Source organism: Clavelina lepadiformis, chromosome 5 (assembly GCF_947623445.1).
Source record: "Clavelina lepadiformis chromosome 5, kaClaLepa1.1, whole genome shotgun sequence".
NCBI classification, from domain to species: Eukaryota; Metazoa; Chordata; class Ascidiacea; order Aplousobranchia; family Clavelinidae; genus Clavelina; species Clavelina lepadiformis.
Genome location: NC_135244.1, coordinates 5,072,754 through 5,276,618, shown reverse-complemented (window position 1 = coordinate 5,276,618; position 203,865 = coordinate 5,072,754). Strand labels below are relative to the sequence as shown.

General features: G+C 36.2%; 24 protein-coding genes and 3 long non-coding RNA genes across 52 annotated transcripts; 11 read left to right on the top strand and 16 right to left on the bottom strand.

Moving 5' to 3' along the window:
- The first annotated feature begins 2,183 nt into the window (after positions 1-2,183).
- Positions 2,184-5,596, top strand: LOC143460781 (uncharacterized). Its single transcript, XM_076958409.1, has 4 exons — positions 2,184-2,697; positions 3,030-4,103; positions 4,286-4,361; positions 4,680-5,596. Exons 2-4 carry the CDS (start codon positions 3,048-3,050, stop codon positions 5,303-5,305), a joined length of 1,758 nt encoding a protein of 585 aa, XP_076814524.1. The 5' UTR covers positions 2,184-2,697; positions 3,030-3,047; the 3' UTR covers positions 5,306-5,596.
- A 5,442-nt stretch (positions 5,597-11,038) lies between these two features.
- LOC143459148 (terminal uridylyltransferase 4-like) lies at positions 11,039-32,099 on the top strand. 10 transcript variants are annotated; one of them, XM_076956147.1, is made up of 37 exons: positions 11,039-11,456; positions 12,353-12,486; positions 12,602-12,730; positions 13,236-13,278; positions 13,392-13,432; positions 13,663-13,731; positions 14,273-14,347; positions 16,107-16,214; positions 16,748-16,903; positions 17,020-17,231; positions 17,350-17,478; positions 17,655-17,823; positions 17,904-18,044; positions 18,153-18,319; positions 18,464-18,601; positions 18,778-18,922; positions 19,290-19,417; positions 19,665-19,787; positions 21,442-21,838; positions 22,017-22,101; positions 22,572-22,644; positions 22,742-22,782; positions 22,932-23,140; positions 23,319-23,509; positions 23,791-23,952; positions 24,479-24,682; positions 24,967-25,044; positions 25,211-25,357; positions 25,684-25,851; positions 26,065-26,212; positions 26,406-26,507; positions 26,681-26,807; positions 26,924-26,972; positions 27,115-27,173; positions 27,333-27,473; positions 27,678-27,919; positions 31,169-32,099. In XM_076956147.1, the coding sequence occupies exons 1-37, from the start codon at positions 11,188-11,190 to the stop codon at positions 31,441-31,443; spliced, it is 5,274 nt and encodes a 1,757-aa protein (XP_076812262.1). In that variant the 5' UTR covers positions 11,039-11,187; the 3' UTR covers positions 31,444-32,099. The 10 variants fall into 10 exon arrangements, with proteins under 10 accessions (XP_076812262.1, XP_076812261.1, XP_076812263.1 ...); XM_076956146.1 differs by having other exon boundaries at positions 16,748-16,924; XM_076956148.1 differs by lacking the exon at positions 13,663-13,731 and having other exon boundaries at positions 16,748-16,924.
- Positions 28,069-30,341, bottom strand: LOC143459150 (uncharacterized). Its single transcript, XM_076956157.1, has 4 exons — positions 28,951-30,341; positions 28,772-28,869; positions 28,487-28,648; positions 28,069-28,413 (listed from the first exon to the last, which is right to left on the bottom strand). Exons 1-4 carry the CDS (start codon positions 30,011-30,013, stop codon positions 28,255-28,257), a joined length of 1,482 nt encoding a protein of 493 aa, XP_076812272.1. The 5' UTR covers positions 30,014-30,341; the 3' UTR covers positions 28,069-28,254.
- A 2,532-nt stretch (positions 32,100-34,631) lies between the features above and the next one.
- LOC143459660 (uncharacterized) lies at positions 34,632-36,050 on the top strand. The gene is made up of 4 exons (XM_076956884.1): positions 34,632-35,038; positions 35,125-35,160; positions 35,305-35,540; positions 35,715-36,050. Exons 1-4 carry the CDS (start codon positions 34,804-34,806, stop codon positions 35,922-35,924), a joined length of 717 nt encoding a protein of 238 aa, XP_076812999.1. The 5' UTR covers positions 34,632-34,803; the 3' UTR covers positions 35,925-36,050.
- A 1,638-nt stretch (positions 36,051-37,688) lies between these two features.
- LOC143460243 (FYVE, RhoGEF and PH domain-containing protein 2-like) lies at positions 37,689-43,789 on the top strand. Its single transcript, XM_076957684.1, has 13 exons — positions 37,689-38,217; positions 38,713-38,768; positions 38,870-39,088; positions 39,299-39,451; positions 39,639-39,775; positions 40,255-40,444; positions 41,071-41,235; positions 41,305-41,454; positions 41,699-41,871; positions 42,002-42,275; positions 42,440-42,559; positions 42,750-42,893; positions 42,982-43,789. Exons 1-13 carry the CDS (start codon positions 38,178-38,180, stop codon positions 43,282-43,284), a joined length of 2,124 nt encoding a protein of 707 aa, XP_076813799.1. The 5' UTR covers positions 37,689-38,177; the 3' UTR covers positions 43,285-43,789.
- A 22-nt stretch (positions 43,790-43,811) lies between these two features.
- On the bottom strand, positions 43,812-50,500 carry LOC143460244 (FYVE, RhoGEF and PH domain-containing protein 2-like). Of its 3 annotated transcripts, none has more exons than XM_076957687.1 (14): positions 49,777-50,500; positions 48,957-49,043; positions 48,790-48,851; positions 48,495-48,710; positions 48,168-48,335; positions 47,293-47,441; positions 47,024-47,213; positions 46,527-46,691; positions 46,218-46,367; positions 45,949-46,124; positions 44,973-45,237; positions 44,796-44,903; positions 44,210-44,344; positions 43,812-44,048 (listed from the first exon to the last, which is right to left on the bottom strand). In XM_076957687.1, exons 2-14 carry the CDS (start codon positions 49,036-49,038, stop codon positions 43,812-43,814), a joined length of 2,103 nt encoding a protein of 700 aa, XP_076813802.1. In that variant the 5' UTR covers positions 49,039-49,043; positions 49,777-50,500. The 3 variants fall into 3 exon arrangements, with proteins under 3 accessions (XP_076813802.1, XP_076813800.1, XP_076813801.1); XM_076957685.1 differs by having other exon boundaries at positions 48,957-49,090; positions 49,777-50,499; XM_076957686.1 differs by lacking the exon at positions 49,777-50,500 and adding an exon at positions 49,147-49,188.
- Positions 50,501-51,987: 1,487 nt separating this feature from the next.
- On the bottom strand, positions 51,988-79,978 carry LOC143460241 (FYVE, RhoGEF and PH domain-containing protein 4-like). Of its 8 annotated transcripts, none has more exons than XM_076957680.1 (14): positions 74,583-74,724; positions 70,116-70,199; positions 69,935-69,998; positions 69,602-69,820; positions 68,172-68,342; positions 67,320-67,468; positions 67,055-67,244; positions 65,810-65,974; positions 65,502-65,651; positions 65,128-65,303; positions 54,282-54,546; positions 54,070-54,180; positions 53,598-53,732; positions 51,988-53,384 (listed from the first exon to the last, which is right to left on the bottom strand). In XM_076957680.1, the coding sequence occupies exons 2-14, from the start codon at positions 70,193-70,195 to the stop codon at positions 53,130-53,132; spliced, it is 2,130 nt and encodes a 709-aa protein (XP_076813795.1). In that variant the 5' UTR covers positions 70,196-70,199; positions 74,583-74,724; the 3' UTR covers positions 51,988-53,129. The 8 variants fall into 8 exon arrangements, 5 of the variants coding, with proteins under 5 accessions (XP_076813795.1, XP_076813797.1, XP_076813793.1 ...); XM_076957678.1 differs by lacking the exons at positions 51,988-53,384; positions 53,598-53,732; positions 54,070-54,180; positions 54,282-54,546 and adding exons at positions 63,707-63,970; positions 64,131-64,268; positions 64,392-64,502; positions 64,620-64,884; XR_013117844.1 differs by lacking the exons at positions 51,988-53,384; positions 53,598-53,732; positions 54,070-54,180; ... (6 more) ...; positions 68,172-68,342; positions 69,602-69,820 and adding exons at positions 74,907-75,014; positions 75,079-75,358; positions 75,434-75,609; ... (6 more) ...; positions 79,303-79,364; positions 79,543-79,976 and having other exon boundaries at positions 69,942-69,998; positions 74,583-74,726.
- Positions 62,615-65,961, top strand: LOC143460252 (uncharacterized). Its single transcript, XR_013117849.1, has 3 exons — positions 62,615-63,241; positions 65,539-65,668; positions 65,823-65,961. It is a non-coding gene; the product is annotated as an uncharacterized LOC143460252 (long non-coding RNA).
- Positions 79,979-83,215: 3,237 nt separating the features above from the next.
- On the bottom strand, positions 83,216-96,861 carry LOC143460245 (FYVE, RhoGEF and PH domain-containing protein 4-like). Of its 2 annotated transcripts, XM_076957688.1 has the most exons (8): positions 96,681-96,861; positions 96,402-96,566; positions 85,591-85,740; positions 85,331-85,506; positions 84,896-85,169; positions 84,642-84,749; positions 84,340-84,483; positions 83,216-83,691 (listed from the first exon to the last, which is right to left on the bottom strand). In XM_076957688.1, the coding sequence occupies exons 1-8, from the start codon at positions 96,840-96,842 to the stop codon at positions 83,392-83,394; spliced, it is 1,479 nt and encodes a 492-aa protein (XP_076813803.1). In that variant the 5' UTR covers positions 96,843-96,861; the 3' UTR covers positions 83,216-83,391. The 2 variants fall into 2 exon arrangements, with proteins under 2 accessions (XP_076813803.1, XP_076813804.1); XM_076957689.1 differs by lacking the exons at positions 96,402-96,566; positions 96,681-96,861 and adding an exon at positions 86,016-86,180.
- LOC143460249 (uncharacterized) lies at positions 87,596-88,026 on the bottom strand. The gene is made up of 2 exons (XR_013117847.1): positions 87,890-88,026; positions 87,596-87,738 (listed from the first exon to the last, which is right to left on the bottom strand). It is a non-coding gene; the product is annotated as an uncharacterized LOC143460249 (long non-coding RNA).
- On the bottom strand, positions 89,732-93,260 carry LOC143460248 (uncharacterized). 2 transcript variants are annotated; one of them, XM_076957693.1, is made up of 8 exons: positions 93,134-93,260; positions 91,967-92,135; positions 91,509-91,655; positions 91,176-91,235; positions 90,965-91,057; positions 90,710-90,850; positions 90,544-90,622; positions 89,732-90,425 (listed from the first exon to the last, which is right to left on the bottom strand). In XM_076957693.1, the coding sequence occupies exons 2-8, from the start codon at positions 92,105-92,107 to the stop codon at positions 90,211-90,213; spliced, it is 876 nt and encodes a 291-aa protein (XP_076813808.1). In that variant the 5' UTR covers positions 92,108-92,135; positions 93,134-93,260; the 3' UTR covers positions 89,732-90,210. The 2 variants fall into 2 exon arrangements, with proteins under 2 accessions (XP_076813808.1, XP_076813807.1); XM_076957692.1 differs by having other exon boundaries at positions 89,732-90,470; positions 93,134-93,254.
- LOC143460251 (uncharacterized) lies at positions 94,779-95,529 on the bottom strand. Its single transcript, XR_013117848.1, has 3 exons — positions 95,346-95,529; positions 95,021-95,183; positions 94,779-94,802 (listed from the first exon to the last, which is right to left on the bottom strand). It is a non-coding gene; the product is annotated as an uncharacterized LOC143460251 (long non-coding RNA).
- A 7,370-nt stretch (positions 96,862-104,231) lies between the features above and the next one.
- Positions 104,232-108,563, bottom strand: LOC143460246 (uncharacterized). 2 transcript variants are annotated; one of them, XM_076957691.1, is made up of 8 exons: positions 108,345-108,563; positions 106,447-106,627; positions 106,006-106,152; positions 105,673-105,732; positions 105,462-105,554; positions 105,207-105,347; positions 105,041-105,119; positions 104,232-104,922 (listed from the first exon to the last, which is right to left on the bottom strand). In XM_076957691.1, exons 2-8 carry the CDS (start codon positions 106,597-106,599, stop codon positions 104,708-104,710), a joined length of 888 nt encoding a protein of 295 aa, XP_076813806.1. In that variant the 5' UTR covers positions 106,600-106,627; positions 108,345-108,563; the 3' UTR covers positions 104,232-104,707. The 2 variants fall into 2 exon arrangements, with proteins under 2 accessions (XP_076813806.1, XP_076813805.1); XM_076957690.1 differs by having other exon boundaries at positions 104,232-104,967; positions 108,345-108,561.
- Positions 108,564-111,609: 3,046 nt separating this feature from the next.
- Positions 111,610-112,995, top strand: LOC143460389 (uncharacterized). Its single transcript, XM_076957879.1, has 3 exons — positions 111,610-111,836; positions 112,045-112,112; positions 112,216-112,995. The coding sequence occupies exons 1-3, from the start codon at positions 111,769-111,771 to the stop codon at positions 112,983-112,985; spliced, it is 906 nt and encodes a 301-aa protein (XP_076813994.1). The 5' UTR covers positions 111,610-111,768; the 3' UTR covers positions 112,986-112,995.
- On the bottom strand, positions 112,655-116,300 carry LOC143460391 (uncharacterized). Its single transcript, XM_076957880.1, has 6 exons — positions 115,410-116,300; positions 115,132-115,238; positions 114,861-114,969; positions 114,610-114,711; positions 114,401-114,519; positions 112,655-113,894 (listed from the first exon to the last, which is right to left on the bottom strand). Exons 1-6 carry the CDS (start codon positions 115,499-115,501, stop codon positions 113,875-113,877), a joined length of 549 nt encoding a protein of 182 aa, XP_076813995.1. The 5' UTR covers positions 115,502-116,300; the 3' UTR covers positions 112,655-113,874.
- A 1,236-nt stretch (positions 116,301-117,536) lies between these two features.
- LOC143460995 (FYVE, RhoGEF and PH domain-containing protein 2-like) lies at positions 117,537-124,567 on the bottom strand. Its single transcript, XM_076958718.1, has 13 exons — positions 122,960-124,567; positions 122,774-122,835; positions 122,439-122,654; positions 122,189-122,353; positions 120,585-120,733; positions 120,189-120,378; positions 119,879-120,043; positions 119,556-119,705; positions 119,213-119,388; positions 118,768-119,041; positions 118,508-118,615; positions 118,215-118,358; positions 117,537-118,091 (listed from the first exon to the last, which is right to left on the bottom strand). The coding sequence occupies exons 1-13, from the start codon at positions 123,021-123,023 to the stop codon at positions 117,810-117,812; spliced, it is 2,145 nt and encodes a 714-aa protein (XP_076814833.1). The 5' UTR covers positions 123,024-124,567; the 3' UTR covers positions 117,537-117,809.
- A 906-nt stretch (positions 124,568-125,473) lies between these two features.
- LOC143459987 (sorting nexin-7-like) lies at positions 125,474-128,890 on the bottom strand. Its single transcript, XM_076957317.1, has 9 exons — positions 128,182-128,890; positions 127,758-127,916; positions 127,527-127,637; positions 127,237-127,395; positions 126,947-127,118; positions 126,627-126,799; positions 126,301-126,417; positions 125,826-126,083; positions 125,474-125,725 (listed from the first exon to the last, which is right to left on the bottom strand). The coding sequence occupies exons 1-9, from the start codon at positions 128,287-128,289 to the stop codon at positions 125,645-125,647; spliced, it is 1,338 nt and encodes a 445-aa protein (XP_076813432.1). The 5' UTR covers positions 128,290-128,890; the 3' UTR covers positions 125,474-125,644.
- A 3,496-nt stretch (positions 128,891-132,386) lies between these two features.
- LOC143459986 (phosphatidylserine synthase 1-like) lies at positions 132,387-142,127 on the top strand. Of its 2 annotated transcripts, none has more exons than XM_076957316.1 (13): positions 132,387-132,815; positions 134,089-134,165; positions 136,605-136,693; positions 136,892-137,009; positions 137,331-137,477; positions 137,552-137,710; positions 138,008-138,159; positions 138,342-138,477; positions 138,582-138,694; positions 138,779-138,847; positions 141,483-141,582; positions 141,745-141,807; positions 141,895-142,127. In XM_076957316.1, the coding sequence occupies exons 2-13, from the start codon at positions 134,097-134,099 to the stop codon at positions 141,958-141,960; spliced, it is 1,281 nt and encodes a 426-aa protein (XP_076813431.1). In that variant the 5' UTR covers positions 132,387-132,815; positions 134,089-134,096; the 3' UTR covers positions 141,961-142,127. The 2 variants fall into 2 exon arrangements, with proteins under 2 accessions (XP_076813431.1, XP_076813430.1); XM_076957315.1 differs by having other exon boundaries at positions 132,388-132,815; positions 133,929-134,165.
- Positions 142,128-148,683: 6,556 nt separating this feature from the next.
- Positions 148,684-153,195, top strand: LOC143458888 (phosphatidylserine synthase 1-like). The gene is made up of 12 exons (XM_076955783.1): positions 148,684-148,868; positions 149,146-149,234; positions 149,727-149,844; positions 150,150-150,296; positions 150,381-150,539; positions 151,369-151,520; positions 151,649-151,784; positions 151,902-152,014; positions 152,157-152,225; positions 152,751-152,850; positions 152,957-153,055; positions 153,130-153,195. The coding sequence occupies exons 1-12, from the start codon at positions 148,800-148,802 to the stop codon at positions 153,193-153,195; spliced, it is 1,317 nt and encodes a 438-aa protein (XP_076811898.1). The 5' UTR covers positions 148,684-148,799.
- Positions 153,196-154,941: 1,746 nt separating this feature from the next.
- Positions 154,942-162,105, top strand: LOC143461273 (phosphatidylserine synthase 1-like). 3 transcript variants are annotated; one of them, XM_076959128.1, is made up of 13 exons: positions 154,946-155,226; positions 157,148-157,260; positions 158,037-158,125; positions 158,404-158,521; positions 158,809-158,955; positions 159,045-159,203; positions 159,472-159,623; positions 159,863-159,998; positions 160,120-160,232; positions 160,335-160,403; positions 160,669-160,768; positions 160,931-160,993; positions 161,081-162,105. In XM_076959128.1, the coding sequence occupies exons 1-13, from the start codon at positions 155,211-155,213 to the stop codon at positions 161,144-161,146; spliced, it is 1,341 nt and encodes a 446-aa protein (XP_076815243.1). In that variant the 5' UTR covers positions 154,946-155,210; the 3' UTR covers positions 161,147-162,105. The 3 variants fall into 3 exon arrangements, with proteins under 3 accessions (XP_076815245.1, XP_076815243.1, XP_076815244.1); XM_076959129.1 differs by lacking the exon at positions 154,946-155,226 and adding an exon at positions 155,256-155,477; XM_076959130.1 differs by lacking the exons at positions 158,037-158,125; positions 158,404-158,521 and having other exon boundaries at positions 154,942-155,226.
- On the bottom strand, positions 161,640-172,667 carry LOC143461272 (uncharacterized). The gene is made up of 7 exons (XM_076959127.1): positions 169,422-172,667; positions 169,069-169,181; positions 168,666-168,841; positions 167,485-167,550; positions 167,251-167,379; positions 164,262-165,576; positions 161,640-162,310 (listed from the first exon to the last, which is right to left on the bottom strand). Exons 1-7 carry the CDS (start codon positions 169,482-169,484, stop codon positions 162,133-162,135), a joined length of 2,040 nt encoding a protein of 679 aa, XP_076815242.1. The 5' UTR covers positions 169,485-172,667; the 3' UTR covers positions 161,640-162,132.
- A 504-nt stretch (positions 172,668-173,171) lies between these two features.
- On the top strand, positions 173,172-176,073 carry LOC143459911 (evolutionarily conserved signaling intermediate in Toll pathway, mitochondrial-like). The gene has a single exon (XM_076957227.1). The coding sequence runs from the start codon at positions 174,381-174,383 to the stop codon at positions 175,887-175,889; it is 1,509 nt and encodes a 502-aa protein (XP_076813342.1). The 5' UTR covers positions 173,172-174,380; the 3' UTR covers positions 175,890-176,073.
- Positions 176,074-176,225: 152 nt separating this feature from the next.
- On the bottom strand, positions 176,226-177,507 carry LOC143459912 (major facilitator superfamily domain-containing protein 3-like). The gene has a single exon (XM_076957228.1). It carries the CDS (start codon positions 177,505-177,507, stop codon positions 176,251-176,253), a length of 1,257 nt encoding a protein of 418 aa, XP_076813343.1. The 3' UTR covers positions 176,226-176,250.
- A 29-nt stretch (positions 177,508-177,536) lies between these two features.
- Positions 177,537-179,037, bottom strand: LOC143459913 (UPF0598 protein CG30010-like). The gene is made up of 2 exons (XM_076957229.1): positions 178,680-179,037; positions 177,537-177,888 (listed from the first exon to the last, which is right to left on the bottom strand). Exons 1-2 carry the CDS (start codon positions 178,982-178,984, stop codon positions 177,537-177,539), a joined length of 657 nt encoding a protein of 218 aa, XP_076813344.1. The 5' UTR covers positions 178,985-179,037.
- Positions 179,038-181,556: 2,519 nt separating this feature from the next.
- LOC143459721 (transmembrane protein 232-like) lies at positions 181,557-188,540 on the top strand. 2 transcript variants are annotated; one of them, XM_076956969.1, is made up of 15 exons: positions 181,569-181,779; positions 181,924-182,122; positions 183,792-183,897; positions 183,978-184,135; positions 184,374-184,592; positions 184,925-185,085; positions 185,169-185,265; positions 185,354-185,565; positions 185,900-185,993; positions 186,135-186,392; positions 186,498-186,629; positions 186,801-186,892; positions 187,038-187,223; positions 187,841-187,964; positions 188,253-188,540. In XM_076956969.1, the coding sequence occupies exons 1-15, from the start codon at positions 181,727-181,729 to the stop codon at positions 188,391-188,393; spliced, it is 2,232 nt and encodes a 743-aa protein (XP_076813084.1). In that variant the 5' UTR covers positions 181,569-181,726; the 3' UTR covers positions 188,394-188,540. The 2 variants fall into 2 exon arrangements, with proteins under 2 accessions (XP_076813085.1, XP_076813084.1); XM_076956970.1 differs by lacking the exon at positions 184,374-184,592 and having other exon boundaries at positions 181,557-181,779.
- Positions 188,541-189,681: 1,141 nt separating this feature from the next.
- Positions 189,682-194,064, bottom strand: LOC143459720 (uncharacterized). The gene is made up of 7 exons (XM_076956968.1): positions 193,887-194,064; positions 193,628-193,733; positions 192,809-192,906; positions 192,614-192,685; positions 192,166-192,271; positions 191,844-191,941; positions 189,682-191,743 (listed from the first exon to the last, which is right to left on the bottom strand). Exons 1-7 carry the CDS (start codon positions 194,014-194,016, stop codon positions 190,119-190,121), a joined length of 2,235 nt encoding a protein of 744 aa, XP_076813083.1. The 5' UTR covers positions 194,017-194,064; the 3' UTR covers positions 189,682-190,118.
- A 5,706-nt stretch (positions 194,065-199,770) lies between these two features.
- Positions 199,771-203,146, bottom strand: LOC143461087 (aldo-keto reductase 1B-like). The gene is made up of 8 exons (XM_076958855.1): positions 202,831-203,146; positions 202,559-202,726; positions 202,197-202,313; positions 201,460-201,537; positions 201,091-201,314; positions 200,414-200,579; positions 200,199-200,281; positions 199,771-200,094 (listed from the first exon to the last, which is right to left on the bottom strand). Exons 1-8 carry the CDS (start codon positions 202,897-202,899, stop codon positions 200,046-200,048), a joined length of 954 nt encoding a protein of 317 aa, XP_076814970.1. The 5' UTR covers positions 202,900-203,146; the 3' UTR covers positions 199,771-200,045.
- Between the last annotated feature and the right edge of the window lie 719 nt (positions 203,147-203,865).

Genomic DNA, 203,865 nt, shown 5'->3' with positions numbered 1-203,865 from the left:
CGTCAATGCCTTGCCCAAAGGCATTACATTGACAGTGCCACTGGCAATATCTCATTTAGAAGGTGGGGCCATTAGTTTATGCCCCTCCCCTTATATACCCAATTTTTTTGAGTCATAAGCTTTTTGCGTCTTTTTTCCTTTTCGTCTATCGCATTACCTTGTTTTCATTATTTATCAGCAATAACTTATAGTTATAAAAACATATAACAAAAGGATATACGATGTTTCAAAATTGTACTCCATAAATTGGCAGGTTGTACATAAAAATATGAGAAAATATTTTCATTGCGTTTGTTTTGATGCGGTTTTTGATGTGTAAGTTTTTGCGCTTAGCTCGTTTTGGGAGGGGTAGACAAGTACGACAATTTGAGGCCCAATTTTAAAAACTTTTAGCCTACCCTTCCTAATGCAATCAAAAATACGCCATTGACCACCACTATGTATCGAACACGGCCCGAGGCATTTTTGCCAGCCCAGCGATCTAACCACTCGGATTTCGGCCACTAAGCCGACCATCGACCCAGGCTTTAGTCTACAAAGCCAATGAATTCTCTAAGTTTGACCCAAGCTTCAATTTAGGAGTCAAGATATCACATTTTTAGACCATTACTCCTAAATTTGAAGTTTACCTTGCAGGTCGTAAATGGATCACTTCCCCGCTTTAAATAGGCTTTTTATGAAGTGTCTATGTTTTTAAAATGGCGTTGGTCTGCAAGAAAAAGTGCCTACACATCACTGTTAAGTCTAAAGTTTAGACTCTAAACAAATACCAGTAAGTTTTTTTGCTTGAGGTTGGTGGTGTCCCAGAGTGGAATCGCAAACTTCGTCCGCCGAAGATTTACGCCAGTAGTGAAAATAGTATACGCCAACAACAATATTACTTCAAAATAGTTTTTAATAATATGTCCACTTAAAGATATGGAGGCCTAAATATGTACATCAAAAATTTACATACACGAAAATCCGCCGGCGTAAAAACAGCATTTGATTTTCTGCCGTAGATCTTCGGCGGGAAGGCCGATTCCAGTCTGGTTGCATGTCCCGTCAGCCGGTTGAACACTGGTCACTGGAGTGTTTGTATTGTTTAGCCAATGAGGATCCAGTAAACAAGTTGATTATATCTTTTATTCGTTGCGCATTAATTGTTATATCCAAGATAGATTACTGTTTCTCTAAGTTGTCTTCAAAATTCATCAACGGCATTCAAAAGTTGTCAAAACCGATCTTAAATTCATTATATCTGATTGAACAGGTGCATTGCTTCTCTTGGCAGGTTTGTAACTTTAGCCTAACTCATCCTCAGAAATTATCAAATTTGTGAATTAATTGTCCAAAACAAAGTCATAAATCATGAACTCTAATGTCATTTTGGGGTAAGAAGGAGTCAATGCATTACTGTATTAAAACTGTAAGATACCGGTATGTTTACAAAACTGTCTAAAAGCTAAGTAATTAAAATCTTTTGTTTAAGTCTGATTTCACGTCGTCACTTTTGCGACTGGAAAAAGCACAGCCGGTTGATTTCGGTGCATCTTAAATCATATCTTAGTTTTATACTGATATATGCAGAGAGTTGGTTTTGGTGTTTGGTTTAAAACCGGTTTGCATTTAGTGGTTGCACGCCCTTGATAAATTTCAAATAGGCTAATTGCTTACACTTTTTGCTCACTTAACTTTGTAGCATATGACAGACAGTATGAGCCTTAATTTAGGAACTGAGTAGATACACTCCCTTAGCAGTCTAAATGTATACCTCAGACAAGAGATTACGTGATTATATCCACACAAATTCTTTATCTGTTCTTGCAAGCAAGATTTTCTTTATCAAAAACACTTTGCACAAAACACAAAGTACGAACGTACCATATTGATATTGCCATAGTAGAAAGTGTGGCAGCTACATATACGAGGCTAGTCAACGTTTACACCAAATTTTTCTATGTTCACGTCGATTTTTAATAAATAAGCAAAGAAAAATACTAATTTATAATGTGTAAACCAAGAACTGAGCCTTCAGTGCACGCCATCTTTGCCGTGATTTGGGACGACTAGATAGTTTGAAAACTTTTGACAAGAAATCGTGCATGCAAATTTTTGAATGATAGCGAGCACGCGAATCTCCTTTCTTTGTTTATTTATTATAAATTAGCGTAAAGATAAAAATGTTTGGTATGCACTTTGGTGAATGTCATGTGTGCAGCTGCCACACTTTCCACTGTACAGCTATTAGATAAGTCTATAAAAGTGTTAGATATGTATGCACTGGAGAAAAATTGATTCGGTACACACTTGGACCTTGACTAGCTGTTGTAATCTTGAGGGACTGAGATTTCGGTAAATCCTGCCACGCAATACAGACTGGGTTAAAAAATGCACTTCCATCTGGTTATGGCCCCAGGGGGTATTCCATGAAATACGTACCTCTTAGGTCATTTTGACGGATATTATGAGTGTGCAGGAATACAGATGACTGGATGAGTGAATCAAATTTTCAGTTGCCAGCATAGTTTCAATATGATTGTGCCAAAATGAATATTTGCCTTGTGCCATGCCGAGTCAAACCGTATTCCCACCGCTTGACTGTAGGTCATGTTGAAGTGAATCATATGGAATACGCTATGTTTCACTTTCATCTGGCTAAATTGGCCACAGGTCACAATACACACAGACCATGCTTTTACACACCACGACATAAATGTAAGTTAAACATAACGCGTTGATTTCGGCCTAAACTATATGCATTTGGTTGTATGAGCCAAGAACATGCTTGCACTATCCATCTTATATTGTTTTAAATGATCAATTATGACGTCATAACAAGCATTGTTCATTCCCGACTGCTTTGCTAAGACAGTAGTTTTGAAATTGTTTGGCTTGTTGATAATTATATGCGTATAAAGTGGAACTTCGTTGAGATAAACTTAATTTTCGGTTCGTAATGGAATGTTATCAATTGCAATTAAAAATTTTGTGCTCATTTTATCCAACTTATAATTTTTGGTATTCTAAAAAAATTTATACTGTTTCAGGATATGTAAATTTAAGGAATGTCAAGTCCTGGGGGAACTGTACCCACAGCCGTTGTTACACCAATGATCTTGCCAAATATTATCAAAGAACCAAATGAGAAAAGAAAAGGGCCTGATGGTAGTGAATTGAGTGTTGTGTGGAGATGGAATGGAAACAAATGGGTGATGGGCGCGACAACTACAATGAACTCAGTAAAGCATGTTGAAGGTCTTCCATCACCACCACTTCGAAAACTGAGTGATATGGATATAACGAAGTTCACTGAAAATGATTTGAATGATGACTGTGGTAAAGCATCTGATGGAAGTCCAACAGACAAAGACAACAAACCAGAGAAAAATGACTTAGTTAATAACCAAAAAGAAACTGCAGTAAAACAAACCATCATATATGTTTCTGGCCAACAAAACAAAGTGGAACAAATGAATAAAGTGGAACAAACAATTGAATCAGTTGTCAATGAGATCTGTAAAACTGTAACTGACATTACTGAAGTGAAAGTTGACGCTGAAAATGATGAATCCGTTTCAAGCAATATGAGGTCTAGCGACGCAAACAAAAAAAAACAACCAGATAAACAAAAACCCAAACTTACAAATCGAAAAAGAAAAATCACCAATGTATCAAAATCTTCCAAAAAACTCAAGACTACAAAAAGCTTTTTAACGAAGGAATTGAAGCAGTTAAAGATGAATCATAAACTTTGTACAAATACCGCTCAGTTAAAGAAACCACATAGATCAAAAACATTAAGTACAAAGAAAATAGTTTATTGTTGCCCAAAACGAGCACAAAACGCCACAAAAGTGCAAGAAATAGTGCAGTCTGAAAAAGTATCTGCAAAGAGATATGTTCCAACAAAACAACAAATCATGCAAAATTTTTTACCTGAGATTACAACTTGTGCATTTTGCCACCTTCCAGCTAATTTTCTTCATGGGCTGGGTGATCTGTATGGTCCATATGGGCCAACATTTCATGATATCATGGAGCGACGTGATGATGCCAGAGAAAGGTTTTATTCAGCACTAAATATTAATGCATTTTTCCCATCAAAGAACAACAAAAATGAGGTGTGTTTCGATATAACACTAGTACACTACAGTATTGTAAAATTCATGCTAATAATATAGTTTTGCTCTTTCGATTGTTTAGGTGTTTGATATATTTAAGTTTCATAAAGTAGAATTTGTTATCAACTTTTTGTTCATCTTAGTAATTTTTTAAATGTAACGTAAAATTTTTTGTTTGCAAGATTTGCTTTGATCGAGATAGAAATATTTGTTACATCACATCATCTGGGGAATCGAGTGGTTCTTTTGTTCAAACAGGTATCATCACAGGCATTTGTTGTCATTTTTTTGGTATTGCTTATAGTTTAACTTACGTAGAAGATTATTGTGTGTTTTTTGGTGCACGGAAACGAATAATATATATGTTCAAAAAAATTTTAAGTTAAAGCTTGATATTATGTGTATTGACTATTGAGTCCCGTTTCTTGATATTTTGCTGTTTGCCCTTTTTTGCAGTTGTTGTTGTGTAAGCTGTGAATAGATAAAGAAAGATGAATTGTAGATAAACTGTTTATTGTAGTGGATTGTAGATAAATTGATTGTGTATAAATAGATGAATTGTTTATTTTTGAGCAGTGTCTTCAACACCCACAACTCAAAATACCCTTGAAAGCATCGAAGAATTGATGCCAAGGTTAAGGATGATGCAAACTGTAGATTCTATTTTAAATGAACACGGAAAAAAAGCAAATTCAAAACGAAAGAAACTACAAATACCGGGATTTACAGGAACCATTAAATTCTTCGAAAGTAATTCTCAAAACAAGGACAGCAACCAGAATAAGTTACCGACAAACCTTGATACTATGGTATTTATGGAGCCATCGTTAAACTTACTTCCAGCCAATGAGTCACCACCAACAAAGACCAACAATAACACAAGTCCTAGAAGGAAACGTGGAAAAAAATCAGAGCTGTTAGATTCCACTAGCGTGGAAGTGGTGCACAAGTTTAAAACAAAATTGTTGTGGACGCATTCAGTGTGCGCGATGTGGACACCAGGTGTTTATCTCATTCAAAATCAAATTTTCGGAATAGCCTCAGCAATGCGTGATGCTGCAGATATTTTCTGTTCTTTCTGTCATCGGGGTGGTGCAACCATATCTTGTCGAAACCGAAAAAATGTGATGCATCATTATCCATGCGCTATTGCCAGGGGTCTAGAACTTGATGAAGAGACGCTCACCGCCAAGTTTGTTTGACAGCTAATTCACTTTATTCTTATATTATGTGTATTGTCTTTTCTTCCAGTGTTTAGCACTTCTGTTTTTTTACCTATGTACATTGGGATTTTTACCTTCACCACTAGACCTTATACGAAAAAGTTAACAGTGTATTAGACCAACTAAATTTCATTTGAATTGTATATATAATTTCTGCAATTGTATATGGCAGAACCCATTTTCTCATACGATCTTGTTCAAAATGTACTTTTTCTTTTTGTATTTCAGCACATTTCGTTATATTTTCTGCGAGTAAAGAAACAAAATCTGTTTGGTATCGTTTGGTCCCTGTCCGCCCAAAACTTGTTTGAGGGCCAAATAATGTATTGTGCAGAGCGTGTGGTCAGATAGCAAAGGCGGTGTGCAGTCAACCATGAACATTGACCCTTGAATAGTGCAGTTTACTGAACATTGAATTGGTGGTACGCATTAATTTTTACGTGAAAAGGTTATCAATAGGGCAACCAAAAGTCAATATGGTCAATTTTTTTAACCTGCTCAGAATGCTATCAAACAAGCACAAAACAAATTTCAGCTTTGTACGACGTGTGGTATAGAAGTTATTAGGTCAAATAAAGTCAAAATGTTACGTTAGGTCAAAATACGGTTAAATTGTTTCTTTTAGGTCAAAATCTATTAAACTTGTAATTTTGTAACCATTTTGTAATATTATTTTTCCGTTTTTCTCTTTTCTTGTACCGCAAACAATTCCAGTGCCCCAAATTATACTTGGAACCAAAGCCACAAAGAGACTGAGAGGGAAGGTCTTTCAACGCGTCTGGTGACGTCACGTTGTGAAGGCATTGCATTTGAAACTGCAAGTTGTCAATCTTAATACGCAGAAACGAAAAAAAGTCAACACTAGAAAAGCGTTTTGTCAATTTTAAATGCAGCTTTAGATTAGAAAGTTGCTGTAGACAGTGTAGAGACTATCAGTATAGCGTTTTTCAGTTGGCAACATGCAAGATTTTTGATTTTAAAATGCAAGAACAAAACTCCCAAGCAACATCTGCATCCGTGGAGAGAAGCTTTTCCATATTGAAAAAGATTTTGGCCAAAGACAGAAACTTTGGAGAAGGCCACGAGAAACATTACTTGATAGTAAAGTACAACAATGCCAACAAAGCACAATAAGAACACTCCTTTTGCAACAGAATGATTGACTGATTTTGTTTTATTTCATCTTGTTCTTAAAGTTTTACCTTATTCTTAATGTTGTTTTTTTACATTATTTGTTTTTTGTTTGTACAACGTGATTTCCATCAAATGATTTTTTTCTGAAATGTTAGTTCTAATTGCGCAATTTTTTTAGGTCAAAATAAGGTCAAAATTTAAACTTTTTAGGTCAAAATAAGGTCAAAATTTGCAAATTTTAAGGTCAAAATTTAAATTTTTTGGTCAAAAAACTGGTTGCCCTATTATCAATAATGTTAAAGTGAGGGGCAAGTCCAAAAACAAGTTGATCTTATATGAAAGAACACTCATTGAATATTCTGATAAAATAGTTTTGAAAAATAAGTTTTGGTTATGTAATTATAAGAAAATGAAGATCGCAAAATTGGCCTTAATTGTGACGTAGTTGAAGGCTCTTCGTGATGTTATAGCTAACCACAGGCATTTGCAAATTCATAAATTTAGCAATCTCTACTCTATATCACCTACATAGTCTATTTCACCGGCTGCCGGAACCGTATTTGGAAAATACGAAAACTGTAAACAGCAATTACGCTAGCCAGTGAATTGAAATATATCCTAATTTCAACTGAGAACCACGTACTAATTTTTCTAATTTCTGTTTTTGGACTTGCACTTAGGCCTACCCCTCACTTATAAGTTTTACCTAAAGGGCGTAATTTAAGATCACTTTTACTCTATCGCATCGAGTATGGTATAATTACGTGAAAGAGTCTTCTAAAATACGTGATACCTCTTTCCTATCCAGGCTTTCACATGAGGGAGTAAAATAATGAGGTCTGTATTTTATAAAAACCGTTGGCACTAAAATCTGTTCCCGTTTAAGTAACAATTGAAATGACGACAAATGTCACATGAAACGCAATGATAAATCAAGTTTTCAATATTCCGGTTTGTTTGTTATTGGGTGCACAGTACACAAATTTGGTCCATTTCGGGCTCTGAAAACTTGCTGATATCGGCTTTAAGGTTCGCTCAGGGTTCAAATCACATTATCTAGCAGCTAGATAGATTCAGTAGATTCTAGCTAATAGTTTTTTTAATTTCTTCAATTGCCAATGCAAAATTTAAAAAAGGTAATTATGTGCTCTTTGTGTGCACTAGCCTATACTTGTGCTCGTTCTAAATTAAGTGCTTTATGTGCACGTTGGTTATTTTGACCACTCACTTATTGATTGGTAGCTGATGACTAGGGCAACCAGTTTTTTGACCTAAAAAGTTTAAATTTTGACCTTATTTTGAAAAACGCTATACTGATAGTCTCTACACTGTCTACAGCAACTTTCTAATCTAAAGCTGAAATTAAAATTGACAAAACGCTTTTCTAGTGTTGACTTTTTTTCGTTTCTGCGTATTAAGATTGACAACTTGCAGTTTCAAATGCAATGCCTTCACATCGTGACGTCACCAGACGCGCTGAAAGGCCTTCCCTCTCTTTGTGGCTTTGGTTCTAAGTATAATTTGGGGCACTGGAATTGTTTGCGGTACAAGAAAAGAGAAAAACGGAAGAATAATATTACAGAATGGTTACAAAATTACAAGTTTAATAGATTTTGACCTAAAAAGAAGACCTAAAGAAACAATTTGACCGTATTTTGACCTAACGTAACATTTTGACTTTATTTGACCTAATAACTTCTATACCACAAGTCGTACAAAGCTGAAATTTGTTTTGTGCTTGTTTGATAGCATTCTGAGCAGGTTAAAAAAAATTGACCATATTGACTTTTGGTTGCCCTACTTATGACTTATGAGCCACGTTTCGTTATCGGCCTATAACGCAACGAAAAACATTACGCTGTGTACATTATTGAGCTGTTTCTGATACACCACTGCGGCTAACTTGATATTATTTTATTGATTAATAAAATATGCCGAAGCACAGGCATAACTTGGCGAGGAGAGACGTCTCTAAAGAGCGTCTATATGCCTCCTTGTCTAAAAGACGACTGACCCGAAATGTGAACAGGGAATGAAGAGAAAAAACACAATAATTCTTTGGGCAAATACACATGGTGTCCTGCCGCTATTTAGCGGACAGGGTGGTGAAAGCAACAGGTCTACCAACGTGTGTTGTTATCAATTTAATTTTCCTTTTTTTGCACTTTTTGTCACAATAATATAGAACACCAGAACACTTTTTCATTGAAGGACTTGCTTTACCTAACGTAGCTCACTTAAGGTGAAATGGTCATTTCCTAAACTTTTCCATTGATGTTGTCCAATGGTAGTTTTAAGAAAACAACAAGTTTTACTCCACTTTAAAGCGTGAAAAGTATGAAAACAATATTAACATAACAAGCAAAGTTTTTTTGTGCTGACTGTACTGCAATGCTTATCGCGCCAAATAATTAAAAAATAACAAATAAACAAATTGTTTAGCGAAATAAAACAAGGTGTTGAACCAGAAATGAACCTGAATCTTTATATTGGTTTGAGCGGATGTTTTTTGAAAATCGAATCGGAATCAGAACCTAGTAGGCTATATTAACTTTGTCTGAACCCAAACCGAACCTGAACCATTGAAGACTAAGAGAAAAAACGAACCGGAGTCGCCCTTTCCTCAATTGTAACCACTGTTTCAGTACAACAATTTAACCAAGAATTATAGAAAAAGTGTTTCTTTTGCTTATTTCAAAATGTAGAAAACCTAAGCTAAGAAATACCCACTCATGATGAAACTCCTTGAGGTAACGAATTGCTACTTGTGCAGTGTAGCTGAAGAAATTAAAAAAATGATTAGCTGGATAATGTCATTTGAACTCGGAGGGAGACGTATATTAGCTAGCCTGCTGAACCAAAGCCCTGAGCGGAATGAATGTGTGCACCCGATCAGTGGCGTAGCCAGAAAAAAAATTGGGGGGCGGGGGAGGCCAAATATTTCATGAGTTCAAGGGAACTACAAAGTGTTTGTTTTAAGACACCGCCACCTGATGTAGAAGCCTATGGACACAAAAATGTTGGGGGGGGCCATAACCCTTTTCGCCCCCCCTGGCTACGCCTATGCACCTGATGCAAACCTGAACCGAAGTTAAAACCTTTTCCACTGCGGTCTGCGATTAAACCCCCTGCTACAAACTGCCAAAAAGCAAATGGCAACTTTGCTAACCTTGTGCATATAGGGACTAATGCAAATAAGGCACATTGCACAGGCACAAATTGGAGGAACCGCTACTTTGCATGTCATTCTATCTAATTCCATTAAAAAATGTGTTGCAGTGTTCTACTTTATAGCTTGTATAGGCTAATTCTGGTCTCTTTTACTTCTGCACTCCCATATCAATATCGGGTATTGAGGAATTATCACGTCATACCGCGAATTTCTTTTCTATTACCCACCTATTTCTTTTCTCTTTCCCATTCAGGCCTTCAGGTCAGAGTGCGAAATGATAAGAGTTTGTACGTACAAATGTACTTGCAGAAAACGTATGTGATTGTGTGATGTGTTTACGATCAATCTCGAGCGACCAGAAATGATCGCCAAATATAAGTCTTGCAAAAACTTTCCTCAGTCCCATCATGCAGGATAGCAGAACAAAGGTTGTGATACTAAATATTTCAAATAGTCGATAGGCCTACCATGTCCGCCCGGTTTCAAGTTAAAGCGTCTGTGCAAAGGCATTCAGTATAAAATTACCTGTGTTATATTCTTCGATTTAGCATAGGCCTGCAGTTGTCATGCACATGATTTCTACCTGCATCACTGCATGGAGTTGGCAATACAAACTCAAACTTAAATGGGTTAGATTTGTTGCCCAGTCTGCATTTCGTGGCAGCTGAAATAAATTTCGAGTGCATTTTTTGCACACTTGGCGTATAGCTTATAAACTTTGGAAACCATAAATAACCGCATAATGGTCTAAATTTACCCTTTCATGCAGTGATAAGGCTGATGGAGATTATATTCAGGAAAATTCATCACCTACACTTGTAGGCTAGATTCTTTTAATTAAAATTGCTCTGCACAAAACACGAAGTTCGGAACCATAGTGGAAAGTGTGGCACTTGCATGCCAGATTGGAAAGTTTGCTAAGTGCGTGGGGGGTTATTGTGTATGTGTATTGCCTGTGACTTGTATTGCCAGGTTGTATCATATACGTATAAGATTTCAGAGTGACTATTTCACCGGCGTCCTTTTACCAAAGTTGCTGAATCACGATACCATGCCAGGCAGATTTTTGCTGGTGGGTTTATTACTCTCATTTCAAATGAGGAGAAAAAAGCAATGCTGTGGCGTAGTGTAAAAGGGTTGGGCTCGTATGCTGGAATTCTCAAGTTCGAATCTTGCTAACGATAGCCTTTTTTTGTTCGAATTTATTTTTGATCTAAGCTGATTTAGTGATGAGAGGAGAGAGTTTGGGTCGGAGGGTAGGCCTATTAGTTTTACATTCATTTAGACTTTGGGGAAAAAATGTGATTTTAAGTTAAGATATTCTGTTTAATTCATTTCGCAGCCTAGCTTAGTAATTTAATCATGAGAAGATTTTGTCTGTAATGCTACAAATTTACTAACTGTGCAATTTTCTGGTTTTACAAAACAGACCATAAGCATTGCTGCTGGTTGATATTGATACATGAAGCGTGGACCTTAAGGAAGTAAAAATCTGGAAATGATAGCTTCTGGTCTGAATGTGTAGTTCATTGTAAGTTAAAGAACACTGTGAGCTATGGCAAAAAATGTTGACCAACCCAAACTTGAGCTTAATGATGATGCTAGTATATTGCGTTGTCTTGGCAATTCCAAAATTGGCAAAAATCAACTTCATTCTGGAAAAGGGTCTAGGGTGTTAGACACAATAAAAGCAAAGCAAGATATCTCAGCTGGAAGGCCATCAACTGCATCATCCAGTAAAAACGTAACATCAGTTTCACGTCCATCGACTTCTAATGCACAAAGAAATGCTGGAGAGCATTCGCAACCAAAACCTGTTCCTCAGTGAGTATGATATAATGTTGAATTTGTGCATGTATACCATTTGGTCTCGAACAAATCTGGTAGCTATAATCAATAACTATGATCTTGACTGGAAAGTATGGCAGTTTTTGATGAGAATTTGCATATGTTAAGACACAAATTTTGGCTTGATTGAGTAGACTGTTGCTGAATATGACCGTAGTGTTCAACAAGATCTTGCATGCGCCAAGCAACCAAAAATGACAAATTTGAGTTCGCAAAAATGCTCGGATGCACCTGGAGTGTGCATTTACACAGTTTTGTGCGCAATTTTCCTAATTCAGTCTCTAAATGAGCCAAAAATTAAGTGCATACTAGTTCTTCCTAGTCATTAAGTGCAGAATTACACACCTAAAGTATGTCATTGGAGCTCAAAGAAAACAATATTGAGTACATTTATGCCAAACTCTGCAATCTATATCTACTTATGAAGCCTTAATTCTTTGCTTGCTTATTATAAGTTGGGGTGATCATGTAAAAGTTTTGTGTGCTCGTTGATGAGTGCCATACTTTCCACTACGGACCATGACCATATCTAAAAACAATAGTATGTCTGAGAGTTGAAATTTATCCATTCATATTTTTGTCCTTTTGCTTACATTTCCCATTTTATAAACTCTTTTATAAGCATTTTTACTATCTACAAGTAAAGCAGAGTTTGTTTTAAAGCTTTTTCCACACTTTGAAAAATAAATAAAACATGGCAAAATTATTGATAAAGAATTTTGGTAATGAGTTTATTGATACTTTATGTATTGACTGTTAAAATTTTTTCTGGTTTGTGTCATGTCATTAATAAGTGATTCAAGTGGTCATATGTCAAGTGCCATATTTATATGATACTTACACTACAACATGATTGCTATTGTGTGATTCAGAAAACTTGGTGTTGCCAACCGCACACACAACAGAAGGGAACACATGTCTTCGAGTAACAGCCCAAACTACTCTGGTGGTATATCACCAAATGTCTATCAGCAACCATCGATGTCTAATAACTACAAGAAAAAAGGTTAGCATATATATATATAGTTATGAATTTTATTGAGCTTACAAATTTTGGTTGATTATTATATATTTAAAGTTTGAAGTTTTAACATTGCTATAATTACCGGTAACTAATTCAGAATCAGCACCTGCACATCTTACTAAAACACCTCTTAATGGGCCAGTGCTCAGAAAACAACTGACTCAGCCTCCTGCTAGCAAGCAGAAACATTCTCAGCCTGATAAGAGTGAACCGCCTAAAGTCAAAGGTCTGGTTTGAGATGTAACTTAGTGCTTCTCAACCTGTGATACGTATACGACTGCGGGTACTTATACGTATACGACTGCTGCTTTCAGGGTGGTATCAATGGGTACATGAGCAGCTTTTGTGGCTTATACGAAGTAAAGTTTGGTTTCAGATAATTTATGGAAGTTTGATTGCTCAGTATAGATTATTGGAAGTCCAAGAGCTAGAATCATCCAACTCCACTTTGCATGATTTTTTTATTGCTGTTGTTAGCGATTTTCCATAAATCAGATAACAACAGCAATACAGACATTAAACTATGATTTTAGTTAGTTTATTTATGTAATTAGTGTGAATATAATAAACACAAAAAACAACAGGTAATACATGTTCAGAAAAAAGGTTGACAACCCCTAATCTAATTTAGAGGAAAATGTTTGAATTACTATTTCCAGTAGTTATGAATTTAATTTTGTCTTTAAACCTACCATCTTAAGCTATATTAAGTGTACCCTCTCTATTTGCAGAATCACAGGAAATGACCAGAGATGCATTGGAAAATATTTACAGGTATATAAGTACTTGTTAAGAATTAAATGTAATTGTAAAGAAGATTTATCAAACCTGAAGATGGTCATGTTTACATTAACAAAACACCCGATTTGAGCTTTGTTTTTCTTCAGGGGTAGATCATCTTCTGCTAAAAAGAAAACTGAAGAAAAGGGTATATCAATATAGATTTATACATACTTGAAACTTAAAATCACTTTTTTGGTTTCATCTACATTGTAATCATGTCAGTTTGTTGTGTCTTGCTTAGTTGCTTCAATCAGTCTTGAAAATGAGTAATTACCTTATCTGAATTTTGAAACAAAAGTGACTTAAAAGTTAAAGTTTAAGCTAAGCTAAGCCAAGTTAAAGCTTTGTAAACTGCAACATTTAATTCTGCACCAGTAACTTCAGCCAATCCTAATACAAAGTCTGAAGTTGTGGCAAATGGTGCAAGTCTTAATTACAGCACAAGTAAGATGGTTTGTCATTCTTGTTTCTTAAAATTTCATGACGTTATAAACAAAACAATAAACTAGGGTTGAACCAGATGGAACATAAATCTAAATATTACTTGCGGGTATCACTCATGCGTTCCTATTTTCTTGAATACAAGTGCATATCTTACATACATGTTTGGGCTGAATCCTTTATTGTGCATGAAGTATCATAGCAATGATAGTAAAACATTAAGGTTTTTGTTGTACGATTGGTCGAAAAGACAGTGGAATGATCATGAGAAGTTTTGTTAGAGCACAAAACTTTTTGGTTTCTAATATTTATTAATGAAAATGATCATTTGCTTTCCAACAACTGTGATTATATATGTATGATATATATTGGCCAAATATTATAATTTTTGCAGTAATTTGTATTCTCACAAATCAGATGCTTTCTAATTTGGCACATCCCTACAGTAAATGACTGCTTAGTTTATTTTAATCTCTTTAAAACTTTTGTTGAAATGTTTGGAAATCTGTTGAGATCTGCTCTTTCATATTTTTGTATCTCATAGGCGATGGGAAAAAGGCAAGACGGAAAAGAAATAAAAGAAAGAGTGAAAAAGGTCATGAGATATCCACTAAACCAGGTTAGTGTTTGACTTTGAGTACTGAGTGCTGAATGCTGCACTATCTGAGGGATTTGTTGTCCATTAGGGTATTCCCCTGATTCAAAACTTTAGTTTTTTTTCTTAACAATAAGTTGCCCCTACTCTATTGTGATGGTAAGGAATGAAACCAGTTTTGTTTTATATGTTTGCACAATTGTACTTTTTCATTTGATATGCTTTATGTCATTTCAATGCCATGCCAATTGCCAACCTTTGTGTTTCTTTGCTTTGAGATAAGCTTAAAGTGAATACACATCAGTAAATAAATAGGTTGGACGAGAAAGCGTTTCTCTGTTTAAATCTGGTGTGAACGTAAGGGTTGACATTACAACAAGAGTAGTCATAAACAAAGGTCTTGCTGTACTATGAACTCGAATAGAAGGCATAGCTTCTATCTTTTTTCAGAGCATTTTTATGTCTTATGATCAAAAGCAGGGCTTCCCAAACTTTTTTGCTCGCGACCCCTTTCAAACTTCTGAAGTTTTCCGCGATCCTTCACGTTTAAATTCATTAGCAGTGCGAAATATACATTAGTCATTAGTGACATTTATTGAGATGCAAAGACTGAATTCAAGCAACCAGAACTCAGAGCCTACTTACTACTTTACACACGTCTAGGCTACTGGAAACAAAAAAGCACACACATTTATTCAGTGTGATTGGTGCGACTGCTTTCTGCTACAAAGCAAGTCCAGCTGTGGCTCAATATCTGTTAATGCTGGTCTCAAGGCGGTTTCAATGTTGATTAGGCTGGAACGATATTTTGTTTTGATTGTATTTTGTACTTCGTGTAAAATTGGTATATGCTCTGCGACCCCTGAAGTTCGTTACGCGACCCCTTGCGGGGTCGCGACCCCCAGTTTGGGAAGCCCTGATCAAAAGCATAATACAGTCGACTCCGCTTAATTCGGATACTTTGGTTCCGCTCACTTTTGGCCGGATTAAGCGGAGAAACAGCTTTGTCCAAATTAAGCGGAAAATCAATTGTTCGTTTCATGGTCATGCATAAAGGCAAAAAATGCATTTAAAATACTGTACTGTTGCGTAATAAATGAATTGCAGCGGCGCTATACTGCAGTAACTGGCACTGATCGCATAAAACGTCTTCGTTTACTTTAGTGAGCAATTTCACTTTTTGTGCTAAACTTTTCTGTACAATTTTGTCCTACAAGATGGACGCAATTGTACCGAAGTAAAAGCGACTATGAAGCTGGCACGGCCTTATATGCGTTTATTGTCGATTGTTACTGCATGCATCGTCATTGTTTCACCATAATCACTCATAATGCAATTGAATCTTGTGTTAAAACGAACGAAGTACTGTTTATTGTATCATAACCTAACGATGGAATTGCGAACCTGTGTCCGAATTAAGCGGAGAATTGTCCGAATTAACAGGAGTTTTTTTACGTTCAATTTTTACTTTTGTTCCGTTCCCGAGCATTTTGGCCGAATAAAGCGGTTGTCCGGGTTATCCGGTGTCCGAATTAAGCGGATTCGACTGTAACTTTATTTAAGCGGCGCCATATACACTAAAATTACTGTGTTGCTTGTCCTGTTAATCAGCAATTACTCTCACTTTGTCAAGTCTCTTTGAGTAAATAAAGTTATTTAAAAAGAACTGGTATTTAATTCAACCTCGGCAGTATACAATCCTTTTCAATTATAACCATATATCTATAGAGTGTATTATGACATTCACGTGGTATTTTGACCTTTTAGCATCACTGAATTGCAGAAAAAACCAGCCAGCCAAGCACCGTAGCAACAAGTTCTTCAGCAGCAGGAAAACAAATCTTGGATATGGTAAATGGAGGTGTTAAGCAGATCAGGGATAAACAGCAAGGTAGTTATAGTCCTGAGCAGTATACAAGAATTGTGTTTAAAGGATTAATGTAAATCTTGCTGCTACCACAACCTTGGCCAATCTACAAAACGCAATGTCTTATAAACCAATGCTCCTCAACCTTTGCTAATATTCGAGGTTATCTAAAATACCAGGGTCGCATGAATAAAGGTATTGTTTGCTAATTTCTTACATCACCATATACCGCAGCGTTTCTTAACCTTGGGGTGCTGAAGTCACTTTTTGAGGGTCCTGGTAAGTGGTATATAAGCTTCACGAGTTATACTACACAAGATGCTTGACTATAAGAGGAGCGTACTTAAAATACTCAGTAACTGTTCCCTATATTTGTGCTCTAATTTTGTGGGAGTTCATATAAATTTCTTTTCAGGTTAATTAGTAGTTTTCAAAATCCCGGTTCAATTTTAACTTTCAAAGCTTTTGAGGGTCCCTGGAAGAATGAGCGCAACATATAGCCCTCCGAGCTGAAGTTAAAAATTACTGTTATAAATTTTTAAAAACTATGTACACAGAAAGCATATCAGACAAGACTAAACCAGCCCAACAAGTGTTATCATCTTCAATGCCGTCAATCCAAACCCAAAAATCAGCTACTGCTCTCCAAACAAAAGAACCGAACAAGTCCAAGTCTGAAACTTCTGAAAGTTTTAAAGTTACAGCACCCCTGGGTACGACTCAAAATACAGAAGGTGTGCATCTTTGATACACTGATATCTATATCATATGTATCTGGACCTGTTTCAGCACTGCCAGTGTGTTCAATGTATCCTGCGTTTATTCACAGAAGCTTCAAGCTCAAGTCAAGTAAGGCCCACACCAACTCAGAAGGCATTGTTGCCTACTCCCCAAGCAATACTCCCAACTCCGAAACCTCTTTTGTCCAGTCCGACCATGACTTCTTCTCCACTTGATGTAGATTCAGCAAAATTAGTGCTATTGGGACTCGAGCAAGCCACAGAGCGTCTGAAAAAGGATCATGTTGTATTTCTTCATAAGGTTTGTGAACTGATTTGTGGAAATGCTTTATGTTCTTTAATATTTCATCGTATTAGACTTAATTATATTTGCATGCTGCCAAGTTGTAATCTTTGTATTCATTTCACTGCTCGTGTAGAAATCCACTTCTTTTCCAACTGCCAAGTTTTTTTGCCAACTTTGCAACTATCATTTGGATAACGTTCCTCTTGCTCATCGCCATATTAAGGAGAAAAGGCACCGAAAACTTTTTAAAGAATGTCAACAGGTTTATTGGCTTATTCAATTTAAATGCAAAATTAATTAATTATTTCAAAACATTTTCCTACACTGCCATGCAACTTGTTTATGACTTGTTTTAATCTTTAAGGCCCCTTTATTATTGTGCTAGGCCTTTTTTTATGCTTGATATAATTTTATAAAATTGATAAATTTCTTGTTTAGGATGATTTGTTAAGGCAGCTTTCAATGCCATCTGATAAAGCTTTGGAGGTTTTGCAAAACCTTTTAGTTACAAGTGTACTGAAGGGCTCAGTTTTAGAGAAGGAAGATCTTAAACAGAGGAAGTCAGTCATTGGAAATCTTGCCATAGTCATCAGAAAAGCATTGCCGGGTATATAATGCGTAAACCATGTTATGATTTCTTTGGCCGAATTTTGAATTTGGCTAAAGATGTGATGAAACGTTTTGCAGGTGCAGAAGTTACAATGTACGGCTCGTCACTTAGTGGTTTTGGGTTTAAGACAAGCGACATAAATGTTGACATTCATCCCCCTTCCGATATTAAAGCACCCATTGCTTTAATCACCATATTAGATATTCTTGCAAAATCAGGTTAGCTTGTCATAGAGTACATGTAAGTGTTGAAAAATACCATTTAATTTAAGATTTGACACTAGTTGACTATACATCGTACCATTCAGTGTAATCATTTTTCTATAGATGCCTACACTGATGTTGCGTCTAATTTTCGAGCAAAAGTTCCCCGGATTGATTTCAAAGATATGGAAACTTGTCACTCGATACGTTTAAGCACAGGCAATGAGGGCGCAATATTCACCAATCAACTTCTTCGTTTATACTTCTGCTTGGACCCCAGATTATTCCAGGTCGGCTTTCATTCCCTAAGCCAAAATGCACACCTACTATGACATCAGACAAGTATTTAACTGCTTGTAGATACATATACTTGTGTAGAGTTTAGCAGTCACCTGTGCGATGTCAGATTTTGCACCTTACAAATTTTTCTGTAGCTTGCAATGGTCTTTCGAACATGGGGCCATCTGTGCAAGCTCGATTTACAGCATGAGGGTTCCCTTCCACCCCATACTTTCACCCTCATGGCCATCTTCTTCATGCAGATGAAGAAATATCTTCCTGTTTTGCATGAGGTATGAGTATGACTAAAGAAAATGTGTTTGTGCATTCTGATTATAATTAAAGGACGTATCGTGTGTTATCACTTTTTAATCAATATTGTTTGCACTGTAAGTAAGAGATTGCTTAGTGGCTTAGACTAATTGTAATAGAAAATACGTTTTAATTTGAATTATGTTGTTTAAAACAGATCATTACAGACAAGGACATGCAAAGAATATTATCATCCTCAATGAACTGCACTTGCATTGTCGAAAAAGGTTCCAAGTTTTGGTACATTCCATCTCCACCCGTCAAGGAGGGCAAAAGTGATGAGAAGATGGAAGCTGATGAAGGTTTATCCACGTTTTACTCAGCTTATTTCGTCCTCTTTTTTAAACAAAACTGTTCAGTAATATTGCAAATGAAAATGTAAACTTTAATTTTTATATCTCTTCATGAATCTGTATTTAAAAATTGATTTTAGCTGTAAGTCAACTTTTGCCTAGATTGATCAGGCTACGCGATCCATTTAAAAATGTCAAACGTCTTCGCATATAATGCATCTAACTTGATTACCAACCTTACATCAATCATTTTTATGTAATAACATTTTAAGATGGATGGTATTTATCTTTAACATCATTGTAATTGTTGTTGAAGTCAGAATCTTTGACAGTAATAGTTCGCTGGAAAACTCTTTTAAACTGGGTCATATGACAGAAATCGAATCTGATAATCAGACTCCGGTTGATTTATGTGCTGGGTGCGAGGGAGCTGATCTCAACCTTGCTCAACTCTGGCTTCAACTTCTCAAGTTTTATGCCTTGGAGTATCCTTTGGAAGATGAAGTACATGACTTAAACTTTTTTATTAACAGTTTTACATTTTGTAATAAATTAATGTAATCAGTAAGTTACAGAATAGGTTTACTTATTCCTTGCGGATGTTGCAAATTATTTTGTGTCCTTTCACTCCACATGTCATGTTTTGAGATTTAAAAGGTGACTTGTCTTCCCAAACGTGTGAATGCTTGCATCGCACTATCTCCCGCGTAAATTAACAGTCATAGTGATTGCAGTACAATTTACATCCTAGGTCATATCTATTTGCACTTCGAAACGTCTAAAACGTGAAGATAAGAACTGGAGTAAGAAGAGGGTGGCTGTTATAGACCCCTATGCGTCAAAGCGAAACCTCTGCCGCTCCATGAACGCACAGGTGGGTTGACGCTTGACAAATCATATGACTGCTTTTTGATTAGTCACGAAGCACTCACGTTTGTTTGCTGACAGCTGTTGCCTACATATTTGTTAAGTCGTTTGCGATTATTACGTCACGTATGTTTAGTTTTGAACGAGTATTGCACTCGCAAGCATACGATGGAGATCTTTCTGTATTGCGAACAAATGCTTGATAGAATATTACCACTTTTCCTTACCACCCGTAGTAGTTAAATCAGAGGCCACGTACATATAAATCTTGCGGCATACTTTTACCGGAATAATCCCACAAGACATGAAATTGCATCACAAAAGTTACAATTTGTCGACTATTCCGATGTTTTAAGATTAAATAAGTTTTGGTTAGCTTTGAAACTGATTTAGATTAAATATAAAAGTTAACTTCTAGAAACTTCCACGATAAGTACAAAGTAATTGCTAATAATGCAACTAAAGCAGAGAGGCTCATAAGTTATAACTTATTTATTTGCAGAAAAACATTGAGTAGTTTTGGACCGAAATCATCCTTTGTCAAAATAATAATGTAGTAAACACGAAACGAATTTAACTACACATATACAAATACATATATAAATACACATATACAAATACATATATAAATACACATATATAAATACATATATACAAGAAAAAGGAGAGACAATTAAGTGTGTTGACTGTAGACGGTTATCAACGCAGCTGGTGTGAAAATGATGTAATGGTATTGTTGTTAAGTCGATAACACAATTGGTGGCGAGAAAATGCAAGCAGGGTAGAACAATATGACCGGATAAATCTAATTTATACCCTACCTGCTTTTTATGGCCACCAGTTATGTACCAACAATACGGTTGTATCATTGTAACACCTACTTTGTTAACATTTTCGCACCTACTGTATTAGTAACCGTCTACACTACAGGTGGACCAAATCGGTTCGGGCCGAAACCGAACTTTTGGAAGAAGGGTCGATTTATTTCGGTCGAATCATGCAATCTAGTATTGCAAGTATTCGGATTGCAAGAGTGAACGAAACTGCCTGTAAACTTGGGCCTATATAATTAAGGACATACCTTAGTTAGAATAACGTATGCTTAGTTGTAACTTGTAACTTGCAACGAAAAGCTACGTAAATGACTAACTGTACTAAGTTTAGCTGCAATGAAGACGTTTTCAAGCAGAATTTATTTCCAAATTTGAACATTTTTACCGAACGCAACTTGCCGTAATTTGCCTTTAGTCTACTCCTTTCAATCAACACACATAAATTTTTCCCTTTTTTTCTTGTATATATGGTGTGTATTTAAATTCGTTTCGCGTTTACTATATTATTATTCTGATCAAGAATGATGTTAGTTCAAAACTAATCAATGTTTTATCTGCAAATAAATGAGCTCTGAGCCTTTCTGCTTCAGTTGTGTCATTAGAGCCTATTTGTTGTACTTAAAGTCAACTTGTCTCTACCTAAACAATATTTTTCACGATAGCGTAATTACTAATTAGGCTTCTTAACACATGATTTTTATTATTTTGGGGTTAAAATTTTAAATCACATCTCAGCTAAGGAACGCTACTCGCAAAAGTTCCATTTTCCAAAAATATCACTAAACTATATCTACCAACGCATTTAAAGAGAACACTTGTTTCATGTAGGCTGTTTTCACTTACATGATGTCACGCTTGAAAGCAGCGGTTATTTATTTCTTCAAACCTACGGAGAGACTCCAAGTTACGGCAAGATCGACTTCAACAAGCAAAACGCCGTCCAAAGAACCCGAGAAATATAACGCCCCAGTCAGAAATGAAGACTTTAAAAGCTTGACTGCTGTTGACGGCAGGAAATCTCCGAAAGAGTTTGACTTTGCGGACGAGCTGTCAAGGAGAATAGTTGCAAAAGTATTGAACTGTTTGAACGAATCCACCAAAAAGAAACCAGAAGGAGACAACACTGTCAACGGCGTTACACCAACCAGTGTCAATCGTTATGTTGCGGAACTCATCGAAGAATTAGTTGCGGAAGTTAGCGACTTGGACACGGATTCGAAGCTGAGTATGTTTTATGCGTGCTTAGACGTTTCGAACACGACCGAAATGGCCTTTTGCATCGTGTGATCGGTGTTGTGAGTTTGTTTTGTTGTCCATAGGCGAAAGCATAACCCGTTTTAATGGAATTTAATTGAAATGCAGTAGTTACTTGTTTATTATCAACCGTTTCTTGTTGCTTCCAGATGCAAAGCTCCAATCAAAGGCGGAGGAGGTATCAAAATCAGTCACCAGTGACGCCCTCAGTGAAATATGTGCAATTTTGAATAGGTGAGTTAATATCCAAAAAGTGTACCTATAGCAATAATAACCTCAGAACTCGAACCCCCTTAAACTCAAACAACTCGTAAGCTGTACAATTTTTTATAGAAAGTTTTGCCCCAAATGCTGGGTTTTGCTTAGAACTTAAACGTGAAATGACTAAACCTGTAAACAACACACAGTCAACGGGTAATCTTTTATTGTAAATCGATTTTTGAGTGTTACACAAAACATGTACCTTTTAGAACTCAAAAGACCTCTAGAAATCAATTAAGTTCGAGTTCCGAGGTATGGTTGCCCTAAATACAGTTGTTGCCCACCCTCAAAACATTGCTGCTACTGTACTAAGCTATTTGTAAGCCTAAGTTGACATATCAGCAGGCAACACACTGTGTTGTCATCAGGTGTCAATATAATTAATGTGGTATAGTGCAGAACATTTTGAACCTGAAGATACTCAATACACGTCGTATTTTTAGTATTTCTTTGTCTGAAACGTCAACTCCTACTGACGAAAGCACGTCAAAGGATTGCTCTTTGCTTCTGGACGATGTAAGTTTTACTTCACTCGTTTTTTTTTCATTAGAAATTTGGTCTTTTTATGTATTCTAGTTTCTTGACTGATACAGGTATGTTGTTGTCTGTTTAGGACGATGACTCTGTCGAAGCTTTTATCAAGTCTAATCAACAGTCAGTCTGCTAAACTTACTATTGTGTTATGATTAGTTGATTACTGTAATTTTTTTGGTTTGTTAAATTCTTGGTTAACCAACTATTTCCAAATTAAACAAGTCATTCAATGTTAACATATTTTCCATCTTAATTGACGTCATTTTTAGAAACTTATCTGATAACATCGAATACGAGTTTACCGTTGACACCATAACGGGCGGGAAATTCCCGGTCAGCGTCTGTGGATTGTGCAAAAAGGAGGGACACTCGAGAAAAAACTGTCCCGATGAGATCCATACCCTTCAGATTTGTGCCCTTCCCCCTTTAACATCACAGCATGGAGCCGTGCTGGACCGGGTCTGCGAAGCCATGTTTAGTAAGATGTCGCTCATTCATTTGTTATTTTAATGATATAATTCTGTTTAATTTTGTCATAGTTTTGTATTTTTGTGTCATTTCGCTTTCTAAACGACTGACCTGACCTGGCCTTTTCGGACGACAACTTGTTATTTTTATAAAATATCGGTTGAAAATCGGTTTCATGTCGCCATCAGAGCATTACGTGCTGTCCTATGAAGAGATACAGCAGAGGAACGCCATTTGCAGGGAACTGGCCAACTTTCTGCAAACTCACTTTGACCCTAACACCAGTATGAGTTTGTTCGGTTCGTCGAGAAATGGTTTCGGCTTTGGTGGCAGCGATCTCGACATATGCATGACGTACTCTGATGACGAGACCGGAGAGGTTTGTTCTTTGTTTTAGGTGTTGGAAGAAAATACCGGCACCAACCAATACTTTGTGTAGTTTTTTTGGTTTTTTGTTTTGTTGTTTGTTTTTCATTTTCCAATCGTCCTTGGAACTAATTATGGCGATAGATTAGCTGCTGATTTATACATAAATTTTCGTTTTATTTTTTGAAAAAATATTTGCCAGTGCAAGCTCGAATTGTTAATCGTGTACTTGCTAAGTGATAATATCAGCGTTGTACAATTCTACACAACTCCTGTCTTCTACTTCATGCTCAGGGTTTAGACTACGCTCGTATCATCGAAATGGTCGCCAAGCACTTGCGCAGAAACGTGACTTTGCGATGTATCTTGCCAATCACTACTGCGAAGGTTCCCATTGTCAAGTTCGAACATCGTGAAACCGGTTTGGAAGGAGATATCAGCTTATACAACTTGCTTGTGAGTTCGCAGGCAACTTTTACCTATAAATGACGATGCATGGGGTTTTTGTGTTAAGATATTTTGTTTATTTCTTGAATTGAATAGTGACTTTAGTATAGCGTTAAGGCTTAAATTAAGCTTAACCTTGAGACCGGCCGGTGTTGGTATGGTTTTCAGAAGCACAATTTAGGTTTGATGTAATTATATCATGTCAGGCAAGCAGAACGTCCGCGCGCAGTTGCTATCTAAACAGTTCATATTTTATAGGAAAAATTTATTCATTCAGATCTAAATTTCCCCATTGAACACTAAGTTAATTTGAAAGTTATCATATATTAATATAAACCTAGCCCTAATCTATCGTCGATCTATAATGAATGTAATTGAAACGTTAAGAAAACCTGTTTTCCGTAGCCTACTGGTAAACAACTCAATCTACTTGTTTAACATTTCGCTACGACTAAGTGTTTAGTTGGTACAATCCAAGGCATCATTACTCTTCGGCTATTGAGCCATCATGTCATCTTCATCTTCTTCATTACAGGCACAGAGGAACACCTCCATGCTCAAGGCTTACTCCTCCATAGACTACAGATGCAGGGTGCTCGGATACTCCATGAAGGCTTTCGTCAAACTGTGCAATATTGGGGATGCGTCCCGTGGATCTCTGTCCTCATACGCATACACGCTGATGGTCATCTTCTTCTTACAGCAACGTAATCCTCCTGTTCTTCCTGTTCTCCAAGAGGTTGCAAGCTCATTTTCAGCATTATTTTTTATCAGAAGTAGTTGTAATTTGCTGTTGCTTAATTTATGTGATTTATTCTTTGAAGCGAAGTTGCTGGAAATAATTCCAGATCGATCCAACCCAGGACGATTAAACCGAAGACGACCAACGAACACTTGTGGGTTGAATAGACCCGTTCGTTACTCGGGTTGAGTCGTCTATGGGTTGAATTGACCGATAACCGCTAGAAATAGTTGTAAGTTTATTAACAAAATAATTGGTTATTGTAAACGCTATTTTTACAGCTGCATGGAGAATCGAGAACGCCTGAACATATTGTTGATGGCTGGAATTCCTGGTACTTTAACGACATTCTGAACCTGGTGAGTTATTCAGGAAGATGCTTGTAATTTTCGCCGTTGTATAACACTGGCGACATTTCGTATTACGCTTAAAGTAAAGTGACTCGGTTCCTCACGTGTCCATTTCCACCTAACAGTACACTCTTAATTTGAATCATCTGTTTTTGCTTTTCATCCGCGTTTTCAGCATAAAGTATGGAACGGGTACGGTAAAAACAAGGAAAGCATTGGAAGCTTGTGGCTGGGATTGTTGAGATATTACACCGAGGATTTCGATTTCAAGAAATATGTCATCAGCATCAGACAGCAGAAGCAGTTGACTGCGTTTGAAAAGGTTTGAGTGAGATCTGCTTCAAAATGTAGAAATGAACCAAGTCACTAGCAACTGTTACGTTTTGCTGGAGCATTTTTAAACTCTGCAAAGGTTGTGCAAGGTTTATAAGCGCTTGTCTTTGTGATATGTAGTTTCTTATTTGTTTCTGTTTTGCGTTAATCATGCGCGATATTTTTAGAATTCGAATTCGTATAAGTAACACCAGTTAATTATTTATTATTATTAATAAAAACAGTATTAATTAATAAATACATTTTCTTCCAGTTGTTATTGTTTTTTTAACACCTTACTAAGTCACGGGTAGTACATATAATCCATGTATATAGGAATGGACTTCTAAGCACATCTGCATTGAAGATCCTTTCGACCTGTCTCATAACCTGGGTGCTGGGGTTTCTCATAAAATGACCTACTTCATCATCAGGGTCTTTATCAAGGCGAGGGAGCATTTTGGCACCTTGCCAAAGTTCAGGTTAAACGGAAACCAAGCTGTGGTAAGTACCAAGTTAATAGTTGATTCTTGGCGCTTCACACTTATACAGTAGCAGTAAATAACGATCCTACAAATGCGGCGACTTCTTTAGTTTTAAAATTATAATAAATTAAGGAGTATCAGCGTCCAACTGTTAGTGAATGTTTCTTGGCCCATTAAACGGCCTTTTACTGTTCTCCAAGCACAAATAAGTCAACTTCGTTTATTCGCTCAGCATTATTTCTTCGATCCCACCATACTTACGGACGGGGAAGAAGTTCCCAACGACCGTTGTTGTCGGATTTGTGGGAAAATCGGCCATTTTGTGCGGGACTGCCCGAAAAACAAGCGATCCAGGAAGAATAAAGAATCAAACGCGAAAGGTAACGATCGCCTCACTCCCAAAATACCCCCTTTTAAACAATTACTCACCCAATGTAGTAACGCGACTCTCAGCAACGTCGTTCTTGCACTTGTTTGCGAAGGTTTAAAAATAGTGCGCTATAGTACAATGCGATGAAATACTGGTGCATCTGAATGCTTTACTGGTGTTAATAATAATATTGTCAACACCAGATGACAGCAACGAGCAAGATCTTTCAGACTATCGATGTTTCCATTGTGGCGGACTCGGTCATATTAAACGAGAATGCCCCGAGCTTAAGAAACTCAATGAATGTGAGTTTCCGTCTGTGTGTAGGTGTATAACTATAATGTGGTATAAGTTAGTCTCTTTCCGTTGTTTGGTTTAATGTTTGTAAACTGTTAGCTCCGTAATTATTAATTATTGGTGATTAATTTTTGCTACAGTGGTTGGTTAGGTATTTTCACAAATTTTATGTACCTTACAGCACAGAAAAATCGAAGCAAGGCTTTAAGCACACCCAAGTCCAAGCAGAAACCGACTCCAACTCCAAGCACACCCCAGCGTGAGAATGGACCCAAGCCATCCACCCCCGATTCGCATAAAGCTCAAAGGTGATGGGTCATTTCACAGTATAATCAATTCGAAACATTTTCTGCACCGTTAAATACATTGCATCTTTTTCGCTCCACGGAACACAAGGCAGTTAATATCTTGCTCATTTTTACAGGAAGATTGATCTTACAAAGAGTCCGACCACCCCTAAAGTACAAAACGAGGTAGTAGTTAACGATTGAGTAAAAAAGCTGTAGAAGTTTCCCTTAATCTTAAAGTTCTCACAACAATAATTAGACATGTGTAGCAAAGTTTTTCTGTGGTAATGTTGGTTAAGGCTGGAATTACAGCATCTCTATTGGACAGGTAACTCCAACTGTTGATAACAACCAGTCGCCCCAAGTCAAGGCTCAACGAAAATTGAAGTGGGTGTTCTCCCCAACTATGTTAACAGAGTTAACTATGATAACTAACTAAGTTTGTTCACAAAGTTGCTTTGGTAAATCTCTCAGCAACGGAAATAAACACCCTGTTACGTTTAAAGCAACTCGCGTCCTTTCAATAACAGGAGAAATTTTTTACAGCATCCCAAAGCAGGGATCCCATCCGATAGCTTGTGAGACAACTCAGCAACTCTCAACCGAATTGGAGGAAAAACGTCCAACTCCCAGTCCAGGTGGAAGATCATGCAGTGATGGGATGCCGAGTCCCAGCTCACTGAGCAGGTTAAGATTTATCAAAAGTTTTTTTTTCAAATTACATCAACCAGCCAATTTTTATGTATTTCATCTGTATATCCTAAAATAACTTCTTTTTAGAAATATTATTTAACTATTTCTTTGAAACCAACTTAAACAGTTATGAAATATCCGCTTTTCATTAAATCAGACACAATTAATTTAACCGCAAAGATCCCCCATGTTTTTTAGATCTGCACCGATGCCAAGCTACCCATGGTCCCCAGTTGGTGCTCACCCATCCTCGCCCATTGCAATGTCCCTCCCTCCACCCCAATTACCCAGCAGCGGTTTTTACCTTCCACCCCCGATGATTCCTCAGTCCCCGATGAATATGATGACCCTAGCACAGATTGAGACCGAACTGATGAAAGAAGGGGGCAAGGTTGCTGACCCCGGGATGAGACCAAACGAACCCCAAAGATCCCACCAAGGTAAATGATGCAGACTAGTTATGAAGGTCTGTAATTGTTTATCTTCAAGGCTACTTTAGTGTTGTGTATAAACAGCTTTAACTCAGGACTGTTTTACTGCCATTACCTGCCTCCCAATCGTTACCAAGTCGAACAGTATGATCGCTACGTAGAAGATTCTAGCTAATTTAATCGTTAATTAATTATTCACAATAAAAATCATCCCAAATATTTACAACATAACACAAGTACAACACTGTTTCAATCTTTCAGCAAATTCAACGTTTGCGATGTGAATCTTTTGTTTTGTACATTCAAAGCTGTACTTGTGCAGACAAATTATTACAGTATTGCGGTTAGACTTCAAAGTTGAACATGTTTCTCCACTTTCTGTCCATTAACATCGGATTAGGCAGCATAATCTTGGCAAGATCTCCGTCGCTCAATATGAGGTTTTCAGTTTTTTCGCTCGATTCGGAAAATTTCTTCCTTATTGCGTATTGCTTCGGCTTCAACTAAAAATCACCAAAATATTCTCACGAAAAATTTTACACTTACGATAATTTATATTATCATGACCTTTTGTACCTGAATGACGTAACTTGGTCTCGTCATTATGACCTCGTCGTAGTATACGTCATCGATGTGCCGAAAATCGATGACGTCAGAATAAGATATATTGTCACAAAATTGATCCGGTTTGAGTCGGTATTTGCTTGCACGAACGACGATTAAATCACGCATCTTATTCTGCGAGGGAAATTTCAGATCAATTTTTGCAAACTCAGTTGCAGAGGTGATCAAGATACGACTATACGTAGTGGTGGAACTTAGTAAACTAGTTTTATTCGGTGTGTCACGCCATGATGTTACCCTATACAGCTGGCAGAGTTTTTCTTCGGTGACGTCACCGAAGGTAAAGGTTTGCTTTTCATTTGAACGAGGTTGGTCACTTTCCGTGGTCGTGATTTCTGCCCAAGAATTTAAACGTGTACGGGAAAAGAAGTATTTCTACTCGATTTCATACTAAATATGTAGGAGTCTAAGATCACCTTTCCGCGATGTTTCTCGTACATCGACGCAATTCTCGTCATTAGAATCCTTTCCCGCTTCTTCTGTCTTCATTTTTTCATCTCTCAGAAAGGTTCTTTTCGTTTCTTCATCTGCGTCTTTGCTGCAGGACATCTTCTGGGTTCCCTCCGGCATCAAATAAACATATCCCACCGATATGCATTGCTCCTTATGTTGCGAGATTTTGTGAAAATTTGTCTCCAAACAGTCTTTTTCACTTTCTTCTCTATCGGAAATTGTTTCGTCACATGTCGTGTTGTCGTCATCACTGTTTGATGGATTGTCCGATAACTCTTCAATTGGACTCAGTTTTCTTGAGTCAGTCGCTTTATTTTGCTTGATCGCAAAATCTTTTAAACTCACAGGAATTTCAACTTGTTTTTTATTATTTTCTGCGTCTAATTCAGCAGTTGATGTTGGCGAAGGTTGTTGATGTTGACACGGATTACGCACAAGGTTGTTGCGGTCCGAACCCGAACACTGTTCGATCGATATGTCTTGCTCGACCGGACTCTTGTACCGATGAAATGCTTCTGGATTTATATTTCTCATCGAAGCAGAGCTTTGGTTGAGTCTTTGGTTATATTCGACGCTATCTAGCGACGAGACCGAAACTGTCGATTCTTCGTCGCCACTGTTATTCGCATCGGATGTGTTTCCCCCAGCGTTTATCAGGTAACATTTATCAGGTTTTTGTCCGGAAGCGCTACTTAGAACCTTTCCTGGAAATAAGTCAAGAGGTGATTGATTTGCTACTTCACAGAGATTGTTATTGGGTGATGACAACTGTTCTTGGCTGCACCAGAAGTCAAGCTCGTTGGTCTGCGTTGCGCGTTCAACTTTTCTTGGAACTTGTTTGTCAATGCTAGCGCTTCTTTTCGTCAGAACTTCATCTCGTATCGTCCATTTTAAAGTGACAAGAAAGAAAGTTTCACTTTTCTCGATCCCATACTCAAACTTCCAACCTTCAACGTCAACTTCGTTTATAAATCGGTTCAGCTTGTACGGTATGTTTGCTTTGTTCATACCGGTAGCACCTTCCATCTGTGGTCTTTTCAGCCACCACTGGATGCAGTGTTTTTTCTCAGTTGTCTTTGGCTTGCACTCGATTTTCTGAACTTTAAGTAAACTGAAAAAGCAGCTCCTCAACTGTTAAGTTTATAAGTTTCTAAGTACACACAGGAAATATTTTGAAGATTTTAAGCGTTGACTTAATTTTCCTGAAGTATGACGTTATCCTACGTACAAGTAGATGTATTATTATCTAAGTAAACTGAAGCCAAGGTATACTAAAGAAGTTCTTCAACATCTGGTTTCACGATTTCTTGTGGAAAACTTCATAGCTCTGTACAGACCAAACGTGCCAGCTGCATTAGAAGCTGGAAGTGAAAGCTGGCAACTGTGACACTGATACTTGGCAGGCAGAGAGACATAAATTGACTGATAACTTCTTTGACAGACTTGTTATCTTTACGTACAGCAACTGTAAACTTGGTGTTACCAAGTTGATCACACAACGATATGAGGCTTAAAAGTGGTACAGTAGTACCGTCTGGCACTCATATCCAGTTCCATTTTTGTTGTGAAAACTAAGCTTTCCTAGAATGCAATGTTTTCGAGGGATTGGCTGTGATGTTGTTCAGAAGTAGGTCAGTAATTCTCTGTTCATAAAACGCTGTGTAATAGTAGTCACCAGGAATGTAATCGCTTGTTTATTTCTTTGTGATGCAGCAGTGGTTCTCCACCTAGGCCCTAATCGCATTCTTTCTCATGCTCTCCATAGAATTTAAGTTGTTAATTAGAAAGAATTTGTGCATATGTAAAACTAGTTGTGCGCAAATCAATTCTCTCCGAAAAGAAAATCATCTATGAACATTTCATTTATTTGAGCAGGGAAACCGCACACAACACTAATTTTTTAAAAAAAGAGAGCAGTCAATGCTTATTATTGTCTTGAACTTGCCAAAACTTTTAATGGCGTATCTTGTGTAATTAGCCTCAATGTAGACTATGTTATACTTATGACTTATGAGGTACGCAGTTAGTGGTAACGACTGAATTATTCGTGCGGCCCTTCATTCAGGCTTTGGCTCTGGCAGTAAGACACGTTGTTAATCACTTTTATACAGTATTTTAATTTTTTTGGTCTTTGGCTTGTTTGATATATTGTTGCTAAACTTCTGTAAATAAATTGTTCAGGTCACGTCTACCCGAATTTGCGCAACTTCATTCCGCGCCCCATCTCCAACCCGATGATGGTGGCGCCCCTGCCGGGTATGGCTATGGGGGTACCCATCCCCAGGCCCCAGTTTCCGAATCTAATCCCCTCGCCCGGGATGCCACCTCTTCCACTGAACCTGACCGGTAGCCCCTCGTCGCATGAAATGACATCACCATTACGACATCATACGTCATCGCAATACGTTACTGTGGAACAGAATGGCGTGATCCGACCGCCGCACAGCAACAGTTAACCCCACCACGCCAGAAATTGCGGATTTCCGGTTGGGGACAAAACGGGGTTGGAATAAAACAATCGTTGGGGTGCAGGCTTTGCCCGCCCCCCTAATTTCTGTATAATTATGTGACCGTAACCTCTGACTACAAATATTTTAAAATTTTTATTTATGTTTTTACGTATGTGCTGTATACTTGGCCTGGCGAAAGAGTTGCGACAGTGCGACGCATTTTTTAAATTTATACGCCATGTGCAAGTCAAAACCCACTGAAAATTCCGCTTGATTTTGGCTAATTTGTATTATTTTACGATTTTAAGGCTATTTTAGGTTTTAGGGTGCTTTTAGTGGCATTGGTTACAGTATATTAGGAAAACAATGTAGGATCTCTTTAGACAGTGTAGGAATCTTTTACAAGCGTTGGTAAGCGGTATTAGGAAAATTCTAGTTAAAAATACGTAACAAAATAACATGATGCCTTGGATTGTGTTTATCTCAAGGTTTCAGTTGATCAAAATGTTACATTTTCATCAAGTTCATGATAAATCTCTGATCTATTTTTTGCCCCGAGAGCATTGCATCTTTTACAAGCGTCTTAATTCGGAAATTATTTTTGCAGACGTGTCGTTTAAAATTAGTCGATTGAAATAAAAGTGAACGAAACTTGAAAAATGCTTTGTTGCCTGAAATGCAAAAGTTGTGGTGAATTAAGTGGATGCTTTCAGCAAATTGTCTCCAAGCTAAATAATTCTGTCAGTTACCAAACACAAAACCAGTTGAATCAGATGGCTAATTATTTGGTTAGGCCAAGTCATCTCAAGGGAAAACACCGATTATATAGGCCTATTAAATGTTGCAAACGTTTTTTACACACTAATAATAAATGATGAAAGTTGTATGTTTATTGAATAAAAAAAGCCATGCATTCAACATAAGGGCTATCATGCCAGTTTATTTGAAATCGCACTCAAGAAAATTTTGCATCCAAACTAAATTGTTTGATAAATAATAAACAGCTTAATACTTACAGGCAGCCAACTATACAGTAATCAAAGGTAGGTCTACCACCAATAGTTTATGCTCATGGATGCAATTCCCTCCCTGGTCACGATTATATTTTCACAGCAAAGACTTACTGTAATAGATGAGACTATTTGACAAGTTTCGTTTAAACACAGGTAGGCCTAAATGAAATTACTCTGATCATATATTAGCTTCAATACGTGTAAACGGTGTAATTCATTTAAGTTTAGTAGTATCATTCCCTAGTGCCCTAGTGCCACAAACACTGTATATGCGACACAAGTAGGCTAAACTCAAAAACAAAGTGTCAGACCTCAATCATAAGTTGGAATTTGGTTGTGAAAAGCTTTATGCAATCTGTTGTGGGCTACTGTAGATGAAAAGTGGTTTGTTTAGGCCAATTGTCACTAAAACAATGGGTTTACTGTTCTTTAAAAAGAGGTAGAAACGTTGAAATCAAAACTTCAAACAGGCTATAGCACAAAAAATGGCACTCGAGTTATTCGTTACAGACTACCATTTACCATGGCCTCTTAGTAGGCTGTTTGTTAACACGTCATATTTTTTGTAGATCGTTGCTATGAGGGATTAGTGTTCGACAACAAATGCATCCGTTTAGCGTATGTGCGAGGAGAAAGAGCGAATTTCAACGATGCCTGGGAAATTTGTGATGGAAGTCTTGCTGATATCACCAATGACGAAATGTTTGACGCAGTGTATGCTTACGTCAGAAGACTCTGACTCCACAATACTGGCTACCCTTCCAAGGACTTTGTTGAACCGTTGTTAGGCTCACGATATCAGGTTTGTTTCCTAAATTTATTTTTGAGGTCAAACTGTTTTCTCTTGAACGTTTGTTGAACCTGTGCTACCTCTCCCCCTTCCGTGGCATTTCCTCAAAACATGCCAACTTTTAGTTAAGCTTCTATCCGGTGAGGTTGACATATGGGAACCTCGTAACCCTTGATAGATAGCAAATATGTTTTCCCTAGGGCCTAGACAAACGGTCAGTGCTGTTGGAGTAGCGTCTAGAGTCTAGGCCGAACTTTTTCAACAAAAATCAACCGGTGGGCCTTTTCGACCTTCAAGAAACGTCGACAGGAACGTCACTCTCTGCCAGTTTATGTTGTAAATCAAACGAAAATATTTTGAGTTTTGCGCAAAAATCAATAAACATTTTACAGCGAACTTATTCAAATTATATGAAATTTACCACCAGCGAAATAAATAAAACCTGAGATTGTTGTTTTCCTGTTCGGTCGAAAGCAGAGTGTTGTTATATGCTCTGAAGCAGATTGCATTTTGTAAGAAATATGACATAATGGCAGGTCTAAAATTAACATATGCTGATGATACTGATATATTTTTAGATAATTCTATTATTTTAAGGTTAATTTAAGCACTTCATCACATAAAAAAATAAAAAGAATTTACAAAAAGTTTTTGATAGAAAATTTTTGTGCAGAGCAAAGACAGAAACCCGGCATTCTTACGTTAGCGCCATTTTAACATTAAGCCTTTAAGGTTGATAATAGCTTCTAAACAGTCGATAGTTCCTTGTTTTTATACTTCTTGGTTTGAAATATTCCGGTTTCGAGATTAAGCTAAAAGCTCCATAAGAGTACTTACGTTTGGCAGTTGTGCATATATAGTAGCATTGTGTACAGAGAAATTTTGTTTTACGTCATACTATGCCAATTAAGGGCCAGCTGCCAAAAGTCATTCTGACGTAAATCAACGTGTTTAAGTCAGCGAGCGAGATCCAACGCTGTATATGTTATGCACGTGAAATAATTAAGTGATGCACAAGACTCAAAATTGTTCTGATTGTTTGTTTTGATTTTGATCAAAAATGTTTTGAATCAAACTCACTAACGAATTTTGTATTTTGATCAAAATAGATAGAGGAGCAAACACTGACGGAAGTAATTTCATCGGCTGATGACGTAGACACACTCTTCCTAGGCTAAGCCTGCGGTTGTTTTTCAGGACACAGCTTACGTAGGCGGTGTGATTACGCGCCAAAAATGGTCTTTTTTTGGACAAGAAAATGTCTACTTAATGACACTATTTTGAAACTTTAGGAATACAAATTACGTCAGTGAAAAACGTTCAAAACCACTTATCATCAATCAACGAAATTTGAAAACAAACTTTCGAAAGATTTAAAAAGACCGACCTAGCTTTTGCCAATATAGTGATGTGATGAGCTGTTGCCTTGAACTGATGATTTCAAAATTGCCTAATCAGCTTGGTTAAATGATAATAGACATCGGTCACCGGAGAATAATCTTCAATTAACTTTTTTACGCAAAGCAAAAATTTACTTACAAGTAAAACTTAATAAGTTGAGCGATGCGATGTATCGTGTTTTTAGTTTGTCTGATGACGACCTTAGTCGGTGCTGACAATGCGGACGAAATTTGTCTCTCCATCCGTCGCGAACCCTCTCACAGTCAGGAGGTTGCGCAAGGCCCTCCTGGACGCCGAGGTCCTATCGGGCCTCCAGGACCTAAAGGTGCTAGGGGTCCTATAGGAACATGTACTTGCTCTTTGAATGAAATTAAAGACGAAGTTTCAAGGCTAAATGGTAAGTGGAAAAATTGGCCGCGTTATTGCTGCAAAATAAATGAAGGTATTTATGAAAGAACAATCATATAATTTTATTATTTGCAGAAAAGACAAAAGCGTTAAAGTCCACATTCCAAACAGGTAATACTGCGCAATAAAAAAATCATTTAAACAAAATGCTCGTTTATTAATTTTTTATATTTTGTTACGTCTTATTAAAGAGTTGTAAGTGACATTTACTATCAAAGACTCATAAACTACAATGAAAATGATATTTTTCTGTAGATCGTTGCTATGGGGGATTAGTGTACGACAACAAATGCATCCGACTAGCTTACGTACGTGGTTCGTCAGCAGTGAATTTCAACGATGCCCGGGACATTTGTGATGGAAGTCTTGCTGATATCACCAGTGACGAAATGTTTGACGTAGTGTACGATTACGTCAGGAGGACCTGGCTCCAAAATACTCACCACCCTTCCCGGGATTTCGTTGAGCTGTGGTTGGGTTTGGCGTACCAGGTTTGTTTGGCAACGTATTGCAGTTGTACATATACAAGTAGGAAATTTATTGGGTATCTAAATGTAATCGCTTTTTAGTGCTTTGCTGTTTAAACGACTATTTTATTGATTGCAGCAAAATTTGCTTAACCTTTTCGTCCGTCTACAAACGAAAAAATGTGTTTTTTTATTTAGTTGAAACAACACCCAACAAAAGACGTAACCCTGATGAACGGGAACACAACCACCCTTGACAGATGGCACAATGGTTACCCTTCCGCGTCAGCAGGATACATGAGGATGGGATGTAGAGTCAACTATTACAACAGAAATCAACCAATGGGTCTTTTTAACTACAGGGAAAACTGGGCAGGCGGTGTTCCACTTTGCCAGTTTGTTTTGTGAATGTTTATAGCACGGAACGACAATCGTTGAAGACATTTTTGTAGAGAAAGTGTGTATGCTGTATAGCCCACACTCTACAGCTTACTCGATAAAATACATCTTGTAAATAAACCATGGAACGGTGGATAGAGTTACTTTCATTAAATTTCGAGATTTTCCAATCGAGCTGGACGAACTTCGCTCTTGTGCGCTCGATCTCTTTCTGAAGTCACAAGGAAATCCACCATTGCAGTCTTATTGTGTGAAACAATCATCTAATAGACGCGGACTTGCACGTTCCTGAATACCAGATTGCATCGTGAATGCAGACCGCGCAAATAATAACTTGTCATTAAAGAAATAAACAAAGTTTTTCCCGAAAGCAAGAAAGCATAGAGTTTTCAGCTGTTTTGTTCTTGTCAATGTTGTGGTAAGCTAACAGCATAGGTCGGAGAACAATACAGCTCTGATGCGCAGTTCTAAACATCACAGCATTATAACGGTTGTGGTTTCTGGCCATTAGTTAAAAACAAGCCTAAAATGCTATTACCAGGGTTGCCATCGGTCTGGACTCTAAAAAATAAGCACGACTAGGAAACGAAAGAAGAATACTACCTTAAACAGTGCACAACAGCAGAAGGCAATCAATGTTCCTAAAAAAAAACAAGACACTATCAGCTGCATGTTCTTAATTTTGGTATCTCTTTGGTACAAAATGGTATACTAAAGGTGTCAAAATGCCCAAAATGGGAACTTCTGCCCTAAAAATAAGACAAAACTAAGGACGCGAATGATAATAAGGACGTAACTTAGAAAAAAGGACAAAAATATTTTCTAAGACACAAACCTTCAAAATAAGGACAAATCTTAAAAATAAGGACGGTATGGCAACCCTGGCTATTACTCAAACAAAATCTTAAACAGTTGCCTTTATGGAACTTTTATTTCTGTTTAAAAACGTCGCCAGTGTTAAACAAAAATGGACCACTTTTGTTCGATATCAGTGTGGTACGCAAATTTATTGCTATCCGGCTGCTTTAATCGATTGATGGATGGTTTGATGGTTCTCTCAAAATTAATAATTAACCGATACTCTAATCACCCTGTTTCGGTAAAGTCAATATTTTCAAATACATTACTCGCCTATAGCGTTCACTGAAATTAACCGAAAGTAATCGGCACAAGCAAGTCCTTGGTGGACTTCGTTCGCTTTGTTGATCGATATCGTCTTGTCAGCTGAATTTTTAAGTAGGTGTTCTCTTTATGTGGGTGCTACGTGTGTGTGGGTCTGATCACCTGATATCAGGTTGCTGTTATGCAGCCTGCTCACTCTTCGCCGTGTAGTATATTGTATTTACACAAAGAGAATGATACAATGTTGGGTTTGTACATTGGAAAGACGTAGAATGTTGTAAATGACAGTTTTTTGTATCGTTGTTTTATTTGTATCATTGGAGCAAAACAGTTCAGGTTGTAGCACGGCCTGAGTGCCTTAAATATAAACAATCTTAATAACAATCATCATATCAATCATAATATGAGTTATATGAAAAATAATTATTATCAAAATGTAAATACGGGGTATACAGAGCGTATTTGGTGAGATTAATACGTTATAGTCGTTTTATTGATTCACCCACGCTGTAGGAAAGTAAAGCAGTCACTGTAGCAGTTTATAATAAAGGCTCATCTGCTAGGTTAAACAAGCATATTACTCTTATTAGGTCAAAAATAGTGGTAATTCACAACGTTCAAAAGTTATGCTAGTGTACGCTTGCTGGGAATTAATTTATACCCCGTCTGCAGTGGAACTGGTATTGACAAAAACATGCCCCAGGAGTTCAGGTCATCAGAGTTATCAACCATTTCTTGGCTTAAAATACTTTGATTACTTCCACTTGGCCGCCTTCGTGCTATTGTGAATCCTGTATTTGTCCTTTTGCCCGAGATATGCGTAGCGTAACCTACAATGTATAGCGCTGAGATACGAGGTGCTGTGCTTGTCCAAAGTGCTTGGCAATATTTTGCAGCCTGCTGTTTATATTTGGTATTTGATATCCTTTTCTAGGAAATGTAGCTAACAAAACTCAAATATAAAACTGTACTTACATCAGTAATTAAAGCATTTGAAAAGCATTACTGGCGTTATCTGATTAATAAAATTATGACAAGTTTCAACAGTTTTACTACTTTCAAGTAATTCAAGTCATCTGTATTTTCATCCGTGAGAACTTGATTTGCTTTATGTTTTGACTGCTTGGGTGAAAAGCATCAATGGACAAAAGAAAACCAGCTTTCTCCATACATGACGATGGTGAGTTCGATTCGTTTACATTCAAGTAAGGTTTTGCTGCTTTGTGCCAGTATTCTGGTATCAGGTTTGGTTTGCGTTATGGCCCTTTACTGATGGCTTGTTGATCATATTGTAGACTTAAAGTGATGCATATAGGACGTTTCGCAGAGTGACATTAGTATATTTGCGCCTTTGTATGGTGAAGTATGTTATAACATTCATTAACATACGATAGTGATACGGCTTTTTTACTCAATCAAGGATACGATCGGTATGAACCAGGGGTTTTTGTAACGTACACGCGCAGACTTATACAACATGTTATGGTGTCAAAGTGATGAGATGTAATTATCTAACTATCAAATATCTTAAAGTATATAACCGGTTTACATTGACTTCCATGGTTTTCTGTTTAAACTGTAACGAAACTTTAGCACGTTTTCTTTGGTCATAAGGTATTAGTAAGGCCAAAGATATTGACTTTAAACTTTAAACAAACAAAATTTATATTTATAGAAGGAGTCGTGGTATTGTGTAAAGCCTTGCGCATTTACGAAAGGAACATGGAAAAGGTAAGTTTACTTTTCTTCACTGTTCTTGTCACTCGAACGTGACGTTTGTTGCTGCTACGTCGCGCGCAAGACATACACGTCACAGGAAAACAATTTTGCAGGGTATCGAGACATCCGGTGGCTTGCTAGACATTGGATTTGACACTTTGCACCACAGAAGTGCCTCTGATGCTTTGAAACACCTCCAAGATTCTGACGTGAACAGTTCCACCAACGATGCCCGACTCCTGGTCGACACAATAAAGATAAGAAAGCAAAAATTTAGGCTCGACAACATATCCATAAAAAAGGCAGGACGCCGACCGGCAAATGACACAAATGTAAGAACAACAAGAAAACAATTTGCTCATTTTCAAGATTCCTATAACTATAGGCCTATATAAAACAAGTGAAGATTTCGATATCAGCATGTTTTTTGAAATCTAGGCTCTGATTTTACAGTGCAAAGTACATGCCAAAAATATATTTTTACAATGCATCTCTATACTGCGTTTAAATAAGCAACGACGTTTATGTTAACACAAACATAGCAAAGAGCGGAGGTTATGGTACCACATAAGCAAGCTTCAGTAGTTTCCGTGAAACACTCCACCTCAGATTCGGGCAAGAAGTTGCATTCCATCGCCAAAGAGTTGCTCACGACCGAGGTGGTGTACGTAGAGATTCTTCATCTGCTCGATCAGGTTGAAATTTGTAGAATACTGTCATACAAGTTTTAAAAAGTTTGGTAACATATTCTATGACATGTTGTTGTTTGATTCAAAGCAAAGCTTGATCAAGATGATCAACTATGAGACCAACGATTATACCAATGAATTGTTTTACAATTAATTATAATATTCTTATAATATAATGTTCTTATATTCGCAGATATTCCACAAAGCAGTTCGCGCAAGAGATGTCATCCCCAAAGCAGATGTCGACAAAATATTCGGCCATGTATCGGCAATCTACCAATTTCATTCCACTTTCTTGCTTCCGCAACTCAAAGAACGCCTAGAGAACTGGTAAGTTATGCCAAAGTCCGCAGGGTCGCGACCCCAGCTTGGATCGTTATGAAATATTTTTAATCTTGGGCTACTCAGCGTAGATTACACTGCAAGCGTTTAAATAACTACAGTAAGTTTACGTTACAGTTGCTTGGCCTATCCGCCTATGTAGCACGTAACCCCACTGCACATCATATCTTTTGTTTACAAATACGAACTGTCACACTGTGCTATTTGACTCAAAACATTTGTAAAAGAATCTTGCTCACGAAAAGTTTGAGTCGCGAGATCTTAGGATTATTTTTTGAGAGCCACGTCAAAAAATAATTGCGGACCTTTGAGTTATATGTTGTGCCACAATGCAGAAAATTGTCATGTAATACTTGTCATAGAGTTTCGTGAAGGAAATTAAATCTTATTGTTAACTGACGAAGTTAATGAAATAATTCTAACTGTTTTCATTCTAATTAACTTTTTGATGGTTTTACATTTTATAGGGATATAAAGCCCCGGATCGGCGATATTCTGATGCAAGCCGCCCCGTTCCTCAAAATGCACTCCCAGTACATGAGACATTTTGAAGACTCGTCCTCTGTTTTAGAAGCATGGCTCGAAAAATCGAGCGAGTTTACCGAGATCATAAAGACCATAGAAGGCCTTCCCACTTGCAAGTCGTTGAGTTTGCAGGTAACTTTCACCGGCCCTGCTTGGTAATTGCGTATTTCGATCAAGCTAGGTGTAAAATACATATATAACAAAACATGCAAAGCACACCCACTGACTATTTCCCAAGACCGACATCACTTTGTTCTACATCTATTACTATTACAATATAAGTCTATTACACTACAGATAAGTGTAGGTTTTGTCTAAGTCAGGGGTGTCAAACTCAATCGCACCAGGGGCCAAAACTCAAAACTTATTTAACGCCGCGGGCCGTAAGGATAAAACTTGATTGAACGTTTCGTGACACGAGTATATGAATTGGAACAGTCAGCGAAACAGCACCAAATTTTTGTTTTTTTACGGTTTTGGCTGGGAATAAATCGATTTATGCTATCGTATGATGAGGCAACTGTTGTGCTGCTGTATTGTGCGATTTGTTATAATCTTGTTTCTTGCTTGAAAAAAGTAAGTTATACTGCACAATGATCTCGCGGGCCGGAAATAGTTCAATGTATAAAATAGCATTGCGGGCCAAGTTTTATTGTAAAGCGGGCCGGGAGTTTGACACCTATGGTCTAAGTCATGTTGTGTAGGGTGTGATCATATTGCTATAATTTAACTGAAGTCAATTTACGTATCATTTTTAGCATCACATGCTCGCTCCGGTGCAGCGTATACCACGCTACAAATTGCTTCTTGAAGATTACGTCAAGCGGTTACCGGGAGGAGCGACGGATAAAAAAGATGCAGAGACCGCTCTGGCACTAGTAGCCGATGCTGCAAAGCATTCCAATGAAGACATAAGCGATAAGGTAACCAGAGTTTATAATTTAAAACAGTGTTTATAAAGTCTTTTCTATTTTTAACAATCCATGTTGTAGGAAAAACACTTAAAACTAGCAAAGAAGCTTCCCAACTTCACAAATGCAGATTTCGACATCGCCGCCGTAGCTCGGAAACTTTTAAAGGAAGGCCCGATGAAGAAAATTGATGATTTTGAAGACAAACAACAAGATTCATACCTATTTCTGGTGTGTGTTATATATTTCATTTTTCTACCAACGAAAGAAATCAAAAGTTCTGCTTTGAAAGAACACGAGAAGATGTTAACAGTTGCTTTGTAACAAAAACTTTGTTATGAAAATGCCGGCTATAATTTTAAATAACTTAACTGTTGTAAACAAATACTTTAGTATACTCACTAACCGTTTAAGTACACTTGTCATATCAACGTTTAAGTTTACGCTGCAATTAGGTTTCTGTATGTCTTTGCAGTTCAGCGACGTGGTAGTGGATTGTGTTCCTCCTCAAATTTTGCAGAGAAATTCCTATAAAGTCAGAACCAAAATAGATCTAGATGGAGTGCATGTGTACAAGGTTGAAACCTCTGATGACTCTTTCGGGTTCTGTGTTCATGGAATGAAGCAGTACATAGAGTTTGGGACTCGGTGAGATGATAGATATAGCCAAAGTGAATATAGGAAGATAATGTAACATCACCAGTATTGGTAATACCACAAGAAGATAAAATGCAACTTCCTGGGAGTATCTTATTCCGGACGACTTCATCTTTTTAAGAACAAGCGACGAGCAAAATGAGTGGATTCGGGAGGTGGAAGAAGCCGTACAGGAGTGCGAAAGGAAGAAGAACTCTTTTAAGACAACATCTTCCACGACCGATAGTAGATCTCTCTCCCCATCCGCGTCGAGCTCTTTCACGCTACAGGATAAAGAGCTGGGAAAAAGGTGTCCAAGATGGCTCAAATACAGCAAAGTATCTTCGTGCATGGTCTGTTCAAAACACTTTGTAAAGCTTATCAGAACCAAAAATCACTGCCGGGCTTGCGGAAAGGTACGATGTCACTATACTGACCAAGACAAACAATTTGCTGTACCAGAATTTGGTGTTGCTGTTGATTGTCTGTCTTTTATAATTAAGTGCGGAGAGCTTTGTTCCAATAAAATATGCAACAATTTAAGTTACGCCGGTTTACCGTAGCATATGATACCTTCCAGATTATATGCGCTGATTGCAGCAACCAGCAAGTTTTACTTGAATACGTACCTGATGAACCTCAAAAAATTTGCGATGTGTGCTACTCGATTCTGGCAATCAGAAAAAAAGGAAGTTTTTGCGTAAGTACCTGTATAAAATGGGGTTGTTTATATGAAGCTACTTGAAATCCAATCATTTAAGTTAGCTATTGAAACTTGCTTTAATATTATAAAAATATTAAGTTTGAAAATAGAACTGTGCCGAAGATAGGCATTGCGTCATAATTAATAACTGACATAAAGCCAAGAACTGACACAGTTGCAAATTCAGGTTGATGCCAATGCGCTTTCGCAGAATAGCTTATTGGCTGATTTTCTGTATTTCGCCGAGAATTGTGATGGGAAGAAAATGACAAAAATGTGGTGCGTTGTTCCTAATGGGCGCCCGAGGCTGTTCCTGTTTAAAGAACCGAAGGTATCTTTTGTGTTCTAATTTTGTCCAAGACTAACTATAGATACACTTGTTTGAAAGGATACAATTTGTCTGCTTTTCTACTTTGTAGGACATAAGATGGGAAAAAATGATTGAATTAACCAAGTCCAGCGTTTCCACCTGTACCGAAAGTCGGGGCTATAGTTATTGCTTTAAATTAGAAGTTAAGCAAACCACGTACTTTCTAGCCATGGGCGACAAAGAAATCGCCCAAAAGTGGCTCTTTGTATTGAAGGAAAGTGGAAGAGGAAGAATCTTAAAAAAGGAAGACCTTGAAAATGAAGAATGTGCCGCATTGACCTTACCACCTCCATCTCCTAAAAGAAAAACCAATATTTTTCAAAACATTGTCGATTTTGCTAACACTATTTAATTGAAACAAATTTAGGAACATCTCAAAGCAGTTCCATATATACAGTCCACCACCATAACTAAATTTAAGGCTTAAAATAACAGTTTAAGCGCATGGAAGAAGATTTAACAGAACAGTTTTTAGACAGTTATGCCGTAACATTTGAAAATTCTACTTTCCTAACATGCGTAGTAAACTTTGTGCCGGCTTGTAGCTAAGGTAATACTTTTACTTATCTGCCGTTGATATTATTCTGCTTTTGCTTGAACAGAATCGCTACCATTCAATCAAAGTCTGTTTGGTTAAATTATTACCTGACGGAGCCGCACCTGCTGTGGCTAGTTCATAAGGTCGTTTACACTTTGCTTTTTATATTTGAATGTTGTCTTATTTAACTTTATGTACACTTACGATATATGCAAAGTTTCATTTCGCTATCGTCATATGTTTAATTTCAATTCCATTTCACTTATATTGAAAAGTATACAAAGTTCTGACGTTATATATACAGCACGGCATTTGCTTGCGATTTGAGACAATCAAGTCGGTCACGACGAAGAATATTGTTGCTTTTCGGCGGCTTCGATGTCTTCTTTGGTCAGTGGAGTGCCCTTTGCTAGTTCAGTTAAAACCCAGTTCCATTTCACAAAAATCTCCTTATCTTTAGTAGACAGGTAGTAGATTTTGTCTTTTCGTTCCAGTTTGAGCCGAAATAGGCCGTCCTGGCATTTATTGCAAGCAACTTTAAATTTGTTGAGAGTTATCACTCTTTCTGCTTCGATATCCTAGAAATACAAAGGAAGTTTTTCAGCAGAAGGAGATACCGTTCTATTATCAAGAAACATTGGCTAAGATCCGTTTACAAAATTGCATGTAAGTAGTAATTTCACATGTGCAGAATGTTATGGTAATATGATGGCTGTATAAAATATTGTATTTGTCCTACTCGTGATGCTTTGAGAAAGAAGAGCTTCGGTTCTTCGCACGGGATAAGACAAAAATACTTTTTTTCTTTCTTCGATTGAGATTTGTTGCTGAAACACAGGTAGTCGCCTACAAGCTTGTCTTGAGTAGGGTCCAGCTATACAAACAAAGACAATAATTGCAAAAGGATTAAATGTTTGAAAGCGACTATTTCATTATAAATATATGTCATGCATCGTGTTGTTAAAGATAGACGGTTAGGTTACAGGAGAATGAGTGAGGTAGGCAAATAGCTGATTTTAGCTTTTTGCAGGGTTTAATTGAACCTAAATTTGGATTAGAAATTTGCTTTTGGTTACTGTGTTATAACAGTTAGGTTAACAAGAAACGGCGAAAATATAGCTTTGGACGCACGATTTTTTCCGTCGAAAATGTGACCACCTAACAGTTTTTATGTACAAGTATATACTTATGATCATGCAGGATGTGTATTTAAGGCGTATTTGTATTTTTTTCTGACTGTATAGTTGTAAATACCTAGAAAAAATCACATAATAGCTTAAAGAAAATTTAAAACGTATAAGTTATAACTTAGTTAAAGTATGTACCGTAATCCTGTTGCTTAAAATGTTGTGACACAAGTCACAAACCCTTTGAAGTTCGTCGGTGGAATACTCGAGGCGAAACTGTTTCCCACTGCATTCTGCGCAGACAATCTGTTACAATTAAAAAAATGTAAACTTTTACTATAACCTGGAAAATGACATCAACCAAATTTGTCTTACCTTAGCACAAGCTCTGCAATGATGTTTAATACGAAGCAAAGCCGAGAAATCCTTTTTGCAAATCATGCACTTTGACGCTTCCCGATCTTTAATCCAACGTGGACATTGTTTTCCGAGGAGCTCGTTTTTGATTGTATAAGCATCAGAACAAAACATCACTGTCTCCTCCCTCTGAAGTTTTCCTCTGAAAGATCTCCTCTTCACTTCAAATATCCCGATGGCTTTTTTGATTGCATTAGTCCATTCTTGCCTCTCTTCATTCGAACTGTGCAGTAAGAGAATTTCTTGAAACTTCAATCATGAGTCATGGGTAAAAAAATAAATTCTATCCCAATAGTTATCTCTATTACTTGCAGACGTGCGTTGACCCCAAACATATAAGTTTTGAAGAATTGATGTATTTTGAGTTGTTTTTATCTTAAGATGTAACATTCGGTGAATGTTTTATAACATTCAAGAAATACCGGAACGGACTTTTTTAAGCACTTTCAAGAATGTACCGTAATAAACGCATATTCACACACGCATTGTACTGCTATCTGCTGGTACATTGGTGTAAAAAAACTACGTTGCTTATCACTTTTAAGGTTAACGTGTCAAGCATATTGTTATATATTTCTAAACATTTATAAAAAACATGTATATATATATTTATATTTATAAACAACAACTACATTAACGGAAGAACAAGAGACTCTTACAATCGCTTCGTATTTGGTTTGACAGTTGAAAAGCGCGGTAAATAAAGGTGAAAATAAACAATCAGAATTTGTGTGCTTTTCACAAAGTGTTTTTTGCTACATTTAAAATATTCTGCGAACCGAAGGGTTAATTATTTTGACAGAGATAATGTGAAATGAATATGAAGTAGATATATAATGCAGATTATTTATCAAGCGCGTTTTTCTCATGATAAAATAAAAATTCTGGCTAACAGAAAAATAGCCACAAAGTTAGAACAACATTTTTGACTAACCTTGTCGCAAATTCCATTGAAGATTTTATTCCATGCACGCAAAACCCATACGAGGAATCATAAGTGGTGACTTCGCAAACATCAGCTCCAGTAAGGTCAACTTTCGCCCGAACTTTATGTGATTTCTTTCGGCCAACTTTAAATATGGGAGCGCAATCCAACAATATGTCGCTGAGCTGCACGAAATAGATTTTTAAAATTAATGGTTCTTAGAGTTGTGGCCTGGCCTCAAAATGTGACGCAGGAAAGCAAAATAAACAATCACGTACCAAGCATAATTGACTATCAAATTGTTTGTCTTCCCAGTTGTCTAGTCTTTTTATGGGTCCTTCTTTTATCAACTCTCTGGAAGCCTCAGTGATGTCAAAGTTGACGTCAGATATACTTTGCAACTTCTTGTTTCGTTTCTCGCAACCATCCTAAAATCGTGTTATACACATATATTACAAACTGATGTTTAACTTTAATTATATGATTTGTTCCTGATTGTAGTGTAGCACTTTTTGTATTTGAAACAAAGATGAAACCATAGTATATCAAACAAACCAAACAAATATTAGAACACAAGCAAAATTTACTATGAATGACAAGATTTCGTTCGAGTGTGCGGCAGCATCAGCTATGAGAGCCAGAGCGGATTCGGCTTCCTGTCTGTCCATCGCATCATCCGGTAACCGTTTAAGATAATCCTTGAGGAGCAATTCATAGCGAGGTATTCTTTGTATGGGGGATATCATTTGAGTCTGCAATGAAATTTTTTTTTTTTTATTTGAAATGTTGCGTAGTTTGAAACAAAATGTGCTTTTCAAGTGAAATTTCCACGCGTCAAATGTAGCGTTAGGAAGAAAGTTTATGTTTGCAAAGTCAAAATCTTCTATGACTCTTTCTGATTTTATGTACATATATATTGTTGTTTTCAAGGTTCTACATCTGCTACATTTTACCAATATGTTACACTAAGCAGTATTTTTGAGCTCACGTACATAAATGAAACAGTTAGCAAACAACCTAACCCTATCATGAAAACGCTATAGACTAGTGCATTTATTTGTGTTAGTGCAACTTTTATGAATACCTGAAGTGGTAAATTCTGGTTTTCTTGTCGAATTTGTATCAACGTAATAAATGTTGCAAAGCGTTTCGACTTTTTAAGCAAATCGTCCAAAAGTTTTGAAGATTTATCAAAGTTTTGCGTGTACAGCGCATACATCTTCAAGAATGGTCCTGCTTGCATCATCACGTCGCCTATTCGTGGGTTGGTATGCCTAAATTGTTAAAATCGTGGTGAACGTCACCGCCAAAAACATCAGTGATTACGCAGTCAATTTATCGTTTTTTGTTTACCAGTTTTTGATGCGATCTTGGAGCTGAGGAAGTAGAAAGTTTGAGTGGAATTGATAGATTGCTGTCACGTGACCAAATATCTTAATCGCGTCACTTTCAGGAATGACTTTTTTCATTACCGATGCCTCCTGAACTTTTTTGTAAAATATCTGGCAAAGATATATTAAATTTATGCTTTGAGTTGCAAAGAGAAATAAGTAGGTTATTTTGCAAAAAAGTGGAACTGAGAAAGACTATGTATGAAACGAATGTAAGAGCCAAAACAGTGGAAAACATTTCATTCGGTCGACACTACAAACATTTCCAATGTACATACTGTACATACATATTTGGTATAATTATGCATTCGTCTCAATGTACGTCTAACTAATAAAATGTTTTCTACTTTTTTTGCTCTTGTATTCGTTCCACGTAGGCCTATGAGTAGTAACTCACAACACTTAGCTCCTATATGATATATGATATATCTCTCTATAAAGACAACATGTATATTTGTATGTCATCCAGTCCAATGATCTATTTTTATGGTTAAATTTGGTTTCGATACAAAAGTAACGGCGCAGTTCTTACACATCTCACAGTGAATCATTCATAGAACCGAAATAAGTTTGACGTAACCTGCAACGGGTTACTCAATAACCTTATAAGTGAGTTGGACTAAATTTGCTCGTCAGCAGGTTGTACAAAGAAAATTGTCACAAGCAATTACCTATAATAAATAATTACACCTCACCCTGTAGAACAAATCATTCCATTATTCATGGAATCTTATTCATATTCAAATTGGGATATTACGTTAGCCTATTCAGTTTCGTAATCACAAAACACATTCACATAAAGTTTTAGCTTCAAGAAAACAAGTATATAGTCGTTACCTGGTCTATTTGGTGAAGTATGTTGACGTAAGTTTTCTCAGTTGAAAGTAATTCTTCTGCAATCTTTTTCAGTTTTTTGTTATTTGACTCAGATTTGCTGGAAGTGATGTGACTACCAATTACCTGATCAGCCGCTTTCACGTTCATTGGAACATCCTCAGACGTAAACTGTTGAACTAGAGCTGTTTTAGTTTTAAACGGGTTTCTATATTTTTCTATATTTCTAAGTTATGGAAATCACAAAATGATTTCACTTATAGAGTTGTTCGCTACAACAAACCACAAGCTGCTGCATATTCAATGGGTCTTAACGTTCAAAATTTATACCGGTCTGCTCTGGGTATTTTCCATGTCGTTCTTCATCAGCACGGAAGTGGTGCCCAGTTTAAATCGTTGACGTTTAACCTTTATCATATCCGACAGCATACCACATGCACTCATTGAACAATGTGTATCTTTCAAATGACCCATGGCCTGAGCGGAACTGTTCTGGTGCGCTGCTGAAAATCCTTCATCTGTCAAGGTTGAATTTTTCTTGCAAATCTGAATAAAACATGCAAAAAGATATTGGCACACGAAAATCAAGAAAATGTCATTTAATATTTTCAAAAACACCGCTTACGTTGGCCATGCTGTTTTCGTAAATGCGTAAGGCGTTGCACAAATGTACCGCTTCTTCTCCATCTGGTTAAAAATGACACAAAGAAGAAAGTTTTTAAAAAATATAAAAGCTTCTAAACTTAAATTTTAGGAAAGTTAGTCCCAAAAATAACAAAAACGTATGCATACCTCTTCGACCTTGGTTGCCTACTCTAAGAGTTTTGCTTCTTTGCACGTTATCTGCCGAGGTCGCATTCATATTCGATAACATTTCTTCTGTGTAGTAAACAGGTGTACCATTCAGATATGAACCACACTCTGCACTAAGATTGTATAATAAAAACAACGATGGACTCAGCTAATAATTCCTGAATTTTACCTCAATTTGCCTAAGTTATGAATGCTGTGCTCTAGTTTGTTGCATACACTTATACCATTGAAGGTTTGCTGAATATATGGAATACATAGACACTGGGTAATATGTATATAGCAGAATGATTTATCATACGTGACCATTACTCATTTACTTGCTGGATGCCCCCGATGTGGCATCGGTATGATAGTGTCATGAAACACCATGTGTGTGACGTTTTGCGTGATACGGGTACTTAATTACTTGATATTATAATGAAGAACATGGCCTTTAACCATGATGAACATATAGTGTAGAACACACGCGTTTGCGATATTTTCTGGTTAAAAAGCTATTATTATTATTATTATTATTATTAATATTATTATTATTATTAAGTAAACGTATCTGACAATGAAACATTTATGATGAATATAACCAAAATTATTCTATGTCATTCTCACCTTTCGACGGTTTGGTGACACTTAATCACGCGACAATTAATCACGCGACGCTTAATCACCGACACATAATCACTAGGACATTTAATCACGCGACATTTTATCACGCGACACATAATCACTAGGACATTTAATCACGCGACACATAATCACTAGGACATTTAATCACGCGACATTTAATCACACATTTACTCACACTTAGTCTCTGCTTTCAGACCCGATGACGTTGCTTGTACTGGCTGACAGTTCACCCATATTCACCTTCATTTGACTGATAGCCTGTCTTGCCAAAGCCGACTCTTTGTTGCCGCCGTGGTTATGTTCAGGATCAGCGTCAGTTATGATTTGGTCTCCTTCAGTTGTTATACGAGCCTGGCACCGACTTTTCTGGTAGAGTTTGCAACGCCACTGAATCGTTCCGTTTGCGTACTCACGGTGTTTGACAAACTCGTACTGTTTGTGCAGCACCGATTGATTCCCTTTCGATGTTAAGCTAAACTGCACTGTCTTATTAGTCATAGTAGCCCTAATGTCCGTTGGCACCGACTTTTCTGGTAGAGTTTGCCACGCCACTGAATCGTTCCGTTTTTATTAGTCATAGTAATGTCCGTTAAATTAAAATAATCACGATTTACAACGGTAAGACAGCGGCAGGCTATAGTATAAACAAAGACACTGTATAAATGTCGTGTGATTAACTGTCTAGTCATAGTAATGTCCCCTGAATTGAAATAACCACGAGTTACAACGGTAAGACAGCGGCAGGCTATAGAGTATAGACCAAGGGTCCGCAACCTAGGGCCCGCGGGCCGTATCCGGCCCGGCCTGCGAAATCGTCCGGCCCGAGACATAAAACTGGTGCGAAGGCGGTAGACTAGTATCTCGTACTAAGTACGAGATTGTCTGTAGACTAGACTAGTCGTTATAGATACAAAGAGATGTGGCGGTCGTGACAGTAAATTGTAATAATTCATTCATTGGCATTGTTCCAGAGTTCCAAAACCGACGCTCTGACACAGTTTCAAGTAGCATTGTATTTTACGGTGTAACGTTTTGATGGTACTTTGGTCAAGAGCTTCGGTGACAATACAGTAGAATAATGTTAGATATTACATAGGTTATACTTTCGGACAATGTAACAATTAGACTTTATGAAGCTGGTGTTGATTTAAAGAAACATTATAGAGAAAGCCGGCGCAACGGAGTCAAAACAATTGTCGGGGAGTTCTAAAAGAAAGACCAAGGAAGCCTTTGGCAGTCGCATCCAAGTGATTATGTGTCGCGTGATTAAATGTCGCGTGATTAAGTATCCAAGTCGCGTGATTAAATGTCCTAGTGATTATGTGTCGCGTGATTAAATGTCCTAGTGATTATGTGTCGCGTGATTAAATGTCCTAGTGATTATATGTCGGTGATTAAGCGTCGCGTGATTAAGTGTCGCGTGATTAAGTGTCGGTACACCCCTTTCGACTACATTTCTAAATATGCAATATGCATGTGTCTATGGCTTGATGAATCATAGAGCAAAATGTAACAGGTTATAGAGTTAGGTTGTGAATAGACAGTTGATGACGATATGGATAATGACAATATTACAAAATGACAATCCATAACTTAATCGAAAATGATGTGCTCAATCAGTGATGCGTTGATGAACTCGCAAACTGGCAGCAACATTTTACCCTTGTAAGCATAGTCTATAAGTTGATAACATACGTTGATAAAAATTTCTAGGAAGTTGACGGACCATTAAGCAAATCATGGTCCTCTCATTCTCGTTTTTTCCATAGTTCTGCTGTGTATTGCCTCCAATTTCTATTTCCATCATGTTCATTTCCAAGGTAGGTTTTAGTAATATTGTCTCGTAAACATTGTGAAAAAATATCCCGCTACCGATGCGGCGCACTGTTTATTTAACAAAGATTTGACATAATCAAAAAAATCGCGTCAAGGTTTAGTACATTTTCTGAGAGGACTGTCGGCGCCCTCTACTGTCATACATGAATATGTAGTTGTTTTATTTAAGTTTTTCAGCAAAGAAGATTTCGAAATTAACAAATGCAGGTTTAATTTTGACGCTATAACTGCCCTTGCTCGCAATGTTAAATGTAAGAATTTATGAGCAAATCGAAGAATTTGAATATGAACAACATCATAACCTATTTTAGGTTTAACTTATTTAATTTTCAATGTGATGCGATTTATTTTGTAATTGCTTTGATATGCTTATGTAACCAAACTTTTTCTGATCAGGAATCTTCCCGCTCTAACGGCTAGTCACTTAGCCAGTTCCTGCTCACCTATTTTTACGAGCATTCTTTCAATAAAAACAAAGGTCTTTCTTGTATTAAAACCAAAAGTAGACTGACTCAACTCTTCTCCAACAAACCACAGCGCAATCAATTAATCATCATTAGCATGCGAGGATGGAAACTGCGGGCAGCGTAACATACCTCGGGGGGAGTTGTGGGGCGTAAAACGTATGCGTGTGTAGAAAACTTACAAACAATAAAAGGAATCACAAGTGAAATATCGATGAGTTACTAATACTAAATAAAAACGCAGTCACACATTATGGCCACAACAATACGGGTGAAATACATCTTAATATAAATCTAAAAACACATCGTGGAATATACAACTAAAACGTATCAATGTGCGGTGCTACATAATAAAACAAGTGCGTAAAGATATTCTCGTGACACTTATATACGCTGTCTTTAGCTGCCTCTAGCACGTGCTTTTTTACTTTATTTTCTATGTCACATCCAAACAAGTTCGGTAAAAAGTACGGAGCACTTAAAACATAGTAACTTAGTGGAGTTTTCGTTTTTAAAACCAAAAATTTTGTATATTTTGTTTATCAGAAATTCGTCTGGAATTTATTTAAGTTTTCTTAAGTCATCCAATTTTCAAATTTCAAGAGCGTGTTGTCGGGAATTGCAGGTTAGCAATGAAAGAAATGCAAGAAAGTTGTTTGATTGTAGCAACCTTTATAAACATGGCTTGTGGAAAGACACAGTTGTTTTGGCGATAGATTCTTTTTTTAAATCGAAAAAAGAAATGTGCAATTGACTACTGAAGTTCGAGGATCATCAATATTCCCAAGAAAATATCCACAATGTTTGGCTTAAAGATTAACTAGAAGAAAAGGGCCTTGGATAACATTTAAAATATACGCTCAGCTGCTCGACAACATGTTTGGTGACAGAAACGTCACCCTAAGATATTTTTCTATTTTAAGATATTTAACATTGAACATTTTCTATTTCTTGTGGTGGTTTAATGCGGGGTCTTGGTTATTTAAACAATTACCAAACATGGCCATTGTGTACCATACAGTAAAATTACATTTTGTGACTTATCTGTCAAGCTTCCTTAAAATGTACTTATTGCATTAGGATATATTTAATTAATTGTTTTGTACATTTTCTGCAAGACTTTATTTGACATATTTCAAATGTTTTGCTTCACTTAATAACAAAATAAAAGCTAATCGTCTACAAAAAAGACGACGTCATAATGCCTGAAGTGTCATTTTTTCTGAGTTTACGAAAATCGAGTCAACCAGGGCAAAGAATATTGTTGCTTTGCGGCGACTTCGATATCTTCTTTGATCAGGGGAGTACCCTTTGCTAGTTCAGTTAAAACCCAGTTCCATTTCACAAAAACCTCCTTATCTTTAGTGGACAGGTAGTATGTATTTTCTTTTTGTTCCAGTTTAAACCCAAATAGGCCATCTTGGCATCTGGTGCAGGCAACCTGGAACTTGTTGAGGTGTATCACCCTTTCTGCTTCGGTGTCCTTAAAAAACAAATCAAAGGTTTGCAAAAACTGATGACATTTAAACACAATGCAAATTTGGGGAAATTCTTTCATAAAGTTTGCATGCACTAGGCCTACTCAACACAATGCATATTTTGATCAGTAAACATGAAGTTGCATGCATTAATTAACACATAACATATTTTGATAAACTTAGTAAACATGATTATAACAAGTTTTATTTCATCTTACTCGGGGTGCCTTGAGAAAGAAAAGCCTCGGTTGCTCGGACGAAATTAGACACCAATATTTTGTTTCTTTCTTCGATCGAGGTTTGTCGCTCACACCCAGATAGTCGGCCAAGAGGGTATGCTGAGTTGGATCGACCTAAAATAAAAAGTTGTACTTATTGTTGCAATATTTTCTGCTCTTTAAACTGAGCAAGCGAGTCCAACAACGAGTTATTTTTGAATCGAAGAAAAGTTAAGCATTAAGCAATAATTGCCAACTGTCTGTTACCAAAAACACAAGTTTGGCGCTAAGTATGAAATACGTCGCAGCCAATACTAGATAATTCTCCGGTATACTCAAAACTCTGATTTACTTTAAGGTCGACTTGCTTTTGCATTTGTCCTTAACTTTAATTCAATGGCTAAACAGATTCCAGAGAAAAGAAATATCCAATTGAGCGTGATAAGCAGCTTTTATGTAAACGCCAAGTTACCATAATCCTTTTGCGCAAAATCTTGTGGCACAAGTCACAAACTTTTTGAAGTTCATTGCTGGTCGAATATTCGAGACGAAATTGATGTTCACTGCATTCTGCGCAGACGATCTGTTATGGTCGAAAAATAATGAATGTAAGATAAAAAAAATTGCAGTGTTAATGAAGTGCATAAAGAAGAGATTTAGAAAAGGAAATTTAGCTGGCTTCACCTTCGCACAAGCTCTGCAATGATGTTTAGGACGACGCAATGCCGAAAATTCGTTTTCGCAAATCATGCACTTTGACGCTTCCCGATATTTCATCCAACGTGGACATTGTTCTCCAAGCTGTGCATCGCTGATTGGCCGGGGTTCACTGCTTCGTCTCCATGCATTCGCCCTCTGCAATCTCCCTTTAAATGATTTCTTCTTTCTCTCACATACCTTAATGGCTTTACGAATTGCATCTATCCATTCTTGCCTTTCTTCCATGGATCTGTATATGTATACAATTATCACAACTTGTTAATAATTCAATTACCAAAATTGTGTTAATGGACATTTTAACAACGCGTAATTTATAGAAAGGTAATATAAAATATTTTAGCTTAAATTAATACAGTGGATGCCATTGAACGCGGTTTAGGGTTTACATCATTTCCCAGAAACATTGATTATTACAAACAAATGACCATTGTTTAACTAACGTTGTCGCAAATTCCATAGAAGATTTTATTCCATGTACACAAAATCCATACGAGGAGTCATAAGTGGTGACTTCGCAAACTTCAGCTTCAGCAAGGTCAACTTTATTACGAACTTTGTGTGATTTTTTCCGGCCAACTTTAAACTTGGGAGCGCAATCCAATAATATGTCGCTGAGCTTCAACAACACAGAATAAACGGATTAAAGAACTCTTCACGTACGTATATTGTGTGATATATGCACGTATATGATTATACGATTATATACACGTATTGTATGATACGGTACATGTATTACGTAACACTATCACAGTATCTCTATAGTTGACTATATAATGTTTAAAAAGAAAGATTACTGTTCAATTTTGTCGTTAAAAACAACAGTATATTTACAGTATTATACATGAACTTGTCGTCAAAAATGAAAATATGACTTTAACCGCAAATAGTTAATGTAAAATGTTACATGCATCTTTCATGCATACCAAGTACAATTGACTGTCATATTGTTTGTCTTCCCAGTTGTCCAGTCTTTTTATGGGTCCTTCTTTTATCAACTCCCTGGAAGCCTCAGTGATGTCAAAGTTGACGTCAGATAGATTTTGTAATTTCTCATTAAGTTTCCGACGACCTTCCTATAAATCGCAATAAAATGGTAAAAAGTCTGTTGTACTCTGTACGTTGTTTAAGTCGAAATTTTGTCATTATATGATACCATTATCTATAGTTTATATTGCAACGCATTGAAACTTATTGAAAGGCTTTATATTTTGAACATAGTTTAAATTACTGTGAATGCCAAGATTTCGTTCGAGTGTGCGGCAGCATCAGCTATGAGAGCCAGAGCGGATTCGGCTTCCTGTCTGTCCATCGCATCATCCGGTAACCGTTTAAGATAATCCTTAAGGAGCAATTCATAGCGAGGTATCCGTTGTATGGGGGCTATCATGTAAGACTGGATAAAAAGAAGGTGATATAACCCAAACAATCTCCAGCAATAACTTTAATAAATAGCTTATAGTGATTTTCACCAAATCATCACACTACTAATATTCGTATAAGGGTTGGCATTATGGTTGGAAACCAAGGCGTCTTCTTTGACGCTTTCTTTGTTGATACCTTTGAATCCCTATACTTCAGCTTTCACTTAGTGAACACTTAGTGAACACTTAGTGAACACTTAGTGAAATTCGTGCCGAATATAACTTTTATTGGCTGTTTTACTTTGTCTTAAGTTTTACTACGCTTTTATATTTTAATTTTTCTGGCGGTGGAGCCCAATTAATTGCCATATGTGTTTTATATTTTTTACACATCTCCATTACGGTAATTTCCTGGTTAAATACGCAAGTTGAATCAGAGCAACTTGTTTGGATTGGTCTGGTGTGTTCTTAGGTCTATGCATAACAATTGTAAAAAGAAGTACAGTACTTGTTCATTTAGATTCTTAACAACAACAATAACAATATTTTAAAATAGGAAATGTTTTAGTTATAATTACAATTACCGTATGTCGTCTCATCTTGTAAGTAACTGTATACCGTATTAGGCAACAGCGAAAACATTTTCAGCTGCATTATTGCGTGATTTTATTTTTTAGTTTGCATGACGTCAATCAAAGGTAAAGAGGACTTTTCATTTTTTTTTATTATCGATTAATTTTATTTGATGCTTGTAACTAACACACTGCTTTTTACCTTGAACCTAAAATTTGAGACAAAAATGTTTGTCTATAAGTTATTTGGGATGCAAATTTGAAAGGGTACGCATTTTGAAATGCTGGGTATAGCACTTGAAAACACACGAGCATTTTTTGCGAGATGTATTGACAGGAAATTTTGCTTGTGCTATTGTTCAATGCCAATGTGGCATAACAAATACCTTGCGTGTACTTTAGGAAAAGTTTCCTCTTAAACTGCAGCGTTATTTTACCAATATGTTGTATGACATATAATTATTTGTACAAAATACAATGCGTTTCTAGCGTTTTTATGACATTTAATGTGAAAAAAATTTAAAAGTTTGAATACGTCCCTCGGGCATGTTTGGAATGGTGTTTGAAATAGTATATACTGCATAGAAATATATATATGTACATATTAACACTTTCCTGTAGTCGTAAGTTTGGATTTTCTTGAGCAAGTTGTATCAATTCAATTAACGTTGCAAAATCTTCTGATTTTATGAGCCAGTCCTCCAAAATTTTTGAAGATTCATCAAAATTTTGAGCATACAGACCATACATCTTCAAAAAGGGAGCTGCTTGCATCATCACGTCGCCTATGCGTGGGTTTGTTTCCCTGATTGTTTGAAACGGAACGATGCAAATTGTACAGAATAAAATAATGCAATTAGTTTATCTATTTTTTGTTTACCAGCTTTTCAGACGTTCTTGCAGCTGAGGAAGTAGAAAGTTGGAATGAAATTGATAAATGGCAGTCACGTGACTAAATATCCTGATAACATCCACCTCAGGAATGATTTCTTTGCTTGTTGATGCTTCTTGAACTTTTTTGTAATATACCTGACACGGACATTATAACGTTAAACTTTAAGAAAAATGAACATTTTTCAAAAAAAGGAAAAGCTTTGAATCCAGCCTGACCAGCTGCTGTTATATGATTTCGATGGGGGAAGTATACTTTTTGGTCGGCTCACTGTTAACTATAGCTTACATTAAATAGTTGAAGTTTTCAACTGAGGTATGGTTGGTGTACATTGCACGCGGCGCAACAAGCCATATCAAAGCCAGCCTGAAAAGATTTACTTGCAACCATTCTTTTCTTTTTAATTATGAACAACACGAAGCTATCGAGATAGAGATTTATATGCTGACTCATGATCATATGCCATGACGTATTTTATTCGGAGTCGATAATTTGTTCACAAGTTTCCTTAATGTTTCAAAACACTTTCAGGTTGTCACCTGGTCTATTTGGCGTAGCTTGTCGACGTAAACTCTTTCAGTTGAGAGCAATTCATCTGCAGTTTTTCTCAATTTTTGACCATTCTCTGGTGATCTAGCAACCACGTTGCTACCATTTGTTTTAACAGGTTCACCAACTCTTGTTTCGAATGCTTTCGTGTATACGGACGTTTCCTTAAAACAGAAGTTTGGCAAAGTGTAGGTGAAAATAATTGAACAAAATGGAGATGGTATATAACCTAAACTCAAACAGTATATAAATGCTCAAAAGTCGAAATAGGAATTTTTTTCTTCATAATTTGGCTCCATAAAATCAGCATGATGATGTGCGATATGGTTTTGTTTTTAATTCAGGCTACACAAAATACCAGGCCTCTACGGGTCTTCTCAGGATTGTTCTGTGTTTGCGTCGCTCTGTGTTTTGTGTTGTTCTGTCCATCTACAAAATATTGTGCACATGAAAGGTTGGCGTTTAATCTTGCTCATATATCTGACAGCGTACGCCATACTCGCGCTAGGAGACCAACCGAAATCTTCAAAATGATCCTTAACCTCAGCGAAGCTTATTTTGTGGGCTGCAGAAAATTCTTCATTTGTCGAATCGGGATTATTTTGATTAATCTGAAACAAGAAATTGTAAACAAAACAAAAGCATAAAATTGAAACATCGGTGGTTGATTGATTGTATTATTATTTGAATTGGCATCACTTACCCTCGCCATATCCGCATAAATTCTTAAAGATTTGCACAAGTGTACTATTTCTTCTTCGACTGGTTGAGAGAAAAAGAAAATTGCAAGTACTCGTATACAAATATAACGAAATATTGTTATTTTTCTGATTGTAGAAAGTAATCCTAAAAGTAAACAAAATGCTCTTTATCTGTCTTCGACCGTGCACTGCTCTAAAGTCTTGCTTCGTGCCACATTTTTCGATTAGGTGGCTCCCATGCTTGACAACAACTCTATTAAAAACTGTTTTTTCTAGAAACTTTAATCGTACATATCTAAACCAGCCTCTATAGGTTAATATCATAACCAACTCACACAGAAGGTAAACTGACAATATGGTTAGCTGTGCTTACGGCTAAGTGTTCTCGTACTAACGAGAACACGTAAGCACTGGTATTTTTTGTTTCTTTACATGCTCTTTGTGATGGCGCATATCGGTAGGCCTGACCAGTTAACGTTATACGAACTATCATGTTGATTAATCATATTGTAACAATAATTCATTTAGTCGTAGATTATAAGTCATATGTCATCAAGCGCCATACATTGTGTGCAAGGATTGGGGCCTTAATATGGCAAAGAAATCCAACATATGGACGTATAACATACGTGTTTGTAATACGTTCATTTATTACTTTTTTTAGCATTAAGTTGTATTATAAAATTTACGTCATGAGATATAGGATGAGTCAAATTTGAATTTAAGTAACTTTACTTTTACTTTTGAGGTTTTGTATCCAAAGTTGCACTTGCAGTAGCTTACGCATAGGATGGCGGATCTACCATCAAACTAACGAAGCTTTAAACTTTAGTGCCCTTGACCGCAAAGTGAGCCTCTCTGAAATATACTTTTCGTTTTTTCTATAATTTCTCGGGGATCACGTGAATTGACCGTGAACAAATTCACCGGCGACAACTGGTAGTGGTCAACTGACCGGCAACAAATTGGCCGGCGATCAAATTAACCGTGACGTAAATTGGCCGGCGATGAAATTAACCGTCGATAAATTGGCCGGCGATCAAATTAACCGGCGACAAATTGGCCGTCAAAAGGTCAAAATTCTAATTCACTATCTAGTCGCGCATCAGCTTTAATCCCAGCCAATTTAGTATGTGTATTGCAGTCAAGGTTGCCACTCGAAGGGTTTGTTGGCCCCTTGTAGGGTGTAGGGTGACCCTACGGGTTTTTCACCTTTATTCATAGATTTCCTATTGTTACATGCATTTTCCCGGTCTAGACGAGTTGTTTGATGAGATTATGAAACAATGCGTTGTAGCCTATCTCATGTAGTAACAATGGACTCATTGTAATAGCAATGGACACTTTAGTTAAGTAAATTGTCAGATTGAAGCTGTACGTCAGGACTCCCCTAGTTTTAAGTCTTGGTTATGGTTATACTAATAATTGTAAATTGCAAAAAGAGTTGGAGAAGCCCAGCAGGTGGAGACTGGAGAGTGAGACAGCAGTATGACTCAGGAGCTGAAGAAAATAGGATATTAATTTTTGGCACCGAAGAGAGCAAAAGAGTACTAGAATTATCAGAAAACTGGCAAGCTGATGGGACGTTCAAGGTTACCCCGCCAATATTTTCACAGGTTTACTCTATCCATGCTTCACGACATGGCGACCTTGTCCCAGCGTTGTACTGTTTACTACCGAACAAAGCACAAGAAACATATGAGCGGTTATTTCGCAGCAAAAACAAGATTGAGGCGCTCTGTGCCCAAGGGCCTCCTGCCAAAAGGAGAAAATACAAGGATCTGGATGCGCGACTTCAAACCATCGTTGAAGATTTTGCAAACCGTGACATATTAGATTTTCTCAGAGGCATCGCCCACAACCTACAATTTGCGCAATAAACTTCCTTATTTGTCAAATAACAGTTTGTGTAAATTTTAGTGCCCTTATTATGTAGTGTCATATGTGTTTTGCAGTGAACTTCTTTTAATGTTGTTACTCGTATTTCTCGTATTTCCGGAAATATTTCTGTTTATTTCAATAAATGTTTCAATGTGTATTGAAATAAAAAAAAAATTTTGTTAAAAACAAAGGAAATAGTTACAAACAAATATTTACTTTACATATCATATACTACCATCAACTTAAACACAATAATTCAGCACTTGCACGGTCAATTTACCTCCCGGTCAATTTTCATTCCGGTCAGTCTGTTCCCGGTTAGTTTGTTCGCGGTCAATTTACATCACGGTCAGTTTGTTCGCGGTCAATTTACGTCACGTTCAGTTGTCCCCGGTGAGTTTGTTCGCGGTCAATTTCCCGCGGTCAAATGTCATGGAACCAATTTCTCGACGAAAACGCGTCTAATGCAGAGCTACTTCACAGAGCAAAGGACGCCGTCAGCGTCATCAGCATATAACGGGGATTTAAAAAATAACTATCACCAAGTTGAACATAAATCTTTCTTTAGCGAGCTTTAAAAACAAAGCAAGGCCAATATTTTTCTTTAAAGTTGGGACGTAATTTTCTACTTTTTGATTACAAATGAACTGAGCATAAACAAATGAACTGAGCATATACAAAATAACTTTTTTCGATCACACAAATGTAAAATTTTGAAATAAAGTGGCCATCACCAAACCCTGCTCTCCATCGCGTTTGACCAAAGGTCAAGATTTGGTTCAATTTTCCTGAGTTTGGGTATAAAGTTTAAAATTCAACTTTTTGGCCTCGGAAATGTAGGGCAAGTCCAAAAACAAGCTGGCTTAAAATCAAAGAGTAGTTACCAGTAGATATACTGGTGGATGAGGTTTTAATAATATGTAGTAATGAAGCAGTTATATTGCCAAAATTGAATCCTAAATTTGGCTTCCTGTTATGACGGAGAGAGCCATCATTATGACGTCAAATGTAAAAAAGGAGATGTGAATGCGTTTGTATCAGGTATGATAGCATAGAATACTAATAACAATTGTTATTGGTATTCTATGATGATAGTAGCCTGTAGTGGTAGTGGTAGGATGGCTAAAGCGTTTTGGATAGAATACATGTCGTTGGACCGTATATAGGTAGGTATAAGTCACTACTGACTAGTAGCAGGTAACGGTTACTTTCAGCACAGGAATGTCACAAATGACAGCACATGAACTGGTAAAACATCCTTGTTTATACTGCAGTTACCAGTACCCCAGTAAGGAATGGAAGTTTTCGGGGTTTAGTATACAAGTGCACAACCACAGGATGTCTTTGTATGCTAAACCCCAGCTACTGATGCATCTTGTTGTGCATTTGTGTACTACAGCGTAATTTTCAAAGTCTGGTGTGCACCAGTAAGAAGGTGGTAATATAGTGATATGAAGATGTGCGCGAGTGTGCACCAGATGTCGATGTTTCGGAATTACATAGCTAACCAAGTAGATTTTTGACCAATTTTGTGTACCAGATAGAACCTGTACGTTGTGCCCCAGTTAGCTACGCTTTCTAATAATAAAAGATAATAAATTCTCATAAAAGTCACCTAATATATGTCAGGTAAAAATAAAGTAGTATATTCGTGCCTATAGCCTATATATGTAGTAACTTAATACAGTGGTCAGCAACCACCGGGCCGCGGCCCGGTACCGATCCGTGAGGAGATCGTTGCCGGGCCGCATTACTTTTCCATGTCTGTAGTGCAATAAGGTTGTCATATTTTGTCACCAAAAAGGTAGGCCTATTGGAAATCCGCGTTGTAGTTGTTTTATCCCAACTGTAGGACATCATAATAAACGTATTTGTTACATCATAATGTGTAATAACTACCACAATAGTTTGAGGTTCGAAGAGGTTGTGTGTGTTCAGAGTTGTGAAGGAAAGACCATTTTTGTAACGAAATAGTAACTTTTAGTCCAGTCAGGTTTTCTATTGTTTTATTTTGTAGAAACTACAGTGAAAGGTCGCATAATCTAATGGTTAGTGTATTAGTGTGGACACTAGGCAACTTGACGCACATTGTCTTCGTTTTGTGAACATTTGTGTTTTTATGAAGGTCGATCTGCGAAAAAATTTCAGTTTTAAACCGGTCCGCAGTGCACAAACGGTTGCCGACCCCTGACTTAATAACCATTTTGCAGTGTGTTGATAAACACGTCCAAACGTTTGAATATTATTGACATTAGTGCATTTTCAAAGTTTGCCGGAGAAGTAAACCTTCTTTGTGCAAAAGTGTTAGATCGCCAAAAATTTCTTGGTCCAACCCTCTATAGTGATGAGTAACTCACGTATTAATTGTGGCTGATTTGGTGCGCCAGTTATCATCTAACAATAATTCATGTCATGTAGCAGTGGACAAGAATTGTCATCAAGTTATGACGCGTTAATAGCCTTCGAAAGACCCAAAGTCACTATACCGAAATATCTCCTCTTTAGCCTGGCTCTTGCGTCAGCATTTTATGTTCGTTATAGCGTATAACCTCAAAGACTCAAAGTTGACGAAGGATAACAAGCTTTGATAATAACATATTTTCGACTTTCCCGTCATGGATTAATATTTCTTTATATGTTTCTACTTGGATGGTTTTATTTCAACGGATTTTCTTGGAATCTTTAGACATCATACGTTGTAGTTGCTAGGGCGTGGCTTTGGTTCATGTACGTGGGAGTAAGCTTTATCAGGTGATGCAAGTGTTTAATTTCACATTGCTCCAGACGTGATGACGTCACAACTCAAGGACTCTTACATAATTATACAGTAATATTCAATTGTTTTATAGCAGCACTGCTGGGTTTCTTTTAGAAAATTTCTGGATACATCTGCTACAACAAATTCCACGTTCTCTGGGTCATTTTCAGCTTGTTGATAAAATCTGGCTGCTTTCTTTCGTTTTGAAAAGTTGAGTATTTCTTTTGAGGTATAAATTATTAAACTATTCCAGCCATTATATTTAAAACATAGTGAAAATACAGCGTTACCTCATTAAGTTTTCATGCGGTTATTATACAATTCACTCGAATAATATAATTAATGAAAACTGGACATTTAAAAAAATAAATAAGTAGCAAAAATCTGAATAAGAATTAAGTATAGAAAAACAAACAACTCAAAGATGATATATACAATAACATTCAATACTTCAGTCGAGTGCATGCAAAACTGCACCAGCAATAAGATGCAAAATATTTTCGATTTTTTTATTATTTTCATGGCATTATCAGGTAATCGTTTAACACAATCTTCCGTAGGTGTATACATTCAGTCATTGTTTTTTTGCAATTGTGTGACTGGTTTCATTTCCATTGTGTAAAAACTTCCCTTACGTTGTGTCACAACCAAAAAGAGCGGAATTTTTAATGCTTGTCACACTTGTTTGTGAAACCGAGCGGACCAGGGCGAAGAATATTGTTGCTTTGCGGCGGCTTCGATATCGTCTTTGATCAGGGGAGTACCGTTTGCTAGTTCAGTTAAAACCCAGTTCCATTTCATAAAAACCTCCTTATCTTTAGTGGACAGGTAGTAGATGTTGTCTTTTCGTTCCAGTTTAAACCCAAATACGCCACCTTGGCATCTAGTGCAGGCAACCTGGAACTTGTTGAGGTGTATCATTTTTTCTGCTTTAGTGTCCTTAAAATACAATTCAACAGTTTGTAAAAGTTGATAGCATTTAAAAACAATCTAAAATTGGATAAAGGGTTTCATTAACTTTGCATGCATTAGACCTACTCAATACATGACATGTTCTGATTGTGTCAACATGATAATAGCTAGTTTTATTTAATTTTACCCGAGGTGCCCTGAGAAAATAGAGAATCGGCTGCTCGGACGAGATTAGACACCAATATTTTGTTTCTTTTTTTGCGCGAGGTTTATCGCTGACATAAAGATAGTCGGCCAAAAGGTTATGCTTATGAGTTGGATCCACCTGAAATTAAGAATTGATATCCTTAGTTTCTCTTTCCTTAAATTCAATGGCTAACTCATCTACGACTGGTAGAATGTGCATTTTAAGGGAGAGAAGCTGCGTTTGATATAATAGCTGAGGTACCGCAAAGTTGTCGTTCAAGATCTTGTGACATAAGTCACAAACTTTTTCAAGTTCATTGCTGGTCGAATATTCGAGACTAGATTGGTGTTCACTGCATTCTGCACAGACGATCTGTTATGGTCGAAAAAAATGAAAAGTTTAGTATAAATTGGGGTGCTTATTGTAAATATATTTCATAGTTCGTATAATTTGCTATATTACATGGAAACAGAAAAAAGTTAACTTTACCTTTGCACAAGCTCCACAGTAATACTTTGCACGGCGAAACGTCGAAAACTCTCTTCTGCAAATCATGCATTTTGACACTTCTCGATATTTTATCCATCGCGGACATTGCTTTCCAAGCATCTCATCACTGACTGCATGAGGTTCACTACAACGTCTCACTGTGTTCTGTCTGTGCAGTTTGCCTTTGAAGGATCTCTTTTTTCTGTCACATTCTTTAATCGCTTTACGAATTGCATCTATCCATTCTTGCCTTTCTTCCGGGGATCTGTATATGTATACAATTATCACAAGTTGTTGATGTTTCAATTACCAAAATTGTGTTAAGTTAATTGATATTTTAACAACACTATACTTGTTTATAAAAAAGGATATAAAATATTGTAACTTAAAATAATGCAGTGGATGTTACTGTAGTATAATAATATAAAAAGGGTTTTGTAATTTCTTTTTTCGAAAAACATTGATTAAATTATTATTATAACAAACAAATGACCATTGTTTAACTAACGTTGTCGCAAATTCCATTGAAGATTTTATTCCATGTACACAAAAGCCATACGAGGAGTCACAAGTGGTGATTTCGCAAACTTCAGCTCCAGCAAGGTCAACTTTATTACGAACCTTGTATGACCTCTTTCGGCGTACTTTGAACTTGGGAGCGCAATCCAATAATATGTCGCTGAACTTCATAAAGTGATAACATTAGCTGTTTTAACTGATGTGATAACATTTGAAAAGTTCGATGTAATTAAAAATATCTTTAGTCCAATTTTGTCGTTAGAAAAGAATAACCTATTTGTACGTTCACTATAGAACAAAACAAAATATTTATAGCTTTTACTATATAGAAAGTTGTTATAAAATTATCTTCTGTTTGCATACCAAGTACAATTGACTATCATATTGCTTATCTTCCCAGTTGTCCAGTCTTTTTATGGATCCTTCTTTTATCAACTCCCTGGAAGCCTCAGTGATGTCAAAGTTGACGTCAGATAGATTTTCCAATGTATTGTTGAGTTTTTGGCGACCTTCCTAAAATCGAAAAAAATGTAAAGGGTTTGCTAACTCTGACCGAAATCCTGATATTCTTTGTAAGATAAATTTTCGTTTCCGATTTTTTATTTTAATATGTTGAAATTATACAACTTATGCATAAGTATAGTTTGGACGTAGTACAATATATAAATTACTGTGAATGCCAAGATTTCGTTCGAGTGTGCGGCAGCATCAGCTATGAGAGCCAGGGCGGATTCGGCTTCCTGTCTGTCCATCGCATCATCCGGTAACCGTTTAAGATAATCCTTGAGGAGCAATTCATAGCGAGGTATCCGTTGTATGGGGGTTATCATGTAAGACTGGATAAAAAGAAGGTAATATTATTTAAACAATCTCCAGCAATAACTTTAATAAATAGCTTATAGGGGTTTTCACCAAATCATCACACTACAAATATTCGTATAATCCGCATCATCTAAAATCTCTGATACAGCAGACTTGTTCATGTCAAAGTTCGTTGTTTCAAATATCCAGGTAAGAGTGGCATAGCATTATATTATGCTTGCAAAGCTAAACGTCTTTTGTGACGTTTCCAGACTGATGACTTCGAAATTATGTTTTAGTTGTCACAAAATGTATCCTCATGTTGTTGCTGCTACATACCTACTCCTGTTAACGCGTTTTGATGTTCTACCCATGTATCGTTTATTTGCTGTGTTGTTGTCTTTCTGAGTTTTGAATTTTACAATTCATGTTTTAAACAATAAGTCGCTGGAGCCTTATCAATTATCATATTCATAACTTTTCTTCTGTTCTTTTTTACATGTCTCCAGTACCGTAATCTGCCGGTTTAATCCATACCATTTGACTTTAAACGACTTGTGCAAAGTATTCTAGCCGGTGAACATATGCATAGAATTTTTAACACCATAAAGCCCACTACTTTTATTAATTATACTTAAAAATAACTACATGAAAATATTAGAAACACAGTAGTAGAAATAATAGTCTATATAATTACTGGAGTTTAAAAAATAGCCACTAACTGTGTGGTTATAACAGTCTTAGTTGCTTTGGTAAGTAGGCGGAATAAGCTTTATACACCTCTTTGGGTCTATACCAGGGATGTCCAACCTGCGGCCCGCGGGCCACACTGCGGCCCGCCTGAGATTTTTGTGCGGCCCGTTAGTCATTTTCACTCCAAAAGTATGTACTTTATGTACCCATTTTTCTTGAAATTTAATAGGTTTTGCGGCCCATTGAATTATTTCAAGTGACAATGCGGCCCACTTTAATAAAAGGTTGGACATCCCTGGTCTATACAGACCAACCGAATGTTATAAAGAAAACGAAGTAAATTTGTGATCAGCAATTTGGTTTATTTCCTAACAAAGCAAAAATGAATATATGCCTAGGTAGGCTACATGTATATCTGTTACCTGCAGTGGTAAGTTTGGATTTTCTTGTGTAAGTTGTATCAATGAGATAAACAATGCAAAATCTTCTGATTTTGTGAGCCAATCCTTCAACAGATTCGAAGATTCATCAAAGTTTTGTGTGTACAGCGCATACATTTTCATGAAGGGAGCTGCTTGCATCATCACGTCGCCTACACGTGGGTTTGTTTCCCTGATTGTTTGAAACGGAACAATACAAATTGCACGGTACAACATAATGCAATTAGTTTATCCATTTTTTGTTTACCATTTTTTCAGACGTTCTTGCAGCTGAGGAAGTAGAAAGTTGGAATGAAATTGATATATGGCAGTCACGTGACCAAAAATCTTGATAACATCCGCCTCAGGAATGATTTTTTTGGTCAACGATGCTTCCTGAATTTTTTTGTAATATACCTAGGAAAAGCATAAACTTCTGTTAAATAAAAGCAAAAAATAATACCTTATACATAAAAGGAGAAGAAAGGACAGTTTAGGTAAATGCTGACAAACTGCTGCTAAAAATATTCTTTCGACAGAAAAAATATACAATAGGAGTGTAGGCTCCATTTGGGAAAAGGTATAAATGGTGTAAACGTGTATTCCACACAATCCTACAATTTCCTTTCAAAGAAATAAACTTGATAAAATTTGCTCGCAACGTCATATAAAAGAAAGTAGACAGTACGAACGAAGCTAACTAGGCTATAAGTAAATGTCTATGGTGACTCAGCACACTGGGAAATCATACAGTGACTCACCAAGTCACTTATCATTTTGAAAATGCACTGTTTAACGGGGAAAATGGTCTTTTAAAGCTGCCTGTGCAGCTTTTTATTAAGCTAATTTAAGCAAAGATACATATATAGTGGGCTAACTTAAATTTTTCCTCTAATCAAAATCTAACTTCAATTAAGAACCAAATAATTAAAATCAACTTTATGAATGCCCATTCTCTTATCCTAGCCGCCTACCTTCTTCAAAGAGCTGCGTGGCCGATTTTCAGTGAAATAGTATCTTTCTAATTTCTTGCATGTATAGTATAGGCTATATTGATCAGTGGATAACACTTTCTTCAATAATTAATTGGCCTTTAACAAAATCAAATCCAAGTCGTCACCTGGTCTATTTGGCGTAGTTGTTTGACGTAAACTATTTCGCTTGAGAGCAGTTCTTCTGCGATATTTTTCAATTTTTGATCATTTAACTTGGATGGTTTGTAAACCATGTTGCTACCAGTTGTTCGATTAGCTTGATGAACTTCTTTTTTGACAGTATTCACAGACGTATCCTTCAAATGTAAACTGGATTAGCCTATTGCCAAACAGGACATAAAAAAGTTAATGAGGGAGACAAGTCAGCCTTATACCAAAGAATAGTTGTCTATAAACAAACCAGAAAAGAAATTTTTTTAATAACACAGAATTTTGTGGCTAACCATTCTACGCCGAAAATATACAGTATAGCAAATTTGTCGCGAAACTAACGAAGAAAGCTTCAATTTCGACGTCACAATAAAAAAGTAAAAATACACAAACTGTAAGTAAAGTAAGATTTAACTAACGTAAGGTATTTTTATTATGTAGACTTACTAATCTAACGAAAGTACACATTGAATTGTGCAAGCAATGCCATGGCCTACCTTCTGTTCATACATCATAACATAATGCATTTGATCCAATTAGCAATGTCAGGTAAACGGACTTTAGCTTGTGATTTTATATTTTGTGGCGAATATGCGCGTTTTCCGACACATGTATGGTAATAATAGAACCATTTCTTCCGGTATACGCTACTAAGAACTAATACCGACTGTTCGCCTTAGGTAGGCAGGAGTGTCAAACATACAGCCCGTGAGACAGTTTAATCTGGCCTTGGCTTGTAGAAAACAAATTTTGGGAAAAAGCAAGCGTACGCATGCGGTAGCACCACTAGTAGCCCTATATTGGCTCAACTCCGGAAATGTTTGATCAGTTACGTCACCATGATTAAAACATTGCTAACACGGCAAAACAATGCTCTTTCAAACTGTGTAATCCTTTATTGTCTTAACTAAAGCGCTAAGGGAAGGAATTGAAGATTTATAAACCTAACCAAAAGTAGCTAATAAAAATTGTTCGTTTGTTACGCCAAGTCGGCATTCAAATGGCACAGTTTAATGGCGACGTCATTATGCCCATTGTGAATTAATACTAATGCATTCACAAACAGCAATTGCATTTGACGGAAATCTACAGTTAATTGATCTTGGCCTACACATAGCACACGCAGTAATATCATGAACGCTTTGAGATAATGCTGTATGCTAATTACTACATGATTTTGAAAACAGTAAGGTAGAAAAAGCCACTAATACATCATAGCTGACGTCGTTATTGTGACCCACATCTTATCTGAAATACCTAACCGCGACTTGGTAAGAATGGGTGGCTAACTGGATAAAATTGTAAAAAAATTAAATCGGAGTTTGTTTAAAACATTTTATGAAATCAGCATCACAAGCTGCTGCATCAGGCTTTAAATTTATTTTCAACATGCCGCAATACATACCAGTCTTTTTTTGAAGTTTTCGGTGTTGTTCTGTGTCTGTTCCAAGGAGTTGTCCAATTTAAATCGTTGACGCTTAACCTTGATCATATCTGACAACATGCCGATTACGCTGGGTGAAAAGCAGCACGAATCTTTCAAATGACCCATGGCCTGAGCGGAGCTGTTTTTGTGCGCTGCTGAAAATCCTTCATCTGTCAAATGGGGATTTTTTTGATAAATCTGAAAGAAAAAAACGCAATCAAAAATTCTTATTATATTAGGAAAAAAACTTTTTAACTTTCTGATAAGTTTAAACGTCGGCGAGTTGATCATAGTTTAATTAACATCACTTACGCTGGCCATATTGTTTTCGTAAATGCGTAAGGCGTTCCACAAATGTACTGCTTCTTCTTCGTCTGATGGTTGAGGGTAACAAAAAGGTACATGCAGAAGAAGGTAAACAAGTATTTTGGATTTAGAATTAGAAAAGGGAACAAAAATGAAAAAGTCATCGTATAAGTTATATAGCCTATCTCTTCGACCTTCGTGTCCTGTTCTAAGGATTTTGCTTCGTGCTGCGTTTTCCGCGGTGGTGGTCTTCACACTTGGTAACATTTCACTGGAAAAATTGTTTCTACTTTAATCATACAGATTTAAAATAGCCTCTTCGTTCAAATCACAACCGAATCAAACAGAAGATAAACTGACTGAGTGGTTATAGCTGTATTTACGACTTGGTGGTTTTACTTCCTCATTTAATCCCAACACATAAGCACCGACTTGTTTCCTTGAATGCTTGATTTGATGACGTATAAAGGTAATCATATTAACTAAATCATACTAACTAAACGTGTCATAACAATGATTTATTCAGTTGAAGATAATATACGTCATGTATGTTGAAATAAGGTACGTGCGTTACACGCGGTGTCAACATGGCAACAAAATCCAGCAGATGGACGAATATTACAAATGTGTTTGGACAAAATAAATATGCATATGCATGAATTATTTTACTTCATATTTACTTCCTGGCTTTGGAAACCCAAGTTACAATCCACACATTTTGCCATGACGGAAATAAAAAGCAAACTGTTAAGATAAGGTCTAAGATTTGGCAAACATTTACTTTTTTGCCAAAGTAGTAACGTTTGAAGGGAGAGCGGTTTTATGCTTGCTATATTACCGTCTATAATAACAAACTTTTTTGATAAACACAAAGTAAAGTTAGAAAAATTATTGACTTTAGCACATTTTCGCAGTTTACTTGTAAAGTAAAATAATCTTTAAAATTCATTAGTTGTGCGAGTTTTCCATGTCAAATATAAAAAACTTAACATTTCAGGTCCAACTCAATTTGTAAGTACAAAGCGTCCTCCGTGTTTGGTTCCAAATAAAAAGTTACAGCTTAATTGTTGTACTGTACTACATTATCGTTTATAGATGATTCAAGATGTATATCAAGCAAGGATTGTCGTCCAGAAATGACGCGTTGATAACCTCCCAAAAGTGCCAGACCATTCTTCTGGTGAACTTTTTGCTCACCCTGATTGGCTCCTTGCGTCAGCATTTTGTGTTGATGAGCAATTAAGCATACCGGCGTGTAGATTCAAAAAAGGACAACACCTAACTTATTTCATTGATAACAACGTATAACCTTTTTCGACTTTCCTGTCACGAATTAATTATTATATTGGTTTCTTTATCGTTTTTTTTTCTTGAAATCGCTTTCGTTTAACACTTTTTCTTTGGATTGTTCACAGTCAAGTTTTTGACGTCAATTTCCAGGACTTTCTTTGTTGTTTTAAATTTAAAGAGTTTTTTGAATGGAACAACATGCATTTTTCTTTTATAGGTTATTGCTATGTGCCAAACGGTTTTAGGCATCACACGAATTAGTTTTTCGCTTCACCATTTCTTTACTTCCTTTAATGTTGTAGAAAATTCACCTGTTATGCCAGTTTGTTTTACTTTTAGTCATGTGCTGGTCTTCGTAGACTTTCAAAGCATGAGTCATTATCATCATTTTCTGTTTGTTATACTAATAAGTTAAACATTACAATGGAACAGAATTAATGTAACTTATTATATCCGGACAGCGTTTGAGTGGTCGTGATAATGTCGGTGACGGTTAACCGGGGTTCTAGATTTATTAAATAGGTGAACGATTGAAAACTGGGTAAAAGTTCAGTGAAAAGCGAGTATCCAAGAAAGACTCTTTTTGCCTATATGTATTAGTAGGCCCATAGTAAATAATAATTAATTGCGTATCGCATTTATCAGATGTGTTGAGTAATAACGTGCATTACGCATTGATTGCGTAGTCCACATTTCATATAAACAACACGATCTCGAGAACACGTGCTATATTTAAATAAATAAGCAATAGCATTAGCAATAGCAATTATATTAGCAAATGAAATTAGCACAATGTGACGTTATGCTTCAGTGTACTTACGCGACCAAACTACTAACACGGCTATTTGACTCCTGTCTAGGGATGTACAATATAGAATAATTGACTATTCTAAAATACTCTACAATAGTTTATTCCGGATCTAAAATTTTGAATCCTATTCTAGAATAGCATAAAAGTTAAAAATTTAAGCACCCGCAATATTTTTGTTTTGTCTTTGCAATACACTCACAAAATTATTATGGTTCAAGCAAGTTGACAATTGTCAAATTAACATGACGCAAGGTTTCATGACGAAAACACACGCAGCGCATAGAATTAGAATGTCAAATAACAACCGACAACAACATTTCCTGCACGTGCCAATGAAAACTTTTTATCATAAAATAAAACTGGTTCCTAAGACTCGGCGAAAATATAAAAATTAAATTCGAATCTTTTGAGATTCGGTTCTTCAAGATTCGCTATTCTAGAATGTCATCCCTACTCCTGTCCCATGAATAGTCGACTTACAGGGATTCTATTGTACTGTACATTGTTCCCATTAGTTATGGTCATGATATTTTAAAGTGAGTGCACTTCATTCAAATTGCATGCCGGTAAAGAATGAAAGAAATATAATTAAACCGTTGCAGAGTTTTGTAAGCTATAGGTACAGATTAATGCACCTTATTCCTGATACAGTATAAACCCACTTAAAGATGTTCATAAATTACCATATACTATAGCGTTCAGATCAGGCAGCTACTGGTACTACTAAAGATACTGACTTCCACGCTTTTTACAAGAACTGTTATGGAGCAGATCTAAATTGAATGTTATACTTAAATTTGTTACTACTTTGTTACAACTTATAATATATTTAAAGTCAAACAAAAAGCTGTGTTAAATAATTTTAATTCTGTGTTGAATACTTTAAACTATTCACTTTTTTTTCGACATCATTTCAGGAGGCGAAAAATAAAAACATCTTACTGTATGTTGTACAGCAGAACACCGGTAACACGACCAACTAAACGCGACCTAGACTATATTCTATTGCAATGTATAGCGTTATGCTTCGCTAGCGCGACCACCTCAACCAGACAATCAAATCAAATGGAGACTTTTATGGCATTTTTTTGTTATTGGTCGGCTCCTTTCTAAAAAACTGTGTAAATGATTTGATTGAGTCAGTTATTATTGATTAGGTTTTAGCATTCAAGCAAAAATTTTTTCTTTTGTTTAAACAGATTAGAGTGTAATTTAAATTAAAACGAAGTTTTTTTTGTTCACGTAGGGCAGCAAAACGAATTTATAAAACTTCTAAACGTCTCTAGTTTACGAAAATGATTAGTGTATTTGCTTTTTGTATATGGTCTACTTTCAGATATCACTTGATTTGTCCTAAATCGAATCTTATTTGCTGAATAATTCAACCTGAATCAAGCCACATTTTTCAAGTAATTTAAGCCGAGTCATTTCTTCCAAAAGATTCCACTTGACTTGCGAATAGAGTTATAACGACAAGTTAGTGACTTAATTGGTCATTAGTCTGGCAAATGCACTAACAATAATGAACCAAGGTTCTTGTGGTTGTTGTAAAAGTAGGCCAATGTCAGCTAGAACTTAATGAGGGTATAGGTGGTGGTGGTGGTGGTAGCAATTAACAACCCATTTTCCAGCATCCTTGTCTATTTTCTTCTTCTCAATGTAGCAACGCGCTCTAAGAAACTCAGCCGTCTTGTTGTTGTTGTCGGCAAGGAAGGACCTTTGCTTTCAGCATCTTTGATATCTTCTTCAGTCAATTTTCTTCCTTCAGCACCTTCACTTAATAAATACAACCATTTCTGGGCAAGCTTCTTATCCTTAGTTGCCAGGAAGCAAATGCTTTGCTCTTTCTCCAGCTTGAAGCAATATGTTTGTTCTTGGCATTCATTGCAGCAGGAAATCTTGCAATCTTTTAGATCAATTATTCTTTCTTCTTTGAGATCCTGTATAAAGCAAGAACTTTGCTATAACCAGCAATCTGGCTCAAAGTTTTTAAAGGTGTAAAAGCTGCTTTCTTTCATCACATGTGTTTTCAGAAACGGGTTAATGAAGCTAATACTCATGAAAAATTCGTACATAGGCGTATTTCACTAAAATATGCCTGCATGCGCTGCATGTTCACGTGCGCGTGTGTTGCAATAACAAAGCTCGAAAGTTAGCCAAAGCATTAATCATGTCACAAGTTAAAAGCTTTGGGATTCGTAAAAAAATCAGTAGGCCATAGACGTGCTTGCACGATGAAGGCTGAAATTTGAATTGCCTTATACAGGCAAGTACGCGTTGGATGATATGACTTTGGGTTTGGCACTGGGACTTAAAAACCTGCGGTTTTGATGGTTTCTTAGATTTTGGTATCCTATATACTCATATCGTGTCAAAAATTTTATAGAATATAGATCTATGCTTGATATTGGTTTAGGAATATAGCATTTTGTCAGTGTTTTGATTCCGTTCATGCAAGTTGTTCAAAAAAACATTACACATAGGCTTACACAAAAAATTTTCCTATGTACTTCTTATTACAATTACTCTACTCAGCATTGCACGTATACAAACCCTGGGTTCTTTAAAAATGTACACTTTCAGTTCGTTTGTGGGCACAAAACACCAATATTCTGTCATCTTTCGTATATTTGAAGTTTCACGGAAATAGAGGAAGTCAGCCAACAAACTGTTCTGGGCAAATTCAGAAGCATCAACCTAAAAACACCAATCTATACTCTAGCATCTTCTAAACCTGTAGATCATTGATGAAACACAATAAGTTCTGAGCGTAGGTGCTTTATAGTTTCAAAACAAGTCTGGTGCTGTCAACAGCACTTATATTTAATTATAAGCTATATGTATATACCTATACTTATACTTATACCTTATATATACCTTGCGCCTGGAATTCAACATTTTGTGGCAGTCAATGCAAACCTTTTGTGTTTCACCAGGTATGTAGTCAAGCTTGTGTTGTTGGTCGCTGCAGTCAAGACACACCACCTGCAACAAGCAGTCAAGTTAAGTCTAAAACAAAACTTTACTGTAACTTCACTAAAACTATTACTTTTCCGCAAGCCCTGCAATGTTGCTTATGTCTGAACGACCCGAAAGATTTGGAGCATATCATACACATTGAAGCTTCGCGATCTTTAATCCAGCGGGGACATCTTTTCCCGATTTTTTCATCCTTGATCTCGAAAGAATTGCTTGAAGAGGTAGATGGAAATTCAGGTTTATTTTCAAAAGTCTGGGATGGGGATATTCTGAAAGAGTTTTTTCTACATTCGTATTCTTCAATTGCATCTTTAATAGCTTGCATCCAATTCCGACTTTCTTCACTTGTTCTAATACATAAATAAAGAGTGGAATCTTTTTACTATTAACATTTAAGAATTACAAAAAAAGTGTTGGCAATTTACTCAGTTGCAAATTCCACCGATTCTTTTATTCCGTGCACGCAGAATCCATGAGAGCCATCAAAGGCTCTGACCTCAAAAACCTGTGCACCCGCAAGATCGATTCTAGCTCGAACTTTGTACGATTTGTTGAGTGGAATTTTATGAATGGAAGAGCAGTCAAGTAGCATGTCACTAAGCTGAACGTAATTTGCACATACCATTTACTTACTGTGATTAACTTATATCTTGAATAGCAGATGATAAAATAATTCAAATCTGAGTATACCAAATACAAATAACTTTCGGATTTTTTGTCCTCCCAATTGTCCAGTCGCTTTACCGAGCCTTCTTTCAGTAAATTTCTAAATACTTCTGTTATATCAAAATCCACATTCTTCAAGTCTTGCAGTTTTTTTACAAGTTCTTTTCGTCTTTCCTTACATGTAAAAATAGAACTAATTGTGGAAATTCAGATCAACACCATCTTGCTAAACATGGAGCTGTTTGTATCCAATTTGTAAAAAAAGTGATTATAAAGTAATTGTACAATTGCATTTACATTCAAACAAGAACGGCATGAAACTGGTGATCGATTCCCTTATTTGTTTACTTAATCAATATTGATAAATATCTGTATTTAAGAATAATTAAATGAACAAGTAACTATGTAACATGTAACCAACTTTATCTGCAAACAAGTAACTGAATAAAAAATCACGTATCAGGCAACCAAATTCATGTTTTCAATAAGTTAACTGGTAACCAGCTTCACGGTGGTTCAAACAAGCAGAAACCGAAACTTAGATAAATAGAACAATTTTACCACAAGCTTTAAAGTTTCGTTCAAATGCAAAGCAACATCTGAGATAAGTTCCAACGCTTTTTCTGCTTCTTTTTTATCTAAAGCATCCTCTGATAATCGCGTAAGATAATCCACAAGAAGCAACCTGTATCGTGGTATCCGCTGAATGGGAGTCACCATGTGTGCCTGAAAACGGAAAACAAGAAAAATTGATTGGTTAATATTTGATTCATCAATTACTAACGCTTTCTAAAGCTTTATGAAAATCTTAACACGCAAAATATGGGGTTGAAACCTTGTGAGCACAATAGCATGTGCATTCAAATTATAGAAGCCAAGATTGCTATGTCAGCTATGCAAATATTTTGAATCCAACAAAAGCAAAATATAGCTCCATACTTTTTAGGTTTCACTATTTCAACGGAAAAAATCGTGCGTTCGAAGCTATTTTTACAGTTTCTTGTTGACGTAACTTAAATGTTATAAAATAGTAGCCTAAGGCTAAATAAACTCCAATAAATTCTTAAATAGCTAAAATCAACTTTTTGCATACGTATTATTAATTTATTATCTTAATCCAACCGCCTATTTTTAACAACGGGCTGCATGACCTACTTACGGTGAAATAGTCACTCTCTGCTTTTTAACGTTATTACAATGTAAAAACACTGGTACGTAACATACCTGAAGAGGTAGAGACGGATAAATAGTTTTGGTTGTAATCGAATGCACCAAGTAAGAAAAATGCTTAGATTTTTTCAACCAATGGTCCAAAGTTTTCAACGATTCTTTGTAATTCTGAGTGTACGTGGCATAGATCTTTAAGAATGGACCTGCTTGCATCATTACGTCACCGATTTGTGGATTGTTATCCCTAAGTTATAACGCAAAGAAGATAATTTCCATTATAGATTAAATTTAAAACAGTTTTAATTTTTTTGGGTACCTAATTAAACTTTAGGAACTAACTAAAAGAGTTATTTCTTTAATTAGGTCATTTTGTTCCTTGTTACCAGTTATCAAGTCTTTCTTTGATTTGTGGAAGAAGAAATTTCAAATGGAATTGATAGATTGCAGACACATGACCAAATATCTTGTTTACTTCAGCTTCTGGGATGATGTCTCTTATAAGTGCTTCTGCTTGCAACTTTTTGTGGAAAACCTGTTCCGGAAAGAACCAGGTTTAGTTTTTATGCCGTTCTACATCGGTTTTGTGCAATAAGATCTTAACAGGTTTGTTCTCTGCGCTGTTGCTTATTTCTTCTCTAACCTGGTATAGATTAGCCGCAGAAATTCTATGCAGGGTACCTCATTTTAAAGAGGTGTTCCCATTTCTGCACTGCGGCATATCGCTTCCTTCGTGTAAATATGGCAAATTGTACAGCCTAGTATGTTAGCTATATTCAAAGTTTTTGTTACTTACATTCGGGCGATGATGAACTTACGCCAAAGGACACGCTCACACTTTACGGTAGTGTGTCGAGCGTAGGCCCTAGCTTTACCCTAATTCCCCAGCATATTTACGGAAGCATCGGGTCATGGACTCCTTCACCAATCCAACTTTTTAGGCCATAGGCTTTTGCTCTTTTATGTATTTATTTTTTTCGTTTATTGCATTTCTTCATTTGCGATTACTTATCGGGTGTTGTCTACACGAAAACATATAATAAGCGAGCATACGGCCTTACGAAATCGTTTTACACGGCATCTAATTCGTAAACGGCCTAAATAAAAAATCAGTAAATACGCGTCGTTTTAATACCCATTCATTTATCATAAACAACAACTCGGATCGCGGAAAACAAATGTTGCTGTTCATGTTGCTAATGTCACATCGACCAAAATGTGACCACACAGTTATTTTATATACCTTATGCTCACTGTGATTTGGACTCATTACCTTCAAGTAATATATGTATAGACTAGAGCAAGTTGTTATGGCTTTTATAATGACCATGAAAGTAGCAAAGCCAAACAGTTGCGTTACATTGTGTTGAACGAACAAAATTCTGTTTTTAGTTTCGTTCATTCCGTTTGTTGTTACGAGAAGAATCTAGAGCTAGGCTTACAAAGGGCGTGTTGCAGATGATGAGTCTCATACTTTTATACGTGAATGCATGGTGTTAGGCTTTTTATCTGCAGACGAAGTTAGGGAAATCTTTAAACGCCATAATTGCGCTAAAATTGTTGGTGGTTATATACGGTAAGTGTTTATAAAAAGTAATATGTCATTATATTTGCTTCTTATTTCTTAATCTTATTTTTGTAGTACTTGTGCTATTTTGAGTTCAATCCGCGACATTTACATAAAGAAAGCGATTTGCCACAAATCGTAAATGAATTATAGCGTAAATAGGTAAACGGGGTACTGACGCGCAGAATTTTTGTGCAAAACCTGCACTTGGACGGGAATGAGACGAACTCACTCATGCGCAACCAATCAGTGACACAAAATTACTATCATAGGATTGTTCTACAATGCACAGAGAAATAACGGCGTAAACATTGCGAAACCAGACAAGACAATGGTAATTATAACTGGTCGATCGTTAATACCTGATCTATTAGATGTAGCGTGTCCACGTACACTTCCTCAGTTGAAAGCAATTCTTTTGCTATGAAGTGTAACTTTGTATGGGCTTCACCATTTGACGAGATAGAGTGGTTAGACCTTGTTTTCAGATTTGAATTTGAGTCATCACAAATTTCCTGAAAACTAACTTGTCTATAGTCAAATGTTAGTATTTTAACAAAAACTATTCTACGGTTACAACTTTACAAGTTTACATACCATTGCAGCATCTACGCATGTTAAGTTTTTCATTGCCAGTTTTTTGTTGTTTTCCACTTGTCCCCTCAGCCTCTGCAGCTTTAACTCAATTAGTTCAGTGAGCATTTGGTGAAGAGCGGCAGGTACGTCACCTAAATGCTGCAATGCCATTACTGTGCTTTCTTTGTGTTCTGACTCGAACTGGTCATCTGTCAAACCAGGCGTATTTCTGCAAACCTGCAATGATATCAAAGTCAAATAACTTTAATCCAAGACACAGTAATGCTCCAAGCAAAGAGAATATGATATGTTATTTACGTCTGACATATTGTCTTCGTATATTTGCAAGGCTTCGCATACTTTCGTCACTTCATTTGCATCTGAAAGAGTAACAAAATATCCAATGTAAGGAACTTAATAAAACTACTTTTATAGTCGTTATATATTCTTCCTAAGTAATCCTTTTAGGTTCTGACAACAAGGCAGTATTTGTGAAATGGTGGCAGCCTTAATATCACTGTATTTAGAGTGTACTTAATCATTGTTCGTATGCTTTACCATCAAATGTAAACGGGTAACCATCTGCCTTGTCCATTGCTATATTATTCCAAGCAGCCACTGCTTATTTCCTGAATCCTGAACGCTTTAGGCTACTAAATTTACAAGGTGGTGGCTCTTATGAAATGGTACGTTTACGAAATGACTTAAAAGCTCAGAAAGTTTATTATGGTTTATCTTGTTAGCAGTGCACCTCGCTATTTAAACTACTATGTTTGCATAAGGCACCTGAAATCTTTACGGTATCCTGTAGACTACGCAGATTATATAGATTTAAAGCGTGCTGGTTTGTGTTGCATGAAGATATAACTGAGACAACAAAACGCCCAAGGCTTTTCTCAACAAGGGTTTGTGAAGCGTAACTGGTGTAAACTTGTTATTCTGTCATGCTTGGTTAACAGCGAGAAACGTTTTAAATCTGGAGGTAATTTGCTGATAGTTTGTTATCTCTTTGTCTTCGGTTATGGAAGAATCCTGCTTATGATACTGCTTTGTATACATTAATTCGCCTAGCTGTTCGAATCAGCATTAGAAAAATTTGTTCTAAAAATCTAAATGCATTCCAAAAATGCTCTTTACGTTCGATGACTTTTTTCTCCAAAGTAAAGTTCAAGACGTTTTCGAATGACGTAATGTTCTTGACGCCGGTTCCACTGGACAAGCAATAGAAAAACGATTTGATCCATCTAGAAATCTTTATTCAGGCTTTGCCAATTATTTTTTGGTCACAGCTTTGACTTTAGTTTGCAGATTTATTGTTCTCTTTGTTACAGTTATAGATGTTATCATCTTTAACGCTACCTAGCACCGGTATATTGAGAGACATATTTCCCATAACTCGGTTTCAATAACTGCGTAACTACTATTTATTATTGAAAAATGTTTTGTTTCGTTGATCGGTTTATTTACTGACAACTATCCAGTATAATAGGTTTGTGTATAGACTTCATTTAATTAAACTTTTATGAATGAAAATATTATGAATTAAATTATATATAACTTAGGCTATATAAAAAGTAAAAGTAGTTGTTTTGATTTGCTATGAAAACCATTAAGCCTATATTTTAAATGGGTTTTGGCACAGCATTTCGTTTTAATTTATTCCGACAAACAGTATCAAAATGCAAGCAAAATCGCATATAAATAATGCCACAGAATAGCTGTAAATCTGGGGCCAAATTGTATGAAATTGTGATAAATATATCAATTAATGAAATGTAAAATTGTGTACGACATAGAATTCTCATCTATCGAATCAGTGAAGCATAACACTGCGTGAGGTAATCGATTGCTTCCCCTGTGCGTGCATTACGAATTATCACTTATCAGTAGGGCAAGTTTTTGCAACTTTTGCAACTTTTTTTTACAGCTTCCGGCAGCTTCCTAAATACGCAGAATTTATGTAGTATGATGTTGTAAGCTGTTTGTAGGAATTTTATATTGCAACTTTTTGCAACTTTTTTCTAGTTTTCATGCAACTTTTTACTGCAACTTTTATCAAGTATTGCGCAAAATGTAAAGGAGTGATTTAAAAAACATGCTATAAAAGTATTTCTAATATGGTTCTAGTTTCTAGTAGTCAAGTTTGCAGACCTAGGGGGTTTGGGGAGGGGTGGGTTATCGCTTTGCTGTTTGGCTTTTTGCGGAAAATTGTTTCCGCATTGCGTTTTTTTCTTGCTGCGTCCCGGCAAAAAATGCAATTTTCGGCGGTCTCGCCAGGCCGTCCGTGAAATGGGAAAGTACCAAATTTGACAGCTCTGCGGGAGCTGACAGCGAAATGCTGTCATGTAGGTTTCAAACCTAAAGAACATAAAAATGTATGCATGATCGATTGAATAGCGAAGAAGGAACAAGCAGACACCCTGCAAGTCTTAAACTGCTGGGTTATACAATGGATCCTTTCGAGTATCTCATACCCGAATAATTTTAAAAAACCTGTGCATAAATGCAACTTTTTACTGCAACTTTTGTTAAAATTAAGTTCAACTTTCTCACTTTTTTATTGCAACAAAAACTTGCCCTACTTATCAGTCGTATGTTCAACGCCGCAACATGTCTTTATGCTGTTGCTGTCACAATGTTCTATCTTGATTTATTCGTTCAAAGAGGCTTCAATATAATCAGATTATACAGTTGTCATTCCCGTGTTATTATTTTCCTGAAGTCTATCAAAGTTCACTGTTAAGATATACACAAGTAAACAGACTTTGTATTGAAGTGGGCAAACCTTACAGGTTAAGGTACCATACACCACTTTTCATTACAAAATCATCGTCAAGTTCAATTAATTTAGAAACTTTCCCCTGCCGAGGGCAGAGATTTCAATGCAAAAAATATATTTAAATACAGAATATACAAGTCTCAAATATAGAATGAAGACGTACTAATACTCGTACATTGACTGAAAGCATATAGTTAGCTGGAGAATTCAAACATTGAGTCAGTGCGCTTCAAACATTTGTATGGCAAGTTTTTGAGTTAGCTTGTAAACGCACCTTATGCAATTATTAGAACATAAAAATGCTATTTTGCTGTTAAAGGCTATATAAGGTTGATCTTAAAAATCAAAATAAACTTTTCAGTCGCGCACATGGATGCAGAGCTTAACTCAAAGCAATTACCAGAAAGTAAAAGTTCTCTGAGCCATGAAGGTCGGACTGCTTTTAACATGTAATTGTACCGTATAGCTTGTGTATTTTCCAATTTTAAAAATACCGCAAAGATCGATATTACTTGTCACAATTGGATTCACCTTATAGTCACGTAAAGTGTGGACATTTCATACAAACAAATTCCTGTTGATCCTTTCTTCAGATGTGTACGATATCTTCTATTCATGCGATGACTTGTTAGAAGATCATGAAGAAGTAATGAGGATGGTAAATTTACCAACAGCCGACTTTGGATTATTTCATATTAATCTTTTATAGCAGAAGCTTAAACTATATACTTTATCTTTTTAAAAAGTTATTTGTCATAGCATAGCAAACGTCAAAATTGCGTGCACAATTAGGTTATTTAAAATTTTTTTTTTATCAGTTTTGTTTAAATGCTTGATTTGCCAAATTAGAAAGACAAATTCTAAAAATTAAACTTCCTGTCATAAACAGGCACATTGCTACTGTAAAAAAATGGTTTTGTGAGACGGAGTCTTGTTTTCCACCTTTCACTATTAACAGCTAAGTTTGAAATTGAGGGATAGAGATGAACAATATGATTCTACATTTAATTTTGAAAACTGGCCAAGAGCTTGTTCCAACTACGAGAGGTGTAACTTCGACCATGTTTGTTGTGAAATCTTTACTTAAAATGCCGCTTTGTTTAAGCCAGCTTTTTGATTTGATTGTTACAAATCAGTGCAAGACCATCAGCATTAATACCAACGAATCAAAATAAAAAACGACACGATGACATAAAAATCGTTATCCTTCGGAAAATCTCGTCCTCGACTGCAATTGAGTGAAAGACTTAATCACAGTCTCATTAAGACAAAATAGGTGAAAAATGAAAATAAAACAATATATAAAAAAAAAATTTATAAAGTGGGGCGAGTGATAGAAAACTGTAGCCGATCAAAAATTGAATGAAAACTAACCTAGGTTAGTATATAGCTATATACATCAAACTATGCAAACATTGACATCCTTATAGAATTTGTCATAGCCTACATTGGGTGAGTAGAAAGTATAACTTGCAAATTGTAAGTACTGAAGTGAATTTGCAAAAACCAGGCCAGGTTTTCCAACTCGTTTTATGGTAATAAAGCTTACTGTGTATACGTCTGCTTCAGTATGTCCGAAAATATCTAAATGATGTTTGCAAAACTCATCCATGCTGTCACGTCTTCGCCTATTTCCTCCGTCTTATTGATGCCACTCGATTGAAAAAACTTGTTTTTCTTTCTATTGGCGATGGTAAGACAGGACCCTTGCTTCCAGCATTTTTCACATCTTCCTCTTTCAATCTTTTTCCTTTGGAACCTTCACTTAGTACATACAACCAATTCTGGGCAAGCTTCTTATCGTCAGTTGCCAGAAAGTAGATGTTTTGCTTTGCCTCCAGTTTCATGCAATATTTTTGTTCTTGACATTCATTGGAGCAGGAAACCTTGCAACCTTCTAAACTGATTATTCTTTCTTCTTTGATGTCCTGTATAAAACAAATTTATCACCTTACATGACGTTTTACTGTATATACGCATGAGCATCATTAGTTACAAAATGACAAGAGTATGTATGACTTAACTAATGTTTACACAAATGTTTTTATGGTCAATGGTATTTAGGACTCGGCTTGTGACTGGAGCTAGAGATACTTTTATAGCCGCGCGTTTAGCGAATGTCATGTGATAACCCTGTGACTGATTACGTAATGAATTGCTCTCCATTACATATTGTTTACTTGGGCAGTGTCTTACAAGCAGAAAGAGCTATGACCTACGCAATTTGGATTAGTTTATTCAGGCGGAATTGAATGTTAGCTAATGAAATTTATAAGCTTGCGATTTTTGTAATTTCTTGGTGCTTGTTAGCAGTATTCGTTCCACACCATTGCGGTGTTGGATCTTATATTTATGTAAGTTGTATACAAGTGCAAAATGCTGCATAGGCTTGGGCTTCGTAGTTACTAACGCGTAGTCCATATTAGTGATTAAAATCGTTATATACAGACAACGACTTTATCTTTGTTTTTGGGAAGCAAATTTAAAATAATAACTTAATTAGAAATAGGATTAGCTTGGTTATCACTATCACAATAATACATGAATGTTAAACCGGGTATTAACAAAATACAAACCCTGGTGGCTTTGAAAACGTACACTTTCAGTTCATTTTTGGGCACAAGACACCAGAATTCTGTCATTTTCCGCCAATTTGAGTTCTCACTAAAGTAGAGAAAGTCAGATAACAAACTTTTTTGCGCAAGCTCCGATGCATCAACCTGAAAAACATGCACAAATTTGATTTCTCTTTTGGCCACGCACCTTTGGAATTACTGATAAATTGGAGATGTATGGGACCAAAAGTGTTAAAAGTTTTAAAAGTATAAATCAAACAAATATGCGTTACTTTCATTTATACGATTCAAATACTCCTCACCTGATACTTTGCGTTCAAAATTTGATGGCAAACAATACAGACCCTATGAGTTTCACCATATGCGTAGTCAAGAATGTACTGCTGGTCGCTACAATCAAGACAGACTACCTGTGAAGTTGTCAAATTAAGATATGTTCTGGCACTTTTGTTCTCCTATTTACTTATATTTCATTGAAATCTTGATACATTGTAATAATTTTTCTCAGTCAAGTTTACATACTAGTCTGTAATGTTTCTTGACATCAAAACCATACTTTTGCACACGCTCTGCAGTGATCTTTACGATTGAATCTCCCAAAGGGCTTTGAGCAAAGCATACACATCGATGCTTCACGATATTTTATCCAACGAGGACATCTTTTCCCAATTTCTTCATCTTTGATTTTAAAAGAGCCGCTGGGGGTTTGATGATCAAGGTGATTTTCGAAACTTTTGGATGAGGTTGTTTTGAAAGAATTGATTTTGCATTCGCACTCCTTGATCGCTTCTTTGATCGCTTGTATCCAATTCTTTCTTTCTTCAGTTGTTCTAATATTTAATGCAGTGGCGCGTTAAGCACATAGCTATTGATTCTTTATGTTCAGGATTGTCGAATGCCAGTAAATGAAGCAAAAACATATTTTGCAAACTCAAGTAGAAATGTTTAGTTTTTAATATTGTGTTAAAATTAAACAGCGTTGGCAATTTACTCAGTTGCAAATTCCACCGATTCTTTTATTCCGTGCACGCAGAATCCATGAGAGCCATCAAAGGCTCTGACCTCAAAAACCTGCGCACCTGCAAGATCGATTCTAGCTCGAACTTTGTACGATTTGTTGAGAGGAAGCTTGCGAAGTGGAGCACAGTCGAGTAGCATGTCACTAAGCTGCGTTGTAAGTAGAATGTATCATCTAAAAATACATGTAATTTAACACAAATGCCATGGTAAATCATATAACCATCCACATACCAAATATATATAACTTTCATATTGCTTATTTTCCTGATTGTCCTGTCTTTTTAATAAGCCTTCCTGCAGTAAATCTCTTGATACATTTGTTATGTCAAAATCCGCATTCTCCAGATCGAAAAGTTTTTTCAGAAGTTCCCTTCGTCTTTCCTTCGTTATTAAAAAGGTTGATTTGGCGAGTAAAACGAATAAGTAGGTTGTCTATGGGGACGTATGGAGAATAGCAGGGAGTCCATATCTCATGGAACGTAATATGTCTCATGGACAATCCTGTAAATAGCCTATTAAGATGTTAAACAATTAATTTGTAGCGAAGTAATCTACCATATTCCTGGATGAAGATGAACTAAGGCTATTCAACTGCAATGAATTTCATGACAAGTAGTAAAACCCAACTTTAACTCATAATAAAAAAATGAACTAACTAAGACTTTTAGAGTTTCGTTCAAATGCGAAGCAACATCTGCAATGAGCTCCAGTGCCTTTTCTGTTTCCTTCCTATCCAGTGCATCCTCTGACAAGCCCTTAAGATAATCCTCAAGAAGTAACTTGTAGCGAGGGATTCGCTGTATGGGTGTCACCATGTGACTCTGCAAGCCAACGGTTAGGTCGTACGTTAACTATAAGCCACAGCATTTTGCCAGTCCAACCCATACCAACAAACAAACATGCTCCATTAAATTTTTACACCGCCCGGAACATACCTGTAACGGTAGAGGCTGACGTTTGTATTTGGCCTCTATCAAGCGAATGACAGAAGCAAAATCCTTAGACTTTTTTAACCAATGGTCCAGAGTTTTCAAGGACTCTTTGTAATTCTGTGTATACGTGGCATATATCTTCAAAAACGGACCAGCTTGCATCATTACGTCACCGATTCGAGGGTTTTTTTCCCTTAAATGCAAAAGGTACGTTGTCTATTTTTGTAGTTGCTCCAATTAACTGAACGAATTCCAATTGAAGTAATTTTGACAAATCTTTTTGCTACCAGTTCTCAAGACGATCTTGGAGTTGTGGAAGCAAGAAGCTGAAATGAAATTGATAGATTGCAGATACGTGACCAAATATCTTGTTCACTTCAGTTTCTGGAATGATGTCCCTTACAAGTGCCTTTGCCTGCAACTTTTTGCGAAAAACCTGATGCACAATAATTGTGATAAGATTGATTGTTTTTCACGTTGCGATACCTATAAAGCTGTATAATGCATTTCAATGGATGAAATTATGTCGAGAAAGCGAAAAACAACACTTATTAGATTCGAAAAAGGATTAGTTTGGCAAGTTATGTATGTATATAGTTTATGCAGTATATGCACCTGCATATCTTTCTGGTTATTATTAACAATAAAATGACTTTACGATTGTTTTACGATGTTTGCATAACTGGTATAACTGTGCCGTGGATATTAATCCGACAGGTTATTGTGGCAAAATATGGCTTTAAAAATACACAAGTTACAACAGGTACCAGCCACAGCTCGCAACAGTAATAAAATGCATTGAGTTTTATTACCTGATCCATTAGGTGTAGTATGTCAACATACACTTCTTCTGTCGAAAGTAATTCTTTTGCAATGAAATGTAGTTTGTCATTAGCCTCGGAACTGGCTGAAATCAGGTGACCAGCGTTTGTTTTCATGTTTGATTTTGTTTCTTCAATTGTCTTCTGCAAAAAATCATTTGGATTGATTGTTATAACAATACAGCAAAACCAGATCTTTAGAAAGCACAAAGTCCTAGATAAGCCTACCATTGCACCATCGACGCATGTCAGGTTCATCTTTGCCAATTTCCTAGTGGCGTCCATTTGCTCTTTCAACCTCTCAAGCTTGATCTCGATAAAATCATTTAGCATTTGCTTAAGAGAAACAGGTACATCACCTAAATGCTGCAATGCCATTTCTTTTCTTTCTTTTTTTTCTGACTCGAACTGGTCATCTGTCAAACCAGGCGTATTTCTGCAAACCTGTGATTGTATGATAAGGTCGAAAATATTTTAATTAATGACTTCTACTAACAGGCTTTTAAAGTTTTTGATACTAACTTATACTGTGAGACGGAAACGCATTGGTAATAAGACACTTACATCGGTCATTCTGTCTTCGTAGCTTTGCAAGGCTTCGCATAATTTTTTTACCTTGTCCGCATCTAAAATAGGATTAATAGAAGCATGGTTTTAGTTAAACATCAAAACTTGCGTTTTAATTAGCCATGGCTAGGAGAAGTTTTGCATTGCTCATTGCTATTTTAAATCATTGCATCGTTCATCTAGTACTTTTTACCATTCAAATCTATTCACCTTCAAATGTAAACGGGTAGTTATCTGACTCATCCAACGTTATATTGTTCCAACCAGCCATGTTCTTTATTTCCTAAATCTTAACACTGCGTATATCTTCACCGCAAATCCATCTATCCATTAGCTTTTAGCGGCCAATCACTAAGCGATATGATGCATTGCTATACCACATCACATCTCGGGCTTACATGATAACATAAACTCACTTATATTGACAAAGCTAAAAATAGGGCTGGCCGTTCTACAGCATAAAAATCACAAAACAGTCCTTCCTGTCCAAGCGTAAAATAAAACCAGGAAAATAATTAAAACCAGAAGCTAAAACTAAAAACCTGGATACTTTTATCCATAAGCAGCTCGCATTTTATATTATATTATCATTATATTGTAGTAAGCACACACTTAGCCTACACAAGATTACATAGGTAAATAGCGACGCATAAAACCAAGTATTAACAATTAAGTGGCCTGTAGACCAAAGTGTCTCTAATTTTATTGGCTTGAGAGATGTTTTCAAATGACTAGGTTAAAATAATTAATAAATAAAATAATAAAGTATCAGTATGTTTCAATATCTTTAGTTACAAATTTTCTTATCATAATATAATTATTCTTGAGTCTTTGTTTTTATAATTACTTGTGCTGGCGGTATGATATCCAGCAGAAAGACTGAATTTTGGTTTCTAAATTTTATCTGTGCTACATGGCAATTATCATCACCATTGCTATGATATTCTGTGCCTGAATTGCACTGCAAACATTTTTACCGTAAACTACAATGTATGCGAATTTACTGCCAATTACAAAAATTTCATTGAGAAGTAAAATTGACAGTAGGCCTATCATGTATTTAGACATATTACACTGGGCCCTATAGGCCCGTTTTGTTATCATCGAAAGTCAATTACGAAAACTTTACTAGAAAAGTTGTAATTAAATTCGACATTTACCAAACCATAAGTTCTTTGTTTAGCGTGTATTTTAAACAAACTTAAGAGATATTTTAGGTAGGATGGATGTTGGACTGAAAAACTAAGCAGTTGGTATAGTATAGTTGTTATAATATATAGTTGCTATAATAGAGTATAGCATGTGTGTATTGCGACATCAGACGGAAGCGCAGCTGCACTCAGCTGTGGAATAGACTAGTGCAAACAAAGTTTCAGACTAGTGCAGACAAAGTTTCTGTACCAAAGGTAGCATTTCCTGCCTTCAAGTTGAGCTCACCCGTTTTCTTATCAAAGTGACGCGAGATGCAAGTTTCTTGCGTAATGGCGCAAGGAGTTGAAGATACGAGAGAAATCTGCCCAACCCAAGGAAAGATTCCAACACGGTTTTTGTTTTGCTGAGCTTTAATCTCCATTTTTGGTGCAAGCCTTCAGCCATGTTCTGGAACCTCTACTGCGTGTTTTCCATTTCATTATACATTTGCTTACGATCGCCTGCGTCGGCATCAATGCTTATGAATGCCAGGTTGGGTTTCACTGCTATTTCCAGCGTAAGTATAGTAACAAGAGACGATTAAATTAACAAAGCAATCTATTCCTCAAAAATAAAGACGTACTTTGCTTCATAGCTATATTTAGAAAAAGCAAGTAACCTACAATTACGAAATGTCTTTCATGTCATTAAGTAAACGCAACAGGTTTATGACTGTCAGAAACGCACTTTTTAGCGATTTTTGGATATACTACTTTACATACTTAATCATTACACAACACATGTAGCCTACAGCTACCTAAATTAACAACTAAAATAGGTTTAGCAATAAAACCGTTAAATTTGTACGAAGCTATAACCTCCTGAAGTATGTTGTATGGCAATAAAACAAGAACGACGATACAATGTGTTCTATAAGTTTACTCTTAGAGGCGCCCGAAAAGAGGAAACACAATCAAGTACTGTACAATGGCAATGGCAAAAATACTACAAACTAACAAGAAATTTGGTTGATTTTTTTATTACACTTATACTTGATTGATTTGCTTTTTTATTATTTTTATCTACATAACTGCATTTTAAAAATAGCAATAGCCAAGCTTGAAACAAAATAATCGTGCATATACACACACGCAAAATTCAAAGGTTTGTTAAGCATCTCTGATTAATATTTTTTTAAATCCACAACAACAACGCCAAGCAGCAAATAAACAACAGTACAAAACAAAGACACGATCAAAATAATGTAAATCATAAACACGGCAGGCAAGCATATATTTACCATTAACATTTACTACAACAAAATCTTAATTTTTTTTTCTTTTTGCTGAACATCTTTCGAAATTTTCTGTATCGTTCACCATTTGACTATCGATGACTAATTACTGGGAATAAGCAGGTGGGTAACCTTGCCCACTCTCTGTTGGAGATTGCGTGACATTGGAAGCTTCTTGTTGTTTTCTCTGGCCAGCATCAGAACCAAGCTGATCAGTTGGCATGACTTGGCTTGTAGTGGCAGCAGAGTTGGATGGAATTACTGGACCTTGCTGCATCACCACTGGCATAGTATACTGTGGAATTGTTCCTGGGGCAGGTGCTGTTTGAAAAACGTAATGAGACTGCGATTGCCCAGGTTGCATATCTATAACAAAGTATGCTACGATGTAAACGTAATCATTGAAAAATGGTAGCAATGGCCTGACATAACGACTTACTCTGAACGAATGCTGGTTGACCAGCAGTGCCAGGGGCGGTTCCAATGTATGCCACCTGCTGGCTTGTTTCTAAGTATCCCTGTTAAATGAAGTTGGAACCTCAAGATGTGGGTTAGGGTTAAATTAAGATCACTTTGTTGAAATTATAACTAATAAAAGAACCAACCTGTCCACAACATTCTCCGCAACATCCTCCACAACAACCTTGCGGATTGATGCAGCAAGTCAATGATGCACTCACAATGAGGAGAATGAAAGATAAAAAAGCAGCGACGATATTGACTACCATCAGGCCAATGGCGAAATACTTGTTTGAAAGTGGGTAAATGTCATTCCAGTTTAAATGTTTTGTTGAATAAAAATATTAAAAGCGCATTTAATAAACTACATCGTACATCAGTAAAGTTATTTGTTAATATACCGTTCTCGTTCCTGAAACCATCCCTATTCCCAAACCAAAAAGTGTAATTGAGAATACCGCTCCAGTGACGGCAAAACCCATGTGACAGTTGATCTAAAAAAGTTAAGATAAAACGACAAAGTTTTGCACTGATGTATCTAAACATGCAATCATGTTGACGTTCATGTGTGCCAGATAACAGCTTAAGTAAAATTCTCGTTGCCATGCTCACGATGCAAGGTGTCGCCCTTTTACTTCCAGCAGCTATTCCAAGTCCACCAGCAATTACTATCTGAAAAGGAAGAAATATTTGTAAAAATGAAGTACGAAAAAATGAAGTAGTGAAGCAAATGAAGATGAAGAAAATCAAGTACAAAAAATTAAGTACATGATCTATTCTAAATTGAAATAGACTCAAGTTTTCTGTTATCAATAAGTGGATTTGAACGTGTTGTTTTATATTATTACCATATTATTACCTGTGTTTGTAATAATATGGCGTAAATATTTTTTCATGTGTGAAAACAGACTTCTATTTTGATCATAATATACACTGTAATCTTACCCAAACACCACACCATATTCCTTCTCCGGTCGTCCACGCTCGGTAGTAACCATAACCATAACTGGACCTATAACCATGATCACTGACATAGCCGGAGAATACTGCTCCCAACACCACGCATAAAGACCCGAGAACCACTTCTGCTATCTAGGACGTAACATAACATAAAAACTAATATGTAAAAGACGCATTGGTAAAAATAGTAATAAAAACGTGAACTATTTCCATAATGTTTGTAAGCTACCATCTTTCTTTTTATCTTTTAAGCTATATAATAGATATGATTTGCACAGTTTATTATAGTCAAAGAGCAGTCGGCTGCTTATTCATTGAAACTTCAATGTGACTTTAACGAATACTGTTGATCAAAGGTATAAGCATAGAGGGTATTGATCACATTTTGCTGTTTATCGCTAATAGTATAGGTAACTATAGAGTATAGGCCATAGGTTACAAACCGCGATTCCTCTGAGTGCCTTCGTTTTACTGTTTGCTGAAGTTGAAATCTGTTGAGGTTGAGGTTGCATCATGATCTGCGCTTGAGGTGGCAATACCACAGACGTAGTGTTTGTTTGGTTAACTGGGTACGCAGCCGCCATTTTTATGAAAATATCTTATCTTGATGATCTGCAAAAACTATTTAGTTTAAGAGTTATAATATTCAACTACTCTAATACATATACTAATAGTATATTTAAATATACAAACTATTATATTATACTATCCGTATACGATACTATTTCTATACTATTATTTTAAAGTAGGCCTGTAGCAAGCTAAACATTGTCAACACATTTTAAAAACTTCAATATTTGAAAACAATTCTGCAACACTGCTGTTCTAAACTGAAGCTGTCTGAGTAAAACGAAGCTGCTTCACTCAAGTCCATTTTTTGTGGTATACACAAAGATACTGGAGCTATGCAGCATATTTTCCTTCGCTTATCCAAAGCTATTTCATTACCATCATGATTTCTAGTTCTTTGTATAGGAATTGTATTGCGTTGTTTATTTTTCGCCATGTATGGTGTTGTGAGAAAGGAATGCGGTGGCCTCGAAAGACAGCAAAAGTCGATCACAAAAGTGTACTGAACTTCTTGCGCGTTTTCCACATTATCCCTTAATATACCATATAGCACTGCGTTACTTGTGTGGGGTTCCTGATACTGTAGCCGACTTGCTATTGTGTCAACTTCACTGTACGTTTGTAGTGGTAAATCAATTTGACCCCAAAGTTGTAAGCATTCTTTAGACAGCTTAAGCTAGTTGAACATCATAGTATGCTAACCAAGCAGACACAGTCGTTGCTATTGATTCCCTTTAAAACTATTACTGCTTTCAAAATACCCTCCAAGAGACGCTTTCAATGTCATTGCAAAACTAGACGGATCGATAGAGAGAACGCAATTTGCGTCGTGGTAACAAGATTACCCAATTCGGAAGTAATTAAGAGGGGACTTCTGCTGAGCGAGAGCCAAGTTATAAGTAACACAGCAGCATTTGACGGTCAACACACGAAATACATGTCCGATAACATTATAATATTATCAGATTTGCACAAGAACTTCATAGGGCTAAGGGCTAATTTTGGCAACTAGCCTAGCACAGTATATACCAGGTACTTACTTGTACCGTTCTCGAAGCTTTCTGTAAGCTAAACCGAGAGAAATACTTATACAGCAAAGTTAAAATCTAAAACTAATACTAGTATACACTCTGTCTCAACAAAACCAAAGCCCAGCAGAATAGCAAAACTAAACTGTATTACCTACGCAAAAGTTACAGGAAATGACGTAGTTTAAATTGAATCAAACGTTTCGCCTTTACACCTACTGTTCATTGGTATAATTCTAAACCATTATCATTCTTTTCTGCTAAAAGAGACATAACTTCTACTTGCTTTGTGTAACGAGTTATACGAACGCAATGTAAGTTCAAGTGGTTCGTTTACGTCACGACAATTCTTTTATAGTTTTAAACATACCCGTGTTTATTTTCCTTCTTTTACAAGGAAGTTGTCTGACAACATTAACATGACGTTATTTGAGACTGCTCTACGTCATACCAGAAATCTATGCACAAGCTGATGATAAACACTTCTACCTACTCTATATAATAATTAACGCGTTATTAATCTCTATTATATGTATGTGGGATACATATCAATGAAGAATAGCCTATTGTCATTTCCTGAACTTCCTAGACCAATTAAACACGTCATGGGCTTTGATTTAGCAAGTGTTCTTACTATGTAGGCTTATGCAACTTCTGCCTGTATGTAAACTGTTTATGTTCAACTTAAAGTATATTGCTAACCGCCAATGCACAAAATGCTTGAGTCCAGACACGTTTCCTATTTTTATCTTCAGTTGCGAGTGACTGGTCACGGATGAGTGCGATTGAACCAAAATCGCAAGTTATGCCGATAACACACTCCCTGCTGTATTACGTTAGTATCTTCATTGGCCAATGAACATGGCTCACGACACAAAGAAACCGAAAGCTTTCATGCTTGCTATAGTTTCGATCTTGTCCCAATCAAAAGGATTTTCAATGCCTACATCGTTGATTGTTGATGTTAAAATCTAGACCACAGCAATTAACGTGTCAATGTTTTCGTATCTTCTTTCCTCTTCGGAAAGTGTAAAAACTTGTGTTTTGTAGGTAATTGTTTGAACAGTGTCAGATTGTGAGTTGTGACAAGGCACGACCAAATAAACACAACAACGCTGCAAATATTACTCACTGGCATAATCTAACACCTTAAAATCATCCATACTTTATTGCTACCATTATAAGTTAAAACCTGAAGCTATACGGTCAAGTAACCAGCAGTCCAAGCTCGCAAACTATAAGCTTATATATAATATGTTTGACAAGCAATTAATCTCTGCCTTTATTATAGTTGGTTTATTTTTTATTTATCTTATTATAGTCTACGACTCTACGCCAACCTATTATTTCATGCCAGCTACAATCAGATGAAGTAGCTTCAGTAAAAGCGCATTTCATGTAAAACGTTTTATTTCTTTTGTTGTGTAAGTACAACTATATTCCCAACCAATAATATAAGCTTTGTTTACACTTAATCAACAATTTTCCCTATTCTCTAACTAAGCAAATCACACACAATCGTATATGAACTTTCTTAATCAAAACTAGGTTAAGCGATAAAGAATATCTAATACTCAAGATGCAATGATAATAAGTATAGGCCAAGACAAGAACGAAACAAGAAGGGTTACGTTCATTACAAAGTTCTCTGAATAGTTCTCTCAGACCTTCAACTTCTTCTCTACAAATTAACAATATTATATATACATATACAATTATACATAATTCTAATTCTATACTTCTATTCCTAAAGGCATTAGTACTTAAATTTGTACGTTCAACAGTTTCGCAACTTTCAGTTTTCCAATGCAATCTACAAACAGGAACTAGCATAAATTTTATAAACAAAAACTTTGTATTGAGAAATGTAAACATTCAGAAAACATTTAGTCAACTCACTTCAACCAATAGTATTCTTGTAGTTTTAGTGAGTATTCTTCTACCCAAGAAAAGGATGCCATTTCAGCAGAAGAACACGACTCTGGTTGCAAAGCTATTGCTTTTAACTGATGTTGTATTAATTTTCCTGCAAGGTTTAAAGTGTAATGCTACACTCTCATTTCTGAAAATAAATAACAAGGAACATAATTATACAAATATTTGTGAAAGTTTAGTTAAACTCGCAGTTTGTGAAGATTGACTACCTATTTTTAATATTTCTATACAGTAAATAGTGTAATACTAGTTTTAGTGGAAGTAAAAAAATGTAATCGTTTCTAATTACCATCCATATGTCTGGCAAATGATACCAAACAAAAGAATGACAGTTATCCTTGCACTGACAACAGTAACATACTTTTGGCCCACAATCTCCACCACACATTATGTTGACAACTTCTTTAAAGCAGACACAGCAAGGGTGTCGCTCAGGCGATTAAAGGGTTATGGAAAACTTAAACAACTTTTCTTTAAGTGAGTTTAGACTCATAGACCCATAGACTCATAGACCCTATGAGTTTCACCATATGCGTAGTCAAGAATGTACTGCTGGTCGCTACAATCAAGACAGACTACCTGTGAAGTTGTCAAATTAAGATATGTTCTGGCACTTTTGTTCTCCTATTTACTTATATTTCATTGAAATCTTGATACATTGTAATCATTTTTCTCAGTCAAGTTTACATACTAGTCTGTAATGTTTCTTGACATCAAAACCATACTTTTGCACACGCTCTGCAGTGATCTTTACGAGTGAATCTCTCAAAGGGCTTTGAGCAAAGCATACACATCGATGCTTCACGATATTTTATCCAACGAGGACATCTTTTTCCAATTTCTTCATCTTTGATTTTAAAAGAGCCGCTGGAGGTTTGATGATCAAGGTGATTTTCGAAACTTTTGGATGAGGTTGTTTTGAAAGAATTGATTTTGCATTCGCACTCCTTGATCGCTTCTTTGATTACTTGTATCCAATTCTTTCTTTCTTCAGTTGTTCTAATATTTAATGCAGTGGCGCGTTAAGCACATAGCTATTGATTCTTTATGTTCAGGATTGTCGAATGCCAGTAAATGAAGCAAAAACATATTTTGCAAACCCAAGTAGAAATGTTTAGTTTTTAATATTGTGTTAAAATTAAAGCAGGGAGTCCATATCTCATGGAACGTAATATGTCTGATGGACAACCCTGTAAATAGCCTATTAAGATGTTAAACAATTAATTTGTTACAAAGTAATCTACCATATTTCCGGATAAAGATGAACTAAGGCTATTCAACTGCAATGAATTTCATGACAAGTAGTAAAACCCAACTTTAACTCATAATAAAAAAATGAACTAACTAAGACTTTTAAAGTTTCGTTCAAATGCGAAGCAACATCTGCAATGAGCTCCAGTGCCTTTTCTGTTTCTTTCCTATCCAGTGCATCCTCTGACAAGCCCTTAAGATAATCCTCAAGAAGTAACTTGTAGCGAGGGATTCGCTGTATGGGTGTCACCATGTGACTCTGCAAGCCAACGGTTATGTCGTACATTAACTATAAGCCACAGCATTTTGCCAGTCCAACCCATACCAACAAACAATCATGCTCCATTAAATTTTTACACCGACCGGAACATACCTGTAACGGTAGAGGCTGGCGGTTGTATTTGGCCTCTATCAAGCGAATGACATAAGCAAAATCCTTAGACTTTTTTAACCAATGGTCCAGAGTTTTCAAGGACTCTTTGTAATTCTGTGTATACGTGGCATATATCTTCAAAAACGGACCAGCTTGCATCATTACGTCACCGAGTCGAGGATTTCTTTCCCTTTAAGGCAAAAGGTATATTATCTATTTTTACTATTATTATTATCTATTACAAATCTTTTTGTTACCAGTTCTCAAGACGATCTTGGAGTTGCGGAAGCAAGAAGCTTAAATGGAATTGATAGATTGCAGACACATGACCAAATATCTTGTTCACTTCAGTTTCTGGAATGATGTCCCTTACAAGTGCCTCGGCCTGCAACTTTTTGCGAAAAACCTGACGCACAATAATTGTGATAAGATTGATTGTTTTTTCACGTTGCGATACCTATACAGCTGTATAATGCATTTCAATGCATGAAATTATGTCGAGAAAGCGAAAGACAACATTTATTAGATTCGAAAAAGGATTAGTTTGGCAAGTTATGTAGTATAAGTTTATGCAGTATATGCACCTGCATATCTTTCTGGTTATTATTAACATTAAAATAACTTCACGATTGTTTTACGATGTTTGCATAATTGCTATAACCGTGCCGTTGCTATTAATCCGACAGGTTATTGTGGCAAAATATGGCTTCAAAAATACACAAGTTACAACAGGTACCAGCCGTAGCCCGCAACAGTAATAAAATGCGTTGAGTTTTATTACCTGATCCATTAGGTGTAGTATGTCAACATACACTTCTTCTGTCGAAAGCAATTCTTTTGCAATGAAATGTAGTTTGCCATTAGCCTCGGAACTGGCTGAAATCAGGTGACCAGCATTTGTTTTCATGTTTGGTGTTGTTTCTTCAAATGTCTTCAGCAAAAAATCATTTGGATTGATTGTTATAACAATACAACAAAACCAGATCTTTAGTAAGCACAAGGTGGTCATAGATAAGCCTACCATTGCACCATCGACGCATGCCAGGTTCATCTTTGCCAATGTCCTGGTGGCATCCATTTGCTCTTTCAACCTCTCAAGCTTGATCTCGACAAAATCATTTAGCATTTGCTTAAGAGAAATAGGTGCGTCACCTAACTGCTGCAATGCCATTTCTGTGCTTACTTTGTGTTCTGACGTAAACTGATCATCTGTCGAACCAGGCGTATATCTGCAAACCTGCGATTGCATAATAAGGTTGAAAATATTTTAATTAATGACTAACATAACAACATGAAAATACTAACAGGCTTTTAAAGTTTTTGATTCTATACTGTGAGAAGGAAACGCATTGGTGATAAGACACTTACATCGGTCATTCTGTCTTCGTAGCTTTGCAAGGCTTCGCATAATTTCTTTACTTTGTCCGCATCTAAAATGGAATTAATAGAAGCATGGTTTTAGTGAAAAATCAAAACTTGCGTTTTAATTAGCCATGGCTAGGAGAAGTTTTGCATTGCTCATTGCTATTTTTCATCATTGCATCGTTCATCTAGTACTTTTTACCATTCAAATCTATTCACCTTCAAATGTAAACGGGTAGTTATCTGACTTATCCAACGTTATATTGTTCCAACCAGCCATGTTGTTTATTTCCTAAATCTTAATATCGCGTATATTTTCACCGCAAATCCATCTATCCATTAGCTTTTAACGGCCAGTCACCAAGCGATATGATGCATTGCTATACCACATCACATCTCGGGCTTATAGGATAACATAAACTCACTTATATTGACAAAGCTAAAAATAGGGCTGGCCGTTCTACAGCATAAAAATCACAAAACAGTCCTTCCGGGCCAAGCGTAAAATAAAACCAGGAAAATAATTAAAACCAGAAGTTAAAACTAAAAACCTGGATACTTTTATCCATAAGCAGCTCGCATTTTATATTGTATTGTTATTATATTGTAGTAAGCACACACTTACACAGAATTACATAGGTAAATAACGACGCAGAAAACCAAGTACTAACAATAAAGTGACCTGTAGACCAAAGTTCCTCTAATTTTTTTGGCTTGAGAGATGTTTTCAAATGACCAGGTTAAAATAATCAATAAAATAATAAAGTATCAATCTGTTTCAATGTTTTTAGTTATGAATTTTCTTATCATAATATAATTATTCTTGAGTCTTTGTTTTTATAATTACTTGTGCTGGCGGTATCAAACACAGAAGAATGACTGAATTATGATTTCTAAATTTTATCTGTGCTACATGGCAATTATCATCACCATTGCTATAATTTTCTGTGCCTAAAATGCACTGCACACATTTTTATCATAAACTACACTGTATGCGAATTTACTGGCAATTACAAAAATTTCATTGAGAAGTAAAATTGACAGTAGGCCTATCATGTATTTAGACATATTGCACTGGGCCCGATAGGCCCGTTTTGCTATCATCGAAAGTCAATAACGAAAACTTTACTACAAAAGTTGTAATTAAATTCGACATTAACCAAACTATAAGTTCTTTGTTTAGCATGTATTTTAAACAAACTTAAGAGATATTTTAGATAGGGTGGATGTTGGACTGAAAAACCAAGCAGTTGCTATAATATAATTCTTTTTTCGTGTTACATATATATAAGCTAATTAACACGTTACAGATTTACCAACGAAATTCCGCAATTTTCGCCTTCGAACGCGTTCGAAACGTGGAGATGATTTCTCATCGCTCTAGCCCCGGTTACCGAGCTAGTCTTTGTGCTTATTGCTATGTAAAGGTAGGTACTATACTTACTTCTAACTTAGACCCTTTTCTGGAACCTTCAGTCAGATACAATCAAATAAGTAAATGCGCATTTTATTCTATTATATGTGGAATTTGCGTTATTTACACTTTATGGATGGTGATATACCGCAAAAAAGGGTTACACAAATTTATTGGAATAAAAAAAGCTGTTTAGTATTTAATAGTCTTTTGAATGAAAATCATTATTATTAACATTATATCCTTGTACTAAAAAAATTCACGTTGCAACCAGAAATAACAAACTGTAGTCCATAAAAATTTACCCTATATGCTTGCACTCAAATTTATTTTTTAGAGCTATCGTTGGCTGGTTGGGAATAGCCTAAGCGGGTGGGTAACCTGGTTTGCTTTCTGCTGTAGATGGTGTGACGTTAAAATCTTCTTCTGTTTTTTCTTCATGTCGTCCGATTTAAGCTGATCAATTGACATGAGCTGCCTTGAAGTGACTCCAGAAGTGGAATGCATCATTGGTGCTTGCCCAATCACAAACGTCATAACACACTGTGGAGCTATTTGTGGGACTGATGCTGGTGTTGTTTGAATAACGTAATTAAAATTTGATTGGCCAGGCTGTATAGGTCATAAAAAACTGGCATTAAGATAACATGGCAATTACTGTCGTGTAATTTGAACTTTGAACGGATCTCGGTGGAGCAGGGTCAGGAGCGGTTGCAACCTATGCCATCTGCTGGTTTTGTACAAGTTTCCCTGATAAATAAAGTCAAAACCTAAATAGGTGCTGAAAGTATTCTAAATTGTCTAGTTAAGCTTAGATTATCACTAAAAGACCCAAAAGTAACCTGATCGCAACATCTGCGGCAGCATATGTTGCATTCAAAGCAACAAGCAAGGCAAAAACCTTGAATAATAATGAAACACGTCAGCATTGCGCTTACAATGAGGAGAATGGAAGATAGAAAAGCAGGGATAATATTGTCTACAATCAGGCCAACAGCGAATGACTGTAACAGTTTAAACATGTTGGTTAAACATCATTCAAATTTGAATGGTAAATTAAATAATTATTAAATATTATTATTTAAACGAGGCCTAATATATCGAGCTGTGTTTCAGTAAACCGATTGGGTTCCTAAAACGATCCATATTCCCCAAGCGCCTTGTGTAATTGAGAATACCGCTCCAGTGACGGCAAAACTCATGTGACAGTTGATCTAAAAAAGTTAAGATAAAACGACAAAGTTTTGCACTGATGTATCTAAACATGTATTTATGTTGACGTTCATGCGTGCCAGATAACAGCTTAAGTAATATTTTTTCGTTGCCATGCTCACGATGCAAGGTGTCGCCCTTTTACTTTCAGCAGCTATTCCAAGTCCACCAGCAACTACTATCTGAAAAATATAAACACTTAATAAAGCACGTGATCTATTCTAAATCGAAATAGACTCAGGATTTTTAACAATGAATGGATTTGAACGCAAAATTTTTGTGTTGGTAATAACATGGAGCAAGGATTGTTTATTATACATACTGCAAAGTCAGAATCTTTTATTCTGGTTATCACTTAAACCATAATCTTACTCAAACACCACACCATATTCCCCCATATTCACAATATTCCATATTTCAGTCGTAGTCATCAGTGCAATCATGCTGACTGTTTGCCGCATATATTTGTTAAAATAGCTTGAGAACACTGCTCCCGACACCACGCGTAAGTATCCAAGAACTACTTGTGAAATCTAGTACGTATAAAAAACCGTTAAATCATATCCTCAGAAAAAACATTTTTAAATATAGTATGAAAACTATCTATAATGAATGTCACTTTGCCTTAAACTTACATGGTATATTATAGTAAAAGATGATTTGCGCTGTAGAACAATGTGAAATGAAATTACAACATGTGATAAGAACTAAACAAGATTTAACAAATGTTGCTGATCAAAGCATAGATGTAGACAATTTTTGCCCTGTAGGCTATAACCATAAAAATCGGAATACAAACCACTATTACTTTAAATGTTGTCACTTTGATCGAAGATGAAATCTGTTGACAAAACGCAGGTGCCATTCTCAGGAGAGTTTACCTTGATTTGCTGCAATAACGACTTAATGCTAAAGTTAAAATCTATATATTGTGTGTGTCTATATTATTTCCAAATAGATTATATGTTAACCATTATTATTATATTAATCATATACTGTAGTGTAGACCTTTCAATAGATTTTAAAAATCTTATCGTTCATATCATATCTTCCTCTAATATAACATTGTAGAGTATGTAATTCGGTAATCAACTACTGTAATTCATTCCAGCTTTGAAAAAATACAAATGTTGTTCGAAACATGTTGTTTTTCAATAAAATGTTTATATCTGCTTTTGTGGCTCTCATTACAAGTATAAACTTAATATGTAAAGTCTAGCTCAACCCTATCAAAGTCATTGTAAAATCATTCTTCAAACACTACTTTTCTATGCTGATCCTGTCTTATTTATCGACCAAATCTGGGTTTACTCAGGTACCATTTTTGTGCTTTATTTCATTTATATGATTAACCTTTCTTGATGGCAAGAAACCGGAAGCGTTTTTATAGGCCTATGGCTTATACAATAAAATAGTGTCAAAAATGAAAAAGTGGGGCCAGGTTATTGAACATCGGATTAATGAAGCATCGCAGACGATTCCCACAGAAAGACGACCACTGTGCAATGTAGATCATGCGTGCATAATGTTATTTATCGGAATTCTGAACAGACATATGCTATCAACAGCAGAGATTTTGACTTTAATTCTGCAGTTTATTGCCTAATTGATGCATGAAACCTGATTCTTTTCTTTATTACTGACATGCAGCTTTGAGCTTGTTAGTGTAACGACTTATACCAATGCGAGCCCTAGAGTTACCAACTACCAACCAACTGTTATAATAGTTCTTCTGCCATCATTTTAACACTAGAAAGACCGTGATTTTTCTCTACCTAAAAAGGCCACTGCGGTCGATTTTAACCGCGTATCTGTTTGCGGCTGTAAAACGACTTTTAATAGCAAAAATGTATCAACTTATCGGTTGTAATCAGTTTCACAACATTTCCTGGCAGATCTGACTATGACATAACAAAGTAAATGTTTGACACAAGAGGGAGTAAAACAGTAATCTGCTATCTCGCTCGCATTGTTTTGATAACGTCTGGTTGCCTGGCACAGAGAAAGACAATAAGAAAGCATGAGCAAAGTTCTTTTTAGGTATATTGCTTCAATGACCTCGTTCTGAAAATTGGGTCCCTTTAATTTCTTTGTTTCCTGTCACCACCAGCAAAGTTAGGAAAACTCACAGGGGGACCAAGATCCAATTCTAACAGGCAAGGCCGTAACAAAGAAAAGAAAATTGTAAAGCGGTCAAAAATGACCGCTGGTCTTTTTACTGTCAAAAATATTCGTGTTTGTCTTCATTCAATTACGAGGAAACAATCGAACAGTTAAAAGATGTTGCTGTATAGGCCGCTGCTTTCCATTTCTTTTGCTTTGATATTAAAGAAAACGCAAAAAAGCTTCGAATAAAATGCGATATGATACCTGGTAATTAGTAACTTTTTGGCAACGATTAAGATGAATCGTAACGGAATTTTTGCTTTCTGCCATGTAGAGCGAAAGTCGACTGGGGTGGGAGTTTGCATCAGTTATATATAAAGTTGCAAAGTTTGGGAGAAATTTGCTGCCATGCATTTCGCGTTCCATTTATGATTTGTCCAACGAGCGACGCTGATGGCTGAATTTTTGACTTTTTCTAGCAGTCGTACTGCGGTCGGGACAAATGTCGACTTTAGTCGTGGCGCTTGCTTATTTGCTTAGGGAAAAAGTTTAGGTGGAGCAGGTAGAATGGCTCAGTTTCCCGATAACGAAAGAAAAAGTGACTGTATCGCCGCAAAGCCTAGCTGGTTGAATGCCCTGAAGAATGGAAATATTGTCCAAAAGTGTGGGGTCCAAACATCTTAGTCACAGTACCCATGACGCCGTTTATGACAGTGTCGATTTGGTTGGTGCATGTGCGTATTACGACATCAGACGAAAGCGCAGCTGCACTCAGCCGTGGAATAGACTAGTGCCAAAGTTTCTGTATAACAAAAGTAGCATTCCCAGACTTCAAGCTTGAGCTCACCAGTTTTCTTATCAAAGTGACGCGAGATGCAAGTTTCTTGAATAATGACTCAAGGAGTTGAAGATACGAGAGAGATATGCCCAACCCAAGGAAAGATTCCAACACGGTTTTTGTTTTGCTGAGCTTTAATCCCCTTTTTTGGTGCAAGCCTTCAGTCATGTTCTGAAACCTCTATTGCGTGTTTTCCATTTATGTACACATCTGCTTACGGTCGCCTGCGTCGGCATCAATGCTAGCGAATGCCAGGTCGGGCTTAACTGCTATTTCCAGCGTAAGTATAGTAACAAGAGACGATTAAATAAACAAAGCAATTTATTCCTCAAAAATAAAGACGTACTTTGCTTCATAGCTATATTTAGAAAAAGCAAGTAACCTACAATTACGAAATGTCTTTCATGTCATTAAGTAAACGCAACAGGTTTATAACTGTCAGAAACGCACTTTTTAGCGATTTTTGGATATACTGCTTTACATACTTAATCATTACACATGTAGCCTACAGCTACCTAAATTAACAACTAAAATAGGTTTAGCAATAAAACCGTTAAACTTGTACGAAGCTATAACCTCCTGAAGTATGTTGTATGGCAATAAAACAAGAACGACGATACAATGTGTTCTATAAGTTTACTCTTAGAGGCGCCCGAAAAGAGGAAACACAATCAAGTACTGTACAATGGCAATGGCAAAAATACTACAAACTAACAAGAAATTTGGTTGATTTTTTTATTACACTTATACTTGATTGATTTGCTTTTTTATTATTTTTATCTACATAACTGCATTTTAAAAATAGCAATAGCCAAGCTTGAAACAAAATAATCGTGCATATACACACACGCAAAATTCACAGGTTTATTAAGCATCTCTGATTAATATTTTTTTAAATCCACAACAACAACGCCAAGCAGCAAATAAACAACAGTACAAAACAAATGGCAAGACACAATCAAAAAAATGTAAATCATAAACATGGCAGGCAAGCCACCATTTACTATAACAACATCTTAATTTGTTTTTTTTTTTTGCTGAACATCTTTCGAAATTTTCTGTATCGTTCACCATTTGATTATTATCGATGACTAATTACTGGGAATAAGCAGGTGGGTAACTTTGCCCACTCTCTGTTGGAGATTGCGTGATGTTGGAAGCTTCTTGCTGTTTTCTCTGGCCAGCATCAGAAACAAGCTGATTAGTTGGCATGACTTGGCTTGTAGTGGCAGCAGAGTTGGATGGAATTACTGGACCTTGCTGCATCACCACTGGCATAGTATACTGTGGAATTGTTCCTGCGACAGGTGCTGTTTGAAAAACGTAATGAGACTGCGATTGCCTAGCTTGTATATCTATAACAAAGTATGCTACGATATAAACGTAATCATTGAAAAATGGCAGCAATAACCTGACATAATGACTTACTCTGAACGAATACAGGTTGACCAGCAGTGCCAGGGGCGGTTCCAATGTACGCCACCTGCTGGTTTGTTTCTAAGTATCCCTGTTAAATGAAGTTGAAACCTCAAGATGTGGGTTAGGGTTAAATTAAGATCACTTTGTTGAAATTATAACTAATAAAAGAACCAACCTGTCCACAACATCCTCCGCAACATCCTCCACAACAACCTTGAGGATTGATGCAGCAACTCAATGACGCACTCACAATGAGGAGAATGAAAGATAAAAAAGCAGCGACGATATTGACTACCATCAGGCCAATGGCGAAAGCCTTGTTTGAAAGTGGGTAAATGTCATTCCAGTTTAAATGTTTTGTTGAATAAAAATATTAAAAGTGCATTTAATAAACTACATCGTATATCAGTAAAGGTATTTGTTAATATACCGTTCTCGGTCCGGAAACGATCCCTATTCCCAAACCAAAAAGTGTAATTGAGAATACCGCTCCAGTGATGGCAAAACCCATGTGACAGTTGATCTAAAAAAGTTAAGATAAAACGACAAAGTTTTGCACTGATGTATCTAAACTTGCAATCATGTTGACGTTCATGTGTGCCAGATAACAGCTTAAGTAAAATTCTCGTTGCCATGCTCACGATGCAAGGTGTCGCCCTTTTACTTCCAGCAGCTATTCCAAGTCCACCAGCAATTACTACCTGAAAAAGACGAAATAATTGTAAAAATAAAGTACGAAAAAATGAAGTAGTGAAGCAAATGAAGATGAAGAAAATCAAGTACAAAAAATTAAGTACATGATCTATTCTAAATTGAAATAGACTCAAGTTTTCTGTTATCAATAAGTGGATTTGAACGTGTTGTTTTATATTATTAGCATATTATTACCTGTGTTTGTAATAATATGGCGTAAATATTTTTTCATGTATGAAAACAGATTTCTATTTTGATCATAATATATACTGTAATCTTACCCAAACACCACACCATATTCCTTCTCCGGTCGTCCACGCTCGGTAGTAACCATAACCATAACTGGACCTATAACCGTGCTCACTGACATAGCTGGAGAATACTGCTCCCAACACCACGCATAAAGATCCGAGAACCACTTCTGCTATCTAGGACGTAACATAACATAAAAACTAATATGTTAAAGACGCATTGGTAAAAATAGTAATAAAAACGTGAACTATTTCCATAATGTTTGTAAGCTACCATCTTTCTTTTTATCTTTTAAGCTATATAATAGATATGATTTGCACAGTTTATTATAGTCAAAGAGCAGTCGGCTGCTTATTCATTGAAACTTCAATGTGACTTTAACGAATACTGTTGATCAAAGGTATAAGCATAGAGGGTATTGATCACATTTTGCTGTTTATCGCTAATAGTATAGGCCATAGGTTACAAACCGCGATTCCTCTGAGTGCCTTCGTTTTACTGTTTGCTGAAGCTGAAATCTGTTGAGGTTGAGGTTGAGGTTGAGGTTGCATCATGATCTGCGCTTGAGGTTGCAATACCACAGACGTAGTGTTTGTTTGGTTAACTGGGTACGCAGCCGCCATTTTTATGAAAATATCTTATCTTGATGATCTGCAAAAACTATTTAGTTTAAGAGTTACAATATTCAACTACTCTAATACATATACTAATAGTATATTTAAATATACAAACTATTATATTATACTATCAGTATACGATACTATTTCTATACTATTATTTTAAAGTAGGCCTGTAACAAGCTAAACATTGTCAACACGTTTTAAAAACTTCAATATTTGAAAACAATTCTGCAACACTGCTGTTCTAAACTGAAGCTGTCTGAGTAAAACGAAGCTGCTTCACTCAAGTCCATTTTTTGTGGTATACACAAAGATACTGGAGCTATGCAGCATATTTTCCTTCGCTTATCCAAAGCTATTTCATTACCATCATGATTTCTAGTTCTTTGTATGGGAATTGTATTGCGTTGTTTATTTTTCGCCATGTATGGTGTTGTGAGAAAGGAATGCGGTGGCCTCGAAAGACAGCAAAAGTCGATCACAAAAGTATACTGAACTTCTTGCGCGTTTTCCACATTATCCCTTAATATACCATATAGCACTGCGTTACTTGTGTGGGGTTCCTGATACTGTAGCCGACTTGCTATTGTGTCAACTTCACTGTACGTTTGTAGTGTTCAATCAATCTGACTCCAAAGTGGTACGCTATCTTTAGACCGCTTAAGCTAGTTGAGCATCACAGTATGCTGACCAAGCAGACAAAGTCGTTACTATTGATTCCCTTTAAAACTATTACTGCTTTCAAACTACACTACATGAGATGCTTTCAATGTCAATGCAAAATTAGACGGATCGATAGAGATAACGCAATTTGCTTTGTGGTAACAAGATTGCCCAATTCGTAAGTAATTAAAGGGGGGCGTCTGCTGAGCAAGAGCCAAGTTATAACACAACAGCATTTGACGGTCAACACACGAAATACATGTCATATAACATTATAATATTACCAGATTTGCACAAGAATTTCATAGAACTAAGTCGCTAAGGGCTAATTTTGGCTACTAGCCTAGCAAAGTATATACCAGGTACTTACTTGTACCGTTTTACGTCAACTTGTTCTCGAAGCTTTCAGTTAAGCTAAACCGAGTTAAATACTTGTACAGTAAACTCAAAATCTAAAACTAATACTAGTATACAACTCTGTCTCAATAAAAACAAAGCCCAGCAGAATAACAAAACTAAACTGTATTACACACGCAAAAGTTACAGGAAATGACGTAGTTTAAATTGAATCAAACGTTTCGACTTTACACCTACTGTTCATTGGTATAATTCTAAAGTCTAAACCATTATCATTCTTTTCTGCTAAAAGAGACATAACTTCTACTTGCTTTGTGTAACGAGTTATACGAACGCAATGTAAGTTCAAGTGGTTCGTTTACGTCACGACAATTCTTTTATAGTTTTAAACATACCCGTGTTTATTTTCCTTCTTTTACAAGGAAGTTGTCTGACAACATTGAGATGACGTTATTTGAGACTGCTCTACGTCATACCAGAAATCTATGCACAAGCTGATGATAAGCACTTCTACCTACTCTATATAATATTTAACGCGTTATTAATCTCTATTATGTATATGGGATACATATCAATGAAGAATAGCCTATTGTCATTTCCTGAACTTCCTAGACCAATTAAACACGTCATGGGCTTTGATTTAGCAAGTGTTCTTACTATGTAGGCTTATGCAACTTCTGCCTGTATGTAAACTGCTTATGTACAACTTAAAGTATATTGCTACCCACCAATGCACAAAATGCTTGAGTCCAGACACTTTTCCTATTTTTATCTTCAGTTGTGAGTGACTGGTCACGGATGAGTGCGATTGAACCAAAATCTCGCTAACCGCAAGTTATGCCGATAACACACTCCCTGCTGTATTACGTTAGAATCTTCATCGGCCAATGAACATGGCTCACAACACAAAGAAACAGAAAGCTTTCATGCTTGCTACAGTTTCAATCTTTTCCCATTCAAAAGGATTTTTAATGCCTACATATTACGCATTTTATGAGTCAATATCGAACATCAATTAGTTATTACTTATTAGTGTTTTACCTCACCTATTATAGTCATATATAGCTATTACACATCTCCCCTTTCACACAGCAGTTACAAAATGTCGTTTAAGTTTACTTATGTTTCACTGTTTCATTCGGTAATAAAAATAATAATTGAATTAACGTTATTCGGGAGTGCTCGGGTGTTCTGAGGAACTTGAAAAATAAGTCAAACAAAGTAACATTGCGAATTGAGTGTACAAGTTAACCCTATCCTAACCAGGCTTGCGAGTTTACTAAAAAACTAGGTGTGGCCGACCCCGCACACACATTTTCAATCGTTAATTACTAGAAAACTATACGTCGTAAACTGATCGGATTTTGACAGGTTAGTAGAAAAATCATCTGGCTTCCTGTATACATCATAATTGTAAAACTAAAGAAAGTGAATTTTGTGTAAATTAAGTATTTCTAAAAGTGACACATTTCTAGAAATTCTTCTTGTTACGCCGCGTCCCCGCTGTGCGGAAAACCAGCTGACCGCGAGAAGAGAAGGAAAGAGACTAGTTAGTCGAGTTATTGGTGCGTAAATGAGTAATACGCTTCAATGCGGAGAGCAGAGCAAAGCAGAGAAAAATTATGAAAATATCGCAATAACTTCAAAATTACAAAATCCAACTTTATCAAACAAACATTGACAGATAGCTGAACATTTTTTAGGAAAAGTCACCAAATTTCAAGTTTCTACAGCAATCAATGCAACTGTACGCCACGTTTTGCTATGACAGTGTGCGGGAGAAGCCAAGCCTAGTTAGAATAGGGTTAACTGACAAGAAGATTCGGGTGATTGATCGTTGATGTTAAAACCTAGACCACAGCAATTAACGTGTCAATGTTTTCGTATCTTCTTTCCTCTTCGGAAAGTGTAAAAACTTGTGTTTTGTAGGTAATTGCTTTCAACAGTCTCAGATTGTGAGCAGTGACAAGGCACGACTAAATAAACACAACAACGCTGCAAATATTACTCACTGGCATAATCTAACACCTTAAAATCATCCATACATTATTGCTACCATTATGAGTTAAAACCTGAAGCTATACGGTCAAGTAACCAGCAGTCCAAGCTCACAAACTATAAGCTTATAAATAATATGTTTAACAAGCAATTAATCTCTGCCTTTATTATAGTTGGTTTATTTTTATTTATCTTATTATAGTCTACGACTCTACGAGTCTACGCCAACCTATTATTTCATGCCAGCTACAATCAGATGAAGTAGCTTCAGTAAAAGCGCATTTCATGTAAAACGTTTTATTTCTTTTGTTGTGTAAGTACAATTATATTCCCGACCAATAATATAAGCTTTGGTTACATTTAATCAACAATTTTCTCTATTCTCTAACTAAGTAAATCACACACAATCGTATATGAACTTTCTTAATCAAAACTAGGTTAAGCGATAAAGAATATCTAATATTCAAGATGCCATGATAATAAGTATAGGCCAAGACAAGAACGAAACAAGAAGGGTTATGTTCATTACAAAGTTCTCTGAATAGCTTTCACAAGCATAAGCTTTATTCTTCAGGTGTACTGCGAAATGTACAGGTCAGAAATGTGTTCAGGTATATTACTTACATTTCGCAGTACACCAGCTGCAGTATGTGACCAAAGTTGACTGTATCAGACACTTTACTCTATAGTCTACCTATAAGGTTTATTTACTATTAGCCCGCATTTATTCGTTTTTATATTCTTCTGTTCGGAGTAAGTTTTTTTAACAATGGCAGGTTTTTGGCACCTGACTTACCTTTCATTAGAAAGCCCTGTGCAAGTCGTTGACCATAAACACTTTTGTCTACGCGTCTACTCTGACGTTTTTGATCATATTTTAGTATCTTTTGGAGAACCATTATTTAGCAAACGCTGTTTTCTAAATGCCCTGGAGCAAATTAACGTGTCTTGGGCCGTAAATATAATCTGGTCCTCATGTAGTGTTTAGGAAATATAGACCAAAGTAGATTTAATGCTCAAATACTCGATACAATTGAGGTTCACTGTATTTATCGTCGTTTACAATTAATTTGACACAGTTGAGTGATCAAAATCTCGCTAAAATTGAAGTAGGGCGTTCATACATTCCCGCCACGTTAGAAGATGTGACGCTGTAAGACACTATAGGGCAGGGATGGCCAACCAGTCAGAGACTAAGAGCCTCACTTCTTACTGTGTTAGCCACAAAGAGCCACAACATACACATTATGATTTATGATGCTTTTTCTTATTACGTCATAATACTGCATCAGATTTTGTTTCGGTTTCATCATCTTTATTCTGGGTCGACATCTGATGTAAACAGTCATTATTTAGCAAATATCAATTGAACATTAGCCAGAAGAGATTACTTTTTTGTATTACTTATCTGCCCAAAATGGGTAAAATGTGCTCTCTTTTGGAGGTTCAATATGAACGAAAGAGCCGCATAATACCGGGCAAAGAGCCGCGGGTTGGCGAGGCCTTCTATAGGACATAGGCTAGTGAATGCTATTTACAAGAGAGAAACCCTCTTTTTCGGATCAAGACGAAAAACTACAATCAATTAGTAAATTGTCTATTGGTAAAATTCGAAAAGTCAAACAATAAGGCTAGGGCTACCCAAAGAGATTTAAACACATGAGTAGAAACTTCTCTTTTGCGCATGACGTCATGTTTGTTTCTTTTATTCTCTTGGAGCATATTCTACTTTCTCCACGGTCACGGTTCACTACATAACAATAAACATGCAGACGACGACAATGATTTTCAGATCTGTTTGCTGCTGGAACAGATTAGTCTTATTATTAGGGTGCAGTTATTGGGATCCATTGGGTGTTAATTTTAATTGAAATTAATAATTGAAATCAGGTGAGAGTTTTAGGTTCAGCAATTAACTTAGTTTCAGTTCCTTGAACTGATAATGCTGCTGTTTTGTATCAAGGCTTGGCTTAGCCTACTTGAGTTGCGCGGGAAGATTTTTTCGTTCACCACATTTATCTTCGACCAGGCAATTAGCAACTAAACTCATTACTCATTAGCATAGGCCTTATGTTGCAGGTGTTGTGTCATTAAAATAGGCTACTGAAAGTCTGATTTCAGATCTTGTTATTGTGGTGCAGTTGTTGGGATCTAATGGATGTCAACTTGAAGTTAATTATTGAAATAGATTGTGACCCAGAAGACGATGCAGCAAACTTCATGTAAGATACGATATGCCTATTAATCAATTAGCCAACTGCTGTTGAGCTTGTCCTGTATGGCGGTCACCCAGAGTGTACGTTCTCGCCAATTTATAATAAACAGCCAAGCAAAACAACAAATTAATGTAAGTCGTAACGAGTATTTGAAGTAATACTGTACTGATATATTGATGTCATTTAATCTGATAATGAAAATATTTATTTGCAGATGTGGACAATGTTTGCATAACTGCACAAGTAATGAAACTTTGCTGGCTCATCAAAAAACTGCTCACGGTATATTTGTTTTTTGTTTGAAACTTATTTCATTTTGAGCTCTATCATTGGCAGATTCCGATTAAAAAAATCAAACAAACTTAATTTTACACTTGTCTTGCAGAATCTTCTTGCAATAATGTTACAAGAGAAAAGCTGATGGAATGGTGGGAAACAGTGGGTGGCGTTAAAACAGATCTAACTGCAGATGCGGTTAACTATTTTATGAAGCTATTTTCTTCGTACAGTTCACCGGATGAACTGTTTCATAAATTCTCCTGTGATGGAATTACGTGCATCCCATCACTATTTTTCTTGCCAAGAAAATTGTCACTATGTTTAACACGAAAATTGTTTGATGTATTTTTATCACACGTTACCACTGTTGCACACAACAAAAAGGGGAAACACTTGACATTACACAAGTTAACCCGAGACGAAGAATTCATAATTCAGTACATAGGTGGTTATATTTTGCAGAAACTCACTAAGCGCTGTATAAATCCGAGAGAAATAGATCTATTGTCTTGTTTAACTGATTATAGTAATGAAACCACTAATAGTTCCTTGATTTCCGCTTTAAATAATAACAATTATGGACATCTTACAGTTCCAGCGAAATCACTAGTGAAATTGTTGATGTATGTAGAAAGTGTCTTTAGGAAACAAGACATAAAGGAGCACATCATGGAAAGTTGCATGTCTTCTTTGAGTGTTTGTAACATAAAAGATATATTTGAAAATCTTGTTTTTGATGAATGTTTGCAAAAATTGTGCATGAAAATATGTAAATTTTACGTGAAGATTAGATGCTATCAAAAAGCCAATCATTTAAATTCAGTACTGCATGTAACCTCTGATCAAAATGTAAGTCTGAGAAAATCATTAAAATGAATGTACATTACATAGTTGTCTTCTTACATGTACTTCGTCAGTTTTAGCTCAAGAAGGATTAAGTGTTACTGTATTGTAAGCAGACTGTCAAAACACTCGAAATCAAGTTATTTTTTTCGCTTCGGCATTGGATCATCGCAAACATCACCATGTTTCCAGTCAATAACGTGATTTACATTTGACCCCTTAAGTGACTTGATATTCTTTTTGCACATTATCACATTTTCAAATTGTGCATATTGGTGAATATCAGGCACTTCATTTCGACGGCCAGTTTGTCTCATATGACCGAAATAGGCCTCCAATGGGTCTTGGTTTAAGCGCTTAGTTAAGACGTATGAACCTTCTGGGCTGTTCTCCAACAAGAATTTCACCAATTCAGCAATGGCCATGGATGTGGAAACTAAACCGTCGTAGGTTTGATGGCTCAGAAACTGCTTTGACTGTTCGGAAACGGACCCAGTTAAACTGCTTTTCCATTGTTTTAACTCTGAAAGGAATGTATTAAGCCATTTCAGACGAGGATCATCAATCGTTGTATATGGTTTCAAGTCAGGGTTGTATGAATAATTTAATCTGGTGTTCATGAGGTCAAACCACTTATTCATCAAACCAGCAAACCACGCACTCATCTTCATTTCTTCTCCACCACGACTCTTCATTAAACTGGAGACAGTTCCAGAGAGCAATTGTGCGGCATAGCAAACCCGCATTTTTGCGTAACTCTTATGGGAAAAATGGCCATCAGTCAACTTGCAACTTCTCAACTCTGAACTTTCAAATAGGTAGGGAACATGGCAAAAATGCTTCCACAAAATGAAATGTTGATTGTACTTCATTATTCTAGCTCCACCTGGACGGCTGGATCTCACACAGTTACAGGCTGTCTTCAGCAAGTGTGGAGGGTCACTAATCAAATAAATAGGCATTTCTGGCTGATAAATATTAATGCACTTGTAGGGGACGGTCAAATTGGAATTATTGAGCAATTGGAACAATTTTCGGTTGCAGGATGCACCATCAGCAACAAGTGCTAAGACTGTAAAATCACATCCGGCCAAGGATTCAACCACTTCCCAGAACATGCTAACCAAGTGAAATGCCTTTGTATTCTTGGTGGCATAAAAAACAATAGGCCGGGAAAAATTGCTGAGGATACTCCTACCATAAAATTGTAGGGCATGTGTGGCAGGAGCTTCATTATTGTATTGTCTGTCGACACCCAGATCAACAAATCCTATTATTCGGTCTGTTGCTGCATTATACACAATATTTTCTTTCACTGTAAACAAAATAAGCAACAGGTTATATCTTGTGCATATACAGTAACTTGTGTCATTGTTTTGTCATAAAGCATGAATAAGAATCTTACACAGTGTGATTAATAGTGTTAAAAATTCCAAGAAAAGTTTCACCTTTCATTTCATCGATTGATATAACGAGAAATCGTTCATGTGATGCTAGACTGAGACTTTTGGATTTCAGTTCTTCTAAAACATTATCTTGAATGCCAGGTGCAGTGCAGTAAACGTTTCTGAAAACAGTACAAAAGTGAGCAAGTGAAACAATTGCTCGTAGTTAGCTTGTAGTAGCCAAATTGCAGAGAACAGAACCCATACGCTACCGATAGTCATTTAGGGTGCGTGAGCTTGGTAGTCGTAAAATGCCACTTTGTCGTAATTCTTCATAGGCGCTTTTACTTTTAGCAGCTAGACTCAAACAGAACCTATAAAGAAAATTGCAAGGGTTGATTTTAGCACGCTTTTACGAAATAAACAAAAATTGAGGTCAACTGAACTTAGTTACTCAGTAGTAGTTCAGTTCTGAACTTAGTAGTTATTCAGTAGTTTATTACTCAAGGAGACCTAAACCTACTTTATTAACTCAGGGTGATATCTTTCCCCATTTCTTTTCATACTATTTAGCTTTTGCTGCTCTTTCCAAAAGATTGAGTAGAAGTTATCAATTTTATCCTCATCTTGAGCTAAAAAAATGTATGATATTAACGTAAACTTCACAAAAACACACGACACAAAAAGACTGAGTTATATGCATTGTGTAGGTGCATCACATTACATTTGTAGCTTCATTAGAATAGTTATAAGTAACATATTCTGGATTACCAGCTTTGTAATCGGTATGATACCTGCTTTAACAATGGCTGTCATGTCATCTGACATAATTTTATCTACCTCCACTTGCACCGTATCATCAGCTAACAGAGTCGAAACCTTAGCTTCTAATTCTCTAATGCTAATAAAGAATTACTTCATAACAACAAGACTATCTTAAATAATACTGTTTTATTTCTATCTTCTGGCATTGCTCAATCTACATATAGTTAATTGTAAAAAGCACAGCTACTGACACTGACAATCTTGCGAATGAGACTATTACTAATAGGATTACGAAGTGCAATATCACCAAATTTCATTAGCAGTAAAGGTGGAGGTAATTCGAGATGGTAGGTTAAATGTTGGCTGCGCTGATCGTTTTAAAGGTTGATCTTTAACCATATGGTAATAATTTAGCCTTTTCTGGTTGAGCCGTCCCTCTTTTTCATCTACACTACAACAACTCCTGCACTGACCACTTTCCTTGAGAAAAAGTTCACAACTTGCATTTCTAACAACAAGAAATTTGGTTCATTTAACAAGAAAAGTCTCTCCTTCTCCTTTTTTACAAATTTTCTCGAAGGTATCTTAAACAGAGTCACGGCAGGTGACCTGTTGTTGCACATTGGTAAACAGCACAAATTTGCCATTATTTCAGACTATTTAGCTTATTTCAATAACTTAAAGCCTGCAACATAAGAACTGTACTATTGAGTCTTAATCTGTAAAGTTTTTATTCTGCGCGTGGAGCGAAATTTTATGCGCAGATGAAACAATACAATATGACTCGGTCTATCTAAATTTTTCATCCATTCATTTTATTTTTCACCTTAAATGTGGTGAACGAAAAAATCTTCCCGCGCAACTCAAGTAGGCTAAGCCATGCCTTGATACAAAACAGCAGCATTATCAGTTCAAGGAACTGAAAATAAGTTAATTGCTGAACCTAAAACTCTCACCTGATTTCATTAATTAATTTCAATTAAAGTTAACACCTATTGGATCCCAACAACTGCACCCTAATAATAAGACTAATCTGTTCCAGCAGCAAACAGATCTGAAAATCATTGTCGTCGTCTGCATGTTTATTGTTATGTAGTGAACCGTGACCGTGGAGAAAGTAGAATATGCTCCAAGAGAATAAAAGAAACAAACATGACGTCATGCGCAAAAGAGAAGTTTCTACTCATGTGTTTAAATCTCTTTGGGCTACCATATGTCCTCTTTTAGGAGGATTTGTCCTCTTTTCTAAAAAAAATGAATTGTCCTCCGAGGACACTGAAAAATGCCCAAATGTCCTTCTTTTTTTGCATTTTGCGCTTTCTTGCTTATATTTTCAGCAGAATTATGTTTCTGTGACTTTTCGGCATGAGGCCTAAGTCGAGTCAAGTGACTTTTCAGCGACAGCTTGAAGTCTAATCATTTTTCTTATCATTGTTTTAATTTAGACAAACATAAAATCTAAATAAAGCTAAGCAATAATGCCAAAGAGGAACACCGTGTTTTCTGATGAACTGCGGCAAAAGTATCCTTGTTTCAGAAAAGGACGTAGGACTAATGATTTTGAAGCTGAATGCATTACTTGTGCATATGCGTATAGTTATTCAAAAACATGTGATAAATTCTTTAAACGTAAAACTCTATTTGCATTGTACCTGCTGGCGAAATTGTCCTCTTTTTTGGCGATGAAAATAAGGTAGGCCTAAATAAGGCACCGTCGCGGTTCTAATTGTGTAGTTGATTCATCACCATATAATATGTGTTGATAAAACCTCACGTACTTAGCATAATTAGAGGTCATTTATAGTTTACTGTACAAGTGTACAACTACTAACCACAAATATGTTTGGATCGGGTGCATTTAGGCTAGTGTAGTTTTCTACTGCAAAAAGATTCTATGTCATACAGAATTAGTATGTGGAATATAGGTACTCTTCTTGGTGAGGTCGCAAGTGAATATATGATTAACCACTATTAATTATGAACTTATTAAAAGGTTTGTAGCAAATCTATCAGTGGTAGTTAGTTACCAAACTCTTCATACTTACGAATCCACAAAAAATGAGGTTAAAATCTCTCCAGTCGAAAATGTACGTATTAGTATATCGCCTAGTTTCGATAATCATCAAAATTTTCAACCAAAAAGTCTTGAAAAAAGGCAAGTTGACGGGAAAGTGAGTAAAGATTTGAACCGAAAATTTGTCAACCATTTAGTGCCTGTTAAACCTTGAGTATGGAAAAAGTTGGACTTGTACGTCAAGCTTTGAAAAACCTTATTAGACCAATCAGAGGGCAACATGACCGGTGTTGCTTTCTATTTTGGGAATTATCCATTTGCACAATTTTTGGGAGCCCCATGTAAGATTTTTGGAGTAATTGTTTTTTTAGTAATTTCACTACATACAACTAAATAAAGAAAGCATAAACTTCGGTTTTTTTGAAGGTTTGACTTTGATTTTTCAAGCCTCTGCTTCGAATAAACTGGCCCATAATTTGGCAAATTAGTTGATATAATACAGCTGAAAAATCGAATTACAATCAGAAAAAAGGTATATACACCTATCAAACGCTTGGCATAAAAAACACAGTTTTTAAGAAGCGTGGGCAAAAGCAAAGTTTTATGCTTTATTCTACACACTAAAACCAACTGATATAGGCTACTGTATATTTTTTTCTGAATGAGTGAAAATATATGTTGGTCAATGTTTCGCTAAGTTTTTGTGTAAAACAAACTCCTCATAGCAGATGTGGGCGACGGCAAAGCAAGTCCCATGCTCGCCATATGTTTTAGGTCTTCTTTATGCAAATGTCTTCCTTGGGTGCATTCACTTAACACAAACAACAAAACTTGGGCAAGCTCTTTGTCTTCAGTTGCCAGAAAGATATGATTTTGCTCCGTTTCTAGTCTGAAGCAATATTTTCTTTGTTCACATTCGTTGTAGCAGGAAACTTGAGAATCTTTCAAATCAATTATCCTTTTAGCTTTGATGTCCTATATGCATAACAAATATTCTAGGTGACGATTGACAGCAATGTAATAAGTAGCGGGTACAGGTAAAAGATAGTTATGATAGTTTATATGTATGTTAGACAGAAATATATAGGTAGTACAAACCCTAGGGGCCTTGAATACGTAAAGTTTCAGTTCGTTTTGAGGAACAAGGCACCAGCATCTGCAACTCTTCTTGTTGTTTGAATACTCAGAGAAATACACGAAGTCAGCCAACAAACTATTCTTCGCAAGCTGTTTAGCGTCAACCTGAAATGTTCATGTTAGTTTCAAAACACAAAAGCAAAACATAAAATCTTATGAGAAAACTGATGAAAAATTGTGGTTATGAAGAGTCTTCAATACTGACTATATGTTATTGGTACAGAAAGTAGTAGCCTATTCATTCATGAAATTACATTGTTTCTTTCGCTTATGATTTTCCAGCAATGTGCGCAAACTTTTTGAGGTTCTTCTGGGATATACTCAAGATATTCTTCATGCTTGCTACAGTCATCACAGACTATCTGTTTTAGAGTATAACAATTTGTTTATGTTACGTGTACGATAATAAGAAAAAGTTGCTGATTGATTCATTACGCATATATCGGTTTGATCTGACTGCCAAGAGAATTTATGCATATCTCATGCAGACACCATGTACTATAATATTAGTCACCTTTGCACAAGCTCTGCAATGATGTTTACGCCGATAGATCTTGAAAGGTATCGAGCAGGTCATACACATTGAAGCTTCTCGATTTTTTATCCAACGAGGACATTTTTTTCCTATCTCTTCATCTTTGATGTTGGGGGAGTTGTTGGAAGTGTTTGAAAATGGTTCAATTCCGTCTGTAAAACTTTTTGACCTTCTAAAAGATTTTCGTCTGTTCTCGAATTCAAGAATTGCTTTATCAATAGCTTCTATCCAGTTATTACGTTCTTCACAAGTTCTAATGCAAAATACAATGGAAAGGAACGTTTCCAAACTTTTCACTGAATTTTGAAACATTTTTGTTTGTATAAAGCATCGTGTTATAAGCTTATCAGTAAATCATTCAACCATTTCAAGTAATCGTTAGATAAGCAACCATTAAATATTAAGAAACAATGTTTTTATTTACTTAGTTGCAAATTCGACAGATTTCTTTGTTCCATGGACACAAAACCCAAAAAATGAATCAAAAGGTTTGACCTCAAAAACTTGCGCTCCACTGAGATCAATTCTAGCTCGAACTTTGTACGATTTATTGAGTGGAAGGTTGCGCAATGGAGCACAGTCGAGTAACATGTCACTAAGCTGAAAGAACACAACCAAGAAGACGAGAATATAGACAAGTTATTGGGTTAAGCATGACCTCAATCGAAATATTCCATGCAATATTCCAATATATATGTAAAGGAAAATTGCGTCCCAATTTTAATCTCACATACTTATCCACCCAACATCTTACTGGTTTCACATACCAAGTAAAGGTAGCTTTCGTATTGTTTATCTTCCCAATCGTCTAGCTTGATTATCGACCCTTCTTTCAGCAAATTTCTAGATACTTCTGTAATGTCGAAATCCACATTCTCTAGATCAAGCAATTTTCTTACAAGTTCTCTTTGACGTTCCTATGTCATTAGATTTTACTTAGATTTTAAATCAGAGGAAGCTATCACGCTTAAGTCTAACTCATTTATTAGTTGAATTCATCCACTATATAACTTGCCGGCTATATGTTGTCATTGTTTATATCCACGTCTAAGGTAATGCTATATTTAAATGATTCAATATAATTTATTACGTTGGTTTTTAACGTGTCGTTTGAATGAGTTGCTGCATCCGCAATGAGATCCAATGCTGTTTCTGCTTCTTTTCTATCAACAGCATCATCCGGTAACTGTTTAAGATAATTTTCAAGGAGCAGCTTGTAGCGCGGTATCCGCTGTATGGGGGTCACCAAGTGAGCCTGTAAATTTCAAATTAACCATTTCATCAGCCAAAACGTTCTGCATTTTTTAACAACTAACATCATCCAAAGAAATTTCATCGATACCCACAGACACTGTAAGTGCACTATTTCAATGGCCAGTGCAAGATATTAATAATCCAACCTGCAGTTGCAGACCTTTGTTTTTGCTTTCTGCTTGTATCGACTTTACCAAGGCTGCAAAATCTTTGGATTTCCCCAACCAAACTTCCAGCATTTTTGAAGCTTGTTCAAAATTTTGCGTGTACGTTGTATACATTTTTAAAAATGGACCTGCTTGCATCATTACGTCGCCTATTCGTGGATTTTCCTCCCTAAAGTACCATTTCAGTTATTCTACTTACAATTGGCTTAATTTAGTTTGAATTTTTTTTTCATTTCATGGTTGTAAAGCTTATACTGTAGGATGTGCATCAAGGTTATCGGAAGCAACATAGTCAAGTCATCGTATCTGCGCATGCAGTCTGCTGGAAAATATACCAGCACAAAACCAGCACACATGTTTTTATAAGTTGCCTACCAGTTTTCAAGTCGTTTTTGGAGTTGTGGAAGTAGAAAGTTGAAATGAAATTGATAAATGGCTGTTACGTGACCAAAGATCTTTACTAGGTCCGCTTCCGGAATAATGTCTTTCTCCGCCCTTCCTTCATTTATCTTCTTAAGGTAAACCTGTGTACGATTTTTTTGAAAGCTTTGATTTAGCAAGCTTCTTGAATACTTGTACCCATGCGTCTTGTAGGCTACTACGTTGCTATTGAATAGGTAAGCACTATTAAAATCATACATTAAACTTATCCCAAGCATACGCTGTAGGTCAGTAAAGATACAGCTACTAAAAAAAAAACTTCTTTTAAGATCTAATTTAAGCCATGGATTAGGTCACTACTCAACAAATATATCCAGGCTGTGTATTGTACGTTTCTATGCATGTTCTCCAATTAATGTATGACTGCTCTGAGCAATTGGAGCGCTATAAAATTTCAGTGGAAATTTAACTTATTTGGAAACTTTCAAGCAAGAAAACGAGAAAGTAAAGGATTTACATCAAAAATTAATCCACGAAAAGGACAAACTGTTTTTTTTTCGAACAAGAAAGCAGCAAGTCATTGAGAAAGGAAAGAAATTGGAAACTGGAACATTCCAAACAGGAAAAATACAAGTCTCCAGAGAATTTAATATTAATTTTTTTTTATTATTAATTATTAATAATGATTAATTATTATTATTAATTATTAACATTAGTATTATCATATTATTAAAATGCGCCGAAAATTTATTGAAACAGAATCATTAAAAATGGAATCAACCAAAATTACAAATTACCAAATAGAATTTATCAAATCTATAATGAGAATATTTCAAAAAAAAGATGCAACCAATATGGAATTAACTAAAACTGCTTAAGGTTTAAAATAAAGAACTTTATAGGAAAACAACTGAAGGTTTCTATGGTTCTATGGTCTAAAGTTTTCAAAAATTTGTCAAGTTAGTATTATTTTCCATTTATTCGTTATCTATATCGGATGTTTCGTAATTGCAAATTTCTTGTTTGAAATACTCCTGCTGTGGGTTAATTTCTTTTCTGTCATATTTCATTTAATAAATTTCTTGTTTTAAATTGTTTAGCATGTTAGAAATTATAACTTTTTTTTGGTATATCCAGTTTGATAATGTACGGTTTAAATGTTTTCTTTATTATTCTCCTGTTTAGAAAGTCAAATTGGTTAATTTAAATTTAAATTTTACTTTGTATTGTACATTAGTGCTTGTATAGCCTATTTTAAAAATCACTTGTAAGTGTATGAGTCCTTTAATAAAGCGTGTAGCCTACTTTTCGTCGCGAAACTCACTATATGTACCCGTACGCCAAACGAGCTATAATAATTGGTTCTAAAAAATCTACAATAGCCTAGTAGACACAAGTGCAAATAAAATAAAATAAAATAAAACTAAATAAAACTATTCAGCTAACAAAAAAGTGATCCAAGGTTGGGTTTATTGTACGATAGCGTAGGTATAACTTGCAAAGATGCTAAACCAAGGTACTAAGGTTTCAGGATATACCATATTACCAGGATACTAAATAATAGCGTTTCTAGGTACAGTAATTTGAAAGTATTTTACTTGGTCTATTTCGTGCAGCGTGTCAACATAGCTTTGCTCGCTTGAAAGAAATTCCTTCGCGATGGAATGCAGTTTCTTATTTGACTGGGAGATCGTTGAAATAGATTTTCCGCTAATTTCTGGAGCAATTGTTGTACAAATTTTCTTTGAATCGATCAAATGTTTCTGTAATCAAAGATTACATTTCCGCAAACGCTAGTAAACAATTACATATTTGAATAAATTTTATTAGGCTAATTTCGTACATTACCACGGCAACGGTTGTGGAAACAGAGCTTTCCATTGCTAATTTTCTGCTATTGTACAACTTGTATCTCTGTCGCTTGATCTTTATCATATCAGACAACATTGCGTTTAGTTTGGACTCTCCCGGTGTATCGCCCAATTGCTGTAAGGCCAATTCTCTACTTTCCTTGTGTGCTGCTGCAAACCCATTGTCTGTCAGGCAGGCCGTTTTCTGAAAGACCTGTTTTAAATTGCAAGTTAAATAATATTCTTAAGTTTTATGATTATTAAGTCAAACCATTTATCTTTCCGTTCGCAAACAACAGTTCACAAAAAATATTAGCAAAATAATCGCTTTACCTCCATCATGTTCTCTTCGTATATTCGTAAAGCTTGACATAGATCCATAACCTTATTAGTATCTAATTGCAACAAAGAAAGCAAATTTGATTGTAATACCTGAAAATCTAATAGTTAGTGTATACAGTATTTGAAAAGAAAAACTATTTTAAATATTTGGTTTTTGTCGAACGACATCAAACTAACCTTTGTAACAAAACGGAATATTTTGTTCCATTTTCCCCCTCGATATATCACTCCAAGCAGCCATACTGTAAGATACAACCTGATTTTGTAGTTAAATAAATCGCAACAAAAGAATCACGGACGTACAGTATCTTATTGCAAATGACAATACTGTACTTCTGATCAACCTCACGACAAAATTTTTTCGACTCTGACATTTGATATTCTTTCTATTTGCACTTTGTTAGCCATCTGCTAATACTATACTGACTATCACTTCACTTACAAGTTAGTGAGTGTAGTTCTACCTACGTACATGAATCAGAGGATTCTTCAGTCGTAAAACTTTGCCTTTAGCGTTTGTTTTTTGGTGTTGGCAAACACGCCATAAACGTTAACCGTTGCTTCGGGTATCCCTGTACAAGCGTTACAAAACTGATTGCGATATTGACTTAATAATTATTTATTAAGTCTCTATAAGCACCGGGGGACCAATTAGCATATACGACTGTATCTCTAGCATCGAGTCAACGTCCTTTGACACAATTGTTTGGTTCTTGCCGCTCCCTTTTTGATTATGGTAATTTTCAATATTCTGTAAGTTGAGGTAGGCCTAACGTCTGGTTCATTGTAGGGCATGAGACAGCAAGCTAAGAAGATTGAAGACAACAACTTCAAGCTGGTGTGAACTTCGGTTCAACTACACAGGTTTCCACCTTCGCAGCTGCAAGATTTGAATAAAAGGTCAAAACAACGATAAATTTCTAACTCTTGTGTACACCAAGCTTTGTGTATAGAAATTGGCGACGCAGTTTTTACAGGTTGTCAAACAAACTGTGAGTTTACGAGAGTTCAGTGAGTTTACGAGTGCAAATTTCAAAAAGATTTCACGAGCCTTGCGTTTGGACCTGGAACGAAATCATTAAGTCTGCACGTAAACTGTGTTATGGCTTTGATATGCTGAGCTGGGTACAGGTGCGAGCCTTCTAGGCATAATGTTACCAACAGTCTGTAAATACCATCACGCAGAAATTTATATTTTTGGATAAAAGTTAAAACAAAAAATTATTTTAATTAACAATTATGCCTATACACATTGATTTTTTCCTGATTTACACTGTTTGACAGTAACCTGTCTATCCCTGTGCCACATAAACGTTCTGTGCTGCTTTTTAACCTTATATCACAACTTCCTAGTTCTTTGAGTGAGTGCGTCTCATTTTCAGCTGATTTAGCTTCACAAAAAATGTTGTAATAAGACGTAAGTTACATATCCGATGTCGGATTGTAATTTTCTGCGCATTGTCAACCTGTTACAACAAAGAAATTTTCTGCCCTGATCTGTCCTAATGATATCAATGTCCTTGGAGGTGAGCAAACAAAATACTCCAAAATATCCCTTACAACATACTTGATCATTGTCCATACTTAATTAAGTAAACGGATCTAGCAACTACAAAACGTTTGGCTGGAAACGATTTTAAATAGGCTACAGAAAGTTAGGTTTGCGTTTTTATGCCGCAGCAAACTTAATAACTTAGGCTACAATGTAGCCTAACTAGGCCTACAATACAAACATAGCCTACTAACTTTATATTTCTTTAAAACAAGCCAAATAGGAATCCGTACGACCTGCAAGACTGTGATAGCTGATAAGCTGTTGCGTCAATAAGGTTAGTGTAATTTGTGTTCATCCAAATAATTATTTTCCATCCATCGTTGCCATTTACTTTTTAAAGGCTGATGCATCTTTTTCAAATTTTAATTGTTATATAATTTCGTTACATCACTTCTTTCAGTGCCAACCACGCGTAAAAATCAATGGAATGGAAGAGACAACAACGAGTTAAAATAGACTATACCAGACTAAAACGCCAATAACTTTAAGGCTGCTATTGTTTCACTGTTTATATTGCCTTTCTGCTAACCTAACCGCCGTTTCTTTAACAATAAGCTACTTACGGTGAAATAATCACTCTCTAAATTTTTTTCCTTTTTTATAGATTTCTTTCGGCAATTATTTGAGACCCGGCCGGCTGCTGGCGTTGTGTAACAAATACAGTATACAAATTTATAAAACAATCAAAATTGCAACAGGCATTCCACGAAATGGAACAGTGCAAGGTTATCGTGAAAATATTTACACGTTATTGTGCGAACATTTCAAAAGCAACTATCATTGACAGCATGGAACTACATATATCCCACAGCGATTACAATGATCGGATTTGGGGAAACTACAATTTTCTAAACGAGGAAAACTTGACAAATGTGTTTGAGTAAAACTGAGCAATATCACTGCATTAACTGCAATTATGGACTACACTCTGCGACCTATGAGTACGGGAGCCAGGAGCAAACCGCAGACTATGTTACATCTGATTGCTTCTCGTACTCGAAAAACAAGGTTTTCGCTTTCTGGATGAAACCACGACCCAGTGTCTGCCTCGATATCTGGGTGGCCGACAAACCATTTAACTCAAACGACGACGACGGGCTGCATATCAATGTACAAGTGCGTACACGGAGACGATGCACGGTAAAACGTTAATTTATTGCACAAAACATTAACGAGATCATTTTCATGAAGATAAATACGATGCAAATCATTATATCAATCTAAACTAAATCTTCAAAGAGCATCAGATGTTTAACGGGTGTAAGTAGAACAATTGCAACTTTATTATGGGAACACTGACGTCATCATCACGTAACAGGATCCATCACTTCTTCTTTCTCTTCGGGATCCTGCATTGTGGGGAGGATTCCCTCCCACGCAGAGAGACACTGCAGCGAGAGAAATAATTTTGCGGTATTGTAAAGAAAATGAATTAGACAAAACGTTCAAACGAGGCTAGATGTTAAAGGAAAAAGCTTTAATATTAACCCCGTTGTGGTAGTTGATTTGGGATTGAGCAAAAGTAGAAAGCAGCTCAGCAACGTCTTTTATCTTCAGCTCATTCCATCGGTCGAGATCAGCTCGAAGGTTGGTATTTGCGCGTTCCAAATCATCGCTGAGCATCTCACGACGAATCGACAGCTCCTCGATCTGCTGCGACAACTTCTCTTCCTTTTGTTCGCGTACTAATTCGGGGTTTTTCCCCAACATAGCACCGATCGAATACGATTGATCTGACTTGGGTAACTGAAATGGGATATCGTTTAAAGTACATTAAAAAGATTATACTTATAACCATGGACGGAATAAGATTTACAAAAAGCTGAAATGAACTTCAAACGAATTACGTTATTGACGTATATTGAAATACACAATTGCAAAATTATTAGTTAAAAATTAATTACTATGTATTGTAAATGTGCGTTACAAAATCATTAAATGCAAAATGTTGCATATAACCTACGTTGTCTTTTTCATCCTTTTTTCTTTTTAAATCCTCATTGCATCGTTCAAACTGTGACTGAAAAATATCTCTTTTTTTTAAAACTTGCTTCACGGCATCAGCATACAGCGCATACTCCTATGAAAAAGAACAGCAAAAGTTTATTAGGAAATACATTCAACCTTGTTCAAACGAGTTATGATAATAACTGACAATGCCAAATTATTTTAACAGCATTTTGAGAAGTAGACACACCTTTGCATAGTGTGTGGTAGCGTCATTGGCAGATGTTTTCCAACCAAAGTTACTCTTTGCAACTTAAATTGATAAAGCACAAAGTAAAATACCTTTAGTGGTGGAAGGAATTCAAGCTCATGAGCCTTCACATTCTTCTCTGCTTCTTCAGCACATGACTCCAGACTGCTGCTCACAGACTGCATAATAGGCTCTATGACATCATCTTCGGACGACGCCCATTCAGTGAAAGTTGGTGCAAATTCCCTCAGCTCTGTTATTAGCTCTGCACAAGGAATAAAATGCTGAAATGTTTGCATAAACAATATTCTGGTATTTAACATGTCGTACAGCTAAACCTTTAATATCCCTATAAGCAAAAATAGGTACCATATATGAAAAACTGTTGTAATAATATGTCCACAAAACAAACCTCTCTTTTCAAGCAGAAGGCGCTCAGCAATACGATCTGCAACCCCCATCTTTTCACCAAAGATAGTTACATTTTCTAAAACCTCTTCAAACTCTGGATTTTGAACCTTCGTCCACTTTAATGAGCCACTCACACGCGACATAAAACTCTGTTTCCGGGCAGCAGAAAACTCCTATAAGTTCAAAAATGTGCATGCAGACAAAATACAAAATTCATCTTGCCTTTTTAACTACATATTCTAATGAAGATAATAATGAAGCTGCGATAAAATTGAAGGAACAAATCCGTACCTTTGACGTGAGAAAAGTCTTGAAATGGTCATTAAAAGAAACAACTGGGTGCTTGGAGATTCGATATAAAAACTTATGAAGTGCATTGCAACGAGTTTCTGTGAAAGTCGAATTAAATCGATCTAGCATTCCTTTCATTACAAACTTGGCAGGCAGTGGCTGCAAAAGAAAGCAAATTTCACGAAATTATTTACCTCCAATGCAAATGCAAGTGGGGATGTACAATATACATGTGGTCTGATTTAAGAAGTGAAGAATGTGTATAATTGGTACCCAAAGAAATCACTCACTGGTATAATGAATGTAGGATGATCTTCAATCAAATTTTCTCTTAACCAGACAAAATCCTGATATCTACGACGAACTTCAAACTCACATTCATCAAATGTGCTGCGAGTAGTCTGAGAAAAAGTTCTACCATTGACTACAATTATCGTAACAAACTATGTAAACAAAGCAATTTTACACACTAAATTTAGATATTCTGTAGCTGTGGGCAATATTGTATGATGTAAACATACTTTTGTCATCACTCTGTAAGTAATATAAGTTTCCATCGTGGTGATATGTTTGTCAGGATCATCAACAGATACATAAAGATCATCATCATCGTCTTTCTTTATTGTTTCATCATCTTCAATGTTTAATTTGTCACTAAAAGTTTCAAATTCGAGTTCTCCCTATGAAAGTGTAAACCTGATTTTAATTACGATCTACTACTGTTTTCTGACATAGTGTATATTTTTTTTAAATAACATACATGAGCAAAATCTAATAAACCAATGAGACTTGCCAAATAAAGGAATAGAAGTATCACGCATGGAAACAGTAAAGATGTATGTTAAGTAGTTAACGGCCAAGACAATAATATCTAAGCACACACACACACACATATTTACTGAAATACTGACACTGTGTATTTAAAACATATTAAAAAAATCTTACATCATCATCACTGCTTTCATTTACTTTTGTGTCCTGTTTAGCAGCCTGCAGAGGATCATTTTGTGTGGGTTCTACAGATGATAATTGTTCATTCTCCATTTCAGCCATTGACTAGTGATTATTTGTATGATGAGCAAAACAAAGTCTATTTAAGCATGTATTTATTACCTTGCTTTGTTATAAATCTGTAGTAAATTCTGCACAGAAAATTATTTTACATACTATTTTCAAAATGACTAAACCCACAGTTTTTGGAATTTAAGGCTATTTCTAACTAAATTCGATAGTTGAAGTAAGGAGTAAGTGCTACGAGAAGTTAACATTCAACTAAAAAAGTTGCAAAGAAGAAACTAAGAACTACAATTTAAAACATGAAATTCTTTCTGCTGAATGCAGTACGGTTACAAATTAACAGCATAACATTAAAAACAGGATTGTGCTTGCCGGCACAGCTGTAATTTATTTCTGTATGTTCTTCATAACTTTGCAAAAAAGATATAAACCAATTTCTGAATTTCCCTCAACAGTGTCGTTTACTTGGTCAACACTAGTTTACAAAATGTGAAGAAAAAATGAGAAATATTAAGGAAAGCCACACTACATACTTTTCAGAAAGTCAGGAATTATAGAACATTGTCAGTACATATCACTAACAAAAGGTGCTCAGCTGGTGAATTAATTCTTATTAACCAACATTTCGCAAACCCATGCGGATGAGCTTCGTCGGGGCAGATTCCAAATTAATTGCAGATAATTGGAATCTGCCCTGACGAAGCTCACCCACATGGGTTTGCAAAACGTTGGTTCATGAAAGAATTAATTCACCAGCTGAGCACCTTTTGTTATTGAAATTATGCCTAGTGGCAAACATAGTATATTGTCAGTACATGTTTACGGAATATAAAGATTTACAGAATATTATATTTAGGCCTTTTAAAGCGATCAATAAACAGCCTAATGCACAAAAATGGCAATGTATTGTGGTGTTAATTTGGTATAAATAATCCTTAACAAGTAAATAAAATACAGAATGCACTCCACTAACAAAGATCTATATATAGCCTATGCTGTAATGAGGCATGCCGTAACTTGCTTAACCAGAAACTAAAAAATATTTGAAAAACTTTAGTCTTTTTGCCTTTTATACAGATTAATAATTTTCGTAAATTTAAAAACTAATACTATAACAATCTCTGAGACGGTTAAAGTAAAACATTCTGTAATCAGCATCATAATCAAATGTCGTTTTTGGAACAAAATATTGCTAATTGACAACTTTAAGGCACATTTAACTGGACACTGGCCCAACAGGAAAGTATGGTAGTTTTCAACGAGAAATCGTGCGTGCAAAGATGCAAATTTCAGCTTGATGGCATGCACTTGAGCACAACTATAAACAACATCACAATTTCGGTAGCAAGGATCAAGTATACAAATGCATCACATGGCATGGTGACGTAGTTGTGGACTTCTGTACTGGACTTGGATAGTCTATGATTGTGATTGTGTGATTATGATGGTATGATTGACTCATTCACCCATTGGCAGTGAAGTGCAATGTCTGTCAGTGACCCAGGTTGGAAAGTTTGCTGTTTTTAGGCAGTGGGTGAGAAATGACCGGTACCACAAGATAAAACAATAGCCATTGTACGCAGAGTTAAATAAAATACCCCGCATACTTAGAAAACTTTCCAATCTGGTCAATGTCAGAGTGTATGTTACCGGTAAACCATAGTGGAAAGTGACAAGTGCAGAAGTGAGGCAACTGCACACACAAAGTCCATCAATATACACGCCGATTTATAAAACACAAACAAGTAATTATGGCTTTAGTGCACGCCATGATGCCCAAACTTACGTCGTTGCACGCACAAGTTCTCGTGGAAAACTACCATACTTTCCAGTAGGGCCGGTGCTTTAACCAAAGTACAGGCATGGTAAGCATAGCATAAAACACATTGCGCATACAAGCAAAAGGCCTAAAAGGTACCGTACCATTTGGTAGTCATTTAGAGCAGCGTTTCTCAAACTTTCTTAGCCACAAAACACTAAGGTACTTTTGGCTCATTTAGAAGGTGGTTGGTGTTGGGATTCTACCCAAAAACATCTTGGATACAGCCTTGCTAAGAAATATAGACTTTAGAAATATTCCACTTTATAAGCCAGAAGCCCCGTTTTACAAGCGCAATTTTAAAAAACGAATAAATTAAGTTGACTACAAAAACAGGGTAATAAAGGTTATTAGCACAGTGTAATTCAAGTTAAATGAAATCATGCCAAGTTTCATTTTTAAACATTTTTGTTAATATCTTATTTCAGGTGTTGCGTCACAAGCCCAGATACGTACAAGTTGCTGATTTTATTATCATTTTGTGCAGTAAAACAGAGAAATGTATTTCAATAGACATTGCTGATTAAAGAAAACAAACTTGCCTGTTATTTGTTTATTGTATACTGTCATCTAGGCTAGGCTATTTGCACTGGAGTAATGAAAACTCACCTGTCACCCACTCATCAGGCTTATCATTAGTTCTTTTTACGCTGCCAGTTATTCACCACTGATCCATTTGCAGTAAGTAATTTTAAGTTAGAGCTCTGCACCAGCCTAACAACTTACCAACTAACAAGAACCCTTCACATATATAAATCTGTCCACCTCAGCAATAACTAGCAAGCGAAAATACCAGGTAATGCAGAGGCGTGCAATGCACGGCCCGCGGTACCCTTGTATGTAGTCTGCCCACCCTCCCGACTTTCTGTATAAGTAAGCCTACTATTATCAAAATTACTGCAATTGTTAGATCGTAGGGCGTTGTTGTTTGTAACGTCTTTATTGGTATTTTTGACTTTGCATTACGTCACACTGTATTTAGATTAATATAAGTGTGACGACTCGCCATTGTTCCATCGTAATAACTCAGTTCAATTGCTAGTAAACATTATAACTGTTATAATGCTGACTGCAGAAATGATTGTTTCGCGAAACACAGTTTGAGAAATGCTGATTTAGAGCATTTCGAGTGCACCACAAGGGTAATTTATTCTAATACTAATAGTTCAGAACGCACAAAACATAGCCTATCTATTCTAACCTAATAAATGAGTAATCTACCTTAGTTTTCGTTTCTGTTAGTATTATCCACTTCTTCGAATAATCGGATCTGCCTTTGCAGGTCAGAGAAAAGAGCGGAAAAAAGAATGGGAAATACTTGGTACGGAAGAAGGAAAGTGAGAGCTCTAGAAATTGCCGTGCTAGCTGTCGTCACTCAACAGTGAGTTAATACTTAATATCAGACATCAATAATCAGTTTTTGGGCGTTTCTTGATTTGTTGCTTTTCCCCCGTGCATTTGTGCATGGCCGTATGCAACTATCAGCTAGCACTGATTTTTAATCTCCACCGCAACAATGACGAAAAAAGCATGACTAAATGCAGTAAAAACCAGTTAACGGAAAAGGAGATGTGAGGAATTTCGGAATTTATCTAAGGCCAATCAATACTAGCTGGTCTTTTCCTAATATGAAGTAGTTATGATATCGCATATCGTGAAAAGATATAATCATTTTAAATCAGCGTTTTATGTCACAATTTTTAATATTGTGATCAAACAATGCCTCTGAATGAACCAACAACGCAAGGATCAATTTCCTGTTTTACTGTATAGTATACTGGGGTATTATTTTATGAAACTTCTATGTGTATACGTTACTAGTGCGTCATACAACCATCCAAACACAGATTACCTTTCCATTTTATTAACATAAACGCTTGTATATTCTAATGTTGTAAATCATGCAAATGTTCACGGGTCAAACAAATTGCCTGGAGTCGGAACGTGCGGTCCAAAATCATTTTGTTGTGATTGCGTACTCTCCTGAAACAGGAAACGCTTTATAATGAATACGCGTTTGCACAGAAAAACAACCACCATTTCCCGGAATGTTACTGTCAGGCTGTCAGCTGTTTTAGTCCGTATGCGCCTAGCTATTATAGGATCTACTTAGCCGCAAACCGTGTTCTGATGTACAGCAAATCAAAGTTGAATGTAATTCCATTATTAATAGGAATAATAGCAAAGATTAGCCTACATCTTGATGAATATCGTCTAATGTTGCTGTCAACATTTCGGCTAAAACACAGAGCCTTCAGTATTCAAATTAATTAAATGCCATAGGGCATAATAGGCATGGTCACTACTAAATCAGGTTTACTAAAAAGTACCAGAGAAATATTTAATATTTTGTACTTATTTACATATGCCTCGCAATGTTGAAATGTCACATGGAAGTTTTTGAGCCTGTTTGAAAACATCACTTTTGGGCAGACTTTTTTTAATTTTGTCTATCGCTTTCTTAAAAAAAGTTTAACATTCAATAACTTTTTTGTTCCTGATGTAATGTTATGCGCATTGATGTGTCCAGGAAGTAAGAGGTGAGAAAATTTATAGCTTATTTTAATTACTGTTCTGATCGTCTGAGAGATCGAGCCACAGAAAAGTTGCAACTAACTTTTTTGTAAGCGTGTAAACATCCTCAGATACTAAACACATTTGCTTACGTTGATGACTCATTGTTTTTATTGTCTATAAATAAAGAACTTTCGACTGCAGTGCCTGACAGCAGAAAAATCGCAAAGTGAGTATAAGTAACTATACTTATATATAGTAACTATACTCATAAGCCCAAGTAAATAAAGAGCAAAGCTTGTGCGACTACATTGAAAGATTGTAAATATCGAGGCGTTACTCATAGCACGATGCAGTAGTTTTAAACATATGCATAGCCTATGCCATCCGAAGCACGTAGTGCAGTAGAGTATTGCTGAAATGTTTACACTTCGTTATAGGCTACGTAATGTGAAATTAAAACGACGAAGTTATATTTTTGCCCCAATAAAAAGCTATTTGAAGGTATGAACACTAATAACTTTTTCGCTACATGGAATAAATAGATCGCCATTTCACTTTGTTTTCATGCCATTTGCAACAAAAACGCGAACGTGGATGGTATTGAAAATGCGCTCCAGGATAAACTAAACGTTCTGTTCAGAAATTCTCAGTGTATGAAGGTATGCAGTACACATCCTCCAATTGTTACAAGCCTCTACATTGTAGAGTCTACAATTTCTTGTTGGAAATGAGTGTAGCCTATTACCAGTAGCTTTTGTTGCCCTGTTGTTACGCAAAACGTTATGGGTAATGTACGTCATTTAAAAAACGTTTTATTGACTATAATGCTTTTGAGCAGGGAAGTGTCTTTCAGACAGCGTTGTAATACTGTTTGCAATCTTTCAATTACCATTGATTTCAACCAGCAGTTGTCTTTAAGCACTTTCTGTCTCGCATTATGTAACGTTTCACTTACTGCGTACGGTGTCTGGTTTTGCACACGGCACCTTACTAGGGACGATTTACATGTAGAGTAGACAAAGAACAAACTTCCTTCGTAGATCAGTTATACCCGATCGCTTTTAACGACGAAAAAGTTGTATTTAAAAGGCATTTTTAGTTTGTATTACCGCATATGCAAAACTGTTTTCCGATTCTGTGTAGCTTAAACTAGTGCAGATATATAATGAACATTTTAAAAAGTTAAATTTTATCCTTCACAACTGAAGGTTTATAGAAACATAATTAACGAAACGGAACTTCCACTAGTTGAAACAGACGCTATCGTATTACAACGACTTTGGATGCCAAATTAGATTAATTAGAGTAAATGAGACTAAGACTCTTGTTGTTATTTCAGCATTGGAGCACAATATAGCGAACAGAAATCTTTGGATGAATGCAAATAAAGCATCCTTGCATTATCCCAAGTAATATTTAACTGATAGAAGATAACACAAAGTAAAAAGATTACATCCGGCAAGATAAAGGTTATTGTTTGAAGATCGAAAATTTTCTAGAAAACCACATGCAAAGTTACAAGAATGCTAGAAACAACAAGCGTTATCTTAATGAAGGCGCAGATCATCACATGGAAGTAAGTATTTTTGATCATTTTTTTATTCTCTAGTCTCAGTTATATCCAAATATTCTAAACCAAAGCATACGAGGTGTGTTAAAAGTTATAACCTACATGTCCGACCTTTGAACGTCATAAACATAATAGGCCTATTACGCATTTGACAAATCTTAATTCATCGCTTTCAAAATACTCTCATTGAAAGTTAACAAGCAACACACTTCATTTTGTCGTTTTACCGTTGCTATAGTTACATCTTCCAAAAGCCACCTTTCTTGACTGCTCCGAAGCTATAGTTTCACTTCTCTTGTAACTCAAATCACGTCCATTTTAACATGACTTCTAACTTAGGGAAGAACCGAATTCACGCGATGAACAGGTCTGGCGGATAAAAACCCTAATTTTTAAAAGAAAGTTTGGGTTAATATGTAGGCACAGAGACGGGCAGTCGGTACTTTGAAAGAACCGTCGGTAACGGCAAAAATGTACCGACGGTTCCTGTACTCGGTACTATTTTAAAAAAGTAGTTCGGTACTTTGTCGGTACTCGGTAACGGTACTTTTTGTGTAAAACATGCTGCTGCAAATGCAATGTTTGCCGCTATTAAGCCTCGGTAAAGGTTACTCCAGGTCAAAACATATGTGACGTTACTCGCTTGCAATTTTAAATAACATTTCTAAATTGAAAAAGATCAAAAGGTGCTAAAATTGACAATAAGGGTTAATTAACACGTATTTTTGAAAACATACTTGTTAAAATTATGAAATAATCACGTGAAAAGTACCGAGTATCGGGACTGATTGAAATTTCTTGAAAAACGTAATTCGGTACAGAGATTCGGTACTTTTTTTCAAAAGTACCGACGGTACCGGTATCGATACTAAAAAGGTACCGCGGTACAGTTTTTCAGTACATTAGTACCGCGGTACTGCCCACCTATGTGTAGGCAGTAAAAGTGGGAGCATTATTGTAGTGAGTCTGCCAACGAACATTCGTTCGTCGCTGCAAAGCTCATGCTATCACCAAGCTTTGGGCTGGAAACAATGCAGACATAATTTGTTTTTGATGCGTTCTGTTATTTTGTTACTACGTTCCGAGGAGAGCATAGAACACGTCTGAACCAAAATCAACTTACCAGAAAAAAATGGTGTACCGACACTTAATCACGCGACACTTAATCACGCGACGCTTAATCACCGACACATAATCACTAGGACACTTAATCACGCGACACAAAATCACTAGGACATTTAATCACGCGACACATAATCACTAGGACATTTAATCACGCGACTTGGATACTTAATCACGCGAAATTTAATCACGCGACACATAATCACTTGGATGTCGGAAAAGCGTGAGGAAAATTCAGTAATTCAAGCTCGTGTGCATCTCTCTGTGGGGATGGCGATGTGGATTGCTTTTAAGGTTGGCCTAAAGCCAAAGGCTATTAGTCTTTCTTTTAGAACTCCCCGACAATTGTCTTTGACTCCGTTGCGCCGGCTTTCTCTATAATGTTTCTTTAAATCAACACCAGCTTCATAAAGTCTAATTGTTATATTGTCCGAAATAAGTTGTATCACATTAGAAACATTTTCATCATCTTTTCACATTTAAACAAAACTATAACTCCAATTCAGTAATGAACAGTTCAGAAGGTAAAACTGATATTATGTGTAGAGACAAGAAGGGGAGATTTTAACCAAACCTTAGTTTTTATACAAACACATTAGCCAATCAGGAAATAACATGTCGTTTTGCATTGCTACGTATAACCTATGTAATATCTAACATTATTCTATTGTCACCGAAGCTCTTGACCAAAGTACCATCAAAATGTTACACCGTAAAATACAATGCTACTTGAAACTGTGTCAGAGCGTCGGTTTTGGAGGGAATTGAAAAAGACATTCAAATGCAACGTGCAACGTTTCTGCAAGGAATTGTTGGTACTCAACCTTCTATTCCAATGCGGTACAAGGCACTGAAACTGCGCGTGCAAAACACAGTTGACCGTTATCTGTCAAGCGAGATTTTAGTCTATCTTCGTGCAGTTGCTTACATTTCCCATGCATAACGTTGCTGTAAATTGTAAATGTAAATAAACATTGTAAATGTGTGATTAAATGTCGCGTGATTAAATGTCCTAGTGATTATGTGTCGCGTGATTAAATGTTCTAGTGATTATGTGTCACGTGATTAAGCGTCGCGTGATTAAATGTCCTAGTGATTATGTGTCGCGTGATTAAGCGTCGCGTGATTAAGTGTCGCGTGATTAAGTGTCACCAAACCGAAAAAAATACACCGACGTGGTGAGAAAAAAATGAGACTTTTTAATACACTTCGTAAATATAAAGTTAACACAACTTACACCATAAACGTTCCGCACAAATTTGGAGACTAGAACGTTTAATTGAAACATTAAATGACATTAAATATTGTATTGTTTTATTTCAGCATGGTGGCTCTTTGCAATATCAACATTTCAGCAGGCTTCTGGTTATGTTCGTTATTCTTGTCACGGTTCTATTTATAGTTGTTAGCAGGTAAGCTTACTATGTGTTTTACTATCAATCAATACTCATACTCGGCCTAGCGTAGGTCTCATATAAGCCTATATGTGTCAGACATTTTTAACGATACTTTTGTTTAATGTCAAAGATTCAAATATTTATACTTCAATTGACTTAACTCGTGGTATTCGAACAACATTTCGGGTTATACCATTTTGATTTTTCTTGCAGGGACGAAAGTAACAAAGAAGCAAACTTAATCAACGGAGCGAAATGTGCAACATTTTTTTACTTCCTGCTAGGTTTTCTCATATTTCCTCAAGGACCCTTTCAAAGACCCCATCCAATTGTACGTAATTTTGGTGAGATCGAAGTTCAGACGAATTTAAATACCCTTCTGCGAACAAAAAACTTAGTTCTGCAGGACTGGACAGCTTTATAATTTAACACATTTTTAGCAGCGTTATAAGCTATTTCTTGAAACAAATGTATTTGACTAGAACAAACAAGGCACGGGGTAGCTTACGTATGTATAATGTACTCTTATTTGGTCATGTAGGCTACATCAAATATGAGTAAAAGTAGCAGTAACTTTCTACAGGTTAACAAAGACTCCGGCAGCGACGAACTTGAAAGTACACCACTGTATTTTGTTCTTTGTATTTTGCAGGTATGGCAGATTGTTTTTGGCGCAAGTTTGCTGTACGTGCTTTTTATGACCTACCTAACATTTTTGCGCATTGATCAAATAAGAAGCATCTTGTTTTGGATTGACCCGAACGTCAAATATGCAAAAAGAGAAATCGATGTCGTTGAGGTTAATTAACCAAATCCGTATGATTATTTCTTTCAAGTAAGGTTGGACATATTGGAATAAAAATTGCTTTATAGGAATACGCGGTTAACTGTTCCAGCGTTACAATTGAACGATTGTATTCGATGCTTGATATATTTGCTTTTGGTCACTTTGTCGGATGGATAGCAAGAGCGTTGCTTTTAAGAAGTTACGTTATATGCTGGTCAATAAGCATTCTTTGGGAGTTTACGGAGGTAATAGCAATTGTGCTGCACCACAGTATACAGTAAGCTATAAGCGGTAACAAAAGTACCATATCTTCCACAAACAGTAACAACTTTGTAATATATAGCTCAAAATGTATCTCTTACAAACCTCATACTTTTTATGATTAATTATATTATCTTACAAAAACTCGCTTTGCATAAATTGAACTAACGTTATTAATTTTGTAGATTTTTGTTCACATAGTCACATAGTCACATAATCACATAGTCATAGTCACACATAGTCACATAGTCGGTTTGAATACAATTTTATTTTTGTTGCAGTTATTTTTTATGGACGTTTTTCCCAACTTCCAAGAATGTTGGTGGGATCAAATCTTGGTTGATGTTCTCGGTTTTAACGCGCTTGGCATTTGGATGGGTATGAAACTATGCAAATATTTGGAACTCCGCAAATACAGATGGGAATCGGTTAAGTAAGTTTTGTTCTACTATACCTATATTTACCTATAAAATCAACTCTATACAATCTCAAAACACATTAGCTGAATATAATTCTTAAAAAAATCAAATTCGTATTTTTCAACATGACCGCTGCTTGCTTTTGAAAAAGCTTTGGGAATTTATGTTTGAATGTTTTTTTTCTCTTTTCCTTTAGAGATATACAAATGGGAAAGCTGCAGCGAGTAATGATACAATTTACGTCATTAAAAGGATCAAGTAAAAGTTGGTTGGGCATGGGATCAAGCACGAGACGAATTCTTTATTTATTTCTGCTTATTTTATTATACATTGTAAGTGGAATGAGTCGTTTTAGTTCCCATGCTACAGTACAGTATATCGTTGCTAACCATTCCGTTTGATGGTTTTTAGATATTTTTGTGAAACGTTTTGTTAGCTTGCAGAGTTGAACGCGTTTTTCCTGAAGCACTTTCTCCGTTTTCCAGCTACACACCCATTTTGCTGGGTGCGACTCATGGTGCACCTTACAGTGGGCGCTCCAGCAACAAGGTTGTTTTCTTAAAACCTTTGTTACAAGGTAGATTTTAAAACTACGGTAATTTCTTAGGTTTAACTTAAGTTGCTGACTTTTAGAGAGTTATACTTGCACATGACCGATATCACCTCTGCACAGCAACTACCTCCCCAAGTTCTTGTTTATATGTGAGTGTTTTTGATAGATGACGTCATATGTAGCCTATGTTTTCAAAATTTGACTTTGCCTATTATATGATTTATGGGTAGATATATAAGAAACCTGGTGCTATGTGCTCAGTTTTTAAAAGAAACTCTTTGTACGCATACTCTTTTTATAAGAAACTTTAAACGCTTTTTTTCTGGGAAACTATGAAACCTTGCCTAGTATCAGACCAGTTAAAAAAAGTCCTCGTTTAAAACTTTGTCCTATTTTTTTTTTAATTATAGTGTTAAAGCGTGATAAAACTATACTTAGTTTTGTTCAAAACTTTGCAATTAGGGGAGGGTGGGGTAAAGCGGACCACCTAAGGCTTAATCGTTACAATTCACTGATTTCACCAAAACATTTGACTTGTTTGTTTTGAGAGTTAACTCTAAGGTATTTCGCTAATTTTTGAAGTGTCCTTTTATTGATTGCTTGCTTTCTTACATAAAATTTTTTTGATTTAAAAGCACCTCCAATAGTCCACATTACCCAACATATGTGGGGTAAAGTGGACCACCGTAAGTTTTGAGTAAACAAGGCAATTTGTTCCACCTCACAATCAATTTATTTACAAATTGTCATCATAAGCGAAGTAGTTATGAAAGTAATCGCAGTTCACCATCAACTTTTAAAAACATAATTCACAAATAAAGTTGTCATCCTCTTAGCTGACCTGGAAACCTTAGCTTTCTTCATAGAACGCTTTTTCGATGAACTTGTTTTACTGCTGTTGCCAGATACCGCGGATTGGCTACGATTCGTTGCAGCCAACTGCTTCTTGTATGGTGAACTGGTTAAAATAGCAGTTGCACCTCTCTTAGACTTCCTCTTTTGGCGAGTGTGAGCTGCTTTCGGCATAGGAAGCAGTTCAACAGGACTTATAATTGTGAAACTGGAATTTGCATCTTCAGGAGAGGAAAGTTGGGCTACATCTATTGGCTGTGCAGGATCTTCTTCAGTTGGTTTAACAAAGGATAAAAAGTGCTTAAACCAAGAAGTAAAAATATCAAGCTGCATCCACCCAGAAGGGTGACATGAATAACCAGTGCCAGGGGGAGTTCCATCAAGCAATTCTGGTTTCATACGCTGTCGTGGAAATATGAGATAAGGTGGAACGTAACTTCCTCCAGCAGACATGCAAATCACTGCAGTGCACAAAGTGCCTCTTTTTGCTGAGGTAATACTTCCAACCGGATTTTTCCCCTTCAACGCAAGCACCTTGGATTGCTTTGTCTGAACTGTCGTAATTCCAGTTTCGTCGACGTTGAACACATTGTGATGCTTAAAATGATGCAAGTCCATCACTTCTTCCAGGAGAGCAAAAAACTTGCCGACGCTCACACGATTAAACACTCTAGCACGAGCAGCAGATGTAGGCTCTGGGGTGCGAAGGCTTAATTGTGGATTGCGTTGAAGAAATCCACTTATCCAATCAGCACCAGCAAGTTTCTTTTCCATGTTGAACCTGTGCTTAATAGGATTTTTTTCTGCCAATTCAAATGCAAGTGATTGGAGATGTTTCCTAGTGACCCCAAAGAATCGCCGCTCAAGTTCGAGCACATGTGCAACTAACTCTTCTTCTTGGGCTTCGGAAAATGTGGAATGAAACCTTCCAAGTCCCTTTTTGCTCCCAGTAGCATTAATATTATCTCCTTGGACCCTTCTTATGAGTGTCGTTTTGGGAACTCCATTCTCTTTGCTTGCTTTATGGTAGCCCATTCTCTTTTTATTTACTGCCCGAATGGCAATAGTCATAGCCTCTTCGGTCCAAGATTGTTGAGTTGATGTCCTTTGGCGGTTACGAGGCATTCTACAAAACAAGATTACAAGATAAACATCACTTAATTCGGTCATGAAACTATAAACAAGAAAAAGTTAACGACGGGGTAAAGTGGACCACCACTGGTCCACTTTACCCCCACCCCTTGGTTACTATTATTTTGACTGTTGGCCAAATTTTGACTAGTCAGTAAGCGGAATGAACCTATGTAATGCGTACGTGATACAGTAAAACTCCTTTCTACCATTAAACCAAACTTCTACCTTATGCATGTAAAATAAAATCTAAGCTACAAGACATACAGTACCTTTCAATAGATCAGAGAGTACAAAAAACGAATTCCGTGCCTTTTCTTGCCTTTTTTTCCATGTAACCTCGAATAATGGCGTGTGCAACCACGTTATGTCATGCTTCACTAAACTTAGTGGTATCCGCGAGGTTAAAAAACTTTATTAAGAAAATAAGAGGGGTGTGCCACTTTACCCCGTTGGTCCGCTTTACCCCACCTTCCCCTACGTTTTATTTTGTAACTGCTTCAGCTGAAAACGACCAGAACAGTAACATTACTTACTGAATTTTGGTTCAAAAGAAACGTCATGTTTTGATATGTTTGGAAACTCCATAAAAGACTTTTATTATAATACTTGTGCAAAACCTCAAGAAAGTAAAGGCTCCAAACACAACCAATATACGTTTTTTATATAACAAATTAATACAGCCTCTAGGCTGTATTAGTCACATACATATGTTCAATTGGAGTTACTACCTGTAAAGCAATTGCATCATTAGGGCTAGACAAATTTTTTGAGTAGATGGCTTCATTATATTGTTTACAGAACATCGGTTTTCCTGGAAACTATCGTATCGATTAAAATTGGAGCCGAGGAATTTACGCGTACACAAAGTCTAAAGATCATCTCGTGGCTGCTTGTAATGGTAGGCTATGTAACGCCTAACTACATACGAGTATTAGTTTTCTTATCATGTGCTCTTTAAAAGCTAGATAATGTTACAAACGCTTAAATAATTGAGGTATGACATTTTGTAACGGGTTTAGTCACATTTGAAGAATAATTCAGCACAAATTCTTTTATGAAGGTAATTACAACACTGGCTTGCCTTTCTGGTTTGGTTTTTATCTGCAAACTACAGCGGGGCAAGGTAAAAGATTACAAAACTTCTGCTATGGACGTTATGTCCACATTCATTGAGGCAAAATAACTCGCACTTCTATTCGTGTTTGTTCAGAAAGGAAAATGTGTCTACGACAGCACCGACGACTCCTGCTGGGAAAAAGTTGGGAAGAGTGAATGAGTCTTAACAGACCTGTCGCTCGTCAGTCGTCATATCCGCCTAGACTCTAGTAGAGGGAGATGTCATAATATAGTATAGTGTTTTTATTACTTAAATTGCGCTTATTATACCCTAAAACAAAAACTCTTTACCAACGTTGACAAATAAATGTTTTTTTTATAACATGAGCTCTTGACAAAACTTTAGTAATGCCAACCTACAAACAAGGTTGTAGAATGTAGATGGTTGCGTTGAAACCTCACTTTCTAGGGTTGAAAACCACATACGTATAAATTAGTTCTTACAAATATCATCTGAAAGGCAACGAATCGAGCTTCGCATTTGCGATGAGCGAATCATATAGGCCTACTGTCAAGCTTATTTCCATAAAAAGTATGGCATGGCACTATATTGGTTCCGACAAAAACATATCTTTTAAGGCATATACCAATATACCATGTTTTAGAAATGTATTGTGAACAACCAAATAAAAAGGAAAAATATGGCTATACAGAATGTACAAAGTTCAAAACTGTGCACTAAACTAGAAATCGGTTATTTGTTCAAATTGAAACGATTAAATAGGCCTTTGATCAGTGAATTTTGGTTTTAAAATAATAATTCCACATTTTGAATAATTAATTAGAAGGCATTAAAAGAAACGTTTCCAACACTGCAAAAGTTGTGCTTAAACTTAAGAAACTGAACGTCAAGTTGGCGGACCTAAAACCTGCCAAAAGAAGTTTCTTATAAAACGAATCATGTCAATTAGCTTAGGCCTATTTCATACGCAACAATCAAAGTCTATGCATTAAACTACGCCTAACGTATCCCTGCTTGGAGGCGAGGCGTTAGCATCAGTGATTACTGATTACTGATATTTAGTGATTAGACTCGGAAGAAAACAATTACATCGGCTTTTTTTCTGAAATTGGCAAACACTCAAAAAGCCTTTTCTGAATGAAATGAAGTCGAAATTTTCTTGTTGTTTACAATCTACGAGGTAAGACAGGCAAAGAAAAACTCACCATCTGTTCTTAAATCCAGGCAAAATGAAAAAGTAAGTTACAGTACTGTGCGAATTAATTGGGACAGTTTCATTAGAATGCGAAAAAACACAACTTGTTCAACAACTTGTTTATTATTATAGTAATAAGCTGTGCAGTAAGCAATTAATATTTTATAAGCCTTGCATTTGATTTTATGACCATTGATACTATTTTGGCATTGAGTGAACGAGGTTTGAGCACATCTTCTTTAGCTCTTCATCATGATACCAGACGCGTATTATGGTTTCAATTAGGATGGTTTTTGTAGACCAGTTGTCTTTTGAAAGTCTCCGCTTAAATATTGCCCAAAGATTTTCGATAAGGTTGAGGTCTGGAGAATTTCCCGATTAATTCAGCACACTTATTCCTGCCTACGTAAAAAACTCTGCATTTTCTTCGAAGTGTGGCAAGGTGTGATATCCTGCTGAAAAATGTTTCCTTCCTAGGAGCTACTCTTGGGCAACACAGAGAGCAAATTTTTTGTCAAAAACTCCCTGTACTGATCGGAATTCATCATCTCCTCGATGGGGATCAACCTTCCAGGTCCAGAAGCAGTAAAGAATCCCCAGAACATCTTCTTTCGAGGATGCTTGGGAGCTTGCTCGACATGTGCTTCTCTAATTGGCTCTCCAATGCTTCTTGTAACGTGCCATGATCGATAGCCATGCACTTCAAAGTGGGATTCATCAGAGAATGTGACTTTTTCCCATTGCTCTGTACACCAACTTTTATATTTTTTGCCCACTGAAGTCGTTTTTTCTTCATAGCAGGAGCCAATAACTGCTTTTCTTGCAATCCTTCCTGTAGCAAGGAGCCTTTTTCCGACAGTTGATGCATCAATAATAATCACTCCTGATGTTGCTAGATCACATTGCAACTCCTTACGCGTTTTCCATGGGTTTTTAACACTATTCCTGATAATTATCTTATCATCATGTGGAGTTGTCTTCGTTTTCCTTCCACATCTTTCACGACCGTGAATGTTGATGTCATCACCATTTTCGGCCACCTTTACTATCCTCCCTACGGTTGATTTTGCTATGCCCGATCTTTCCCCAATAGCTCTGACGGATATGCTGTTATGCTTCCTTAATGCACCAACTTGATATCACTTTCTTGGTGTAACATCCATTTCAGAAATAATGAAAAAACTTTCAGGAATTTCAAAAAAGTTTCTGCAAAAAATGAACACTACTCGTACAAAGTTCGGCAAAAATGATTACTAGGGCCCGCAAAAGTCAATAAAGTCAAAATTTTTTAAGGACCTCGTCTGACCACGAATCAAAGAATAAAGTTGTTTTCAGCACCTAGGGGATTGTTTCTAAGAAGTTTATAGGTCAAAGTAAAGTCAAAATTTACAATAAAGTCAAAATTTTCAATAAAGTCAAAATTTGTCAAAATATGGCTTTTTACAAAGTTTTTGTGTTTCTTGAGAGTAATTCTTGTAAAAATCCTCGTGGAAGCATTGTAAATCAGGAACTGCGACACAATTAAACCATATTAATCCATAAAAGCAGGAAATAAGTCACAATGCCCACTTGGATCACCAGTAACTTTTATCGCAAATTGTCCATTGTTTATTCATTGTTACGTATTTAAATAATTCTTATAAAACACTTCCTCTTCATAAACGTGGTATTTTCGAAGATCAACAGTTTGGATTTTAGGAATAGCCTACTGACATTCTGTAATACAAAAATGCCTAAGCAAGCTAAAACGTCTTCAGCAAAAGTTAGACAGATTTGTCGAGATTTTTCTGATGAATTTAATGCTACTCCCGGGGGTGATTTAAGGTGCAATTTTTGCGAGGTTATAGTGAAGTGCGATAAAAAGTATTTTGTTGAAAGCCACAGGAAAAGTAAACGCCATCAAGCTGGATTGGAGCAACAACAAGCATTCCCTGTTTAATTTGCTGTTTATTAGAATTTACCATGCGGAGAAAATCGAGGCAAAGTGCCCTTTTCACAAGGACAACATAACACAAGCTACCTAAATCTATCGCCAAAAAACACGACACACTTTTTATAATCCATAAAACACCTTGACTTTTCGACAAAATATTACGTTTGGGTCTGAAATCGAAAAAATATTATGTTTGGGTAACTGGAGGAAGAACTGTGGCCTCTACAAATAAGCAATTTCGTTAGGTCAAAATAAAGTCAAAATTTGATAAAAATAAAGTCAAAAAAAATTTTTTTTAGGTCAAAATAAAAATGGCCCTAAATTGATTACATAAAGGCAGTGATTCCCCAGATACCACATAATAGACTAGTATCACGGGACAAAGGCCATTGTCATAGGTCGTAGGACAAACGCAACATTTTGATGGTAATTTTCCACTTACTACCAGTGATCTGACGAATCTTTCGAAAGGTAAACCTAAAAGTTGCTTGTCCCAATCAATTCGCACAGTACTGTAATTAATAGAAAGATACAAGTAATTAGACCACAACACTTACAGCAAACGAGTGACAAAAACATGTTTCGGACTAGGTTTTATAGATCAGTTGTCATTACGTCACAAAGATTTGAAGATGGCTAATGTGTGCTTACTATGTGACAGAGACGCAGCCTACGCAGGCACCAAGAAAATGTTACAGTAATTTTTTTCAAACACGTAGTCGCAGTTTCCATGACCCTTGTTTTTGTCCCACCATGCAAAAACTGCACAGCATGGCTCCCGGTATTAGTAGACCTATTTCCGATATCGTGCGTAAATTTTCTTGTCAACTTTCTTCCTATCGGAAAAGCATGTTGGGACGAACAACTATGACGAATTGTTGTTGTGTGGTCTAAGTTTCCGGTTGTAACCACAAGAAACATTCACAAACATCTCAGTTCAACTGCTGTGAACATCAAGTATGCAGTTGTTAGTTAGCCTGCTTTAACAGATTTTAGAATATGCCGTGGTTGCCACCAGACATATTAAAAGCAATACCCTGCACTCTTCCTGTGGTGAATATAAAGTGATTTATGTATTTACAGACAACTTGCCGATAACCGCTACAAGTTTAGCCTCATCAGAGCCAGATTTGTGTTTAATAAAATCAACACAGTCTACCTTAATCAGAAATTACAACTCGAGCGATAAGGAACCAGCGCCGGGTTATAGTCTTGTAATAACTTCTCTCAGTCTGAGGGTATAGAGTAGCCTATTAATGATTATATCATATCAATTTCTGTTTCGTTGTTTACAGTAACCTGTTAATTAGGGAATAAAAGAGGTTAACACGTTTTAGGCTAGTTTTCGAGACTTGCTTTAAGGCGCTTAATATTTTCTACTGTTTCTTCCATTTTCTCATTGGAAACACTTTGAGCTGTGTACGAAAACTTTGGGTTTGGTGTTTTACTTTTTACCTGCAGAAAGGAAATTCCCTTTAACCAAGCTGTATGCAAAATTGCTGATAGCTTAGGCTGCAACAGTAGCCTCTCAAAGCTCCACAAAAGTATGCAGCATGCATTGCTTTTCTGCTTGTTTAAAAAAACTATGGATATTAATGGTATAGACCCGTGTTGCTAGTTAGTAGTTACTACATTGATATTGGATGACTTAGCTGCATGCTGCCACTGCAGCAGGACATTTTACTTGAAAGCCAGGACCATTTTAACGGTTGTTTTATTGATGCAATAGGCAGCAGTCTACGTACTTGTAATAGATATTAGGCCAAGACGCTGTGCCCGATCAGACTGTATGGGTTTTGTTGCAAATTGGCAAAACATTCAACGTTTTAAAAGCCAAGGTTATTAACTGCAAATTATGCAGTAGCCCATATACTAAAGCTTGCGTTAGATTAGCTACACCGATATTTGAATAGGAGACAGTGATAGCCGATAGATCTATTTTTTTGGCCTACACGTTGCTACATTTTGAATTTAAAAGCATGAACAGTTACACATGAAATTTTGCGATTTCATTACTCTAGCACAGGGGTGTCCAACCTGTTTGGCCAAAGGGCCACATGCGATTTACGAATGATTGCACGGGCCACTTGAGTGTTTACTGCTAATTTCTAATTAAAACTCTCACACCAAAATTCTAACCTTAGAAATACGTATTATCCTTTTTTACAATTATAAGAACAATAAACATACCAAGATATAGTAAATTCAAAAAAGTTTTTACTACACGTCGACATTTCAATGTGAAGTTTGGCACTGTTTTTCTCTAACAAGTTTGGCAATATTCGGTGAGATGGACGATGTAGCAATGCGAAGGGAGTTTTCCATATGGCTGTCAGAAATTAGTAAACAAACAATAAATGCCAATTTCTCGGAACGTAAGTTCGCCCTAAATTACGTGGGCGATCCAGTTGATAATATAAGTCATTTCGACAAATACCACTCAAAACTTTCCCGCTGGCCACGGGTTGGACACCCCTGTTCTAGCACAACACGAAATTTTGCTGAAGGTCTAGCAGTGGGTCCTTGTCAGTATAGGTACAGTACTTTCAATCCGTTTATTTCAAAATGTATGTTTAGTGATAGGTAGGGCAACCAAAAGTCAATATGGTCAATTTTTTTTTACCTGCTCAGAATGCTATGAAACAAGCACAAAACAAATTTCAGCTTTGTACGACGTGTGGTATAGAAGTTATTAGGTCAGATAAAGTCAAAATGTTACGTTAGGTCAAAATACGGTCAAATTGTTTCGTTAGGTCTTTTTTTTAGGTCAAAATCTATTAAAATTGTAATTTTGTAACCATTTTGTAATATTATTCTTCCGTTTTTCTCTTTTCTTGTACCGCAAACAATTCCAGTCCCGCAAATTTTACTTAGAACCAAAGCCACAAAGAGAGGGAAGGCTTTTCAGCGCGTTTGGTGACGTCACGTTGTGACGGCATTGCATTTGAAACTGCAAGTTTTCAATCTTAATACGCAGAAACGAAAAAAAAGTCAACACTAGAAAAGCATTTTGTCATTTTTAAATGCAGCTTTAGATTAGAAAGTTGCTGTAGACATTGTAGAGACTATCAGTATAGCGTTTTTCAAAATGAGGTCAAAATTTAAACGTTTTAGGTCAAAATAAGGTCAATATTTAAACTTTTTAGGTCAAAATGAGGTCAAAATTTGCAAATTTTAAGGTCAAAATTTAAAATTTTTAGGTCAAAAAACTGGTTGCCCTACTGATAGGTTTGAAAATGCTTAAATAAGCTGCGCCCCTTCCAGTTATAAAACCCACGAGGCGCCACTGTTAACTAAGCTAGTTATATTGAATGACATTACTGTTGTTTCAGCTGTAGAGCACGATATAGCTAAAAAAGCTGTTGTGGGCAAATGCAAGTAAACCATTTTATTTTAGCAATACTGATGCTTGTAACTATACGGCTGTTCCTAGACAATGTTTTGTAAAAATCAAATTTCTGGTTATTGTAGTCAATTGCTTTTTATTACGTTTTTGTAGGTCATGTTACACCAGGTTAAGCGCATTTTGCTGCGTCTTATTTTCTTATGTTTTTACTTTTTAGTTCTCTTAAAAAGATAATTAAAACGTAATTTTTTAATTAAAACAAGGAAACGTACATGAACGCCGCTTACAGCAATTTGGCCATCGGGCATCGATGTCATAATTTTCATATTTGCATGACCCATTAATGTGTTTGGTCTACGCACGAGTCATCAGTTGCAAAACTGAAAAACAATTGTCTTCTATCCAAAATAAACTTTATTGATGAAATATAGAGCAAACATTTGCAAATATAAAGTCGAGCTTTTACGTTTTATAGATCAATAAAGAATTGCCCTAAAACATTTAAAAAAAAGCAATATTCGTTAACGGTTATTCTTTGGAAATTGAGGACTCAAAAAAAACACATGCAAAGTCACAGAAATACTAGAAACAACAAGCGCTATCCTAATGGACGTGCAAATCATCATCTAGACGTGAGTATTGTTAATTGGTCTACTACTGACTACTCTATCCTCTAGATATGATCAAAACATACTATAGGCTAATATATACGAGGTGTGTTAAAATTTAAAGTATCTGGCCTTTGGCATGAAAACCACAACAATTATACATATAGGACACAGCACCTCGCAATTATATAAAGCTAAAAGTAAAATATCTGACACCAAGGATTCCCAAAAACGTTGTCGGAAGTTGGAATGCTTCACTGTAACATTTACAGTAATTTAATTATTCTTTTGTATCTTTTAGCATGACGACTCCTTGCAAAATATGCATTTCAGCAGGCTAACTGTTATGTTCATCATTTTATTCACAGTTCTATTCATCGTTGTAAGCAGGTACAGGCGTACTGCATGCTTTAAAATAATTAAAAACTCGGGATTGGCTTAACGCGTGCTACTCAAGCAATATTGTATAACAATCTTTTAGACGTATATAATTCACTGGCACTATTTCACCGGTAAAAACGTTCATTCGAAGCCATATTTCACAGTTTTTTGTTAAACTAACTTACACGTTACAACAAAGGAACCTAAACCTAGCCTACCTCTACCTTCTAATAAAAATCTAGCTCCAATAGAGCCTTAAATATAGCTAAAATCAACTTTTTACATACTCGTTCTCCTAACCCCATCACCTATCTCAATAGATTGTGTGACCGGTCAATCACGGTGAAATAGTGACTTAATATATTATATGATATTATATGGTCAATAGGTCTCATTCTACTTTTACTAAATTGCAGACAGAGATGTTTTTACTCAGATTGACTGCCTGGTATATGATAACAAAATTTCGAACAACTATACTGTAGCTTATTTTTATTGCAGGGACGAAAGTAACGAAGAAGCAAACCTAATCAACGGAGCAAAATTCGCAACCTTTCTCTACTTCCTGCTAGGTCTTCTCATATTTCCCCAGGGACCCTTTCAAAAACCTCATCCAATTGTACGTAGTGGAAGTTCAAGCAAACTTAAATACGCTTTTGTGAAGTAAAACTCTAGATCTGATTATGGGACAGTCTTATTCTTTGGCACGTTTTTAACAACGGTATACTGTTTTTTGATAAACGTAATTGACGATAGGAAACAGGGAATGGGGGAAAGTTTATGTGGACTTTGATATGTCGAGTCTTGTATAAACTAAATAAAAATAAGCCTAAAAATAGCTTTTACTTTCTAAAGGCTAACAGAAGCTTGGGCATCCACAAAATTGATAGTAGACTATATCGCTGTTTTTGTTATATGTTGCAGGTATGGAAGATTGTTTTTGGCGCAAGTTTGCTATACATGCTTTTTATGGCCTACCTAATATTCCTGCATATTGATCAAATAAAAAGTATTATGTTTTGGATCGACCACAACGTCAAATATGCCAAAAGAGAAATCGATGTTGTTGAGGTTTCTTATAATCAAATGCATTACCACATGGATATTGTTATTTCTTAAAGAAAAGATGATATAGGAGTTGAAATTGTTTTGTAGAAATACGCAGTTAACTGCTCCAACATCACTATCGAACGGCTGTATTCCACGCTTGATATATTTGCCTTTAGTCACTTTATTGGATTTGTAGGAAGAGCGCTGCTTTTAAGAAGTTATATCTTGTGTTGGTCGCTGAGCATTCTTTGGGAATTTACCGAGGTAATGGCAATCGTGCTACACCACAGTGCATAATCAGTAACAAAATCATCTTAACTCGATGAGCCGCAACACAACTGTTTTTTTACCTATAGCAAAGAGATGTAGTGATTATACATTCCTTATTCTTTATGCTGCCACTGTTTCACCGGAAAAAATCGTGCGTTCAAAGCTCTTTTTTACAGTTTTTTTGTTAACCTAACTTCAATTTTATAACATAGTAACATAAACCTAACCTAAATCTTCCTTCCAGTCTAAATCTAATTCCAACTGAACCCTAAATAACTGTAATCAAGTTTTTGCATATACCACTTCTCCTAACTCAGGGGTTCCCAACCGGTGGTACGCGTACCACTAGTGGTACGCGGGAGCTTTTCAGGTGGTACGCGAGCAGCTCTCCGTTGAATGCGATATACAGTATAGTAGTATAACAATTTAATTTTGAGTTGCTAAAATATGCGTACAACACTTTTATTTCTTTCCGTACTAAATTCTCTGCACTCAGTAAGCTACTTTTGTCGATCTTGCTCCCTGCTGTCATTGTTATTAATACAATGCTGCTGTGGGAATATTGGATCAAATTAGTTGTTTTGAAAATAGTACGTGGTACGTGTTGACAATCCGTGGTGGCTAAGTGGTACGAGAACATAAAAAGGTTGGGAACCCCTGTCCTAACTTAACCGCGGATCTTTAACTAATTGGGCTGCGTGACCTACTTTTGGTGAAATAGCCACTCTCTATATTTTTTAATACTGCAGGACGGAATAACAAACACGTTTTGCAACGATCGTTTTCACATAGTCGGTTTGAATACAATTTTCTTTTTGTGTAGTTATTCTATAAAGACATTTTTCCTAACTTCCGAGAATGTTGGTGGGATCAAATCTTGGTTGATGTTCTCGGATTTAACGCGCTTGGCATTTGGGTGGGTATGAAACTATGCAAATATTTGAAAATCCGCAAATACAGATGGGAATCGGTTAAGTAAGTTGGTTATTCTGACAATTTTGTTAACAGCTTTTCCGTTTTTCGTTAAACTGACAGTCTGTTCTTTCGACAACACGCGTGGGGGCTTGTGTTAACTTATGGTAAATGATTTTTCTCTTCTTTAGAGATATACAAATGGGAAAGCTGCAGAGAGTAATGATAAAATTTACATCGTTAAAAGGATCAAGTAAAAGTTGGTTGGGCATGGGATCAAGCACGAGACGAATTCTTTATTTATTTCTGCTCATTTTATTATACAACGTGAGTGGAAAAGGTTGTCGTAGTTTTCTGTAAAACTTGCTATGCAGTGCACCGTTTCTAGTCATTATGTTTGTTATATGCACACTTTCTCAAATGTCTTCTTAAATGGTGTTCCAGCTTGTGGAATTGAACGTATTTTTCATGAAGCACTTTCTTCGTTTTCCAGTCTCACATCCATTTTGTTGGGTGCGACTCATCGTGCACTTTACAGTGGGCAGTGCAGCGACAAGGTTATTCCCAGAATAGTATCTCACAAACGTTTATTTAAAGCAACATGCTAACGTGGTATAAGGTTTTACTGAACAGATTTTAAACCTACAGTAAACCTGTGGGTTGAATTTAATCTGCGAGTTTAATGTTGATCTCTTTTAGAGAATTATATCTGTACATGACCGATGCCACGTGTACACAGCGATTGCCTGCCCAAGTTCTTGTTTACATGTGGGTTTGTATTTTTATGACATTTTAAGTAGCTTATGTTTTGAAATTTTTATATGGTGTGAGGAAAGAGGAAGAAAAATGGACACTATTTGGTCACTTTTTCTAAAAAAGCAACTGTTTTTTAAACATTTCACGTTTTGAACTTCCGTCTAGGTTTTTTGTTATATCGTGGTTTTAGTTCCGAAAAGCAAATAGTTTTGTTTAACAGACTCTTTTTGCATTTACCTTCATTCTTGTGATTCTTTTTACTGAAAAACGTCAGGTTGACACGGCAACTCATTGAAGTTTGGTTTAAAGGAAACGTCATATTTTGAAAAGTTAAGAATTCCTGTAAAAAACTAAACTAAGGTTATAATAAATGTGCAAAACCATAAAAAAGTAAAGGGACACTAAGTATAAAAGTGAATAATACCTTATCGGCCACAAACATTTATATGTACAATTAGAATTACTACTTGCAAAGCAACGTTATACTTCAGGCTAGACAAATTTTTCGACTCGATAATGTCAATATATTGTTCACAGAACATCGGTTTTATTGGAAACTATCTTGACTTTTAAAATTGGAGCCGAAGAATTCCCGCCTACACAACGTTTAAAGATCATCTCGTGGCTGCTTGTAATGGTATATTGCCTAACTACATTCGAGTTTTTAAGTTTTCAATTGTGTGCTCTTTAAAACCAAGATAATGTTACATTGAAGAATGATGCGGTAAAAATTCTTTTTCAAGGCACTTACAACACTAGCTTGTCTTTCTGGCTTGGTTTTTATTTGCAAACTACAGCGGGGCAATAAGGTAAAAAGATTAGCTAACTTTTGCAGGATAACTGTAATGGCCAATATATGTAACGCCCGCTTTAAATAAGAAAAAAATGACTAAAGTTTTTATTCGTGTTTGTTCAGAAAGGAAAATGTGTCTACGACAGCACCGACGACTCCTGCTGGGAAGAAGTTGGGAAGAATGAATGAGTTTAGCAGACCTGTCGCTCGTCATAGTATACCCGCCTTGAATGAAATGTCATTATAGTTTTGTTATTACGCAAATTGCACCTATTATACCGTAAAACAAATATTTTATATCATTGTTGTCAAAAACTTTGTTTAAATATTCCTCGTTTTTTTGTTTTCATTTGACGCATTTTTGGTCGTTTCGCCTTCACCTTAGCCATGGTCCTGAAGAGAAATCATGTTATTCAGAAATTATATAACTTAGTCACCGTTTGTTTCTGCAAATGAGTACCTTTCTGTATTGGTTACCCGATTATAGCGATTACATAATCAGAACATACGTCTTGAGGTTTTGACAAAACTTTTATAATGAAACGTCAGGTTTTAATAAGTTAAAAAGCTCTGAAAAAACGTTTTATTACACCAACTGTATAGAAACTTATGAAAGTAAAGGTATGTGTTCAACCAGAAATCCTAGGCTTATTTGCAAATAAAACGTATATTTAGGGTTAAGCAAAGTTTTTAATTTTGGGGTTCCATAATATTTTTAGAACAACGGTTTTACGAGAAACAACCTTAATAGTGTCGTTTAATTTTCATGCAAATTAAGATGCAATTACAATTACGCCACAGAGAACCCCAGAAAGGGAATAACTAAAAGAAGCATTCTGATAGTTATGATTGTCACACTTTTGAATTAACAATTAACCAGTTTGCCCTTTTCAGTCAGCTTGCGTTTTCAACATAGTATTGACTGTGGCTCGGTCCAAAAGAAAAAATGCAATAACGTTGTTTGACTTTTATCCAAAAACCTGTCCGGGTAATGTAAAGCAAGATGTCGGAATGTGGTTATGGAGATAGGTAACCTTGATTCAACTAACTCTGCTGAGAGTGCTGACACAGGGAAAGTATCATACAAACTTTTGCCAGAAATTTTGTGTACGTCAACCTTTCCAGTGTGGAATTTTGTTTTAAAGCGGCATACTAGTAGTAGTTCAATTTGTATGGAAAACACGTATTCAAACGCTGCAGGAAACGACGTTTTCCATATATAGCTCACTTGTCTGATTCAAATAGTTAGTATATTTTCTGACTGAAACGGGAGCTTTCTGTGAGTATTGCGTGCTACTGTATTTGGAAAAAGGCTGGTGCTGATGTTGGACACCAACCTATTCGATCTCTGTGAGCGGTGAAGCTTCAGATATGAAAATATACGCTTGAGCGTTTGGTAAAACACGAAAACTCACAATACCATCGATATAGCGTTGTGGAAGCAGATTGCACATCTTTGGCTGTAACAGGAAAACAATGTATAGAGTTGCAATACAACTCAATTCGCGGACAACGGTCCGCTTTTCTTTGCTGAACCAGACTCAGGAAACGGCAATGCTGGAAATCTAGTGCTTTGGGGTTAGTTGAGACACCAAACAAGAATTTGAGTATGAACTTGTAAAAATCAAACTCGCGCTATGTTCAATTTTAATTGTATGCGCATGCTTTTCGGTATAGATTTTTGGCACTTATTTTGGTTTTAAAGTGACAGAAAGAGACCAATACCGCATTTAACATAGTTTGTTATCTACGTGGTTGTTTATAGCTGTCGGCATTTTAACTCAAATTTGTCGGCAGTTTCAAAGCTTTCGACTAGTTGGCACCATAACGCGGGTGGTTATTTAGCTTTCGGCATTTTAACTCACCGAATTTGTCGCCATATACCAAGCTTTTAACTTATCGGCACCTTATAGTATTTCTAGTCTAGTCTTTTTGTTAGAAGAAATATGAAAGAGCAAATAAGGTTTACTATAATTCGGCTTTAGTTAAGCATAGCGGTGACATATTTAGTCCCTGGGTTAAAAAAGCTTAGTTGTGTAACATTTTACGAGCCGATGTTTTCTATTGTGAGTTTTGTTGAAGTGTTCCGAGGAATCTTTTAACCTTGTTGGGAAACAAAACTCTGGCGCTGATTTTAAAACTAATCTATCATTTGTCATTGTGGAATACTCCTTTGTTTCTTATGTTAAGTTATATGTGCGCGGATGTGTCCAAAAAGAAGTGAGAAAATCTGTTTATTATGCTATTAGTTACTATCTTAACAGTCTGATAACGCAAGACAGTTGTGAGATGTGTCAGTAAAATGATAACAAAAATGTTACAATTCAATTTTTTAAACACGTGTAGACATTTTTGTAATGTAGCCAACACATTGCCTGTGTAGCGGTCTTTATAAAACCGTGGTTTTGATTCTGAACCTGGGGTCGGTGGAAAGGTTTCAGGAGGTTCGTGAATGCCATGATGAACTGTAGGTAATAAATACGGTAAAAAAAACTTTATTTATTCTTTGATTTTGTGACTTGTATCAAGCTAGGCTGCTAGGGGCTAAAAAAGGCATGTGGCTTTAATTCATTACTGAATCACTTAAATAACATGAGCGGTATTTATGACATCATAATAAATATTAACATTATGGTAGGCCTATTATTGCCTGACCAAATGCAATATGCATGCAAGACGCGGTGGAGGTCTTAATTGTGCTGCAAAATTAGCGCATAAACAGTAAAACGTATAAAAAGCTTATTATGATTTGGCGGAAGATTTACTGTATTAATACAACAATTCTGTATTACGATTAGCAAAAGTTATACATTTACCGAGATTTTGAAAACTTTTTTCTGGGGTTCAGTAGACTTTGAAAATTTGACTTGAAAAGGTTGAGAACCACTGCAAAAAACTAGGGTCTTGATTGCAGTCTGTTACATTAAAAAATCGTCATATGAGTATCGGTGACCACACAAGCAAATAAAGTGCAAATAAACTTATAAAAGGTTAGTGGAAAACTGTAAATATCGATGCATTACTCACAGCACGATGCAGTAGTTTTAAAAATATGTGCCATCCGAGGCATGCAATGTAGTAGCACATTTATGTTTACACTTTCTTATGTACGTTATATTACGGCGACAACGTTAGAAAGATAAGCACAGAGGTTAGGAAAATATAGGCGTGCAAAATGTTGTTTTTAGCTGCTTTGAGTTTAACTGAACTTAACTTTAGATAATAATAAAGATTTAGACTATTTTTTATAACATATTAAAACGTTTCGGTTAACAAGAAACTCTGAAAAAGTTTTAAATGCGCAGTATTTTTCCCGGGATAATACAGTATAGTGGTAAAAGGCTCTGTAATCTTCACACATAAAAATTTTTGGTTATATGGAATGAATAGAGATTGTCATTTCATATAGTTTTCATGCCATTTTTAATGAAGCCATTAGCGAGAGGCAAAATGAAAATGGGCACCAAAATAAACCGAAACTTTTTTACAAATATCGCCTATATGCCGGAAAATCTTTTTAATTTGTATTTTACAGCTATTACTTTCATCATTTTATAAAAAAGACCTTTGATTTGGAGCTTCTAGTAATTTGGCGTTTAATTTCTTATGTTTCAGCAGAGATTTTATAGCATAATTAGAAGTCTTATACGAACTTTCTTAAATTTTCAAGATATGAGCTTGTTTTAAACCAAAGCTCAATGAGCGAAGACCAAATTAGAAATCTTATTAAAAAAACAACGAAATTGTATTTTGCTGCTTAAGTGTCAAATACAGTATATCTACGCAATTTTGTATAATTGAAACAAGCACAAAAATCATTGTGCAAGTAACAAACGTAAATTGTTGCTTGACTTTGCTTTGGTCAAATGCCAAGGGTTAGGCTTTCTCAAACGAAGCTTCTTTAGATTTTCTTTTGGAAAGTAAGGGTATCAACAATAGCTTTTATCTAGTCCTGCTGTTGCACAAAGCATCGTGTGTTATGCAAAAAAGCCTTTTTGCCAAGTGCTAGTAAACAGGAGAGAGTCTTCCAGAGAGCGTATAGTGTACTAATAACAACTTGTTGTTTGTAGCTTTTCGATATCCGTGATTTTCAACCAACATTTGTTTGCTGTATATTAGCACATCCGTTTTGGTATTAAAGGTTTTTGTTCGAAGATTAGAAATTTCCAAAACAACCACATGCAAGTTTACAAGAATGCTGGAAACACCAAGCGCTATCTTAACGGCGGTGCAGATCATCACTTGAGCCTGAGAGTAAGTACACCAATGTATTGTTTTTTGTTCTATCGTCTCAGTTATGCTAAACTGGAGTAGTAAAGCATACGAGTTGTGTTAAAAGTATAGTATCTGACCTTTGGGCACAAAAGACAAACTATCAGCTATTTCACATACTATTTCATTGCTTACACAATAATCTCTTTTGGAGTTAACAAACTTCTGCCATCAGTGGTTCTTCTTTTTGCTAACAACTTAACATAATTGTTTCCTCTTTGGATTCCTATGAAGCTACATACATCATTGTAGCGTTTTTCACAACTTCTCCTGGTAATAACTCAGTATAACTTTCAACATATAGGGAAGAACCAAAGTTGCGCGGTGCCCAGCAGGTCGGGCTATAAAAAGCTCAACTATTGCTAGAAGGTATGAGCGTGGACGTGGGAGTTGGCATTGCTGCTGTGATGTGAACTTGCCACCTTCCACACGTTTGTGCACTTTCCGCGCTCCTACTGTCGCCGTTAAACTATGGATATAACATATTACATCTCCGTTCGTTGCTTCCTGTCATTTTGCGAAGAAAATAAGTTTCTGACGGAAACATACAACACGTCTGAATCTAAGGCAAGACACAAAGGAAACAACACCGACGGGGTGGAAATAGATACAAAATCAGATACCTCTTGAAAACACCTCGTAAATACAAAATTTAAATCAAAAACCTAACATCTTACACCATGGATTCTTAAAACGATTTTCGGAAACTACAACCTTTGTTTGAAACAATTATTTTATTTGTTGTATTTTTATCTCAGAATGATGACTCCTCACAAAATAGGCAAATCAACAGGTTAACTGTTATATTCATCATTCTTATGACAGTTGTATTCCTAGCAGTTGGCAGGTAGGCCTATTATTATATTTGTTTTCCAATGAATACTGTGTAGGCTACATACTTACATCTCGCCTAATATAGCCTATACGCTACCGGAACAATATTTTATAATACTGTATTACGCATATTTAAATGATATTTCTGCTTCACTTTAAAATTAGATATTTTTTTCTAGAAACTAGAGGTAGGTTGATAGATACTTCAAAGTTATAGAAGAAAAGTTTAAAATGAGTTAGTGGTGTTAAAACAACTTTTCAGAGAGCAATTGTGGCCTGTTATTATTGCAGAGACGAAAGTAATAAAGAAGCAAACCTAATCAATGGAGCGAAATGTGCGACCATTTTTTACTTCCTGCTAGGTCTTCTCATATTTCCTCAAGGACCCTTTGAAAGACCCCATCCAATTGTACGTAGTTTTGGTGAGATCGAAAATCAAACGAACTTAAATAGCCTACACTCTTGGGTGGAAGAAACGTAGTTCTGAACAATAGTCATACATGGCACGTTTTTAGCAGCGATGTACTGCTATCATTTAAGTATAATTGTTCTTAGCTAACCGGACATGGGGTAAAGCTTTTGTAGGCTATATATCGGGTCTTGAACATCAGATAAAAATAGCTTTTACTTTCTACAGGATCCAGTGCCGACGAAATTGAGAGTGCATCACTGTAATTTGCTATTTATATTTTGCAGGTATGGCAGATTGTTTTTGGCGCAAGTTTGCTGTACATGCTTTTCATAGCTTACCTAACGTTTCTGCGTATTGATCAAATAAGAACCATCATGTTTTGGATCGACCCCGATGTCAAATATACCAAAAGAGAAATCGATGTTATTGAGGTTATTATAACTAAATGAATATATCTGTTTTTTGCAAACAAAAACAACATTCAGACTTGTACTTATAGAAAGAGAAATTGTTTTTACAGGAGTACGCAGTTAACTGCTCAAACGTCACAAAAGAGCAATTGTATTCGGTGCTTAATATATATGCTGTTGGTCATTTCTTTGGTTGGATAGCGAAAGCTCTGCTTTTAAGAAGTTACGTTGTATGTTGGTCGATAAGCATCCTATGGGAATTAACTGAGGTAATAGCAATTGTGCTGCACTATACAGCATAGGCTACATGAGCAGTAACAAAAAGGACAGTATCTCAAAAAGCCGGTTTTAATTTTTCATTTTTAAGCCTCTTCAAAAATGTAGTGGACACAAATCCTATTTTTTATTTTCGTATTCTACTATTTTATTCCTATTCTTTCTTTATACTGTAGGATGGAACAAAAACAACACGTTTTTAGATTACGTCGTTTTTTGCATAAATCGGATTAGTGACCAGTGATGTTCTTACTGTTGCAGTTATTTTTCACGGACATTATTCCTAACTTCCGAGAATGTTGGTGGGATCAAATCTTGGTTGACATTCTCGGATTTAATGCGCTTGGCATTTGGGTGGGTATGAAACTATGCAAATATTTGGAACTCCGCAAATACAGATGGGAATCGGTCAAGTAAGTTGTTTATTCAGTCAAATCATTCATCCGGCTTGATCGCAACTTCGAATGTAGTTTTAACTACCTCTAAGTCTAAAGCAGTTTTGTTATTGACTCATAGCTTATTAAGCAAATAACTCCCTACAACATTTTTGTTTTTAGTTAGCCTGACTGTTTTGACACCAGTGGACACAAATCCCGACAACACGTTTCGGGTTTTGTTTTAACTGGTAAATGTTTTCTCGTGGTTTATTTAGAAACATTCAAATGGGAAAGCTGCAGAGGATAATGATAAAATTCACAACATTGAGAGGATCAAGCAAAAGCTGGTTGAGCATGAGCTCAAGCACAAGACGAACTTTCTATTTATTTATTCTTATTGTTTTTAGTATTGTGAGTGCAAAGAGTTATCTTAGTGCTCGGTTAATCATGCCCCAGTATGCCCATATCTTTTCCAAGTATTATGTTTGGTATATGCACGCTTTTTCTAACGTATCCTTGAATGATTTTCCAGCTTGTGGAATTGAACGTGTTTTTCCTGAAGCATTTTCTCCGTTTCCCAGTCTCACATCCATTTTGTTTGATAAGAATTATCATGCATCTTGTAGTGGGCGCTCCAGCAATAAGGTTATTCCTAGTATAGAGTAGAATCCAACTTACTAAAAATATTATTACACAACAATTTTTAAAACTAAATCCTTGGGTTTAATTTAAGTTGCTGACTTTTAGAGAGTTATACTTGCACATGACCGATATCACCTCTGCACAGCAACTACCTCCCCAAGTTCTTGTCTTTATGTGAGTGACTGACTGTGTGTTGTATGACATTAAATGTAGTAGTTTATAATTTTTACGTTTTTAGAGCTTTGCATATTATGAGAAAGCGAGAAAGAAAACAGGCGATCTAAGCGTTTATTTTTTACAAGAAATCTTCTTAAAGAAACTAAAACTGCCGAAAAAATAAGAAACCCTTATGCAGTAGTATATAGGACCATTTTAGTCTTAAGTTTCAAAACATGACCAAAATTTCTTATAAAAGGAATTGTTCCATTATTGTTTACAGAACAACATTATCACTGGAAACTATCGTATCGATTAAAATTGGAGCCGAGGAATTTACGCGTACACAAAGTCTAAAGATCATCTCGTGGCTGCTTGTAATGGTAGGCTATGCAACGCCTAACTACAAACGAGTATTAGTTTTCTTATCATGTGCTCTTTAAAAGCTAGATAATGTTACAAACGCTTAAATAATTGAGGTATGACATTTTGAAGCGCATTTAGTCACGTTTCTAAAATGATTCCATACAAATTCTTTTATGAAGGTAATTACAACACTGGCTTGCCTTTCTGGTTTGGTTTTTATTTGCAAACTACAGCGGGGCAAGGTAAAAGATTACAAAACTTCTGCTATGGACGTTATGTCCACATTCAATGAGGCAAAATAACTCGCACTTCTATTTGTGTTTGTTCAGAAAGGAAAATGTGTCTACGACAGCACCGACGACTCCTGCTGGGAAGAAGTTGGGAAGAGTGAATGAGATCAACAGACCTGTCGTACGCGCCTAGAATAACCTGTCATTATAATTTTGTTATTACGCAAGTTGCGCTTGTTATGAAGTAAGTCACCTGTAACAATCTGGTCAAACGTAACTGGCTTTACGCTTTATCAACTTTAAAACCCGCCAGACATGACGAGTCGTTGAAACCAGGTAGCCTACATGTAAAATGGTTTGGTGACACTTAATCACGCGACACTTAATCACGCGACACTTAATCACGCGACACATAATCACTAGGACATTTAATCACGCGACACATAATCACTAGGACATTTAATCACGCGACATTTAATCACACATTTACAGTATCGGCTACCGTACACACTAGGTAACAATGTCATGCACGGGAAATGTAAGCAACTGCACGAAGATAAACTAAAATCTCGCTTGACAGATAACGGTCAACTGTGTCAACACGACGACTGTCATCGTGTTGGTGATATTTCTGGCTAAATAACAAAGAGTTTCTAGCTGGTGGAAGTCAACTTTAAACCAATGTTTTCTGAATTTGACGGTTTAATTTAAATTATCATTAGAATTGTCGCGATACCCATCTATGCGTATATGTGGTGTACTTCGCTTTTGCAAAACTTTGTTTTAAGAAAGGTAATAGCTAAAAAGTTTTTTCTTCACGTCAGAACCGTTTTGATGGTACTTTGATCAAGAGCTTCGGTGACAATAGAATAATGTTACATATTACATAGGTTATACGTAGCAATGCAAAATGACATGTTATTTCCTGATTGGCTAATGTGTTTCTATAAAAACTAAGGTTTGGTTAAAATCTCCTCTTCTTGTCTCTACACATAATATCAGTTTTACCTTCTGGACTGTTCATTACTGAATTGGAGTTATAGTTTTGTTTAAATGTGAAAAGATGATGAAAATGTTTCTAATGTGATACAACTTATTTCGGACAATATAACAATTAGACTTTATGAAGCTGGTGTTGATTTAAAGAAACATTATAGAGAAAGCCGGCGAAACGGAGTCAAAGACAATTGTCGGGGAGTTCTAAAAGAAAGACTAATAGCCTTTGGCTTTAGGCCAACCTTAAAAGCAATCCACATCGCCATCCCCACAGAGAGATGCACACGAGCTTGAATTACTGAATTTTCCTCACGCTTTTCCGACATTCGTTCTCTACAAAATAAATTCAGGCTATTCAGTACTCCTTTTGATGTGGACGCCAATACCATTCCCGAAAAATTTCAAATGGACCTTATTCAAGTGTGAATACATGTATTTTGCTCTTTTTGTGATTGGTATGATTGAGATTGCAGCAATGTAGCGTAATATACTGAAGTGAGTGTGAATTATAGTATTAATGAAAGTTCCGGCCCGCCAAAGAGTTGTACACTCGACATTTGGCCCGTCACTAGCAAAAGGTTGCCGACCCCTGCTATAGACAAAGGCGCTGTCCAAGTGCTGTCGCATCCAAGTGATTATGTGTCGCGTGATTAAATGTCGCGTGATTAAGTATCCAAATCGCGTGATTAAATGTCCTAGTGATTGTGTGTCGCGTGATTAAATGTCCTAGTGATTATGTGTCGCGTGATTAAGTGTCCTAGTGATTATGTGTCGGTGATTAAGTGTCGCGTGATTAAATGTCGCGTGATTAAGTGTCGGTACACCATGTAAAATATACTTCTCCCACTGCGCATCCACCTTCGAGTTTCCGATTTTCATTATCGCGACATGACAATTTTCACAAGAAGCTCGGAACAATGATAGTTTATTTTTGTTCTACTCGACTTGATGCAATGCAGTTCGTAAGTTTTTTTAAAAATTGAACTGAAAAATATCTGATAAAGAACTGAAACAAGTTGGAAACTAGTTGATAGTGCAATTAAAATGTTTTACTTGCTTCGTCAACTTATTGGAAGTGGAACAGTCAATACATTTCAAGGAACGTTCGAAAATCTCATCTCGACACTTGCTTAGAGCGATGCCTCATTGCTATCAACGGGGGAGAGTGTTATGTAGTTAAGTCAGCTTCTTAACGTTTAAAAATACGCAAGGGATGCTCTACGAACGTTGCACCGACCACAACCACAATAGGTGTCGGTTAGTTAAAACAAAACAACGAGCTTTTTGAAACAAGTGAAGCGACCCTACAAAGTCTGACGCATGTCAACACGAACAGGGTTTGGCAAGAACAGAAAAGTTTTAATGAAAAAATCGTTATGTAACTTCGGCAGTATCACAGGCTGAAACAAAAACACTTTCGGTGACAACATTCAACAACATCACAAAAGTAGTAGTAAAGCTGTGTATACAGAACATGCTATTAAGTGTTATTTCATGTAACGTATACTACACGGTATGTATGAGTGACAAAACTGTAGATAGAATGCATGAAAATATTACTGTACAGCGAAAACTTTTTAAAATTGCACCTTAAATTTCGTTAGCACGTCCCCAAGCAATACACTGTAAAATCGTTACAAACACATCGAGGCTAGAAAAGATCAAAAGGGTTGGGGATAGTAAAGAAACGGATACGCCTGTGCGGAAGCTAGCACACACACAGCGAGTCTAAGTAGCAGCTGTAAGCGGAATTATTGACGTTTGACAAATTAAACACGGGAAGAAGTTGGCAGTTTTCGGAAACGATATACATACAAACAAAATCATAACTACTTGTCAAATAACTAGTTCTAGGCATAGAAACTCCGAAACGCGCCATAGAGAAATTCCAGCTTTGTTCAATAAGTAGTTAGACGCACCTGTCAAATCTGGTTAAAACTTGCCGCATCAAATCAGAATGAGCGTGCGCTTAACCGAGGAACTTTTCAAAGAGATTGGCCGAGTACAAGATTGAATGCATTAGGACACAAACAAAATTACAAACAACAGTGGAAATATGCAGAAAAATTTCAACGTGCTTAAACTTGGAACTCATTCAAAACACAAACGCTAACGGTTTCGTAACTTTGGTTCAAAGAGTGTAATAATTCAGAGTTTGCGGGTGATAACAATGTGATTGTATACTTTTTCCAAAAGTTTATAAATTTTAAAGAAAAAACCGATAGATCTTGGCCGTACATCAAACCCTGACTGGATTTGATGAAATTACAAAAACTAACATTACCTTGTTGATTTGCGGCTGGTTAATTTCCTTGTACTTTTGCGGGCACTCTGAGGTGTGTTCTTGTGTGTGACACGCTGTTGGTTGAGAGAAGGTTGGTAGGAAAAAATTTCACTGTATTCTTCAGTGGCCATGAATTCTTCATCGAAGTTGTCAAAACGACCACCATTTAAACGCTTTTTGGCAGTGGATTGCATGAAGGCTGGCGGTGGTGAGAAGCGATGAATGGATTGCGTAGGTTCATCGTTCTGCAGAAGAATGTCGGCAGACTTGAAAGTGTTGAAAATTGCGTCGTTAGCGGCATCTTCTTCACTGTAAAGGAAAACATTTGCCTCAGCCGAAGGTGAAAATTGCTCAAATAACGGGGTCTTTTCCGGCCTTGTCGACTTTCGAGCAGTTTTCTTGATAGGAAGACTCGAAGTACTTAAAGATTTTGAGTTACCAGAAGGAAAGCTGGCTGATCTGCTTATGACATCATGTTTCGAGTCGCCATTCTGAGAAGAGATCGTTTTTCTTCTTGAGCTAATCTTTGAAGAGGTGGTGTTAGAAGAATCATTTAAATTTTTGTGCGGAGGTATTTCTGTTGATCTAAGTTGTTTTAGCATGGCATTCGATCGCTTTGGCAGTGCTGGAATGCTGTTGTCAAAAGGAATGTTGCATTTGCGACCTGTAACGCTGGCCCTTACACTATTTTTTTTCGTCGAATTGAACGACATAGAGTCCCATGGCGACTCCTCATCTTGGGAATCTGCCAACAAATGTGATGAAGTCCCATCTGGGGATGTTGAGGAAACTTGTTCGACGCCAATTGGAGAGCTATCGGGTGACGATATTGGTGAAAAGTTGATCTCTTTAAGAGCATCTTCAGCTGATGGAAAATCAGCTGACCCATAGTTTGTGTTCAGTAGTTGATTATCATCATCAGTTTGGTTCTCTGTAATCTCAGCAGTATCATAATCGTCTGGTTCAGCAAATATGTCTGGGCTAATAGTATTTTTACGGTCACAGTGCTCAGATGATTCTTGTTTATCTTTGCCATGTTTCTTTATTTGAGCGATTTTCTCCTTTGAGATTTTGACGCGAAGCTTCTTTTCCCTTTCCTCACTTTTACGTTTAGAATTGATGAGTTTAGTAGGGCTAAAACTTGACTTGCTTTTCAGAGAATTGGTGTTTAAGTTCTTAGTTTTAACTGGAAGGGGCTTCTGTATAATTGTCTTAGTTGCTTCTATGCTTCTTTCTTGGACAGATTTTCTTGCCGTTCTTTTCCTAATCCTTCTTGCAGTGGTGGTATTTCTTTCACTATCCACCTTACACACTCCTGCAAAAAACATAAGACCATTACATTAAGCTGAAAATACATGGAGTTTAGAAATTTAAAGTTTATTTCAAGCGGAGGCCACTAATCAATCTCAGAAAATGTTGTATACTGTACCACATTGTTGCGATTATAAGAACTGGAACAGTAGGCTTATCCTGAAACATTAATTGCAAAAAGAAAAAGTAATCACTAATCAGAGACGTAACAACATCTGTCTTTATATCAAACTAATTTAAAATGAAATACGAACCATATATACAACGAAATAATACACAAGCTGCAATGTTTTAAAACTTTTTTCCAACTGCAATACAATCATAACCCAAGCTCAGTTTCGTATGTGCTCAATGTGTAGTAAAATACAACTGTACTATATATCTAACTAGGTATAGCACTGCAAAAAGTACAACAAAGGTGTTTGAGAAAACTTGTGTGATATGAAATATGTTAAGATCTTGAGCATGTCTGGAGTGATAAGCAGCATATAATTTATTTTTAACAATTCTGCACGTTGTAAATCTGAAAAAATTCAGGGAAAGCATGTCTCCAGACCTTAAGTACCAAGTTACTGGGCAGTAGGGCAAGTTGAAAAACTTTCCGGACAAATCACCTTTCTGGCTTAATTCTAGACAGTAATTGTAAATTTTAGGATACGCACAGGTGCCTCATGGTCATGGGTGAATCTTAAAATTTGATTATAACTTTTTCCTAACGAGCAAGCAGGCCAACTCAAAAATGAAGTTTTCCATAAATTGTCAAAGGATGTTTCACAGAAAAAACGTAGAATGGCACTAGCACAGAAAAAATTTTAAGAAAATTTGTTCTTTTCTGATTGGAATTTTTTCTTTCTTTCATTTCTCAGATGAAAAAAAGCTACGCATAATGCGTTTGGCGATATTTTATGCATAATCCAAACCACAGCAGAGTGCAATTGAAGTCATAAAAACATAACTACAAGAAAGCTGTTATATCAGAAACAACCAGAAAAACTGATATAAAACCCCATTAGCTATTTTCATCCTAAAAACCATAGTTCGAGCGGATACCTGACGTTTAAGCCCACTAACTCCTTCCTCCTTGTGGGAGCACATACAAGCATAAACATCAACTTAATGCATTGGATAGTTTCGACAGCAATTGCTTACGAGGTGCATTTTAACATTTCACCAGACCTATCGAACATTCAAGTGGTGAGAATTGTGTTCGGTTAAGAGAAGTGTAAAATATTGCAGCTTAAACGCTCCCTGCAGTTTTTTTTACAATTATCAGTAAAGTAAAGCAATACACCGAAGATCTGAACTTTATCTTTATCGTTTCACTAAGACACTTGACAGCGCTGATGAAAGCAAGTATTTTGATGAAAGTATATAAAATTTGAGATCGGTAATATTATGTCCTGTTTTTGCCCACTGTTTTTACGGATTGAAAAATTGGCTTTGTAGTCATTTTTTGAGTCGCAAATTCAATCTTTAAACATGACCCTATGTCCTTCAGGCTTCAGTTTTTATAATCGCAAATGGCATCTAAAATGCACCTCAAGTCATCCTGAATTATACTAAACCATTAAAAAGTAAAATGCAAACACTGCAAAAACTCAACCTGGTGTTGGTATTTGAAAGTATTGTTGACAGAACATGCTGAATGTTAGCAATGAAAATTGTTTGCAAAAAATACCTTCATCATTTTCAGCACATGCTTGTTTCAGTGGAATTTCATGCACCTTCATTAAATGGACAGCACATGTCTTTAGGTTCTGACGATGTTCACCGCACAACTTGCACTTGTATGGTTTTTCGAGCATATCTTAAGAAAAGCATAAGTTAAAAATGAAGTGATTGTAATACTATTGAGCCGAAAAAAGAAGAAACTAAAAATAAAACCCGATTTCTGGTAAGTCAGAAGTAATACCTGTAAGCTTGAAGTAAAGATTCATTTGCCCAGGAATTGGGTAAATTGTAGAAGATGAAGTTCCATCTAAAACAGCAAAAAGAAACATCCGATCAAATGTTAAAACCACACTAACAGCAACAGTTTTCACAAAAACACTCGTTTTAACCATTCAGAATCAATCGCTTTTGTACTGCCACCATGCAAATGACCACCAATAAGGACGAGCAAATTCATAAGATCTTGCATGTGGTGCATAACTCGGAATCACCTAACCACCTATCACGTATCATACTGCAGAAGTTTTTTTCAAGATTTATTCCAGTCAGAGAGAAACAAAATTGAGTTGTTCTATTGATCAGTTCATAAGGTTATTATTATATTACTGTAACACTGTTATTATAACATTGTTATAAAAAAATACTAGGATAAATCGGTTCCGAAATCTTCCTCGATGTGCTAACACCTCTGCATAAAACAACACTAATTTAATTGTCAGAAACACTCACTTTTTACAAAAGTCAAATTACCAAGTTTTAGTCAGGAAAACAACGAAATTAAGTTTTGATTATAGTCATACAATTTCATTCATGTTGCATTTAAAAAAGCACAACAAATAGCCGATTGTGATTGCAAGTAAAAAACAAAATTTGTCAGATCAATATAGTACGCAAGTTTCTTAGCTTTTCGAAAAAAAGCTCTTCACTTTCTTACAAAGTGTTTCTTTCGAAAAATGAGTGTAATTGAGCGAACCAAAAGATCTGGAAAAAAATGCAAACAACTTCCATTCTGTATTATGTCACACCAAAGGGCAAGAAAATTTACTCATTGTATCCAATAATGGATTTGTTATATTTGACTTCAAAGTGCACTAAAAATTGAACTCAATCCGGGGTTTGGCGTCCACCGAAATTTAATTTTAAAAGACCGTTTCAGTCATTCAAAACACCTTAAAAGCACTGCACGGTTATATTCATTACATGCATCAGTCTATTATAAACCTACATTGATATAATCCCACCAAAGTTTTAGGATCAGTTTGAAAGTTTGAGTTAGTTTACTGAGTTTAGACAATGACATTAAACAAAACTGAAAAAATAGTACTAATATTATGGAGCTGGAATTCCTATCACAGTATGGGTTGTGGATTATTCCAGATGTACTAAGACTAAATAATCCAAAATAATGTATGTAGTAATCACCTTGTTGTAAACTATTTCCTAAGTTAGTGTTAGAAGTTTGTGTGGCGATGGACATCATTGATGTTATTTCTTGACTTGGAGAATTAGTACTTGTCACAGTGGATGAAGAGCACTCTCCATTTTGCAATTCATTTTCATTAAGGTTGGAAGGTTCACATGGATTTTTCTGAAATATCCTAAAAAACCAGTTGCAGTATTAAAACCATTTCTCTGCCAAGAAAGTTCACAGATGTTGTCACATTGTTAAGTTTAAAAGATGCACACTTGGAATTTGGTTCATTGTATAAGGTCAATTACTTATGACCAGTGACTTGGAATTAAATAGATGAATGGATATGAACTGATGAATGGATGAAATACGGTAGATGAATGTTAAATAACTTAAAGAAAAGCAGAGAGTTACTCCTTATGTTCATCTTTCAAGTGAATAATTGCTTCCATCAAACGATTGGGTCCTACAAACTCTTTTGGACATAATTTGCACAGAAGTTCCTTTACTGTGGACGGTTCCTTTGCCTGAGAAAATTTTATAGAAACGCATGGTGATTTAATTAAGTTACTTTTAGACTAGTAAGTTTAGAATACTAACTCATAAAATAAATCTGGCTGACCAGCTACTGACATCAATTATACCCTGTTTTCTTACTAAGCTTCAAAATACCAAGCAATGAAATGTTATCACCTCATGAGTTACAACATTATTGTTGTGGATAATTATCAAAAGCAACTGTTTTAAATGTATCTGGGATAGCTCACCATATCCTGCATTGCTTGGATATAATCACTTTGGAGCGAATCTACCGATGAAGAACCTTCCATTATATAACAACTTACAGTGTGTCCAGCTTACAGAAAAGTTTGAAAGCTACAAAAACGATTCAGGCAGCTTTATACACAATAACTCAGATAATAAGCTGTCATGCATGTCATTAACCAAGCACCTATTTAGCACACTAACAATATTTCTACTCAAACCACTTGCAGAAGTCACCACAAAATAATCAGCTGAGATATTGCTTTCCTCAAAAAATTAGTATGATAGTTAGTATATGTTGTCACTTGTGCATGCAAGAGAAAGTCATAGTATGAGGTTAGATTATGTACTAGAATGAGCGTGCATTAAGTGATTTTTGTTAAAAAATGTAAATATGGTTCTCAATAATATTAGACAGGCTGACAGGGATTTACTAAACCCCTATATAACATTCTAAAAAAGGATCTAGTATACAAGTGCACAACCAAATGACTTCACAATTTCAGTAGCTGGGGTCTAGTATACAAAGGCATCCTGTGGTGGTGCATTTGTGGACTAGACCCTTTAAAAACTCATGGACTGCATGACTACTTTGCAAAAGTCGAAATTAGGTTTTTAATCAACGTGGTTGTAGTCAAAATAACGGCTAACAAAAGAAAACGTAATATCAATGAACAACACTTGAAGATACACCTAATGCACAACTAACTAAAGTAAACAACAGCAGAAAAACACAAGTGAATCAGAAAAGTAATACATAGTAGCAATATGGCAAGCAGTACAATATCTGACCGTTTCCGTTTACTATAGTGCAGCCATTGTGTATGATAACATCCCAAAGGCAGTTTTGCAATTGTCGAAAATAGTCAAGGTGCACGTCTGACTACAGCTGTAGTCCGAACAAGTGAAACAACGACTTTATGGACAGATGAAAATAAATAGATTTTCGTAATACAGTAATTGTATTTCGTTTTATTAACCTCTTAAAGCTTGTTGCCCTTAGGACAGGGGTGGGCAACATACGGCCCGCGGCCCGGATCCGGCCGCGACGGGATTTTGAGCGGCCCGCAGACAGTTTCCGGTCTTACATGATAATGTGGCCTGCGGCCACATTCTGCCGCAATCCCTGTATTGCGTCACTGAATAAGTCCAAGTTTGCCAACCTGAGAAAGATGGCATAAATCTACTTGTTCTGTTCGGGTCTACATACATTTATGAGCAAACATTTTCGACCATGAACATTAATAAGACAAAGCTGCGTTCCAATCTATTCAGGAATCCGGCCCGCCAAGTACTTCATTTTCTCATATCAGGCCCGCCGACCGAAGAAGTTGCCCGCCCCTGCCTTAGGACTTCAATGACCCCAGGTTAAGAAACCCTGGTCTAAGTCAACATAAACTACGCTATACCTACCCACACTACCATTCGTTATACATATTCTTTTCTAAAAACCAATGCAAATGCACACACATTTACATGAAATGAAAACTTTGTTGAAAATCAAAGCTGCTATTGTTGAGGTCACCAACAGCAGTCTGTCAATCTCTGAGCAGCAAGCAAAAGCAGGTTGCTATTGAAAAACAGCAGGCTGCAGCAAGTGTTCTTTTGGATACGGTTCCGTCTTCTCTGTGACAAACGGCAACCACATTGCAATGTACTTTCGCACAAACGAACGTTTCTCAAACTAGTAGTGATTTAAAGCACCAGGGTTGCCAGATTTTGCAGAGCAATATATACCAAATATCAAAAAATTATATACCAAATGTATACCAAACCAAACTGCAAAAATATATACCAAATTTATATCAAACAGATCTGAAAAAGCAAATGAAACGTTAATGTAAAAACACTTTTTACACACACACCAACTTTAGGAGTAAATTTTGAAAGCTATCTAACTTACAGAAAAACGTTACTTTGACTGTTTAATTCATAATATGACTAGTTTTATTAATTAGTGACTATTGTTAACGCAAAACACTGCAGATCAGTTTTAGCCCACATAAATTGGTTCTGGATTAGCATTAGTTTCATCATCTGCAGCAGTATGATACATGTTAGAATTAAATCTTTGCAACATTTCTTTGGTAACAACAAAGTCTTTGCAGCATTTGCCCTTAACCATCACAGTTGTTCGGACTCTGGTAACTGACTCAAGCATTATCAATTCCATTCTGTTTCGCTTGTCGGTTTTAATGGCATTGACATGGGAAAACATACGCTCAACTAAGGCATTGGACACTGGGGTACTCAAGCATGCCAAAGCATACGTAGCCAAACATTTATATGGATTGGCGCCTGTACCATCCTGAAAACTTTGTACTGCAGCCCAAAATTCAATAGCATTATCAGGGATTTTTGACTGAAAAATTTCGTATTCATTCCATGGCTGCAAAAGAATCTTTCTGTATTGTTCTTCAGCTTCTTCCACACTATCATGCAGCAAGTTTTGAAAGGGTAACTGAGAAAATGTTGCTCTGTTGACATGAGATAAAACTTTAGATGGTTTTAACAAACTAATACCTGCAAAAATTTCACGATTAGCTGGCAGCCTTCGTTCAATTTGACTGATAAGTTCTAGCAAAAACATTTGGCATCTTTCTTTCACATTCAATAACTGTGCAGAGGTTGCTGCACTGCTTATCAGTCTTAACTTATGATATTCGGACTTAATTTACCTGCCGAATTAATGATCTGACTCCGTGGTTGCGTGCGGTTAGAATTCTCTAACCTCTTACTAGCCGAAAGCTCTTACGATATTACAGATACAGTTTATCAGAAACGGTCCTTTATTGTAGGAACTGTACAGGTTCCGATTATTACACACAATCACAAACTTAGTATTCACCATTTAAAACAAGTCTAACGAATTACAATTAACACGACTAACGTCATACGTTCGTACGATTCTGTATCTCTCTGACTGCGCGCTTACTCGCGTATCAGTTCGAGTTTATAAAGCGGAGCGATGTGAGCGGAAGTATTCAACACAAAATACACGAACATTTCAAAATGCGCGAACGATAAAATCACGCGTTGGGCAATGGGGATTATTTTCAGTTAAAACTCAGATGTTATGAAATCACCTGGTAACGTACTAAACGGCGCTTTCACATGAAGTTATTTAGAGAAAGTTTCCAAATATTAAGCGACAATTGCAGTTTCATCAATAAACAATATTTCAATAAATAACTGGCAAATACTTTCCCACGAATGATATAAAGGTATTAAAAATGCCTCCCAGGCCACTACAACTGAATGGCAAAGTCACGAAAACTCTGGTGAGCGCGACTGCAGCGCTTTAAAAGCACATGAGCATAATTTTTTGCAAATGAGACCGCTGTTGTAGAAATCGAAGCGTTCCATCTTGGACAACCATGCTAAACCAAGATGGGAAAACACGTATTAAACCTTAATGCGTATATTTGCGTTAAAATTTGTATTAAAATTTGTGCTAAATTTCTGTTAAAATTTGTACTTTAATTAAGCAGCAAGTTTTAAAAAATATATGTTCAAAATACTATATAAACATCTAACTAAATGCACGGTTTCACCACACTTGCAAGTTGCAGTCAACTTTGACAGTTTCAAGTTTTTCAACTTTCAACCCATCTACAAGCAATCTAGGATTGATTCTAAGTGGTCCAAACGATCCTGTACGTTTTGGAGACACCCTTTAGTAGTGGATACCACACGGAACCTCTGCTGCTGGAAATCCTAGAATTCCGTCCAACAGGGGTTGTTCGGATCACTGGTCCTGATGAAGAGTTCCGAATTCGGCAATAGGATATAAAAATATCAACAAAAGACAAATAAAAAATGTGTCACAATCGGAAATTGCACAAAGTCTGGCTTGAGCGATGAGGAATCATCGCCAAGTTTAAGTCGTGCGAAAATTTTCCTTAGTCCAAGGATAAAGATTATGATGTCATAACATACCATTATCTATTGTAGTCTCTGAGCCACTATTTTGCGCCACTGACTCAAAATTCTATGGGGATGGCTCATTTTCGCTTAGGCTAAGTTTTAAGCTACCTTATACTTACAGTCTGTCTTACTATACAGTTTTACTTATACCAGTAGCTAATACAGCACTTAATACGGTGTTATTTATACGCAGCACTAGGCACTGGCAAGTTTTCAGAGGGAGCTCATAGGCCAACTGCGTATGCCTCTACTAGCCTACATAGTGCTAATAGAATTACTTGTAAACTAATCTCCTGTGCAAAAAGGAGACAGGGTGCCAGTATTTGAGTCATGGGAATGTCTTCTTTTAGCCGCCAGTGTCAGAGTGTGGCTCATTTTGCTTTGTTCAAATTTCAAACATCTTTATGCGCAGAATTCCACGCAATAATGAGTCCAACTATGCAGTTAGCTGAATTTTAAGTATGTGCATTTTATCAACCGTGGATTCACTTTTGGAGGAGCCCTTTTAATTATTTCAGGTTTTGTAGCAGGCACCAGGCAGATTGTACACAGGTACAGTGGCTTGTTGAAGCATCAAAATCTTTGAGATGAGCACTATAAGTGCACCCTCAGATGTTTTGCGCACACAAGACTTAGTTTAAAAAGACCAAAATATGCCATCCGTCCATCAATGACATTTTTTTGGCCAAGATTAGGTCCTTAAAAGAAAGGTTGATATGAATTATGTTTTATTCAAATGAGCAAAATTATTCATTTCCTTCTATTATTGAAACCTGATTTAATCACTTTAAGTTTCATGTAAAATTGGAATTAAATGTGACCTTCTACCATTGGGCAATGATCAATGGGATCTGGAAATTGCCCAATTGGGCATCGGCCTATGTCATAATGTAACATTCTTACAGTTTTATTTTTAAAGTATATAGCTACAGTCTGTGTGACTTTTTATCACATTCAGGTAACAGAAGATGAGTTTTGAAAACATGTACTTAGTAGTTTAGATAGACTGCATTGAAACTGTTGTGCAAAACCTTATGGCTGAATTCAGAAGGCTATCATACAGCTTAATTAAATATAGATGTCTAATTGGTTTATGTCCACTGTTTTCGAAGACAGCGCAAACTCAAAATCTAACACCATGTTTATGTCGCTATAAACTGCAAAGAAGAATTCCTTCAAGATATGTCCACACAAGAAGCTTGGTGTTGTCACAGTACATGAAGTCACAGCCAAGCAGAGATGATACAGAAATTGACATTGTATCAGAAGAAGAGAAAGAGTCGAGACTGGAAACAGTCCAGGAGCTTGTTGACAATGAAGAAGATGATTCAGCTTTGTTGGAATTTTATGTAAACAAAGCACAAAATGAGATGGATTATATGGATGATGTGGATTACCACGACATAGAAAACGTAAACAAAAGACTCTTCTTTAAAATAGTTGACGTTTGGCTGAAGGATGTTGGCTCAGCAAAACGTGGCCATAGAGATTTTGTTCAAACGTTATTAAATTCCCTTAGTCGTTTTGATGTTGAATGTGACATCAGTGCTTATGTTAAATTACTTGATTGTTTTCCTGATGGCAAACACACAGGCCTTAAGCGTGACCATTGGTACTGGTCAGGTTTTGCAGACAAAATAAGTGACCACCTTCTGGGTCAACAATTAATGTTTGTCATTAACGAGCATGGGGCGATACCAAATGATCAGTTATTCAATAAAACCACAGATTTGTTCGGACGTTTTAGTCCGGTGACACTAAAAGCCAGATCCTTGCTCTTTTGGTATCCAAGGATGGTAGCACACAGTCCTCATCCGATAAGCATAGCTGATTTCAAGAAACTTACACCAACTGAACTTGCTTTTAATGGATTAAGACAAATAAATCCCGGAGTCGACTGTCATTATCATAACTTTGCTGTAGACAAATCAAGATGTAAAGAGGTTATAGATTCTGATAAAATTGACTCAATCATTAGTTGTCAGAGTGAGAAGCAGAAAGAGCAGCTGGCCCAACATGATCTATCCATACCTGTTTATATTGAAGGTCCATTTGTTGTTTATTATCGACTCAAAAAGGTACAATATTATGTCATGAGGGCCAACCCATCACAAGCCAAGGTGGAAGAGCCTCAAAATCAAAGAACAACTATAGTGTCAGACAAAGAATGGTGGTCACAGTTTTATGGGGTTGACTATCAAACAAGTAAACCATACTGTGGAAAAACCTTACAGTTTTACCCAGAAGAAGACTTTTTCCCAACAGTCGATATTGTTGATGGGTACGGTGACAAGAAAAGTGAGGAAATATCATTAATTGATAGCGATACACAATCAGCAGAGGGTCCTGTGTATGCAATTGCTTGTACGGACTACAGTTCCCCTGTTGCATTACAAAGCTGGGTGCGTGGTTTAATTCTAGATAATCCTGTACTGCGTGAAGCCAGTGTTGTTTTTCGGGAAGAACAGTCATTCATGTTAAATGCACCAAAAGATGACCCAAATGAAAGTGATTATGAAAATATTGACATAAGAGATATTTAATTTTTGAAAATAATCTTTCTCATTATTTGCTAACATTTTTTTGTGTTCATCATCAATAGCGTGAATGATTGTCTGCACATCGTGCTTGTTAATCTTGTTCATAAGGTTTCATGTGAAACTTAACATTTCTTTTAGATACTATTTTGAAACTCAGTTTCAAATATAGTTTTACGGCTACATGAAATCTTTCCTTTGTTTCAGCATACAGATCAGATTTTTATGCACTAAACATGTGAAGATAATTAAATCAGACCATCATTGACTGCATTAATACCAACTAAACCTCGCAAAAGATGGTCCTTTGCAGTAACTGGTAATCCATCATATAAAACTTGAAGTTGAACAGGCAAAACGTGCATATTTATTCCAATTTTACATGCTTACACCACTGCCTATACATTTGGTACAATGGTATGACTGCAACTATTGTCAGTAGGATAAAGAACAGGTAGAGCTGGGTATTACCAAAATTATCATTCAAATACCCACTATACGATGAGAATATTAACTTTCCGGTTACTTCGATCGCTGATATTATTGCATAATGTATAGCTTTTAATCTATCATTCACTTGGCAGGATACAGTCATCATCAGTGTAAATGTTAAAGTACTAACAATGCCACCAAGTAACGGTAACAAACAATAAAACAAAAACGTTGCATAAAATGAAGTAATATTATTGAATTGAAGACACAGTGGAAGGCATCTCATCAAACTAAAAACCAAAAGCATTTTTAGTAATGTTATTATTGGGTCAGTCGTTTTGTGAATGGAACAGATTAGACCCCCGACCAAGGAACCAACAAGTGACGTGGAAATGCTAATGAGTGATGATAGCAATGATACCGTATCACGAGGGACACCGTTTTGCATCAAAAGCATTGGATGTATGGTCATTGCACCCATTTCTCCGAGCTTGTACAGCAGTACATAAGCAATTAATGGCAATGTGTAATTCACAGAAATCATTTCCAAAACATCTGAGAACCACTTTGTAGATATCTTTGACATATGTGGTGACCCACGAGATACAGACTTCTCAGGAAATATGGTCAAAACAACAACAACTGAAGCAAAGCAAATTACTGTAACTAGCATAAATAGAGAATGAATATGACTGTACCCCAGCGTATATAATACTATTCCCCCAAATGTTGCTCCACATTTATAACAAATAATTTGAATGGAATTGCTTATACCGAGAAACTTTAGGTCTTTAAATGAACAAGCTGCTGACATTGCTAAACGATCAGTTGCTGCATCTAACAAAACAGTAAAGCAATTAACGAAGAGAAAAATCACAGCAATTGACGATAAATTTGGGTCAGTGCCACTAGCAGGTGCAATTGAAAAGAGCAGAAAATGCAATAAACCCATAAATAACAAACTTGTTACAATCGCAATCAATGAAGCTCTGTGAGACTTAATTCCATAAGCTGCAATTGGTTTAAAAAATATCCAAGGTGACATTAATAGACTTATCTTTGTGACCAAACCAATAGGATAGCCTAAAATATCATATAGATATATAGGAAGTACCTTCACTTGTATTCCATAAGGAATTGCTTGTAAGTAATACAAAAGGGATAATAAAATAAATATTTTATATTGCGCCATAACAAAAGTAAAAGTTTTAAATAAATTGCTCAGAATTTTCCAATTCGTGGTATGTGAAGCAAATCGTTTGTTAAATCATATGTTTTCCCCTGCCAAGTAAACTTTGTTGGCGGCAACACAAACTCTTTATCGGTTTGATGATCATATGAAAAATATTGACTAAGCTGAATAGCAAGTTTTGATTTAACTAAACCAATCCCTCCGGTCCTTTCTGGAGCAGGATGATAGACACGGCAGCTTTCTGGTAGCATGCAAATCTTCTCCGGTTCAAAAGGTACAGTCAATATGTCACCAGTGTTTCCGTATGACAAATGATATGATTTCTTGGATGACGTTTCTTTGTCTAAAATATGTGTATAAACAATGGGAACATCATCACATCTGCAACAAAACAAAATAACATAGAGAAACCACATAAATTCAACAAGTTGGCTTAGCAATGCAACGAAAGAGATAGACTAGAACAGTGGTTCCCAACCACCGGTCTGTGTATTTTTTTTTTCGGTCGCAGAGTATCTTACTTTTTCCCAAGCTAGTTTTCATATGGACTCATAAGCATTGCAAAGTTGTTACTCATTGTAAAACTCATTTTATGCCTGGTCGATTCACAGCAGTAAACCTGGCGTATCTCGCCTTCATTGATAACGCAACGACAACTTTGGTTAACAAAAAATTAAACATATATATCTGTTCTATTCACCACGATCTTTTGTTGCCGGTCCGTAAACTTTTTTAAAAATCCTTACCGGCCCCCCCGGTGTTGAAAGGTTGGGAACCATTGGACTAGAAGGTAATCTTTTCTTTTATGTAATAGGCATAGGTTAAATAGCCATAGTGTAAAGTTTGGTGGCATTTAAAAAGTTCAAACAAGTGCGAAATGGGTGTATTGAAGCAAGAGCCAATGGCTTATGAAAAACAAGCGGGCAAATTTCAAGTTAATGCTATATTCAGTAATGTAGGTTTGCACTCTACTAAATATACATTGAGACAATTTCAAATAAATGATGTTAACATATAATAATTTGACCATTTACATGCCTTTTGAATTAATGAGCTCCAGTCGATTATTACAGCATTTTTCGAGTGTACACTGTACAGATGTAAGGCCTAATGAAGGTCTTGTGAGCACCACAATGACAAATTTGTGAATTTCCACTGTTAAAAAAACATACCTTATGTAATTCTTTTCCTTGCCACAACGTGAAACATATGGAAATTCATTTTCGTAACGACCAGTGTTATTTATTCGAATCCTACGAAAGAAAAAGGCAAGAAATTCCTTATCTTGAAAGCAGGAAATAAAATTTTTAACTTTTGCGTCATCTAGGAAAAGTTGTCCTTGATGATCAATGTAGTAAAAGTATTCCCGAGTATTGGTTTTGGGCGACTGGCCTTGTACATACGATGCTGAAGAAAAACTCTTTCTTCCACAAATACTAAAGACCTTGAAACTCAGAAAATTCCGGAGCATTAGCATGATATCTCACAAAACATACGCCCTCATAATGTTGGAGTGAGCCACAGTGGGGACGCGGAAAATGGCGGTACTGAAAAATGACGGCAAACTGTGTTTCCTTCCTAAATTGCAATAGTCCTATGTTGTTTCTGTAAAATTATTAGTAGAATAATTAATTATGTACAATATGTGTATGTAATATAATAGTTTATGTGCGATAAAATAATATAATATATTATTTTTTGCGTTTCGGTTATTATTGACTCTCGAAACAAACTAGTTCATTGTTCATACACTCGTTATTATTTCCACACAAAGCTAATAGACTTAACTCTAATCAATTTACACAAATGATGATATGCAACGATATACGCAAATGTGGTGATAATAGTACGTATGTAAGCTTTTTGCGAGCTATAATCGTACCAAAATCGCATTTCGGTGCTATACATACACCTAATACGATTCTTTTGGTTGAGTTACAGTAGGCCTATTTACTGTTTTCTGCCAGTTTGTAAACTTATAAGTTAGATCGAGTTTGTTGCTTACAGGTTAGCAACAGATAGCGTTAGAAAGGAGATCGGTAGTAAACTGAATTTTCTAATCTCAAAATTAATATATTTTACAATTTTGAAAAGAAACACTGTTTGTGGTCATTTTCCATCGTCCCGCCAAAGTGGCGTGAATTTGCATTTGGCCCTTCTACATGACGTAATAAATAACTGTGAGGAGTATGGCAAGGACAAATTATTCACTTCGTGGAAACAAGGCATTGCAATAACCTAAGATTTGATATTACAATCTTTATCCTCCGACTGAGGAAAGTATTTGCACAACTTTAATTTGGCGATGATTCTTCACAGCTCAAGCCCGGTTACCAAGCTTGCTTTTTTGCAAGCTCCCATTTTTAAAGATTTGGAACGCAATTTTATTCGATTTTCTGATTTTTTCCTATATTGTTTTTTTGAAAGTTTGTTTCAAACTGAGCTTACCGAAACCACAATACAACGGTAGCACAACTGGGTATTTGCACGGATATTTCCGAATCAGGTACCACTCCGCCACCGAGCCACATAGCCAACTTTTGAATGCTGTATTGTAAGTGCAATCGGAACTGTTGTTGGGTTGCTGGAAGTTGAGATGTTCCATTTTTATAGTTAAATTTTACCGATTGATGGTTTTCAGTCTAATCGAAACTGTATAAAACAGCTAAAGAGATTTAAACACAGTTTAAATGTTAAACAGTGTTTAAATCTCTTTTAATACAGCACTGTACTGTGATAATTAATTTATTTTTGACTGTAAATTCATAAATTGCTTTTGAGAGGAGGCCTTTGCTACTGATATAGAGTAGACAAGACAAAGGAGATAAATATTTTACATTATACTAGATTTGTTTTTGATTACTTTAAAATATTTTTATTGTAAATTATTATTTTTTATTGTCGTTATTATGAAGTTAGTTTTCACAAAAGTTTAAATATTAAACAGTGTTTAAATCTCTTTTAATACAGCACTGTACTGTGGTAATTAATTTATTTTTGACTGTAAATTCATAAATTGATTTTGAGAGGAGGCCTTTGCTACTGATATAGAGTAGACAAGACAAAGGAGATAAATATTTTACATTATACTAGATTTGTTTTTGATTACTTTAAAATATTTTTATTGTAAATTATTATTTTTTATTGTCGTTATTATGAAGTTAGTTTTCACAAAAGTATGAAATACGCAATTTAGTCACGTGTTTTTTTACAGCTGATTGATTCGTAACCATAGACGCTTTTAGGTGACGTGGGTAAGTTGTAGTCAAATATTGCAGAAAACGTAAAGGGTTTTCCATTAGCTTTGTCTTTGGGTACGATCCGTTTTGTAGCATAGCCTGACAGTGACAGGTAGCCTAGACAGTGCTTTTACTCAGTAGAAAATAAACAAAAATCACTTGCAGAACTTTAGTTTACACTTTTCATCACAAATACCGTAGTTGAAGGAAGCGTAGAGGCATGGTTCCCTAATGGCAATAGGCTATAATATTTTTTTTCAGTTCGTGCTGTCTATCTTTTAATGCACTTGTGGGCCTCAATATTGTATCCTCTCTTGGCTACAGAAACGCGATTCCGGTCCCTAGGATGGAGTTTCTTTTGTGCGGTTTTCTTTAACCATCCATTTGTTGTTCATTTCAGATGTTTATTGTCATTTTAATTAAACCATTGCCACTTTATATATTTATTTCGGCTATTAATATCCGTGTTTTTAATGTTAGGGATCATATCCTCTACATCAGTGTAGTTGTTTCGTTGTTTGTGATATTTTGGTGTAGTTGTTTCGTTGTTTGTGATATTTTGGTCTTAAATTTATTTAACTTAGGAATTGTTTTATGAGTTTGGTGGTCATGCTAACCTATCATCTTATAGCATAATTATATTTTTATTATCTTGCTTGTTGCATCATGTTATCTTTGCCACTTTTTCCTGCTTGTTAATTATTCATGAACATGTGTTTTATTATGCTATAACTACAACAGTTAGTATCCTAACTTTTGCTTCGCACAGTTAATAGCAAAAAATAAACAATATAATAAACTACACTGCTAAAACAAGGTTAAAGTTGGATTTTTTTAATTGATTTTAAACGTCAGGTATAGGCCTATTAATTTTAGATTAAAGTTTGCTTCATGATGGAAAAGTGGCGTTGATGGGGCCATTTGGCCCCAGGAGAACACTATATTTTCGACCATTGGTAGCTTGATTTACAAACGAAATTATGCCTGTCCTTCGTGTTCCAGTTGTTCATAAATTTGGTATTATATCTCACAGGTAATAATATTTTTTTACTGTTTTAAATTTATTAGAATTTTCCCTTCGATAAGTGGAAATCTGCTTTTCAGTTTTACAGCAATGCTGTATATATCAGTTATTACAGTACATTTTATTGACTCAACTTCACATGCTATGTTACAGCCAAAGAATTGAATTACAACAGAGAATATTGCAACAGACTTATGGAGGATCCCATCCAACTTCCACAGCTCCAGCCATTCCTCCTCGTGGAAATCCTTTGGAGGTTTCAGAACAATTTGTTCAGAAGTTTAATGTAGCTGGCTTAAAAGAAAAAGAAATATTACGAGACAAAGCTGAAAAAATGCTGCTGAGATCAAAAGTAATTATTAGTTTTTCCGTTTGATCTTGACCAAGGCCCGGACTGCAGAGTATGACATTTTTCACCAAGATCTCGGGTTTGCAGAAGCAAAATTCTGGTGTGCAAGGAAGCAAGCGGCGTACAATGCCTCTATGATAAAAATCGGGGGAAAATCAGTACTTCCCATTTTTTTGAGACATCAGTTTGTCCTGGTGTGCAATGCCGTTTTAGAAAAGTATCTCGGGTGTGCTCTTGCCATACTTTGCAATCTAGACCAAGGCCGGCCCAAGCAAGCGCAGGCTTAATACAAGAAATAATGATGGCAGGGCCCCTTTGCTGATTTCTAATGAATTGAAAATGTAAAACAAATATCGGGTATACTAGGTCCCAGCTACTCAAACTGTGACATCATCTGGTTTAGCACTTGTATGTTAGACTTCAAATATCAACGTTTTGCAAGTCAATTACCTGCAATGGTTTGCTTCGATCTGTATTTTCACCCAAACAATCCCTTTCGAAGTATCAATATTATTTTGATTCATTTGATTATTATTTATTAAACATAATTTCATATCATTTATATACAACACTTCTCGAACATGGTTATGTCCTAATAGTCAAACTGAGAAATGATTTTATTTTAGAAACAAACTTAATTGTTAAAAATAAAGAGTTTATTAACCATTCAACCCAGTCGGAAACCATTCTATTTTGTAGAGAAAAAAATGAACAACAGTAAAAAATCGTTTAGAAACATTTTGTCATGTTAATTCTTCATCATTGATACACTGCTGATGAATTAACTTCAAGGAAGAACTATTGCATAAAGAAAGATATTGCGCTATATATTGCTGGACTGTTTCTGATCCACAACTGCAGCTAACTTTAATTTAGTTTTATTAAACACAAAGTATGGATCAAAGCAAATCAGACATTACTTGGTGTAGAGAGACTTCTCCATCTCTGAGTGTCTAATAGACAACAGGTCGGTGAGCTAATATCATAAACACTTTATCATAATACAACATTGATTACATCATAATTGCGAGTATGAATAAACCAAAACTACTTGAAATAAACAATTACAGTTTAGACCCCTGATGAGTTACACACGGTTTGAAATCATGATAAGTTCTGATTTACTTTCCAAACATAGCCAACTTATAGCTGATCACCGATTGGCAATTGAAATTTGCGTATGGCAACATATTTGAAATGTGCAACAATTTAAAAAGTATGAAATTGAACTGAAATTTGAACATAATAAAATTCAAACTGCTCATTTTTCATACCAGTAGTGTCAAGTAGTGCTGGGCCCCGACAAATATTAGGTTTAAAAAAGGTGCAGCACTTACATCAGCCTAAGGTGGCCCTGACCATGACAAAAAATTTACAGTAGTTACATGTACATAGTGTTTAAAACGATGTCATTTTTGATGTTCACATATACGATAGGAAATGGTATGTACAAGGTGCACTTTGATTCGGTTTGGTTGTGTTTCATAGATTTACTGGCTATGCTTACCTGCTATCATTATGGGACCATTTTATGTGAACATGTCTTTCATTTGCGCTATAGCACCAATTAGCACCTCATTTTTACCACACAATTAGTGGTAAAAATAAACTAAGTTAAACTTGGACATATTTAGCTCCCTTGTGCCTCATACACTGTTGTTTATGTACATAGCGTCGATGTGGCATTTCTACGTTGGGTGAAGGAAAGCATGTAGATTTACCACTGGCTTGGTCTGAGCTGGCTATCCTTGCCCAATGTAAAGGAAAAATTCAAGAAGGCAAGATGTGTTTGTTTTGATTCTCATTTAATGTTTAGTAATTTTGTACATGTAATGCTTAGGTTTAATTCTATCTGCAGATTGCTTTGACATTTTGTATATGTCGCTTAATCACGCACCTTTACTTGAAGAAAATATACCCACTTTGTTTTTTCTTGCTGAGAGTACCCTATACTGGCTTCGAACAGATTCTATGAAACAAACATATCTGAGAACTTCAGAAGTAAAACTTTTAAAGGTATTTGATATATTTTCGCTTCTGTTATTGGTCTTTGCCACACCTGTATGCCAGTACTAATTTTATATTTTGAGTTCAAGCACTTAGTTTATCAAAATCTTTGAAATTACCTTGCCATACCTGGTGGCAAGTACCAAGCACTTGTATAATTATTAACGGAGAAATAGGTAAATGTTCCTAAAATGTTAGATTGTAAATTATTAAACGTTTTAAGACGGAATGTTTAACTTTCATGCAGATGGGTCAACTTGTTTTTGCCCGATTGTTGTTTCACCACTTATCTGGTCATCTGAGAGGATTGGTAGAGTTCAAAACCAGATTAAACACTTATCTCGATGGCATTAAGGACCAACAGACATTGTATCAATCTTATCCTGGTGTATGGCTGAGTCTGTGCTTTATTGAAAGAGTGGGAAAAATTATTGTTGGTCCATATGGGAGGTTGCCTCATAATCAGGTGGATTTATTGTAAATAATATTGTAAAAAAGTATTACACTGGCTGGATAAACATTAGTATATTACCAAATATAATCCAAAATTGTAATTGGAAAAGAAATGCAGTAATACAAATTTGTTTCGGTCATTTGTATATTCTACGAAATATGACACATTATTAGGTTATAGTGTATCAAGAAAACCTACCATGTGCCTTCGCTATTTGGTCAAAAGTATTTTAATAAATAAGTAACAGTTTGGACACAAGCTGCTTTCAATTCGACTTGCATGCTGTTTATTAGCATTTAATGCATTTTATATCGCGAATTAATGCAATACTTTGATTGGTTTAGGAAAAAGGCGCAGATAGGGAAGCAGAATCAGTGCCAGCTCTTGCAGCATGCGTCTACAGAACATTATGTGTGTGGAAATGTGTCACAAACACAAAGATTGGTTTAAAAAAGGCCATTGTTGCGCTGCTGATGGCAGTACATGAAATCAGCTCAAAAGATTGGTATGCTGAAGCATTGTAAATTAACAGAACCTGTATATATTCAAATGTAGCGTTTCACGGTAAGAAATTGTTTTATTTTGTAGGATAAATGGTTTCTTAGCAATCTCACTTCTTGGTGAAACTGCTAAACTAAATATGACGGTCTGCAAGGTTTTGCAAGATATTGCCAGAGGTCTTAGGGTAATAAATTGTTACTTGCTAAGCATAATGCTGCTTAAAGTTATGAGGTTTTCTACTAAATGTTAATCTGAATTCACATATCATAAAGGTTCAGGTGACTGCAAATGGAATATTTCAAAAACACATCGACCACTTTCCATCCGCTGCTCCACCCACTGCACAAGATTCAATTCCTGCTCCAGGATTGGAAGGAAAATTTCAAGCTGAAATAGACGGTCTGATGTCAGACATTGACAGTGCGATGAACCTAAACACCCATCAGCCCAAACAGAGCACTTCAACAAGTGCAACGAATGAAAGGTTAGCATTTGTGTATGCTTTAAAAATACGCAGCCACTATTTCACCGGAAAAAAAATCGTGCGTTTGAAGCTATTTTTCGTAGTTTTTGACAAACCGAACTTAAATCTTACAACACCGTAACCTGAACGTAACCAAAATCTACCTTCTAATGTAAATTTAATTTCAATGAAACGTTCTATGGCTGATATCAACTTTTTTGCGTTTCTAGCCTCCTAACCTAAACCTATGTTTAACAATAGACTACGTGACCTACTTACGGTGAAATAGTCGCTTCGATAAAAATAATCGTAATAAGACTTAGAAATGGCCGTATTATAGTTCAATGTAATGCAGATCTAGCAGACGTGTATCCCGAGACAAAGTATCTTCTGATGTGGATAATACCAATGCCCTCTTACCAAATAACAGAGAAAAGTCTATTAGCACGGTAGTCAATTCCGCAATTTGTGTTCTTATCTAACGCGTGATATTATGCCATACTTTCTTCATGTAATCTCCCAGTGTCTGGTTTCTGCCGCAATTTCAATCAATCGTGTTGTTAATTAGTACGAAGCTGTTACTTTTAAAGGACGACCAGCCTCCGGGTGTGGGCGGATGGTGCTGGGAGACGGCCTATCAGTATTCTCAAATTCTCACCGACATCTGCTTGCGAGGGTCGAGCTCTGACATACAGAAGGTGGCGCTGCTGGGTAAATGGCAGGACGCTGACGTCACCACTTTCCGTGCGGGGGCGGCTAACCCTTGCATTGAGAGCTGTGCGCTGGTAGATCTGCTGGAATACAGAGGGCCTCCGTGCAGGAATTCCGATCTTGAACAACATTTAAAAGTTGGTTAAGCATGAGCCATTCGTGCCGCTTTCGTATGCTATCTTTTAAACAAAGCTCTTCAATATAGCAACGCTGTAAACTCATTTTACATAATACTTTGTTAGGGAGTTGATTGGACATGGAAGCTTCGATATGGGGCACTTTCCGGGTTGTCTCAAATTACCCATGCGCTTTATGGGAACGATGCCAAGGTTGGAATGAGGTCAGCAGCCTGGTCACTTATTTCGGCTGTGCAGGTACGTCATTTTACGTCACAATCAAATCTGATGGCACGGAAGTTACCGAGCATGCAAGCAGAAACACACTTAGCATAATTAAATTGTTTAACAATTCAAGGTGTAGTAAGCTGTTCATAATCTTACCTTGGTAATATGTGAGATGGCAATGATATTTATGTGGTTCACCAGGACTGCCAAGTAACGGAGACGCGAGTGCTGGAAGCTGTGCGCGTCTCACAGGTAGAATGCACCAAAGTTCCCTCGAACGAAAGAACGACAAAGTAAATGAAAACTGACCAGAATTTAGTAGATCTGTGTAAATTTGGAATGAAAACCCGGATTATTGGTACATTCTGCATCAGAATGGATGTCAAATATCATCATTGCACTTAGTACTTTGGTTAAATCGCATTTTTTGTTTGTAAGTGTTTGGGAGAGGATCGCGGCCCAACTGAGTGAAATTTACCTGGTACCTCCTGAAGGAGTCCTTCTTTCTCCCCAAACCCCAAGGTCGGTAGTAACGAGTCCCAGACGTCGACGTGAACTCCGTTTAACCCCAAGCCCCCGCGGAAGAGTTAAAGACGTTCTCAAGATTGGGCGGCCCACATTACGGTAAGGTTGCTCATATGTGTTTGAGTTATTGCAAACGTGAATTAAGTTACATTAATTTGCGGCGTTTGTTTTAACAGTATAAATTTTTGAATGCATTGTAGGCCTATACTGTACGTTTACCTGTCAGTTCCACTGCCATCACCAAGAAGCATTGTTTTTGTTTTGCTGATATTTCTCACATCTGTCGCCACACATGTGTAACCTCTTTCTTTTAAATTTATTTCGTGCCACTGGTGTGTGCGTGTGTACATGCTCCGCATCACAAAATATATACCTATGTGTGGAAAAGCAAGGCTAAAAGTGTATTTGAGCCGATGATATTTCGGATCAATTCCACGAAATAATGTACTGGAGTATCTACAAGCTTTTATAGCTGGAAATAGGTTGTTTGGTTTTATTGTCTTTGTTCGTGAAATTCATTGGTTTTGCTGACGTACGCTGCGTTTTTTGTGACAAATTCTTAGAATAATGTACCAAGCATACATCTTGTGGAAAGTGAGATGTCCTACGCAACTTGCATATATTAATTTTAAAATACACTTAACTTAAAAAAGCTTTGTACGTTACTGGAAAGGTTTAATTTCAAGTTTTTTTTTAGTCTTTTTATATCAATATAGGGAGGAACTATTGGTGCACACTTCTACGGACAAAACACTTCCAGATTTTAAGAACAGAACCAGCCTGGACTTAAAACGCGTCGTTGCAGATCAGTGGCGAAAGGAAATGCTGCAAATACAGAAGGTAAAATTTCCTCAATCACTTTGCATTAACTGGTTTTTATATGTTTGAAATTCACAGCGATGTAACACGCCATGCATTGCCCGCCACAGCATTTTGGATTTTATTTAACCAATTGCCACAGAAGTGTAACAAAATTGCCGGAACAACGACTTACTGCCGTAGCCGTTTTAGCAAAAATCGATATCGATTTTAGAACAAACATCTGAAACCGGTGTTTAATATAGTGAGGATTTGCATAATTAGGCTAAATGGCTTCCTTCTTCCTGATGCTATTGACTTTTTTATTAGGATGAAGATGACGAAAAGGTAAAGGAAATCGTCAAGAAAAGAGAAGAAGAAGAGAGGACAGAGGAAGAGAAACTTCGGAGAAGGAATGAGAAACTTAAAGGGAGACCAACTGCCGTGCTTGGACCATATCAAGTTGCATGATTACAAGCCGCTACCATTTCGTGACTTTTTTGTCGCCATTTTGTATGAATAATAACTGGAAAGTTGTTGCTCTAATTAACAACATCGTCGTACCAAAATAGTTCTCAGCAAGTTCTGTATCAAGTTTTCAAAAAATTTAAAACTGGAGGTTGTCTAACTTCAACCGGTGTTACAACTGGGGTATAATGCAGGACTCATCGTTATCTGCTCGTTGCAGCTGGTGGTACGTATGTTATAACATAGGTAAACGTGTTGCTTTATGTCGGACGGTATCGTTGTACCGATTTCGGTATGTTTGTCAAAGCAATTTTGCTATACAGAATACCGGAAATGTACAAACAACATTTCTCGACTTGTCCAAGAACATAAAAGCTGCGATATATATTGAATTTACTGAGGAAGTGGAATCCAAAATAGAGCCTGAGATCAAACAGCTGGTCGGCCGCTGATCAAAGGAAAGAATTTTATGCAAACCAGTATTAACATTCCTACCTCATGTTCAAGCTGTTATGTACAGAAAACCTGTTAACAGTAACATGAATTCAACGATCATTGACTTTTTTCGACATATATTAAGGCACCGTATGTTCTTGCAAAAAGGCCTAATTTGCAACTCCATCCCACTCGTGTGTTTACATTGTTGTTTTAAACTAAGATTCAAGACCTGTTTTCAGCCTACGTCACTTACTCTTGAATGTCATTAACTAAGTTATAGCAAAACGTCTACTACAGCGGTGATTGGTTTTTAAAATAATTGTCCATAACGCTCATTCTGCAATATAAAGTGAGAGCTTTGGCAATATAGGGCATGCTTACCGAGTCAGATTCCCGCATTACTATCTCACAAAATAGCTTACTTACCATTATGCGCGCTGCAAATCAAGCATATCAACAAAAAGGAAAGTACGTTGTCAATGCCAAGTAGACAAAATTTTGTCTTGTCATGCTATACGAGATCCGTGCTAACTTCTTAAGTAAATTGTTTGTGAGTGAAATTTTAAACCGTGTCTAAAGCTTTTTTTATTTTTCATTGTTAAGCACTGACAAAGAGCAAGTGCTATTAAAAAAAACTGTCTACTTCAACATTCACTTAAAGTTTAAAACTTTTCAATTTAAAATTTACGCAGCTTCAAAAAGGATTTGAAAGCGTTTCGGTTCAGTAATACTGTACTTGCTATCTGCACCATGACTGGATGGAAGCGTTTTTGTTTGTTTAGGACAGCAATACATATGAAACACTATCGGATAGATACTATCACCGATCAATCGGCATCAGATAACAGCTATACTGCAGTATAAGATTTATATAAAACCGTATTGCACGTCTTTCAAAAATAGAATTAACAATAACAAGTTTGAATATTCAATTTCAAGAAAAAAGCAAACAATAAGGAACAAACCTGCTCGTAATTGGTTAAAAAATTTCATCTCAGAACAACGCACGCTCAACCAATAAATACAATCAAAAGCACATTGACATGGACCAATACCAAACGTAATCAATCGAAAGTACTACAAACGAACGAAAAAATTGATCGAAAGTCATGTGACCTTTCAAAAATGTAAAGCAAGAAATTGCTGCTTAACTGGCAATTTCTGCGGGTAATTAGCTTATCGCTACGTGATATGCAGCCAAGTGCGAAGTGCCGATGGCATTTAAAGATGAAAATTTGAGATTTTGGGATCGATTTCTGTCACTGTTGCAGCAAAAATTCTATTGCAATATCACCTTATGTAATTAGGTTTGCTCGCAAATGCAGGTTTAGCTGCTAAAGTTGGTTTGGAGTATGCCTGTGGCCTGGCAGTTGCCTTAGGTTTATCGATTTTCACTGGCGGTACCTTGGTATTAGCAAACATTTTTGCTTTATCTAGAACACTTTTCCCTGCTGGATCATCTGCATTATTGGACACTTTGACCGGTGTGGTAACGGCGGTAGTGGCATTCGCCTTTTTAATTTCTGACGGCTTCATTGTCGTAGTTTTCCCCATTTCAGTAGTGGTGAAAGGCGGCATTGGTCTGGAGGTTTTCAGTCCTAACAATGGACTTTTGGGCGTTGAGGCTGTTGTCGTTAGGTTTTCAGTTCGAGGCTTTCCGGGACTCAACGGGGGCATTTGCTTATTCGGAAATTTTATGTCTTGCGCGTTGAATGTACTCGGCGGGAACGGTGAAGACTTATTATGAGGCTTTAGTTTTTCAGGAGAAATATGGGTTGTGTATTCTGGACTTGAGAACAACGAAGGTTTGTGATCTGGAACAGGTGCAGTGGGTTTCAACCCTACTAAAGTGGGTTTGGATGTTGGTGACGGTTTTGGAGGTTTTGACGTTAATGGCGGTGGTTTTAAAGCTGTTTTAGGTTTTGATGTAGACGACGTTGACGGTTTTAATGCTGATGACGGTGTTACGGGTTTCAACGACGGAAAACCTGTCAGGGTTAATATTTGGGGCGGTGTGCTAACCGAGTGTGACTTTTGAGACTTCACCGTTGAAGCTACTGAATTTTCATTGAACGGAAAGCCTTTGGGTATTTGTGGAGTTCCAGCAGTGGTTGTGACACGTGGTCGGTTGACAGCATCAAGAGGTGTTGTTGGCGTCATGGGCGAAGTCGGAGAATAATTTTGGGGAGAATTAACTTTTGCTTTCGGTGAGGTATTGCTCACGGGTTTAAGGTTCTTTCTCAAATCAAGAGGACTCCCAGGAAACATTGGGTTCGGCTTCATGCCAGGCTGAGGCGGTTTCGGTTTGTCAGGTGGCGTGGGTGGATAAGTAAATCGTGATGTAGGGTCTGCCTCATCCGGAATTGGGATTGGGATCCTGTGCATCGAATGCTGCACCTCGTTAGTGTCATCATAATCATCTTCGGGATTGTCATATTCTGGTTGATTGACATCTATGTAGTAATCCATTGACATTGAGCCATCGTCACCGCCGCAAGATGCAGACATGCTCTGAGGTTTTGGCAACAAAGGTGGTGGCATATCTTGCTGAGAAGAGATAGGCTCAGCTGTTGATAGCAGTCGATTTCGTAGATCGCCACCAGGGGAGTGATGTACAGGTACTTCATAATTTTCGTCGTCTAAGTTGAGATCACTTGGTGGAGGAGGAGGCGGTTCAACAGGAAAGCTGTGTTGTCGAAAAGCAGCTACTTTACCAGGAACGTGATCCACAAAAGGGTGCACAGGATCGTCAGTGATTTTTTCATAATAATGTGAGCTATCATCCTCGGGCAAATTTTTTGGAAGAGGAGGCGGAACTTGCGGATATGGGTAGTCGTTGGAAAAACCTGGAGAATTTAAAACCTTTCCAGGTGGCGAAGAGTATGAAGGCAACGATATGTCACCAGTTCGGTTCACTGCATGAACAAAGGAAAAAATTACTATTATAAACTATATATCCATGCATAATGAATACGATTAAGACAAGAAAAAATTAAGAAATTATTGAACACTTACTATGGTATGGTTCATACCACGGCTGACCACCTTCGTCAGAGAGTATACTATTAGTACTTGTGCTTTGTGATGACTCCAGGGAATTTTTGCCCACTTCCCTAAACAAAACATAACTGAATTTGGAATAAAATCAACCATGAATGTAACTTAATATTAACACGATTAATGATTATGACAAAGTGGAAAATTTAATGCATTTGTTGCATAGACATTCTTAGCTACACCTCTTAATTATACTGTGTGATTAGATTAAGACTTATGGCAGGCCTTCAGTATTGAATTAATCATCCATTCACTTGGTTCAGTTGTATGTAGAAAATACCTGTGGTGATTGTTCACACTTTGGGACCTTGGTCCGGAATTAGTGTTTGAATGTACTTGTGGAGATATTTTGTCCGGGCAGGAAACGCTTGACCTTAAGGTGCTTACTGCAAAATGATTTCATTAAGAAATAAATTTTAAGCCAACATAAATACCTTAAAAATAAAGCAACAGAAAAATAAGATGTGATTGATAAGATTTCTCTAAAACTCTGTACAACATCGGAAATAATTTTCTAACTTATCACATTTTCACAGCAAACCTTCATTACAAGTATATTTAAGATATGATATGTTTTACCCACAAACATGTCACATTGTTTTGGTAGAACGTCTATGGCAAGTTAAGTTATTGTCAATCTTTTCAATAAAGGCTTCAAATAGGAGCATGAGTGATGAGTCAATTAGTAACTACAGCTCTAAGTATGGCCACATATATAGCCCTATTACCTTTGGAAATATTGTATTTCTCTATTTCTTGTTTAAAACTGTTCATCCAGTCTTTTAGGTCTTTTTTTTGTTCTAAATAGTAATGTGATGTTTGAAATCAAAGGCTCAGATTAAAGTAAAATAAAAAACAAATTAACTTACTGACAATTAACATTGTTTTAAGCACTGTAACCTAAATCAACGATAATAACCTACCAGTGGCATAAAAGTATGTCCTTCCATCATTATTACAAGGATAAATCTTGAAAACATTCTGCAAAGATGAAGTTTTCTCTTCCTCGGCTTCAATTACCCTGCATTAACGATATGGTTTCTATGAAAGGTTGCTAATTTGCACTTTTGGAAGACATAACTAATTCACTCTCACTGTGATTATTTGAGTTATGATGCGAATAGTTTCAGACCAAGTATTAATGCAATGCCAAATGAAATTGCGAGCATAGAAAGTGAAAGCTTTATCAAAATCACACAGTTCAGCTTGAAATCATTTCGCATTTAACTATACAAAGGCAATAACACCATGGTTAGTTTGTTTAGTTGGACAATTAACAAATCCCACAACTGTTGCATTCAACAATTATCAATCTCTTACAAATAAACATTTTTATCAGCTATCAAATACCTACATTGTATATGATTCATATATTATGCATATACACTCACATGCATGACACACTAGATTAGTATTTCTTGTTTTTTTTTATTTCAGCAACATACTACACCAATGATCTATGAGTGATTGTAAGTGTGATTTAAATAATTAATGATCAATGAAGAAAAGTTTTTAAGAAAATTTAATAAATCTCGTACAGTTGGGCACAGTTTTTTAAGGTTTGACTTTAGCGAACACAAATGAACTTTATGAGACCGTGACTTTTGAAGACTAACAGCAAATTTTCTGCTGGAGTTCCAAGAGCACAAATTTTGAGAGACCGTTTTGATTCCCAAAAATACTTAAAAACACCGTTTGTGCATGATTTTTTCCTCCGAATGGAATAAAAATTTTCACCATACCGATTGCTGTAGCCTTCCAAAGAAAAATATTTCTGTGGAGCCAAAGAAGAATCCTCTTTGTAGTAATACACCCATCCTTTTAGTATAATAAAAAACCTCTCCTCATCTATCAAAAATAAAAGACAATGGATACTTTACAAATAAGTACACGATGTGAGTATGGGTAAAACTTAGAAAACGTTTTTGTTTTTCAAAACACTGAAACCTTTCTAAGTCTTTTATTTCAACAAATTTATTACAATTTTCTAAAATTTCCTACAATTGGAAGATAAAAGCTTCTGTCGATTTGACTTCTTCTTCATCCAACCACATTTTCTAAGATCTGGATCACTCTTCAGCATAGCAGCTGATGAACAGGCAGACATCGGTGCCGGATAGGAATAGGACATTTTATTTTTTAATCAGCTTAACCCATGTGAGAAAAATACAATAGACACCTGCATTATAGGCAAATATAGAATGAGGTCATATATATCATTAACTACTCTTCAGGGAAGGCCTCAAAACAGTTGAATCTAAATGTCACAATCAACATACCAGCCATCTGTGTTGGTTATTCTAACAGCGTTAATCATAAAGGTCATACTTATGACATTGATAATGCTGTGCTCTATCAAGAAAACATGCCTAATCAATGCACTGTCCTGCCATGACGTCCAATAAGCATCTCATACACCTAGAGTAAAAATGTTCATCAGAAAAAAAGATTTAAAAGCAAAACTCTGAGAATGTGTTACTTAACTTTTCTAATAATGGAAGTGGCTATAGCTATTTTATACATTTCTACTGTGGATAAAAAATTCAATCACTGCAAAGTCTGCATTAATTGGTGTTCATGACAAAATGCAAAAAATCACAAAAATATCACATAACTTCTAATCGGAGTCAGTTTTGATTCATACATTTCTTCATATTGAAACATATTACAAGCCAAAAATTTTGTCTGTTTGTACGAGCCTAAGAATACAAAATACTTTAACATACATTACTGAACATATGGTGCACAACTACAAAGCCAAAATATCCTTCACTAATAAACACACTTGGGATTGAACGATTCCAACTGCTCTTTAATCATTAAAACATCAAAAATATTCTACATTTTATTACTTTTTATTACCTACAGTACTCAAATAACATAAAATTACCCAGTGTCACACTATTAACGGCATAAACTAACTCATTCACTTTGTGTCAATGTTCACACAATATACATGCCTTAAGGTGGGTTACTGAGATTTACACAGGCCTTTGTCATAAATGAGGTAATCATTAACTAGTTCATAGGCATTGCTCCTAAAGAGTGAAGTATGTTCAACTTCAAACATGTAGCATGACATAAGCTGAACCTATCTTCTAATCTAAATCGCACTCCAATTTAATTCAAAAGATTTCACCAAGATCAACTTCAGGTGTATTGGTCTCTCGAGAGGGTATTCCCCGTTGTCAACCCACTAAACAATAAACCTCTTTGTGGACGTTAAATATATTGATGACGTCAATCGATAAATGAAGTCATAATATCACGATACATAAATACCGGAAGTGGGAACCGTGCTAATGCTGTCATCGCATGATACCTTGCGCCTACTTCAAATTTCCAAGTCTCTGCTCAACTTATAGGAAATTCAAGACGATAAGTTTTATGATATTCCAGCTTGCAGCAAAAACTATAAGTTACAATTCACTCGTCGGATGCCTATCAGTTAGCTATCTTATTTTGGCAACTTATTATTCAGTCGCAGACATCTTACTTGTGCCGTTACTTGCGCTAATAACCATCAAGCTTGTTGGCAACTGAATAAAAACTACTGAACCAGACCTCACTGGTAGAGTTTGTTGATTTGCTATGTAAAATGTATTCAACTAACTTAGAGAAATAGTGTGAAAACTACCGTGATAAGATAATGTGAAGACTCATGCGACAAACTATCATAACCCTTTTAACTTAGGATGCCAGGTAGGTGCTATTAAACACTTGCTAAAAGATCTTAACTGCATAAGTTTACGATTTTTCATTATCAATTCTAAATACAAATGTCGATAACAATATAGGCTACAACAATAATAAGTTATTAGCAAATGGCGACAGCTTTTGGGTTCGTATCTCTAATAATAGACTTGAATTTAAACCTGCTTGTTTGTATAATGATATTTTAGGTGCTGAACACGACTATCATTTTCAAATGATCCCGATCAACGTGATATGACGTAAATCGGAGTTTAGTAAGACACTTTGAGCAGGTTATTTATAGTGAGTAGGGGACGTGCTATTGTTAAGACCGACGTGCAAAACAATAAGATCTAAAATTATACAAAAAAAATAAATAAGTTAACATCAAAAAGAAAATTACTGCACTAGAATTAGCGCTCTAAATGGGTCTCATTATCCAATGCCACTATTGGTTTCATGTTTAAAAATAATTTCATTCAAACTGATTTAGCTTAAGTCGTATGTATATTTTATTGATGTTGTCTGAACAGTGTTAACCAGATTTTATAGTAAAATAAAAAAACAGGATATAGTTTGGCACTCTGAAGGTTAACTTTATTTATATTTTTCGAGCTTTCGCAACCATAAGCTTGCTTCTTCTTCTTCAGGCGAAATGTTATTTTATTGCAATTTTTTGTTTTGCGGTGTTTGCTCAAATAAAAGCGATTATCGGGCTGTAGTAAAAGCGTGGGGGCGCTTTGAAGTAAGCCAAGAAGTATGTACCTATAGATTGCGTAATCCAGTTAATGTATACACCTATGGAACGTATTCCATCTATTACGTAATTCACATGACAATACCGATAGTGCTTGCGGAATAGAAACTGCACGTTATAATGAGTACAGCATGAATGCAGAAGAATATTCGGTTTCTATGTTGCCTCATTAACATAGCACAGCATCGCCACAATTATTAATCCCTACAGTTTATTCCAAAAAATAAACGTACAAAAAGAAAAAAAGTCAATCATACATGCTAAACTTTCCGCTTGAAAGCAATTCACGTTCACACATCGGGAACATCAAAGTCGTCGGACCAAGTGGGTCACATTTCCTTAATCTTGTAAAACAATGCAAAAGTTTTGAGGACTTTGTATTGCGAAAAAAAAATAATGGGCTAAATGTTAGTATTCATGGCTTGCATAAGCCATAGAGCAGAACGATAGACATATAAGCAAAACATGCTTAGCCATCTACATAGAAAACTGCCAACCATTTCTAAATATCTCAACCAACTGGCCTTATCAGGAAGAAAAACAGTTTCGTTCTGTGAAGCCCTGAGCACTCCGCGATGAAGATACTTTTAAATAGAAACTAGTTCGTGTTGAATGCAATTTGCTTATTTTCTCAGATTTTCACTTCTACCAATATCTTCAAAAGAAAGATATTCAGTGATCATTTAGTCGATTGAAAATCCTCAGCACCTTAAACGAAAACTTGTGCTTGGTCTTCTGCAGCACTTACAATGAAACCCCTTTGACGCACAATCCTCTTCTGCATTGGACCTACCTAAAATCATTCTTTTCTATCACAAGACAATACCTTCTAAAACTGTGGTACTAATACCTCTGGAAGCGTATTGTAATGAAGTGTCAGAGCATAATAGACCAGCTAGCGCTTTTGTCTGTTGGTTCCGCATATGATACGCACGACTACAGCACTAGAATGACACGTCATTTTCGAAAGCGCGGTTCATTGCACATTAACACCAGCTGAGTTAAAAAAAGAATGCGGTTTCAAGGAAATGCATGCACTACAGTTCTGACGTTTAAGAAGTAACGCAACCTTTCGATAAATGTGATCATAAGTGTGCAGTTTCTTCATCATAACTTTGAATTTGGTACATTTCACCAATCATTAATAAACTTTGACAGAATAAGCGGGTTAATGTATGCATTGACTTGAAAGTTTAAATTTCATTTCTATTCCACCTTTTTCTGAATAGCCTACTTTCAAATTTTGTAGTAGCTCGCTCATCTAACTAAACCATCACTCGGATGTGCAGGCTGCCTAAAATACTATGCGACGCCAAAGCAAATTTCGACTATGGTTGTATGACGTCAGTCTTATTGTTTGGTTGCGAGTCAATACAGGGGACGTTTTCAAACATTTACTTCGCATTTGTAAATAAGATATAAGCAATCTCAATAAGGGTGTTCCCTAGAAAATTGTTTGTTGGGGATATCCAAAGTAGCAATACGTAATTCTTAAAACAACTGCCATCACAATGCTGAGTTGTCCACTCGGCCAAAAATAAGCACTTCCTTGTAAAGTTAAAAACTGTTTAGTGTTAATTACCAATGACATGATGCCAAGTTGTTTTGAATGCTTCTGAAAGCTCTATCGATTTTTGTATTTAATTTACTTGACCGTTTCTCAGGTTTGTGCAAAACATTTGGAATCCGCTGTGACACATGAAACATTGACTCCCATTGTTGTCTAAGCATGTTCATAACATCTTAATAAGCTATTCTCTATATTAGTATGTTACGGTGGATGGAAATTTCGAAGCGGATGCGTTGGTCGTGGTCTTCTTATTAGCTGCAAGAGGTCGAAAGTGAATCATCACATGATTTTCCACCTGGCACGTGATCGCGTTGAGTCCGAGTAGTATTAACAATATTTGCACAATGAATACACTACTATAAATCTGCAACGTTTGCAGATCATGAAGCTTTATTCATCTTTTGTCGTTAATTAGTCGAAGCTTTTGTGTGCATAATCAGCATGTTTTCCAAACATGACTATAGAATCTAGATGTTCACAAACTTTTTAAGCTTTTCGAACAAGCAACGGTTTATTTTGGGATACATTCACCAGAAAACCTACAACGACTACACTGACGAAAATAATACGAACTCCGTTAAATTTGCAATTATCAAATTAGCATATGAAGCAATAGCCATTTGCCAAGCGTCACATGTGACAACAGGTTAATCACGGATCTGTGAGAAGGACGCTAAAACAAGACAAGAGACACGAGTTTATGCACGGTTGCAAACAAGCTTTTACCGTAATAGGCATAATGTTTAATTTTGCTTCTTTTCGTGCATGTATGAATTGTAGCTGAATAAGCGTCGAGTAAAATATTTAGCAGCGTGATATTAGTTGTTTAGCGTTTCGTAAATCTTGTTCTTAGCTATTCCTTAGGCTCGCTTACAATCCGGGTAGTGTGAAGCACGCTCAGTAATACGAACAAATGCTCTTATTTAGGTTCGATATATTAATTCGTTGTAATATTACCGCGCATAAAACATTCTGAGAGTTGTGTCTAGCTGTCATTAACCTAATAGAACTACTAAGGCTTAATGTCATCGTCACTAAGGTTATATGTTATATGGTAATTATCTGTTGGTTTACAAAAATTTACAAATTACAGAACGAAGTGGTGCCCGAGTGAATTCTACAGAAAACTCTCGCTTTTAAATCGAAATCGAAATACAGTAACATAAACCATACAACGGGCCGACCTTCGGTAAGTAGGCTATGCGGTGACGCTTGTGCAACACGACCAGCATGTGCAAGCAAAAGCTGCACCAAGCTTTGCTAATCTGTTCAAGGTAGAGGACACAGTTTCTAAATCGATCAAGACATAAACTTATTTTAAAATTAACTTTCATTCAGTAAAGACCGAGTTAACCGTTATCAGGTTAAAACACAGTAGAGTTGGACTTAACATCGTCGTACTGGTACAAATTACAACCAACTATTAACTAGCATCGCATTTAAAACCAACACAACCGACAGCCAATTGTTTGAGTAAAAATAGATAGAAGTTTCTAAACTTTGTGTTATCCCAATAATAGAATATGTTAGTTGTGCTTAAAAACACTTTTACAGTATCAAGTAATACTTCCTCGATTATATCCGATCTTGTCCGGACAATCAGTTTTGAAATTTGAGCGGATAAGCAAAAAAACGGATAATCAACTTCTTACATTTTTAGAGATAAAACAATTCTTAGAGCCGCTTCTTTCGCGAGTGGACAATCGTATGCCGGTTAAACGAGGTACGGATAATCGAGGATGCACGGTGTAGCCTACTCTGTTCACAAGCAAGGAGTATACTGTACTTCAAGTCGAGAACGTGAAATGCCGTACTACCACCGCCTAACGGTAGACAGCTAGCAATACGCCAGCATGGAGCAGGGGTATTTTGTTTCCTTTTATTTTGGTAAATAAGTACAATAATTGTAGACGTTTACGCTTATTAATTTTTTTAAAAATTGGTAGCATTTTTATATGGGAGAAGATAATTATGAATAATACGCACAATTAATTTTTGCAGAAATTACAAAATCAAGGTTTAGAATATAGATTTACGTTATTGTATACTTAGATTAATATGTTAATTTAGAAATCATGCTTATGATGCGATATGATTGGAGAGGTTATTTATACCTTTGTCGCCTGTTTAAAAACATGCATCATTCCGAATAATTTTCTTTGAATGGAAAGTACTTGCCTTTCATATCGCTGCAAAGTAAGTAGTAAATTTGTGAAGTGATGTCAATCTAGAATTTAGCCTGAAGCTACTTTTAGCAAGTCATTTTTTCATTTTAAAGTTAAAGCCTACTCACTGAGGCAGTGCTACGGCTCGGAAATTTCTATTGAATGATTCTATTATTTTCACGTCTTCATCCGTTAGTTGAAAACCAAAAACCTGCAAATATGTAACAGAAACAGCCTGTTGAAGTTCATATTACAAATAATAAAACAGGGGCAATTACTTTAGTATAGGGTGTAAGTTATTCTTAAAACATTAAATATATTGAATGAACATGATTCAGCTTACATCAAAGTTTGACTGGATTCTGTGCGGAGTTACACTTTTCGGGATCACAATCACATTCCTCTGGATCAAGTATCTCAATATTACTTGGGCCACAGTCTTTTGCAGTCTATCGGCAATTGCAACTAGTTTTGGCTCTTCTAACAGAAGCGGCTCACCTTTTTCAGCCCTATCGTCAAACAACAACAATAAGATGATTGAACTTAAACAGTATCATATTAATCAAAATGCAATTGTAACGTCATGCTGACATTGCATGTCACTAGCCAGCGCTTTTCCAGAGCAGATACTTTAAATCAAGTAAACAAACTAGAAGAGATTTGATCGCGAACTTGGTCATATTTTGTTCAATTGTTACGCCTTGCTGGTATCGTAATGTTTAATTTCACCATTGACTGTGGGTAGCGGAAAAATGGTGTTAACCTTGTCATAGCAAAATACAACAAGAAATATGCTCACAAACAGTTAACAACCAGGAAAAAAGCGGCAAGGCCAGAAAACTAACGTGGAAGATGTTAACTATTCAGTGGTGCTATAAAGATGAAAGGTTAGCACATTAGCAACCAAACCTAAAAAGTGCTTACGTAAAGTATGGGCAGTAGCCTACTGTAAAACCAGAGAGAGCCAGACAGATTGGCGTCTACACTGTCACTGACAAATCTTAACAAGTTTTGCATTACCAAGGCCTGTCAGGTGATGCAAATGGACTATATCCAGTAACAACAATGCCTTTGTCAGCACAAAAATTCACAAGTTCTTTCTGAATCAAGTATGGATGAAGCTCTATTTGGTTCACAGCTGGTGGAATGGAACCGCCTTGTAAGATTTTGTTTAGCTGAAATTCGTTGAAGTTTGAAACTCCAATACTTCGTACTAAGCCTTGTTTTTGTAGAGCTTCCATGGCCTAAAAACGTCAAAGACATAGTATTACTTATGATTGGATAATATTTTCAATATATAAAGTTTTGTAGGTACACAATAAACATTTTATAAACAAATATAATTCAATCTAATCTTTCTTTTAAACTAAAAATATGAAATTTCTCTACCTTCCAAGTTTCTACGTAATGAGCGTCGGAAAAGATGAAGTTGCCATCTTTTTCCTTTGGAAACAATTCACCAGTATTCTAAAGCGAATAAACGTGAGTTTAACTTGCAAGTAGCCTACGCTACATGGACCTGTCAGTTTGACAACCGTTAATACTTTTTACCAGCACCTGCCACAGTGATAGTATAATAAGGTACTGCTAAGCCTTCAATCGATATTCCAAGTTTTTATGCGATAGTGAAAAATGTGTGAAATGTACAACAAATGATCGCATCTGATCAATCAATGAATGTAACTTTTGGTAAATAGACTTTGCACTGAGTTCTGCGAAACACGAACAGCATGGCCAAGGAAAAACTGCAACAACCTGTGGTCGTCTGATCAACGCGCACGCCGAACGTGAAAATATTACAAGTTGGTGACAAACATACGGCAGAGAACATATGCAAACAAAATTATAACAACTAGTCCTTTGTGTAAATATACTAGTAATGATATTGCACTGTTTTTATCCCACATTTTTGTGAAGAGAAGTGCAATGGTTGCGCAGATTTTTCAGGATACCAGTGGTGAAGTATATGGTATACATCAAATACATAGGTATAACGCTAAACAGATACAATAATTTACACGCCCCTTTAATCTTCACGTCACCAACGAAATCGTGATACAACAAATTTTTTGCTTCTTGCCACTCAACACATTTAACTGCTGGTTAACTGCTAACAACACACTTACCTCATATGCAAAGGGCCAGTGAATGAGATAAAGATCTAGATAAGAAGTTTTTAACAGCTTTAAGCTCTCCATCAAAGCTGGTTTCACGTCATCAGGTTTGTGAAAGGTGTTCCATAGCTGAATAAAGTAAACAAAAGCCCTATGAATGAAACTAAACGTGTTGAAGAAATAGAAGAGGTAGAACTTCACGAATCTCCCAACTGTAGCATATTTACTGACTACTGTAATCTTTGGGCATGTACTTTCGCCTTCAATTGCACCTTCAGTATCATAATTAATAGGCCTATATTTAATCAATTCGTAATACTGTAAACGATCGTTATACTTATTGTTTTAATATGACAGTTGTCTTAAATACGAACTTTGCTTGTAATGAAAAGATCTTCTCTTTTTATTTTGTTTTCCTTGATTTTTTTTGCCACAGCATTTCCAACTTTGTTTTCATTACGATAAATGTACGCGCAGTCTATATGCCGGTATCCACATTCTATAGCGCATTCCACTGCAGCCTCGACCTGGCCTTGGGGCGACTAAAACAAAAACTATATTCAATAATGTAGAAGATGCATTTAAGAAGTTGAAAAGGCGCAAACCATTTAGTAATTTAATATGAAATATACATAATTAACATTACTTTCCACGTTCCAAGCCCAATCATCGGCATTTTGTAACCTGAATTTAATTGAAGACTGGTTTCCGACATTTTTAAAACTGAAATTAGATCAAGCCTGTGTCTACTATTCTAACTACTACAGTTTCCCTGTAACTTTAATCTTAATCCTGCAAAGTATGAACCTGAGTGGAAACCTCGCTGTCTATTTTTTAAGCATCGCCGAAAATTAGCTAAAGCAAACCTTAAAAGTAGCCTAGCAAAGTGTGCAATATCTTGAAATGTTTTACTTGATGATTACGCAATTGCAACGTTTATACTTATAACAACCTGGCTTCGAATGACTGACTGCAGAAATCGCGTTAAGTGTTAGTTCACCCGCTTCGTCAAGGATTAGCCCATAGGAAAGCGAAAAAGGAATGCACGGATTAGCCATTTGTATGGGCTGAAAGGAATAATTCCATCTTTTAAAGTAATTGTTGTAAGGCTAATCGTGTTCGAATGAGTAATCCATTTTATGTGAAATGAGTAATCCATTTTCAACAGCTATGGCTGGTCATTGTACGGTGAAGGCTACTGCTGTAGATTATTGACATATCTATAAGCTGTTGTGTTGATACCAACTACAGTATAGTACAGTGTGATTACTGGTTAGTTTAGCATATACCATAGGTTTATCTGTGCAAATGGCATTGGTTCTGCAGTTACAACCGTTGGAATGGCCTTGCACAAAGTATTAACGGATACTGCGTCATAGACTGCTTACAGGCTATCTATATAAGGCTTGTAGGCATTAGCATAGCCGTATGCGACAAAATGGATTACTCATTCGAACACGATTAGCCTTACAACAATTACTTTAAAGGATGGAATTATTCCTTTCATCCCATACGAATGGCTAAATCCGTGCATTCCTTTTTCCCTTTCCTATGGGCTAATCCTTGACGAATGGCCTGGTTAGTTAAGAGAATTAACACGAGGATCAGCAACTTAACACGTGGGTCAGCAACGAACCACAAACATGTTTGCTATCGTAGATTGTTTACCGAAAGATCTTAG

What these genes read in the sequence shown, in the direction of transcription:
- LOC143460245 (XM_076957688.1), bottom strand. Translation starts at nt 96,842, where the DNA reads ATGATGCAAGCTGGTCCGTTTTTGAAGATATATGCCACGTATACACAG. An exon ending in TCGGTGGAATTTGCAACTGA is followed by an intron (nt 85,170 to 85,330) that starts GTAAATTGCCAA and finishes ATTAAATATTAG; the next exon opens with AACAACTGAAGAAAGAAAGA. An exon ending in TTTTGAACGCAAAGTATCAG is followed by an intron (nt 84,484 to 84,641) that starts GTGAGGAGTATT and finishes CATGTTTTTCAG; the next exon opens with GTTGATGCATCGGAGCTTGC.
- LOC143459150 (XM_076956157.1), bottom strand. Translation starts at nt 30,013, where the DNA reads ATGGAAGGTGCTACCGGTATGAACAAAGCAAACATACCGTACAAGCTG. An exon ending in ACGAGAAACATCGCGGAAAG is followed by an intron (nt 28,870 to 28,950) that starts GTGATCTTAGAC and finishes ATTCTTGGGCAG; the next exon opens with AAATCACGACCACGGAAAGT. An exon ending in AACTCTGCCAGCTGTATAGG is followed by an intron (nt 28,649 to 28,771) that starts GTAACATCATGG and finishes TTTCCCTCGCAG; the next exon opens with AATAAGATGCGTGATTTAAT.
- LOC143459148 (XM_076956146.1), top strand. Translation starts at nt 11,188, where the DNA reads ATGGCAAAAAATGTTGACCAACCCAAACTTGAGCTTAATGATGATGCT. An exon ending in GATCAGGGATAAACAGCAAG is followed by an intron (nt 16,215 to 16,747) that starts GTAGTTATAGTC and finishes CTATGTACACAG; the next exon opens with AAAGCATATCAGACAAGACT. An exon ending in TAAAGAATCAAACGCGAAAG is followed by an intron (nt 26,213 to 26,405) that starts GTAACGATCGCC and finishes TGTCAACACCAG; the next exon opens with ATGACAGCAACGAGCAAGAT.
- LOC143460248 (XM_076957692.1), bottom strand. Translation starts at nt 92,107, where the DNA reads ATGGCGGCTGCGTACCCAGTTAACCAAACAAACACTACGTCTGTGGTA. An exon ending in GCGGAGAATGTTGTGGACAG is followed by an intron (nt 90,623 to 90,709) that starts GTTGGTTCTTTT and finishes TTCATTTAACAG; the next exon opens with GGATACTTAGAAACAAGCCA. An exon ending in TCAACCAGCATTCGTTCAGA is followed by an intron (nt 90,471 to 90,543) that starts GTAAGTCGTTAT and finishes ACTTTGTTATAG; the next exon opens with ATATGCAACCTGGGCAATCG.
- LOC143460241 (XM_076957678.1), bottom strand. Translation starts at nt 70,195, where the DNA reads ATGTTACCAAGTGTGAAGACCACCACCGCGGAAAACGCAGCACGAAGC. An exon ending in ACTGTGGAGCTTGTGCAAAG is followed by an intron (nt 64,503 to 64,619) that starts GTAAAGTTAACT and finishes CGACCATAACAG; the next exon opens with ATCGTCTGTGCAGAATGCAG. An exon ending in TCTTGAACGACAACTTTGCG is followed by an intron (nt 64,269 to 64,391) that starts GTACCTCAGCTA and finishes TCTTAATTTCAG; the next exon opens with GTGGATCCAACTCATAAGCA.
- LOC143458888 (XM_076955783.1), top strand. Translation starts at nt 148,800, where the DNA reads ATGCAAAGTCACAGAAATACTAGAAACAACAAGCGCTATCCTAATGGA. An exon ending in CTATTCATCGTTGTAAGCAG is followed by an intron (nt 149,235 to 149,726) that starts GTACAGGCGTAC and finishes TTTTTATTGCAG; the next exon opens with GGACGAAAGTAACGAAGAAG. An exon ending in CTAACTTTTGCAGGATAACT is followed by an intron (nt 153,056 to 153,129) that starts GTAATGGCCAAT and finishes GTGTTTGTTCAG; the next exon opens with AAAGGAAAATGTGTCTACGA.
- LOC143459720 (XM_076956968.1), bottom strand. Translation starts at nt 194,016, where the DNA reads ATGTCCTATTCCTATCCGGCACCGATGTCTGCCTGTTCATCAGCTGCT. An exon ending in AGTGTGAACAATCACCACAG is followed by an intron (nt 191,942 to 192,165) that starts GTATTTTCTACA and finishes TGTTTTGTTTAG; the next exon opens with GGAAGTGGGCAAAAATTCCC. An exon ending in GTGGTATGAACCATACCATA is followed by an intron (nt 191,744 to 191,843) that starts GTAAGTGTTCAA and finishes TTGTTCATGCAG; the next exon opens with TGAACCGAACTGGTGACATA.
- LOC143459987 (XM_076957317.1), bottom strand. Translation starts at nt 128,289, where the DNA reads ATGGCTGAAATGGAGAATGAACAATTATCATCTGTAGAACCCACACAA. An exon ending in CTTACAGAGTGATGACAAAA is followed by an intron (nt 127,638 to 127,757) that starts GTATGTTTACAT and finishes ACTTTTTCTCAG; the next exon opens with ACTACTCGCAGCACATTTGA. An exon ending in AAATCAACTACCACAACGGG is followed by an intron (nt 125,726 to 125,825) that starts GTTAATATTAAA and finishes CTCTCGCTGCAG; the next exon opens with TGTCTCTCTGCGTGGGAGGG.
- LOC143460781 (XM_076958409.1), top strand. Translation starts at nt 3,048, where the DNA reads ATGTCAAGTCCTGGGGGAACTGTACCCACAGCCGTTGTTACACCAATG. An exon ending in CAAAGAACAACAAAAATGAG is followed by an intron (nt 4,104 to 4,285) that starts GTGTGTTTCGAT and finishes TTTGTTTGCAAG; the next exon opens with ATTTGCTTTGATCGAGATAG. An exon ending in TGGTTCTTTTGTTCAAACAG is followed by an intron (nt 4,362 to 4,679) that starts GTATCATCACAG and finishes ATTTTTGAGCAG; the next exon opens with TGTCTTCAACACCCACAACT.
- LOC143460243 (XM_076957684.1), top strand. Translation starts at nt 38,178, where the DNA reads ATGGACAAAAGAAAACCAGCTTTCTCCATACATGACGATG. An exon ending in AAAGAACGCCTAGAGAACTG is followed by an intron (nt 39,776 to 40,254) that starts GTAAGTTATGCC and finishes TACATTTTATAG; the next exon opens with GGATATAAAGCCCCGGATCG. An exon ending in TCCTGTTTAAAGAACCGAAG is followed by an intron (nt 42,894 to 42,981) that starts GTATCTTTTGTG and finishes TCTACTTTGTAG; the next exon opens with GACATAAGATGGGAAAAAAT.
- LOC143460246 (XM_076957690.1), bottom strand. Translation starts at nt 106,599, where the DNA reads ATGGCGGCTGCGTACCCAGTTAACCAAACAAACACTACGTCTGTGGTA. An exon ending in AAAGGGCGACACCTTGCATC is followed by an intron (nt 105,555 to 105,672) that starts GTGAGCATGGCA and finishes TAACTTTTTTAG; the next exon opens with ATCAACTGTCACATGGGTTT. An exon ending in TCGTTTCCGGACCGAGAACG is followed by an intron (nt 105,348 to 105,461) that starts GTATATTAACAA and finishes CTTTCAAACAAG; the next exon opens with GCTTTCGCCATTGGCCTGAT.
- LOC143461273 (XM_076959128.1), top strand. An exon ending in TCCTATGGGAATTAACTGAG is followed by an intron (nt 159,204 to 159,471) that starts GTAATAGCAATT and finishes TTACTGTTGCAG; the next exon opens with TTATTTTTCACGGACATTAT. An exon ending in TCTCGTGGCTGCTTGTAATG is followed by an intron (nt 160,769 to 160,930) that starts GTAGGCTATGCA and finishes TCTTTTATGAAG; the next exon opens with GTAATTACAACACTGGCTTG.
- LOC143460244 (XM_076957687.1), bottom strand. Translation starts at nt 49,038, where the DNA reads ATGTTATCGAATATGAATGCGACCTCGGCAGATAACGTGCAAAGAAGC. An exon ending in ACGAAAACAGCATGGCCAAC is followed by an intron (nt 48,711 to 48,789) that starts GTAAGCGGTGTT and finishes TGTTTTATTCAG; the next exon opens with ATTTGCAAGAAAAATTCAAC. An exon ending in TACTTCACCAAATAGACCAG is followed by an intron (nt 47,442 to 48,167) that starts GTAACGACTATA and finishes TATCTTTGCCAG; the next exon opens with ATATTTTACAAAAAAGTTCA.
- LOC143459912 (XM_076957228.1), bottom strand. Translation starts at nt 177,507, where the DNA reads ATGGCGCAATATAAAATATTTATTTTATTATCCCTTTTGTATTACTTA.
- LOC143459721 (XM_076956969.1), top strand. Translation starts at nt 181,727, where the DNA reads ATGCCTGTCCTTCGTGTTCCAGTTGTTCATAAATTTGGTATTATATCT. An exon ending in GGAGGTTGCCTCATAATCAG is followed by an intron (nt 184,593 to 184,924) that starts GTGGATTTATTG and finishes TGATTGGTTTAG; the next exon opens with GAAAAAGGCGCAGATAGGGA. An exon ending in TCGAACGAAAGAACGACAAA is followed by an intron (nt 186,893 to 187,037) that starts GTAAATGAAAAC and finishes TTTGTTTGTAAG; the next exon opens with TGTTTGGGAGAGGATCGCGG.
- LOC143459660 (XM_076956884.1), top strand. Translation starts at nt 34,804, where the DNA reads ATGCGATGTATCGTGTTTTTAGTTTGTCTGATGACGACCTTAGTCGGT. An exon ending in AAAGTCCACATTCCAAACAG is followed by an intron (nt 35,161 to 35,304) that starts GTAATACTGCGC and finishes ATTTTTCTGTAG; the next exon opens with ATCGTTGCTATGGGGGATTA. An exon ending in GGTTGGGTTTGGCGTACCAG is followed by an intron (nt 35,541 to 35,714) that starts GTTTGTTTGGCA and finishes TTTTTTATTTAG; the next exon opens with TTGAAACAACACCCAACAAA.
- LOC143461272 (XM_076959127.1), bottom strand. Translation starts at nt 169,484, where the DNA reads ATGGAAGGTTCTTCATCGGTAGATTCGCTCCAAAGTGATTATATCCAA. An exon ending in TCCAAGCAATGCAGGATATG is followed by an intron (nt 169,182 to 169,421) that starts GTGAGCTATCCC and finishes AAATTTTCTCAG; the next exon opens with GCAAAGGAACCGTCCACAGT. An exon ending in TTGAAAGATGAACATAAGGA is followed by an intron (nt 168,842 to 169,068) that starts GTAACTCTCTGC and finishes CTGGTTTTTTAG; the next exon opens with GATATTTCAGAAAAATCCAT.
- LOC143460389 (XM_076957879.1), top strand. Translation starts at nt 111,769, where the DNA reads ATGGATGTCAACTTGAAGTTAATTATTGAAATAGATTGTGACCCAGAA. An exon ending in GACGATGCAGCAAACTTCAT is followed by an intron (nt 111,837 to 112,044) that starts GTAAGATACGAT and finishes ATTTATTTGCAG; the next exon opens with ATGTGGACAATGTTTGCATA. An exon ending in TCATCAAAAAACTGCTCACG is followed by an intron (nt 112,113 to 112,215) that starts GTATATTTGTTT and finishes CTTGTCTTGCAG; the next exon opens with AATCTTCTTGCAATAATGTT.
- LOC143461087 (XM_076958855.1), bottom strand. Translation starts at nt 202,899, where the DNA reads ATGTCGGAAACCAGTCTTCAATTAAATTCAGGTTACAAAATGCCGATG. An exon ending in GAATCCAGTCAAACTTTGAT is followed by an intron (nt 200,282 to 200,413) that starts GTAAGCTGAATC and finishes ACATATTTGCAG; the next exon opens with GTTTTTGGTTTTCAACTAAC. An exon ending in CGAGCCGTAGCACTGCCTCA is followed by an intron (nt 200,095 to 200,198) that starts GTGAGTAGGCTT and finishes CTTACTTTGCAG; the next exon opens with CGATATGAAAGGCAAGTACT.
- LOC143460391 (XM_076957880.1), bottom strand. Translation starts at nt 115,501, where the DNA reads ATGGTTAAAGATCAACCTTTAAAACGATCAGCGCAGCCAACATTTAAC. An exon ending in TTTACTGCTAATGAAATTTG is followed by an intron (nt 115,239 to 115,409) that starts GTGATATTGCAC and finishes ATTCTTTATTAG; the next exon opens with CATTAGAGAATTAGAAGCTA. An exon ending in GACAGCCATTGTTAAAGCAG is followed by an intron (nt 114,970 to 115,131) that starts GTATCATACCGA and finishes ACATTTTTTTAG; the next exon opens with CTCAAGATGAGGATAAAATT.
- LOC143459986 (XM_076957316.1), top strand. Translation starts at nt 134,097, where the DNA reads ATGCAAAGTTACAAGAATGCTAGAAACAACAAGCGTTATCTTAATGAA. An exon ending in TTCAAAGACCCCATCCAATT is followed by an intron (nt 137,010 to 137,330) that starts GTACGTAATTTT and finishes TGTATTTTGCAG; the next exon opens with GTATGGCAGATTGTTTTTGG. An exon ending in TTCTTTGGGAGTTTACGGAG is followed by an intron (nt 137,711 to 138,007) that starts GTAATAGCAATT and finishes TTTTTGTTGCAG; the next exon opens with TTATTTTTTATGGACGTTTT.
- LOC143460995 (XM_076958718.1), bottom strand. Translation starts at nt 123,023, where the DNA reads ATGGCTGCTTGGAGTGATATATCGAGGGGGAAAATGGAACAAAATATT. An exon ending in TATTCCGTTTTGTTACAAAG is followed by an intron (nt 122,836 to 122,959) that starts GTTAGTTTGATG and finishes TGTTGCAATTAG; the next exon opens with ATACTAATAAGGTTATGGAT. An exon ending in CAAAAACGACTTGAAAACTG is followed by an intron (nt 120,379 to 120,584) that starts GTAGGCAACTTA and finishes ATGGTACTTTAG; the next exon opens with GGAGGAAAATCCACGAATAG.
- LOC143459911 (XM_076957227.1), top strand. Translation starts at nt 174,381, where the DNA reads ATGGCTGAATTCAGAAGGCTATCATACAGCTTAATTAAATATAGATGT.
- LOC143459913 (XM_076957229.1), bottom strand. Translation starts at nt 178,984, where the DNA reads ATGCTAATGCTCCGGAATTTTCTGAGTTTCAAGGTCTTTAGTATTTGT. An exon ending in AAGGAAAAGAATTACATAAG is followed by an intron (nt 177,889 to 178,679) that starts GTATGTTTTTTT and finishes GTTTTGTTGCAG; the next exon opens with ATGTGATGATGTTCCCATTG.